General features: G+C 45.7%; 3 protein-coding genes and 1 pseudogene across 9 annotated transcripts; 1 reads left to right on the forward strand and 3 right to left on the reverse strand.

Annotated features, from left to right (window-relative positions):
• Positions 1-76,363: 76,363 nt before the first annotated feature.
• On the reverse strand, positions 76,364-138,788 carry LOC126543888 (endonuclease/exonuclease/phosphatase family domain-containing protein 1-like). Of its 4 annotated transcripts, none has more exons than XM_050191028.3 (11): positions 138,045-138,788; positions 132,866-133,195; positions 131,155-131,420; positions 124,768-124,819; positions 123,115-123,225; positions 108,288-108,404; positions 107,768-107,879; positions 107,154-107,201; positions 101,326-101,436; positions 92,624-92,795; positions 76,364-90,216 (listed from the first exon to the last, which is right to left on the reverse strand). In XM_050191028.3, the coding sequence occupies exons 2-10, from the start codon at positions 133,154-133,156 to the stop codon at positions 92,656-92,658; spliced, it is 1,248 nt and encodes a 415-aa protein (XP_050046985.1). In that variant the 5' UTR covers positions 133,157-133,195; positions 138,045-138,788; the 3' UTR covers positions 76,364-90,216; positions 92,624-92,655. The 4 variants fall into 4 exon arrangements, with proteins under 4 accessions (XP_050046985.1, XP_050046983.1, XP_050046982.1 ...); XM_050191026.3 differs by having other exon boundaries at positions 132,866-133,246; XM_050191025.3 differs by lacking the exon at positions 138,045-138,788 and adding an exon at positions 134,816-135,020 and having other exon boundaries at positions 132,866-133,246.
• An 82-nt stretch (positions 138,789-138,870) lies between these two features.
• On the reverse strand, positions 138,871-170,757 carry LOC126543901 (ras-related protein Rab-22A-like). Of its 3 annotated transcripts, none has more exons than XM_050191042.2 (7): positions 170,546-170,749; positions 170,228-170,307; positions 167,468-167,549; positions 166,138-166,209; positions 165,504-165,627; positions 150,320-150,412; positions 138,871-143,796 (listed from the first exon to the last, which is right to left on the reverse strand). In XM_050191042.2, the coding sequence occupies exons 1-7, from the start codon at positions 170,582-170,584 to the stop codon at positions 143,711-143,713; spliced, it is 576 nt and encodes a 191-aa protein (XP_050046999.1). In that variant the 5' UTR covers positions 170,585-170,749; the 3' UTR covers positions 138,871-143,710. The 3 variants fall into 3 exon arrangements, with proteins under 3 accessions (XP_050046999.1, XP_054917911.1, XP_054917912.1); XM_055061936.1 differs by lacking the exon at positions 170,546-170,749 and adding an exon at positions 170,371-170,514; XM_055061937.2 differs by lacking the exon at positions 150,320-150,412 and having other exon boundaries at positions 170,546-170,757.
• Positions 170,758-173,506: 2,749 nt separating this feature from the next.
• Positions 173,507-236,047, forward strand: eIF2beta (eukaryotic translation initiation factor 2 subunit beta). 2 transcript variants are annotated; one of them, XM_050191032.3, is made up of 9 exons: positions 173,507-173,701; positions 178,817-178,973; positions 182,244-182,338; positions 183,494-183,686; positions 195,951-196,030; positions 201,069-201,217; positions 204,364-204,420; positions 222,165-222,250; positions 235,823-236,047. In XM_050191032.3, the coding sequence occupies exons 1-9, from the start codon at positions 173,684-173,686 to the stop codon at positions 235,996-235,998; spliced, it is 1,011 nt and encodes a 336-aa protein (XP_050046989.1). In that variant the 5' UTR covers positions 173,507-173,683; the 3' UTR covers positions 235,999-236,047. The 2 variants fall into 2 exon arrangements, with proteins under 2 accessions (XP_050046989.1, XP_050046988.1); XM_050191031.3 differs by having other exon boundaries at positions 173,508-173,701; positions 195,948-196,030.
• Positions 222,261-226,828, reverse strand: LOC140216390 (tigger transposable element-derived protein 6-like; annotated as a pseudogene).
• Positions 236,048-273,434: the final 37,387 nt, after the last annotated feature.

A 273,434-nucleotide genomic window follows, 5' to 3' on the forward strand; every position in this document is an offset into this window, starting at 1 on the left:
ACCCCACACTCTTCCGAGCCCCAAACCACCACGCATGCGGAGTTCTCACCACTCTCATGTCTATATGTCAAGTCTAAGTATTCAGCAGACTAACTACGAAACAGATGGTAAGAAGCGAAAACGTTCGTCAGATATGCCGTGTGTCCCAGCTAACGTCGGCCAAGCTGCTCAACGAAACAAAATATAAAAAAAAACAGCACAACATATAATTATAAAATCTATACGTTAGTTTGTCACAATTGCAACGACTGAACGCCGTGTGTCTTGAGATCGTGTCTTGCACCGTGTTCTTTCTTTTATTTTTTTCTGTTTAACGGCTTGGCTAATGTTAGCTGGGATATACAAGAGAGATCGATACTGCATTTGACAGGCCATAGGCATGATGTCGTATAGCTCCCCTTCACGTTAACGAGGCCGCCGATTATTGGGTCATGAAACGTGACTTGCGAAGCGATAACGTAAGCGCGCCTAACCTGACCCGAAACCAAAGAATGAAGAACAAAACAGCAAAAAAGAAGAACAAATAATGCATTTGCTATTATGGCGACTGTCAGCGAAAGGTGAAACATCGCTGCCCAAAGCATTCAGAAATCTCTACAAATGCATCGAAAACCTTTGTATTGCCTTGAGCAGTGGCGTCACGTGTTGTGATGTACAGTTATAACGCGATGACGTCATGCATGTTCAGATGAAAAGCGCGTGACTTATGCACTCCCACGGTGCACACATCCGCTAGCATGTAGATAAACCAAAACCTGGGCAATTTCGCAAACATTTATCTTGGGAACAACACACAAACAGGCAAGAGACGCCGATGTTCGCTTCGCTTTGTCTCTTTTTTGTTGGTGCGTTGTTCTCAAGATGAATCCGCTGGCATGGTTGTTTCTGAAAGAGTTAGCAGACAATACCGCAGAAAGCGGGACGTTACGGTGGAAAAATGTAGTCATTGGTGTGCTCTTACTTTTTCTAATTTATATTAATGATTTACCAGACGGCATCAAATCCAATATCAGAATATTTGCTGATGACTGCGTCATATATCGTAATATTCACTCTAACTGTGATCATGACATTCTTCAATCTGACCTAAGCGCAATAAACGTATGGTGTTCAACCTGGCTGATGCCTCTAAATCTTGCTAAAACTAAATTCATGTCTTCTACTAATCAGGCACCCCGAACTTCAACATCTTACATCTTAAACGACAGCCTTGTTGAACAAGTTTCCAGCTACAAATATCTTGGCGTACACCTAACCCCTAACTTGACGTGGAATAATCACATTAAACATATCCTCGCATCTGCAAATTGTTCGCTTGGCTTCCTTAAGCATAACCTCACACATGCTCCCGTACACTTACGCTAATTGGCATACACAACACTAATACGCCCTAAAATAGAGTACGCGTCAGCCATATGGGATCCCCATCAGACATGCCTAATAACTGACTTAGAAGCCCTGCAGAACCGTGCTGTACGCTTCACTTTTTCAGATTATTCACGAGAAACCAGTGTAACAGCATTAAAAAATCGCGCCGAGCTTGAAGCCTTGTCCCTTCGTCGTAGTTTATCTCGTTTAACACTATACCATAAGCTTTACTATCACGTATCTCTTCATAACGAGTTCATGTGTGAACCCTCAGCCATTTTTCCGCGTCGGGATCATTCTTGCAAAGTCACTCTAACTGTGATCATGACATTCTTCAATCTGACCTCTTACATCTTACATCTACACCCTGGAACTCCGGTCTCGGACTCTGCCTCCCGTCATGCCTGACTCTCCCCAGCCGACGTCGCCGCCACCCGCCGTTGCCTGCTCTGGCGCTGTCCCGCAACGCCATCATGTGTCGTTCCCTCACATTTGGTCAGTCATTTATACCTCGCACCGCGACAGAGTGGAATTATCTGCCATCGCACACTGTCACGGAAACAAATGCCTCGAAATTTACAGACGCTCTACGCAGTACCATGCATACCCAATATATAACGCTTCACTCTCTGATTTGTAAACTGTTTTTTTTTTTTTTTTTTTTTTTCATGCGCCGATAGCCAAAGCCTCTGCGACGTTGTCCCAGCTTGTGCAAATCATTTAAAGTTGCTGAACTAATAACTATTTTTATTTTTATTTTTCGTTTTTTTTCTGTGTTTATGCGTTGATGCACTGTAATTAATTTTGTCCCAGTTTTGTTTTTGTATTGTATTTACATTTACGCACTGTTCTTTGCCTCACCGATGTAACCTTTACCCTATGTAATACCCTCCTTAGAGGGCCTTTAGGGTTATTGTGAAATAAATAAATAAATAAATAAATAAATAAATAAATAAATAAATAAATAAATAAATAAATTGTAATGAGAAAGAAGAGCACAAGAACAAGGCCAGCCAGATCGTCTCTTCCATGCCTGCTGTGCAACCAGTGGGCCAGCCGTATCGCCAGTGCTTAGCACGAGTGTGAGCCGTTCGGGCAACCAGCTGTTCCTGCTCTGCGTCACCTGCCTTCTCGGTTACAAACAGACGTTACCATCGGAACTGTTCAGTACACCCATTACAATTGGTGGAGGTGCGGGGTATTCAAGAACATCTACACCCTGGAACTCCGGTCTCGGACTCTGCCTCCCGTCATGCCTGACTCTCCCCAGCCGACGTCGCCGCCACCCCCCGTTGCCTGCTCTGGCGCTGTCCCGCAACGCCATCCAGCGGTTTTCAGCGGTACGGATGAACAGGACGTCAATGAGTCTACCTACGAACGGGTGAGCTTGCACAATCAATGGGATGATACCGCCAAGTTAAATGCCGTCATATTCTACCTTGCGGGAGTGGCTCACCAGTGGTTTAAAAATCACGAAGCCGACTTTCAGTCCTGGTCCGCGTTCAAGACCAGTTTCGCTGCAGTTTTCGGTCGCCCTGCCGTCCACAAGTTGTGCGCCGAGCAGCGGTTACGAGAAACATTCACCTGTTATATCGAAGAGGTTCTCGACCTATATGCAAACGTGTGGATGCTTCTATGCCCGAAAATGACAAATTGAAGCACATTTTGAAGGGCATCGCCGATGACATTTTCCAAATGTTGATAGCCAAGAGTCCGCGCACCGTAGCAGAGCTCATAAACTTGTGCCAAAGCTACGACGAGTTGAGGAGGCAGCGCGAGTTGACCAGGCGCCCCTCAGTGGCTGAAGAGGCCCTCTTTCATGACAGCCTTCTCTGGTCGCTCCCCCTTGCTCACACAAATCCAAGCTTTCGTGCGGGAGGAAGTTGCACGTCAGCTTTCTCTGCTACCCTTCGCTGAGCTACCCCAACAGCAGTCGCTGCCGCAACAGCCTCCTACACAGCTCGCTCCTACTCTCCAGCGAGTTATTGAAGATCAAGTTGCTGAGGCTCTACCAATACAGCATCAGCAGTACCCTGTCGCCGCGCCACTTACGCATCCGTTGCCGCGCAGCCTCCTCGTCAACCACTCGTCGCGCTACATCCTCGGCCGCTACCACCCGTTGATCATCCCGTTCATCAACCTGCTCCCGCCTTTGCTAATCCTTGGCGCACGCAAAACAGGCCCATATGTTATGCCTGCGGTATTCCCGGCCATGTTGCACGACTCTACCGCCGCCGCATGCTGCACTCTGATGAGTTTGTGCCGTCGCCTCCCTACGCCGACGTGCAGCCTTTTCACGACACTTATTTTAGTCGGCATTCGAACAGGCCACCAGCCGAGCGCCCGGTCCTTACACGTCGTTCACCTTCGCCGCGTCGCCGCTCGTTGTCCCCCATGCGTCGGCGCCCTTCACCCACGCAAGAGGAAAACTAAGCGCCGCAGTTCAGGAGGCAGGAACTGCGTCGCCATCTATCTGTACAAGTCCTCCATTGTCGCCTTCGAACGTTGTCGGCCTTACTGTTGACGGCGTCCCTACCGTTGCTCTAATTGATCCTGGAGCAGCCGTGTCTGTCCTAAACGAACGCCTCTCTCGCGCTTTACGAAAAGTTACGACGCCACTTTCTGGGTTTTCTCTTCGCACAGCAAGCGCCCAGCCAGTTCTGCCTTCAGCAGCATGCACAGCTAGAGTTGTTATTCAGGGCGTTCTCTATATTGTGGAGTTTGTTGTTCTGCAGTCCTGTCCTCATGACGTGATACTTGGGTGGGACTTTCTTTCGCGAAATAACGCCGTCATCAATTGTGCACGTGCTGAAGTCGAATTATCGCCTCTGTGTGACGTGCCCTTCGTCGGCGCTGTTTCTCTTCCCGCTAAGCTAGTTCTTCGAGAAGACATCGCCATACCACCGTACTCGTCTGCCGTTGTTCCCGTCTTCTGTGGCGCTGTCTCTGAAGGCGCTGTCCTCTTCACTCCTTCAGAACTCTTCATGACCCGCAAAGACGTTCCTCTCCCTTTCGCCACGCTTGACATTTCAGCCGGTTTCAGCGCCATCGTTGTCTGCAATCCGCTTCCTACAGCCCTGATGGCTCTTTGCGGCGAAGTACTTGGCCATGTTCAGCCTCTTGATGACATGTTTATAACCGACGTGCCGGATGCTTCGTATGCAAAGCTCACTGACTTCTGTGCACTTTCCCCTTCTGCTCCGCCATCACCTGACTTATTCACACCTTTCATTGCCGATGACCTTACTTCCGAGCAGTGCTCCCAGCTTCTTCACCTGCTTGCCCAGTTCCGCTCTTCTTTTGATGTCGCTCAGCCTGCTCTGGGTCGCACGTCAACCGTCAGCCACCACATCGACACTGGCTCCAACGCGCCATTGCGGCAGCGCCCGTACCGTGTATCCGCCAAGGAGCGTCAGGTGATCAATGAGCAAGTGGACGACATGCTTCAACGCGGCGTCATTCGACCTTCCAATAGCCCGTGGGTATCACCGGTGGTTCTCGTCACAAAAAAAGATGGTTCCATTCGGTTCTGCGTCGATTATCGCCGTCTTAATAAGATAACGCGAAAAGACGTCTAACCTCTACCGCGCATTGACGACGCTCTGGACAGCATAATCATCATCATCATCATCATCATCATCCTGGTTACACCCACTGCCGGCCAAAGGCCTCTCCCATACTTCTCCAACTACCCCGGTCATGTACTAATTGTGGCCATGTCGTCCCTGCAAACTTCTTAATCTCATCCGCCCACCTAACCTTCTGCCTCCCCCTGCTACGCTTCCCGTCCCTTTGAATCCAGTCCGTAACCCTTAATGACCATCGGTTATCTTCCCTCCTCATTACATGTCCTGCCCATGCCCATTTCTTTTTCTTGATTTCAACTAAGATGTCATTAACTCGAGTTTGTTCCCTCACCCAATCTGCTATTTTCTTATCCCTTAACGTTACACCTATCATTCTTCTCGTTGCGTCGTCCTCAACTTAAGTAGAACCCTTTTCGTGAGCCTCCAGGTGTCTGCCCCGTACGTTAGTACTGGTAAGACACAGCTGTTATACACTTTTCTCTTGAGGGATAATGGCAACCTGCTGTTCATGATCTGAGAATGCCTGCCAAACGCACCCCAGACCATTCTTATTCTTCTGATTATTTCAGTCTCATGATCCGGATCCGCGGCGACTATCTGCCCTAAGTAGATGTATTCCCTTACCACTTCCAGTTCCTCGCTACCTATCGTAGACTGCTGTTCCCTTCCGAGACTGTTAAACATTACTTTGGTTTTCTGTAGATTAATTTTTAGACCCACCCTTCTGCTTTGCCTGTCCAGGTCAGTGAACATGCATTGCAATTGGTCCCTAGAGTTACTAAGCGAGGCAATATCATCAGCGAATCGCAAGTTACTAAGGTATTCTCCATTAACTCTTATCCCCAATTCTTCCATATCCAGGTCTCTGAATACCTCCTAGTATTGGAGAGATCGTATCTCCCTGTCTGACGCCTTTCTTTATTGGGAGTTTGTTGGTTTCTTTATGGAGGAATACGGTTACTGTGGAGCCGCTATATATATCTTTCAGTATTTTTACATACGGCTCGTCTACACCCTGATTCCGTAATGCCTACATGACTACTGAGGTTTCGACAGAATCAAACGCTTTCTCGTAATCAATGAAAGCTATATATAAGGGTTGTTTATATTCCGAACATTTCTCTATCACCTGATTGATAGTGTGAATATGGTCTATTGTTGAGTAGCCTTTACGGAATCCTGCCTGGTCCTTTGCTTGGCAGAAGTCTAAGGTGTTCCTGATTCTATTTGCGATTACCTAGCTTAGTAAATATTTTGTAGGCAACGGATAGTAAGCTGATCGGTCTATAATTTTTCAAGTCCTTGGCGTCCCCTTTCTTGTGGATTAGGATTATGTTAGCCTTCTTCCAACGTTCTGGTACGCTCGAGGTCATAAGGCATTGCGTATACAGGGTGGCCAGTTTTTCTAGAACAATCTGCTGTTGGACAGCTGGCTGCTGGACAGCTAATTGCAAGGCGCTAAATTCTTCTCTTCATTGGATTTACGCTCGGGCTACCGGCAGGGCCCGATGTCAGCAGTTGATCGCCCTAAAACTGCATTCATTACTCCAGATGGTTTATACGAATTTAATGTGTTGCCATTTGGCCTATGCAATGCGCCTGCTACGTTTGAACGAATGATGGCCAATATCTTGCGCGGCCTAAAATGGAGCACGTGTTTGTGCTACCTCGACGACATCGTTGTGTTCGCCCCTGATTTCAGCACGCATCTTCTTCGCCTTAGGCAAGTGTTGACGTCCTTTACCAACGCAGGCCTGCAACTGAACCTGAAAAAGTGCCAGTTCGCCGCGCGCAAGCTCGTGATTCTAGGTCACGTCCTATCACAAGACGGCATTTGCCCCGACCCATCAAAACTTCGCGCTGTGGCAGAATTTCCGAAACCTAAGACACTCAAAGAACTCCGTGCCTTCATCGGCCTCTGTTCTTACTTCAGACGCTTTGTTCGCATTTTTGCCACGATAATATCACCTCTGACACAACTCTTAAGTGGCGCCAACGACCTATCCTCCTGGTCTCCTGCATGCGACACCGCGTTCGTGACCTTACGCCGTCTCCTGACGTCTCCGCCGATACTGCGACACTACGACCCCGCCGCCCGAACTGAAGCGCATACCGATGCCAGTGGTATTGGCCTTGGCGCTGTCCTTGCGCAGCACAAGTCTGGCTACGCCAAGTACGTCGTTGCTTACGCCAGTCGTGCGCTGACCAAAGCGGAACGCAATTACAGCGTCACAGAAAAAGAGTGCCTGGCCATCGTTTGGGCACTCGGGAAGTTTCGCCCTTATTTATACGGCAGGCCTTTCAATGTGGTTACTGACCATCACGCCGTTGTGTTTATCCTCTTTAAAAGACCCGTCTGGACGCCTTGCCCGCTGGGCTCTGCGCACTCAAGAATACGACATACACGTCATATACCGCTCAGGTCGCAAGCACACTGACGCTCTGTCCCGCTCTCCGCTGCCAGCCGACACGGCCTCCCTCTCCACCATTTCAGGCGGTATCCTCGGTCGACATCGACCCCTTCGCACCAGAACAGCGCAAGGATCCTTGGGTGGCCTCTCTTTTGGATCTCCTTTCTGGCTCGCCTGCATCTCCCATCTCCCGCTCCATGCGTCGCCAGGCTGCCCATTTTGCTGTCCGTGATAACCTCTTGTATCGACGCAACTACCAACCCGATGGTCGCAAGTGGCTCCTGGTTATCCTTAGGACTTTGCGTTCCGACATGTGCGCGTCTTTCCATACTGACCGACAATGTGCACACGCAGGTGTTTTGAAAACGTATGAGCGCCTGCGGCAACGTTACTACTGGCGAGGAATGTTTACTTTTGTCCAAAAGTTTGTCCGCTCGTGCCCGCAATTCCAACGCCGCAAATGTCCGCCTCATCTGGCCCACGGTTTATTACAGCCGCTTCCGTGCCCTGCTCGTGCCTTCGACCGTGTGGGAATTGATCTGTGCGGGCCGCTACCGCTAACACCCGCTGGAAAACGATGGATTATTGTCGCAGTTGATCACCTTGCACGCTATGCTGAAACCGCTGCTCTACCTGCAGCGACCGCGAGTGACGTTGCATCCTTTCTGCTCCATCGTTTCATTCTTCGTCATGGCCCACCTCGGGAGCTGCTGATTGATAGAGGCCGTGTGTTTTTGTCGCAGGTGTTTGAAGCTCTGCTTGCTCAATGCCGCATAGTTCACCGGACCACCACGGCGTACCACCCTCAAACTAACGGGCTTACGGAGCGTTTCAATCGCACCCTGGGTGATATGCTCGCCATGTACGTTTCATCGGAGCATACAAACTGGGACATCACCCTCCCATTTGTCACGTACGCATATAATACGGCTACACAAAGTACTACAGGATTTTCTCCATACTTTCTTCTCTACGGGCGCGATCCTTCCCATACTATTGATACGGTTTTGCCTTATACACCAGACACGTCAGAGTGTGCTCCCGTTTCAGCCGTCGCCCGATACGCCGAGGAATGCCGTCAATTAGCCCGAAAGTTCACCTCCGCCGACCAACAACGACAAAAAGCCCATCGTGATGGTGACGCTACGAATCCGAACTTCGCTCCCGGCACACTTGTCTTGTTGTCCGTGCCTTCTACCACGCCTGGACTTTCCACAAAACTTCTCTCGCAGTATGATGGACCATACCGCCTCGTCGAAAGCACCCCTCCGGTCAACTATGTCATAGAGCCGCTTACATCGACATCCGACAAGCGCCGCCGTGGACGGGAAGTTGTTCAATTTCGCCGCCTGAAACAATTCTATGACCCGCTCGTCTCCACGCCGTAGGTCGCCCAGGATGGCTCCGCTTTTCCACCGGGGGTAATTGTAATGAGAAAGTAGAGCACAAGAACAAGGCCAACCAGATCGTCTCTTCCATGCCTGCTGTACAACCAGTGGGCCAGCCGGATCGCCAGTGCTTAGCACGAGTGTGAGCCGTTCGGGCAACCAGCTGTTCCTGCTCTGCGTCACCTGCCTCCTCGGTTACGAACAGACGTTACCATCGGAACTGTTCAGTACACCCATTACAAAATAAATAAATAAATAAATAAATAAGAATGGTACTAACATTTGAAGAGTGCAGCGGTGGCGTAGAGGTAGAACATTCGCCTCGCGTGCAAGAGGTCCGTGGTTCGAATCCCGGTGCCGCGCAATTTTCCACCGGATTAAAAAAAAATCCGCGTGTTGATAAAATTGCATAAAACAGGCCTGGAGTGTGGCCTGATCCCGGTGACCAGAACCGGTAACGCACTCCCTCACCAGAGCAGGATTGGCCACCCTGGTGCAGTACTTGGCCACAACCTCCTATATGAACACGACAATCAAACCCCGGCCCTCAGTCCCCAGCAGCTGCGAAGCAACTGGCCACGGCGGCGGTCAGACCTGCGACGCTGCAGAGGGTGCTAAGAATGCCTGGCTCCGGACAGGCCGCCATTGGAATATGAACCTGGCAACGTTTAACGCAAGAACGTTATCTAGTGAGGCGAGTCTAGCAGTGCTATTGGATGAATTAGAGGGCAGTAAATGGGATATAATAGGGCTCAGTGAAGTTACGAGGCCAAAAGAAGCATATACAGTGCTAAAAAGCGGACACGTCCTGTGCTACCGGGGCTTAGCGGAGAGACGAGAACTAGGAGTCGGATTCCTGATTAATAGGAACATAGCTGGTAACATACAGGAACTCTATAGCATTAACGAGAGGGTGGCAGGTCTTGTGGTAAAACTTAATAAGAGGTACAAAATGAAGGTTGTACAGGTCTACGCCCCTACATCCAGTCATGATGACCAGGAAGTCGAAAGCTTTTATGAAGACGTAGAATCGGCGATGGGTAAAGTCAAAACAAGATACACTATACTGATGGGCGACTTCAATGCCAAGGTAGGCAAGAAACAGGCTGGAGACAAGGCAGTGGGGGAATATGGCATAGGCACTAGGAATAGCAGGGGAGAGTTATTAGTAGAGTTTGCGGAACAGAATAATATGCGGATAATGAATACCTTCTTCCGCAAGCGAGATAACCGAAAGTGGACGTGGAGGAGCCCGAACGACGAGACTAGAAATGAAATAGACCTCATGCTCTGCGCTAGCCCTGGCATCATACAAGATGTGGACGTGCTCAGCAAGGTGCGCTGCAGTGACCATAGGATGGTAAGAACTCGAATTAGCCTAGACCTGAGGAGGAAACGGAAGAAACTGGCACATAAGAAGCCGATAAATGAGTTAGCGGTAAGAGGGAAAATAGAGGAATTACAGAACAGGTATTCGGCTTTGACTCAGGAAGAGGACCTTAGTGTTGAAGCAATGAACGACAATCTTGTGGGCATCATTAAGGAGTGTGCCATAGAAGTCGATGGTAACTCCGTTAGACAGGATACCAGTAAGCTATCGCAGGAGACGAAAGATCTGATCAAGAAACGCCAATGTATGAAAGCCTCTAACCCTACAGCTAGAATAGAACTGGCAGAACCTTCGAAGTTAATCAACAAGCGTAAGACAGCTGACATAAGGAAGTATAATATGGATAGAATTGAACATGCTCTCAGGAACGGAGGAAGCCTAAAAGCAGTGAAGAAGAAACTAGGAATTGGCAAGAATCAGATGTATGCGTTAAGCGACAAAGCAGGCAATATCATTACTAATATGGATGAGATAGTTCAAGTGGCTGAGGAGTTCTATAGAGATTTATACAGTACCAGTGGCAACCACGACGATAATGAAAGAGAGAATAGTCTAGAGGAATTTGAAATCCCACAGGTAACACCGGAAGAAGTGAAGAAAGCCTTGGGAGCTATGCAAAGGGGGAAGGCAGCTGGGGAGGATCAGGTAACAGCAGATTTGTTGAAGGATGGTGGGCAGATAGTTCTAGAGAAACTGGCCACCCTGTATACGAAATGCCTCATGACTTCGAGCGTACCGGAATCTTGGAAAAACGCTAACATAATCCTAATCCATAAGAAAGGGGACGCCAAAGACCTGAAAAATTATAGACCGATCAGTTTACTGTCTGTTGCCTACAAAGTATTTACTAAGGTAATTGCAAATAGAATCAGGAACACCTTAGACTTCCGTCAACCAAAGGACCAGGCAGGATTCCGTAAAGGCTACTCAACAATAGACCATATTCACACTATCAATCAGGTGATAGAAAAATGTGCGGAATATAACCAACCTTTATATATAGCTTTCATTGATTACGAGAAAGCGTTTGATTCAGTCGAAACCTCAGCAGTCATGGAGGCATTGCGGAATCAGGGTGTAGACGAGCCGTATGTAAAAATACTGAAAGACATCTATAGCGGCTCCACAGCCACCGTAGTCCTCCATAAAGAAAGCAACAAAATCCCAATAAAGAAAGGCGTCAGGCAGGGAGATACGATATCTCCGATGCTATTCACGGCGTGTTTACAGGAGGTATTCAGAGCCCTGGATTGGGAAGAATTGGGGATAAGAGTTAATGGAGAATACCTTAGTAACTTGCGATTCGCTGATGATATTGCCTTGCTTAGTAACTCAGGGGACCAATGCAATGCATGCTCACTGACCTAGAGAGGCAAAGCCGAAGGGTGGGTCTAAAAATTAAACTGCAGCAAACTAAAGTAATGTTTAACAGTCTCGGAAGGGAACAGCAGTTTACAATAGGTAGTGAGGCGCTGGAAGTGGTAAGGGAATACATCTACTTAGGACAGGAAGTGACTGCGGATCCGGATCATGAGACTGACATAATCAGAAGAATAAGAATGGGCTGGGGTGCGTTTGGCAGGCATTCTCAGATCATGAACAGCAGGTTGCCATTATCCCTCAAGAGAAAATTGTATGATAGCTGTGTCTTACCAGTACTCACCTACGGGGCAGAAACCTGGAGGCTTACGAAAAGGGTTCTACTCAAATTGAGGACGACGCAACGAGCTATGGAAAGAAGAATGATAGGTGTAACGTTAAGGGATAAGAAAAGAGCAGATTGGGTGAGGGAACAAACGCGAGTTAATGATATCTTAGTGGAAATCAAGAAAAAGAAATGGACATGGGCAGGACACGTAATGAGGAGGGAAGATAACCGATGGTCATTAAGAGTTACGGAATGGATTCCAAGGGAAGGAAAGCGTAGCAGAGGGCGGCAGAAAGTTAGGTGGGCGGATGAAATTAAGAAGTTTGCAGGGACAACATGGCCACAATTAGCACATGACCGGGGTAGTTGGAGAAGTATGGGAGAGGCCTTTGCCCTGCAGGTGCCTTGTGGATGTCTCGTGCTGAGGATGCCCTCTCGGTGAGCGCATATTTCCCCCCTCATCTTTTAAGAGGTTCAATACATACAAGCATTTGTCTCGCAAACCAGATTTTTTTTTCAAGGGAATTTTCCACGTCTCAGTAATTTCTCTCGTCGTATTCGAGTGCTGATTGCCGTGTTATAGTTTGTTAACGAAGCTTTCCCCTCAAGTCTAAATATTTTAAGGCAGTTTGTCGTGTGCGTATCATGGCCACGCACGCTTATATCGCCTTCCGTTTCTCTACCACGGTTGCGCTTTAAAACCACGACGCTGCAAGTTTGCTTCAGAGACTTTCCTTTCCTTCCTACTTCTCCGCCCTTAAACTGGCTCTCTCAACTACTACACGCAGAGACAAAGCAACAGCGCGCGCATTAGATCCCATAGATGAGATGAATATTTACAATTATTATTAGGGTTATAATTATATTCGAGTGCTGATTGCCGTGCTATCGTTTGCTAACGAAGCTTTCCCTCAAGTCTAAATATTTTAAGGCAGTTTGTCGTGTGCGTATCATGGCCACGCACGCTTATATCGCCTTCCGTTTCTCTACCACGGGATGCGCTTTAAAACCACGGCGCTGTAATTTTGCTTCAGAGACTTTCCTTCCCTCCCTTCTTCTCCGCCCTTAAACTGGCTCTCTTAACTACTACACACAGAACAAAGCAACAGCGCGCGCATTAGATCCCATAGATGAGATGAATATTTACAATTAGTATTAGGGTTATAATTATATTCGAGTGCTGATTGCCGTGCTATCGTCTGCTAACGAAGCTTTCCCTCAAGTCTAAATATTTTAAGGCAGTTTGTCGTGTGCGTATCATGGCCACGCACGCTTATATCGCCTTCCGTTTCTCTACCACGGGATGCGCTTTAAAACCACGGCGCTGTAATTTTGCTTCAGAGACTTTCCTTCCCTCCCTTCTTCTCCGCCCTTAAACTGGCTCTCTTAACTACTACACACAGAACAAAGCAACAGCGCGCGCATTAGATCCCATAGATGAGATGAATATTTACAATTAGTATTAGGGTTATAATTATATTCGAGTGCTGATTGCCGTGCTATCGTTTGCTAACGAAGCTTTCCCTCAAGTCTAAATATTTTAAGGCAGTTTCTCGTGTGCGTATCATGGCCACGCACGCTTATATCGCCTTCCGTTTCTCTACCACGGGATGCGCTTTAAAACCACGGCGCTGTAATTTTGCTTCAGAGACTTTCCTTCCCTCCCTTCTTCTCCGCCCTTAAACTGGCTCTCTTAACTACTACACACAGAACAAAGCAACAGCGCGCGCATTAGATCCCATAGATGAGATGAATATTTACAATTAGTATTAGGGTTATAATTATATTCGAGTGCTGATTGCTGTGCTATCGTTTGTTACCGAAGCTTTCCCTCAAGTCTAAATATTTTAAGGCAGTTTGTCGTGTGCGTATCATGGCTACGCACGCTTATATCGCATTCCGTTTCTCTACCACGGGTGCGCTTTAAAACCACGGCGCTGCAGTTTTTGCTTTTCTTTTCTTTCTTCTTCTCCGCCCTTAAACTGGCTCTCTTAACTATACTACACGCAGAGACAAAGCAACAGCGCGCGCATGCGATCCCATAGATGAGATGAATATATATATATATATATATATAGAAAACTATCAGTCATAGCTCTCGTAGTATAGCCCTCTGGGCCGTTTCCTTTTTTTTCGAAAGTAGTCCTATTAGGGTTATTATAATTACACGAAGGTATTTCGCCCTCATCAGCAGCAGTCCTTGGTATAGTTATTCTGGCGGCTAGCTTCCCACGCTATGCGTGCCGCCATCGCACCTGGTTAAGCTTTTCCTAGACGCTAGAGTTATGCTTTGTCCGCGCAACCTTGAGCGATCGGAAAGCGCGTTTCCCCCTCTTGGCCGGCGGAGAAGGGAGGCTTCGTTCCGGCCGCGAAGCTCTCCACATCTCTGTAAGGTGCCTTGTGGATGTCTCGTGCTGACGATGCCCTCTCGGTGAGCGCATATTTCCCCCCTCATCTTTTAAGAGGTTCAATACATACAAGCATTTGTCTCGCAAACCAGATTTTTTTTTCAAGGGAATTTTCCACGTCTCAGTAATTTCTCTCGTCGTATTCGAGTGCTGATTGCCGTGTTATAGTTTGTTAACGAAGCTTTCCCCTCAAGTCTAAATATTTTAAGGCAGTTTGTCGTGTGCGTATCATGGCCACGCACGCTTATATCGCCTTCCGTTTCTCTACCACGGTTGCGCTTTAAAACCACGACGCTGCAAGTTTGCTTCAGAGCCTTTCCTTTCCTTCCTACTTCTCCGCCCTTAAACTGGCTCTCTCAACTACTACACGCAGAGACAAAGCAACAGCGCGCGCATTAGATCCCATAGATGAGATGAATATTTACAATTAGTATTAGGGTTATAATTATATTCGAGTGCTGATTGCCGTGCTATCGTTTGCTAACGAAGCTTTCCCTCAAGTCTAAATATTTTAAGGCAGTTTCTCGTGTGCGTATCATGGCCACGCACGCTTATATCGCCTTCCGTTTCTCTACCACGGGATGCGCTTTAAAATCACGGCGCTGTAATTTTGCTTCAGAGACTTTCCTTCCCTCCCTTCTTCTCCGCCCTTAAACTGGCTCTCTTAACTACTACACACAGAACAAAGCAACAGCGCGCGCATTAGATCCCATAGATGAGATGAATATTTACAATTAGTATTAGGGTTATAATTATATTCGAGTGCTGATTGCTGTGCTATCGTTTGTTACCGAAGCTTTCCCTCAAGTCTAAATATTTTAAGGCAGTTTGTCGTGTGCGTATCATGGCTACGCACGCTTATATCGCATTCCGTTTCTCTACCACGGGTGCGCTTTAAAACCACGGCGCTGCAGTTTTTGCTTTTCTTTCTTCTTCTCCGCCCTTAAACTGGCTCTCTTAACTATACTACACGCAGAGACAAAGCAACAGCGCGCGCATGCGATCCCATAGATGAGATGAATATATATATATATATATATATATAGAAAACTATCAGTCATAGCTCTCGTAGTATAGCCCTCTGGGCCGTTTCCTTTTTTTTCGAAAGTAGTCCTATTAGGGTTATTATAATTACACGAAGGTATTTCGCCCTCATCAGCAGCAGTCCTTGGTATAGTTATTCTGGCGGCTAGCTTCCCACGCTATGCGTGCCGCCATCGCACCTGGTTAAGCTTTTCCTAGACGCTAGAGTTATGCTTTGTCCGCGCAACCTTGAGCGATCGGAAAGCGCGTTTCCCCCTCTTGGCCGGCGGAGAAGGGAGGCTTCGTTCCGGCCGCGAAGCTCTCCACATCTCTGTAAGGTGCCTTGTGGATGTCTCGTGCTGACGATGCCCTCTCGGTGAGCGCATATTTCCCCCCTCATCTTTTAAGAGGGTCAATACATACAAGCATTTGTCTCGCAAACCAGATTTTTTTTTCAAGGGAATTTTCCACGTCTCAGTAATTTCTCTCGTCGTATTCGAGTGCTGATTGCCGTGTTATAGTTTGTTAACGAAGCTTTCCCCTCAAGTCTAAATATTTTAAGGCAGTTTTCCTAGCCTCTAAAGCCGCTCGAGTTCGCTCTTATCGTCGAGCGGCCATTTTTCCTAGTCTCTTTCCACGTAAGTGTGAGGCTCGGAGCAGGAGCTGTGGCGCTTGAAAGTAGCCTGGGGCCTGACGAACCAACCGACTGAGCTATCTTTCCGGGCAACATCGAAGGGTCACGAGTTCAAATCACCTGTTATGTTCCTTTTTTTTTCGCCTCTCTTTCTTTCTTTTTTTTCTTTCTTTTAATGTCGTTTCCTTTATTTTATCACTGTACGGGAACCATCCTAAAAAAAAAAAAGAAAGATATATATCTTCAAATATGTATGGCCTCACACTCACATGTGCAGGTCATAAATACCAGGTTCTCTAGCCGAGTGCCATCCATGCGGTATAACCGAGCTCAGATTGGTCCACCTTGACTGACCAAATCGGGCACCACTGTAGGTTAAATGAGGCGTACAACTCCTGCGGGACCCGCCGTGGTTGCTCAGTGGTTATGGTGTTAGACTGCTGAGCACGAGGTCGCGGGATCGGACCCCGACCACGGCGGCCGCATTTCGATGGGGGCGAAATGCGAAAACACCCGTGTACTTAGAATTAGGTGCACGTTAAAGAACCCCAGGTGGTCGAAATTTTCGGAGTCCTCCACTACGGCGTGCATAATCAGAAAGTGGTTTTGTCACGTAAAACCCCATAAATTAATTTTTAATTTAACTCCTACGGGGACGGTAGAGTATCCGTCTCCAGTGCAAGAGGACCGTGATTCAAATCCCGGTGCCGCGCTATTCTCCATCGGAAAATACAAAAAAAAAAAACCGTGTGTTGAGAAAATTGCACAAACAGGCCTGGAGTGCGGCCTGATCCCGGTGACCAGAACCGGTAACGCACTCTCTCACCAGAGCAGGATTGGCCACCCTGGTGCAGTACTTGGCCACAACCTCCTATATGAATACAACAATCGAACCCCGGCCCTCAGTCCCCAGCAGCCGCGAAGCAACTGACCACGGCGGCGGTCAGATCTGTGACGCTGCAGAGGGTGCTAAGAATACCTGGCTCCGGACAGGCCGCCATTGGAATCTGAACCTGGCAACGTTTAACGTTAGAACGCTAGCTAGTGAGGCGAGTCTAGCAGTGTTATTGGAGGAATTAGAGGGTAGTAAATGGGATATAATAGGGCTCAGTGAGGTTAGGAGGACAAAAGAAGCATACACAGTGCTAAAAAGCGGGCATGTACTGTGTTACCGGGCCTTAGCGGAGAGACGAGAACTAGGAGTCGGATTCCTGATTAATAAGGAAATAGCTGGTAACATACAGGAATTCTATAGCATTAACGAGAGGGTGGCATGTCTTGTTGTGAAACTTAATAAGAGGTACAAAATGAAGGTTGTACAGGTCTACGCTCCTACATCTAGTCATGATGACCAGGAAGTCGAAAGCTTTTATGAAGACGTAGAATCGGCGATGGGTAAAGTCAAAACAAGATACACTATACTGATGGACGACTTCAATGCCAGGGTAGGCAAGAAGCAGGCTGGAGACAAGTCAGTGGGGGAATATGGCATAGGCTCTAGGAATAGCAGAGGAGAATTATTAGTAGAGTTTGCAGAACAGAATAATATGCGGATAATGAATACCTTTTTCCGCAAGCGGGTTAGCCGAAAGTGGACGTGGAGGAGCCCGAATGGTGAGACTAGAAATGAAATCGACTTCATACTCTGCGCGAACCCTGGCATCATTCAAGATGTAGACGTGCTCGGCAAGGTACGCTGCAGTGACCACAGGATGGTAAGAACTCGAATTAGCCTAGACTTGAGGAGGGAACGAAAGAAACTGGTACACAAGAAGCCAATCAATGAGTTAGCGGTAAGAGGGAAACTAGAGGAATTCCGTATCAAACTACAGAACAGGTATTCGGCTTTAACTCAGGAAGAGGACCTTAGTGTTGAAGCAATGAACGACAATCTCATGGGCATCATTAAGGAGTGCGCAATAGAAGTCGGTGGTAACGCCGTTAGACAGGAAACCAGTAAGCTATCGCAGGAGACGAAAGATCTGATCAAGAAACGCCAATGTATGAAAGCCTCTAATCCTACAGCTAGAATAGAACTGGCAGAACTTTCTAAGTTAATCAACAAGCGTAAGACAGCGGACATCAGAAACTATAATATGGATAGAATTGAACAGGCTCTCAGGAACGGAGGAAGCCTAAAAACAGTGAAGAAGAAACTAGGAATAGGCAAGAATCAGATGTGTGCGTTAAGAGACAAAGCCGGCAATATCGTTACTAATATGGATGAGATAGTTCAGGTGGCTGAGGAGTTCTATAGAGATTTATACAGTACCAGTGGCACCCACGACGATAGTGGAAGAGAGAATAGCCTAGAGGAATTCGAAATCCCACAGGTAACGCCAGAAGAAGTAAAGAAAGCCTTAGGAGCTATGCAAAGGGGGAAGGCAGCTGGGGAGGATCAGGTAACAGCAGATTTGTTGAAGGATGGTGGTCAGATTGTTCTAGAGAAACTGGCCACCCTGTATACGCAATGCCTCATAACCTCGAGCGTACCGGAATCTTGGAAGAACGCTAACATAATCCTAATCCATAAGAAAGGGGACGCCAAAGACTTGAAAAACTATAGACCGATCAGCTTACTGTCCGTTGCCTACAAAGTATTTACTAAGGTAATCGCAAATAGAATGAGGAACACCTTAGACTTCTGTCAACCAAAGGACCAGGCAGGATTCCGTAAAGGCTACTCAACAATAGACCATATTCACACTATCAATCAAGTGATAGAGAAATGTGCAGAATATAACCAACCCTTATATATAGCTTTCATTGATTACGAGAAAGCGTTTGATTCAGTCGAAACCTCAGCAGTCATGGAGGCATTACGGAATCAGGGTGTAGATGAGCCATATGCAAAAATACTGGAAGATATCTATAGCGGCTCCACAGCCACCGTAGTCCTCCACAAAGAAAGCAACAAAATCCCTATAAAGAAAGGCGTCAGACAGGGAGATACGATATCTCCAATGCTATTCACAGCATGTTTACAGGAGGTATTCAGAGGCCTGGAGTGGGAAGAATTGGGGATAAAAGTTGATGGAGAATACCTTAGCAACTTGCGATTCGCTGATGATATTGCCTTGCTTAGTAACTCAGGAGACCAATTGCAATGCATGCTCACTGACCTGGAGAGGCAAAGCAGAAGGGTGGGTCTGAAAATTAATCTGCAGAAAACTGAAGTGCTGTTTAACAGTCTCGGAAGAGAACAACAGTTTACAATAGGTAGCGAAACACTGGAAGTGGTAAGGGAATACATCTACTTAGGGCAGGTAGTGACCACGGATCCAGATCATGAGACTGAAATAACCAGAAGAATAAGAATGGGTTGGGGTGCGTTTGGCAGGCATTCTCAAATCATGAACAGTAGGTTGCCACTATCCCTCAATAGGAAAGTGTACAACAGCTGTGTGTTACCAGTACTCACATATGGGGAAGAAACCTGGAGGCTTACGAAAAGGGTTCTGCTGAAATTGAGGACGACGCAGCGAGCTATGGAAAGAAGAATGATGGGTGTAACGTTAAGGGATAAGAAAAGAGCAGATTGGGTGAGGCAACAAACGCGGGTAAACGACATCTTAGTTGAAATCAAGAAAAAGAAATGGGCATGGGCCGGACATGTAATGAGGAGGGAAGATAACCGATGGTCACTAAGAGCTACGGACTGGATTCCAAGGGAAGGGAAGCGTAGCAGGGGGCGGCAGAAAGTTAGGTGGGCAGATGACATTAAGACGTTTGCAGGGACAACATGGCCACAATTAGTACATGACCGGGGTAGTTGGAGAAGTATGGGAGAGGCCTTTGCCCTGCAGTGGGCGTAACTAGGCTGATGATGATGATGATGATAACATTTGAAGCAAAAACTTGGAGGTTAACAAAAGTTTGAGATGAAGTTAAGGATCACGCGACAAGAAATGCAATGAGAAATCATAGGCGTAGCGCTAAGAGACAGGGATATATAGTGTGGATTGCAGGTCAAACTGTAGAAGCCGATTATTTATTTGAGATTTAGTAGAAGAGATGGAGTTGAACAAGGCAGCGTGCCATAGATAAATGGTTGTCTATTCTAGACACGGGAAGCGCAGTTGAGGAAGGCAGGGAGTTAGGTGGTGTGCCAAAATTATGAAATTTGCAGGCATAACATGGGGTCAGCTCGCGAGCAAGACAGGGTTAATTGGAGATTGGTGAGAGAGGCCTTCGTCCCGCAGTGTACATTTGATAGGCCGATAATAATAACGGGGGAACGTCACTAAGTTACCCCCTCTCCCCACGCACTATCAGAAGGCAAGCATAAAATGTTATCGCTAAATTTTTTATTATGTAGTTCCCTCAATCTGCAAGATTCCACTCCTCGGTATTTTCATGCAACAAGTCGAAGACATGACATGATCGCCAGTCACAGATTCTAAAACTGATCAATCCTCAGGGAAATACTGGAGCTACTGAACCAAAATTGAGAACTTCTGAGACAGTACTTTTATGAGCGAATTGATGAGTACATTTATCACTGAACGTTTCGATCAGCAATGCTAACGTACACGAATGCCTTCCAAGGGCGCTGGCATCACCAGACGGGTGTTTGCCAAATTAAAAACCAAACTATGGGGCATTAACATCCCGAACCTATATTCAGTGGTTAATGAGGGACACGTAGATGGAAGGGGGTGTGCTCCGGATTCATTTCAACCACCGGGAACTCTTTAACGCGGACCTGAACGTAATTACACTAGCGTCTTGGCATTCCGTTCTATCGTTCTATCCGGAACTGAAGCCTGCGACCTCGTGGGTAGAACCAGAACGCCGTAGCCCCTGAGCCAGTGCTTCCCAGCGACGTTGCACGGTTTTTGGTTGGGTGCGGTATATACGCAGTGACGTTAGCGCTCGGTACCTGGGGACTGAGAACGCTGCAGCAGCTTGGAATTGCGTCGCGTCCGCAGTACTGCGCAGCGGAAGCAGAACGAGACTGAGACGACGCAGACGACGTGGGCATCCAGCTTCCTACAACGATCATACTAGAGGGAAGTCTGGCGCTAGTGTTCAGAGGAGCTGAGCTGGAAACACAGCGAGTCAGTCATGCCGGGTGCGAATGATGGGTGTAGTACGCATGGATTTGTCTAAATTTTGTCCTTCTGGCTTCAAAGGGCTTTGACTAAGCACGTAATCGTATTCAACAAAATATGGCGTTATGGGCTCTTTAAATGGACCAATTCGCAGCGAATATGCACGCGCGTAGAGTTAATTGCCTTCGTGCATTTAGAAAACGATGAGTGCATGAAAATTTTGGATAGTAAGGACAGAGAAAGTGTAATGAATAGAGCCACAAGAACGCGTCACGCGTCAAGCCTCAAGCACGAAGACTATAGGCAAACCCATCATTCTCATGATAGCTGAACGATCGCAGCGCCACAGTTCTCTCTAGTAATTTTTGTAGGGAAAATCTACAGATGTGGAAGCCGAAGGCTAAAGTCAAGCAAACGATTACTTGAGGTTGCCATTTCGGTGACGCAGCCAAGTTTATGAGTTTCCTGTGTGAGGATAGATGGGCAGGAGATACAAAAGAAAATCAACTGCAAGACATGTTCTACACACGTCGATGGCTCCACGTATTATTGCGGCGTTGAATTGCTTTGCGTTGAAAGAGCACGGCCTATTGGATAACTAAACACATACGAAATGCTTTGCCAGTGCTCAAACAAGGACTGGATCCTCGGGGGAGGCTCAAAACCGGGAAAAAAAGAAAAATGAAGAAAAAGTAATGGGCTCAAGTTTTCTTCGACGAGGACGGTAATTTCGCAAAGTGGCTTCAAGAAAACGTCAACGAAAGAAAGAAAAACGCGTGTCACTGTCCTCGGGCACCTTGCGGGCCCTATACACCTCCTCCAATGTTCTCTTTGTGAACGGCTGGTTGAGTACTGGTGAAGTTATTTCGCCCCTCCACCAGACGAGCCACCCTAATGGAGCTCAGGTGCTCTTGAAAATAGTTGCGTGGTCCTTACCAATGAAGTCGACCTTGTGGTTACTCGTCGCGCGTAAAGAAAAGAAAACGCAGCGGCTGGCCATTCTTGTGGCTGTCCACATTTTGTAGTTCCCATTTTTTTCCCTTCACAGAAGTGTTCCAAACAACGAATACCACCGCGGAGATGCTCTTGCCATGAAACCGCATATTTCAGCCATGATAAATTTAAACCGGTATTAAAAGGTTCCTGCTGTCGAAACGTATTCTCTCATTCGAGAATTTGCACGAAGTTTAGCTAACCTTTCTTAAACTCGGTTCGAGGGTACATCGCTGGATCCTCTCTTCATGGACTACGCGACGGCTTAAAAAAAAGTTATGGGGTTTTACGTGCCAAAACTAGTTTCTGATTATGAGGCACGTCGTAGTGGAGGACTCCGGAAATTTCGACCACCTGGGGTTCTTTAACGTGCACCTAAATCTATGTACACGGGCATTCTCGCATTTCGCACCCATCGAAATGCGGCCGCCGTGGCGGGGATTCGATCCCGCGACCTTGTGCTCAGCAGCCCAACACCATAGCCACTGAGCAACCACGGCGGGTACGCGATGGCTTTTAGAAGCCTTCAAATTCTTCTAGTAATTTATTGATCCATACGTTCATTGAACACCTTCTAAAGCAGTCCTTAAAGAATTAACAGAATTCAGCCATTCATGCATAGCTCTGAACTCATTTACTGCGGCAGCAGCAGGCTCTGACTGTGGACACTGCCATACTCTCAAAAACAACGTCCAGTTTGTGGTGCGCCCAACGCCGTCTTCGACTTCGAACCATGATGAATTGACAGCTACCTGAAAAATGATTCGGGTAACATGAAGAGAAGTGATATGGGAATGACAGGGAGGTCAACGTGATCCTCACAGTGTGTGGGATCTGCATATTTATTTTGTGCTATATGGTGAAGGTTAAGGTAAGCATGGGCACAGGGAGGTGCCTGATACGATAATGGAGAAAAGGTAGAGTCCTCCTCCTTGTGTAGACACACACACATACACAGACACGCGCACGCGAAGTGTACTCTATTTTTTTAGAGGTGCAGGCGACCGACCGTTCCTGCGGTGAGCGTCGGCGTAACCGAGCGAATGAACGTAGCGAAGGATGAAAGAGCGAACACCGAGCGTAGGGGGGATGAAAAAAGTGAGCAGAAAAGCGGAGGAGGAGGTCATGGCCAAAGCTTGAGAAGAAAAGCGATGAGTGGCTACGATGGCTACGCGATGGCGCCAGAGTAGCGCGCGTCGTCTGACAGTCGTTTCTGCGGCGGCTGCTGTCAATCGCGCCCACGCATCAGCCACGCGCTGCCTCTCGCGATCTCCAGATTGGAGCTCGCGCCACACCTCGCTCCGTTTGCAACTTGCCGCACGAGACAGATTGTCCGCCATATAGCGCGAAATTAAAACACGTATACAGCTGCGCTCAAATTTCGCATTAGGGAGTATCGTAAACGTCGGTGATTTTTTTTACTGCCGTAGACATTTTTCAGACACTCACACCTGGTCGTTGCGCGTTAACTAAATTGTAACCGTGGTACAGCTTAAGAAACGTCTACGCCGAGAGTCGCGTCCACGATCTCTATCAGTGTGCATTCCGGAAATCTGAGAGGCAAGGATTAGAGAACTAATCCGAGCAAGTTTGTTCAGCTAAAATTAACGGTAAACTTGGAGAAGAGATGGAATGCGTGCGACAGATAACGGGACTCTTATATCGCATGAAAACAGTGACTCTGCTGCGAATCACGTGCATGCGGCCGCAATCTTCGACGTCCTTTTTTTACATAACTCGAACAGTCGAAGAGGATCGCGAAATATACCGTTTTCTGAAGCAGAAACAAGGTGTCTAACGATACAGTATTTACCACGAATAGCCGCAATAATATCGCACTTTTCAAATTGCGCGATTTATGTTTATGAATGTCTATAACATTGTTCTGCATTTATATTCCATGATTAAAGATGTGAGCTGAGCACTGTACTTGAAGTCCTAGTGTTACCTTGGTAGGGGGGACTTGTATTTCACCTGTGACACAACGAAATCATTGCTATAGTTATCATTAACTTCAGATATTTAAATCTGCCACCCGCCAGATTTGCTAAGCCCCATGCTTCACCCCTTTTACTAATCAGGTGTCCTTAAGGGTGTTTTCCTCTGTGTCTTGATTCTGTAACACATGCACGGAAGTCTCCCTCTTTACCTAACCAACTATTGACAATTTGGGCCGCAAACAATATATTCAATACGGTTCACTGTCAGGCTGCTCAAGGGCTTTATGGTCTAGTTGAAATTGAACAGAAAGATTTTATTCGAGCCTCCTGATTTTGGTAGGAGGAAGTAAGTGCAACCCTGAATCTCTGGGCACCCCCCCCCCCCAATAACCTATTTTATATTTTTTTATATCGAGAAGGTGTTTAATCACTCAATCGCTCACTGACACATTGCGTTGTTGAAGGTTCTACATTGAATTGATATATAGCGTTGTTAACATATTGCATCACCGCTTGAGATCCAGTAATTTTCGACTGCGATGTGAATGAAACCTTTACCATTGCTGTATAACTTGCAGAACGTCCAGGTTATCTTGAGATGTGCTTCTACGAGTTATTCAAAAAGGCTGACTTAAACCCTCATTGCGTGCGATATATGGTGCCAACTATAGGTGTGACAATGTACTGTTTTACATGTCCTCACCTACAGAAATGCATCGCCTATGGAAAACACGCATGTTGGACCAAAACGGCGAATCTATATATAGCTTCCTCAGCAACGCAAATTCAGTCAAATTATTCTCCAACTAAAGGGTGCGCATGATCCAACTGAACTTAGTCCAGAGTGGCATTCTGCATGGCAAGGCGTTTATTCTTGCGAGCAATTTAGTGTTTCCTGTGAAGCGTGGCCGTTGCCTGAACAGAATCTTCCAAGGATGAATAGATTCTGTCATCGGGAAGCACTGCCGCCCCTCTTATGATTGGGAGTAGTGATTATAAGCGCTTATTCTTACAGTATTGGGATGGCCTATAAACCAGAGTGCAGCTTCTGTTTTTATTTGCGAGGAAACTATTGAGCACTTAATTGTACTCGTCCATAGACCCGCCGTGGTTGCTCAGTGGCTATGGTGTTGGGCTGCTGAGCACGAGGTCACGGGATCGAATCCCGGCCACGGCGGCCGCATTTCGATGGGGGCGAAATGCGAAAACACCCGTGTACTTAGATTTAGGCGCACGTTAAAGAACCCCAGGTGTTAGAAATTTCCGGAGTCCTCCACTACGGCGTGCCTCATAATCAGAAAGTGGGTTTGGCACGTAAAATCCCATCATCTTTTCTACTTGTCCATAGCAAGACGCCCAATGCCTGTCTCTCCAGACAATTTTAAATTGGCTCGGCTCCGGACTTTTTTTTTTTAAGTCTGGGGCTAAGCTATTGACGCACTGGTGTAGTTTTTGAAGTGTACTGGCCAGAGTGATCTTTTATAGTCCTCCTGTGTGTTTGTGCGTGCGTGTGTGTATGCGTGCGTGTGGGTGTGTGTGTCCTCCGCGCAGTGCTCGCGCTCCCTCCTTTCCTCTTTCTATTCCTCCTTTCTCTTTATTTTCCCTTTAAGGATGCTCGTCCGATCGACCTCCTTGCCTATCCTCTCATTCATTTCTGTGTGTGTGTCTCTCTCTCTGTCTTTGTGGGGCTCCTTGTACTACGTGCTCTTGTTTCTGAACAAATTGAGAGAGAGAGAGAGAGAGAAGGAACTTTATTTGGTCCATTAAGGGTTTAGCTTGCGGTCTTCGTCTTCATCGCTACAGACGCTTGACCTTCTTAGCAGGGTTGGGCCCCTAGTCCAGGGCTCCACTGAGCCGCGCTGCTTCGCTTGCGTGCTGCACCATTGCCCTTTGGGCGGCGAGCTCGCAGCTGGTGAGCCGGCTCTCCCACTGTTCCGCACTCGGGGTTTTGTGCTGGTGGAATGTGTAGTTACGTTTACACTCCCAGGTTATATGGTAAAGTGTGGGGGTTGCCCCGCACCACGGGCATGTGTTCCTAAATTGTGTAGGATACATCTTGCTTAGTATATGTAAGTTAGAGAAGGTTCCCGTTTGCAGCCTCCGCCAGCTAGCTGCTTCTTGCTGTGTTAAGGCTTTGTGTGGCGGGGAGTATCTAATTCTGTTGCCTCTGTGGTAGTTCAGTAACTCTGAATAGCCGATCTCCACGGTGAAGTGCTGTTCGAGGGCGTGTGGCCGCTCGACTCGGTACGTGATCTCGCGAACCAAGCTGTCTGCCCTTTCATTTCCTTCTATCCCCGTGTGTGCCGGAATCCAGATTAGTTTGTGGATTACGGTGTGTCTGAGGTGTTCTGCCTTGCGGAGGATAGCTAAGGCAGCCCTGCAGATTCTACCCTTTGTGTAGTTCCTGCATGTCTCTTTTGAATCCGTGCAAATGACTATTGATTTGTCTTTTCGATAGCCCTCAGCCGCTGCCAGCGCAACAGCGACCTCCTCCGCTTCCACTATCCTGGCGCTACGTGTAGTTGCGCAGGTGATTAGCTTGCCTGCGTTGTCAACCACTACCGAAGCTGCCTTAATGTAATTTGTATGTCTATTCCATGGATACAGTGTTGCATCCGTGAAAACCGTGTTTTCTAGTTTGGCTAAATGCATTTCCACATAATCTGCCCGCGCCTGCCTTTTGGCCGCGTGGAGATTTGGATCCATGTTTTTCGGAATGGGATTGACCTGCAGGGTCTTACGGATCTCGTCGGGTATATCGGCGGATCGATCGAGATGCCTCCTTGGGTCGCGACCTAGCCTTGTCAGGAGTGCTCTTCCCGTAGCCGTGTCTCTGAGTCGGTGAAACTGTGCTCCAAGCTGTGCTTCAGCCAGTTCGGCGAAGGTGTTGCTAATCGCTAGCTGGAGCAGCTTGTCGTTCGGTGTGTTTCTTGGTAGGTGGAGTGCCGTCTTGTAGGCCTTCCGCAGGATTGTCTCTGCTTGTTCCGTTTCGCTCTTGATCGTGGGGTGGTATGGCAGCGAGTAGGTTACCCTGCTGACTATGGGGCTTCTGACGAGTTTTAACGTGTCGTCTTCTTTCATCCCATGCCTTCGGTGGGAGACTCTGGTTATCATTCTGCCTACCTGTTCAGCCGACTTGCTGAGCAGGCTGAGTGTGTGGCTGCATTTCCTGCTTGCTTGTAGCCACATTCCCAGGACTCTTATCATGTTCCTCTCCGGGATGTATTGCCCCTCCAGTTTCACCTCGAGTGGTGCATCAGTGGGGTGCCTTCCTACCCTCAGTAGCTCAGACTTCTCTGTAGAGCAGGCTAGTCCTCTTTCCTTCACGTATCTTTCTACGCAGCTTGCTACTTGTTGTAGCTTCTCCTGTTTCTCTCCCAGGGATCCATAGTTCACCCAGACCGTGATGTCGTCTGCGTACATCGCGTGCTGGATGCCCTGGATTCTGCTGAGTCTTTCTGCTAGGCCGATCATCGTCACATTAAAGAGTATGGGCGAGATGACCGAGCCTTAGGGTGTGCCTTTGCTTGGGGTGGTGAAGACATCACTCCTCAACTCCCCTAGTCCCACTGTGGCCGTTCTGTTGGTCAGAAAGTCTTTGAGATAGTCATGGATTCTTCTCCCGCAGTTGGTGTTATTTAGCCCCTCCATTATAGTGGCGTGGCTGACGTTGTCAAAAGCACCTTTTATATCAAGTGCCATGACTATGTTTTCCCCATTCTTGGGCATTGTCTCCAGGACCTCTTCTTTAAGTGCAGAAGCACGTCCTTGCGTCGAGAGGTTCGCCCTGAAGCCGAACTAGGTGTCTGGGTAGAGCCTCTTGTTTTCTAGGTGTTGCTGGATGCGTTTCGTGACGATCCTCTCGTATAGTTTTCCCAGGCAAGAAGTGAGGGAGATTGGTCTGAGATTCTCGATCTGCAGCTTCTTGCCTGGTTTGGAAATCATGACTACCACAGCATGCTTCCACTCGGCTGGTATCTTTCCTTCTTCCCAAAGCTTGTTGAGGTAAGCCGTCAGCTGGTCTACTGCCGCATCGCTTAGGTTCCTTATGAGAGAGTTTCTAATTCGATCTGCTCCTGCCGCTGTGTTTTTCGTGATGGCTCTCATCGCCGCGGTGACTTCCTCTCTGGTGATAGGCTTGTCCATATCTGAGTTTTCTTCTCCGAGATAATCTCCTTCATATCCCTTGGGTTCGTCAGTGCCGTAGCATTTGGTTCTGACTTCATCGAGGAGCTGCTCGTCTGTTCCCTGATATTGGTGCACTAGCCTTTGAATTGCTTTGCCGCTTTCTGCTTTAGTCTTGGTAGGGTCCATTAGAGCCTTAAGAATACGCCATGGTTTAGCCGTGCTAAGTGTGCCATTCAGCGAAGTGCTGAACTGTTGCCGCCCTTGCCTGGCTAGGTGTGTTGCGTACTCTTCTGCTTGGAGTGTTACCGCAGCTATTTTCTTCTGTAACTTCTTATTAAATTTCTGCCTTTTCCACCTTCTGGTGAGACCGCGTTTTGCCTCCCATAGCTGGAGTAGCCGCTTGTCTACCTCTGGTGTTTCTTCGGTTCGATCTACCTCCTTGGTATACATTTCCTGTATTTGTTTAAGTTGTTGGCACCACTCCCCTATCGAGGTGATGTTGCCCTCCAGCTGCCGGCAGTGGTGTCTAAAGGCGTCCCAATCCGTGAGGCGAGCTGTGCCGATCTTCCTCTTGACATTTTCTGCTACGGTGCTTATTCTTATAATGTGATGGTCACTGCCGAGGTTTTCTAGCAGGTTCTCCCATTCCACTTGCTTTGCTCCTTTGACGAAGGTTAGGTCGGGACACGTGTCTGGGCTAACGCTGTTGCCCTGTCTAGTTGGTTGATTCTCATCCGTAAGGAGCTCGCATCTGATGCTCTCTGCAGCTACACAGATATCTCGCCCCTTCTTTTCGTCTTCGGGGTAGCCCCAGCTCGGACTCTTAGCGTTAAAATCTCCCGCTATAATTAGGGTGTTCTGCCCGGCCAGCTTGCTTGCCCCAGCGAAGAGCTTAATGAAATCTGCTTTCTTCTGCCTTGGGGGGCTGTATAGGTTTACTATGAAGGTGCTCCTGGCTTTCGTTTTCTTCTTAGGTATAACCTCTTTTATTACATGTTCAATCTGTGTATCCTCAATCTCGTCATGGGCTATGGCTATAATTTTGTTGCTAACGAGGGTTGCGGTTCGTCCGCTCTCTTGGCACTTGTACCCTCGCAGCATGGGTGTGTGTGTGTGTGAAAACATTTATTGGAATGAGGTCCGGAGGCTCGACTTCTCAAGTCAAGGCGGGCCGCTCCCACGTTGGCACTGTCAGGCCAAGCCTTTCAGCGACATCATGGGCCCTCTGGACGGCTCTTAGTTGGTCCTGAAACAATGGGCTTTGAATCCTTTTTTCCCACTGTGTCCATTCTTCAACGAGGTTGGGGAGAATCGCGGGGCACCCCGCCAGCATATGTCTGATTCCAATGATGCCATTACAATCGTTGCAGTCCATCTTAATCTCCCTCTCTGGATATATTTTATTAATGGTGTACGGTGTGGGATATGTGCCTGTTTGCAATAAGCGCAGTGAGACTGCCTGAGCCCTGTTCAGTTTTGAATGTGGCAATGGGAATTGCCTGCGTCCTAAATAGCAGTGTTTGGTAATGTCATTGTATGTTATTAAATGATCTCTAGATTCCCTGGCTTGATGGTGAACGGCTCGGTTGTGACTGTCACGGTTAGCAAGTCCTCGTGCCAAGTCATGAGCAACCTCATTGAGGTTTATCCGAGTCTCGTCCACTTTTCCCATATGCGCAGGAAACCATCGAATTTCAGTTCTCATAATCCCAATGTTTTGAAAAAGTTTAGCTGCAACACCAGCTACGTAGCCTTTATCAAAACACTTTATAGCGTATTTCGAATCACTGTAAATGCAGGCCCACTTATTACTCCTGATGGCTAGAGCAATTGCCACTTGTTCCGCCACCATGGGGTCCTTGGTAAAAATAGTGATAGCATCTTGCACCTTCCCTTGATAATTTGAGACAATGGCCGTATATGCTTCTTTACCTTTCACCCAGGCTGCATCAGCTATAGCTGCCAATTGGTTCTGCTGTTCTATTTCCTGCAAGAGTGCTTTAGCTCTTGCCTTTCTCCTTTCGACATTATATTCTGGACGCATGTTTCTGGGGAGAGGGTTGGTTCTGATCTTGTTCCTAACGTCAGTCCTTAATTCTACTTCAGCCTCTATTGGGCTCCTTGCTGTATTCAGTTCTGCACCTATTGCCTGTAATATGTTCCTGCCAGCTCGTGATTTTGTCAATCTTTCGTGTTGCGCTAGCTGTTGGGCCTCCGCGATTTCTTCCATTGTGTTGTGCACCCCTAGACTCATGAGTTTGTCAGTTGCAGCGTTACTGGGTATTCCTAGGGCTACTTTAACGAGCTTCCTGAGAATCACAGTAAGTTTGTTAAGTTCTGCCTGCTTCCATTTGAATAATCCAGCCACATAAGTGAAGTGACAGAAAGCAAAGGTGTGTATTAGCCTCAAAGCGCTGTCCTCTCCTAAGCATCTGTGTCTATTGGTAATTCTCCTTGGTAACCTAATGACTTCATCTGTTTTATTCGAGATATGTTGTATTGTTCTATAGTTAGCATTGTTTCCGTCTATGTGATACCCAAGAACCTTGATTGTTTCAACTAGCCTGACTGCGGATCCTTCATGAGTGTATAAGCACACTCTTGGCTCATCTTCCGGAATGGAACCTCTTGGTTTGCGACCTTTTCTGCGATGTTTAATGACCAAGAGGGCTGATTTGGCTGCCGAGCATTTCAACCCCATGTATTTCAGTGTGTTCTCTACAACATATAAACTTTCCTGTAATCTGGTCTCTGTTTGTCCTACATTACCCTTGGCACTCCATATGGTTATGTCGTCGGCATATACCACATAATGTATACTTTCAATTTTCTCCAGATTTCTTGCAACCTTGGACATTGCTAAATAAAATAGCATGGGTGAGAGCACTGCCCCTTGTGGAGTGCCCCTATTTCCCAAATTCTTAGCTTCTGATTTAAGCTCACCCAGCATGAGTTGTGCAGTTCGATTTCTAAGAAAGTCCTTAATCATGTTAAAAAGTCTTTTACCTAACCCCATCTCCGAGAGGACGCCAAGTATTGCCTTATGCTTTATACGATCAAAAGCTTTTTCCACATCCAATCCCAAAAGAGCTTTCGTATGCGCTGGGCTGGCCTGTATAAGTTGGTGTTTGATCAGCAGCATAGCATCCTGAGTTGACAGCCCGGGACGAAAGCCGATCAAGTTGTATGGGAGGATGTCGTTCTGCTCAACGTATTTAGTGAGTCGATTTAAGATGACATGTTCCATAGCTTTGCCTAGACAGGACGTTAAGGAAATAGGACGGAGGTTGTCCAGAGTGAGTTGTTTTCCTGGCTTTGGTATGAGGATAGTATTGGCCACCCTCCATTCCTCTGAGTATACCCCTTTTCTCCAACACTCATTGAAATGTTCAGTTAGATAAGAAATTGATTCATCATCCAGATTTCTTAATATATTGTTAGTTATTCCGTCAGGTCCAGCCGCCGATCTACTATTAAGACTGTGAAGAGCCGCCCTCACTTCACTCTCAGTGAAGTCCTGGTCAAGGTCTTCACATATGCCTCCCGTATATTCGGGGCTCTTGAAGTTTCTTGAAGCATAATTATATCTGGTGGTGTGCCTTTGGTATAAATGAATTGCTGCAGGAGTCCCTGCTTGCGCCTGAAACCCCTGCAGTTCCATTGCCATATCTCTAATTGGTTTTGTCCTGCCATGTTGCGGAGTTACTAGCATTTGTCCCTTGGGCTTCTGATCCAAATCTTCTTTCGTTATATAGCCTATCTCTGGCATCGTTAATGGTTTTCTGGGTGTTCTGACTCTTCACGTAATTACGGAAGCTCTGATCTTGCAGCGCTACCTTCTGCTGTATTTGTTGAACTTGGTTCTGCATAGCTGCCATGAAATTGCGCACTTCATCTTTGAAGCTCTCCTCTTCTGATTGTTGCTGTTGTGCGGGCTGCTCAGCCGGCGGCGGCGGCGACATGACGGGCGAAAACACTGCCTGCCTTTGCCATTGCATCTCTTTTATTAGGTCGTCAACTCTTTTCTTAAGCTGGCGCGTCTCCTCACGGCTGAGCTCTAGCTCTCGCTTTAGCACCTTGTTTTCCTCAATGATTCTATCGCAGTTTGCCTGCATGTTGTTGTTTTGTTTGTGGGTGTTTCAGTGCGGGGCTAGCGATTTGGAAGGGCCCGCTCCCCAGCTCACTTTGACTCCGCTGCTCTTCTTCTGCAGTTGCTGCTGCTGCCCCTGCCGCTGGCCCGGGCCGCCGGTCTGCTTCGCCAAGGGAGGGTAGGATTCGTCCCTGATGGCGCCTCGACTCTGGCTCCTGCTCCGGTTGCGGCTTCGGCTCCGTGATTTGTGTCCGCTGCCACCGCCGCCCTGCCCTGGTCCGAGCCTTCCTCCCCGAATCAACGTGGCCTCCGTGCTCGGCTCCGGCTTCGGCTCCGGCTGCGCCGCTGGCCTTTTTGAGTCGGTCTCTCCCGCAGCCCGTCGGCCGTCTTGAGGCGCTGCTTACCATAGAGTTAGTAAAACAACTCTAGAGGAAAAGCTGGGCCGGAGAAGTGGGAACCTCTAGGGCGCCGCCCTGTTGCTACTGGTCAATGTGGCCAGCGCAATTACTATTGAAAGAGCTGCAAAGAAGTACAGGTCACCTTATGCTTTGTCATCTAAAAACGCATGCCTGATGGCTTTATGAAGGTAGTGCGTTAATATTAGGTTTACAGAAAGCGATCGCTAAGTCCGTGACTTATGTAAATCACGATGTACGCATTCATGAAATAAAGGATGACGCGAATTTCGGTTTCGAACCTGTTTTGGAAGCGTAATAGTTTCGTACAGTTTAGGTTTGACATGCGATCGCGCGTCGACATCAGACGCTATGGCACACTCGATCGTGCCTTATGTGCCACCGAAGCCCCGAAGTGCTCTGGCATATACCTTCACATGTAAGTAAGCGAATGTATCTCCTTGTTGAGAATATCACGCGAGTAGGCAGCTCTTGTGGTGCATCACAATCGTTTGAGAAGCGTCACAGTAGAGCATTTTTCTACATGCGGAGCGGTGTTTTTATTTGCAGGTATCCCTTCAGTAGGAAATTGCTGGACAGGCGGACCAGCGCACCGGAATTGTACTGGCGAAGCCACAAGCAACTCAAATAATCTGTTTAATTGTTGCACTTTGAACAATCATGCTTCTACAAAGGCCACAGCAGAAAAACAGCCTGATGCCGAGTATTTCTGTGCCACGAAGTAATCAAGAGGCGATCGAGTGCCTAATGCGGACGAAATCGAGTGCATCGAGACTTAGAAGGACAGAAAGCTGAGCTAGTTGGTAAGGAATCAGTATGCAAAACAGAGGTGAGGCGTGTAGACAGTACACAAGAGTAGAGAAGTGGGCGGCGCTCGTGTTGTTTGCTTGTAAATACTCTACTCTTGTGTCCTGTCTGCACGCCTCACCTCCGTTTTGCATAACGAGTGCATCAACCCACATATTAATAGCGTAGGCGTTTTATTAACTGTGCAATATTTTCAACACTTCCTTGCATGGCATTTCATGTGGAATATCTTTTCTAGTCACAAATTTGTGCAGCGAATTTCTTTTCATGATCGACTCCGGGCCTGTAGGACCGTTCACTTGCACTTGATGCTGAGTCTTTTACATGTATCCATAAACTGCAGATATGCACATCAGATGCCTGCGAGCATTTTCAAAATTCAATTATTTTATACAACACGCACATATGCAATACTGACATAATCTCAAATACCACTAAGCAGCTGCGACACATTTTTGTTGAGTATACTCGCAGGTAAAATAAGTAGATCATGTGGACAGCTCCAGCTCATTTTCCTTAAGTCAATGTGTACAAGGGGTTTGCAAATTTTTTTTTCTCGCGCGCCGATTATTTTGCTGTATAAGCAAGAGAACCCACCGCGTTAGTGTAACATATGTTGTACATCACACTAATATGTGTTTTAATTTAACAAGTGAGATGAGTTACTTGTATGGCTCTTTCAGTCAAATCACACTGCAAGCTGCATTCATCAATCTTCTATTGGATTTTGCAAATGTTTAATGAAACATGTTTCCCTAGCTGTTATGCAGATATGCAATGGCAAGCCCTTCCGTGTGTTCCAAAAGTAAATTTAAGCTCTAAATTAAAGAAGACATTTCTAGCCAGAAACAAGCAAAAATGGTGAATGCAGAGTATCAGAAGCCCAAGGTACAGAAATTATGAGAAGTGTCGAATGATTTTAAGGAAAGAGTCTTATTTGAAGATGCAAGACTCTTTAGTGGAGGTCAAGCAAGTCAATATAGGTAGGATACTCTGCAAAATTATGCAAGTGAGGGGATGTCAAACAATGGGTCAGGAAATGCGTTGTTTTTCTGCAAAACAAAAGCTGATTGCCATTACAAAGTCACTTTAGCATCATGAGACTGTTGCTTGATAAATTCAGAAACAAACCAAAAAACAAGACTCGCGAAAATAAAAAAACAATTTAATGATGCTCTCTCCACACTGGGATAAATAAAAAGAAACACATCACGTCTAATGTGGACATATCAGACGCCTTGTGAAACACTAAAGGAAATATTCAGTTTCGAGCTATGGCACTTGCCGCATAGATATGGGGGGCCGTGCACTAATAGTGATAGTTACCACTGCATTTAGAAATTGAAAGCATTCATGCAGACAAGGATGATTCTTTATATTTTTGGCTACCACTTCAAATGCCTCCACCAAGTGTTACAATGCTGCACGCAGCCATACTAAGGATCTCGCAGCAACACCTCCAGGTAAAAAGCAGAAGCAGTCAAAGTGCTGGTGTGTACCGGACACTATGTTTGAAAACATTTAGGCAAGAAGAGTGCAAGAAGCAGACATAACAACTGCATTTATTTCCATAATTCTCCATTTGAATGGCCTTTTCTTTTTGCTTGGACAATGCCTACGCCTAGCCACAGCAGCTCCCTCATACAGACTCCGCAAGCCAAGAGGCCGTGGAGGCAAATGCAGGTAAGAAGCAATAGCACTGGTATTGACATTCATTTAATTTCTTTTTTTTTCTTATGTTTAGGCAGCCAGCACACCTCGAACATTCACCTTGATTGCGGGTGTGTCAGTAGATTCCTGTTGTACATATGCTCATAATAAACTTCAGTAAACTTGAACTTGATAATAAACTTGAAGGCAAATGGGACATTGATGCATTGTTTTTTTGAACATTTATTGTACACATACAATATATGTTATACTTTGCAGTGCTACAGAGCGTATTTTGAAGCTTCCCCCTATATTTTGCACCTTTAATTACGTATGTGTTGTGTGGCCCTCAATGCAGTTCATGTTGTAGCAGCTGCTTTGTCTGCGTATCGCACATTGGCTTAAGCTTGTGATATCCACATACTTCTCTCACATATACAAAATAAAGTTCTATGTAGTCCTCAGTGTTACAACAAAAAATGAAAGTAAACAATCCGATCGTGGAATTGTGTTTATTACAGTGATTCCTATGACAGTTACTGACAAGTTGACAACTTGAACTGGTCAATCCGTCCATAGCCTCCTCTATTTTTCAAAAATAAAGGAGGCTATGATCCGTCATGGCAAGGAATTGTATGTATGCATAAAAAAGAGGGGGTACGTGTGTGTGTTTGTAGTGGGGAGTATAATAGGATTAGGGCGGTACGAAAAAATGTACCAACACCGTCATCTAGACCCATTCCCTTAAGGTACCGTAACAAAGCGTATTATGTATAAAGTTCATACAACCAACTCTGATATTACTACACACGCCAGGCGACGCGAGCTACATTTGCCATGACGCATTCGCGACTGCACCGGATGTCCTCCATATTATTCTCGTTAATCATAACTGCCACCTGTACGGCCAACATGGACCACACCCACACCGTCCCGCAACATAGAATAAAGAACCAACTTATAAAGCCCAAACACACGGCTGCACGCACACATCACGACACTACAAGCGAGACGCCATGCTGCTACGCTGCCGGATTAAAACTGACTACTGTCACCAAGTCTAGCAAGCGTCTCAGAAGCTGGCAACCTCGGCGCGTAGCAACATGGCGGCGCTCTTGCGGTTCCCGATTTCAATACATGGGCCCTATGGGTAGCTTGTCCTCTAGAGTCAGTATAGTACCTCTATGCTGCTTACAGTCCCGGGTGCCTGTCACGTGGTCGCCCCCACAGATCAGGCACTTGGGACTGCACTGGTGCTGCTCCATTGGATTTTGTTCGCCGCACTGCTTACAAGCCTTGGCCTCGGGAGTCGGGCAGACATCTATCTGACCGATGACCTTGCTGGCAGCAGATATAGCATACTTGTCTTGTTGGACGATATGGGTAGCACCACATTTCGCCGCCATAGTAAAGAACTAGCTTGTTTGGGTGTGATGGGGCCGTCGAAGGTTACGACCGCGGTACTTGATTTTCCCAGCATGCGGGCTGCAAAGGTCTTGACTCCTTGCGTCCTGACTCGTATATTTGTTTTGAGCTCCTCCGGCGTGGTCCCGGGGTCCACCCCGTGGATAACTCCTCGCTGCGTGCCTTCCGGCGCCGCAACGTGAGCGTTGACTTCGTAGGTGCGGTCCCCGAACGTCAGCCGGGTGATCTGCCGTAGGACCTGGGCCGCTTCTTCGCTGTCGGTGCTAATAATTATGATGTTGGATCCGTTACGTAGTCTTATAATCAAGTTTTCTGCCTTGCATCTCGAGCTTGTGGCCGCGACGACCGCCCGAGCGACTTGGTGCGTTTGTAGATTTCTAACGATGAGCCCCTTCGGCCGGAGCACAATTTTCAAGTCGTCCTTCGGGAGCGGAGGTAGTCTTCTCCACAACGTGCATCTAAATCTAAGTACGCGGGTGCTTTCGCATTTCGCCCCCATAGAAATGCGGCCGCCGTGGCCGGGATTTGATCCCGCGGCCTCGTGCTCAGCAGCCCAACAGCATAGCCACTGAGCAACCACGGCGGGTTCAGCAGAATTTCGCGTGATTCGGCATCGGACGTGTCGGCGTCTACGGCCGAAAGTGTTCCTCGCACAGTGCCAAACACGCTGTCTTAGCACAGTTCCAAGAACGCTGTAACCCGTAGACACTCACGCGTCAGGTGTTGAAGCACTGCAAATCTCGCGAGAGCTAGTGGTTGTGTCTCCGAAAGTCATCGGGAATTGTACTCCTGGAGCTCTTTTTGAGTGACATACAATGCATCGTGAACACGGCACGGAAACAGCGTGAAACAACGGGAATCTTTTTATCAGTTCCAGCGAGCATATTTGTAAAACTTCTTGTCATAGAAGAGAGGTTCTGTCCCAAGTATTGAAAGAGGAAAATGCCTTGACAATGGCGTCCAATTCGTGAAGCTATGTAAAGAGGAATACTATTCTAACTTTCTTACAAAACCATTAGAAATATAAAGTTACTTAATCATCTCACTAAGAATTTGAGACTATGTTTCTACATAATCTGGTTCGCTACAGATGACTGGTTACAAACTTCTGCAGTTCGGCAACTCACGCACATGTCAAATCTGGGGAGCCACACTTAAACAGCACTGTCGCTTAAGGTTTGAGGCCTCGGTCGCTTCAAGGAGACTTGAAGACGATTGTAAGTCTGTTTTATTGGCACTCGTAGGATTACGCCTTCACCCCGGAGCTCCAATATTTCAGAGTCTACATTACTGCAGCCTTCGATGTCACCTTGAAACTGATGTTGCTGTCTACATTGGGATTAGCACAGGGCTTAAAAGTGCATCAACAGCAAAGTCTACACGGTGATTTGGAACACGCGTAAGGAGGGACGGGATGCTACCGTCGGTGACTGTTCATGACGGGATGTCGCTATAATGTGTTTTTGCTGGTCCGAATCACACGGTGAACCTCAACAACAATGAGAGTGCAGGCAATTCTTCGACGCTGTGCGATATAACGTAAGCAGTCGTTCCTACGCACCTAACTTGCTGGCCTCCCGCTTGTATAGCCTTTGAAATTGAGAGGTACATTTCGAAGTTGGGTGGTGCTAGATGTCGAAGGCGAAAGAGGTAGTGGCACCAGTCCACGCGTTGATGCCTTAATCACCGTGATATAGTCCGAGGTGTGCCATCTTGTATAGACCAGGCGAGATGTGTGGAGAAGAACACTTGCGGAATGTTGCATATCGTCTATTACTTCTCCTGCGCCGTATAATGCAGAATCTTTGTCAAAAGTCTCCTGGTGCCCCCTGTGCGCTTATGACCACGGCTGCCACCGGACAGTGGGCAAGGCTGAAATATGCAAGGCTCTGGGGGGTATAGAGAAATATGGTTCAGAAATTTGTAGGACCAGAACTTCAATTAAGCGCAAGGAATAAGACGCACACATTGCGCTGCTATGTCTAAGCGCTGGTCTCACAAATTCCTGAACTATGCCACGCCTAATGAACCAAGGTTCTACGTCATTGAAATATGACGGTTACCATACAGACGTCTGGCATAGGAGAGCCAGTGGATTTTCTAGTAAACAGCCCTTGCCCATCCAAATAATGCCTAATTTTATGATGAAGGAGGCTAGACTCTTTTTTTTCGTTCACGTGTACTAGCGTTGAAGACAGCACAAATTTCGTGCTGCCCTTTTCTGTGTCGCGGTTTTCTTGTAACGAGTGCACAGTGCATTCTATGTGAAAACCGGCTATGGTAACGGTATGCGCCTTATATGAGAATCCAGTTAGTGGCTAACCTGAAGTCAAATAAATCACGTGGTAATTGAAGTGTGAATTATTTTGTAGCGGGACAATAACGTTACGCTTCCATCTATTAAATATTAGACAGTTTTAGAATAGGGTTTGTCGCCTCACGTACGTTAAACGTAAGCACCTTTGCGGGACATTACGGTGCGTGTCCTTTCAAGTCTTTTAGTTTACCGTGCGGAAACGCAAACGTATATATATAAAGAAGACGTTATAAAATAGGGCGCCGTCCGGTGCCTTGTGCCAAACGTATCCAATTCAAGACGATCCATTAACGACCATCCTGCTTATAGTGTACTAGAATAATGTCATTATTCTATTACACTATAATCCTGCTGTTGCTATGTGGATGCGTCTCGTTAGGCCTACCGGCGCCAGAATCGCCGAACGATCTCAGAAAATGAACGCGCTATGCGCTCATAACTAAACTTTCAGTTGAGTTTAGAGAAAGCGGAAACTAATTACAATAGTTACTGGCGATCAACACGAGTGAGAGCGTAGCCATAAAGAGAATTCATGCTGAAGCGAGAGCCATGGGTGCCGCCAAGTTCGAAAACGCTATTTCTTAGCGTCCGTAAACATTACGAACGTTAAACTCGCAAAATAACGTACGTTATCATAGCGCACGTAAACTACAGAAACCCAATAACGTTCCGAGCATGCGCAGTGACGACGACGCTATTTCTTTACGTACGTAATTTTTTACGTTCGGTTGCAAACGCTAAACTAAAACTGTCTATTGTCAGCCTTGCTCGTAAGCAACTAGTGGTCTGTTGGGTGTCGTTCGGCATGCAGTCTTCACTTCCTTTCATCATGCTACACGCAGTAATAAATGATCAGCACTCGCCCCTAACTGAAGCACTTCGACCAGCCTGTTGTTTCTTCATTCCAAATGAGTGTTAGTTTCTTTGGCATCGAATTCTCGAACGTTGACATCATAGTGCACTTGTGTGTTGTCAATGATCACGAATGTAGTCAGCATTAAGACAAAGAATTGCACCAGTTTCGGCATGGTGACTACCTGCATGGATGCATTTCTCGGCAGTTAATTAAAGCTGAATGTCATCAAAGAGAAGTGCTACTGACCAAAAAAGTTTCAACGTTGTTTCTTTTTTTTTATGTCAGAGTCAATATGATTTTAACAATCCAACAATCGAGATGTGTTATTAGGCAGACAAATTGGCAAGCAAAATAAATTTTCACACATCAGGATAACAATTATATGACGTGCCCCTATTTTCTTAATCTTTTCTTAACCGTTAGCGCTTATTCGCGTTTCATCAATTTTCTGCAGAAAGAAATGCATTGAACGTGCAAGTGATAGTTAATCTTTATATTGACAATTTCTGCGAGCCATTTGGTGATCGTATGTTAAAGGAAACCTTAAACTATATTTTGCTTGTGTTACTGAAGGACATGAGGAAAATCAAGTGTTGACAATTATTACGTTAGCAATTACCAACATATTTTTCACATTTAACAAAAGGTAGTACCTGTGTGCAACCCCTGCTGAAAACAAGCGTGAAAAAAATGTGTTACTGGACCGTCACTGTCGGTGCCTTTTTATGAGAACGGCAAGAAACTCCATGTAAAAAATTCTGCATGTCTCATATTGCTCGCTCTGTCTGTCTGTCTCTCAACCCCTATAATGAATTTCAGGCCTGGGATCATGTAAAAGGCAACGAGAGGATATTGAAAAACTACCTATTCACTGAATCGATGCTAACGACCTCACCTTCCAGTGTTGAAGATTGGACGCAAGATGCCTTTTCAGCACAGAACTAATGACAAGTTTTGGACACTCAACGCGGATTAATTTTGGCAAGAAAAGCAAATTATAGCAATGACAAGAAACTGATAGGCAGGACACAGACTGCAACTCGCAACTTTGATTTCGAACAGGAGAAAAGCAGATCTGACAATGCATTACAAAGGGATATTAAGATAAGCTGTACTGGAAAACTGCAGTTCCGGAATACCAAGAAGGCCAGTGTAGCTTGGGAGCGGAGGCTTAGTACGTGAGAGAATGCGCAAAAACGAAAGAAGGATGCCGTCGGCACTCGAAAGCTTCTGCATTAGCTCACCGCGACGTCATGAATTTAGACAGCATCTGCTTAGAAAAGTTGTGGACAGACGAGGAGCAATTTCATTCTGATAGAACTTAAATTGGCATGATGGAACTCAAATTGGCATGTTGCGAAAACAGTCCTGCGCAGAGACGACCAACACAGGCAAATATACTTTGAAAACAGTGACTTCACATTAATCTACCGGCACTGCAGTTTGGGTGCCAAGTTCATAACGGTAAACCTCGACCGTCCGTTCTCCCCACTAATAATAAACCCCATTACGCCAAGTAAAGCCCGTTTCAGATGGTGCGCATTTGACTGCGTTTTCGCACTTGCGAATTCGTAGATGTGGCAAATGGGCTGTCGGACCCTTCGTGCGTGCGATTTTTCGATGTTCGGGGTGCTGAACTTCTCTGCGAAACGCACATGCGGCAAGGACGGGGAACCAGTCACAACGTGGATCATAGACACGTCACTGTGGCCTTCCTACTTAATTTTTGTTTTGATAAAGTAACGCACTGAAACACTAAGAACTTTCACAAAAACAGTTTCTAAGTTACTTTACTTTGTTCTTACCGAAGCAAACTGACGCCAAGAATAATTCAGTCCTCCGCTAGGTGCTTGAGAATGCCAAAAAACGCAGCTACCGCTCTGGGTGCATGTGAAACGGCAATGCGAATTTCGCATTTGCGGAAATCGTAGCTGCGAAAAACGCGGCCTAAAATCGCACCATGTGGACCGGGCTTAACTGCACATATAAAGCTTTGAAACAAGGTCTAACTTCTGCATAGATGTTTGTTATTGCTCTTTAGAGTCCCGTTAAGTAAAAAGGAATGCGCCTATATTCCACACGGTATAAACTCGGAAAGTAAGAGATATCTCACCATTTCAATCCTGGTCAAGCAAATTGCCTTTGTCGCAGTTTCTATTGGTTGTCTCTGTAACTATTGCTGTTTATATTTTTCTTCTCGAGACGAACCGATCAGGCCAGCAGAACGCTTCATCAGTTACATGTTGTTGGGCTATGAACAAATTCCTGTCCGCGGTAGACACAAGCCCTATCTACACGTTTCTACCTTGATCGGTAAAACAAGTGCGCTTAATGATAATTGCTGTATCTCTTGTTAGGTACCATAAGAATGTTTTTGCGATGTCACATGAGATGAAATAAAGGTACCGCTTTTACCGAGGTGTACCACCTGACTGCTGAGGAAATGTGCAGAATGTGTACAAAATGATTGCGTCACTGCAACATACCGCCCAAGAACATCTCCTCACTACCAAATAAAGAAATTGCCTTTAGCCCACGCATGCGCTACCTTCAGAGGAGATATAAAACGCTTCCATCAGCTCACCAGTAGATGAATCATTGCTTATCTTGATCCGACCACAAATGGAACTATCCGAGTAGACACGTCGATGCGGGTAACGACGATCACAGCGCATCGCCAACTCTTGTCTCAAGATGATTTCGGTACTTTCAGCGATGAAGGCAGGTGTTGTAAATCTAATACAACTACAGCACGACAGAAAGACAAAGAACACGAACGAAGTGAACACACGAAGCGCTGACTCTAGTGCAATTCTAGTTCTTGGGCTACCGATGGTGCCACTCGTTGCCTTCCACAGGGTTCCTCGCGTGACACGTGGCATATATTTCAGGGTTGGCGTCCCTTGTTGCTGTTCAGGCCTTCGTGCTTGTGATGCCTCCTGAGGTTCTCTTGCAGAACCGCGCAGTGCAAGAGCACTGAATGTACATTACATAGTGATCCCTATGAATAAACCGTTGTGACAAAATATGGCATTTGTGAACACTGCATAACATTAATTTTATTTATTCAAGGTCCTAGCAGTCTCCGAGGTGGAGTATCTGGTGTTTATTTTTGAAGTATTAACGTGTTTACTGATGTGTTTTCAACAAAAAATTGTCTACTGCTAAGCGACTAAAATGAGAATGGTATGCTAACTAAATGTCCAGGGAGAAGCGAAAACGAAAGGCTTCAAGATGCTTAGTTGTTGAGCTTGTTGGCGCATGCGTGTTATTTAGAATGAAAACAGTGCAAATAATAGGTAAAAAAGGGGGGCACTGCAGTGTCTGTCTTTCTTTTGTTGTCTTGTTATTGGCACTGTTTTCGTTCGGAAAAAAAAAACTAAAGGCATACCTTGCTTGGAGAAAGTACCTGCTCTGACCTACCAGTCTGTGAAATACATTCTGATGTAATTTTCAAGCTGTGCACAGTGTATAATAAGGTACCTTATAATGTTACTGAGCGAAAAGTGATGGGATGTATGGGGACGAGTGATGGATGGGATGAGTTTAACGCAAGGGATGACGTAGCATTAATGAATGATGGTTAAAAAACATGAAAATTTAGAGTCCTCATAACTTTTCCCGCTTCCGCTCCATGGGAAAACCAGTGAAATTATGTGTCCTGACTTCTTGTGATACATCGTTAAGCAGATTCATAGATATATTTCGACGCTGCTTAAACTTCGCCTATACTTGGCTTTGTTTAAAGGCAACTTGATTTTCACTGGATCATTGGGAGGAGAAGTCTTAAAACGGCGAAATCCATCTGTTGCGTGAAGAGAGGTAGACAGCAGTTATTGTTCGTGAAAAAAGAATGTGCGTATATTTTATTAAGACGTAATCAATAGACGAATAAACAAATGCGCTTGCATTTTAAACTGAAAAAAATGTCTACGACATTATTCAACGAACCAGCTAACAGAAAAGGAAACATATATATGTATATATGTATATAATATATATATATATATATATATTGGTGAAGTTCACACGCTGTGGACATTGTGCATTGCCTAGGTGACAAAACTGTCGAGTACTCTGTTGGTTCACCTTTTTCAATGTACATTTATTGAAGCATTCATCATTAAATTGTGGGGCGTAGACCAAGTCAAATCACACGTTGCAAAGGTGTGGTTTTTATTGCTTTATAGATTAAATGCGCGCGTAAACGAAGGGAAGAAATATGGCAAGGCAGGAGCAACGACAGGAATCGGCAACATTTTTTTATATACATATATTTTACCGATTGCTCCAACTTGTTTGATGGCTGAGATCAAATTCGAACTAGAATTACGTTTTTAAAAATACAACCTCGTTCACATTTCTTCAGCTGGTCTCATAAGTTGAATATACATTTCTAGAATGCCTCGGTAAATTTTCATTTTAGTACCGCGTAGACCGCTTGTTCAAAGAAATCGTAGCAAGATCACTGCACTGCACTGAAAACTAATATATTCTATTGCAGTTTAATTTTGAAAGCTTTCATAACCTCGGTACACCACAATTGTGTCATGTAAAATTCCATTTCATACAACAGTATTCACGGCACTCTATTTTGCAAAGACGCCAATCTCTTGTGCCAAACCCCTTGAACTGTAAAGCCGATTTTGCATTTCGCCAGTGCTCCCGAGTCTCCAAGTAACCCGAAATTTCAAGCACCGGACAACGAGAGCAATCGCATGTAGCTTCGTCCATTTCTAAAGAGAGCATGATGTTTAGCGGTTGCAAATATTTCGACTCCACTCCCACACCGCGGTAACAGCAACGTCTTTTGCATCGGGCTTTATATTTTATCATAAATCGTTTAATAATAATAATAATAATAATAATAATAATAATAATAATAATAATAATAATCTCTTTTATTATTTCTATAAAACCAAATACATTCATCAGGCCTGCCAAAGCCACATTGGGCTTGACATTGGGTTTAGTTGCTTTTTACAAAACACGTCAACATACGAGAAGTTCGTACAAAGGCACATTTCCTGTTGGCTAGATTAGATGGCTCAGAGCTTCATTTAGCCTTAAAGTAGACGTATAGTTGCCATTTTTTAAATACCGCAATGTGCACTGCCTAGGACAGTTGACCCAGTCCGGCACCTTGTATTCAAACGAAGATTTGCAGGTAATTTCTGCTTTCTTATGACACATTAGCTGGAAAACGTGCTGTGTTTGGAAGTTTTTGCCACTGCAGAAACATTTGCCACAGCAAATAAGGATAGGTGGATGAGGCAAAAAAGGTCCGCAGAGGTTTTCGAATGCAGCATAGCAAAATGGTGCCGCAAGGTTTGCTGCCTCGCGGCACCATCCTAGTATTGAAGTAAAACAGCGACGCCAGCACGCACACGTTCATGTTAAAACTGTCTAGGTTCAGCATAGCAAAACGCATGCATGTGCGACCTGCTCATGCATGCGTTTGCAAGCACTGCTCATGCGACCTGTGCTTGCAGTGCGCATGAGCAGAACGTTGAGCACACGCTGACAGTGCATAAAGCACTTCCCAACTGCACACAATATTTTTGCCTAAGCTAGCCTAAACCACTTTTCATCGATTAATTTACTTCATTAGAAACGAATGAGATACCGCAGCATCGTAGTTGCTTTCCACTCTCCCGTGACATAACAAGTCGCGCATACCATCCAGCATGGATATGCATAAATGTACAATGACTACAAGATAAAACATGGCTTTTCAGGGACTACAACAATCAGTCCGCATTATAATATGTTTAATAACGTCTCGCCGTCAGATTGGCGAACGCATTGACAGAACTAGCAACACAAGCGTCGTGATGTCAACGGTTGGTTGTGACAACGTGTGGGCGTTTTGGACATTACGTCACGATAAAGCGAGGTTATCGCAGAAAGTGATCGAACAAGAGTGCGGCTAAGGTTTCCTTGACGAGACTGCAGCAGAACAGCGCGACTACTTTTAACTCGTAGGAACCGTTCATAACACCATTGGACCACGAATATCCTCTGGACACACCGATTAGATCCAAACGTCCAAGTCCCGGTCAGGACGTCCAGTGGATAACATGTGGACATTAATTTCGGGATGTCCTATTTAAGACATCCTTCAGACGTCCACACGATTGAACTTCTGGGATCTAAACAAAATCCCAAAACTTTAATCCTATGATCACTATAAAATACAAAGACGCCAAATAAACGGACACACACAAGAGAAGGGAACGGGACACATTATAATGAACAGCTACCAACTAGCCCACGATGAAGTGCTTTTAATCCTATGGATGTCCGAAGGATGTTTTCAACGGGATGTCCCATAGCGGCCATATGTGGGACCAACACACACAGTCCAACACGTACTACCTGATAATATCGCGGAATATTAAGTCTATTCAGCGCACGCTCTTCGGAAAAGACATGTCAGCCAGCATTGTGAAGTTGCTGCACTCAGAATCAAACTTCCAATGCAGACGATAAATCGAGAAGTTGAAATGAACGACCGAAACTGCACAAGCATATCGGGAGGAAACGCCAAAAAGCGACAGGCAGAACGCCGGAATAGCTGCCCATTACCACCTACCGCAAGGCGTAACCGAATCAATAGTGTCCTACGCTCCTAGACGAGACGTTCATTTGAGGTATCGCCAGCCGTTTGTGCGCAGGCGCGAGGAAGAGCGGGCGCGAAAGAGAAAATCTGGGGGCTTTTGCTCCTTGAATATATGACTCTGCCTAGGCAATACGGAGGAGGTTTCTTAGCGCGTGTTGTAGACGTTTGTCCCTAGGCGTGCCGGCATTGCGGAGTGGAGGAAAAGAACTAGGAAGGAGGAGGAGGAGTAGATTTTAATGGAGAGAAAGGAGGAGAGGTCGGCCTGGAGAGCGTGTCTCTAGCCTGCTACTCCTCACTGGGGAATGGGGAAGTGGGAAATACCGGGAAAGGTTGGTGGCGGATGATTATGATATGGTACAATGAGATACTATATACACGTTGTCCAATATGCGGATGCGCACTGGAGACGCAATACACTAAGAGTAATCTTGTCCATACAAAAAGTAATCTTGCCACAAAAAGTTTTTGCGCAAACACATTTCGCACTGACTACACGTCTCACAGCTTCTAGAGGCGATCGTCTAAACCAGTCTCACTTAAAAAGTTCAAAAGTGCTTTTACAGCACGTTGGGCACAGTCAACACTCCTCCACGCGCCCAAAAGCTTTTCTTCTGAAAAGGGGCGGGAGTCCAAGCTGTCAACTGTAGATTTGAGTTTTCTTCGTTCGGCCGCATATTGAGGGCACACGCAAAGTACGTGAGCTATTGTCTCCAGAGTGTGACAGACGCTACATTCAGGGTCCCGTGTTTGTCCAATCTTGTGAAGGTATCGGTTGGTGTATGCTACACCCAGCCGTAATCGATGAATGAGCGTTTCCTGGCTTCTCCGCAGCCGAAGTGGATGCCGGAATTGTAATCCAGCGTCAAGTCTATGGAGGCGCTCTTGTCGATGTTTGGGGTTGTCCCAATGTTGCGCCGTAGAAGTTTTAAGGGAGCTATGGAGCAAGGCGTTAATGTCATACCGGGAAAAATGAATTTTTATAATAGTTCCGTCAGTGTGCGCCTGTTTTGCTTCTGCGTCAGCCTGTTCGTTTCCAGCTATTCCACAATGGCCAGGAATCCACTGCAGCACGATGGTATGTCCGGAATGAGACGCCTCAGCAAGCAGATACATGATGTCATAAACCAGGGGACTATATGCGGTTCTGTCACTCATATAATTGCTGATTAGTTGCAGTGCTGGTTTTGAGTCGCAGAACACTGTCCACTTCTCGAGACTTTGTTGCAGTATGCAGCGAACTGCTTCTCGAACTCCGGTCAACTCAGCTGCTGTAGACGACGTCCTGTGTCCTATCTTGAACCGTTGTGCGATCCCCATTCCTGGCACAGTGTAGGCCGCCGCGGAAGAGGTCTGTGTCACAGAACCATCTGTAAAAATATGTTCGTAATATCCATACATGTAAGCAATGTATGATAGCGCGAAATGCTTGAGGCCAGCAAGCGGCAACTTCGACTTCTTCGTTATTCCAGGGATTGAGAGCCTTGCCGTTGGCTTTGCCATCGTCCAGAGTGGAACTTCGGGTATGTCATACGGTTCGAAGTCCGACGGCAATAAGCCTTGCTGCGACAACACGGCTTCTGAGTAGGCGGAAACAGGCCGTACGCTTGTGACGTTCGTGAGTGGATGGTTCCTGTGTCTAGTCAGTACCTTTAGATGCACTCGCAATGGCTCATGTTGCAGATAAACTCGAGCTGGGCACGCACGTGCCTCTGCAATAGTGCCCCAAGTAGACGCACATCGTGGTAGTCCTAGGCAAATTCTCAGTGCGCGAGCCTGAGCACTTTCAAGTGTGCGTACAGCAGTTGTACTAACCCGAGAAAGTACAGGCGCACTGTAGCGGAAGTAGCCAACAAAAAGTGCCTGGTAGAGCTGCAGAAGAGATGACTTGGATGGCCCCCATGATTTTCCAGACATATGTCGAATGATCTGAGTAAAGCTGTCTAGCTTTTTTCTTAATCCTGAGAGGTGCTTCGACCAAGATAAGTCACGGTGGATGATGACTCCGAGAAACTTGTAGTGGGTTACTGAAGGTATAATCTTCCCATCAATCATAACGGGGTAGCAGGCCATTGACTTTCATGCCATGGTTGCACTTTTTTCCGGTGAGAGCTGCAGTCCGCGACTGTTTAGGTATGTCGACGTTATTGACACCGCGCGCTGCAGCTTCGTTTGCACTTGTAAGCGCGTTAAGCTCGTGGTCCATATACAGATGTCGTCTGCTGTTGGAATCGTACCGCTGGCATGAGTTGATGGGGTCTCGGTGCTGGCGCCCGTTATTGCGAATGGGTCGCAAGCCCCAAGGGTAGCGTTGGCCTGGCGGCCTGGGGCACTGGAAGCATCCGAAGGTCCCGGCAAAGCATGAGAAGACTGGTAACAAAACAACTTGTTTATTCTAACATAGCAAAAGAGCGGCCGGTCAGGTCGACCGGAGTGGAGAGACGGGAGAGCACGTAACTCAACAGTACAAATCGGAGCCTCCCTCTGGCGTCCGGGGGCAGCTGCTCTTATACCCTCGGCGTCGCGGTCCAAAAGGGAAGGAGGGAAGGTCACGGGATGAAGGTCACGGGACGGCGCAGCAGGGGCCCACGACGGCGCGAGCGGTTGAGCCGAGAGACCTCCAGGCCCCTCCTTCGGGGAACTCCGCTCCCCGGCTGCCGCGCTTTGACAAGCGAGGGCACACACACACACACGCACACACGAAGACACGTGGCACTGAAACACGCCTGGACACGCTTGGCGGGTAGGCGTCGCGCCGGCGTCGGACGGGCCAAAATGTCCGCCGCTTTGAACAAAGCCCCGGCGTCCGTTGCATCCGCGCCGGCATTACCGCGCGTTGTAGGCGAAACGTAACAGACCGCCCCGCCGGGGGAAGGAGATCCCGATGGTCAGGGGACTGCATCCGCTGTCCGGAGGGATGTCGCTCGATGATGCTCATAACCGAAGTTGGGCGTCCCTGGGCGTTTCTTGAGCGCAGCGCACAGAGAAGGCCTCGTTCTCACGTTCAGGTGCACACAGGACACTGCAAAGTGACTTCGGGAGAGGTGACATTTTTGTTCTCGTTTCCGGCAAGCGTTAGAACCACGCCTGAAAGTCAACCGCTCAGTCAGCAAGCACGGCACAACCCTCACTAAGCCCTGCCAGGCTCTTTCCCCTTTTATACTGCTGCCTAGTTCCTTACAGTAGTTTAGCAGCACTCAGAACGCGTCCATAAATCGGAAAAATTGCACTAAAAAGCACATCATCACTTTGAAACACTACACAAAAGCAATAAGTTAAAAAAAAATCCTGCCTCAGGAAGAAAAACATCAGTAACAAGCAATTTTGAGGCTGATTCCCACGTTAGGGGCTTCGACTTAAGCCATCGGCGTTACCGTTGAGACTCCCCTTTTTGTAACGCACCTCAAAGGAATATTGTTGCAAAGCGAGGCTCCAGCGCAGGAGGCGGCCATTTTTGGGAGAGATGGTCTGCAGCCATTGGAGAGGGCAGTGATCCGTTTCAATGATAAACCTCGAGCCAGCTAGGTAACATGACAATTTCTGAACGGCCCACACGATACACGCACACTCTTTCTCGGTGGCGCTATACGCCTGCTCACGACTCGTCAGCTTACGACTAGCATACAGGACGGGGTGTTCTACTTCTCCATTTTCCCGTTGGCACAGTACAACGCCCATGCCTCGCTCACTAGCATCACACTGAACAACGAACCCTTTTGTGTAGTCGGGCGATCGTAGCACCGGCTGGCTTGTTAGGGCGCTCTTTAGGGCGCTAAAAGCCCTTTCCTTCGTCTCCTCCCAGACGACTGTTTGCGGCTCTGTCTTTCTTAGAGCATCCGTCAAGGGAGCCGCGATATCAGAGTACCTGGGGATGTACCTCTGATAGTAGCCGGCGACACCTAAGAACGACCGAATATCGGTCTTCGTGCGCGGTCGCGGGAAGTCTCGCACAGCGGCCACCTTTATTTCAGAGGGGCGGCGACGACCCCGACCAATCACGTGTCCGAGGTAGACAACCTCGGCCTGTGCTAACTGGCACTTGGGAGCCTTGACTGTCAAGCCCGCATCGCGCAGGCGGGTTAGCACTGCCCGCAAGTGGGCCATATGCTCAGGCCAGGATGCGGAGAATATCGCTACGTCGTCTAGATACGGTAAAGCGAATTCTTGCTGTCCCCGCAACACTTTATCCATGAGGCTTGAAAAGCAGTATGGCGCGTTCTTCAAACCAAAACTCAAAACTTTAGGACGGAATGTCCCCATTGGTGAAATGAACGCCGCATACCTACTAGCCTCTTCTGTAAGTGGAACCTGCCAATAACCCCTGACAAGATCTAGGGTGGAAATAAACTGAGCGCTACTCACTCTCTCAAGGCGCTCCTCGATGTTAGGGATCGGATAAATTTGATCCTTAGTGATGGAATTAAGCCTGCGGTAGTCGACGCAAGGACGAGGTTCCTTGCCCGGTACCTCAACTAAAATCAAAGGGGAGGTATAATCACTCTCACCCGCTTCAATAACACCGAGCTGTAGCATTTTCTTTACCTCAGCCTCCATAATATCGCTCTGGCGGGGTGACACCCGGTACGCCTTGGATCGTACTGGCTCTGGGGAGGTAAGTTCTATGTCATGAGTAAGGACAGAAGTCCTACCAGGCCTCTCAGAGAACAGACCTTGAAACTCTTGTAAGAGCTGGTGTAGTTCGGTTTTCTGCTCAGGCGACAGCGATGCTTTACTTATTAAGTCACTAATGACTTGATCGGCGTCTTTCCTGTTTGTCACTGAGCCTAGTCCCGGAAGCTCGACCGGAAGCTCTTCGGGCACGTTTACCATCATGCACACCACTGCTTCCCGTTGCTTATAGGGTTTGAGCAGATTACAGTGGTAAACTTGCTGTGCTTTCCGCTTTCCTGGCAGACTCACCACGTAGTTAACGTCCGACAGTTTTTGAACAATCCGTGCTGGGCCCTCCCACTGCACGTCGAGTTTGTTCTTTAGCGATGTGCGCAATATCATGACCTCATCGCCCACCTCAAAACGACGGGCCCTGGCTGTCCGATCATAATAAACCTTGGCCCTCTGCTGGGCCTCTGCCATTGCTTCACCTGACAACTCCTGTGCCCTTCTTAAGCGTTCGAGGAGCTTAAGCACGTACTCTACCACGACTGGGTCGTCGCCCCTGCCTTCCCATGATTCTCGAAGCATGCGAAGCGGAGATCGCAGCGAGCGACCGTACACCAGCTCAGCTGGCGAAAACCCCGTAGCCGCATGCGGCGCGGTTCTTAATGCAAACATCACTCCAGGCAGACACAGCTCCCAGTCAGTTTGATGTTCAAAACACAATGCTCTCAACACGCGCTTCATGACGGAGTGGAGCTTCTCAACGGAATTCGACTGGGGGTGGTGCACTGAGCTGTGTAACAGCCTTACCCCGCACCTTTCGAGAAAGGCTGTCGTCAAAGCGCTAGTAAACACTGTACCCTGATCTGACTGGATTTCTGCAGGAAAACCAACTCGCGCAAATATGGACAGTAGTGCATTGACTATCTCAACTGAGCTGAGTTCTTTAAGCGGCACTGCTTCAGGGAACTTTGTCGCTGGGCAGATCACAGTCAAAATGTGTCGGTACCCCGTGGCTGTTACCGGCAGAGGTCCCACTGTATCAATAACGAGCCGTCTAAAAGGCTCCGTAATGATAGGTACCAACTTCAACGGCGCCCTCGATTTGTCCCCTGGCTTGCCCACCCGCTGACAGGTGTCGCATGTCTTCACAAAGTGGTCTGCGTCCCGAAAACACCCTGGCCAATAGTACTCCTGCAAGAGACGGTCCTTAGTTTTCTTAACTCCTAGGTGTCCGGACCACGAACCCCCATGCGACAAGCGCAACAGATCCTGACGATAGCATTGAGGCACGATCAGCTGATCGAACTCCACTCCTCTGCGGTCTAGATACTTCCGGTACAGGACCCCACCTCTTTCCACAAAGCGAGCATTTTTCTTGGCGATACCTTCCTTGATAATGCAGCGTATGTTTTCTAGGCTGCCATCCTTCTTTTGCTCGGCTATCAAAGCCGACCGGCTGACTTTTAGCAACCTGTTAAGTCCGTCTGACGTAGGCGCGATGAGCAAATCTGGAGACAGCTCTTCTAACTTTCCCGTGTCGGGAATTTCCTCTCCAGTATCTGCTGCCTTTAACGCTACAGGCTCAATTTTATCCCGTTCGGGCGTGCTCTGAATACCAGCTTGCTGCGCCTCTGACCCTTTCTCATCATTCAACAACGTCGGCCCCGCAACTACCGCCTTTGCAGCGAGCTCCCGAACCTTCGATCTGGTTAAGGCCTGAACGCTAGCCTCACCAAACAAAAGCCCCTTCTCGCGCAGGAGGTGATCGGACCTGTTCGAAAATAAGTACGGGTACTGGGGGGGCAGCATAGATGACACTGCGGCCTCCGTCTCAAGTGCTCCGAAAGGTCCTTCAATAAGCACTTTTGCTACCGGCAGACACACGCTATGAGCTTCCACTGCTTGCTTGATCCATGCGCACTCGCCCGTGAACATTTCGGGTTCTACGTAAGAGGGGTGAACTACATCCATTGTAGCTGCGGAATCGCGAAGCACTCGGCACTCTTTCCCGTTCACGAGGAGGTCTCGCATGTAAGGCTCGAGAAGCTTCATGTTCTCGTCAGTGCTGCATATAGACAAAAACACGACTTGTGTTTTTGTTTCTGGACACTGCGCCGAAAAGTGACCCGGCTTCTGGCACGTATAACAAACGCGCGCTTGCCTCGTCTCGAACCGCTTTCTGCGTTCGGCTTCGGTTGCCGCCGTTTCCTTACGTTCGGTCGGACTGCTTTCACTCGCATCCGCACTACGTGTATCCCCCTTTGCCCTCATGGTTGTGAACTTCGGCCTCTCAAACTTGGAGCCAAATTCACCCTTTTGACCGTCCTTAGCTCCGCGAGCCCGACGCGTCACAAACTCCTCGGCTAACTCAGCGGCTCTAGCCACCGTACTAACGTCTGGCCTATCCAAGACCCAGTACCGCACGTTCTCAGGTAACCGACTATAAAACTGTTCTAGCCCGAAACACTGCAGAACTTTCTCGTGGTCACCAAACGCTTTCTCTTCTTTGAGCCACTCCTGCATGTTTGACATAAGCCTGTACGCAAACTCTGTATATGACTCACTTTTGCCTTTCTCATTTTCCCGAAACTTCCGACGGAACGCCTCCGCTGACAGCCGGTACTTTTTTAGCAGACTCGATTTCACTTTGTCGAAATCCTCTGCCTCCTCTCTCTCCAAGCGAGCGACTACGTCGGCCGCCTCGCCGGGTAGCAAAGTGAGCAAGCGCTGTGGCCACGTTTCCCGAGAGAACCCCTGCTTCTCGCACGTTCGCTCAAAGTTAACCAGGAACAAACCAATGTCCTCTCCAAGCTTAAACGGCCGCATCAGGTCAGTCATTTTGAAATATACTCGTTCTCCTGCACCGTGTGCCTGACTTCCATTACGAGCGCGTTCCATCTCTAACTCGAGACGCTTCATTTCCAAAGCGTGTTGACGGTCGCGCTCTCTTTCTTTCTCTTGTTGCTCTCGTTCTATCTGTTCTTTACGTTCCTGCTCCTGTCTTTTTGTCGTCTCCCTCTCCTCAATGGTCTCAAGGCATTCCGACAGCTCGTCATCCTCAGCTTCTAACTCAAGAATAGCCCTTAGCAGTTCTGGTTTTCTGAGTTTGTCTGAGACATCCAGACCCAACTCTCTCGCAAGCTCCAGCAATTTCGGTTTGCGCAACGACTTCAAATCCATGGCTGCTCTGAATGCTGCTTTCTCTACTGCCTACTATTGTCTTGCCGCAAACTAACCCGGTAGCAACGACAACCACAATTACCAGCTCTGTTTCTAACACTAACAAAAGCCTGGCAAAACTCAGAAGAAGAAAGTCCCGCACTCACCAAACCTCGCAGCCAAGACTTCAGCGCAGTCGTTCCGCTGCAGGCAACCAGTCATCACACAGGGCTCGTTGCGCTGCTCCCGGATGGTCGTTGTGCTGCTCAGCATACAGTCAACCGCATCTCTTCGCTGCTGGCCTCCGTTGTCGCGATCTCACCGCTGGCAACCAGATGTTGGAATCGTACCGCTGGCATGAGTTGATGGGGTCTCGGTGCTGGCGCCCGTTATTGCGAATGGGTCGCAAGCCCCAAGGGTAGCGTTGGCCTGGCGGCCTGGGGCACTGGAAGCATCCGAAGGTCCCGGCAAAGCATGAGAAGACTGGTAACAAAACAACTTGTTTATTCTAACATAGCAAAAGAGCGGCCGGTCAGGTCGACCGGAGTGGAGAGACGGGAGAGCACGTAACTCAACAGTACAAATCGGAGCCTCCCTCTGGCGTCCGGGGGCAGCTGCTCTTATACCCTCGGCGTCGCGGTCCAAAAGGGAAGGAGGGAAGGTCACGGGATGAAGGTCACGGGACGGCGCAGCAGGGGCCCACGACGGCGCGAGCGGTTGAGCCGAGAGACCTCCAGGCCCCTCCTTCGGGGAACTCCGCTCCCCGGCTGCCGCGCTTTGACAAGCGAGGGCACACACACACACACGCACACACGAAGACACGTGGCACTGAAACACGCCTGGACACGCTTGGCGGGTAGGCGTCGCGCCGGCGTCGGACGGGCCAAAATGTCCGCCGCTTTGAACAAAGCCCCGGCGTCCGTTGCATCCGCGCCGGCATTACCGCGCGTTGTAGGCGAAACGTAACACTGCATACACAGAGACCGAGACTGCGCCTGCGTGTTCTTTGACCAGTCCGATGAGAACGATATTAAATAAGGTTGGGCTCAATACACCTCCTTGAGGCACTCCACGATAGATGGGGTGGTTCTTTGTTTCCCCGTCTGGAGTTGTCATGAATATCATTCTCTCTTGAAGATAGCTGGCTATCCATTGATGCATACGTCCCCCGACGCCACATTCTTCTAGGGCATTTAAAATTGCATCATGGAGAACGTTGTCAAAAGCACCCTTGATATCTAGAAAGACAGCAGCCGTTAATCGACGGCGACGTTTCTGATGTTCAACAGTTGTTACTAGGTCAATGACGTTGTCGATTGACGACCTACCCTTTCGGAAACCTGTCATTGCGTCTGGATATATATTACGCTTCTCCAAAAACCACTCCAGGCGCGTCAAAACCATGCGTTCCATGGTTTTACCTATGCAACTGGCAAGCGCCACAGGTCTGTAGGAAAGCATAACATGGGGTGTCTTGCCTGGTTTCAATAATGCAACAATTTTGCTTGTCTTCCAATGTGCAGGCACAGTTCCCGAGGACCACGAGAGATTGTATAAAGCCAGGAGCTCTTCAGTCGCTCGAGGGCCTAGATGGCGCAAGGTAGAATAGGTAATGCCATCAGGACCAGGCGCACTTGAGTGTCTTGAGGAGGAAATCGCTGCACGTAGCTCTTGCAGCGTGAATGGGAGGTCGAGGCGATCGTCCATTGTTGGAGGAGCACACCTGAGCACTGAAGCTACCGATGTTGTAGATCCAGAGAGGTGTATGCAGAAATCTTCCGCGATTTCCTTCTCACTGCGCGTCTGGATGATAGCCAAAGCTCGGTAGGGACGTAACTGTTGTGGAGGAGATGGTAGTGCTCGTACAACATGCCATATTGTGGACAACGGTTTTCTTGGGTCCAGGCTGGTGCAATATGACCTCCAACGTTGTCTGTCGAGCTTGTCTAAGTGTCTTTGAATTTTCTTTTGCACACGGCGTGACGTCCTCAAGTCTGATATCAATTTAGTTCGCCTGTATTTCCTCTCGGCGCGACGTCGGACTGCCCGCAGCTCTTCATATATAACGTCAACGGATGTTCTTGAATTTGAAGTTTCGATGATGCGTGTTGTTGCGTGCATTGCTGCTCTAATGCGCTCTTCAATCTCTTTCGGTGAAATTACACAGTTGCAAGATTCTTCTAGCTTGTTCTGAAACGCATCCCAGTCAGTGCGTCGCGTATGAGAACTTGGAAGTCTTGTAAACCACCTCAGTTGTACATAAGTAGATAGGTGATCACTGCCATACGTTTCAGCATCTGTGCACCAGGCAGCAGAAGACGAAAGGCATCGTGAAGCGATAGCTAAATCGAGACAGCTGCTGTACGTCGTGCCACGAAGAAATGTTGGTGAGCCATCGTTCAGGATCTCAAGATCATTGCTGCTTGTGAAGTTAAGAAGTTGTCTTCCTCGAAGGTTTGTGATGCTACTACCCCAAAGATGGTGGTGCGCGTTGAAATCGCCTACAATAATATGAGGTCCTTGGCAAGAGTCAAGAACAAGTTTCAGATGTCCAGAGTCAAATCTTCCCCTGGGACAAATATAGCCACCGATGATCGAGATTATCCGGCGCTTTAGCTTCAGTGTTATAGAGACGTACTCGTTGCTGTTATGCACCGGAACTTGGTTTAGCGAATACGTGAGGTCACATCGCACACATAGTAAAACTTTGCTAGTATTTCCACTTGTCCCAGACGCGAATTGTTCATAGCCAGAGAGTCTAAATGGCGATGTCATATTCGGCTCGCATATTACGATAACTGGAAACCGATGCTTGAGCACTCTCTGTTTAAAATCTCCCAGGCGACCCCGTAGACCTCGTGCGTTCCACTGGAATATTACGGAACCGCGTATCCTTTCCTGTAGTGACAACCTTGAAGTTGATGATGCCATGGCGTTTACTAGCCTTTATACAGCAGCAAGCACTGGTTCTAGTGCGTCGAGAATTTGCACCGCAGCCTTGGCAACGGGCGTCTTAACTCCGATGAGCAGCATTCGCAAGGAACGAATCAACTGTGCAAGCATTGCCTTGATTTGCCTATCCGACGATGAAGGTTCATGGTCACGCTAGCGTTCCGGCTGCACTTCTGTACTCCGAGATGGCAGGGAAGGCCATATTGTAGTGTCCTTGGTGTTTAGAAGAGTAGACGTGGTTAAAGGTGCCTGTGACGTTTGAGGACTAGCATGAGCGCGCGACGACTTTTCCTGGAGTACAGTTGTCCTGTTGTCGATGCTGATCTCCTTCTGCGATTACGTGAGCGCCTCTGGCGACGGTGGACCTTGGTAGCAGCTTCTCTGTGTGTAGATCGATCTCGTACCATTTTCCTTAGCACGGACGTTTCAGTCTTTAATTTTGGACAGTACTTCGACGTTGCCTCGTGTGGCCCATCGCAGTTAGGGCACTTCAAGTCAGAGCCAGCACACGTCAACTGATCGTAATCACCACCACAGCGCGAACATGTCATCTTGTTCACGCACACAGCACTTACATGCCCGATTTTCTGGCATTTACGGCACTGCAAGGGCCTAGGGATGTATGGACGGACAGGATGACGCAATAACCCACTTTTACATGTGTTGGTAAGGTCTCTCCCTCAAAAATGAGTTTTATGCACCTCGACCGTCCAAAACGGTGTATGTCTGTGATATGGACGGTTGATGATATTAGCGTTGGGAGATCGTCATTATCAATATCTGTATCGACATCGTAGATAACACCGGCGGTGGTGCTGCCTCCATGTACGATGAATGAGCGGACAAGTATATTTCCTAGCTCAGTTACAGCTTTCAAGGTGTCGAGCCTGGTTCGTGTAGTCACATCAACAGTAAGTATGTTTCTTCTGGGATTAATTCGGACCTCTCTGATTTGCCCTGGAGCCAGCCTCTCGAGATAGGCAGTGAGAGTTTGCCTATTGAGGGAATTGAGGTTGCCTGTAGCAGCGACGGGGATGTAGGCGATTGTGTACGCTTGCTGTGTGGGCGGCTTATTGTAGTTAAGCTCACTCACGCTTGATGTCCTACGAAGTTTCCTCTTCAACCGACAATTTGTGACCTCGGTATATCCGCCGTCAGAATCCATGTCGTCGACGTCTGAGCAGCTCGAAGACCTTGGCAGAGTCGCGTTGAGGTGGTCGAGCGCAGCAGACCGACTTGCAGCTTGGAGGTCAGCCCCCAACCTTGGCGGCAGAGGAGGCGGAACATCCGTCATTGCCTTTGATATCGTACCCGCCACGGGGGCGACGGTACGCAGAAATTTAACCGAAAAAAAACAGAGCGAAGCAGGACTAGCAGCTGATCAAGAACTCGTCTTCTTCCGAACTAGGAAGCTTAAGTATGCGGCCTGTAGGGTGGGCAGCACAGCAACAAAGAACGTCAAGCGGAAAGCCAGAGAAGCTGAAATAATCTCATGGGTGGCGGCAATGGAAAAGAAACCTGCCATGAGTAACTACTTAAGAGGAAAAAACGAAATCAGGAAAGAAACAATTTATGACAACTCAAAGAGAAGCTCATTACTTTTCGAAGCGAGATCGGGATGCCTTAGAACACGCACCTATAAAGCGAGATATAAGAAGGAAGAAGAAGCATGTGCTTGCTGCGGTAAAGCTAGGGAAATGATGGAGCATGTTTTATTAGAATGTGAAGACGTCTGCCCAGCAGTCGATTTAGGCACTACTAGCCTCCTTTAAGCCCTTAGATTCAGCGAGAGCAGTGGAAAAGTAAAAGAGGCGATAGGAAGATTGGTGGAAGAAAAGTAGGGAAACGACAAAAAAACGGAGGCGTACAAAAGCAAAGTTCGCAATAGGGGATCAGAAAATTTGGCTGTGGGAGTTCATAGTGTTTTTTTTTTTTTTTTTACCTAGGTAGGACATTAGGCAGTATAGTAGCAAGAGGTTGGTGGCGCAGCCCACTGCCCCGTTCCAAATGGCACGCTCATCCATCCATTAGGGGTCGAGTTTGTTTACGCTCGGACGGTGGCTGCCGGTGCGGTGAAGCAGCGGGCACTGACACCCGATTTGGCGACCGCTGTGTCGGACAGACTGTCTCGCACCTGCGGTGCTCGTGCTAAGTAAGTCGTGGCGAGTCATAGCTTGCAACCGCAGCTGTGCCCGGGCCGCATATATTGAATATCTAGAAGACCTGGAAGGGGCCTTAGCAACCGCGGTTGAACGCAAGTGGGTGAAAGGCCGCCGGTGACGATGACTGACTCAGCATTAGCGCCACAGGCGCGAGAAAGTCTGTCCGACGTGCGTTCAGAGACAAAGTTCTGACTGGTGTTACAGAAGTCGCGGGGCGCGGTAGTGCTGAACAATTATCGTCACAAGTCGGCGCCTGTATGTAAATATATTTATTCAATCGTGCTTTTTACTAATTGCAACAACGTGTCATTATTTCGCATTATTGGCGGCGCCTCCAGGACACCAAAGCTAGAATCCGGACTGCTCCGTGGGTTGGGGCTCGCTGAGGCCTGCGCGTGCCAGGGGCGTATAAGATCGGCCGTCCGCGACAGCGGACAACCAATTTTTGGCGCGAATACCCCCTGGCACGCTTCGGCCACCGCGGCGCGCGCCCACTGCCTCACCGCGCGGGCAGCCAGCGGCGGAAACAAACTCGAGTTGCTTTGGATTTTGTGGTGAATGGACGTGCTTTTCGGGGCTCCGTGGCGACGACGAAATCATAAGTTTTTGTGCACGCTTTGAGCTTGCTTCTGTTTTTATTTGCTGGTTTTTTGCATTTAAATAGTAATTGAGGGGTTTTCCTTTTCTTTCCTTTTTTTTTTGTCTCTCGTATTTCGGGTGCGCGGGTGTGCTTCGTGTACATTTGTTTTGCAGGATGATTAGAGCGTCCTTTCGTGCCACGTGTTCCAACACGTGCAGCCGAGTGGGACGTTGAGTGTTTGTAGCCTTTAAATAGTAGCTTGGAAGTGGCAAGACAAATAGCTATTAGTGGTTTTACTGTGCGTGCTTGGTAGAAAAGTGAGAGCGTGGCCGCGTGGTTGAGCGCGTGCGAGAGCGTGTCATACCTTTGGTCTCCGGGACATTGTTTTTGAAACAGTGGTGAGAGTTGCTTTGCGGCATTTTGAGGATTTGGATCCTGTGCGTATCGGTTTTTTCTAAAAGGCACGTGCTCTGCATTGATATAGTATTATAGTATTTGCAAAAAACCGTGCAATACATGGCGAGAAAGCCGCTAAAGCGGCCAGTACGCGGGGGGGGGGGGGGGGGTCCGTCAAGGCAGATGAGGAGACGTGTGAGAATGGAGAGGGTGTCGAATCAACCGGCACACAATGTGATGTCGATACTAGGCTGCAGAAAATGGAGGCTTTCCAGGAAGAGCTTCTCAAACAGGTGCAAGAGCTCAAAAATGAGCTAAACAGGGAGTGTGAGGCACGGAAGGTAGTTGAAAAGAGACTTGAAGCAGCCGAAGAAAAGCTGAACAGGGCCGCCATTGTGACCGAGAATGTGCGTGACAATGGAACGCAGACCCCCGACGCGACAGGTGCGGGAGGGTCAGAGAAATAAGTGGAACGCAGGCAGGGTGATGAAGGGTTAGCTGGAAAGAGCAGCACCTACCTTGAGGCCGCTACGCGGAAAAAGCAGGAGCCCAGGGGACAATGCCCCTTGTCGAGTCCGAATCACGCGCAAAATGACAAAGGGAAGCAGTGAGAGGTAGGAGAGAGTGAAAGGGTGATTATCGCTGGCGATTCAAACATGGCTCGGTGCTCAAAAGCAATTGTGGAGAGGGTGAAAGGCGACAAAAAAGTGGCGGTAGGGACATTTCCAGGCGCACACTGGGTTCTGTCATGGAGCGAGTAAAAGAAAAGCTCGCGGAAAATGCCCACGTGCGCAACCTCGTCATAGTAGCAGGTGGGCTAAATGACGTCCTAAACAGGAAAGGGCCAGGACTAGCCCAGCGCTTGGCGAAGGGGGTGGACGACTTGCGTGAGCTATCCCCTCATGCGCAGATCGTGGTGTGCACGGTGCCGGAGGTGCGTGTGCGTGACAGTCATGTACAAAGAGCCGTAGTGGCTGCTAATGAGGCAATATAGAAAATGAGCCGAGAGAAAGGCTTCGAGGTTGTCGAAGTAAACAGGGAAGTGAGAAGTTGTGGTGGTTTTAAACGAGACGGGATCCACTTCAATTACAGGCTAGCACGAGAAGTGGGCTGGCGACTTGGTGGTCGCGCTGTTGCTTACTTAGGGGGCCCGCGGGCGCTCAGGAGGTCAGAGTAGATAGTAATGAAGAAGGTCCCCTAGAGGAACATCAGAAGAGCATCGCCGTCGATAACAGAAAAAGGAGGAAAACAAGAAAAAGAGCTCGCCATGCAATAGGCTACATAAGCATGCAGGGCGGCAGAAGAAAGGAAAAGTGGGCAGAGATTGAGGAGCAGTTACACAGAGAACAAATAGGGGTGTATGCGGTTACAGAAACGCACCTTAGAGACTCAGAAGAGCCGCCAGTTATTGAGAATTATGTTTGGGAAGGGTGCAACAGAACTAAGTCGGAAAGAAAGGGAGGGGGAGTCGGAACGCTCATCCATCAGGGAGCCAAATGGAAAAGAGTAAATTCACAATGTCAAGAGCACCTTTGGTTATCAGGTACAATGAGTGGGGAAGAAACTTGGCTGGGCGTTACGTATTTGTGGACCGGAAAAAATTGCACAGAGAAGAATAAAGAGTTAGTGAAATGCATAAGCATTAAGGGTTTGGGGAGTGGTGCTGAAATTGTCCCCATACATGAATGAATACAAACATGAATACAAACATGAATGCCCACATACAGGATTTAGATGGCTATACCGACAATAACGGGAAGTCAATGCTGGACCTTTGTGAACAACATAACCTCGTGATCGTGAATACAGGGCCTAAGTGTGAAGGACAGATCACGTGGGAAGTGGGAAACCGGCAATCGCGCATTGATTACTGTCTGATGACAGAAGGAATTCATGATAAGTTGAGAGAAATGGTCATCGATGAAGAAGGGTTTAGCAGCATAGAAAGTGACCATAAACGCATCATATTGAATATGGGATATGTGATTGGGAAAGAGAGCAAAATGGCCAGTCCAAATTTGAACGCTGAACAAATAGCAAATACAGTCACTAGATTTGAGGAAGAACTTGGCAAATGGCCAAGTAAAGAGTGGAAATATGGTGAGCTTCTAAGTGTAATAACGACAGAAATACGGAAAGAGAAACAACATGTTCGTTGGAAAGGAAAAAAGAAACCGAAAAGCTGGTGGAACAAGGAAATACGAGAAGCGATCGCCGGACGACAGAAAGCATCTCGAGAGCACAGGCAGGCAAAGAAGGCGCAGTTGCCACAGGATGAAGTAACCAGTAAATGGTAAATATACCGGGAGAAAAAGTCTATGGTTCAAATACTGGTGTGTGTGTGTGTGTGTGTGTGTGTGTGAAAACTTTTATTGTAATGAGGTCCGGAGGCTCGACTTCTCGAGCCAAGGCGGGCCGCTCCCACGTTGGCACTGTCAGGCCAAGCCTTTCAGCGACATCATGGGCCCTCTGGACTGCCCTTAGTTGGTCCTGAAACAATGGGCTTTGAATCCTTTTCTCCCACTGTGTCCATTCTTCAACGAGGTTGGGGAGAATCGCGGGACACCCCGCCAGCATATGTCTGATTCCAATGATGCCATTACAATCATTGCAGTCCATCTTAATCTCCCTCTCTGGATATATTTTATTACTGGTGTATGGTGTGGGATATGTACCCGCTTGCAATAAGCGCAGTGAGACTGCCTGAGCCCTGTTCAGTTTTGAATGTGGCAATGGGAATTGTCTGCGTCCTAAATAGTAATGTTTGGTAACATCATTATGTTATTAAATGATCTCTAGATTCCCTGGCTTGATGGTGAACGGCTCGGTTGTGACTGTCACGGTTAGCAATTGAGTCCTCGTGCCAAGTCATGAGCAACCTCATTGAGGTTTACCCGAGTCTCGTCCACTTTCCCCATATGCGCAGGAAACCATCGGATTTCAGTTGTCATAATCACAATGTTTTCAAAAAGTTTAGCTGCAACTCCAGCTAGTTGCAGTTGTTGCAGTTGCAGCTAGCCAGTTGATGTTTAATCAGCAGCATAGCATCCTGAGTTGACAGCCCTGGACGAAAGCCGATCAAGCTGTATGGGAGGATCTCGTTCTGCTCAACGTATTTCGTGAGTCGATTTAGGATGACATGTTCCATAGCTTTGCCTAGACATGACGTTAAGGAAATAGGACGGAGGTTGTCTAGAGTGAGTTGTTTGCCTGGCTTTGGTATGAGGATAGTATTGGCCACCCTCCATTCCTCTGAGTATACCCCTTTTCTCCAACATTCATTGAAGTGTTCAGTTAGATAATAGATTGATTCATCATCTAGATTTCTTAATATCTTGTTAGTTATTCTGTCAGGTCCAGCCGCAGATCTACCATTAAGACTGTGAAGAGCCGCCCTCACTTCACTCTCAGTGAAGTCCCGGTCAAGTTCTTCACATATGCCTCCCGTATAGTCGGGGCGCTCGTCTCCTTCGTTTGGTTGTTTAAGTTGGAGATATTTGGCTGCGAGACTATCCATGATATCCCTCTCTGTCTTATCTTGGCTTTCCTGATGAACCAACTTAGCTATAGCTGTTCTCTTGCTTGTCCTTGTTTCATTCTCGTTGAGCAAGTGCTTGAGGAGGTTCCAGCTACCTCCATGCTTGAGTCTACCATCAGCCGAATTACAGATCTCATCCCACTGTTGCTTCACGAGGGTCTTCGAATGATCATCAATTTCTCTGTTTATTCGCGCTATTTTTTTCCTTAGCCTTCTGTTAAGTCTCTGCGTTTTCCATCTCTGTAATATAGCCTGTTTGGCCTCAATCAAATGCGCCAGCCTGCTGTCCATAGCTTCAATATTTTCGTCTGTCCTGATTTCTTTAGTGGCCTCCTTGACGTCCTCTCTGAGCTGGATGACCCATGTCTGAAGGGGCTCCTGCTCGGCATCTAGAGGCCCCACTTTCCCTGGTGCAATACTGGTGCAAGCAAAATTAAAAGGTGAAAATGAACGTTGGTTGTCAGAAATACGTGAGAAAAAGAAGGCCGCACCTAGAATATTTTGGAACCACATAAAATTATTAGGCAGGAAGTCAACAACAATACAACAACATATCCTAGACGAAGATGAAAACAGACTGGAAGCAGAAGCGGCAATAAATTACATCCGAAAAGCAACAGCCGAATCTTTCCAAGGCAATGACGAGGTTGTACTTGATGAAAAAAAGAGCATGAAAGAGACCCAAGTGGAAAAGGAGCTGGTGCTGACAAATTTAAACTGGAAGAAAGCGGAAGAGAAAATTCCTAAGCGCACAGCCACAGGGCTAGGCGAGGTTCCCGTTAGGCTGATAAATGAACTAGGACCAAAAAGTAAGGAAACTCTGGTGAAAGCAGTGGAAAAAACTTTAAAAGATAGACGAATACCAGACAGTTGGCGACAAAGTAGAATTAATTTAATTTATAAAGGTAAGGGGGAGAAAGACAGAATTCACTCGTATAGACCGTTGACTATTACATTGGTAATATACAGGCTAGCAATGCAGGCAATCAAATTAAAGCTTCAAGCATGGGCAGAGAATAATGGCATTTTGGGAGAGCTTCAGAATGGCTTTAGAATAGGTAGACGTTTGGATGATAACTTGTTTGTTCTTACTCAGTGTATTGAAATATCAAAAGCAGAAAGCAGACCGTTGTATTTGGCCTTTTTAGACATTACAGGTGCCTACGACAACGTAGACCGCAACATTTTGTGGGATATTCTGGAAGGGGAAGGCTTAGGTAACAATTGTCTACAGCTTTTGAGAGAGATTTACCTAGAAAATACCGTTTGCGTTGAATGGGAAGGGATGAGGAGCGAGGAGAAAGTTCATATCAACAAGGGACTGAGGCAGGGGTGCCCTTTATCCCCGCTGCTGTTTATGATGTACATGGTGAGGATGGAGAGGGCGCTAGAAGGAAGTAATATCGGGTTTAACCTCTCATACAAACAGGCGGGTACAGTAATAGAGCCGCAACTCCCAGGTTTATTTTATGCGGACGACATTGTGTTGCTAGCTAACAAGCAAAGTGATTTGCAACGTCTGGCTAATATCTGTGGACAGGAAGGCAACAATTTAGGTTTGAAATTTAGTGTTAGAAAATCAGGTGTTATGGTATTCAATGAAAACAGTGAACAGACAGTGGAGATACAGGGCCAAAAAATACCTCGGGTAACAGAATATAAATACCTTGGTATATGGATAAACGAAGGCAATGGATATATGGAAACACAGGAAAAAACCATAACAGTAAAGGGGAAGAGAAATGCAGCCATAACGAATTACAGAGCGCTATGGGGATACAATAGGTACGAGGTCCTCCGAGGTATGTGGAAAGGTGTAATGGTTCCAGGACTTACTTTTGTAAATGCGGTTGTTTGCTATACATCAGGGGTACAATCAGGACTCGACGGGAACCAAAGGTCAGTGGGTCGCCTCGCATTGGGCGCTCACTGGAAGACTACAAATGAAGCTGTGCAGGGTGATATGGGCTGGACTAGTTTTGAAGTGAGGGATGCTCGCAGTAAAATTGAGTATGAAGAACGGCTGAGGAATATAGAAGAAAGTAAATGGGCTGGGAGAGTGTTCAGGTATCTGTACAGGAAAAACATTGATTCACAGTGGAGGAAAAGAACTAGGAAGCTTACCAGCAAGTATGCGGCCTGTAGGGTGGACAACACAGCAACAAAGAAGGTCAAGCGGAAAGTCAAAGAGGCTGAATTAATCTCATGGGTGGCGGCAATGGAAAAGAAACCTGCCATGAGTAACTACTTAAGAGGAAAAAACGAAATCAGGAAAGAAACCATTTATGATAACTCAAAGGGAAGCTCATTGCTTTTCGAAGCGAGATCAGGATGCCTTAGAACACGCACCTATAAGCGAGATATAAGAAGGAAGAAGAAGCATGTGCTTGCTGCGGTAAAGCTAGGGAAACTACGGAGCATGTTTTATTAGAATGTGAAGACGTCTACCCAGCGGTCGATTTAGGCACCACTGGCCTCCTTGAAGTGCTTGGGTTCAGAGGGAGCAGCGGTAAAGCAAACACGTCCGCAATAGACATTAGTAAGAGGCGACTGGAGGATTGCTAGAAGAAAAGTAGGGAAACGACAAAAGACGAAGACGTACAAAAGCACAGTTCGCAATAGGGGATCAGAAAATTTGGGCGTGGTAGTTCAGAGTGGTTTTTTTTTTTCCTTTTTTCATTGTTTAACTTAGGTAGGATATTAGGCAGTATAGTAGCAAGAGCTTGGTGGCACAACCCACCGCCCCGTTCCAAAGGGGACGCTCATAATATCCATCCATCCATCCATCCACCGCGCGGGCAGCCAGCGGCGGAAACAAACTCGACCGCACTCAGCGATGCCGGCATATCTAGGGGACAAACGCATGCAACACGCGCTAAGAAACCTCCTCCGTAGTGCCTAGGCAGAGTCATGTATTCAAGGAGCAAATGCCCCCTGATTTTCGCTTTCGCGGCTGCTCTTACTCGCGCCTGCGCACAAATGACTGGCGATACCTCAAATGAACGTCTCGTGCCAAGCCACTCTGTTTGTTGCGTGCAGTGCGCACTGCCAGCCGAGTTCCGCGCGCCTTTTATGGCCTTGTATCGTACGCTGTCCGTCATTGCTTTTTCCGCAGTGTCGCCAGTTTCACGACAGAGAAATGAATGGCGGCAGCAGCCGTAGCAGCAGCAGCAGCAGCTTGAAGCTAAAAGGGAAAGCTATCGCCTTGGATCAGAAGGCAGGCATAATCAGGGCTGTTGCGTCAGGCACGAAGAAAACTCAAGTGGCCAAGGAGTTCGGCATCGCGCCGAGTACCCTCTCTACAATCCTCAGCAGCAAAAAAGTCATCGCTGGCGCACGTGGCGTGAAAGGTAGCCGGAAGAAGGTGCGGTCTCCTGCCTTTGAAGCCGTGGAAGTGGTTTCTATGCGAAGCATATTACTGGAGCTCAACCCAGCTCCTCAGGCGCGGCGGTGTCGCCTTCAATACCACGTGACACCGTGACGTCACGACAGAGGAGAAACTGGGCTCCAACTCGCGCCGTCGCTCGCGGCGTCGCGGCGGTATATAAGCAGCTGCGCTTGCTTCTAGTGGCTTTGGCTCAACTCTTGCCAGATGGGCTGGGTGGGAATTGAACCAGGGTCTCCGGAGTGTGAGACGGAGACGCTACCACTGAGCCACGAGTACGATGCTTCAAAGCGGTACAAAAGCGCCTCTAGTGAATGCGGTGTTGCCTTAGAAACGAGCTGTTTCTAAGGCTCAGGCGTGCGTCGCTTGCTCAGGCGCACATTTCGTTGCCGCGCCGAACGCTGCGTTGCTCGACGCTCACCGCGTCCAATGCGGGGCGCGTAGTCGCTGCGCCGTAGCCCATTGTCTTACACCCCTTGGCGGGTCGACGGGAACGCTGTCGCGTTCCACTCTTGAAGGCGAATCAGAGTAACGCATGAGTTGTTTCTTCGTCTAGCCGAACCAAATATAGCCAAGCAACAGCAGTTCACCAGGCTAAACAGTGGTTCAACAACTAAAATAAAGGCTAGTATGCTTCGCATCCTGGGCTTAACCTTAGCTAAGCCACAGCCATTTTCGAATGCAAGGGGTGCTAATTTGCCCGTGAGTGGGGCACTGCTCCAGGGAAAAGCGAGAGACTGATTGCATCATGGGCTGCGACAGCTTCGTTGCAAGCGATGGCTGGCTGCAGCGTTTTAAGGAGCGCCGCGATATCGTTGGCAGGGTCGTCACTGGCGAGTCCTTTTAGTGAACAATTCTTCGACGACACGCGAAATGCGAAGGTTGTGGGTTCGGTTCCCCCCTGCGGCAAGTTGTTTTTTCATCCACTTTAATTTCCATTATTTATCGTTACTTTAATTCATTTTATTAAGCACAAGTAATTTCCCCTATGTTGTCCTTGGTGTCAGTGTTATTTGGCTTCTCATGATATGACTAATAAAAATCGGGCCCCTCGGTTAACCCCCTTCCTTCTCGTTTATTACATAACGAGGGTCTCGAATCCGGCAACATTGATGCCTTCAGGTAGCATATGTGGGTTTATTGACCAGTTGCCTTCACCCAAAAAGATCACGTTCGGCAAAAAGGACGTTCCACGTCCGCCGCCAAGGTCTGTGAGTGGTGGCGCTGGCTAACACCCCCAGCTTCTACTAGTACACATAAATACCAAAGAAAGTGGATGGGCAAACACCGCCGCGGTAGCTCAATTGGTAGGGTTTCTATGGGGACATTCAAGGGGAATTACAATTATTTCGTTATAGCCATTACATCGTTATAAGCCATTGCGCCATAACAAGATTTAAGTATGTATATATATGTAATAATAAACGCATGAAAAACTAGACAGTTGCTAGCCGCGCTTTGTCATGTAAACTTAATTGTATCTCTCGCTCTTACTAAAAATATAAATTTTGGGATTTTACGTGTCCCAACCACGATCTGAATATGAGGCACGCGTCTCTGTTATTCGTGTGTGGCTTTTCTATTCAGTCAATTTTCAAAATTAACATTCAAGCGAATCACCTCGAGTGAGTGGTTAATTTGGCTTTGATCGTTCATCGTAAAGCATATAAACGCAAATAGCGCATAAACGAGCGTCATGTAGTTGATTTTCATTTCAACTTCCTCTATGACCAACATTTGCTCATGATAATTCATGCGTAAGCTTTCCAATTATTACGCATATTTCTGCTGCAACAGAGTTTTCCCTATTCAGTCGTACGTTTCAGAAGTGGAAGAACTGCGGAAAAGAAACATCTAAACGATATGCTGAGCTATATCTACAGGGGCATTAGGTATGCATGACATGCGCATAGAACTTGTGCGTGCTGCTATGAGGGGAAAAAAAGAACACTGAACGCTCTTGTTCATCGCTACCACTTGTAAGCATACTTTAATGTCGTTAACGGTAGCTACAAATGCTACAGGAGAAGCCAGCTAGGTTAGAAAAGTAATTTCTACATCTAATAAGTTTAAATTATGGGGTTTTACGTGCCAAAACCACTTTCTGATTATGAGGCACGCCGTAGTGGAGGACTCCGGAAATTTCGACCACCTGGGGTTCTTTAACGTGCACCTAAATCTAAGTACACGGGTGTTTTCGCATTTCGCCCCCATCGAAATGCGGCCGCCGTGGCCGGGATTCGATCCCGCGACCTCGTGCTCAGCAGTCCAACACCATAGCCACTGAGCAACCACGGCGGGTTCATCTAATAAGCTTATATTGAATGTTCAGTCCACTGCCTTTTGTGACTGCTTGGAAGCGGTGACTCAGAAGGAAATCAATTTGACAGTGCGTGGGTGTGGCTGTTTCACTTGAGCATTGTACTACAAACAAAACGACGAAAATAGTCCGTGCAACGCTCATTTTATCCGGCCTCGTACCAAGTCAGGGAGAAAGAGAGCAAGGACAGGAAAGGCAGCGAGGTCAACCAGACGAGCACCCAGTTTGCTACCCTACACTGAAGGTGGGGGAAAGAGACATAGCAAAAATGGAAAGAGCATTGAGTGCGTGTGGGAGGATGCACAGGGACTCTAAACAATCACAAAAAAAAAGGTTTACACCCTTTGCGGTGTATATTTGCCACACAACAATAATCATCATCTGTCTTGCCCGCATTCGCTTTCTTGAAAACGCTGCGCTCGTAACTTTCCTGTCGAGAATTCTCTGTCATGCTGATAACGCACACGCCGTTCGTGACCTGGAAGTACCGGGCTCGCAGCGCTAAAGAAAGGAATTGCGGGCAGAGCAGATGACGGTTATCGTTGTGTGGCAAATATACACCCCAAGGGGTGCAATTGTTTTCACTCTTAAAACGGCACCCTTTGAGGTGCATATTTGTCCCACAACAATAATCGCCATCTGCCCTGCTCGCGTTTCCTTTCTTGAATATGCTGCGCTCGCTACTTTCCTGTCGAGAATCCTACGTCACGCTGATAACGCGCATGCCGTTCGTTACTGGGAAATACCGGGCTCGCAGCGTTAGAGAAAGGAAATGTGGACAAGACAGATGGCGATTACTGTTGTGTGGCAAGATACGTCCCAATGGGTGTAATTTTGCTTAAGAGTGTATAGACTGCTTTTATTCTCAAGAGAACGGTATGCCAGGAAGCGGAGAAAAAAAATTAAAGGAAACGCATTTTGGGAGAGCTATCAAAAAGGGCTAGGAAAAAGGAAAGGCGGCGAGATAAAACGACTCCCAAAAGCGAAGGAACGTCTAGCACTGACAAAAGAGCGGATTGCCGCCGGGATGATGGGACCACTAACATACAGTATACGTCGCCATGACGTCGCCGCCAGCCGCGGGTGGTGGCCCGGTGGCTACGAAGGCGGGCGCAGACGGACGGTCGCTACAAAGGGCTCCCCCCTTGGTCTGCCGAGCTAAAGGGAAGGAGAAAAGAACGGAAGGGTTAAATTTCGAGGTAGGCTGGCTTCACGCAGTCACATCGAGTATAGTTTGCCGCGAACGACAGAGTTATGTCCGAACTCGAAACCACCCGAAGGGTGCCGTCGTAGGAAGGCGTCAGTTCTTGATGGTTTCGCGTCGTAGAAAGAGATGCGTTGCTGTCAATTGTCAAACAGCTAAACACACGTTAGTTGCGGGCGACACATGAGGATCGACGTAGGCCGAAGTTGGTCGAGCCAGGAATTAACGTAGCCTCTCAAAGTGGTGCGGGCGCGCCGGCGGAGTGTTGTTGTGATGCCGAAGCCCTCGAGTGGGACGCGGGTTGATTACCCATAGAGCATCTCAGCTCCGAGGTCGTCCTTTATCGCAGCCACAGTAGCACGAGAGGCGGCTTCACCCAGTGCTGTCTATTGAGCGTGGCGGTCAATGACGCTTTGTCGGTGAAGGCGCTCGACCATGCCCTAGCTCGCTTGGTGTGATGAAGCTGAGGTGTTATGAAGCGGTGTGCAGAGCAGTTGTGCAAGGGAAGAAAGAAGCGAGCTTTGCAACTGCCGGCCTCGGTTGGTGGTAATCTGAAGCGAAGGCGTGACAAAAAATTAACGGTGGACAATGATTAAACATTGTTGGAAGTGTGTGTGTGTGTGTGTGTGTGTGTGTGTGTGTGTGTGTGTGTGTGTGTGTGTGTGTGTGTGTGTGTGTGTGTGTGTGTGTGTGTGTGTGTGTGTGTGTGTGTGTGTGTGTGTGTGTGTGTGTGTGTGTGTGTGTGTGTGTGTGTGTGTGTGTGTGTGTGTGTGTGTGTGTGTGTGTGTGTGTGTGTGTGTGTGTGTGTGTGTGTGTGTGTGTGTGTGTGTGTGTGTGTGTGTGTGTGTGTGTGTGTGTGTGTGTGTGTGTGTGTGTGTGTGTGTGTGTGTGTGTGTGTGTGTGTGTGTGTGTGTGTGTGTGTGTGTGTGTGTGTGTGTGTGTGTGTGTGTGTGTGTGTGTGTGTGTGTGTGTGTGTGTGTGTGTGTGTGTGTGTGTGTGTGTGTGTGTGTGTGTGTGTGTGTGTGTGTGTGTGTGTGTGTGTGTGTGTGTGTGTGTGTGTGTGTGTGTGTGTGTGTGTGTGTGTGTGTGTGTGTGTGTGTGTGTGTGTGTGTGTGTGTGTGTGTGTGTGTGTGTGTGTGTGTGTGTGTGTGTGTGTGTGTGTGTGTGTGTGTGTGTGTGTGTGTGTGTGTGTGTGTGTGTGTGTGTGTGTGTGTGTTCGTTCCTTCTTCGTCCACCGTCGTTGCTTCAGATTATGCTCTTAACCAACACGCCCAATTATCCATCCTAACGGTTGGTGGTTATGCGCAGAGGGCAGCCGTACCGCAACATCCACGTAGCAATAAATGTTTCCGCCATCGTCTCAGCTGTGATGTCTTGCAGCGGAGTTGCCTCAGGCAACTCCTCACCAATGTTGTTGTGTAGGGAACCGGCAGTTTAGCGAGCTTGAGCGACGAGTTTTGCTATATGGCGGCTAGGGCGCTGGGGCTTGAAAATTATGATTAAAAAAAACTATCAGACACCGCATTGATCCGAGAAAGTGCATCAGCTGCCTGATTTTCGATACCAGACAATTGGCAGATGTCAGTAGGAAATTCAGAAATAAAGGAAAGTTGTCAAAGTTCGTTCTGAGTAGGATGAACTGTTGTTCTTGAAGACGAATGTAAATTAAGGGCTTGTGATCAGTCAGAACGTAAAACGTGCAGCCTTCAAGGAAGAAACGGAAATGTTTGAGAGCGCAATATATGTCCAACATCTCTCTCCCGAAGATGCTGCAGAGAGCCACTGTAGGTTTCAGGCGCTTTGAGAAGAAGCCAAGTGGCTTCCAGTCTGTGCCGTGGTGTTGCTGCAGCATCGCATTCACTGCTTGTGATCGACAAGTCTACCATGATGCAAGTTGGCACGTTGGGTAATGGATGAATCAGCAGCGTTGCACTCGCCAACCGCGTTTCGGTTTCCTAAAAGGAGTGCTTGTGCTCCGAGGACAAGTGGAAGATAGGATGGTTTCTTGGAGTCGCGACAGCAGCAGGTCGGTAAATGGCTGAAGAACTTACGCACAGGATGGTACTAATTAGGTACCTGTGAAAATTTATGAGCTCCAGAAACTCGCGCAACTTTCGAAAGGAAGTTGGAAAGGGGAAGTCCTTGATTGCCCGCATCTGCGATTCCAGTGGCATGATTTAAAAAAAAATTAAATTATGGGGTTTTACGTGCCAAAACCACTTTCTGATTATGAGGCACGCCGTAGTGGACTCCGGAAATTTCGACCACCCGGGGTTCTTTAACGTGCACCTAAATCTAAGTACACGGGTGTTTTCGCATTTCGCCGCCATCGAAATGCGGCCGCCGTGGCCGGGATTCGATCCCGCGACCTCGTGCTCATGAGCCCAACACCATAGCCACTGAGCAACCACGGCGGGTAGTGGCATGATGCCTTGGTGTGTGATGCCTTCGGGCCTGATGTGATGGCCATGAAAATCGAGTGTTTCAACTCCCAAAATGCACTTCTGAGGTTTTAGGACCAGGTCATGTTCGTCGTCTTTCGAAGCGAAGGCGCTCTTTGTGCTCTTCTGTGCTGCTTGCAACTAAAATGTAATCAAGATAGACAAACAAAAATGGCTGTTCACACGTGACCTCATCCATTGAACCTTTGGAAAGATTGTGCTGCATTCTTCAAGCCGTAAGCTCAAATAGGCCAAATGAGGTTGCAAGTGCCATCTTCGGAGCGCCATTCCGTTCAATAGGAATTTGATGGTAGGCAATCACCAAATCGATTTTGCTGTAGATTTTGGTTTTTGTGAGCCGACTGCCGAAGTCATGTATGTGCGGAAGATGATACTGATCTAGAGTAGTGACTGCATTCAAAGCCCCGGTAATCACCTCAAGGCCGTTAGTCGCCATTGTCCTGCTTTGGTATATATGCAAAGGCGAAGACCATTGCTGGAGCAAGGACAAATAATGTCGACCTGAAGCATGTGCTCGAACTCACATTGGGCGACATCTAGCCACTTTCCCGCAAGCCTCTTGGACAGGCGGCAACAGGTTGACTAGTGGTGATGATATGATGTGTCACCTTGTGTTTCACGGGCAGCTCCTTATTTCGGAGCTTCATAAGTTGGGGGCACTCAGCAAGTACTTTGTTGTACATTGAGACAGGCCAAAACGTACAGATCCCAGAGAGCAGGCACGTAAGCAGGATTTTTTTCGGGGGGGGGGGGGGCAACCACAGGTAACTTTTCTATGCAAATGAGGGGGAGGGCACTTGTACTAGCACAAATGTGAATAATGCCCATCATTCGCCATAGAGACGCGTAAAGCCGCAAAAGAGAATTGAAATTACTTGTATCTCACAGGTATACGCCTGTGAGATACACCTCTTCTTTACTTGGCAAAGAACCACATCAAATGAACTCACGCATGAGAGATGCGCAGGAAGAACCTTGCCAAGAACAAGTTAACCAGCGAAAATGCAAAATAAAGATTTGTAGTAGCGTTATAGAATATATAGATTATATAGATTATCTCTGGAAGAATTATAGAGAAATGTATATTTACGTAACAACCACAGTTCTTTTGGATCCCTCCTTTGCTCCTCTACCAAATGCCAAAACAGACTAGTGTTGTTATTTGGGAAGTTGCGTAACGATGCGTGGTCACCAGTCCCGTACAACCGTACAACCGCGCAGGACGCTGCGGTTCTAGATGTACTGCGCCCACCGCGGAAGGTTAGAAAAACACCCCCATTAGCACAGCAGGGAAGTGGCTACGTCAGGCGACTCGATTGATAACTGCAGAATAGTCATTCAAAACACACGGAATTATTCTCCACTTACGGCGCCGTTTTCTCTACTTCCTTTTTAAATAAAAAGACGTTGATCCATAAATATTTTCACAAACAATTTTCGCTTTTCCTCCCTGTTTGGTTGTTGCCTTGGCTTTCTCCCTTAGTAGATCGCTTAATTTCTCATCTCCTTGCGACTATTGTTTCCAGTTGCTAATTTCGCACGAGAAGTGCTGCACAATTAGGGAAGAACCAGACGAGGTAAGGGGCGATAGTCATATTGCTTATGCGTTGAACGGTTATTGCAGGGCCTGATGATGGACGCTGTTTCGCAATATTTTATTTTCCACCCTATCTAACCAATGTCACGGATATATGGTTCCGAGCATAGAGTTACTATACTGTTCCGAGGATCTGCCAGCGTCACGGCGAGCCGTTACTCGAGGAAATAATGAAGCAAAAGGAAAAGTTAAACGCAACTGGCGTTTTCTCCGGCCGCAACTCGTTCCATGTGCATACAGATTAGTTCACTATGAACCGAGTCCCCTTCCTGGCCCCTGGATCAGTCTAAACGAAGGTTGAACTAACGAAGCAACAGCGATGCGCGTGGTCGTTGAATAGATGGTGACATAAAAACTGTGTTGGGTATTATAACTAAAATAAAAGATTGTAATTAAAACAATAAACTACGCCCTACCTGCTGCAATGGATGGTGACAACTGAATTCATCTTGAGTTAATCGCGCGGGCACCAAATCGACGAGAAAACTGGCCTCCACACCCCAGGAGATGCCGATAACTACAGCCCTCCAAAAGAAGTGAAAAACATGACAACCATTCCACTCTGTGAAGATGCAACGGCAGCGAAAGCTGACGAGAGTCAAAGCTCTCAAACGAAAAGCAAAGTGCTTCATGACCGCTGCGAGTCGGCCTGAAGCAACGTTACTCTAGTAACGTTGGTCTGAAGATAGTGCAATATAGGACCGACCAGCGGCGGAGGTGAAACAGGCGTTAAGCACTCCCCATACGTGGGCCGATCCCGAGGATAGTGCAACATCGGACCGACCCTCGGCGGGGTGAGGCAGGCGTTAAGCACCCCCCATACGTGGGCCGCTCCCGAAGATAGTGCAACACAGGGCCGACCCTCGGCGGAGGTGAAGCAGGCGTTAAGCACTCCCCATACGTGGCTCCATCCCGAAGGCAGTGCAATGCCAGGCCGACCCCCGGCGGAGGTGAAGCAGGCATTAAGAACTCCCCATACGTGGGCCGATCACGAAGATATATAGTGACACCAAGCCGACCCTCAGCGGAGGTGAAGCAGGCGTTAAGCACACCCATACGTGGCTCCATCCCGAAGGTAGTGCAATACCGGGCCAACCCCCGCGGAGGTGAAGCAGGCTTTAAGCTCTCTCCATACGTGGGTCCGTGCCGAAAATATGTGCCAAGATATGTGCCATTGATCTTGGACCCTTTTTTTTGCACTATCACCAGGATCGGCCCACATGATTTTTTCTGTTATTGGACGCCGAAAAAAACTACGGAAGTTAGTCATACACTGCTTTCGCTGTAAAAGGCAGCAACATGTTGACCGCCGAGTAGATTGATTTGTCGGCGCTTTAGGAATGTGTGCGAGGAGTGGTGGCGTGGGCGGATGGGGGGGGGGGGGGTATGCCGCTTAATTTCGGGTGGGGGGGGGGCCCGGCCCCCCCGGGGTATGTGCCTGACATCAGTACAAGTATTTCAAGGCAACTTCTCGTGTTTGGGCCGTTGTGGCTCATTAGTTCTTGAAACTTGCCAAGTTAAGTCTTTAGCTCTTACAGATTGCAATATATAGTAGTGCTTTACTGATAAAAGATTAACTAGATCGGAGACACAGTCAACATTCATGACATCACAACGAGCTGGTGTGGGAACTTCAAGGTGACGTCACTTGCATCACCACCAGTATTTCACTCATCTCTTCTGGCTTGCCAAGCCTTTTCTCACAGCATAAGTAGGTTTCTTTCGTAGTGTATAAGGGTAATTTACTAATGCGGCACACTAATGCAGCACAATTAACTTTCCTTTTTGGGCTTAAGGTCCCTAATAGACAAAATTTTAACATTTATTCAACTACAGTAGGAGAGAGCGTAAACTTTTATTTTCAGATCAACAAGATTTGAGTCCGGCGTCTTTTTAATGGGTCTGGGCACCCGCCGCGGACACGGTTCCGAGACCTTGTCTTGAAGCGGCTTCCTTGACTCGCTGGACGGCCCAGAGTTGTGCTGTCAGGTTCAAGCTGAGCAGTGTGGTCTTCCAGCACGACCGGAGGCTGGTGGTGGAAGAGATGGAGGGGTCGGCACTGCCCGACTTGTTTGTTAAGTCCCGACATTCCCATAACATGTGATTTAGTGTGTCAACCTTGCCACACATAGAAAGGTGTTTGATTTGAAGCATTAGGCTGACATTTTGTCAATGAATTTTCTGGGCCTTCATATAAGAACGGATTTCTAATTGGTGCTGGCATACTAATTTGGTGTTCCCTTTGATAAGTAGACCACGCTGTGCATGTCATTTCCCAGGTATTAGTTATCGACAGCTGCCAACATTATTAAGTAACAACAGTAAACTCCCAAGCTTGTGCAGTATCTATGATTTTATTGGACAAAATTCGTAAGCATGTTTGTGCTAAATTTCATGGTATTCAGTCTTTGATTTGATATCTGGCTTTTTCTTCTTGATTCAATTTGATATTCAAATTCAAAATATCATATGTTCGGTATTTACACATGCCTGATGGGTGTGTCAAGGTCTTCTATGATATTATTATTATTGTTTATTACATCTATCTACTGTAAATACTTTATACATTACCTCCAGTATTTAGCAGCATATGAAAAGTTAGAAATTGTTAGCATAAACACAGAGGCTTAATTCCTGCCAGATACATTTGCAATGTGAAATTGTTTCTATGCAATGCGTTTCATGAAAGAAAAAAAAAAAAAACTTATCCATCCAACTGACAGTAGCACAATGTTACAAAGGATACCGATATGGGCTTCTCAGAAAGAAGGCATTACGGGGCAAGAAAAAGAAGTGTGCCCAGGTCCCAGGGATGAATCCAAGACAAGTGTTTTTCTGGGGGCAGTCACTCTACTATAGGAGTTAACCAGGAGGCTAACAGTGTATGGCAAGGCTGAATTAGTAATTTGGAAGCACACAGACAAAGACCACGATCTGTTTGCAGCACACTTATACTTTAAGCACTTATATGATCTGCTGCATCTTGAACAAGAATGCGCCCATAATATTGTCTAAGTAAGGCACATCACACATCGTAGAATAATGAAAGGGCACTTACTAGTTGAATCGCTGAAAGTGGAGGGACCCTTTTCAGCACTCTTGGTACAATTCTTGCTGTGCTAGACACCACTTGGGAACACAGTCACCAAAACTACAATACTGACAGAAAAAACTGGAGGACATTTAAGCTTCGCCTTCAAGAGTGGAATGCGATAGCATTCAGAGATCCCCAACTGCTTCTCATGCTTCTTAGCAACTGCAGCTTACGTAACCGTAATGTTTACCGGAAAACGCTGGCGGCGAATGCTATGCACGAAGGTGAGCTTTATGGTAGAAACGCAACCTCTTGCGTGGGTTAATTCCATATTTAATGCACAGCTGCGCCCAAGAAATTACATCATTTTCAGGTTTCTGTTATTGTTTTGCACTTCTAATACTTAAGCCTGAAAAGATTTAACATAAAAGCCATGCATTGTCAGTGTCTTGTTTCATTACATTTCTTTGTGGGCTGTCATTCTCAAAATTCCGAGAAATGACAACTTTGTCAAGAACATAACACACGGTATGATCAACTTTAGTGATAGAATGGTGTGGTAATATGACCCGCATATGCTTCACGTCATATAGCAAGGCATGGCATATACATATATATAAATATATACGGAACTTTTTGCTCACGGCCAACTCCGCCAACACCAACATCGGATTTTCTGTGACACGGGGCTCTTAACGCTATTGCGTTAGAAACATTGTAGAAACTGCTTCAGGTAGTGGTCAACACTGCAATTACGGTGTGAAGCCTCAATTCCTCAAAAGCACAACAAATAATTGTTTGTATCACCTTTTGTATCACCTTGTAATGTGATCAGTTTAAAACATACATACAGACATGGAAAACAGGGGGAAGGCGGGAGATGGAAATTCAAGACAATGAGAAAACGAGAACAAGGTGAAGGTGGGAGCCAACGTTTTTACAAGTGGGCTTGTCTTTTTCAAGGCAGACATGAAGTAGGAGGCACTAAACACTACTGAAATTGAAGGTAGTGATGAGCTATTGCCAACTACTCCCACGTGCACCAGTCAGCCTGGTGCAGTGATTAAAGCCACACAATGACCGTGTTCCTGAAAGCTGACCGTGTTCCTGAAAGCTGGCCATGTCCCACTAAATCTGCCCATTCGATCCACTAGTCTGCACTTCTCTGTATTCGAGATTGGTTAAGCCTCATCCTCTACTGTCACTTCTCTGGGAATGTAAGGAGTCCCTTTTACCTCCTCTTATCCTCAACTAATTACTTAGCCTTGAGTGGCAGGATTGTGGTGTAGATGCATGTGTCAATGGTCTGTGGCAACACATGAGCTTTGGTGACATGAGCTGCCTCCTGCTTCCCTCACAAAGCCAAGTAATACACTTGGCACATATATTGAACTGATCACATTAAAAAGTGATCTAATTATTTATTTGTTGTGCTCTCATTGAATCTAGGCTTCATACCACAATCAACGGGCTAACGTCAAAATGAAAAAAAGAAAGAGAAGTTACGTCTGCCCTCATTTATGAATTATTGCTACCCACAAAAGCCATGCCAAGAAGTTGGTCGAAATCTCGGGTATGTATTGCGCCAAAGCTGAATAAAAGCATCCAGACAACACTTGGGGTTCAATAACAAGATGTATTATTTAACATGTACATATCTCAATCAGTATATGATCAATCAACACAGAATCACATTTATAGGTGTTGCCAACAATTAATAATAAGTAACACAAATGGGACACAAGAGAACACATTACAACAGAAGCATGGTACTCCTAATATTTAAATTGAGCATAATAAGAACAACATAACACACACACAACCAGGTGAAAAATATATGCAGTATCTCGGAGATAATTTCTTTTTAAGGAGCCTAGTTTTCCCACTTTTCAAAGTCCGATATTAATGTGTCATATGAATCCTAGCAGATTTTGACAAATGGAAAAGCAAGCACCTTTCCGAGAACATTATTAAGCCTGTTTAAAATATCATTCTAGGATGACAATTATCACATGCACCAGCACCGCCACACTGTTATAAGTTATGTCCATCCTAAGAACTCCATGCAGAGAAGTGAAAGCAATGAGTTATGTCAGCCAAACAGGGACCACTTAACTCTGCCTGGGAAAAAGCAGAGATTGCTCACAGTGAGCCACTGATCATACTGCAATCCTTGCAAATGGCATTATGCATTGGAAGAATAGCAGTGAACAATGGATGAGTCCTTTACCAATTTCTCATTCTCGACTGGCTCGCGCAACCCAGTTTTCACTGTATTGCACAGAAGGTGAGACAATGTGTATGTCTTGTTAAATTATAAAATAAGGGCATAAAAACAATGGTGTTGTGACACTAAAGAATTAAGGCATTTTTGCCACATCTTGTATATGGCACCAATCACACAACCATCACTGTAATATGCATCAGCCAGTGCCTTTTAAACAGGAAACCTTCAGTTAGAATCTTATCAGCACAGCTTCATTTGAAGCGAGCAATATTCTGGAAGCTATACCATCTCAAACCAGTGCACACACAACTTGTGAGAGCATCTGCACAGGGCGGTTAACAGAAAAATGTAATTCTGGGGGCAGAGTTTTGGCTGAACAAAACTAGTGAAAAATTCCTCTTTCATGAAATAGCACCTTAACATAGGTATCCTAAAACCCTACCAATACTACACACAGTACATATGTGCTTGTTGTGCTGTTATCTATGAAGGCATCAGTCATTTGCACAAGCAAAGCACCAACTACTGCAGACTGCCTTCAAAGCCAGGCCATACTTTAGTTACACAGTGATTAAATTGGAAGTTAAATTGCTTGCTGCACCAATGTTTATTGGTAGAACCAAAATGTCAAGGACACCACGGAAGAATGAAGTGCCCTGAACTTGCAAATACGTGCCTTTTGACATATTTGAATGATGCTATGAGTAAACATCCTCATTTTATACACTTTCAAACAGCACTACTGAATGTGCTTTTAGCAAGCTAATGAACATGCATACATCCCAATAATAGCAAATGATAGCAATGCTTTAGATGCAGCATGACTTTTCATTTTTAAGCAGAGTGAACTGCACAGCACTGACTTTCTAAGAAAAGTAATGCTACAATTGCCAAGATGATAATGTGACAAACAGTTTGCCTACAGGTACACAAACACAGTTTTTAATGCAGATATAGGCATGCTACCCTCTTTGTGCTATCATCTTCATTAACAGTATTGCACTTTAAATGTCCACTAGGCCGATTTGTTTTAGGCCTTCCTTCAAATAATGTACAAACATCTAAAAGGCTTTCCAGTATACTGTAGCATTATTAGACATGGTTTGCATAACAGTAGTTTTAGAATAGGGAACCGAGAACTGGCAGTACACAGAGCTTGGGCTGGCCAGCGTTGGGTTTACAAGAGTGAGATGGCTTTAGAATAGCAAATGATGCATCTGTTATCCATTTGCTGCATGCAATTTGATGCAAAGACAATATCTGTACTATGTCTGCCTGCTTCGAGCTCTAGAAATTAAAACTGAGATAAAGAAATGAAGCCCTTTACATAATAATCGTTTGTTTCTGCTGATCTGTGCCAGAAGGATTAACACACACTGCACTTGTTCTGACATTGCATTTCCATGGTGGTGAATCCATAGGGAGCACATATAACCAAGTTTAGAGACACAGTTATTGTAATGCAGTCTTGAAGAGCATTACTCTAATGCTCAATCTTTGTGGCAAAGGTAAGATGATGGAAAGCAAAAGGCTGATGCACCAATCACTTCTTCAGAACTTAAGGCACAGTGCACAGCAGCAAAACAGCAGTAAACTAGTGGCTCCTGTAGTGACCAGTGCCACAACATTAACCAAAGTCAGCTTTACATGGATGTGCCATTTTTCAAATTCTTGTAGGTCAAACACTAACAGAAATTTTAAAGGGTGGTTTGTGCACTGCGCTTCCGCAGCAGTGAAAGGTTGCTTATTTGCGTACCCTAAGTGATAGGGTCCCCTGTTCTGAAGCCTTCTGAAACAAGTTCTAAGACAATTTGCTAGTTGTACATATTAAGAAATTACAAAATATCTTAAAATCTTAAACAGCAGCACAAAGAGAGAGAGAGCGATAGAGTCGCAATACCTCCTAAAGACGTATCAACTATTAATGTTGGTAACTTCACAAGGAAGTTGCAAAATTTTGCGAGCTTTCAGTCAACTAACAACTTTGCCCTCGTGGAGTCTTAGTGGTTTCTTCAGTGATGTAAATAGACTATAAACTATTCAAGGAAAATTCTTCAAGGAATCTTCATTAAGTTTAATGAAGTTCAATGCCTCATTCCCATTTTATCCCAAGGAGGATATGCACCTCTACTTGTCACTATTTACAAAATCATACCGAAGAGATTATTAGTGAGCCATCTGGGCACATCAAAGCTGCTTGCCTAAATGATGTGATACAGTTTCTGATACAGTTTTAGGAAAATTGGGAGTTGCTTTGCCTTTTTGCACTTCAACTGCTGACTCACCAATGCAGCCATTAACTTAAAGCTATAGTTTAAAAAATAATAAGGAAGACAACTACGAACAAAGCAAAATTACAAGTCATCATCATCACTTTGCAAATTAAATGGGGAGTTTTGGGCTGCGAGCTGGTGACGTTGTCCAAAAAAAGTTACCAACACTGAGTTTGAAAAACAGCAACCTATTTACGGCATATGACATACAGTGACCTAAGACTGAGTCATTAATGAAAAATAACACAGGTGGCCAAGTCACCAGCAGTACTGAATTTCAATGGTTCAGAGTTCCCATAGGTAGTAGATCTTAGGGTTTTTTTACTTTCTTTTTTTTTTTTTGGTATGCAATCATGAACCAATAAACATTCTCCAGCACTTGCTCTGGCTGCCAAATGTACAAGCTATTGTTTACGAAACAAGAAGCAATGCTAGAAAATGTGAAAGAATTAATGGCCCATGCCTTCCTTACTGCTGTATATTAAGTGTTCTTCTAATGTCACAAGTGTGAGAAAAATGTTCACATTTATTACCAAAATTAATCTTGACTAGTCCATAATTCTACTGAAAGTTGCAACTGCTAACACTGTTAAACTAACAACACAGAGGCTGAAAACTTACTGTGTCATCAGATGGACAGGTTCAGCTTTTACAATCAGCAGCATTCAAAAAGTTACAATGTAAGCTGTGCAGCAGCGTCTGCTCAACATGTGCACTGCACTGACCTACATATAAACTCAAGGCTGGCAAGCTGCAGGTAATAATGAGTATGCGTCTCAGATAGTACAGTTACTAATCTGTACAATAATAAAACATACTAGAGCATTTTTTTTAGCAAAAGGAATGTTAAAACCCAAACAATGTAACAAAGTAAAAACAATCCTGAGCCAAGTCTTACCAAATATTCAACATAAATCATCAATAAATGGGATATAACCAAAACCTGCAGAAAGTATCTGAGCAAGAACATTTTTCTCTTTTAATGAACACCTACATCAGCTTCAAGACAACTACATGCCAAATTTTCTGCGATGTAATTGAAGATTACATGCAAAGCGTTACTCAGAAAAACAACAAACACTTGCAAAACACACCACAAAACAGAACCACTAATAATTTTTAATAGTTTACTTACCTTAACTGTACTAAACAAATGCCACTAATAAGTACACAGGAGCTTATTAAGAACATTAAATTCACTTCAACAAACTTTTTATGTAATGTTAGATGTACACCATGCCAATTGCAGCTTATTCAGCTTGTCACATGCGCCTGTAGTAACAATGTGACCTCTTATAAACATTTTATTGCAAAATGCATTAATAGAATAATGACAATAAAAACTATTCAGCTTAGAGGAGGTTCAGAGCTAAGTTTCTTCAAGTGAAATGGCCACGAAATGCTTGGTGCTGCTTTGTTCTTGTTTTTTATAAAGAAAGCAAGTTGAATGGAGTCAGCTACACTAAAGGTTATTCACACAAAATTTGCACACTAATTTTGAATGTGCCCTGAAAGGTTGCAATTTGGAAATCCTCACATCAATAAAACACTCACACAATTTAGTTGCACTAGAGACACCTTAGTCTACCATTGCAAACAAAAGTATGGAGGCAATGTAAAAAACTCTAATTTTTTTTTCTGGCACAGCCCTAGAGCCAACAAATTGGACATGCACTGCATTGGTTGAAATGCATAGTACATGTCTTTTGCCACTTCATTTCAACCTGTGTATCTAGGCTCACAAAATTAGTTTTTTTTTTTCTCACAGCCCCCATGGTCTACAGACTTTTGCATGTGCTTGTACCTGTTTTCCATGAGAAGAAATACAAAAAAAAGTTATTGGGTAAAAAAAAAAAATGTTTCAGAGGTGCATTTTTAGTACGTACTATATACATGTCCAGAAACCTGTAGCTAAAGCTACATGTAACAACAGCTGTAGAGAGCAGCAAGAAAGAAAGAAAGAAAGAAAGAAAGAAAGAAAGAAAGAGAAGACAGTACACAAGCACCGGAGTAATTACACAAGGAAGCCCGAAGAACATGTTGTGCCACCTGGCTGCTCAATCAAAACGCTAGGTACTATGAGCGACAAAAGTTTTCAAGCAAAGGCTTCTGCGAAAAGAAAACTGAGTTCCCACATATTTTGTGCCTACAGCCAGTAGAGCAGTACAACAATGTGTCGGCTGCTCATAATAGTGAAAGCTGTAAACCTGAAGTTCAGACTACGTGCTACAGAAATATTTAGCTTTACTGCATATCCCGTGCCCTGTAAACTTATGCTGATAGTACACACTAATTTAATGAAGCTCTTGAAGGTTGAATTTACCACTGTGAATAATACTAGTGCTTTTGCAAGTGGAGTAACTATGGTTAGTAGTACTTTAATTCTCACCTCATCAACATTTTAGTGTATGTAAGCAAATGATAAATATGTTGCTTATGTGTGCACAGCATGTGTCCCAAAACACACCTCCCCTCCCTCATGTGTTCAATTCAATGTGTTAGCATAATATGGCAACAATGGACATCGATCTATGTGACGTGTTGCACCTTCAATTCTCAGCCACCATGCATACAGTAAAAGCTCGTTAATTCGAATTCTGCGGAGATGCTACAAAAATTCGAATTATATGAAATTCGAACTAATCGAAGTCAGAAAAAAACTGCTCGGTTAAGGTGTGTATATAGTCCAACGTAGCCTGAGCACACGCGCAGACATGCTACGTCACGTTGGCGAGAACATCTATAATTTGACGCACTGGAGCAGCAAACGTAACCGGATTCGGTCAACGCAGTCCGACGTGCCGGACATTGAGATGGCTCTTGCTCCACACTCCCACAATGCTCAGCGCAGAGAAAGAAGGTGCCCACGCCGCTTCGCCCAACGTTACTAGATTTGGCTCAGTTTTCAAACTCCTGTGACTGCATGGAACCACCACCGATCCTCGCATCTCCTGGTGCTGTCGCACTTTGCTCGGTCATCACGGTGCAGACGGGGCGGCGAAGCACTGTAAGTGGCTATTTACATCTTTTGCGGTGTGTATGCATGCATGTTTTTCTACAGTCTCGGTGATTTTTGCGACACTCAGTTTACGGCCCATATATTCAAATTTTATTCAGTGACGCGAATGCATTTTTATGTGCAGTTCCTGCAGCGAGCCCCTGCCTTGAATGTGCAAGTAAATTCTGCTCACAAGCGAGCAAAGCTCCCGTAGGTTTTAACATTGCACGTGCGAATGTGGTGCTCTCATGGAAGAAAATAGTACTAGCTTAATTTTTTTTTTTTTCATCCCAAAATTAAGTGCTGAGAGTGAGTATACATCGAGAGAAGGCGCCTTTTATTTATTCCTACTGTTTTAATAGTGCAGTGATTGGCTTGCTGACCTCAACTGCTGATGAGTAGCACCTAATTAAATTATACATTAAATAATTATATTAACCGATTGGCTTGCTGACAGCTACAAGTGCAGATTACTAGCAACAATTTATACTATATAATTAATTGTTTAGTTACATGTTTATTAATAAAATAAAATTCAAGGGGCACTTAGTTATCCCTACGTGGATGAATGCGAAATCACTGCCACCATCAAAGGTCGAGGGCTCGACTCCCACCAAAGATCGTGGGTTCAAGTGCCTTAATTAGCTATATTAAGCTGAAAGCCTTAGATCTCTATGTTTCAAGGTTGCATTGTGAAGTACAGAAAATATCACAAGACTCAAGGAAAGCCAGAAGCAAACCCAAGCATGTCCAACCATGTATAAGAGATGATAATTGATTAGCAAAGTTAATTCATTATTGATTAACAATTTGATTAAAGTGAATTAAGGTCAGTTAAGGTGGATGAAGGAGTATTAAGGCTGAATAGGGTAGACTAATGTGGATTAAGGATGACAAAAGTGAATTACAGTAGGCTTTACAAGGCTTTTGCCTTCGCATCTCTTAGGTGATAGCTAGGGACGCCTGGGACTTTATTAACTTCGCCTTAATTAACACCAAAGTTAGTGGGTTCCACTCCTACCAATGGTCGTGGGTTCGAGTGTCTTAATGAACTCTATTGTCATTAACTGTGCTTTAACTAACTTCACCTTAATCCAATCTGCGTTGTTAACTTTTGATTAATTAACTATGCCTGAATTGATGTCCCCTGCCTCGACTGGCTGCCTTCGGCTCCCTTGACTTTTTGGACCATCGCGTGGTCACACCAAACTACGCCGGATTTTCCACCTCATGAGCTATGTAATGTGTTTGCATTAATAATTAATTACTACTAATGAGCAATAGCTGATTACACCTACTAATCAGCTACTTACAGCTACTCATCTGCTACTATTCAGCAGCAGCTGATTACTAGAGAGCAGCGGATGGCCAGGCCTGCCGGGACCCTGGACTAAGGACTCCAACAGTGCACTCTGGGGGAGCACAGCAGCATTTTGACAGCTCAGTAAAGTTTTTCAATCAATATGCTAAACGCGAGGCTATACAAACACAAAAAAGACACATCGGTGAAAACATTTGTTGAGTTTGTAAGTTGCGAAGTCGAAGGACCCGAGCACTTTTGCCAACACAGAGCTGCACCCGCGTAGAGCTACCTGCTGGGCTCCCGGGCAAATCAAGGCTCGGGGGCGCCAGCGATATACGGCGCCTATGCAGAGTTCAACAACTGAACCTAGTCTAGTAACATTGGCTTTGCCAATGGTCACAGACAGCCTCAACGAAAGCCATTCAATGCGGCGTGCGGGTTGGCGATTGTTCTGCGCCTGTGACGAAGAGAGTTGCCGACGGTGCGCGCGTCGAAGTCTAGAGGGGACGGCATTTCTGCTGGCGCAGCGTAAGCGGCCTCACGTGACTGGCCGCAAGCGAGACGCACCGAAAACGTTGCGCTATAAACGCACCTCTGAGACGCCGATGCGTCCAAGAACCTACACTCTTAAACAAATGTACACCCTTTGGGTGCAAATGCATCTCTCCAGTCAGGCCTAAACAAAGGGCCGCAAATGGAAAGAGCAAGGCTGCACGGCGAAGCCAGGGTCGCCACCGTGCTCCCGTGCATTATCACTCTCCCCACCCACGATGGCGCAAACTTTGAATTATCGGTGGTGGTGCGGATTTCAGTGTGAATTAGCAGGATGCATTACATATTGCTTTCTCTGCGTTGTTGGATGGACCGCGGCAGCTACTTCGAATTATCCGAAATTCTGAATTGACGAGCTGTGAATTAACGAGAATTTACTGTATTAAGCTCGTAATATGCAGTGCACAACACAAAATTTATATTACCGAGTACATCCTGCTTGCAAAGTCATATAAACATTAAACATCAAAAAGTGGTAGCAAATAGGTGATCACAACATTTTATCTAGCAAATGAGAAACACCCAAATCGTAACATCCACCTACAAACACTTCATCTTTTGCAGATGACAACCAGATGACACAGATGCCCTGTTATATGAATTTATGCACATTGGCACAAATTTTTTATACATGTTGATAACATCACTGCTATTGTACAACATATCACTGCATTTTTTATAAGAGAGGTAATGCGACCTTAGTGAAGACTGACACCAGGAAAAAAAGAACAATCTGATTTCCTTAAATGCTGAATCACCAACCCTTTAACAAGACTTCTTGCATATGGTGATCCAAGACGGACACTGACTGGCAATTCTTATTTTATGTATTAACCCATGACAAAAGATAAAACAAGGTACATTAATAAGCAGGTTATTAATGTATTTTTCTCACAGAAATATCAGTTCAACTGCACACATAGGAGATGCTGGTGATGCTACAGTGATTCAGTACACAGGTGCAGCATTAGTGCAAGTATCAAAAGAACATCAACAAAGTCATAGATAGCCTGCTGGGACTAGAAATTGGGGCATTCCCACAATACAGGATTAGCAACACCTATTCAATTTAAGGAATACTTGTAGCTAGGAAACAAAAGCTTCACCTTGTTAATTACTTCAAAAATGCAGCAAAGCATATTAGTTGTCACATATTGGAAAAAGAATCTCCTTAAATGAGTGAACTAATGGCATGTCTGACTTAGGTGCATTGGTGCAGTTTTTCCTGGCTTTTCTATACCAAGATGTGCTTCGATTGCATTTCATCAATTTGACCTGTGAGAGCACCTCCTCGCCAGGGATTTAATTAACTGTCCCAATGTAGTTCAGCCATACATACCAGGAGTGACCACGTCACAAAGCAGGTAATCTAAAAGCAAAAGTGTAACAAAAACACAAATGCCATGCACATAAGACTTCACAATGGACACATGGGACCTATACGAGGACAAATCTTGTACAAGTTTATGCATTTGTGCTGGGTCATTTTGCATGATACATGCATTGAGAAAATCAGCAATGTCCAAAACAACACAACAATGAAAGCACACCAGTCTCATCAGTACTATCAATATGGATAACAAATAACACAGTGCTCCTTGGGAGGCGTTTGCTGCCAACTCTCCATGTCTTGTTCTAGTGTCACTTCGGATCACATCACACCACTTCAGGCTGTAAAGGCAAGCTTTAGGAAAATAGGTCTTATGTCAGGTCACCCCACTATAAAAATAAGTTTGTTTGGTCTTCTTTCTTTTTTTTTTAATACAGAAATATCCCTGTGCTTGATTACCTACTGAAAATAATTATCTCAAAACTAAACTTTTAGAACATTAGCACCAAGCATCGAGCAATATTTCTTGCCTGAAATATTGCTCAATGCTGTTATTCATAGGAAAAAGACAAAAAAGATTAGACAAGCCACTGCAAGGCAGCAATAATGTTTCCTTTCTTTCTCACCCATTTCATTACTTAATAAAGCACTTGGAATTTGAGCATTTCTGCTGCGCAGGTGCAACAAAATAGGAGAGTTGACTTGGTGCACAAATGTAAGCACTGTCATCTTAAAGGCAGACAAGAAGGGTACAAACTGCATCTCCAGCAAGGCATGCTTCTACAAAGCACCACTTTCAGGGCTCAGGTATGCACAGACAGGCTGAAAGTTTTTCCAAAAAAACCAACTGGGACCTCCTCATTAGACAAAATATGCTTAAAGCTGCACAGAGGATACACTAAAATTCCGCATAGGATAAGTACCATTAAAAACTTAAAATGCTGGTAAACTTTGCATACAACCTTTTGCATGTGCCTGTTTTCATGACTCTGCAAGATCAGTTATTCTGCTTACCATAGTCTCTGGGCAAGTTCAGCATAGGTGCAGTTGTGTGTGCCTTTCGATATATGTACAGATTTACAGCATAAATTGGACTACATGACTCATCTCCACAAGTAGTAGAAAGTTCTGATTATTTACAGTTAAAATACCACAGAGAAAACAAGCAAATACTCTGACTTAGGCACGGTTCAACTAGTGTCAAGTTTCATATGTCAATCAACTAAAACTCATAGAAGACAGTAGGTACTTCTGATGCACTAACACAGACTCAGATGCAAAGCACCTTTCTCAGGTTAGATTATAGAGTCCTCATAATAAACTTAATGCAAAGCACATGAGCAAGCATCAGTTTTATAAGCCAACAAAGCTACACGACTAGGTAATTATACTCAAGTAAGGTGTTCCCTCCTGCAGAGTGCCCAAGGCACTGGGAACATTTAAAATATACTACTACATACTATATATGATTTAAGAACAGCAAGGTTAAAATATGTGTAACAAGCCACAGTTAATTCAGTGTAACACATTTCAGATAAGGTCCTAAAAATATTACAGAACACCAAAGACACCAACTGCCACTGATAAGGCATCAGAAGGATATCTGACAGGGAAGATGCTTCTTGCCATCTCAGCAGTTATCCTACTACAAACTCCAGAACTCACGTAGAGGCACTGAAGCATTGTTGAATGTTTTTCCACAGCAATATATGAAAGCAGGCGCCCTACTAAGACATCACTGGAAAGTGATCACCATGTAGAACCACCAGTCAAGTTCACACAGTTATAACACAGGAAAAGAGGGAGTCACAGAGCCAGATCTCAAGGCCAAGTCTCAATTATATGGCACTGCATAATGACATACATTTACGGCTGATGCAAATTCTCGGATGAACAACAAAGGCAGCAGCCCCAGATCTCTTATGCTGGCCAGGTGTAGTGACAAAAAGGCCGGTGGCTCTGTTTCTGGCACCTGCAAGAAAGAAACTGGCTGTCATAGGTAAGCTTGTTCACCTTAAAACAGATCCCTCTCAAGTTTCCATTTTTTTTTTTTCGGATAATGTTCTTCGCTAAAAAAGAACAAAAGACTGGCCTCACTCTGGCCCCCAGCAGTTGAGTAGCCTAATGTCAAATCAATTTAATAATGATTCAAGGGAAGTTAATAGTGAACTTATCTTGCAGATAAGAACAATCATTGTAAAAAAGAATGCTGCTTGGAGGTTAAAAAATCATAAAAATCATACAGATTGAAAAAATATTACAAGCTTGTTACAACCATAATCTTCACGAAATAGCCAAGGTCAGAACAGTTATGCTAGGTTATATTTAAATGCATTTAAGTAATGTAAATGTTGCTACACCTTTCATTGTTGCAAATTAAATCAAAAGATGCCACAGGCATCTTTTAATTTAATTAAACGTGCCTGCGCCGCAATACTTCATGAGACGCCGGTTGTGGGGCACTCCCCAGAGTGATGCCACGGGCTCCCGTGTTCCCACTAGCAGTGGCCGCACCTGTACATGTAAGTGTGTTCTTTTGCGCTCTGAACAAACTTACTAAGATTATACACTGGTTTTATGGAGATTGTGATGGTGCACTGAGGAAGCCTGAATGAACAAGCCAGTTAGAAAAAAAACAGTTGGCGACTGCATTTTGAGTCATTGCTCATTCATGAGAGATCCCCCCTCCCCCCTTTTTTCCCTGCAAGGTATTACAACTACATTAAGTACATCATGAAATCACCCACTCCTGAAAAAACAACACCCTTGTACATGGAAGCTAGCTTCAGCAGCTGAACTGCTTTACCATCTCTGCACAGCACAGCATTCGTAGAAAAGATAGGTCCAGCACTGGGGCGTCTTGAGCAACGGGGCATGACAGATGAGATTTAAGATCCTAAAGCTTGTACAGATAAATTTTGACCATCTGGGATTCTTTGACATGCACCTAAATCTAAGCACACAAGCGCTGTTGCATTCCACCCCCCTGTAGAATGTGATTGCTGGAGGAGGGATTCTATTTCGTGACCTTGTGATCAGCAGCAAAACAGCATAGCGACCATGCTACCATAGCGAGTTTTAGGAGTGAGGCGGGTACTCACGTGGTTGCCGTATGCACCTACTAAGCAATGGCTTGCTAGAGCTGCCCTTAACATCTGCTTTAAAGATAAATTAAATTATGGGGGGTAATGCCCTGAAGCACCTCACAGGATATGAGATATGCTGTAGTGGGCGGCTCTGGATTCATTTTGAGCACTTGTGTTTCTGTACCATGAACCCAAAGCACAGAAAACAAACATTTTTTTAGATTCTGCCGCCATCAGAATATGGCCACCGCAACTGAGTGTCACACCCTCAAACTCGTGGTCAGCAGCAGAACCACTGAGCCACAGCGACAAGTACCACTTAAAGATGGCAGGAACTTATTGCAAGTCTCCCAGCACAGGGCAGGTGTGCGTAGTAACCATTTCTTGGGCAGCAGTGTACAGTAATACCCCATTGATATGTTTTAGGGAACCATGTAAAAAGAATGCAAGATCCAGAAAAATGCAACATCTGACAATGCTTGCAGCAGCATTGCTGATAAGATACACAGAAACCTTATTTGCAGTTGAATAGGAAGCCAACAAACTATGGAAAACCCACTCAGTAAAACTTGTTACCACTGCCTGGCAGTTAGATTGAATGGTAAACACCTTTTTCGAAGTGACTAACTAATTAACAACACTAACTGAAGCTTGTAATTTCCACCTGGTGCTTGGGGTAAATCTTCGATAACAAAAGCCTCTTTTCGTGCACTCACAGCCCTTTTTCAGTTTCTGTGCAGCCTTATGCTATATCAAAGCAACTGCGCAAGGTATCGAGAGACATGAGACAGCACCCATGAATGTGTGTGTTGTGCCAACTGCTTGTGCCTACGTCCACCTCTTGGCTTTTGACTTCATGAATAGTTCAGATCGGTGACTGGCGATGATCTGAACATGGCTATCATACTGTGTTCTGCATGGCAGGTTCTGCAAAATAACCGCTTTCAGTGGTGACATGTGATGGGCAACATAGGTGCCGCCAACAGACTATACAGTGTTGGTGGTGTGTTGGTGCAGTTTTTTGGACGGAACAACCAGGAAAGGAAACATGACAAACAGGAAAAACAACTTAACAAACCCATGTCTATATAGAAACTAAACGTGATTGGCACTTCAGAGCATAAGCGGAGAAAATGTAACAAAACAGGAATGTATCAAAGAAGCTCTACTGTACTTAATTTGCCCAATTTCTGCCCCAAGGACGAACTGCACCACTGTTGTGAAGTATCACCGATATGAAAGGTTTTACAAAAGGTCCATGACAAAGGAAAACAGTGTAAATTAAAGTCTTACTGAGTGTGTTTCTGGGGGCAGGTAAGAAGCCATCATACTGATGCTTGGCCGTTGGGAATGTCAGTCAGCAGCTGCACCAGGAGTGGGGGCAGATCACTGACAGATCCACCCCAGTGCCAGCCACATGGGATCAATGGATGACTGAGGCCCTCTTGCACCCGACGGATGCTACCTGCATGCACCAAAAAGCCAGCCACAGTACAATATGTGCTGTGTTCAAAATATATAAGTAAATTATAAGAAGAAACACAAATGAGGTGAACCACACCAACGTAGAGTGGGGCAAACAATTTCTTGAGCAAATAATTTCGTTCGGGACTATTTTATACAGTTCTGCAGGTACATTTGGTAAACATTGCTCCATCTCACATCTATCAAGTGTTAGCTGTTTTGCACCTTCAAAGTGTGATATCCTTTGGATTCTACTTACGCACAAGTGTCATGTATTCGCTCCTCGGAAGCTCATCCTGCTTGTCACAGTAGCTCAACAGTCAAGTTGGTATTCTGCTCACAACGGTCCATTTACTCTTCAACCTTTCAACACTCTTGCGACTCCAGTGGTCAGCACTGCTGCCGGAACTTATTCTAGAGAGAATCATTGCTGTACCTTTCTGAGAAAACAAGGGCTTGCAAAAGCTGAGTTATGGAGATACAGCAGTAAACACCAATTAATTTGATTCCGCTTAATTATATTTTTCTCATTATTCAATCCCTCTTAAAGGTCACCATAGTATTTCCCAGTGAAAAGACAGAAATGTGTGTGTGTATATGTGTGTTTGTACACGCATGTGTTTGTATGCAGAATGTTTTTCCTAACATCAGCACAGGAAAACAGGAAGCCTAGCCATGAAGAAAATTTGGGAGAGATGTACATTTTGCAGCATGTGAGTTTGACTTAAGTGAGCACCAAAAGTGTATGTGCACGTAGCTAATAACACAGTCACACACTCGCTTTTAAAGGCCATTGAAATTGAAGGCTATTGAAATATTTTTGTGGCTCGGGGTAGTGTTTAGGCCAGGAATCCTCCAGGCACAGGGATGAGTACATCCGAGAGTAGGAGTGAAGGAAAAAGGTTTATTTTGCATTTACACTGGCTCCAGATATGGAAACTCACTCACTGTAGGAGCACATTAAACGTCTTAATCACATCAGGACACGTTAGCACGCTCTCACTTCACCAAACGTCTCCGCTTTTTAAACAGTTCTTTTCCCTAGGAGACTAGACTAGGGAATATGATGACTGTATCTCGGCCAATCATAATCATCGAATTGGTTGTAAACTCCCTCCCATGATATTGCACCGTTCCGCCGGCTCCGTCTCCTATGTTGCACCATCGCCCCCGCATACGTCGCAATCGCCTTGCAATCTGGGAAACCAAGGTGGACGCAGTTCCCACGGTACTCCTCGACATTGGTCACTTTTATCAATTAGTGGACTCTCAGTGACGGTCAGCTTGCAGTGACCCTTCACGGTTGTTACCCCATCTACAGAATGCGTTGGTTATTGTTCCTTAAGGCAAGCTTCTTTGTTGACCCGTCAATGGTCTGCATCAATGTCTGGATGGTTGCTGAAGAAAGGGGGGGAATGCCTCATGGGAAACACTTAAGGAATTTCCTTTGCCGTGTTGAAACATAAGAATATGCACGCCTGATTGGCTCCTTTGTGTGAGCATGCAGAAGGGATCCAATAAGGCTTGCTGAGATTTCAATGATCTCTGATTTTTATGTTTATTGAAAGCGACCATGTGACTGAGACATAAGCAGAGAATACGATGCCTCTAAGGCATTACAGGTATTTTTTTTTTAAAGGGACACTTCAACACTTTTTATCAAAGCCATACAAAGCATTTCAAATGAAAGGACAGAATTTTAGAACTATTTTGCAGCAAAAAGTATTTCAATGCGTTTAGCAGACGCAGAGTTAGCGGCATTCAAACGTCACCCTACATCCCCTCCGCAGTGCTCCTGCTCCTTCTTCAAGGGCTTGCACTGCGGAGGCTACAACAGAGCAGGGCGGTGCCCACAATGTTTTGCTCACCAAACCCCACAGTGGAAAGCAGTTTAAATTGGGTTTTAGATGCTCACATAGACACCACTATTTCTGGTTATGTTGTCTACAACACGCTAACTTAAACTCGGAGACTGCCATTTAACAAGGATTGTCAAAGCCACTCATCTTGCTTAACCGGGGTCATTCATTTTGACCACTCTCAGCACCTCTGCAGCCCACAACTTCACAACGAAGTAGGTGTTTCACATTCATTTTTATTCAAAGGCCAGTGAAGTGAATCTTCCACAAATTCCACAGCCTGGAATGTGACAAACAATGTCTGCACTACTTGAGTTCAAGTGAGTCAATCAGGGTGTCTACCAACCGGGAAAACCGGCAATTATCAGGGATTTCGCACAGTCTGGAAATATTCAGGGAAAACTCAGAGAATTTGTGTTTATATCAGGGAAAATCACCGTATTTACTCGAATCTAGGCCGACCCCAATTCTAAGCCGACCCCCTAAAGTCCAAAGCCAACAAAAAAATATATATATATTACCTCGAATGTAGGCCGAACAAAAAAAGCAAGGACAGCGTTCATAAAATGCAAACAACATTGATTGAATCTGAACGTGCAGAGCTCATTCAACGTCGTCGTCGCTGTGTTCCTTGTCACTGTCACCTTCAAACAGTGCACAATCTCTGGTACCGTCAAGCACATTAGATATGCTGCACTTTTCAAAGGCGCGCACGATCAAAGTACCTGGGATGTCGTCCCATGCTGCAGCTACCCAGCCCGCCAGCTGCGATAGCGATGCACGTTTGATGCGGCTCGTTGCTGTTAGCATATGGTCTTCGTCAGTCAACCAGTCCGTGTAATATTTCCGCAGACGATCCTTCAAAGGTTTGTTGATGCAGACATCAAGTAACTGCAACTGGCCCGTCATGCCGCGCGGTATCATAGCGAGGTCCGTGTTCGCTTGGGCAAGCGCAGCCTTCATGTTGTCGGTCAAGTGCCCACGGTAAGAGTCGACGACAAGGAGCGAGTTCTTTGTCAAAAGGGCTTCTGGACGCCGTCGCCACACAATCTTAACCCACTCTTCCACCATCGCACCCGTCATCCACCCGTTCTCATTTGCCCGCACAATGACATTTCTTGGAAAAGTTTCTCGAGCAGGCAGTGTCTTCCTTTTAAATATCATATAAGGAGGGAGTTTATGCCTTCAGCTGTGCAGCACAGCATCACAGTTGCGCACTGCTTCTCCTAGCCCGCAGAGCGCACCTTCACCTCCTTGGCACCCTTTTCATTCATGGTGTACGCCACTGGCATATCAAAATACACAGCCGTCTGGTCGGCGTTGATGATTTGCCCAAGGTTGTAGCCTGCCGCTTCTCTCTTTCGCAGCACGTAGCACTGAAAAGCTATCAGCTTTTCTTCGAAATCATTTGGCAGCTTCTGGGTGACTGAAGTACGACGTCGGAGGCTGAAGCCGAAGCGCTTCATGAATTTCTGAAGCCAGTTCTGGCTGGCTTTGAAATCCTTTGGCGTTAGGCCTCACTTCCTCAAAAGTTCCCTAGCTTTCACTTGGAGCACTTCTGTTGTCACTGGAAGGGCAGCTGCTCTCTGCATTCGAACAAAGTTGGCCAAAACTGTCTCCACTTCGTGGTGACGGCCTTTCTTTGGTCCGCTAAATGCCATCCTTGTTGCGGCGCACGCAAAAAGCTGCTGCCGTTGTCCCCTCCAATAACGGACGTTTTTCTCGTCGACGCCGAAGTCCCGCCCGGCTTGAAGGTTCGACGATGCCTCTGTGGCTATCACAACTTTTCACTTGAAAGCGGCACTGTAGTGGCATCTCCTGCTTGGTGCCATAGCAATAACACCACGCCGCACACCGATACAGCTGACACGACACAGGTCAAAATGGCGACCTCGCCTGTGTACGGTTGGCTACTGGCACGGTTAGTAGTGGCTGCAATACTGACTTTTCTAGATGGGGCGCTAGCTATGCACCATATTTAGCAGTTTCAATGAAAAACTGGCGCGTTTATTAAAATCCTCGAATCTAAGCAGACCCTAGAGTTTGGAATACGATTATTTGAAAAAAACTATTGGCCTAGATTCGAATAAATACGATAGCTATAATTTTATTGAAAGGGAACGAAAGTCGTGCTAATGCTGGCTCGCGTAACAGAGAGGAATTGTAACGATTCGCCTTTGACGCTGCGTCGTCGTCTGAAGGAGTTGCCAGAGTACAGTCAATGACGGATTTTCCGGAAAGCCGATTTTTGGTACATGCCCAATAATTTGGATGGCTTCACAGCACCACCATGTACCCCATAGAGTCAATGTATAAGAACCAGGCACGTACCCATGCCCCCACCCCTGAAATTAGGCAGCATACCTCTCCCCTCCCTGCCCATGCCACCACTCTTCACACTCATTCCTAAAGCGCCGACAAATCAATCTATGTGGCAGTCAACATTTTGCTGCCTTTTACAGCGAAAGCTGTATATGACTAACCTTCTGTAGTTTTTTTCAGCATCCGTCAACAGAAAAAATCATCATGTGGGCCGATCCTGGTGATTGTGCAGAAAGAGTCAAAGCTAAATGGCACATACCCCTGTGGGCTCGGGAACCTGTAACGTGCCCTTCGGGATCTTCGGGGTGGGCCTACGTATGGGGAGTGCTTAATGCCTGCTTCACCTCCGCCGGGGGTCAGCCTGGCGTTGCACTATCTTCGGGATCAGCCCACGTATGGGGAGTACTTAACGCCTGCTTCACCTTTACCGCGGGTCGGCCCGGCATTGCACTACCTTCGGGATCGGCCCACGTATGGGGAGTGCTTAGCGCCTGCTTCACCTCCGCCGCGGGTCAGCCTGATATTGCAGTATCTTCGGGCCAACCCACAGCAGAGGTGAAGCACTTAGCTTTTTGTTTGAGAGCTTTGACTGTCGTCAGCTTTCGCCACCATTCCATCTTCACAGAGTGGAATCGTTAATTTTTTTGCTGCTTTTGGATGGCGGTAGTTATTGGCATCTCCTGGGGTGTGAAGGCCAGTTTTCTCATCGACTCGGTGCCCGCGCAATTAACTCGAGATGAGTTCAGTTGTCACCATCTATTCAATGATCACATGCATCACTGCTGCTTCGTTAGCTCAACCTTCTTTGTTTAGACTGATCCAGGGACCAGGAAAGGGATTCGGTTCGTAGTCAGCTGGTCTCTATGCTCGTGGAACGAGTTGCGGCCGGAGAAGACACCAGTTGCGTTTAACTTTTCCTTTTGCTTCATTATTTCTAGAGTGACGGCTCGCTGCGATGCTGGCAGATCCCCGGAACCATATACCTGTGATATGGGCTAGATAAGGCAGAAAATAAAACAATGTGAAACAGCATTTATCATGAGACCCTGCAATAACCATTAAACCAATAAGCAATATGACTGTCACCCGTTACCTCATCAAGTTTTTCCCTAATTGTACAGCACTTTTCGTGCAAAATTGGCAACTGGAAACAAGAGTCGCAAGGAGTTGACAAATTAAGCGATCTCCTAAGGGAGAGAGCCAAGGTAACAGTCAAACAAGAAGGAAAAGCAAAAATTAACAAATTTACCCGTTGTGAAAATATTTATGAATCAATATCTTTTTATTTAAAAAGGAAGTAGAGAAAATGCCGCCGGAAGTGGAGAATAATTCCGTGTGTCTTGAATGACGCTTCTACAGTTATCAGTCGAACCACCTGATCTAACCTTCCGCAGTAGGCTCAGGTTGTCCAGAACTGCAGTGTCTTGCGCTCTACGCAGTTATACGGGACTGGTGACTACGCATCATTACGCAACTTCTCAAATAACAACACAAGTTGGTTTTGGCACTTAGCTAACAGTAAACGAGGGATCCAAAAGAACCTGTGATTGTTCTGCAAATATATATTTCTCTACAATTCTTCCAGAGCTAACTCAAAAAATGCTACTAGAAATGTTTATTTTACACTTTTGCTTGTTTACTTGTTCTTGGCAGTGTTCTTCCTGTGCTTCTTTCATGCATGAGTTCATTTGACGTGGTTTCTTGTTTGCCAAGTAAAGGAGAGGTGCATCTCACAGGGCATACCTGTGAGATACACCTTATTTCAATTCTCTTTTGCGGGTTTACGCATCTTTGTGAGGAATGTGGGCATTATTCACAATTGCACTAGCAAAGGTACCTGCCCCCGTCATTTGCATAGAAAAGTTACTGTGGGTACCCCCCCCCCCCTTCCCTAAAAAATATCCTGGGTACGTGCCCCATAAGAACGCTAGGTCGAGCTGCTTCGACGTTCGCTATTAAGCATTTTGCCGTTCGATGCCGTGTTTTTCCTTTAAAGAATTTGCCGCTGTCAGCAATGGCACCGACTCCGCCTTTGTAATCCTCGCGATGGACTTCGAAGCTTAGAAAGTACGGCGCGTTGCATAATGCCGGTTCCTGAAATTCAGCTTCGCCTCAACACAGAACTGTTACGCGGTGAAGCATACGCCAAGTATTGCGGTGAAGCTTAAGCGTGGGAAAGGGTAATGGTCACGGAACACAGTGTGTATTAATACACGCGTGCACCCGCCGTCTCCTGTTACAGTAAATCGGACGTGTACAACTGAGCAAGAGGTTGCTTCAAATGGTCCATGGGGCGAACGCGCGGCGGAGGACGAGAAAAGAAAGGACCGATGCATTGAGGAATGAACGGGCGCGGAAGTGTGCCGCCGCTTCTTTGAAGGGGCTTGAGCTCAAAAAAATGAAGTGTTGGCTGACGCCGAGATGCAGGTGTCCCTCATTACCAAAATAAACTCTTTAAAGCAGTGAAACGCAATACTGAGGCGTTGTGCGCTGGCTGAGAGTATGTCAGGACAGTTGAGGTTGACTTTCCAGTTGCTGAGAGAAAATCTCACTTGCGACAAAGTTCTGGCCTGAAACCAATGAACTTGCTATCAGTTGATAGATATAGCTCATATTCAAAAAGATTTGATTCTGTATGCATCTCTTTTCATTCGTATTTGAAAATGTTTGACTCGATTTACAATGGGCTTAACCATTTTTTTCGAAAATATTTTATTCACTGTGCATTTTACAAACGCCTCCCTTCTGTTTTCTTTTTGAATAAAATAAACACTACTCCACACTATTCAAACTGGATTAAGTCGTTTTTAATTTTTAACATGCTTACTCGAGAGTGACAGCATCGGGCAACATGGTGTTAGTCTGTTTTGACATAAAACAGAGTTCTGTGTCACTCAGGGAATTTGGAAATGTCAGCTTGGTAGACGCCCTGGTCAACACAAAAGCGAAAGACACACCGCACACCGCAGATGCACACTGTGATAGTCATAGAGTTTCTCACTATAACACCTAGAAGGAAATCTGGTGCCACCGTCTATGGGAGTTTCCTAAGGGGCACTGTGCCGTCATGGGAATGACGGTATATGTGTCTGTGAGGCTTGTGTTGGCTGGTGTTGTAGGAGGCTTTGTCTAAAACGTGGATATGGTTACACAAATAACGCATTCTTAAAGTAAAATCTTCATAAAATGTTTCCATTCACGCATATTACATCTTTACTCGCCTACAATGCATGACCAAGCGAAGAAAAGCAAGAACATATGACAAACTGTTTCAAGGCAAGCGCGAATCTTGTCATCTGTCCTCCAACTTTAGCGGCCCACTGATACTTTTTATGCATCATATAATTGTACATGCAATAACAAGCTCTCATAGTTAAACAAAACATGTTTTTCTGTAATAATAAAGCTAAAACAGCTTTTTACGTGCTGTTTTAGTAGAAAATGAATCATTGTGACAGACGGAACGGTGCTTGCCTGCCTGGCTCTCCGAGAACGATGCCAATCCGAAGTCACAATATACCAGCATTCTCATGCATACCACAGTGCAGCAGCGCCAGATTTCCCTCTAGGTAATATAGTGAGAAACTCTATGGTGATAGTAGTCGGCAAAACTTCAGCAACGTCACGACTGGCCACAGCCTTGTGGAGGCAGCAAAACTGAAGCAGATGACGGCTGCTGAATACGGGAAGTACAAAACTGAATTTTGTGTGGACACTGAATGCAGCGGTATTTCGTAATATTTTAAGACATCAAGTATCATGAACATTGTTAATGTTGAAAACACTTTCGTTGCCACTAATAAAGTTAATGTTGCTCGTGACGTTCTCACCCGTCTAGCCTATAGTCATATGAGGGTGCCATGGTGTCATCATGTGCAGTTTAGATGGTAGGGATTTGAGAGAGCCGCAGAAAAGCATGACCGATCTTTACAGAGGCACTGTGCGTTCCCCACTGCATGGAATTGAGTAATATTTGGCTCAGGTGTTCACGGACGCATTTTCTCTCGTCCAGTATGATTTATTTACAATGGTCAAAGAGCGCTGCAGAGCCCATTTTAGGATAAGACTTCAAAAATGTCTTTGATTTCTATTGCTCTTTCTATTTCTATTGCTTTGATTTCTATTTCTAACAAACAATTTACATGCATTCCCTGAAGTTACAGGAGTTTCCTGAATAATCCCAAACATCTAATTTGTTAACAGCCAATACTATGAGATAACTACCAACAGCACCATGCACCATATTTTAACTGGTTCTACTAAAACAAGGCACCCTAAGTAATGTAAAGTATGGAACATGAGACAGCAAGGCACGATGTAGCTGAAGGCAAGGAAGATTCTCTGCCATACCTGTGCAAAACTTGCGCAACTTGCTGGAGCACCAGATTTGTGTTGTATCATGGGGCTTTAACTTGCTCGGCCATAGCAGGTGAAACCCCATGTCCGAAAGCATTCGTACAGCTGAACAACATGCAAGATAAACACATAATCATAATACTACTTTATTTAATGGCAGGTTATATACAACTCTGCATCCAACATGTCCAATACTAATGCTCTTACAACGAAAATGAGGGCAAAGGCAACATGATGGAGGCAGGCGACAAGATAGGACCTAGTCACCTGCAGTATCTCCAACCCGAAGTATTCAGTCATAAAATATTCATGCTCTATTTCATTTTAATGAATTTATGAAACATGGTACTGTCATTGATACATGAAGTTCGAAATGCAAAAGTAAATGTACAGCTGAAAAGAAGTTAAAAAAAAATTTTTTTTTTAATTTAAAAGCACGTAACTAAAGCAATACACTAGGCAAATTAATGCAAGTAACATGTTGCAAACGTAAGTGCTCCCGAAAACGTATGCAAGTCTGAAAACTCAAATTGAGCTGATCTGAGACATGACACCATAAATTTTACATGCAAGCTAACTTCAGAAGTGAGAGATCTTAGAAGGACTTAGATGACTGTCCTTGGAGACAATGGGCAGTCATTTGGTATGGTAAATATATGGTAAGTCATACTTTGAAGTAAAATAGCAATGGCAACTGGACGATTCCACAAGAAATGAAAACAGGTCCAAAAATGAATATTTTAGATTCCAATGAATATTTCGTATTTCATTTGCATACCACTTGGTAGCATGAAAGTGAACTTCGTTTCTCTAGTAGTAACTGAACAATTTAGGAGGAAAAGAATACCTCAGTACTTCAGTGTGGAGGCACCACTTTCATGCACCAGACACTCTTGCAAAATTAAGATAACAAATATGAAATATTACAGCTACAAAGAATATGTTCTTTTTGTGTAAAGCATATATGTAAAGAAGAGTAAGCTAGCATTACTTGAGGCTTCTGGGCAGAACAAATATTTTTGAAATTTTTCTAAATAGGAGACACTTTTTAAAAGTTGCAACTTTTCAGAATTTTAAAGTCAATGCACATAGCTTTTTGAATCCTGGTGGACTGGGAGAACTTAATATGTTCAACAATTGTGATGAATATTGCTGCTGTAGCACAAATACATACTTTTACAAATCACCTCAAATTTCCCCATGTTGACAAATATGAACCCTATTTAAAAATAAAATTTAAAGAAATGTGTAATTTTTCTCAGAATATAGCAAACAGCTGTTCACAGACACTGGAAAAACAACATTAAAAAACATGTTGCTTTATTTTGTTTGCAACGACAATATAGGTGGTAGAAATGAGAACTTTACCAGGATGCAGCTGGATGCTAAGAAAACACAATTATGATTTCAAGCACAGCGTTCTACAATGTCGAACTTTCTGGTGCAATTTCAAGCGCTTAGTCCTCTCCTTGGCCATCGTTCGTGCCCCTGTGTTGTTTGCACTCTCGAATGAGGCTGTTGTAAAAGTAATTTCTCTTCAACATATTGGCAGAGTGTACTAGAATGGGGAGAGGGTCCACAGGAGGATGTGGCAGACAGAGCAAGTGAAGAAAAAAACGCTTAAAATTTTGGCAGTGCTGTAGCTGCCTTAACCAGAAGCTGCACCAACTCCAGTTGTTTCGGATGCACTGTCTTCTGTTGTCCACTCGACAACTCCAAGACTGGGCGCTGCACATCCCATCTTGGAGGCAATGCTTTAGATAATAATGTTTCAGGTATAGGCAATGGTAGCATCATCTGTAATTTCATAAAAGGAATGCCTGAGCGTGAAGCACAGTGTCAACCTGATGCGGCCTTCCTCCTGGGTCAATCTAGTACACTCTAGTCCTCTGCTTTGCGCACATGAAAGTACAGTCAATTCATGCATCGAAGTCTTATCAGTAACTACTAAATCGACTAGGCTTCAATAGTTTCGATTTCGAGGAGGCGCTGGCAACATGGCCGATGACTATGCTGGTGATGTATCAAAACAAAAATATCGATTTATGCTTGACTCGGTGGCCAAATTACACACACGGCGTGCTGTAAGACATCCAAAATTCTGGATGTCTGGAAAGGCAATGTAGTATTAGTGATAGCAAAGTATACGACAATTTCACGAAAGATTACACTACCGAGAGACGCCAGATGCTTGGTGGTGCAAGAAGGCTCAAGCTGTGAAACTGAACTATCTCCTATATATATATATTTATATACATATACATATGTATATGAACGTGAAGAAAGGGGGTTAACCGAGGGGCCTGATCATATAATGAGAAGCCAACAAACAAAGACTCCAAGGACAACATACAGGAAATCACCCCCCCCCCCCCCCTCCAGAAAGAAATGAAAACTTTCCACATCATATTGCAGCGCCCTCAACCGTGCGCCGAGCCTATTGCTTATCAAGGACGACGGTGCTTCCTTTCCATGCGTCACCGTCAAAGATGCTGACGCACTGTGAAACCGATGCCTAGAGTCGCGGCAGCTCACTTTGCCACGGTCCACGCGCAGCATTCTTTCGCACGAAGCGCGGTTTTGCCGTCATGTTTGCCGTCATGTTTTGCCGCCATGTCTGCCGTCATGTAGTACATGATGGCAAACCATATGTCGTTGGTTTCATTCAGTAGTGGTTAACCCCTTTTTAAAATCCTTGGTTCAAGTTACATGAAACAACCTGTACATTAACACTCATACTGGCGAACATGTGGCAATCGGGGAACAAGTGGTACACCAAGCGCACGTGACTTCATCGTCCTCTTCTCCCTTTGAGCTAACACACTGAAAAGAAGTAGATGCTACAATATCAAGACTTTTTGAGCACATCGCTCAGCTGCACTTCAAGCACCTTATTAAATTTTCTGATGCCCTACCCTCATGTTGAAGCACTTCAATACAGTATATCAGAATTATATGCAAGTACACACTGATCTACACACACAGGCAGCTGTGCCACTGTATATTGAATTCCTGGCATTGTAGCTGCGTGATCTGGCCATTTGGGTCAGTTCGTCCATTGAAAACTGTAGAAAGTGCTGCCATTACTGCAGCACTGATAAACTGAGTACGTGTTCTCAGCACACTGTCATCCTTTCGAATTCTAAAGCAATGCTCCAACAACTATCTCTTGTGCTGTCTATTGGCAAGTGCTGCCTACAGTCACTGATGTTGGTTAAGCTGATCAGCAATAGCCATTTCAGTCTGAAGTTTAAGTGGGTACCGTTGCACGTTGAGACTTGCAGGCAATGAAGCAGCAGATACTCTCGCAATTGAAGCACTGTCAAGAGCCCCAAAAATAAGAGTGAGAATTAACCACCCATGATGTAAAGATGACCCACTTCTGATTGCTTTGGATGTTACTTTAAAGGGGCACTAAAGGCAAATATTAGGTCAACGTGGACTGTTAAAATACCATTCCAGAAACCTCACATCGCTTCTTTCGTGCCAAGATAAAGACTTAGTTTAAGAGAAAATCGCATCTGAAGGGTCCGAGTACCTTTAGCACAATTCAAATTGCCCGTCCCCAACCGAGGGAGTAGTGACTTTACATACATGATCATCGCACTTACTGCCGTTGGTAAGTAAAATGCGCCATTTTAGTTACTGACAGCGCTACGGCTTCTTGTGCAAAAGGCAAACACGAGGGCATGGAGAAGCCGAGCCAAGGCAGAGCATTGAATTCACTGCCGCAGCTGCTTTTGGTCAAGTGCCGTGGACCGTTCGGCCATCCTGTAACATCACCTGGACGTGGAATTCTCTGCTACTTGTAGTTTGTGTGAGTTTCACGAGCCAGCATAACTGGTGCAGCATTATGCGATAACAAAACTAGTGAAATGTGAAAGTGTGGGTGGTGCAGAGTTGAGCAAGAATGAAACCTTTTGACCACCCATGTCGTTGTCAAGGGTAACGTCAATGAGTTTATTTTTTCAATGTTGAATAGAACTGGACAGGCACCATTTTTTTCCATCTTACAATGCATTGCAATTATAATTTTATTGTGAGAGGTTGTGTGCTAACACCAGAATTATAATGAGAAGTGCCTACGTCATCGCGCTAGTACTTGAATTTCCCGGGTGAGTCACAAATCGTGTCCTGCGTTTACCTCAATATCTCTATTACTAAAACTTCATTCACAATAATACTGACACTTTAGGCATTCTCAAGCATTAATCTATTGCTTTAGCTTGACTTTATATTTGCCTTAGTGTCAATTCAAGAGGCATTTTGGTTCAAAGCTCTAACATGCAGAAGGTATACACTGTTGCATTGAGCAAGAACGGGCTCTGCGAACACCCCAATTTGGGCCTTCAAGGTTGAGCAAGCTTCCCCGCTTTGCACTTACTGTGACGAAATTGGCGACGCAAAGCAGTTCATCTGGTCCTACCAATGCTTCTATGAAAAGAGAAACGCTCAACTTTGGATTTTGCAAAGAAGAGAATTTCCTCATGAGTGCATGGAACAGGTAGTGTTTCCCAAAGGACCAAGGTCTTTCAGAAAGGAAGAGTGACACCTCTGTCTAGCTTTTCTAAGAGACTGTGATGTTTCAGACAAGTGGTGATCATTCATAGAAAATGTGCACTTTTTGCTATGTAGTAATCTAACAGCTTCCTTTTTTTTTAAGAGGCACTAGGGCAGAGCAATTGCTGGCACTGTCTGCTAGGCTAACACTGCATCATCTTAGGTTATATAATGATGTTTTTGTTTCAGCCATGGCCAGTACAAAAATTTTGAAGACATTTAACTGCCATAAATTTTCTGTTCTGTACATGCCCAGTGAGCTGATCATTAAAGACTGCAGCAAACAAGCAAATACAAATCAATATAAACAGATAGACCACATTATCTATAATGCAAGCTACGCACATTTGCTGTTAAGTAAAATGAGCCGCCCAATTTATTGACATATCTTCATTCATATGCAAGCGAATGAGTATTGTACATAAACGTGCTTCTATAGTGAAATATTCCTCGTAAGGCCAATACTGTACTGCCTTTCTCTTGCGATTATCGTCACGTTTAGACAAGTCAGAGTCACTTTTTTCTTTCTCCCAATGCCTCCTTTTATTAGCACCACGCTGCATCCTGGCAAAGTCCTCACTTCTACCTATATTGTCGTTGCAAACAAAATAAAGCAACATGTTTTTTAATGTCCTTATTCCAGTGTCTGTGAACAGCAGTTTACAAGTTTTTGACAAAAATTAAAGCCGAGTTTTTTTTACCTTGCTTTTTAAATAGGGTTTGTTTTCATCAAAACAAGAAATTTGGGGCAATTTGTGCTACAGCAGCAATATCCAACACAATTGTTGAACAAAGTTCTCACAGCCCGTCAAGTTTCAAAAGGCTACATGCATCGGCTTAGGAGATAAAAATTCAGAAAAGTAGAAACATCTAAAAAGTACTGCATATTTAGAGATTTTTAAAAAATATCTTCATTTTGCCCAGCAACCTTAAACAATGCTAGCTTACTCTTTACGTATACATCTTACACAAAAAAACATATTCTTTATGGCCATATATTTGTTATCTAATATCATTGTGAACTTGTGAGAATGCTAGGTACATGAAAATGGAACCTCCACACTGAAGAATTGCGGTATTTGTTTCAGCCTAAATTATCCAGTGACTAAAGAAACAAAGTTTACTTTTGTACTAAGAGTGATATGCACAGCAAACATTAAATATTCTATGGAATCTAAAATATCAATTTTTGGACTCTTTTTGATCTCTTGTGTAATCAGCCAACTACAAAACAAATGCAAAAAAAAAAATTTACAGCTCACCGTTTTCAGTAGGTGGCAAATCTCCCATCAGAAGAATGTTGTCCTCGCCTACAAATTGTCATTAAAAAAAAAAAGCTTAATAATGAGAATTTGCACTAGTGTATGTCACCAAGGTGACTAGGAATATAGCTTTATAAGTTACATGAATAAATAACACAATTTACTTTAGTATTTTTTTTATTAAATCATTCCACGACAGTGTTGAAAGACACAAAAAATAAGCATCAGTGTGTACAAGGGCTCCTAAAATTAAGCAGATAACAAAAAAGGTTACGATAAACATACCAGGTGGATTTTTTTAGAAAGCTTTAAAAAAAACTGCTATATCTAGAAACATACATATATCTAGAGTATAGGTTTTATGCCACATAAAGTACTATGCACAAGAGCACAACTTATCACTGCTAATACTACTGAGACATTCTTCAAGAACAGCAAGAAACTGACTTTTAAACTGCAGTTGTAACTTATGCAATTTGTAATTGTAATTTATGCAATTGTAGCTGAGCTGGATCTCTGACTAAATACAGAGTAAACAATTAATCATGACAGAAAGATCTTGTGCCAGTGCTCTCGTAGGGCAACTTCTAACCAGGAGAAAAGCAACAACATACCCCGGAGTCTCTGGCTGATAACTGCAACAAAGCTGGGAAACAGGAGGCTTATGTCATGCGCCTTGAGTGACCGCAGCAGAATGCTTACAACGACAAACTCCAGCCCAGGTGCCTGTCAAAGCAGCATTAACAATACCATGTGAGCGCTGTCCATAATAGTTCATATCAGACGACAGATACCAAAACTCTAGATATATTTGTGTTGTGAAAGCAGCAAGCTATAGTGGTAATCACAACTTAACACTACGCAAAACCAAATTTAAGACAGCACAACACTAGAACAATATAAGTATTTTCATGTTACTACATCATTAATGAAAAGATATGTGACTGTGAGATGTTCCTAGAATAAAACGAACTTGAGTTGGGTAGAAGTGTTTGAATGGCCTACTTTCCCTGTAGTTAATAAAATAAACTGCTTCAAGTTTTTTAGCCTACATTCTGCAATGAAGAGTTAATTACAACTAGTGAGAAGTTATGAATACAAGATGATGCAGAAAAAAATGAGTGACACTCCTACCTTGAAGCGAGCAACACAGGGGCAAGGCCCCGTAAGACCATTGCTGGAGTCCAAGTCAACTGCATAGCATTCGGAGAGTCGAATTCCCTGCCGACCACTGAACAAGAATCCCGAAAACTGCAAACACACCAAAGGCATCCATGCACCAGGTCAAAGCTTTTCACATAGTCCATTATACCTGAACCAAGTACACTGTCGGAAGTTAGAATGTGTTTATTTACGTACTGCACAGATACTATATGGCAGTACCTTTCTAACATCTATTCTTTTTGTAGAAACGTGTGAATGGACAAAGCTATATCAAAGTTGACGCAGTTAGGCTTCCTTTGGGCTCTCAATAACAGTAAAGAAATTACACTAAGGCTTTGTAGCATGCAGTGTGCATGCATGGAAGCTGCTTAAGTGACAGTGACAGAAAAACATAGTTTCTAGTCGCTGCACACAGAGGTTTACTGTGAACGCATTATATGCCCCACTGAGCAAAAATCTGCTGTAGTTGGTGGGACCAAAAGATGGTACCAAAAATGGTCGACAGCGCAAAGAGTAAAAACACGTCAAAAAATGCTTCGAATGATGTCGAATTCCTCAGGGAGGTTCCTGTAAACAAAGTAAATTAATGGCTTTGAAAAGGAAATTTGGTAAATTTAAGTCTGGGTGGGAATCGAACCCGGGCCACCGGGGTGCAAGATGAGCACGCTTCGCCAATGCCACGGCGGCTCCACAGTTCTGGCTGACTAAAGGTGTGCCGTAGGCATGCGTCATTGCACACGTCATGTCGCAGCCATCTGGCTGACTAAAGATGTGGCCTAGTGCATGTGTCATTGGCCATGTGATGGCACAGCCAATGGGGAGGAGGTGGTGCCATGTCATTAGTGTATAATATGAGCGCGTACATGGCATTCTGAGGTTTACAAATGGTATAATGCTTTCGCATTCCAACATGCAAGCAGTCTCAAGTGTCTCTCCCAAATTTTATTTCTATCTTTGCTTTTCAAGAATGGCACCAATGTGTTACCGTCTCTGTCTGTTTTGCCATTTTGTGCCACTACTGCACTTCTTTACTTTCAGCTTGTGTGCCCACAGTACGTAAGTGTGCCACCACTGCAATTGTAAAAAGATGGTTGGAAAGGCTATCACTACTATCCAAGGACTGCACAAAAAATTAAATAAAATGAAACATAGAAAGTGGGGCATGTCATGTAGCTTTTGGTGTAGGCTCTGAACTCTGGCAGGGGAGAAAGAAAGGGAGGAATGTCTGATGCAGATGCTGGTTAAGGAAGTGGGGCACTGTATGGGGAGGATCACATGCCACCTCACAACACTGTCTTGCAAAATTTCATTTGCCTTTACAGTTGAACGCCTTCATAACAAAGTGCTTGGGACCTTCAAAATCATTCATCATACAGGCCACTCGTTGTAGAGGTTGCACACTGCACATCTCGCAGTAGAATCAGGACAGAATTATTCCTTCAATATACAGGTCACTTCGTTGTATAGGTGCTTGAGTGTATTTCGCACGCAGCCCACCTTCTGCACAGTAATGTCTCTGCTGCACAGCTACACACGAGCTACATGTGTTGCCTACCATGCGCTGGTTGTCAGTGTGTACTCTGACTCCTTGCCTAAAGATTACTTCTACAGGAGGACAAACGAGTGCAGTGGACATAGCAGCAATGTAGAGTTAGCAACCTCATTGCAAGCGCTTTCACTAGCTCTCTTGAAGTGTGTAATGACAAGAGTGTTAAGTACCGCAAGACCCATGCATATGAACATGCAACATGTGAATGATTGTTTGAAAGAACAAATTGAGTCAACCACAATGCTCGTCTGGTGCACATAAAAATTACTTTAACACGGCCATGCATGGCAGAAATGTATTTTTCAACCTCATTTGCACAATCAACAAAACTACAGTGAACTTGTATAAGAGACTATACAAAAAAAAGCAGCCATATCATGCATTCATCTATAATGTTTGATCATCAACAGTACAATGAATTGGAGGACCAGAAAGCGTCTGATAAATTGGGCAAGCAGCCCAAAATACAAACACTTAACTGTGAAAAAAAGGTTTTGCATTTTGTTTAGCCAGTGGACTTTTGCAGTGTTTCATAGTTTCTAATTTTGCATTCACATGATCTTAACTCTTTTGTTACAATAAGAAAGCACTCATTATTCAGGGGTCTGAGAAAAAATTTCTTGTCACCATAGATAACACTTTAGCATATAATGTAGCATTATAAATTGTAGAAAACTTATAAGCTTTTCCAAATACAGAAGTTGCAAGAAATAAATCTTAAAATAGTAAGCAATATTTTGCAAAGCCGGCATTTTCATGGCTACATAAAAAAAAAGACTGTACACAGCATATTTTGAGAAAAAAAAAAGTCAGAAGAAATTCCGAATATATGTTTCACAGATAAATGTTTCAAGAACACCACCAACTGGCCCAAGTTTCTCTCCTAGTACACTGAGAAAATAATCGGCACACAACTGTTCTTTGGATAAAAAACAAACAAACAGTCTTCCCAATGCCCAGGCCATGCGGTGAAGTAGTGCCTCAAATTCATGAGGAAAGGTAGACTATATTTCTGACAGCAAGTGTTCATTTTTCGTTTTACTGGTGTTAAGGGGATGGAGTTTTGCACAGTTCAACAGTTCTTGCTTGGAGCTCGAACCAGGTTGACCATCGGAGAGGGTTCGGCAGGGAAAACCAGGTGAAGTAAAAACAAATAACACAAGTTTAAAAAATACAGTAATGTTCAGCATGCGTGCACCTGCACGCAAGGGCAGAGATGATGTGTCCCCACGTGGCGGATCACTGGCTTTCATATACCCTCGACCATCCGGGCGACCTCATTCTCTGCTGCTTCCTGGTAGAGGGCCTTGACAGGACATGTCAGGTCAGCCCACTTAGAGGGTCATGGGAGGGAAACCACTCCTTGGCATAGTGGGGATGAATGTAGAACAAAGGAAAGTAGGATTCGCACATTCCACGCATAATCCCATCGCACACACCCGACAAAGAAGCCTTTTCATGTTGACGAGCGTAACGATGAGGCACACCATGCCCCAAGTGTTAGGCATCTGTTCCATTCATTGCCGTAACAGAACCGTAACAGACTGAGCTGCTGCAGAAGGAGATCCTGAAGGGCAGGGGATGACATCTGCTAGCCAGAGAGATGATGCAGGTCAGTGCTTATAGTCATCGTCTGTTGTCACACAGCTCCCTTGAGCACGAAACACTGTGGGCATTTTCCCACGTCGCTCAACATCTCAGTCTGAGTCTAAATGCCTCAGAAGAACCTGCAACAGTTTCCCGTTCATAGAATGCGTCTGCAGTACTACACCGAGATTCAGCCACTCAGGCAACAAGCACAAGACAAATTCTCGCTGAGCTCCGCCACGTTTATTTCCCCCTCAAAAGTGACAGTTTTTCACAACTTACAGCAGCACAAAATACACACATGAATTTGTTATATGCTTCACAAGACATGACTCGACCCAACTGCACAAACCAAAATAAGACCCTTCCAATCCCTACGTCACAAAGAAAAAAAGACGAGTTTCATGAAACGTTTGAGGCTGATTCTCGATATGGGGGCTTCAAATCAAGCCATCGGCATTGCCATTGGGAGTCCCCTTTTTCTAGCATATCTCAAAAGAATGTTGCTGTAAAATGAGACTTCAGCACAGAAGACAGCCATTCTTAGAAGACATTCTCTGCAACCCTTTGAGAGGACAATGATCTGTTTCAATGAAGAATCTCAAGCCCGCAAGATAGTAAGACAATTTTTGAACAGCCCATACGAGACATGCACACTCTTTCTGAGTGGCGCTGTACGCCTGTTCTCGACTAATGAGTTTCTGACTTGCGTAAAGGATGGGGTGTTCCTCCTCGCTCTCACCATTTTGGAATAGTACGATGCCCATGCCTCGCTCGCTTGCATCGCATTGAACCACAAATCCCCTCGTGCAGTCTGGCGATCTTAGCAGAGGCTGACTTGTCAGCGCACTCTTCAGGGTGTTCAGAGCGGATCCCTCTTTTTTTTTTTTTTTTTGTCCCAGAGGACACTCTGTGGCTCAGTTTTTCGAAGAGCATCACTTAGAGTGCTAGCTAGTTCAGAATACCTAAGGATGTATCGCTGATAGTACTCAGCGACCCCTAAAAAAGATTGGATATTGGTCTCTGTGCAAGGCTGTGGGAAATCTCGTATATCGCAGCCACCTTTAGCTCAGAGAGACGGCGATGGCCCTGTCTGATTACGTGACCGAGATAGATCACTTAGCCAGGCAAATTGCAGTCAAAATATTAAGGTATCCCGAGGCTGTTACTGGAAGTGGGCCTACTGTGTCGACTACGAGCCGGCGAAAGGGCTCAGTGATGATCAGCACTAGCGTCATCGGCGCTCTTGCCTTTTCACCCGGCTTCTCCACGTGCTCACATGTGTTGCAAGTTCTTACAAATTGCTCTGCATCGCGGAAACAACCTGGCCAATAATACTCTTGTATTAGTTGATCCTTAGTTTTCTTGACACCTAAGTGGCCAGCCCAAGAGCTTCAGTGCTACAAGTGCAAAAGATCTTGTCGATAAGCCTGAGGCACTATAAGCGGGTCAAATGTGACACCCCTACGATCAACATACTTCCTGTACAGTAGCCGGCCTCTTCCATAAAAATTCAAGTTTTTCCATGCCACACCTTCATTTAGGTTGCTTCAGATGTTCTGCAGGCTGGGGTCCTGGTTGTGCTCGGACGTCAAAGCTGAACTGTCTATCTCTAACAGCCGCTGCAGGCCTTCCGACGTAGGTGCTACGAACAAACCTGGTGACTGCTCTTCCAATAACTTGCCTGCTGCCACTACCAGGACCTCTGCCTGTGCAAATCCAAACTCCTGTGGTTCCAACTTGGTGGCATTCTCAATCTCCACTTTCTGAGGTTTTGAACAGCCATCCACCTCAGTTAGTGGCATTTCTGCGACTGCTTTTGCAGTTAACTCAAGAGCTTTTAATCTCGTTAGTGCCATCACACCAGCCTCCCCGAACATTAGCCCTTTCTCGTGCAGATTCTAATCCGACCTAATTGAGAACAGGTAAAGCCCGGAATACATAGAGCGAATAACCGGCGTCCGAGCGACGAACTTCCTTGGGCGGCGAACGCCCGACGGCCGGCGTCCAAAAATTTGACGGCCGCCGCCGACCTGCCTGTCCAAATATTTTCGTCGGGCCGCTGGAAGCATCGAGTGCGCAGCGGCGGACGACAGCAAATCGGGAGGCGCCAGTTCCGGTTGCTAGGCATGCTGGTCTTTCGCACGCTGGCCTTTTCTCGTCTTCTGCAACCACGTTGGTGTCTGCGCTAGTGTTGGTGTATTTTTCAGTTATAAAAGCGGTATATGCCACCTTAAAAAGCGCTTATATTTGTTTCATCGTTTACCACAACGCATGTGCTAAGTCTGATAACACTGGCGCCAACACGGCGAACTCGCGGCGGCGTCCGCCCGCTGTTCGCCTCATGTATTGCTATGCAGCGCATCTTCGACGTCTTGCCGCCGTGCCCATGTTCGCCGCGCCGCGTTCGCCGTGACAATTCGCTCCGTGTAGCCCGCGCTTAAGGGTACTGCGGAGGAAGCGTACGCGATACGACAGCTCCCGTCTCGAGTGTGCTGGAAGACATTCACTGTGAGCTTCTACAGCTTGCTTAATCCAGGCGCATTCACCCATGAACATCTCAGGTTCCACATAATAGCTGTGAACCACGTCCATAGGGTCCATAGTAGCCGCAGAGTCACGCAGTATGCGACGTGGTTTCCTGTTTACCAAAAGCTTGCAAATGTACGGTTTGAGCAGCTTCATGTTCTCATCATTGCAACTGACCGATAAAAACACTACCGTTGCCTTGTTACAATGTGCAGCAATGAGTCCTGGTTTGTGACAGTTGTAGCGAAGAAAGGGTTTCCTTGCTTCCAATTTCTCTCGCTGCTCTGCCTTAACTTCAGGGGTCCCTTCCTACCAGTAAGTATTACATTTTGAGGTACCCTTAATCATAGGCTTGTGCTTTCTCTTTTTCGGCCTGGGCTTCAGCCTGCTGAGCCTGAAATTGGGATAGCCTTTTTGACCGCCGCTGACTTCACGAGCCCGACACATCACAAATTCCTCGGCTAGTTCAGCGGCTCTGGCTAACATGCTAACTTCTGGCCTATCTTGAACCCAGTACCTGATGCTCTCAGGTAACCAGTTATAAAATTGTTCCAGTGCAAAGCACTGAAGAACCTTCACGTGATCACCATAGGCTTTTTGTTCCTTGAGCCATTTCTCCATATTTAAACTTAGCTTATGTGCAAACTCTGTATAGGACTCACTCTTAGCTTTTTCCATTTAGTGGAACTTCCGCCAGAATGCTTCCACTGACAGCCTATACTTCCTCAGCAAACTGGACTTTACCTTATAATCCCCAGCTTACTCTTTGGTTAAGCAAGCGATTACGTCCATTGCCTTGCCAAGTAACAGTGTGAGCAGATGCTGTGGCCACGATTCGTGGGAGAACTCTTGCTTCTTGCACGTCTGCTCGAAGGTAACAAAAACAAACCAATGTCCTCTCTGAGCTTAAAAGGCCACATTAGCTCTGTCATTCTTAACGATACGTGCTCTCCTGCACTGTTTCCTTCGCTCCTCTGCCCTGCTGCTCGAGCGCGTTCCATTTCAAGCTCAAGTCGCTTCAATTCAAGTGCATGTTCGCTTTCCTCACGCTCTTTCTGTTCTTTACGTTCCCATTCTTCATGTTCACATTCTTTCTGTTCTTTACGTTCCCATTGTTCACGCTCTTATCAGTGGCATCCAGGTGCAACTCCTTTGCCAGCTCAAACAACTGCAGTTTACGCAATGACTTCAAATTCATGGCTGTTTACAGTGCTGCTCTCTCTACTGTACACAACTATCTTGCTGCAGTCTAACTAAGCGACAATAGCTTGAATCAGTTGTTCTGTTCTAACCCTTCAACTAAACCTGGCAAAACTCAGCAGAGAAAGTCTCACACTCACCACCTTGCAGCCAAAAATCCAGCTTAGACCATAGCAAACGCTGCATTCAGTTGCGACTTGGTGGACGAGGCTCGTAGATCCATTACCACCACTGCCACCAGTTGTTAAAGGGAGGAGGTTTTGAGATCTTCAATAGTGTTTGCTTAGAGCTTGAAGCAGGCTGATCATCGGAAAGGGTTCGGCAAGGAAGATGAGGTGATGTAAAAACAAATAACGAGTTTAATACATCCCTACAAGTAAGCGGTGCGCTCAAAAAAAAAATACAGAATCGTTCAGCATGTGTCCACCTGCACACAACGGCAAAGATGTGTCTCCACGTGGTGGCTCGCTGGTCTTCTTATACCAGCCACCATCCGGGCAATGTCATTCTCTCTTACTCCCTGATAGAGGGCCTTGTCAGGACATGGAGGGTCAACCCACACAAGATGAACACGGAGCGAAACCACTTCTTGGGGTAGAGGGGGTGAACGTAGATCACGTCAGGTCAACCCAAACAGAGGAACAAGGAAGGGAACCACTCCTTGGCATAGAGAGGTTGAACGCAGAAAAAAGGAGAGTAGGATTTGCACATTCCGCGCATAATCCCATCGCACACACCTGATGGACATGTATTTTCATGTTGACAAGCGTGACGATTAGGTACACTGTGTCCCAGGCATTTGGCATCTGTTCCATTGATTGCCACACAAAGCGAATCGTAACACTTGGCACTCCAGATAGCACAGCTTGCAGTTTCACCTCTTCTGCACCTTCAAAGGTTGGCGTTGAATTTCTGGTACCAGTGTTGTCCAATAATTAAGGTAAAAAAAGCAATAAGTGACCTTCTTCTACAAAATTTATTTATTTCTTAACATAAGTGCCCTTGGAGCTTTACACACTTGCTCCAGTGGTGTTCCATTTTTCTGATCCTGTCGGAAAACTAATTTGTCACGAGGCCACGAAAATACTCATCTACAGTGGCAATGACTTCCTCATCTGATGAAAATTTCTTATCCCCAAGCCAAATTCTGACGTCTGGCTAAAGAAAATTGTTACAGAATGCCAAATTTAAAATAGGGAGGTTGGGCCAGCAGTTCAAACACTAATTGATGCAATTCAGCCATCAATTGCAACTGCAGAAGTGTGAGCCAGTGATTTGTCTGGGTGAAAGAGGACCATCTTGTGACTCAATTTTGGCCTTTTACTTCACAGCTCATCATCAAACCCAATGAGAAGTGTCGCATAAAATTCTCTGTTGACTGTCTCACCCTTCTGCAATGTCAATGAAAACTATGCCTTGTGAATCCCTAAAAACAATGGCCACCGCCTTCCCGGCCAACAAAACGGTCTTCGCCTCCTTCAGGCCCCTTCTTTGACTGCTGTATCGACTTGGGTGTGTAATAATGTATCTATATCTCTCTCATCCATGGTCACAAATTGACACCAGATGTCTTGTAGATTGTGCGTGAGCAGTGACAAACACTGCTATGAAATGTTTTCACGCATGTGCTTTTGGTTCATGGTTAACAATGGTGGCACTCATTGTGCACACAGTTTGTTTTTTCACTGAGTGCCATCTTGTGTTAAGCTACCAATGAGCCTACTTGACAAGAGCCAAACCTCAGGTAGGTAGGCAAGAAAAGCTTTGCTTCAAAGAAAAAGAAAATGAAAGAATGCATATTCTGGCACACAACAGTTGAAGTAGTGTTAAACCTCGATATAACAAACTTCAATATATTTAAATTTTAATAACTTGTTGTCCATAGAACACCGTGTATTTAGAACCTCAATATAACAAAGTGTGTTTTGTGGGGACTTCTCATATGTAAGAGGCATGTGGCACAAAAAGAAAAGAAGAGGACGATGTGCGCCGACCGGTCCGACTGGCATGAGCCCTTGAGGTGCGTGAACCGGGGTGTGATCGAAGAAGCGGCGCCAAGCTGGGATTATCGACGCGGCTCTGGGCCAAGAAGCTTGGAGCACCAGCTTCGTACTGGCGACGGGACCCATGGAGGTTCGGACAAGCCCAAGACTCTGGCGACCCAGGGTGTGGCCGTCGACCTCGGCGAAGCTCGAGCGAGGCTCCCTGGACCTCCCTGGACCTGCAGCCTCTCACGGCAGTGTCGGGCACTCCAGGAATTGGATCCCCCTTCTTCGGCAGACCAGCACGGACAGTAGGTAGTCCCCGGGGCGTTCCGCCGGCACTCGGAGAGGCAGCGGCGGAGCCCGGTGTTAGGCCTAGCCAGGCAGGCCTGAGTGACGCGTCACCGACATAGTTCGGGACGCCGGCATCTGAGACGGAGGAGCTGGGCGGCCAATACCAAGGAAGCAAAACTTGCGGAGTCGGCGGGAGCACTGACGGTGACCAAGATCCGACGCACATCGGACTTGGAGTGACGTACGCTAACGGAACCTTGTAAGAGCATTCTTTTTTGTTAGTGTGCAGCCATAGGCCAGGGTTGCCGGACTTTCGCGCGAAACGCGCTAAGGACGCACATAGGCGAAGATACGGACACTGTTTTGGCGAAGCAAGTGTGGATTTTTATTTTTTGCCGATTGAGTTTTGACTTTTCCTTTTCTGGTGTGTTTTATTTTGCGGTTGTTATTAGTAAAGTCTGTTTGCTGTGCTCGCCTGCGTCTCTCAACTCCATCTCTCCCAACCTCCACAAGGCCCCGAGATCAGTGTGACAGGACTCCTTTGGACCCCCTGCTCCGTTTCACACGCGACTTAGGCCATTCGCTCGCGCAATCGCTAGGGATATGCCATTCCAGCCTTGCTTTGGATAGTGTAGATTCCCTGCGGCTGCTGCTGCCGGAGAGATGCAGAGGCTGCTGCTTATGCGCACAGCTCACACTGCACCATGCGCCACGCGTATGAACAGAGCCTGAGGAGTGGGGCTCTCTCACCCTCTCTTTGGCACCTCTCTCCTTTGGCATCTGAGGTACGCGGGCACCTTCACCCAGCAGACACTTTCGGTGCTCTTGGGCTGTAGGACATGCGGACCCACTTCGAAAGCAGAAGCGTCACTGTCGAAGGCGGAAGCGAATAATTCTATGATGGAAAAATAATGCCTTGCAATCATTTAGGCAGCAGCAAAGTTTTGGCCTTACATATATGGCAGGCACTTCAAAGTGGTAAGCGACACACTTCAAAGAAAAAAACGGAGTTGAAAGCATTATAGCACAGTCACTGTCAATAAAGGGAAGCGCATTATTCTGACGGAAAAACAGTGCCTTGGAATCATTTGGGCTATGATGAAATTTCGGCCTTACACATATGGCAGGCACTTCAAATTGGCAAGCGACCACCACACCTTCTGTTGGCTAGCAAACTTAAAGGGACCCCGAAATTATTTTGATGGGATTGTACAAACAAACTGAGTTGTTAGAGTAGGTCCTTCTGATCATTAAGTGACCTATTTAAGTGCTTGGCATAAAGCACATAATTTATTATAATGTGTAATGACGAAAATTGCACAAACATTACTATGGCCGTATGGCTCTTGAAGTGAGGGAGATAAAGACCAAAGGGTCGGTGTCGCTGCTTTGGCTCGCGCTGTCGTTTGGCTGGGACTGCTCGGCTGCTATCTGCACTGAACCCGTAACCCACTAACCATCAATAAACCTCGCAGCATTTGGTGGAAGTGCAGGGTACCCGAATGCCTCGCCCAGGAACTCTGGAGCCGCACTCTGCCCACTACTCCCGCCAAGACCATGCCAGATGACGCCGGTGAGCGACCCACTTCAACTGGACCAGTCACCTGCGTTGCCGTTCATCAACGAGACCCAGCTGCATTCAGTGGCACCGCCGATACTGACGTCGACGACTGGCTTTCGTCATACGAATGGGTGAGCAACCACAACAAATGGGACAATCCAACAAAACTCACCAACGTTATTTTATATCTTACGGATGTATGTCACACACCTCTGGTTCCAAAACCATGAGGCCACTATTGCGACATGGAGGTATTTGGCCATCCGGCTGTGAGAAAGCTTCGCACCGAACAATGCCTCTGCCAACAAGCACAACAGCTGGGCAAGAATTTCACTAGTTATATCGAGGACGTCATCGATCTCTGCAACCGAGTAAGCTGCATGATGACTGAGGAACAGAACATTAAACAAATCCTCACGGGCATTGAAGACAACGCTTTTCAAATGCTCCCGACTAAGAATCCCACTACCATTACAGCTGTAGTCACCTACTGCCAAAGCTTCAACGAATTACGCTGGCAACGAGCGCTCGCTCACCAAACTGTTTCTCACATGGCCTCCCTTTCCAGTTTGGCGGCTGCTCCCAGACAGAATGATGACAGGTCATTGCTACCTCAAATCAAAGCTTTCATTCGTGATGAGGTGACCTGTCAGATCTCGCTGCTCCCTCTCATCCAGGAGCCTGTCCAACCTTTGTTTTCGGCCGTGCAGCAGGCCATCCGCAAGCAAGTTGCAGAGGCTTTTCCGCCAGCCTACCAGCACACTCCGGTTGCCACACCGCTGACGTAGGCTGAACTCGTGTCGCGTCCTAGACCAACGATCCTTCCCTACCTGATGCTGCCACTGCGCCCAGCACTTTTCCATGTGCCTCAAATGCCCCCTCAGTACTTCTGGCCACAAGATCCATGGTGCACGCGGGACATGTGGCGTGCTTTTGTTGCCGCCGCCTGCCACGTCTGGATGTCGTCGTTGATCAAAATGTACCTGCAGCCCACCAGGATGCTGATTCGAACCTATTGCCGAACTTCTGGACCGATCGCCAGAACTTTAGCAGCCGTCGTTCACCATCACCGTGTCGCCGTTCGATATCACCGATGCGTTACCCTTCCAACAAGGGTACCTATGTGCTGCAGCTTCGGAGGCAAGAGCTGCACAATTGTCGAAATGCCAAGAGCTTCGCTATCACCGCAAAACATTGTAGAAATACAAGTTGAAGGGGTCGCTACATTCGCACTCGTCGACACGGGTGTTGCCACTTCCGTCATACATGAGGCTAAGATCAGGAAGGTCACCACATCACTTTCTGGCCTTGTACTTCGTACTGCCACCACAGAGCCTGTCGAACCTTCAGCCGCATGCACTGCTAGGATCATTATTCAGGACGTACTTTACACGACTGAGTGCCTTGTGCTGCCTTACTGCTCTCGTGATGTCATCCTGGGATGGGACTCTCTCTCTCGCACCACAGAGCCGTACTCGCGCCGAAATTGCTCTGTCTGTCCTTAACAACACTCTGCTGGCCGCCTCTCCCGTCCCTGTAACGATTATTGTCGCCGCCAATACTGATCCACTGCCAAGCACCTCAACACCAGTCCCTTTGTTTTGTCCATCTGCACCCGACGCCAAGGTACTGTTCACGCCCTCATCTACTTTTTTTCACCACAAACCTCTACCAGTTCCATCTGCCGTTCTTGATGTAGCTGCTGGCACAACAATTATGCTAGTACACAACCTGTTCGCATACCCACTCGCTCTCCTTTGCGACAAGTCCCTCAGCTCTGTCGAGCCCATTGACATATCCGAGTGTTTGGATGCGCCGGGCTCCTCTTCTGGACTTTCACTCGATGCCATGACACCATTTCCGAAGAGCACCCAATTGGTTATCCACGTCTTTGATTCATGCGTTGATGCCAACCTTTCCCTTGAAAACCGCGAGCAACTTATGCCTCTCCTGCATAGTTTCTGCTCTTCCTTCAACTGTAAGAAACATGCCTTGGGTCATATGAACAGTGTTTCCCACCACATCCACACCAAGTCCCATCCTACCTTCAGACAACACCCTTATCGCGTCTCAGCGGCGGAGCGGCGTGTAATCAACAACCAAGTGAATGACATGCTCAAGTGTGGCATCATTCAACCATCCCAGAGTCCGTGGTCTCATCCAGTTGTGCTAGTGCATAAAAAGGATGGTTCTATTTGATTCTGTGTCAATTACCGCCATCTCAACAAAGTCACACGGAAAGATGTCTACCCCTTACCCTGAATTGATGATGCACTTGATTGTTTACAAAGTGCTGAGTACTTCTCGTCATTAGACCTGCAATCTGGTTACTGGCACGTTAACGTTAAACTTATTATTTCGATTCTGAAATTGGCCTTTGCCTGATAATTCGAACCTGACCAGTCAGCATGCATGCACATAACCCCTATGTAGCTCCAATAGTGACCCCTTTTAGTAGCAGCATGTCTTGGCGGAGCTTAGGGGACAATGAACATGTTCAACACATGCCATCTCTCTTCAAAATCGCTTATTTTCAGCATCCCCTAGGAAGAATATTAAGCAATAACTGCAGCTCACAATGTCTGATTACAGTATTTACCTGATTCTAACGTGTACCTTTTTTCTAGAGCGCAGCTCTTAGGTGCCCATTCCTGCAGCAAGCGTTGGCATCGGCGGCGTAACCGAGCGAACGAGCACAGCAAAAGATGAAAGACGCGAGCCACGAAAAGTGGAAACCAAGGAGAGCAGCCCCTTCAGTGACGTACTTGTGGGGAAACTCGTGTCATGCGGACCTGCCCAACCGCTCAATGCATACTCGTATCTGGTCTCAGCTGGACCACTTGTTTCGTACTATTGTCTGCTCACGTCAGCACTCGCTCGTGCTTGTTTGGTTTGCTTGGTTTGGTCTCATTCACGCTTGTTTTGATTGTCATGGTTTGCGATTGTTTTGTACTCTCATTGTATGCGCGACACGAATTGTGTAGTACTTTCTGGAAGCCACGCGGCACCAGCAATTACACTGGAACCTTCGCAAATCATGTATAAAAGCTGACGCACTTGACCCACAGATCAGATTTTCGACGATTGCTGACTCTGTTACATGTTTATCTCAAAATGTTTGCCTCAATATATAGTGAAATGAAAACATGTATACAGCTGCGCGCAAATTTTGCATTAGGGAGTATCTTAAGCGTATGTGAATGTTTCGCAAGAAAATTGGGCCGAAAATTGCCTGCGCGGTGCAGTCGAATATGAAACCAAAACCAGCTTCACAGTGTTTGGGTGCTTTACTGCATAATCTGGATGAACTGCGGCGAAGCTGACTTTAGGAAACCGGGGGCCTTTGTGCAACACATATTATACCCTTGCCCATTTTCCTTGCTAAAATATTGGGTGCATGTTAGATTTCTGCTTTTTTTAGGTGATTAATTAAATGTTATTTCCATGTTATTTTCTACTTTGTGCGCATAGAAAATGGGCGTGCATTTAATTAAGGGGCATGTTAGGATCAGGCAAATACTGCCAAATGAATCAGCGTTGTGTCTTGGCATTCTTTTTCTGCATCTTGTTTAATTCAACCCAGTGGATAATTCAATAAATTTTGTTGGTCCCATTAGGGTCAAATTAACGGAAGTCGACTGTATAACAAAGCAAATTTCTCATTTAACCAACTTTGTTATATTGAGGTATAACTTTATATTACGCAGATGAAATGCTATAATTAGCCAAATATCCACAAGAAACATGCCCCCACAAAGTTAGTGATTTCCATTGATATTCCAGAACGGAATTGGGGAAAAAACTTCCATGAGAAGTTGGCAGCACTGGAGGTGAGTGAAAAGTGAGTTTTGTGTACATTCACAAATAGAGCTACTGCTCATAAGCAAATTATGATATCAATTCTCTGTCCATCTGCAATCATTTGTGATCTTTATAAGTGGGACAATTACACATAAGTTTAGTCATCAAATATAGGATGCTGCACTTCATTGTAGCTGAAAGCAAGCGTAGCACCAAAAAAAAACTTTATCAGCTCTAGAATACCTCTCAGCAAATGAAGCAGCTGAGATCTGTAATCTAATATGCTTCACTCACCAGGCCAACGGGTCCAGAAGCAGGCAGGGGCGTTGCTTGATCCCACTGGCGATCATGAGGCTCCCATGAGGCTACTGCACTCAGCTGAGGGTCATTTAGCTCTTGCACTACCTGGACAGTAGACCACACAACACAGTGTGGTGTTCCCAGCTTGGATGCCCAAGTTCAGAATACTCACAGTTTCAGAAATTCAGAAAGCGGAGAGAAACAGCCTATCAACACACATTCAATTATTGTTGTTGTTGGAGATATGCCACCTGAGACATTGCAAACAGTGCTTTGCAAGCACTGTTTGCAAATGCATAATGAATAATTTCCAGGGTTTAGTCACAAGATTATGCCCAGTCTATGATGCCCAGTCACAGTGGTAGGGCATCAGGTTAACTATGACCACCACAGGTTGTTATACATGCACCTAAACTAAGTATTGCGGCATTTTCACATTTCCCTTATTGATGCAGCTGCCGAAGCTGGGAATCATACCCTGTGACCTTGTGTTAGCATCAAATTGCTGTAGCTAAGGAGCCACTGCAGCAGATAAACATGCAATTCCTGTTCAACTAATGTGCCCCTATGCAACCAATTAGTGAGAGGTATTTTGCCTGTGTTTAGAAACAAATTCTCACCAAGATTAGCACACAACTTGCTTCTTAAATTATTGTAAAACACTGTGCAAATTTTTCAAGCTGAGAACACTGAAAAGCTTACAAGCACATGACCATTTTGAGCAAGGAATGCTGTAGCTCCTAAAGGATTTAGTTCTTAAAACAAGTTTAAATACAAACCACTTTATAGCCCAAGCTTCAGCTACGACGCAGTTTTCAAATGTGGTGAGGATGACAATTAGCTTGTCCCAAAGAAAATAATTAAATTATGGGTTTTTATGTGCCAAAACCACAATCTGATCATGAGGCATGCCATAGTGGGGCGCTCCACATTAATTTTGGCCACATGGTGTTCTAAAAAAAATTAAATTGTGGCGTTTTACGTGCCAAAACCACTTTCTGGTTATGAGGCACGCCGTAGTGGAGGACTCCGGAAATTTTGACCAACTGGGGTTCTTTAACATACACCTAAATCTAAGTACACGGGTGTTTTCGCATTTCGCCCCCATCGAAATGCAGCCGCCGTGGCCGGGATTCGATCCCGCAACCTCGTGCTCGGCAGCCCAACACCATAGCCACTGAGCAACCACGGCGGGTCACATGGGGTTCTTTCATATGCACTCAATGCATGGTACATGGGTGTTTTTGCATTTTCCTCCTATCGAAATGCAGTTGCGGTGGCCAGGATTTGATCCTGGGACTTCATGCTTAGCAGTGGTCTCAAAAAAGCTACATGACCGTCTTTGTTTTCTCTCTTTGCTGCCATGGTATACAATAATGCAAATTTTTAAAAATCTCGAGCTAACACTTGTTATTCCTAACACACATTTGCATGGCTAAGACATGCACCAAGTGCCTTGTATCACAATGATGGAATGGCTCTGTTGAAACTTGCAGCTCAGGCTTTAAGAAATCTGTGTAATTTAGCAACAGCAATTATCAAATTCTTATGACATAACCTTAAAAACATGCAAGATTTTCATGAATAGTTGTATCTAGTGTAATTCAGTGTCATTATCAAACAAGCAGGCAAAAGGAATGTGCCTACCAGGTCAAGAGCATCCCTTGAACAAATTTCTTGGCAGGCGATGATGGCAGTCCTGAAAATAGAAAGCACAGAAAAGTTTCAGATAAGGTGAGGTTGAGGTATCAGCACAATTTTAAAGTCACCAATCTTTATTTGGTAAAACTTACGCAAGTGCAATATTGCACTTTGGCTTTCTTTCGCAACCTGTAATGCAGGGTTTCAAACACCTTAGCCGTGTTAACAAATAAAAATTGCCCAGCATTAATAACTAATAGATCTGAAGATATCTTGAGTGATGAAGGTTAGTCTAGAAATACAAGTGAACTCTTGGAATAAATGCAAATGCTTCAGTCATGAAATCAACCAGCCAAAATGGGCCTCTAACTAGTACTCGGTTAGATATATTAGATGTGCATACATATAAATTTGAATGTTCCACTGGAGAGATGGTGCAGATACTATTGTTATAAAGTGTTAGCCTACCTAGTAAAGCAGAATACTCCTTTCTGATATTGAAATATTCATAAAAATGCAGATCCTAAGTACTCCGGGGATTAATATCACATGAAGCATTTCACAGCTAGCTGGCTATCAGCATCATTTAGGGTTCTGCAAATCATTAGCAGATGTACGGACGTGTTTGCGTAAGGTGAGCAATTGTGTGTGTGTGACAACAGCAACAAAGCGCCAATGACAGTGGTGACAACGGTACAACGTTGATGGCATGAGCACTGATTTAGTAAAAGAAACATTCCTATTAAAGGAAATGTTACTACCTGTTCCATTATGATTTGTGCCAATCCTGAAGGCAGTACAACATAGGGGAAGCAGGTGCACTGTCACTTTTGTAAGCAGCTTGCTGCTGGGGGACGTGATGCACAGAAAGGACAGTGGTAAGTTTGACAATTATTCACGCGTTCCATTCATGCGTCTGTGAGCTAATGGAAACTGGCCTGCATGCACATGCCCTCGCTTTTTAAAGCACATTGTTTCTCCGAGGTATAATGTGTGTGTCAATCATCTAAAATCACTAGTTGGCATTGGCAAAAAAGCTGTTTGCAGGCATCTGTGGCCTAGTGGGTAGAGAGAGCATCGCGCTGTTCTGCTGGGGGATCCTGGTTCACACCCACGATTGGACACATAATTTCTTTAATTGAAGAGGCACAAAATAAGGCGAGACAGGAACCTACCAGAATGCTTCACATTAAAATGAGGATAACGTCTGGACGGATAAATCACTTGTATGCATAATGAACATCATCAAGTATAAACAAAGTTACAACTTAATCCTGCAGTAAACAGCAGAAATCTGCGTGCGTGCATGCATGCATGTGTGTGTGTGATCGACGGCTCACTTATACATGCGCTCCCCCCCTCCCCAATCTCAATGTTGTACGCTTCTGCTATTTCTCTTGCCATATGGCTTATACCCACAAAGATGATCATTATGCAGACGCATGGTTTGTGCAAAGGTAACTAGGTCAAAATCTCTTCACCAAATTTTTTACCTTGAAAGTGGGAGATGCAAGTCTTACACAAGTAAATACAGTAAAATAATAACCTGCACTGGAAAGCATTAACTTGACATAAAGCTCAAATATATTCAGTAAGATTTTGCATATGCCATAATGCTACAAGGACAACAATGCCACAGGAAATGGACCCTACACTACAAAGAAATACAGAAAGTGGGTAGGAACAGCTGTCTATCTACATGCATTCAATTACTGCTATTATTGCTATATTTGTATTTAATTCTGAGTTGTACAATTGGAGGTATGTCACTAGTGACATACAATGGAGCAGCAACAATGTGCACAAGAACTTTCTTTCAGCTAACAGCTAAGACAACTATTCTGGATAGAATGGCAACGAAAAGTGCGATCTAAATGAACTGTTGTATAGATTATGCTATGAAAAGAGCAATTTACAAAGAACGGGTATTGAAACAAAGATTGGCCACAATGATGGTTGCAATGTGCCTTGACACTTGTTTTGAATGCAAATGTACAGGTGTGGGATATATTAAAATGGTAGAAAAACTTTAAAGCTGGCAACAGGGTATGGGACCAAGCTGGTTAGTGTTTCATGGTGCTATGTACAAATCACAGCACACAACCGGACAAGAAAGGATGAAGAAGTGCACTGGAATTTCTGTGTCTTTTTCAGATGCATTGCGACCTATCAGATACCATTCACTGCAGGATACTAAAAGAGCACATGCACAAAATAAAAATCTACAATAAATAAGAGCTGCACCTCCAGGGACACTAAAGGCCACACTGGTACATTACTGTTCTGCATTCATGTAGTACTTGTTTGCCAATAACTCTTGAGCCAAAGAAAACTAGAATCGAAGGCCAAACCTTCTTTGCTCAACTATTCTTGCTTTAAAACTGCTAAAAGAATGCCAAGGAATGTCGCATATTTTACTGTATTTTTGCCGATTTGGGCTTTCTGTTTGCAGAAAAAAAGCCTACGAAAGTGGTCAGGTTAAACTATTTTCCTATTTCTGAATGGCATGCAATTTTTTTCATCAACTGCCAGCCAATAATTTGTTTTGGCAAGGCTATTCTATAAACTGCAATGTTACTACAGCTGCTGGAATCTGAAGGTGGCATCATGACCCACCCTCAAAGGGACTAAAACAAAACACTAAATCAGTTTAGAGGAATAAAGCGTTCTTTGAAAGCTCTGTTACCATTAATTTCGAAATAATAGCCTGATTATTAGAAGAGAAAATAAAGGCCAAGTTTCAGTTTATAAAATTCGCACCGAAACCCCAACGCCAGTACGTCACTGTGAGGTGACACATTTTAAAGTATTTTTTCATATTTAGTCTGCATTGGCTCTGCGAAAGTTCTCGAAACTTGCCATGTTCAATCTTTCGCTCATTAAGAAAACAATGTAGTCTATCTTTACTGCCAGAGGGTTAACTAGGCCTTAGAAAATGCTGCCAAAATCCATGACATCACAGCGAACTGGTGCGAGAAATTCTAAGAGGCGTTGCCACCTGTCCTTTGTTACTGCGCTTTCTCTGGCTTACCAAGCGTCTTATTGCGGTAAGAGTGGCGTTTTTGATATTGTAAATGAGTAGTTTACTGCTACAGAAGAAATCATTTTTCTCCTTAGTGTCCCTTTAACCTCAGCTATCTTTCTATTCACTTTTTCAGAAGTGAAATCTACCAGTCTCGCTCAACAGAACATTCTCATTTATTGTCCCTTTAGGCTGCTACTACTGAAAAGTCATGAACTTGAATAAATATGTGTGGCAAACTTAAAATAATTTCAATAAAAAGCAATAATAAGGCACCACCTTGCCGGAATTTGAAGCAAGAGGTAGCTGTAGAGTGAATTGTGTCTAACTCTGAACAATGCAACAGGTACTTGAGTTCCCATATCAGACACTCTAAAAACGAATTGTGATGGCTTATCTTATCCATGCTAGAGGCAGCGCATGCGGCAAGTGCACCGTCAGTATTCCGACAATAACGTAGATGTGACAGTAAAATTCACCAAGTAGCAGGAAATGTGGAGTATGTACCCCTAAAGATGGCATTAAGTAACTCATGCTACAAGCGATACTGGCAGCATGAAGCAAGTACTGAATAAACGGCACCTTGCTTTGTAACAGCAATGTAGCAAGTAGCAAAAAAAACTAGCTGTCCTTTGTGTTGCAGTGCCCTGGCAACAGCTAGTGGTACAGTTTGATTTTGCATAACATAAAACTTGCAAATACACAGTCGATGAAATTATTTCTTTTATTTCTTCCTGAACACTACAGTCTTTATACACTGTATACTTTAATGCCACAAACTGCATTGGCTAACAACACTAGGTGAGTCTTACACCCCAAAACTACTCCTGGGCTGTGAGTGATTTTGGCAGAGACCTCCAAACGAACGGTAACCACCTGAGGTTCTTTAGGTGGTGCCTAAATGAAGTCACAAATGTTTCTGTCTTCCCCACCCATCAGAACACAGCTGGCATGACCAGGAACTGAATCTAGAGCATTGTACCCAGCAGCAGTGTGCCACAGCCACAATGCCAGTATGGCAAGTGGAAGGCCATCGCACTGTAGATCAAACACCTGATCACATTTACCTGACCACAATAGTTTACCTCCCTACATATTACTGGAACGTAACCCATCCAAGCTTAGGCAGTTACTAACAAACAATTGCAGTCTTGCTGCTTAACATATTTTGATTGATTTACTTTGTAGCTTTTCCTTGCATTGTTTTTATTGGTTGTATTTTACTGCATTGTATAAGTTGTATCCAGTTGCATTGTATTTTTTTTTATTGACATCACATGACTATGTTTCTGGTTTTGTATTCCCCCCCCCTTATGTAATACCCCAACAGGGAATTTAAAGGGATACTAAAGGCAAATACTAAGTCAAGCTAAAGTGATAGACTAGTGCCCGAGAATCTCTAGGGCGTCAATATTATCGCCAACAGAGCCTTAATAATTGAGAAATTGAGGTAAATGCAGGACATGATTAGGCACTCAACCAGGACATTCAAGCACTTGCCCGATGACAAAAGCACTTGTCAGTTAAATTCTGTCACTAGTACTCAACTAGTCGTTGAATAAAACATCCTTGTATTGTATTACAAGATGAAATAAAATGCTGCTTGTCCATTTCTATTTAATTTTCAGAAAAAATAACAAATTGAAATTACCCTTGACAATGACGTGGACGGTCGAAAGGTTTCATTTTTGCTCAATTCCACGTCGCCCATGCTTTTGCGTTTCACTAGTTTCGTTATCGCATAGTGATGCGCTGGTTTTGCTGGCTCACGACAGTCGCACAAACTGCATGTAGCAGAGAATTCAACTTCCATGTGATGTCGCGGAATGCCGAACACCATTTGACCAAACAACAGCTGCAGCGGCGGATCCACCTTGGTCTTGGCTCGGTACCGCCATCTGTCGAGTGCTGTTTTACTCACTGGCGGAAGCACAGGGCAATGATGACGTATACAATGTCACCGCTCCCCCGGTTTGGTGGCGGGAGGTTTAAATTTCGAAAAAGGTATTCGGACCCTTCAGATGTCATTTTGCTATAAACGAAGTCTTTTCTTGACACGAAACAAGCATTGTGAGGTTTCTGGAATGGCATTTAAACAGTTCATGTCGACTTAGTATTTGCCTTTAGTGCCCCTTTAAAGGGCCCCTTACCAGGTCTGGCCATTTTGAGCTGACAAGCGCAGAGCATACATTGAGTGATAACGATCAGGTCTGCAAAGTATTACATTGCAATGCGCCGTAGAAAGATCTGAAATTTCAAACCGAACGCCGTTGTTCCTTCTCGCGGCCGCCGCGCTCCAAGCTGGAGGATGACGTACTCGCGTCCCTGCGCCTACGTACTCGAGTCCGCGTGTGACGTCGCTCGTGGTGACACGTGATTTCGAGAATTATTCAAGACAACATCTGTTATCTGTGTGATCTGTTGTTGCTTGAATTGACAAATTGAAGTTCAGCGAAATAATAAAACACACAAACAGAATGTCTGCATGTATTTTGTTTTACTTCGCACCGAAGCAAGAGAGATTTACTTCCACTTCATCTGCTTGTTCCCACAGTCGTGCGGTCACGTGCATAGGTACTGAAACTATGTCATTTTCTATCATGCTCCAGCACGTGATCATGCTCTGCGATCCGCTTGTTCTGCCTCAGTATTCGTGTAGCACTGAATTATACTGCTAGTCATGTTTCCTTGTGCACAGCGCGCAAAATTGTGCGCTGCGCGGACGAGACAACAGCTGGCACGCGGTGCCATCAGCGAAAGTGCGTAGCGCCGGAAAAAAAAAAAGGCGAGGAGAAAAAAAGATGAAGACCTATGTGTCACGTGATCCTCGAGGTGTGTTACGGGAGAACACAGGGAAGGAATTTCGCTCGCGAAGGCTACTAGACGGGGCGAGTGGGGAGAGCGTCTTGTTTGGCAGTGGAGCCCGCCTGCTGAAATCATGGGTGTGCGGCACTGAAATATTTGTATCTCGACTATTAATGAGCCGATTTGAAAATTTTTTGCGGCAGAACACTCCATAGAGGACACGTAACAACTTCCAGTGTAAACCAAAATTTGCTATGAAGCCTGGTGAGGGGACCTTTAAGGGTTAATAAATTATTATTATTATTATGATGATGATGATTTGAGGATTAAGGTTCTCAAATAAGAAAACAATTCCTACGAATACCTGCAAGAGGCATTTTGGAAAGCCAGATGGCCAATTTTCTCATGGCTTCTGTGGTTTCTCCGTAATAACTTCTCCAAGAAAAGCTTTTGATAATGCTAGAGGCACATTATGTTGCCTAGTGAATTACTCATTCGTTCATGCTTTCATTGGTAGGACTTGCTAAAGTTACAGATACCGCAGCTTCAGAGGAATGCACACAAACCCATTCTCCAGGGCAGTGCGGCAGACTACTTCGAGCACTCCTAGGTTAGATGCCTTGTCACACGTGAGGCCAGCCAGGTTCCAAAGAGCAACCCAGAAGGAACCCACAGGGCCCGTCTCAATGCGGGCAGCCAACGGCCGTTGGCTCAGGGGTGCCACCAGCCGATACAACTCCATATCTCGCAAGGGGCTACGTTGAGGAACACCCACTCGTGGGGAGCGCGAGGAGGGAGGCCCACGCCGCACTGTGATCTCAGATCGAAAAACCTGAGAAAAAGAAAGCAGTCTTCACTGCACCAACAATTAAGAAATCAACATTTTAAGTTTAAAAGGTAACGCTCCCAAGAATTGTGCTGCTCAAGTTCTACATCACACATAGTGGGCAGGAGTTTTGGTACATCTAAGCAAGGTTAACACCAGCCCCTCCACAAACAATGCACTCACTTGTTCCCTTTAGTGCAGAGAAAATAATTTTGTAGATGCAGAACACTGGAAGTAAAATATGCATCAAATGGCATAAAAGGCTTCTGCTCTCTTTTAATATGTCCTACATTAATGGTACTTTTAAGTGGGTGAACAGCTACACTTAAATATTCTCGAAAAGTGCTCTTGGAAGGCCATGAGGGCTTGTGAGCCCTAACAAGAGCATGTTGGGAACATTTCTGAATGATCCTGTTCTGGGAGCTCCCAGAATGCTCCCAGAATGATCCATTTCTGGGGGCATTTCGGAATGAGCCCACTATAAAGCAGCCACAAGTTTCTAAAACATCACAACAGTATCAAAGTCACAAACTAAGTACCATTTTCATTGTTGCATTAGAACAAGCATAAAAATTTACTCAGTGTATGCAACCTTTACACCAAATACAGCAAATGAATGCAGTCTGTTGACCTTGGCCCATAATTATTACCTACAGGTCAATTTCTTTTTCAAAGCAAGGGGCGCTAACATGAATATTAAATTAGCATGCTGTGCAGCAGTGACTAAGTTTCTGATGCCTCTCATTATGAAAACACAGCTAAAATCTCACACCTGCACTTACATTAGTTTGTCTTACACATCAAGCACAAAAAGTGCAAAAGTGTGAAAGCCCCACCCTGCCACCTTCCACCTATGTGGTAGCTGGTGGACCTCCTTGCGACCACAATACCTGTGTGGCAGCTGGAGGGCCTTCTTGCAAACACAATGTTTTTCCTGCCTTTCTTTTTTTTTTTAAAGTTTCCACAGGTGGCAGCATCATATAATGATGGGTGTTGCAGCATAAACAGCTTTCCTGCATGTGATGCACATTGTCTAATCAGCAGTTAATTTCGTTTTATTTTCAATTCTGAAGAAAGTTATGCTAAGTTTAAATTAACTCAGTAAAACTAATTTGTCTTGTACATCAACACAACAAAGTAATACTTTTCTCCTCCAAGAAGCACACATATCATAATGGGTACGACAACCACATACTGAACACAAGATTAGTGCTTCGATCCTAGCTGATGCCACTGGTTTCCTTCTTAAACATCACTGAAGCATTTTCATTTCATATCCATGGTCCAGATTTACACTGGAGCCAGGGCATATAACACATTAGTTAGAGAAGAGAAAAAAATTAGGTGGTAGCAACTGAGCACTGAAGCTAAGCAACAAAGCATTTCCATCTGGCCTACACAGTTAGGTTTGTCAATCAAAAGTGTTGAAGTAAGCAATAAAATAGTCATACTTGGAGACGCGAGGCTCCAACACCAGAAACCAGTGCCAGATCTTCAACCTTTTTAAATCCCCCGATGGCTTGACGGTAGTCAACAATGTTGCGTGCAATGCATCTTGTGACACCTGGCAGTGTCATCAGCTCCTCTTCTGTGGCAGTGTTGATGTTCAGGAGTTCCCAGCGTAGCTCTGTGTCCAGTACATGGAAGGTGGCACTCAAGTTGCGGCTGTGTGGGGTGAAAGGCCTGCATAACGACGAGAACCGCCGCCGCCTCGTGCTTCCTGTTGGGTGTGCCTGGCCCATAATGCTGCCCACGTCAGTGTTCCTTCTACCGCATCTTGGCTGCATAAAGATGGCAGTCAATCCCTTTAGGACCAAGCCGGTCTGCTCTGCCTGCAAGTTCAGCCATGTGTTATAGTGAATTTCAATGGCATAAATTACTGTAAATAATTTATTATTTTTTAGCTCTGTTAAGCCCAATCTGCAATTCTATAGTAATTTGCAGATACTAAATTCTGCAAAACAGAAGAATGTATAGTGCCATATGGAATACAATGTGACATACAACATGGTTTCTTCATGACAAGAGTTAATCACAAGCTGCAAGATATTAATAAAACCTGTATAAATTAAATCTCCATGAAAGTTACCTATGTTGTTTACAGCATTGCTTCAGTGTTGTCCTAAGGATATTTGACCCAATCAATCACATCTGGCAATAATTTCACATGACATAAATATCATTTCATGTGACACAGATGGCAAGATCACGCATCCAGTGGTAGGGCAGGAGCCTATAAAAGCATATGTGCCCACAACGTAAGGCACACTACATCCCATTAGAAAGAAATCAAATAAGGAAACAACAAATGTGAAAGAATTTGAATTGAAAAGAAAAACACATTGTGGGGAAGTGGTTAAGTCGCACACCTGCCGAGCATCAGTGTGCAAACCACATTGTGGTGCACACACTACGCTTGGCGGAACAAACTCTAAACGTCAAGGTAAATTTATCTAATCCTCTCTTTGGGGCGCTGACCAACGTCGATGGCTTCCTTCAGTTTCAGCTCATGCACGATTGAGATGCGGCAACTGCAAATGTTGTTAGAAGTGTACCCTAATCACGGCAGCTTTCTGAGGCGCCTTCAAGCAAAATTGCCAAATTTTTCTTTTACAACTTCTAATCTTTTATTTATTTATTTTTTTTGGGGGGGAGGGGTAACTATTTATTTAGTGTTTTAGGAAAGCTAGTCATACAGAAGCCATTCATCATAGGAAAGTTTCTTTGTAGCCAGGCTCTAAAAATGTTGGGAGGCTATTTGTTCAGTTTTTTTAATGACAATTAGTGACCTTATGCTTAAAACTGGTCCTTTGTACCTGATTGTTAGCAGTCTTTTTTGCACTGGTCAATATAGGCATCGCACCCAATTATACCAATATATATATTCCTGCCGGAAATATATGTGTCCCATGTTTGACTATTCAATATTTGATTAGATATTTGAAGCTTACTATATGCATTCAATATGTATTTAATAAAGTTTATGTTTGCTCACCTCTATATAAAATGTTTTCCATCCAAGGAACAGTAAAGCGTGCACAATGCATGTCAGTGCAAAGAAAAATGAAATGAGCCAACAATAGTTTCTTGCTCTGTCAGTACGACAAATGGCTTACAAGTTACAGGACTGCATCACCATGAATCATTCACAAAAGAGAAAAAGCAAAAAAAAAGTGTGATCCATATTGACAATACAATAGCAGCTACGGAGATAATTTATTGTACTTCTCAGGCTACTTTGAAACTGAAATTACTTACATTGGTAGCACACATTTTCTAGAATTATGATTTAGCACTCCATCTCTCAATAAGTTACTTCAGTTAAGCCTTTTAAACATCTATCAAATCATAAATGTCCCAAAAAGGAAGTATGAAAGAAAATATGAAAGCAAACTACTCACATTCATCCTCACTGATAATGAGCAATGAGCATTGCAATATGTGCTTTGAAATGCGAGAAGTTACAACACAAAGGTTCAGGTAGAGCAGAAAAAGCAAAGGGCTACAATGACAGATCTCTTCTGACTCCCACAAAGTGTATGAGGACACACGAACGAAGAGCCCCAAGCCCGTGACAGCCTCCCTAGTGCTGGGCGATGACAAAGGTCACGACAACAACTTGTCAATGGCAGTGCCACGTTATCTTATTATCGGACAGCAGAGCGTCTGAAAGCCTTATCAAAAAGCTGCAGAGATCAAGTTCTGAGGTATACAACAACCATGTACATTTATTATCAGTTGTCAATAACATTACACTTTGGCCATACGACAGCAGGTATTTTGCTTGCCTATTTCTAAAGCACTGAATTGTTTTTACCTTGTGAAGTGCCCTGCAACAGAATCATTGCTTTGACATATAATAAATAGCATAATCCAAAAGTATTTTATGTACTCGTTTGCTTCTGCTGCTGAGAGGGAAAAAAAATATTGGTATCAAAAGAGAGCAGTCGTTGGACAGTGCGACGAACTTCCTAGAGAATCCTCAGCATTTAGACAGGTGCAGGTGCAGCAACTGACATACATGGTGGCCATTTTGAAATCTTATGGAATTTAAAAAAAAAAATTGTGTATTGCAGATAACACAATTCTAGTGCTTGAGCTGGATTATTCAGAGAGGCGGACATTACTTGCAAGGAAAATGGAAACACATATTCAACTAATTAACAAAAAATACTAATTAACTTCTTAATTACTTTACAACACATATTGCAATTTATGAATTGCAGCTGATGAGATTGCAAGGCCTGTCCACTTGGAATAAATTTCCAGAATGACACCAATATGCACCATCAAACCCCCCACAAAAGTACACTGTTCCGCTTAATTTTTTTAACACTCTTTTATGCATTGAAGCAGAAAAGTAAATCGAACGCCCATATATCTCGTCCCACACTTTCGGAAATAATATATCTCGAAACTTGAGTCCTTCTGGAAATTAATTTCAAGTGAATATGTCTTGCAACCTCACCAACTAAAAATCATATTACTAAGATCTTGATGAGGGCTAGTTCGTTCATATTTAGAACTGAGGTTGAACAGCGCGAATAAAACAAGGTCACCAGGAAACAAGTACCACAGACAAGCGCTTGTCTGTGGTATTTTTTTTCCTTGTGTCCTTGTTTTATTTGCGCTGTTAAACCTCAGTTCTAAAATTCATAAATTGCAATATGTGCCATACAGTAATAAATAAGTTAATTAGTGAATTTCTGTTAATTCATTAAATATGTGTTTGAATTTCTCGTTCTAGTAGTGTCCACCTCTTCAAATAATCCAGCTCAAAGACAAGACTTATGCTATCCAGCACAGGCAATTTTTAAAAATTCTGTAGAAACTTAAAGGTGATCTTCCCGTACAATGCACTAAATATACACCGGAAGGGAATATACATTATTCAGCAGAAAACAAAACTCATCATGACTAAGACTAGCCACCAGTGTGATCACTTCACAGGTGCACAGATGAGCTAGTAGTTGGGACAAGTTATTTGGCATGTAGTAAATGTGGCAGCAGAACAGGTTTCACATTGCATCTCTGCAAGCAAAAATGAAGCATAATGTTTAAATCAAACATCTATGAATTTGTACAAACAGGTCCTGAAGGCAATGACATCAGTAAAGGTGCCTGAGCATACAATATTAAAGGGATTATGTTCTCCACATTCAATTTCAGAGAACATTAGAGAGAAAACTGAACTACACTTCGTGATGAATAATACCTCAATGGCAAAAGGTACAACAGTTGTTGCCTAATTAGGCAAATGCGAGAAATACTTGCTCTACTAGATCTTGCCTTTTCTTTGGACTTTTTACAGAGATCTGTCTAGGATTCTATTTGAAGTTATGCACCCAGCTGGTAAATCCCATGAACAAAACGTCTTCCATTGAACCTGCACCAAATGTATGGTGAAAAAGAGCCCAGGGAAGATATTGACAAACTAAACGTAAAGACCGCAATATTAACAAAACTATCCCAATAAACTGTAGGTGAAATTGGTCTTGCAGTACACTTGGCTTATTTTTTTCCCGGCCAAAGCAAATACATACACCTTCAAGCACTACCAAATACATATTCAATAAGCCCATTATAAGTCACATTTCTGTACAAACACACTGCCAATAGAAAAGCGGTTGTTGCATAAATTGTTAAACAAAAACCGCCATACCACTTGATGATGTGGTTATTAACGGCAGTAATGTATTGCAACTGCGGTAATTTAATGTTTACTGGCTCAGGCGCAGCTGACGTCAAAGAGCGCCAATGCAAGTTTGGTTCTGCGCGGGCCTACGAACGATCATCCGTATCACCGTTATAGCCATGGTGATGGGATTGCTAAATGTGAAATGAGACTCGGTGGTGTTCTACATGGGTAAATTCGGCTTTACAAACATTTTCACAACAATATCAAATTATTTTTTAAAGTGCATTCCATGTGTCAGAAGTAGTACATATGTTGGGAACAACTAAATCCAGGGTAAAAACCTTATTGACAAGTCTTATAATAGCCATGATAAGGAAATGGGCGTTGGACACGATGTAACCAAACGACCACTAAAATATTAGCAGCTCATCAGTACTTCTGAAATCCGAGTAAACGGTTTCCAACAGACATGATAGCAGCAAGTCGCCAGACTTTCTTGTAAATCACGATCCGGTCTGCCAGCTCAAAACATGTATGCAGAGAAGATATAGTGAGGAAAACAAACCGTAAACACTAAACAATATGAATGTAGATTGTGAAATGAAACACTCGAACAGTCGGACTGCGCAAAAGACCTCACATGCGATTAGCGCACGGCAAATAAAATGACTGCAAGCTATCGCATGACAGAAATCGCCATGATAACACAAATAAACATAACAGCCTATCATACTAAAGACTGGTCATACGTACACGGAGAAGAGCTTAAGAGTCGGGTAAGAAGTGAGAAATGCGATGTTTGTACGGCAACGAAGCCCATTATTTGAAACACAGTCCGAGCTCTTATTATACAAAAGCGAGATGATCAGAAACCACTATGATCGCGAAAATCGAAGTTTTCTCACACATGTTCAGCGACTTCTTTATTTTTCATATATCTTTTAGCGCAGCAACACACTCAGTAGACAAGGAAATATTCACAATAAACGTACCGAGTGCTGCAATCTTTGCCTTCGGTGCTAGGTGCACATTGCGATGTTTAGCAACATACTATTCATTGAACTATCACGAAACGGTATGATCGTGATTAATATATATTTAAAGCCGCTAGCAAACAGCCTTAAGAAGAAAGTTTACAACGGTACCGACACCCCCACCCTTACTTCACCAAGCGCACACCTTCGTACAAACCAGAGCAGCTGACATTTTCGACCTTCGCGACACCTGCCGGAGTTTTTGCTTCTCTACGACTGGCTATGCGCACTTAGGCAGAGCACGATTATATGGAGCACGGCTCTAGCCTTATGTCTATCCGCTCACGGTCACGAAGATCGATCACGATTAAATTGAAACTAGATCGTTCGCACATCGGCACTACATTAATTATTCTGTTTAGGAGAGGCAAACTGCCTGTAGGCTATCTTGAGAAACTGCCAGTCAATGGTCGCGCGGCATATTAATCGATTCAGCGTCTTCACCGCGGCAGTTTTAAAGTGATCATAGGCAGGTATTTTTGTTAACTAGCTTGCGGAATTTGCAGAGGCCGGCTGCTATTGGCATACTCATTTACATTAGTAACAGCCTTCAAACGTATTAATAAAAAAAGTGCCTGCAATATTGCAGAGGCTCTTGATTATCGAGAAAAGATGCATGAATCAATTTTTGCTTTCGGCAAGCCGTATTCTTCAGCATACATGTATGTTAACATTTCATACGTACCTATTGTCATGCGGAAATTATATAATTGTATCCCGGAAGTATTCCGGTGTAAATATTTTTCTTTCTTTCCCATCGATCAGTAAACACACAAATGAAGGCTGCTTGTATACAGCATAATTTTATTGCACATACACTAAAAAAGGCCAGCCAGGGAACTGCACTCAACCTGTCATTGCAAAACAGACAGCAGTGCTCAAAAGTGCTCTTTCCCACATAACGTAATCAATAAAATATACTCCTCTTTTACACATTTGCAATATCTTCTTCATATTTTGCACAGCCCCGTTCAGTTTGTACTGCAAAAGTATAAATACTAATGTACATGTGTAAGGCACTGTTGCATATTGAGTGACAAAAATACCTTAATGTATTTGAAATTCCAAGCTTGCATTAGTAGCATATGCTTATATTCCTTACCTAAGCTCCTGCTGTGGCCACAAGATTGCTGCATGTGATGCATAGTCGACGAACAGCTTGAAGTTTTTCAAGTATATATATGTTTCTAGCTCCAGCTGCATAATAATGATTTCAGTGCTTCAGTGTACAATTCCAAAACAAACAGATTCTGCACTACTAATAAAATAATTAACAAGTACTCTAGCAAGCTTAAATGTCAGCAAATTTCGGGCCTGGAACATGAAGGAAATTAACAACAGGAAATTAACAACAGATGCTACAGACCATCAGCAACAGCCATACTGATAAAAGCCTAATACTATATTTTCTGTACAAAGGCTTACACAGATATGCAACTAACCTCAAAAATATGATTGGTGTATGAAGTCAAACAAAACAGTTAAATTAAGACAAACAGTAAGAGGTAAAAAGAAAAAATCATAACACAAACTTAAACCATAAAACAAAGCACTACAGTGATACCAAATCTCAATAAAGAAAAGGCAGTGGGTGGTCTAGAAAAACACCAACCAAACCACAGCAAAAGTTCTATAAATGTTGCCTTTCTGCCAGCACATCACATTAGCAATCTTTTGTAAATAGATTATCACATGATAACACTAGTTCAAAATATTTGTCACTATTCTAACTGCTGTATACATATATTTACTTCCTAGCTCCCAGAAGTGTCGATTGGCCATTACAGCTATTACAATCCAAACTCACTGCACTCTCAATATAAATAATGTACTGACCAAGTTCATGGTTTCAGCTGGCATGGGGCATCTTCCAAGTGCTGGGAATACTTGAGTCATATTGACTGGTGGTCTTTAGGTATGCATAAACACTGGCTGCAGGAATACAGCTGTGCACATAAGGCAAATTTAACAGCAACTTGTACTCTAATGTTAAGAGCCTCTGCACAGGAGGGCCAACGAAGAACAATGTGACATTTTTGTCAAGTACCACTATTGTCGGAAGTCTAACAAAAACGTTTTTATTTATTTTTTGTTCAATTCTGGGGTTTCACGTGCCAAAACTATAATCTGATTATGAGGCACGCCATAGTGGGGGGCTCCTGAAAAATTTTTACCAGTTGGGGTTCTTTAACGTGCACCCAATGCACAGTACACAGGTGTTTTTGCATTTCACCCCAATCTAAATGCGGCCGCCATAGTCAAGATTCGATCCCGCAACCTCATGCTTATAGCAGCACAACGCCAAATCCACTAAGCAACCATGGCAGGTCCAGAAACGAATGTTTTGAGCATGCACTTACAGAAAAAATTTTTTTTTAATCAATCAAACATTACTTTCTAATATCGATTTATCATAATAAGAAGAAGGCTGTAAATCTCCAGTTTCACGGGACAAAAGTAATCTCCACTATAAGAACAAGAACTGCCATGATTTTGTCACCACAGTACCAAAACTTACACATACACACACAAACTTGAACCTTAACAAGCAGTTTGTCATGATGATTTGCAAAAAAGACAGCAATGAAAATTCAGAGACTGAAGTGCAGTGTAGAGTGAACACACAAGCATGTGGCATGAGTGAATTTCCCTCAGTGGCAAGTTCGAAAGCACATGGCTCTGCAGCACATGATCTAACGCAAACAGTGCTGGTTTTTCTTGGCATGCTGGTACAGTGTGGTCCACTGTTAAAGGGAACACCCAAATGTGCGGTTCTCACATCGTTGGCACTCTAGCTGCAAATGTTAGCTGAAGCTATACACTGCATGGGGGTGTAGAAAGGCGCCAGAGCCACCAACCACAATTTACCTTGTGGCTGGTGCAAAGCCATGCAATTGTACATTTGCTAGATGTAAAAATTTATACATGTTATAAATTTATGTTGTCTTTAACAGTGGACTGCACTGTACAGAGTATAGGCATCCTTTCTGCTTGCAGCTGCAGATGGCAAGTCCTGAGGTGTGAGCTAAGTGTTCTTGTATTGGCTATAATAGTAGACCACACTATGCAACACTAAATAACAGTAAATGAGTCGCTCAACCTTTCTGATGGCATCTGTACAATGATATAGAGACCAAGGACAAAATATTAGTTTCTAATTATCCTGGATTTTTTTTTTTTCTATTTGCCACTGGCTCAGACAGGAGAATGCCTAGCCATTATCACCCTTAGTGGCCAGTAGTAAGAATAATGTACAGACAAGCAAATGGGACTGTTATACTATTACATGAGCTAAGCACTCCAAACTATCCAAGCAAATGTTCATTTTCTTAAACAAAAAACAAAACAAACAAAAACAAATGAATCTTGTTTGAATTTTAAATACACAGTTGTGCAAAAAAAGCAACAATCTACAGAGCAACAAATAAATGTTCCCAAGAAAGTTGCTGTGTCAATAATTGTCAAGTGGTCAGAATTAATCTAGAGCCATCCACTATGATGTCTATCATAGCCTTTTTGTTGCTTTAGGACCTTAAATCTCGCCAATTATATTTCCCATTCTATTGAATGCTTTAGTTTTCCCGACATTGACAGGGAATGCTCACTTGAATGAACCAATCTTAAAGCTAAAAATCTGCAGAATCATACAACAAAATTTCTATTAATAGTTTCATAACAAATATTAGACAACCTTCACTTGCTATAGTCATATGTTACAACAAAATATTTAGCAAGGTGCTTACTAAAAAGGAAATAGATGGAAAAGGATTGTCATCACATCACTAATGCCTTACACAAGTTCATACAAGACCCAGGGCTCTTTCATGGCTGTGGCATTTGTTATAAACTAAACTGAGGGGTTTAATGTCCCAAATCTGCACAATACACTATGAAGGGCAGCGTAGTGAAGAGCTCCAAATTAATTTTGACCCCATGGGTTTCTTAATGTGCATCCAAAGCACAGTACACAAACATTTTGGCACTCCACCCCACTGGAATGCAGCAGCCTCATGCTCAGCAGAACAATGCCATAGGCACTTAGCCACTGCTGTGGATATGGCATTTGCTGCAACTACATGCAATAATGCACATAAGACCATTTGTAACATTTCGGTTTGACTGACTGTCACGAGTTCCTAAGAGAAAAATGCTGAGTCTTGGCTCACATGCCAGTTTTCCTGATAACACGTGTGTGTAGAATCAGGATGTACCAAAAATATGTGCATCCTACTGCTTACTGCCTTGTGTGAAAAATCTTGTTTTACATGGCATGTTCTTTAAAACATTAAGCCATGAAAGAGCTGCTGTCAAGGTAGAATGTTGCTTGCAAAATGAATTATCAAGCTTATGAACTACACATTTCTAAGAACTTTCATTAGAGAAACTAAGAAAAATTAGTTTAGCCTAGCATTCAGATCCTCACTAATGAGCGATTCAAGATTTTCCTTCAAGCTATTTGTGTGAAATAGAGCCGCGACAGTCAATCACGGAACACTTACAAAAGCAAATTCTTCTGCATGTAGCGGGAAAGTGGCCATGAACAATCAAGTGGATACCATATGCACACATCACAAAAGACACAGCAAGTAAAGTCTGTCTACAAGTAAAGTGATTTACTATATAAAAATATTTTCATTAAATACAGGCATTAAACACATTTATAAATAAAAATAAAGCTAATGTATTGTCTAAGCTAAAACAAAACCATAGAATGGTGTGAGCAAACTGCAGTATGCTACTGCAACACAGTGAAACAGTGTTCACTGATATTTACTTTGCTTTTCACACATATCAAATATACGTCTAAAAAATGAAGTTCTGTACACCAGTATACAGCCAACATGTAAGCTGAAGTCGTGGAGGCAGTAGCAATGGGTCTGCTCTAGAAGCAATCAAAGATCACGTGGCTTGCCATTGAGCTCGTTGAAATGGAAGCAGAACCAAACAATAAGGAGTACTTGGCAGTTCACTGCAGTGACTGAATTCCAGACATGGGAAAGCACTGCTTACCACAGGCGTAAAATAATTTCAAAATATTTAACTTTTGAGAAAGTAGCCTACCCAGAAGCAAGACCTCCAGGTGTTTCCATTCTAAAGTATTTTATTTCTCTGGGGTGTCCCCAAAGATAGTATACAGTGTGCCCTCCATGTCTAAGAAAAACAGACCTATGACTGGTGCTAATTACAGCAAAGTGAATAATTTCTCACGGCAGTGCTTATGACATATGGCCCCTTGTGCATATCCTTTACAAGGCTGTGCGAAACCAGATACAGCACCTTTCCAGATCTGAGTAACAGAAAGGTCGTGTAAACAAAGTGTTAGCTGTTTTTGATACTACAAGTATCATATTTTACAAAAGGTTCAGGTGAAAGACGAAAGATGTACAGTTGCAGCACTAAATAAAAAGCACATCACAGCACAAAAATGGAACATCACCAAGAACAATGGCCAAAATGTGCGTTAAACTTCCAACAGCGTGGACATGTTCAGCCTCGTGACTCAGAATGCACGAGGCTTGTGGCAAGCTTCAAGCACAAGGAGCAAGGCAATGGGCCATTCGGCAACCAAGGCCCATTTGTTCCTTATGTCTCTGCACCAAGATGCGTGGCTTCAATCCTCAACTTCAGCAGCACTTCTTGCTCACATTCTTTTTGAGGCTAAGCTTCAGTTCTGGTTGCCGTACTCCTTGGGTTACGGGCACCTTCATGGCTTTAATTTTACAGGAAAAGAAAAGAAAAAAAAGCAAATGGGAAGGACAAGTTTAGTGAGTATTGGGCACATGAAAGAAAATTACACTTGTGGCAAAAAGTAGTAGTCAGTATATCAGGTGATCCAATTTAACTGAAACAGGTTTTTTAAAAATAGCATTGAACCAATACAATAATGCTTTCTTCACTATTCATTCTTTCAGTATGTCGGGTGCTACATGGTTAAGCAGCCAGTAACAGTGTTTGTTAATCATCAAAGATCTGTTAATTAGTTTTTGCCATAGTTGGAGGAGGATGCTGAAAGAGGCAAAAGAAATTTACATAATTTTAGAAACACCATCCCCTGTTAAGGTATGCGTCAACAAATCTTTCTGTTTTGTTGCTTCAATACCAAACCAGGCCGAACAAGCAGCACTGGAAGCACTGCCCACGTTATTCTCGACACTGTCATGACGTAAAGCAGCTTGCTGCGATGACCTGCTGAGGTGTCCAATCTGTCGTTGCACGTTTGTACAGCAAGAGATGGTAGGTCACCAAAACATGGGTTAGGTGAGATAAGATAAGAGGTGCACACAGATGGTCAACCTGTTGACGTAAAGAATCCAAATGAGGCAGGAAGCATCATGTGGGAAGTTCTTCCAGCACACTTCGTGCACCTTGTTTTGCAATCAAAGCAAGAAAAGGTGAGTTTTTGTCGCCAACTATCTTAACAACGGATGGTGTTACCACATAAATTGCTTTTGCCTCCTGCAGTGTCCTCCTCCAATGCTACCATTGCAATGTTGGCATTAATATCAGTAATTCAAAAGTTCATTAATCAATGTTAGTTAATTGGTAAATGGACTATGAAGCCGACTCAACCACCTAGTTTCCGGCGTGACGAAAGAACAAATGGCGACGGATCACCACACCGGTTAAATTTTATATTTTAAAAATCAATTTTCATTAAAATAGAAAAGCCGTTTTCTTTTGTGCGTGTGTGTGTTTAGGTGTATGCATGTGCATGCGTGTGTTTGTGTGCCTATGTGTGTGTGCACATGCACGTGTGCGTGCATGACAGTGCTGATTTTAATGTAGGGATAGCACTGTGAGGGGGGGGGGAGGTATTTTGTAAGTGTCCACCTAGTAGACTGTCCATTTCTGCTGCTGCTGATGAGCCAATTGGCTGGTCTTGGGTATGAGCGAGAAGGATACTGATGCACACAGCCAGCCTCCTTCTCACTCGTACAGCTCCAGCCAATCAATGGAAGCCAAAATTTCACTAGGTCAACTCTTACAGAATACCCCCCCCCCCTCCCCTCCCTCCCAGGTCACCAAAGAAGTGACTACAAGTAACATCTATTTCAGCACAGCACCACAGATGTACAAGAGTTCATTTGTAACCCTAATTTCCCCGGCCAAACAAAAGTTTCAGGTACCAGCTCTGAGTCAATTCAATATTTTCATAAACTACAATGATTTCTTTTTTTTTAAATGTGCTTTCTCCAAAGCCCTACAGACTAAAACATTGTATCTACTTCAAGGAATCAACAATTTTAACCTTATGCAGCCATTTAATAGCCTATTAGCCTACTATTTAATAGCCTACCATTGGGTAGAACTGCAAGCAGTCTACTAGGGGGTCCCAGCAATAAGCCCCAGCTGAGACTATTTTCCTACTCCTCATCTGGGATAGCATGCTATGTACCGTCTTCAGGCTTACATCATCAGTCCTCATTAAAATTATTGTTTCCTTCTTTCCAAATAGAATGATTTGAAATAGCTGTAGAACTCTGACCCCAGTTGTATGGCTAGGTGGACTTATTACCATCACACTTGTGAGCAGTAGTATGACACATTACTACATAAACAAGACTAAAGGAATTAAATATAGAGCAGAAAGAAAAGGGAGAGGGGGAGATGAAGAATATATAGTTATATGTTGATTCGCTAAAACAATTGACCATGTCCCTTACTTTTACAGCGGCAACACTCATTTTTAAGTAAATGATGTACGATATATGTATAGCAAAACTTCTCGGAACACAAACATATATCTGAGCTGTCACATATACATAAAATAACAGGTCGTGTCATCCCAACTACCTGTATAAAACGGATACTTTTTTTAGCAGATGAGATGGTAAAGATGCATCAAATAAAAACAAATGAACATGGTGTGCTTGTATCTAGGGGATACAGTAGAACCTCCTTATAATGAAGTCTCATCAGTGCCATAAAAACTGTCACTGTCTAAGTATTCTCGCTATAATAGCAGTCACCAATTTAGTCATTTATGCAGGAAGAAATTTTGTTTGGACGGGTACAGTTGATCCTCATTTAAAGCAGTGTAAATTTGCACTTGGCCAATAAGTACTTGTCACTCTCCCTGAAATGTTGCAATAATGTCGGTCTATTCTATTTCTCTCATTCATTGTTGATCACAATGAAAACCAAATAACCAAACAGGAAAGGCCCACAAAAAAAACTAACACCACAAGCATTATGCCCTTTTCATGTGCCCTCTCTGTGGGGTTGTTTGGTTTACGCTGTGATTGAGAATAAAGCATTACCAACTAGCTCAATTTACCTTCCTTTAAAGGGACACTAAAGGCAAATACTAAGTTGACATGGACTGTTTAAATACCATTCCAGAAACCTCACAACGCTTGCTTCGTGCCAAGAAGAGACTTAGTTTACGAGAAAATTGAATCTGAAGGGTCCGAATACCTTTTTTGAAATTCAAATATCCTGCCGCCCAACTGAGCGAGTGGTGACATTGCATACGGCATCACCACCCTTTGCAGCCGTCGGTGAGTAAAACTGCCCCCGAGAGACGGCGATGCCGCGCCAACACAGAGCGGTTGACTCACCGCTACAGCTGCTTTATGGTCAAGTGGTGTAAACCATTCGGGCATCCCGAGACATCACATGGAAGTTGAATTCTCTGCTACATGCAGTTTGTGCGAGTGTCGTGAGCCAGCAAAACCAGCGCATCACTATGCGATAACGAAACTAGTGAAACACAAAAGCATGGGTGACGTGGAATTGAGCGAAAATGAAACCTTTCGACCGCCCACGTCGTTGTCAAGGGCAATTTCAATTTGCTATTTTTTCTGAAAATTAAATATAACTGGACAAGTAGCATTTTATTTCATCTTGTAATGCAATACAAGGATGTTTTATTCAACGACTAGTTGAGTACTAGTACTAGAAATGTAATCTTGTAATGCAATACAAGGATGTTTTATTCAACGACTAGTTGAGTACTAGTACTAGAAATTTAACTGACAAGTGCTTTCGTCATCGGGCAAGTACTTGAATGTCTCTGGGGAGTCTCTAGTCATGTCCTTCATTTACTTCAATTTCTCTATAATTAAGGCTCTGTTTGCGATAATATTGATGCCTTAGAGATTCTCGAGCACTAATCTATCACTTTAGCTTGACTTAATATTTGCCTTTAGTGTCCCTTTAAACACCATTTCTACAATTCCTTTTAGACATACTTCAAGCTACACAAGCAGGCTGATGAAATTGTCCCGTCTTTTTTGCATTCATTGCTCACACCTCAAATTATGTGAAGAGCTGGGGTAATCTGACTCCCCTCACTTTTCCTTGGTAACCTCGTCATCACCATCCAGCAGATTTTTGATGGCAACACAGGCGTGAAAGACTCAGTTGAGTATTGTCTGATGAGTACGCCAGTTGTTGGGGTTTATAATATTGCACAAAATTTTAAGGATGTAAGAGTCCTCTATATGCATGAAGCTTGACAGTAGTTTGTGACCTTGCATATCACTATGGACTGCACAATCATTCTTGCGGTCAGATGCAGAAACACCAATACAGAAGTCTGTGGCTTTTTGGAAGCAACCCGCAATGGTCTTAATAACATACCAATGTAGTAAATAGGCTTCCTCATTGCAGTAAAATACATGGATGTCTGTACAAGATTATTTAGGGCAGCGGCTTCTCTTCATTACATCTGTATATTCACAACTTGTAGTTTCACCGTAAGAAGGTTCTACTGTATTGCACAGCTCAACCTCCTTACAACTCCCTCATGGGGCAAAAAGTGATCGCTATAAGAGAACCTTGCCATGGGCTGACTTGTCCTCAAACTCAAAACATAGTCAACAAGATGATAGACTGACTATTACCTTTTGAATGCAACAAATCACATTCATTGCCAGAAATTGCTAACTATGATTTTTAGTAGTGTTGGCCTCATGATACATCAGGTTTGTGAAGCTAACTGCACATTTACGGAATGCAACCATGCAAGGGGAACACGCAGTTGTACTGCACGCTAACACTTTAACTTATACGTAACCTCTATCACAAGTTTGGTCCACTAAGCTCATGCTTCCGTTTTGGATTTCTACTGCATTGACTGCCTCTGTCACTTTAAGTCTGGTGCAAATGAAGGTGGGCACAATCAGTGCGAGTAGCCACAATTAACTGACACTCACTTCAAAAACCAAGCTGGAAAAAAATAATTAAAAATTAAAAATAAAGCAAGTGCTTAAAGCTTTTCAAGAACCATTAAGAAATGACGTAGTAGTTCTGCGGAAACCCGCAAGGTGGAGAGAAGTAAATAATAATGGGAAAATCCTTTAACCATTAAGAAATAAAAAAATGAAGATTATGTTAAACTTGTGCACATGGCCATACAGTCTTTAAAGGGATCCTGAAACGATTTTTTACAAACATACTGAGTCATTAGAGTAGGTCCTTCTGATCATTAATTGACACATCTAAGTGCTCCGCGTAAAGCCTGTAATTTATTATAAGGTTTTAAAAATGCGCATCACTGCCACTCGCAGCACACTGCTCGGCGGAATTTTAAGCCGTCCCTACCCATATGACGGAAATCGCCCATATGACGTCAGTGGGGCGAGCTATCTGATTGGCTGACCAGGGCGCGTGGTCGATAATTTTTCCAACTTTATGGTAAACAAATGATGTTCGTAATAGTTGGAATGTTAGTTAATTTGTTTTTATAAAAAGAAAGTAACATAAAGAGAATGCACAACAACAACAGTATTTCAGTACACTTAAGCACTTCCGGCACACAGCAAGTGTCGTCTGCTTGTGTTACAACGTGCTCCGTCTTTGACGAGACCTCCGCAGTCAGTGCTATGATTCGCGAGTGCTATGATTCGACTTTGTTGCGTTGTGGACTGCAAACGTAGCGAGTGGCAATATGTCAAGCTGCGATATCGTGTCCTTCTGCAAGCCAGTAGACGAGCGGATGGGCTGCAGCGCATTGGACAGCCGCTATCCGATGGGCGCCAGGATTTGCGCGATTGCGGCCGTCACTTTACACCAGAAGATTACTAACGCAATAGCGTTTCGCGAGTCCGGTATTAGGGTAAACGCAAGCGCAAGGGGACAGGGCCTGGCCATGTCCCATTGCGTGTCGTTTCAGGGGATGAACAGAAGCGCAAATGTGAATGGTCTGCACGGTGCAGCCACCTGGTGGCATAGAGCTCAACCACACACAGTAGCAGTAACAAAATGTATTCTTCTTTGCTGGTGGTGTAAATTTTTCGCAGGAGTGTAAACGTTAACACATTGTTTTTGGTAATGTTTAAAATGTTTTACACTTGGTTAGAGCAATATTAGCTCTTTCTTTGGCAACACAACGACAACGACAACGGGTGGCTGGACCGTGGAGACCGATCAGGCAGCTCACGTACGTCTACGCTAAAGTTCCTTCATCAGCTTGAGTTTATGCCTTCACCGTTCCGTCGAAACATTCTGCTAATGTGTGATTACCGGAATACCAGACACGTTTGGCGCTACGACAGAATGCTCACAACACACGCTGCTTCGATAGCTCTCGCTTGGGGTTGACGGCCAAGCCGCTAGCGGAGACGTTTCGCGGGGGCGGGGGCAGGCTCCAAAACAACCGGAAGTGGACGATGTGACGTCGCATCGTGACGCAGAACCAGTGAAGGCGCAGCTTAGCCCCAATCGCTCGGTGAACGAGTTGAGGAGGAAAAGCATGGCTGGGGAGGAGGGTAACTTGTAATCGCTTGTAGCTCCATTAATACGTAACGCTTCACTTAAATTGTGGTGCGAATGTTCTATTTAAGCTGTACCCTACGCATCTACAAAATTTGTCCAGGGGCCCTTTAAGGAGGCACTTGGTGCTCAGTGCATATGGTTCAGTGTGCAAGGTAATAAGGCAGGGAACTTAAAATTTGAAACAGTTCCAAAGATCACCACAAACACTCTCTTATGCACTGATCATCATCTCCCGTCAACTTCCAGGCATACATGCTAGCGAAGCTTCTGATGTGTATACCACATTACATGCCAACTGGCAGCGGCACAGCTGCGTTACAGTTCAGTTCATTCTAACCAAACTGAAAAATAATCCAAAATTTTCTTCCAGGTATTGGTTATTGAGAAATTGTGCATGCTCAGAAAGAAAAGTATAACAGGGGCTGTTATAAGCGGGTTCGACTGTATAGCGATATTTTGTGGCTGGAATAGTCTGTCTGTGCTCACTTTTACACAACATATTTTTTACTCACCAATTCCCATGAAAAGTTCCTGGATATTAGTGGCCTTAAGAGCACTAGTCTCAACAAAAACTGCGCCATGCTGGTGGGCATATGACTCTCCAGCTGAAGGGGGCACATGCACAAAAAAGAGCAGATGCAATACGTGTCACAAAACAGATGAAAATTATTTCAAGCTGCAATTCCAGCACAGACTGCCTGCAACACACAGATCAACCAGTGTAGACAGCTGCCACACATTCTTACCAATATGCACTCATGTGTTCCATTTATTCTGCCTCATATATAATGACATCTAATTTAGTAGTGCCCAAACTGCAAAACACTGCTGATATTACAACACCCAGGCTCACCTATGGTACCACCCTAGCACCTCAAATAGCATACATAGTTGGCCATAAAGCGTGCTTTTCTTCTTAAAGTCCCAATATACAATAACGATGTTAAAAAAATTGTCAAATTCGATCAAATACCATTTCAAAGTGTATAACTGAATTTTACATGTTGGCAAATAAAATCAAATGGAAATCATGGTACATTTTTCTTAATAATGTTTGCTGTGTAAAATATTGACAGCTTCATTCTGAATTGATAAATAAGATATTTATTCAGTACATCAAGCAGGATGCACATAAAGTTGACCCTTTTGCATAAATATTGTTTACAAAAGTTAAAGTAATTCTAAGCTTGATACACACAAAAGAACTCTGCCAACAAAACAATAACTCAGTGCTAACGTGAAGAACAAAGATAGGAGTGCATGTAACAAGTGCCATCTCACAACTAAAATTTTATTCATACCTACCCAGAATACATACACATACAAAAGGAAAAAAAAAACTTATAAAGCAGAATTCTGTTAATTTAACCCCGACAAGACCAATGAAATTGATCAAATTATCCAGCAGGTCGAATTAAACAAGATGAAGAAAACAACGCCAAAACACACTGCCAATTCATTAAGCAGTATTTACTTGATTCAAACATGCCCCCGAATCAAATGCATGCATGCTTTCTGTGTCCAAAGTAGAAAACTGACATATAAATGGCATTGAAGCTCCTAAGCAAAATATAAATCTAACGCGTGCCCGATGATGTAGCAAGAAAAATGGGCAAGGGTCTACTATGTGTTGCACAATGGCGGAAAGTTTCCTTACGTCTGCTAAACCGCAATTAGCGGCAAGAATTTGGAGTGGCGCCCTCTCGCGAGTGATGTAACGGCCAGGACGCCACTCGCTCCAGCTCGCTCGGCGGCCGCGCGCGCTCGTTGCCTTCGTGTATGCTTGGGGTATGGGTGGCTCGAGCCATAGTTATTGAGGGGTATGTCGGCTTCTTTCTGCTGCCATGCCTGAACCACTGTTCATTCTTCAAAAGTGCGTGAGTCGAGAAAGTTTGCGGCTTGGATATCGCAAGTCATGTAACGTTGACTGGCTCTACTAGTTTTGCAATGCATATATGCACCGTGTCTGTCCATAAATTTTGCGTAAAAAAAGAATGTCTGCAAATTCAATACAAGAAGTTGCGTACGATGCTTCGCTAAATACGTAACATTCCCTTAGTACTTAGCTATGAGAGACATTCTACATGGAAGAAAAATCTTGGTATTTGGTGTCAACGTGTTGTTCGTGTTAGACACTGCCCTGCGAAGCTCTCATCATGATTCTTATTACTCTGGTGAGTTGTTCTAGTCAAATATGGGCACTTTATTAATGCGTAAAAGAAAGAGTTCGGCACGCATTTCGTATGAAAAAGTTTGCTACTACTTTCACCGCTCCCTGAAACAAGCCCCCATAAAACGAATTGATCATGGCTGCTAACCCAATGGCGTGTTATGTAGATTATTTACATAGCTAATTCACATATACCATAGTAGCAATCACCTGAAAGACAAGTTTTGTGGTGAAGATCGAGAGCCAAGCAATAGCAAGCGATGAAATGTTTCATGGTGGCCCTCAGTAGCCTTTATCGACATTATGGCGCAGACCTCGAACAACGTTAGCAACCGACTGTACTAATGGCGAGGCACGCATTGTTCGTGAAACCCATCAGTACCGTACAAGCTCGAATTGAAAACAAAGCAGTTTTTTTACAGCGCCACTTGCAATGCCTAAACTATACTAGAGTACTGCTGCACAGCTTAGGCTGCCTAGAAAAGCAAAATTCAAGCACCTTCTGCTTCACCATGTCTCGATCCAGCGTTGTTTAACTCTACAACCGGAGAAATATTCGCTTCGTCAGTACATAAAAGAGAACCTCGCAAACCTTCGTAAGGAAGACACAACAAGCCTTACATATTTCACTTGATTTTTTACCCTCCACCGGGGAATTATATCTTCAATGTGTCCCATACTACTAATGAATGACGGTTCAGCTTCTTTCTGGCTGCAGCCATGCAATCCAAAATTCATATTTCACTAAAAAATTTGGGCCGAGCGGCCTGTGTCAGATAGCCAAGCAGATTCGTCATGTATATTCCTCAAGCAACAAACACCAGTAAATTGCTCAAGTAAGTTGAATGTGTAGCACAGTAAAAGGAGTATATATTGGTACATTCCTTTTTGTATTCTGCAAACAGCTGTAAGCCTAAATTAGCTTGACTTAAAATTACCGCCATGAAACACGTGAAGAACCGCCTAATTTTGAGTAGTTGCAGAAGCCAAGTGGGGCTGGTATAATGTAAACTGCAGTGTTAGTTAAGTCCCAGTGTTACTGCCGGGCGTTTCTGAGAAATGCAAAAATTCGATATTATACCATGAACTACTCATCGTGAGCAAACCTGTTGTAGCTGGTTAAAATCAACGTAAATGTTGTAGAAGTCATATATAGCCAGCGTTTGTGATATACTTGTTGCACCGCTGCTGGTATGGTATCATAACTGGATTCTTATATGCTATGTTTTTGCGGTTGTCGATCCGCGCATGAAAAAGCCGCACTGGGCTGGTCTGTGCTCCTTCGGCTGGCACTGTAGCGTTGCCTTTGAGAACTGAATTGTCGTCTAAGAAATAAGCTCTTTGAATAAATTTTCCCGAATGAAGACGTCGTAAAGATATATTTGAGCCGACCGCCATAAGTATACAAGCAGAGGGAACGAGAGCAAACAAACGAAAACACTGCAGAAGGCGCCCGGACGCCCCCCCCCCCCCCCCCCCCCCCCCGAACTGCAGCAGACAACAAGCGCGAGTACTTGCCCTGGGCCGCTATTTTGTAGCGATGCCTTATGCCTTATTCTATGCTATTCTTATCATCCACCACACACGGCCGCCTGATCGCGTTGATAATGTGGGCAAACCGTCGCTCTGAACAGTGGCCAAGCGCGAAAAGCCTGAAAAAGCATAGAATCGAAAAAGGCATCGCTACAAAATACCGGCCCTGACGTCACATGAGCGGTGTTTGCAGCGCCCCTGTAGTTCGTTCTCAGGGTTAATACAGCCGTGCTATGCAGTAAAGCATACAAACGCTACAAACACTGTTTGGTTTCATATCCGATTTCGCCGTGCAGGCAATTTCTGCCCCAATTGTCGTGGTAAAAAAAAAATGGCACAGGTTAGAATCGGGCAAATAGTAATCGGACATTGTGAGCTACACCTATTACTTGAAAATCTTCATAGGCTTGCTGAAAATAGGCGCTTCTGAAGAGAGATAACGCGTGTTCAATGTATTCATCGCCCCTAGGCTTCGCCGGCCATTAAAAGGGGTCGCTAATGGAGCTGCATAGAAGGAGTCAAGCACGTGCATGCTGACTGGTCAGGTTTGAATTATCAGGCAAAGGTAAATTTCAGAATCGAAATAATGAAAGTTTGCTCACACAGAAATGAATGGGCGCTGGCTGGGACCTTTGATCGAGATCAAGTTAACCGAAAAGTCGAATTAACCAGAGTTGAATTAATGGAAGTCTACTGTACCACAACACAGAATTACTTGACTTCTTGCTGCGTTGCAGTGTCTTTCTTTTTTTCCCTTTCTTCTGTATGTATGCATATTCCAGGTAAATCTGAATAAAATTTTGGTTGTGAGACAGCACTTGTGTTGTGCACTCCTATCGTTGTCTTTTGTCTTAGCGCTGAGTTTTGTTTGTTCAAAGAATCCTATCAAACTAGCCTGATTTGATGCCTTAATTAAACAAAATAAGAACACATTATTTTTTAACCCAGCCCCACCCCATGAATAAACTTTACTCAAATATTACTTTCCCAAACTTTCGTTGCACTTTTGTGAACAGTATTAAACAGCCGCTACGAGTTCATCATAATCATGAAATTGCAATCCTCAAGAGTGCTTCTTCAAATATCAAAACAAACAGATGACACTTGGAATGAGGCACAGTAAATAGACAGGGAATTTTGAGACTTCAAACCGGGGCTGCGAACTCGATAGAAATTTCCTCAGATTAAGATAATTTTCAGGTCCAAGTGGGAATAAGGAAAATCTTGCTAGTTTGAAGGAAACATTGAGTTCCGTATATAGCTGGAATTTTAAAGGTAATTTATATTTTTTTTCCGAGATAACGTCGAATATCCGCAGCTTTGGCTATGTTTGGGCTACCACCTCCAGCTGTTTGGCAGTTTGTTCTGTGATCATCTCGTAACACTAGAGCACTCGAACAATATTTTTCAGCAAAAATTAGCAAAAAAGTTATTAAAGCAGTACATGTTCTGATGAGGTGCATTACATATAAGCCAAAGATGGGATTTCATTTGTCAGTTTGGATCTCTCCCGGTAACACTTCACCTTGCCAATTTGCTTTGGCCACGGTTTTAGCCCGCAGAACAAATTTTTGTGAAATGTATGCGAGGTGTAAAGGCTATGTAATAATATTTCTCATCGTAAAAATGGACTTTATGAAAAAAACAACAAATATTTAGCATTATGTAATTATTTAGACAAATGAGGGAAATTTCGCATCGGATAGGGAAATTCTGACTTTTCGTGTTGGCAGCCCTGCTTCAAACTCACGTTTACGTACAGAATGTTTTTCTATGTTTGGGCCAGAGCACTGTCATGCAGGAGCAAAATGTTTTTCTGCATTTGATCTCATGGCTCCACACAAATAATGCACGACAGGCACCCACTGTTGTAAGTTTTGGGTAGTAGGTAATCAATCAGCAGAACACCATTCTAATCCCAACTACTTATGGCCATGATATTTGTTGCAAAGGGCTATTTAAATTTTATGGGCAAACAATTTTTGTGCTTCCAAGTCTTGATCTCTTGCTTGCTATTAACCCCAAGAAGTTTGAGTGGAAGCCTCTTGTGTGTGACGTTGGCTGGAAGACTCCACTGCTGCGCTGAGCACTTCCTTGCTACACGGAGGCTACTTTACAGAAGTTTAACCTGCCCTGCTCGAGTTTTTAAAGCGAGACTGCAATTTGTACTACAAAGTACGAAATATTCAAATGCACTATTCACCGTGAGAATAGGCTGGCGTGAGGTGACTGGCGGGCTGTTGGAACCTGGGTCAGTGTGGATTACTCCTCAAATCAATTGCTAGCCATCAGTGCACATGCATGTACAGCATGTGTACCTGCGACAACTTTGTTCTGTGAGTGTAGCGCTCTAATACAGTTAGGCAGGCGGGCAGGCTAACGAACTTCAATATAATGAAATTCTCTATATAACGAAGTATTTACCTTTTCATAACCTCTTGTTCATAGAACACCGCACATATAGAACCTCAATATAGTGAAGTGTGTTTGTATGAGATTTCAATATAATGAAATTTCACTGTCACCACAAAGGAATGCCGAGATAATAAATGGAAACTTCCGTGGACGCAGATGGTCAAATGATTGAATTACAAGCGGTTGTTTGCAAACGCATCTCTTAAATCGCGCCCCACAAGGCAAGAGCAACCATCGAAGTGGAGCCAAGCCGCATCATGTTCTGTATAAAGCCTAAGTGTGATAAGATCGTATTGCACCCAAGCACTGTGTGCTTTAGGAACGAGTGAAAGTGTGCAAGGGTGAGACAAGAAAAATGGTGGCTACACATGTGATGCCTTCCCGCGCAAGCAAAGGGAAAGGGCAGCGAGCTCGCAGTAACGCGATCAAGCGCGTGTGAGGGGGCGGGGCGAAGTGGGGGGTAAGATGGCACTTGCCTCACTGTGGCTGTGCATGGCTGTAAGCGTGGCTGAGTGCAAACGCAGCCGCTCACCCTGCTTTAGAGGTAATCTAATATTAGAGGTAATCTAACATTAGAGGTAATCTGCCGCGTGTACAAAAAGTGGGCGTGCCGAGATGGCATGGCACTATGTAAGCTGTCTTTCCATGTGTTTAGTATTGGAGGTTGCGTAATCTAAAGTTTTGGCGACCTGTTGGAGTGACAGCCAGACGAAGCATTCGCTCCCCACTGCCGGCACTTTTCTTGATAGCATCGTCCCAGTGCGAGCGACGCTATCAGTTGCGGGGCCGGTGTGGCTAGCTTCGCTCGATTCATACCACCAGTGTCGAAGATACCGTCGACGTACACAGCATTGTTAAGATCGGCCAGCGGGGTTAGTGACCTAGCCTCTCCTGCCTCACTGCGATGAATGGCTTCATGAAGCTAACAATGCATCACCTTCGGACAGACCTGCAGCGCCCGGAAGGCGAGACACCTTTGGTGGACCAAGAACTGTTTGTTGGTTCACTGTCGCCTTCACGGACCAATGGGAGCAAGAAAACCTCGAAAAAAAGTGTTCCAAGGTTTTCCGCCACGGACTCTGGTAACTGCCACGGTCATATGACGGACGCTCCAGCTAACTGCAGGGTCATACGAGGAACCAAGACGAGCCAGCTTGAGTCGAGCATGGCAATCCCGGTCTACGAAGCTCCCCTCCTTTTTGTGTGTTCAGTGAAAAAAGCTGCGGTTGTGATTGTGTGAACCCTCACCCTCAACACGGGTCCTTCGACTTTGGACACTCCGAATGGACAAAGGGGGGTGGCAGTTCTCCCTGGCCTAGGGATCTAGGAAGGACAGAGGGGGAAGGGAACTTTTTTGGCTTTTCGGAGTGCTTCACTAGAGTCATGCTAGACTGATGAGATGTAATATTCTCCACTTTTCATGTAGATATTAAAAAACCCAGTACTCCTCGTACTCGATGAGAACACACTCCACCCTTCAACAATGTCCTCAGTGTCGATCAGTCGGACGACGGCATGGGCCAGCTACCCCATTTGACATGCCAGACCCCAACTCTTACAGCATGAAACTATTATTCGTCGCCAACTCCCAAATTCATTAAAAAGAATTGTTTTCTCATTCAAATTTGCTTTTTTCGATTGCCCGATAATTCGGAAAATTCTGCGACCCCTTTCTGCGTAAGAAAAATCGATCAGCGACTGTACTTGTTTGCATAAAATGTCGAATTTCAATTGTCGAATGTCGAATTTCAATTTCAAGTGCAGCCACTCCTGTGCAAACTGCCAGGCCAGGTATACACAGTTTTGGTGGGCTAATCCTGGAGACAGTGCAGCTCATATAGCGATTTTTCATAGGCCGATTCAGGTAATAATGCAGCTCACCATGCCATTTTTCATAATCTGATCCCAGTGATAGTGTGGTCTAAAAGTATGTACCACTGGAACAACGGGTTTTAGTTTGCTTTCCATCTTCTATCTTGTCATCAGAAACATTGTCTTATTATAAATATAAACACATAATCTCTACACAAATGTGCATTACACAACAGCTACATTATCCATACAACCGTTCTCTACAAATCATGAATGCTTCGCATCATGCAGACATCAACTACCCATTGGGTAATGCAGTTGATAGCCCCAAAGGATATGGAGTGAACTGTATGCTGCGATGAACTGCATGTTCATATGCAGGTTCATCCCTGCATGGTAAAAGGAGACATTCAGGCGGAGCAACTGCTGGCATGCCTTTGCAAGGCTAGATCCACGACAGATTGCACCATCCTCTTCCGAAATTGAGTCTGGCAAACATTTAAATTTACGAATCTTTTTCCACTATTTAAATTATTGCCACTTGGTTCTGTGGAACCACAATGCAGACAATCCTGCTCTCAGACACCTGAAGGCTAGAAAAAATAATTTTATGAATGATTTCTAACAGTCTGTTGAACCCTCCTTGTGCCTAATTTCTTCAAATAAATCTACTGGTACACATAAGCCAAGGAGTATATTTTGAATATAAAATGAAAACTTCTGGTTAAACGACATGGCAATTTTAAAGCATAACAAATCAGTCTATACAACACAAAGGAGAGCTTTGCAAGGTACCAACGTGCCATTAATGTATGACCTCCAATTGTTGGAAAATATCCTACCTGATTGGTTGAACGAATCTGACAGATCTGGTCTGGACATCACTCAGGCAGGGAGGTCAGATTCAGCTGATGCAGTTGCTTTCTAATGTCTTGCTCCAGTGCTTTAGTGGCTGGAGGGCCATATCTGGCCTTCGAGCCACTAAACACTACATATTATCATGTCTTTGTTATTCTTGTTTCTATGTGTCTCAAGTTGTTTTTGCCATGATACTTCTGTGCTTCTGTTTCCTCTCGTGGATGTTTGAGACCTCAAATTTGGGATACAGATGATGTTGAAGTTATAATTAAACTATACAGAGATGCTTTCATAATTCTGCTTCTATTATACTATATTTACAATTGTCATGTCTTTCTGCTCTGTCATGTTGTTAAAGCTCTTGTGTGAAGGTTGAGAATTTCTCAAGCCATTCATTGTGCTTTTTCCCCCCCAATTTGCGTTAATGTGAAAAAAATGTGTTTGATTTCATCTAATGAGAATGTGCATATGGCATACAAACACCAATAGATTGACACTTAATTTTACATCATGTGGCTACAGAGCACCAATGAATATAGAAAAAAAGAGAATGGAACCCCGTTGATATGTCCCTTACTGTTGTGTTTTGCTGGCTGCTACGTCATGTTTCCACACTACCAACCTAAATCCCACCGACTCCCATGTACTATGTTTCTATTTGATTTGTTGTCATTCTGCAATGTTCCCACATCTTACGTTGCATTTAAATGCGACGGCCACATAAATTTAGCATTTTGAAAAGAAAATTGCTGTCACACGTTGCTACAAAGATGATAAATGTGTTGTAACAAGCGATGAATGCACTGCAACAAGCAACCTTAGTTTGCAATAGGCAATCAAAGTTGCACAAGCCAGACAAGCATATCAGAATAAAACGTGCACAGGTCAGTTAACGAAGCACCCAAAGTGCTCATCGGCTAAAACATATAGGGATCCCCGCACACTGGGCCAAATCCGCTAAGCACAGGACTACATTTATATTGGGGCCAGCAAGGGTCCTACTACATGCATTGCGGTGCTCTTTAGTAAGCTTCACTGCAATAGAACTGTGTCATGCCATTGAGCTTACACAAGACATTGCAGTGAAGTTTATATAGGGTTTTATGGCGCAAAAGCAACTACGGCTATGTAAAGCATATCAAGAGTGGGAAGGGGCCGCTGTCATGCAACATTTTATGTGTCTCTTAATTATACACACATGTACGTACCATCCCCGGTCACAGTAGGAGCCCACTGAAGCGTCTAATAACTGTACTAGCAGCCACTTGGAGCTGTTACTGAAGTTGCTGTGGCAATTTGGGGCCTTCCTCACTGTTACGCTTTCCTGCCTGTCATTTTTTTTTTCTTTTCGGTTCTTTTAAAAACATATCAACAGTCTTCTACTGTATCACTAGGTAGATACGATGCTCTGTTACCCCAAGTGAACTTGCCCAGTTCATCCACTGCAGTGGCCACAATGCAAAGACTGCAGGGACTTGGGCTAGGGCTCCCCTGCCCCTCTGCAAATACTGCAGACATGCCTACGTCATGGCTGGCTGGCCCCAGTCGTCATCGTTCTGTCGATAGACGAGCCAAGCCAACTCATCGATAACGAAGGCGAAGGCAGCGCCACTTTTCTGCTCACTACAAACGAAGGCTTATCTATACATTGTAGGTTAGGAAAATCTTATGATAACAAAAAGTATACTGCATTTAAAGACTAATAAAAATACCACTAACCGCATACACTAGTAGAAGGTCACATGGTGGACCTCTTATGCAGCTTCATGCTTGTGCCGCCTGGGGCCCCAAAGGTCATTTTTCGCGACTTTTAGTGATGAATTAAATATATAAATCTGTTTAATGAGAAACGCATGGCTCGTTTTAGCCACTACAATAGGGAATCATTCTATCAGCATGGTTATCTTGATTAATGTTCTGAGCGGCTGTCTGTCCCTTTAAAGGGCCCCTCACCTGACCTCATAGCAAATTTTGATTATATGCTGAAAGTTTTTACATGTCCTCTAAGGAGCGTTCTGCCACAAAACTTAATAGCAGAGCCACATTAATAGCAGAGATTAAAATATTTCAGTGCTGCGCACCCATGATTTCAGCAGGCGGACTCCACTGCCAAGAAAGACGCTCTCTCCACTCACCCCGTCTAGCAACCTTCGCAAGCAAAATTTCTTCCCTGCGTTCTCCCATAACAGACCTCGAGGATCGCATGACACATATGCCTTCAGCTTTTTTTCTCCTCGCTTCTTTGTTTTTTTCTGGCTCTACGCACTTTCGCTGATGGCACCGCGCGCCAGCTGTTGTCTCGTTCGCGCAGCGCACAATTTTGCGCGCTGTGCACAAGGAAACACCACTATCAGTATAATTCAGTGCTACACAAATACTGAGGCAGAACAAGCGGATCGCAGAGCATGACCACGCGCTGGAGCACGATAGAAAATGGCATAGTTTTGGTACCTATGCACATGACCGCAATAACCGTGGGAACAAGCAGACGAAGCGGAAGTACAGCTCTCTTGCTTAGGTGCGAAGTAAAACAAAAAACACGCAGACATTCCGTTTGTGTGTTTTATTATTTCTCTGAACTTCAATTCGTCAATTCAAGCAACAGATTGCACAGATAACAGAAGTCTTGAATAATTCTCGAAGTTGCGTGTCACCACGAGCGACGTCACACTGCGGACTCGAGTACGTAGGCTCAGGGACGGGAGTACGTCATCCTCCAGTTTGGAGCGCGGCGGCCACGAGGAGAAGGAAAAACGGCATTCGGTTTGAAAATTCCTATCTTTCTGCGGCGCGCAGCATTGTAATTCTTTGCAAACACGATCGTTAGCGCGCATCGTATGCTCGGCGCTTGACAGTTCAAAAAGGCCAGACCTGGTGAGGGTCCCTTTAAGCAGTATCGCTTGAGACTGACAGAGTCACTACCCAGTACATATCATGTTAATACATTTTCTTCTTATTTTCGCTATGATGACGCCAGCCTTCATCACCATCTCCCAATTCCTGCTGTGAAGACCCACCTTGCCCAGTCGTCATATCAGCACACAGTGCAAGCAGACCTTTGACTAGACATGAATGTAAGTGCATGCAGGATAGCTTCATCAGACCTAGTACTGATGCTCATCTCTACAGCAGCCTGGTGCTGTATTCCTGATCAATCACTTTTAGGTGACAACTGACTTGCAAAGCCAGTGTGTAGAACACATCACTCCAGTCAGGTGCCACGTCAGATGCCATGTCAGGTAAGAACAAAAGTATCCCTGAAAGTGACAAATGGAGAACACGAACCATGGAAAACTTATGCATTTATTAAATTCCGATTTCTGCCACATTTCTTTAGTGGTTACTAACTGGGTGATCAGCCGGCGGCTCAGCTTAGCATGTCTTCCTGGCGTGCCTAAACAAACCTGTCCACATTTTCACAGCTGCATATGAAGGTGCGCAGTACTTGAAGGCATTCCTTGTGCACTCATGAATATTTTCTAGTGCTACTCCCTCCTCAGTCAAGAAATCTACCATGGCATGATAATTGATGCTGTTCTTCACTTCAGCTATTGCCAACCATCAGCCATCAAAGGATGTATGACATAGGATATAATCTGGGGTGAGCCATAAAACTTAAAAAATCAGTCATGAAGCATGATGCAATATTGCAGTACATCATCTATTGCATCATGCTTGTACTTTACGTCAATGAACACCCCAAACATAGCTAAAACAGTGAAATGGCCACATTTCAATGCTTTTCAAGTGGTATAATATTGTTACGGGGGGAGAAAAATATATGTATTTACAATACATACAGTTACGAGGTTGTAGCTCAGTAGTCAGGGTAACACCATCTACCGATCGTCGAGACACTTTAACCTCCTCTTCACCTCACACTGTTCTTTTGTCCACAGCGGCACAAACTCGCACGTGACATCAACCCCTGGCAGCAGAAGCATCGTCTCGATGCTTCCTAGGGTGTCAAATCAGTGTGGGAGTTATAGGGCTTTAGTCGCGAAACATGCACGATATCAGTTCTTGGTTGGGTAGAAGATGTCGAAGTCACAAGTGATCTCATATTTGAGGCTAATGACTTCGCGAAGAACTCGGTATGGCCCAACGTATCGCAGCAGCAGTTTTTCGCAAAGGCCGACGTGACGGGAGGCTAATCAAAGCAGGACAAGTGACCCAGGGCTGAAATGACGTCCCGACGACGACTGTCGTAACAGTGCTTTTGGCTAGTTTGAGATGCTAGAAGACGGTCACGGGCAACGCAACATGCTGAGACCACGCAAAAATGGCGTCGTGAGCATAGAACGTGCTAGTGCTGGCATCGGAAGGGAGCAGCGAGTCAAGAGGCAGGAGTGGGTCACGGCCATATAGTAGATAGAATGGAGAATAACCAGTAATAATGTGACGTGACGAATTGTACACAAATGTCACGAAGGGTAAGGTGCAGTCCCAATCCCGGTGATCATCGGACACGTACATGGAGAGCATGTCCGTGAGTGTACGGTTGAGACGCTCGGTAAGTCCGTTTGTCTGTGGGTGGTAAGTAGTCGTGAACTTGTGGGACGTGGAGCAAGAGTGAAGAAGGTCATCGACAACCTTAGAAAGAAAACAACAGCCTCTATCAGTGAGTAGCTGACGTGGGGCACCATGATGTAGGATGACTTCATGAAGAAGAAAATCGGCCGCATCAGTTGCGCAGCTCATAGAGAGGGCCTGCATTATGGCATAATGCGTGGTATACTGTATTTACTCGCATAATGATCGCACTTCTTTGTCAGAAGAATTGATGCAAATTCAGGGGTGCGATCATTACACGGGTTAAATTTCCCGCGAAAAGAAAAAACAATTTTTCATCCCACGTTTGCTGGGGGATGCGGGACACCAAAACAAGAATGGTGGTCAGCGGAGCAAGGCAAACGTGCCGAACGTGATTTGTTTTTCCTCTCGTGAGTACATTACAGGCATTTAAACAGTTTTTTCCATATCAGTTATGAATAATATTGTTAATATTGGCAAGTTTGTGGAAATAACGTAGCCATGTCCACTTTGAAGAAACAGAAACAAATGGTAATGCTTAGCAGCCAGTGGCATAGAAACACATGGCCGGCATGCTGCAGAAACTGCGGCATCTGTCTTCACTACTATCCTAATACGGCACGTTTCCGCTAAAGGTGGGCGAATATCTTAACTGTGTTACAAGAGTCGGCGTATGAATAGGGTACACTTCTAACGTATCAGTGTAAACGTGGCTACTATCGTTGCCGCTCGCGATTTGTTGCGTGCCCACGAGTGCAGATGAGAAGAATCGAAAGGCGCCTTTTTTGTTGTTGTTGACCACAACCATAATAAAGCCTACACATAATAAAGGCAAGTTTGGTTGTACCTCTTTTTGTCATGGAAGTGCGGAAAGTGATGAAAGTAATGAAGTGAGGCATCTACTTAAGAATGTTTGGTGCGTGCAGACCGCTTGGTTTGTCTTGAAGAGTCGTTCGCGTAGCATTCGACAGATGGTAAGCGCGATCACTATTAGCTAGACTTGGCACACGACATATCGCTACAGCAAGTTTGGGGTGCAATCATTACACGGGAAATTTTAAAAATCGAATTTTGACGACAAAATTCAGGGGTGTGATCATTACGCGAGTGCGATCATTAAGCGAGTAAATACGGTAGTCCGTCGCAAGAGCCACCCACTTGTTGCCCGAAGATGAAGTTGGAAATGGGCCAAGGAGGTCCAGGCCGACGCAGTAAAATGGTCCACTGGGGATATCTATAGGCTGAAGGTGCCCAGCGGGAGACAATGGAGGCTTCTTGCGGCGTTGGCAATATACATTACACAATGACTTTCATCTTGCGACAATGGGAACTGATACAATGAATGCGTATTGTCGTGCTGCACTACACAACGAAGGATCTGTACAAACAGTTGTCATGATACTGTGGGGACACACAGACAGGTGTAGTCCCTATCCCTTGAATTGAGCATCATAAGCTCAAGGATGCAATGTCTGCAATGGGCACGGTTTATTTGGCACTTCCTCATACATGAACAACATCTTGCTCCACCTGAGCAACCCATTATATGACAGTAAGCACATCATGTTCGTACTTATCTAGCATGATTTCAGCAGCTTAAGGAACTTACCACAAATCATTGCATGGGTAGGCAAAGGAATTACTAACAAAGTCACTAAATGATAAATGGCATTACCAAACCATTTTATGCTCCTTTCTGTATCAAGAGGAAATCATCCTTGCTGGTTAGTGTAGCGAGATTTTTTTGACAGAGGTAGTTATGGGCCCTTCCAGCTGTCAACTTATCTGTACATCCATTATAGGCCACATGACAATGTTACCTACCTTGCACAACATCCATAGTTGCTCTGTACCAGCTTGGAGGTCGTCTAGATGTTTCAACACTTGTGGTGGTTGTAAAGTACTAACAGTAGCAATACAGAATTATAGCAGTACAACCTTATTTATTTTATTATCACTGTTACTGTAATGCTGGCCTCTAAGTTTGCACTTGCAAAAATCAGTGGAAACCAATATGAACAGGGAAATTGATTAAACAATATAGCAAAACAAGTTTCTCGTGGGACTGCAGCAACAGAATGTGGCAGCCAGGGATCATATCTTAAATGTCATTAGGACGGTTATTTTCACCTATACAGTGTTCCTGGAAGGAGTGCAAATTGCCAGAACGCGTTCTTTTAGAAACATTTCATGTTTTCCATAACACAAAACAGCTGATGATAAGGAAAGCTTGTGCTAGAACATTGTGTTTTGGGGTCATTCAACCCTCCAAATTGTTGAATGACTGCAAAGTAGCTATATCATCACACAAACTAGTTGCTATGAAAACTCACACAAATGAGTAATAACAACGAAATAAAGAGGTAATAACTCACTTGCTAAACTCACTTCTCGATGATCCTCCAAGTCGCACTTGTTGCCTGCTATACCAAGGGCAATGTTTGGGTCCCCATGAAGCTGTAACTCTCGCACCCAACTCTGCACTGCATTGAAACTCTCCTGAAATGTGCAAATGTCATCAGCAACACCATATTCACATGCAAAATATACACTAAAACACAAATAATAGACAGAGAGTGAGTCGGCCTGAGTTGGTAAGCTCATATGCACTTTTTCCGAAACATTTGGTGGGATTTGCAATCACTGCAATTCACCTATTTCAGCAATCAAGTATGTTGTATACAATAATAGTAACACAAAAACAGCTTGCTATACAATGTGTGGCATTATACTGCCCAGACTGCTTGCATGGTCCCCTGCGCCACATTAAAAGCTAAATGTGGCAGCAGATGCTTCATTCACGCTTGTGTCTGTAGGGTTTCACAGAGGCACAAGAACATGTCTTTCAAAGGTAGCAGCAATGTTCAGGGGTTTCTTTATGCTACAGTAAACTGCTCGAGTGCTCTACACAAGACTGATGGAATCTGCACAAGCAGGTGGCAGCCAGAAATCTCTATAACAACAACAAGACAGAGAGACAATATATCTGAGACAGTGTGAGATAGTTACCATAGATGTGATGTCATAAACAATGACAGCAGCCCCAGCACCTCGGTAGTACATTGGAGCCAAAGCTCGATACTGCAAACCAACATGTATATTTTATGGACAAACAATACTTTTATGTTCTCTTTAAATGTTTTGTTAACTGAACAATAAATATAAGAATAGCTGAAAAGTTTAATAAAAACACAACTTCTATTCACATCAAAGTTCTCTAAAAACCAAAGTGCTGGGAAGATTATTCTTCAAATATTGCATGAAGAAATGAAAATCCCATGGTTGAATGCTAAGAAGGATTTATTGATAAGAAATGCAGTTAGTGTCCATACAAGGCAAGCTATATAAAAAAAGAACTAAACATTTTTTGAAATCCCTGGTGCTGCGCACACAATCCTTCGGCAAAATGTATTTACTCTCAAAAGTTGTCATTTAAAGCTTGCCAAGCAAACATTCAACATGTACGTAGAGTAACACCCAGTGTCATAGATGCTACCCAAACACTATCACAAATGCTTGTTCCTTGGATAGGATCGTATTACAAATGCTACATTTTGTGGCTGCTATAACAGAAACTGTTCTCTGTGCATCCCTTCATGTACATGATAACACATAGTAGTTCTATTATCCGGGGTCTTTTATTTGATGAAATGTCAGATGGCAGCTTCTAGCAAGCACCCGATGTTCCTAGCCCTGCTGTGAATAAATATTGACACCTGATAAGTTTTGTTTAAGGTGCTCAGAAAAAAAAAAGAAAGCTCGTGTTTTACACAATATACAAACAACTGAAGCTGCCAAATATGCAATTATTGAAGCTGGTGCACGAACAGAGCTTGAGCTTGTAAATGTTGTGCCCCATTGTGGGACATATACGTAACGTTTGCACAGTAAAGTGCCACCTGCTTTACCACACATTAATTTACAAGCAAATTATTCTGCACACAATGCTGTGCACACAATTTAATATTGTATTCCTAACCTTTTGTGTCCCTTATTTGAAGCAACCTTTCATGTCTACTAGCCAGAGGCAGCTCTAAAGGGGGCGAAGGGAGGCGGCGGACAAAGCTCCATGATTTTCTCCCTTCCTAGCAGCATTAAGTGCCAAGTAATGGAGTGTCCCTGCGCCTTCAGCAAAAATGGAGAATCATGCTCTGCAACTCCAATAGAAAAACCCTGATGCCACCCCTGCTACTAGCCCTGAGGCTCCCAGTACAAGAATTTAGTCCCAATACCTAACACGCCCCAGAAATGCATAATAAGGAAACAAGAACTAACTTAACTATGCAGATCCAAAGAACAGTGGCATAAATAGAGAAAATAGATAAAACACACTGCATACCCTTTCTTGGCCAGCAGTGTCCCAAATATTAAATTTGAATGTACGGTCATGCAACACCAGGTTTTTCATCATAAATGATGCCCTAAAATAAAACCAGACCACAAAATTAAACACAAGTAAACCCTTCCTGCAGCCCACAAATGCAACACTTCATTACTCCAAAGATTTGAGAGCATGCTGCAACATTTGTATCCAATTACCACACACATACAGCTTATTATTCATACATATACAAGGGCCAGATGTACTATCATGGGCAAATGAAATGCAAACAGCATGCTTGAAGCATAACTGATGGTACAGTGCATGCCGTCAGCTAATCACCTTTGCCCACATGTGCATGCATATGGTTTTTAAAAAATTAAATTAAATTATGGGGTTTTACGTGCCAAAACCACTATCTGACTATGAGGCACGCCGTAGTGGGGGACTCCTGAAAGTTGGACCACTTGGGGTTCTTTAATGTGCACCTAAATCTACATACAGGGGTCTTCTCACATTTCGCCCCCATTGAAATGCGGCCGTTGTGGCCAGGATTTGATCCCGCGAACTCGTGCTTTGAAGCCCAACACCATAGACACTAAGCAACCACGGTGGATTGCATATGGTTTTTACAGTGAGTGTGGGGCTGCTTGCCCTACTGCGATAATGCTGCCTGTACGCAGGGCTGGGCAAACATACTCAACTGTATCATGATATGATACAAGATACTCAGGCAACAAGTATTTGAAATAGATACAAGATACTAACGCAATTGTTGTATCTGATATGATACTTTCCATTTGTATCTTAATATACTTCAATACATTTGCAAATTTTTTATTGTACACCTATATAATGTAGCAGCAAATGCGTATGCACAATAATGTTTGCTTGGAACCAACCTTGTTGCATTTGAATAAGATGTCTGTTAGTATCTCAATATTTTTGTCTTTCTTGCTCAAACTAATATTTTCATTCCGTTGCTTAACATGAAAGCTCTTTACATTCTGCGCTGTGAGCAGTTTTTCCTTGTCAGTTTTGTAATTGATGGGAGTCGCTGCTCTGCTTGCCGACCAGCTATAGCAGGTCGCCATCTAATTACAAGAATGTCAATAAGCCTCTGCACGATGGCACAAATACCGCTGTGGACTTTTACCTTGTCTGTAAGCGTATCGCCGTTAATACAATACCGGCTTACAGGACAGGTGTACAGCAGCAACAGCGCTGGCCGAAAGATAAAGTAATACTGCTGCCTTTAGTTTTAAACAGGTGGCTTAGTGACAGCAGTATCAGCTTGAGAAGCGGAGTTCAGCCAACATTTATAGTTATGTTGCGATAGCCAGTATCTTGTATCTTAAGATGCATGATACATTCTTTCTCACGTATCGAAAGTACAGATACTGATACAAGTCTTGCCAGACCTATCATGACACAAATACAAGATACCCAAAGAGTATCTAAGATACATGTATTTTCGATACTGCCCAGCACTGCCTGTACTGTATTGTACGATTTTGTTCCCTCACCTGACCCACTGCAGTGCCATTCTCACCTTGCCAGTATGGTTATGGTGGCTAGCACCATTGTCACTCATGTAGTGCAATATATTTCTGCCTTTATTCACACTATGATTACACTCTGGAAGCTCTTTGACAGTTGCAGCAAAGCAATGTAGGTCAGGAAACTGAGTATGTGCCACCAATATCATGCTGCACGAGCAACAACGGTGCAAGCCACTATAATGGTACTGACAAGATGGGAATGGTGTTGCAGTGGAAATTGGGTGAGAAAACAAGCATCGAACAACATAGCATAGACAACATTATCGCAATAGACAAGCAGCGCCACACTCTGCATGAAAACCATTTGTGTACCCATGTCGACAAGGAGGACAAGCAGACGGCACCCACTATACCTTCAGTTATGCTTCGGGCATGCATTCCACTGTTTCCATTTTCCCTCGACAGTGCATTTACACACATACATATATATAACATGGCTGAAGAACAGCTCTACTTAGTCACAAGTGCACACTGACGAGCCAAAAGGTTTGTCATCATATGCAGAAACAGCACCGCACATGGGTCAGTTCAAGGCTGACTCACAGCGAAAATTTATAACACAAGATATCGATGTCTATCAAGGCACATATTGTTTCCTCGTTAAGCGCTCAGCTCATGTCACACGGGAACACATGAGCACGCTCAAACTTGGCGCTGATTGAGCCCTGTTACATGCAGTTCTGAAGCATCCTTGCATTCGAATCTGCTGTGCTCAGTCATGTCTCGTACTTCTGTCACGCTGGAAAAGTTCGACGCACACAGGCTTCAACAACAAAGGTGAAACTGCCTGCGTGACACGGGCGTATCCTTTTGAATGCTTGCACAGTTTTTGCAGTGCTGTTATAACAACGTATATAGCATGTTACTCACTAGCAAATAAGTTTAGTTTTCAACCACCTTACTTATTGGGTACACAAGTTCCATTTGCCCACAGTCACGAAATGTAAACAAAAAATAATTTAGTATTCCTTTCTTTTCCCCCACTCATTGCACAAACTGAGCGTGATGTTGCAGGGTAGATGTTTCCTCAAATACAAGATATGAAGTTATGCTCAAAATGCTAACCTTAGGAAATCACAAAATAGACGCGCTACATATACAGCCAGTTTTCAGCAGCTAATAGAAGCGTGTGCTATGCGCCACTTCAGAGAAAGTGGTATTTGAGCACCGGACACCAATCAAATAAGGACGACTCACGTTATAAATGTATACCCACCCTATAGTGCTCTCCGCGCTGGAATTAAACGTATTGTACACAAACCGCTGCAGGATGCTAGATTTCCCAACACCGGAGTCCTGCAAGCAAATAGACCTGCCCGGTTAGCTTTCAGCAGGTTCTCAATCTGAATGCGACATTACATAGTAATATTCAGACATGATGAAGGAGCGCTACATCTGCGGTGTACGGGCCAGCAGCACAAATCATTACTATCACATGGCATATAGGAACAGGTTACGCTCTAACAGCTGACTCGGCGCGCAGTTCCGCTTCAGACATAAGCAGTTGACTTCACATGTCATACGGTTCTCTTACTCCAAGGAGGCAGACTTTGACTTCAGTAGTAGTATTCATCGTTGACAGTGACTCCTTTGTCCGGGACTAAGATTTATCATTATCAATTCGAAAAGCTCTGAACACCTCCCCACCCACCCGACAAATCTACCGATCGATGCGCCATCTGAGAACCGGGGATATGTGAGGGCAGAGAGGCTTCTCAAGCAGCTCTATGGCTCAAACCAACGTTGCTCAAACAGACAGCGGGCTGATGCATCCATAGAGTTTTATACAATAATTAAAACTCTATGGATGCATTGACAGAAGCTAACCCCACCTGGCGCCTCTTTCTGAAGCAGCCTGGCCTGAAGTTACAGAACGAACCATAGAGCAAGGAAAACACTACTTTTTACTTCCTTTGTGGAACGGACATATGATTATAACGGAATAGTGGAACCGCAGGACTACGGTGGAAGAATATTAGAGGTGTATGAAGTGGCCTCCAAGAGGGAGAGAGAAGACTATATTGCTAGTCACGGCTAGGTGGCGGCATAGAGTTTCTCACTATAAAGCGCGGGATACATGGAGCGTCCTTTCACGGCGAACATCGCGCGGCGGAAATAGACGCGGCGGGACGACGCCGGCGGTTCGCTGGCTTCGCAACACCTGTAGACGGAAATCTGGCGCCACCGTTTACGGGAGTTTCTCAAGGGGCGCCGTGTATGCGCCGTGTCGTCATGCATGCACACACATTCTATGTGCACACTTACACTCTAAGAACAGTTTACACCCTTTGGAGTGCCCCTTCTGCCACACAACGATAATCGTCATCTGCCTTGATGCGTTTCCTTTCTTTAACGCTGCGAGCCCGGTACTTTCCAGTAACGAACGGCACGCGCGTTATCAGCATGATAGCATTGCCGACAGGAAATGCTATCACGCTGATAACGCGCATGCAGTTCGTTACTGGAAAGTACCGGGCTCGCAGCGTTAAAGAAAGGAAACGCATCAAGGCAGATGACGATTATCGTTGTGTGGCAGAAGGGGCACTCCAAAGGGTGTAAACTGTTCTTAGAGTGTAAAACGGTTGCACGCTTTGGGGTGTTTATTTGTCCCACAACGATAATCGCCATCTGCCTTGCTTGCGTTTCCTTTCTTGAAAACTCGGCGCACGCCACTTTCCTGTCGAGAATGCTGCGTCACACTGATAACGCGCATGCCGTTCGTGACTGGGAAGTACCGGGCTCGCAGCATTAAAGAAAGGAAACGCGGGCAAGACAGATTACGATTATCGTTGTGGGACAAGATGAGCCCCAAAGGGTGTAAATACACCCTTTGGGGGCGTATGAAGGTATACCCTTTGGGGCGTATCTTGTCGTCATAAATGACGGTAATCGTCATTTATTTTGCTTGCGTTTCCTTTCTTGAAAACGGTGCGCTTGCTACCTTCCTGTCGAGAATTCTGTCATGCTGATAACGCGCATACCATTCGTGACTTGGAAATACCGGCTCGCAGAGTTAAAGAAAGAAAATGCGGGCAAGACACACTCCTAAACAAATTTACACCCTTTGGGTCGTATCTTGCCACACAACGGTAATCGTCATATCTCCCCGCCCCCGGCAATTTTTTTCGGGGGGGGGGGGGGGGGAGGTCACCCACTTGACTGTGGACTGGGAGGGGAGGAAAGGAGGGTGGAAGGCTGGGAAGTCTGCATGCTAATAGAGAAATATATGGGTGCGGTGACGCCCCGGTGTGTCACCCCCATGGCTACACTCTTAGGCAAAATTACACCCTTTGGCTTGCCCCTTCTGCCACACAACAATAATCGTTATCTGCCTTGATGCGTTTCCTTTCTTTAACGCTGCGAGCCCGGAACTTTCCAGTAACGAACGGCACGCGCGTTATCAGAAGGCGCACTCCAAAGGGTGTAAACTGTTCTATGCTGATAACGTGCGTGCCGTTCGTTACTGGAAAGTACCGGGCTCGCAGCGTTAAAGAAAGGAAACGCATCAAGGCAGATAACGATTATCGTTGTGTGGCAGAAGGGGCAAGCCAAAGGGTGTAACTTTGCCTAAGAGTGTATAGCCCGCTGGGTCCAGCTTTGGAGCTTTGGGAACGTGACGTCATCAGTTGGTCACGTGGCTTTCTTGCCATCCGATGTTAACGCCGGACCCTCGCAAGATTTTCCGCTTCATAGCGCACATACACTCTTAAGAGAGCTTGCACCCTTTGGGCTCATCTTTTCCCACAACAATAATCGTTATCTTGCCTGCATATCCTTTAACTCTATGCGCCTGGTACTTTCCGGTCACGGACGGCGCGCGCGTTATCAACGTGACATTCCATTCTAACGTTCACGTGGCGCGGATCAGATCACGTGAACAAATTGGGCAGGTTAGGTTAGCTCATGCGCAGAGCTAAAAAGCACTATATACGGAAAACTTGCACACGTACAAGTGCAAAAACTTTTGAGATCGGAATGTGCAACTGCTTTTTCAGCGCGTCACAACGGCCTCTCAAGCTCTTGCACATGAATGGGTCGCATATGACATTACAAATTATAATCGTTGATGTTAGGGTGCATGCAAATGCAGCTGAGCACTTGCCCCGTAAAGCTCGTAGCAATCGGTGAGATTGGTTTCGGGGCGCCGAGTTGTTGGGAATCCAAAGAAGCTTTCACTTTTTTTGTAGCTTTCGAGAGTTTAGACGACCAAAAATCTGGCGTGTTTCCGTTCGAACATCCAAATGCGTAACAACGAAAACCAGTACACGCGTGTGTAGGCGAAAGTTATTCTCGACATACACAACCACACGAGTTGCCGAGAAGTGGTGTAAACATGGCGCCTCCGGGTTCCCTGGTCCCGCCCGGTCGCCGCGGTTGGCTACAGCTGGGGGACTACGTCACGAAAAGTGGGAGGTGCGGGAAGCACGGCATGATGAAAGCGTCGCCAAGCTCTACCGAAGGATATAGAAGTTCCTGCTCCTGTCGCCGCCTATAGTCGCTTTGGTCGCTTGCCGTGCACATGTAATCTCGGCACCAAGTCGGCGAAGTTTCGTGGTAGCCGGGTTGGGTTTGGTGTGTGTTCGCTCTTCGAGCTTGTCCGTCGGGGTTGGTCACCTTGCTGTATTCGAATTTTCTTTGTTCGAGGTTGCTGATTACCGATCTTCCCTCCAGCATGGCAGACGACGAAAGTGTGAGGAAACTTTGCATCTGCATAGCTGCTTGCTTCGGAATCGTAGCGTTGTTTTATGAAGTGCAGTAGCTTTCAAACCTCTGTACCAAGTGAAGATTGCGTTGAACGTGGGTTTAGTCAGGATGTGGGTGATGATACGAAACTTAACGAATCAGTTTTGTCGATGATCTGTTGTAGCGGTAAAACAGAATTCTGCCTGTTTGAAAATTTGCGTCGTGGTTAGGCTTAGCAGAAGCCTTGTCGCTGGCTGGGTAAGTCCAAACCCTTTAGACGGCAGGTAAATGTTGCCTAAAATACCTCGTAGTGGTAGCTCAAAACATGTGACGTTGCTACCGCACGTGGGTCTTGACACATGAGGCTACTGCTTTCCATGTCGTCGGCGATTAAGCGCTCTCTGTAGCAATATGTCGGCGTTGAATCCTACGTGCTTGTAACACGAAGGACACGCTGACTTGCATCTCCGTGCAATAGTATTTTTTTTTTAAACATGCGGGAGCCCACAAAGTATGTATAGGACTGGTGTTCACTTTTTGGCGTGTACCGGCATTCGTTGTGCCTTCGTTAAATGTCCACTCGGTTGCGTCACGTTGACACGGTTCTTGACGTAAGCCATGTGACATGTTGCTTGACCTCGTTGTCATGCGGCCGAATCGTAAAGCGGCTCATTGCAAGCATTGTAACCGAACTTAATGATAGTGTAGGGGGTGTGCACTTCGTTGTTTCTTGCTGTGAAAAATTGGAACTCTAATACCTACATAGAAGTTAAGGTTACGTTTTAATATCCCATGTGAGTGTGTTTTGCACTTGTAGAAATATGACAACTTTGTTCCATGATGTGGTTCCTGTGGTCGTGATAAAGCATTGCTTGCTTGTTCTGTTTGATGAGCAGCTCAAGGCTGATAGAAACAGGTTTTTGGCATATGGGGCACCTTTTTCATCGCTGTTGTTAGTAGTGCCGAAATAAAAATTGTGCATATTTTAGATTGTAATTTCGTGACTTCTGATGTTACATTGCATCGTTAATACATCACTCCTTTGTCCATCAATTGCAGTGAGCACCAATTCACCCTTATCAAGAAAATGAGAATATGAATGTCGAATATGTATTTGCCAGAAGACATTCATTTTAATGGGTCATAAATGGAAGTAGGTGTTTCTTCATTATGCAGCTGAAGTTCCCACATGCTTGCTCGCATGCACTAGGGCACTAGCAGGCACGTCAGTGCTAGTCGCTGTCCTGCCCAACCAAGAGCAAATACATACAAAGAGCTTCACAGGTACTGCCATATTCATGACTGCGGTGGTTGCAGTGAAGTGGGGATCAGGTTCACAAAGGCACCTACATAAAAGTTGGCTTTCTGGTGCTTTAAAAATTGTCCATAATGCAGAAATAAGGCTTCGCATTACTGATACTGTCATTTTGGTTGATTGTAGCAGTCGCCATGACTTGCACCATTGTAATGTCATCTGATGGTGTGCATTGCAAAGGTTCCATTGTGCAGTGATGTGTAGCTAGGCTGGTGAAGCATAGCTTCAGACATTACTTGTGCTACAGTGTCGTAACATTGTACTGGTTGAGTAATACATGCAATGTTTAATGACTGCTATCAATTAAGTGAACCATGCTCGTGTACAGATGTGTTAAAATTTATGCATTGTTAGTAGTGTGTGGCTTGTGTCCATGTAATAAGCATGGGGTCATGGCTATGAAATATGTAGATGTAATGTGGCTGGCATAAGAATAGCACAGAATGTAAGCTTGCTAGGTGAATGTTCCTCCATGCTTCCGCAAGCAGATGTGAGCATGCTTCAGGTTTAAGCTGGAAGCAATGGAGCTAGGATGGACTGGTAAGAGAAAGGTTGAGGTGACATAATGTCTATGTTGATGAGTCTGTGGAGCTGCATCAAACTTGGACTATATTTTGAGATTCCAATCCAGCACTTCAGGTGATACGATTCTGCCCTTAGACGAGGACCTTACTATGTCCTTGCTCAAGACGTGATCGAATCGCACGATGTCGCCCTAAGAGCTGGCCATCGCATAAAGTTTCAATGGATTCCAGGACATTGTGGCTTACACGGAAATGAGCTTGCCGATGAGGAGGCAAAGATGGCCCACATTAATGCCACGCCAGTGTCCATCCCATTCTCACGACCAGACACTAATGCCCTAGTGTACAGATTTCTTCGCGATAATATCGCAGTATATTAGGCCTCGCTAGGTCATTGTCATCACCGCCTTCATGCACTTGACCCAGAGAAGAAAATAAGGATACCACGAACATGAAAAGGTGCAATGCAAGCTTGCTGCACAGATTACGATTAGGTGTGGGCTTCACCCGGCATTACCTACATCTCATCGGCCTGGCGGACAGTCGAAATTGTGAGGAATGCGGTATTCCTGAGACGACAGAACACCTTTTGTGCATCTGCCCGTGATTTGATGTACAGATAAAATCACTGACCGACATCTTGTCAAAATTTGTTGGACCATTAACCGAAAACATTGTCTTTGGACCTTCACCTAATCCTCGTCATCAGCCTGACTGTCTGAAGGCTCTCAAAAAATTATTGTATGGGAGCGGACTGGACAAGAGACCTTGAAGAGTCTTGGTGCATGCAAGATTTTAGCCACCCTCTTCATCCTCATAATCGTCTTCTCCATTCTTTCTTTCTACACCTTTTCCCCGAACGCCGAGTAGCAGGTCAGAACATTGATTCAGGCCGACCTCTCAGCTTTTCTATCGTAATAAATACCTCTCTATCAGTCTTAAATTTCTTCTGAAGCTGAAGTTGGGGTTCGTACACCTCCTTGAAATGCTTGACAACCCTTGAATTTGGAAAAAGAGATTCAATGGCCTTTCAAACTCCTTGAATATATATGTTCCTTGAAATGGTTTGGGGGTGACCTTTGAACAATCAGAAGTACTAAACTCTGCATCGGGGTTATGCTATGGACATTATAGAGAATTCATCCTCGATATCTTCTTTTCAGAGTGTCACTAAGTGACGCAATGTGGCGTGTCCACAGCCACTAATGGCAGGTTTGTTTAAATTACCCCTGTTATTGGCAAAGCTAGATGAAGCCCAAACAATAAAAATACTGGTAGGGCTTGGCGCTCTACAGCTATTTTTGTTGTGCTAGTTAGTTCACACTGCAGCTCTCATGGCTCCATTTCCCTATGTTCTAGAAATGCCTGGTGGAAAGTAAGTTTCAGCCATTTGATTTCAATGTGACGAGCATCTTTGGCTGAAGCTAGACACTACTAACCATCATGCTACAAAGTGATTGACATTACAATGGGAAAGTCAACTAGTTGTGTGTCTTGAACTGGGATTGAAGCTTTCTCAAGCTTAAAACAAAACCTGTACAGTACTGTGCACTAATACAGTGTTGCCCAGTAATGAGTACAGGCATTTGCACAGGCAGTGTTCAGAAAAGATATTCAACTGTTCGTGAAGCTTGTGCCAAAGGTCGGTCTGAAATCTACTGCTAGCTCTTGTTTGAGTGAAAAATATACACAACTAGAAGTATAGCTCGTAATAAGTTGTGCATACTATGTCAAAAACACTGATAGATAAACACAAACCGTGGCTGGAAAAAGTAAAGTTGCTGTTGATATTGCTGATGAGTTTAGTGCAATCATCAAAGCACAGACTTTTGAGCATGTATCAATGTGTGAGGCATTGTTGAGTTGGTGTATATGTCGGATCAGCAAATTAGAAAACCCGACAGATGCTTCTGTGTCTTCACTGCTGATATTTAAAAATCGGCTCCCCCATGTGCTGAAAATTCTCAGATCTGACGAATAGTTAAAGTGCAGTTGTTTCACACTGTGCTCAATGCAGAATTCAAATGGCAATGTTTAATAATGTGTCAATTTAACAATAGAAGGAGAGTCCCCTGACAACTGCCCTGAGCAAACCACTCTGGTTTCCATACTTGGCAAATAAAATCTATGTGTTCCATCCGAAAGCAATGCCTTGCTGTAATTTGTGATATGTAGTGCCTGTTTGGCCATTCTCCCACTTTCAAAAGCAGAACATTGCCAGAATAAATTATTGAGGTCTGTGTGGAAGTGCAGCTTGCACTTAGTGCATGTTTGAATGTTGGGTCATCACCATTTCGCTACAGAGTTTGGTGTATAAGCTGAATTTGGATAGGCCTTACTGATGAAAACTTCTTGGGAGCGTGAAAGTGGGGACTTGCTTGAAAAGGGGATAAGTGGGGTAAACTGTTTCAAGTGTAATTAACTTGAGGTACGGAGGGATGCACATGCATGAACATGGTAGCTGCTGAGGATGCCTTGTCGCTTTGGAGCTTGTATGGGTTACTGTATTTAGCATTGAGACACTTGGTGAAAGACCTTGCCACTGCTTTGATAAATCACTCATCTAACAGTGGCAGCGTTTTGCTAGAATTGCTTGTTAAGGTTGCATTTCTTGCAGCACAATACTATATCAGTTGTTTAGGGTATAGCTTATCACCTCTAGGCTGGTCTGCTGCTTGTCCTCAAAATAAGTAGTAGCCAAATGTTTGTTGGAGGAATACAGACATGGCAGTTTTCACTTCAGTTTTTTGCTTGAAAGTAAGGTTCTCTACCTCAAAACTAAAAGAAGTACTGGCAAGCCCCAGAGTGGCCCTAAATAATTATAATAAACATTCCTACAAACCACTTTCGGTTTTGCTTCCCAGGAGCTGTTTGTCTCGGGGAAGTAATGATACAGAAGGTGGTCATGCGAGAACAGAACATCGTAACGTTTTGGCACCCACTCTGAATTATTAGCAGACCGAGTGAGTCATAGTGAATACCAAAATGTTCTGCTCTCGTATTAACACCTTTGCATCGGGACACATGCAGCTCCTGGGAAACAAAACTGGATCGTAAAAAAGCTATTGTACTACTTTGTTTAGTGTGCTTTTTAGTGTGCTTTGAGGTTTGCCAATATTTTCTCTAGTGTTTTGCTGTTTATTAATTCTCTTGAATGCAAAAAATGAAAAGTAAGAAAATGTCATGTCAGTACTCCTTCAAGGTGACTTATCTAGTTGTATAGCAGAAAACTAGAAAAATTGTAGAAAGCAGTCACTTAAAGTAATTCATGGTTCTTCTGCAGATCTTTGATCCATCATTGAAGAAGAAGAAAAAGAAAAAGAAGACTCCTTTTGACCCCAGTGCATTGGAAGATGGCAGCGCAGCCGATGTTGCTCAAGCAGAGAATGGCATTGAAAAGGAGGATGCTGAAAAAGAGAACCGTGAGGATAAGGATGATGGTGAGTTTTTAGGTGATGTGCCACTGGCACAGCAGTTAACATGGGTCTAGGCTGTTATAGCGATGCCTTTTTTGACACTTTTCGCATTCGTGAGTGGCTGAGTTCGATGCTCTGCCTCGGGTGGAGCGTCACTTCACCGCTGCCGAACGAAAAAAATTGTAGAGAAAAGGAATTGCTACAAATTTGCAGCCCTGCTTTAAGTGTAAATTTTACCTGTCAACACTAGGTGCAGTCGGTCCCTTGACTTATATATCCAAGGTTATGCTTGGCAGCATATCATTTTGGTAAAGGCACATTTTAAATTACGAGTTTCTGTAGTCATTGATAACACATATATAGAGGAGGAACAATGACTATTAAAACTGATTCAAGTCCATGTGTTACGATTTACAACACTGCACAAGCCATTTTTGAGATGCAATGTGTGCCAGTGACCAGATAGCAAAGCATGGTGTATATGCTTTTTGGGCCATGGTGATGTACATTTGCTTCGGCCAACAACAATGTGCTTTGTGCGCCTTTCATTGTAAACTTCCCTTAAATGAAATCTTTCTTTGTGCACAATCATGCTCTGAACAAACTTTTAATCATTGAGGACTACATTATCTAAACTGCTTGCAAGTGACAAAATAAGAACCTCTATGGAAATATTTCATGTAAAAGATCATTCGCGGATAGTCGACCTTTTGCATTGTACTGTGGCACCACCTCATTGACTCTGCGAGAAATTAAATGGAATGCAGATGTACTGTGGGAAGCATGGTAAAATTTTTTGTGGGTTTATCAGCTATTTTGACTATCTTTTCGTTACCATCAAAAGAAGCTCCCTAGGCAAGGTTTTGTCTCTGCCATAATGTTGATTCTTGCCACCAAGCTAAAAGCTTTGACTTTGGACAAGCAACTTCATTAGGACTTTGCAAAGCAAAAAAGTGAGTCCCGATATTTAGTCCTCATGTAAAATTTTCCAGAGTATTTCCGCCATTTGTCAGCATGTGCACTGCCATTGTGACAGTCAAGGTACTGTATTTGAACAGTAGTCTGCTGTATTTCAAAGGTCCATAGTGTAAACATCTGTCTTTGCTCTGTTACGAGAGGCAACAAAGGCTTATTGATAATCACTAGGCTGATTAAGTGGCTGCACAACTAAAGTCAAATGTTCTGTTTTTTACTACGATTAATGGTGAATTCCACTGGTTAATCTGGTGCATGTTTTTTTGCTCCGTGGCAAAGAAATAGAATTCCATTGGACGATCTAGAGCAAGTTTGCATTTTCCACTAGTCGATATAGATCAACTGGCTCCACAACGAGGCGCTCCTCGTTGATCCGCCGAGCAGAGATGGATTTCACTGGAACTCTGATGATGTGTTGGCATCACTTCCGGGTTGGTCGTGTGGCTTGGCTGTTTTCAGCCCTTTTTGATGTGTTATTTGGCAATTCTGTGCAGTTGTTTACATTATCAAAATGGCGTCGTTCAACTGTGCGGCAGTGCTTCTTGCCTTGACCGATTCTGACACCAGCACTAGTTCCTAGGAAAGTAGCAGCAGCGACAACTAGCAGTTGTACGTGATTTACAAAGTAGTATTTAAGGTGCAAATAAATAAATAGCGACATGGCTGGCGGAAATAGCGGTTGCCGAATTTGCGTTGTGCTCCCTGCCGTAGCATGTTTTTATTTCACTTATCAATCTGGATTGGGCCCCCCTGTGCCGAATTTTTTGATCTCTCGTGAATTCAACCCCCCCCCCCCCCCCCCCCCCCCCCCGCCTTAGATCGACCAGTGGAATTGGTCCTAACTTTTCTCGCCGAGAAAGCACTTGGGACAGACTTGAGAGAATTAAGCGAGGTCAGCAGTAAGTAGAGAACAGTAAAATCTCTTTTAAAGAACAGTAACCTTTCTTGGACATGGCAGTAATGTTTCCTTGTTTGAGCTCATGAGGAAGGACATTTGATAGCACTATGTTATGAAGTATAGCAGGAAGAAAATCTGGTATCAGATGAGTGATCATTCTTTTAATATGGAGATTGCATGCCATCCAGCCTTGCAGAATCCACATGAAAGGTAACACTTCTTAAGGTGGTGTTGGCAACATGAAAAATGAATGAGAGGTGAGCAAATTATGCTTGGTGATCATGTTTTAGGGTGGCATCAGCAGTTTCTTTCAGATGGCCGTAAATGTTATTGTGAAGCTATTACTTTTTTTTTTTTGCTTGTCCTTCTGTGAGAGCGAGAATCGAAGTCTGCCCAACATGGATAGGAATTTTGAGAGAGGTCTTTGTAGGCAGGAAGTGCAAGTCACTGAAGACCAATGGACAGTGGTGATAGCATCAGATAACAGCTTCAAATAACCTGCATCAGATAACATGAGTTGCTGGTCATGCTTCACAAATAACAAAAAGTCATTCTGGTCCTTTGATTTGTTGTGAAACACTAGCAGGAGCAGCACGTCATCAGCATTGAATGTTATCTGTGCTGGTGGCATGCATGATTTGCTGCGGTTTCAAAATTGTGATCCTTGGCTAGTAAGTTTTGAGATGCCGTTGTGCACGACTCGCATTCATTGGTGTGATTTGTTTGTGTTAAGTGCACTGCCATCATGCTCCCTGCATGGTTGTGTAACTGGGGTGCCCAAAGGCTGCATTGCAATGCTTTCTGTACTTTGCATATTCTGCATACACATGCATTTAGTGATAATGAAAGTTTGTCGGGGCTTCTGATAAGTGCTTAAATCTCTTGGTATTCGCATGTTGATAGCAGCTTAGCACTTGGTAGGGAGTCCATCTGGATGGAAGCAAAATGTTGTAAGCTCTAGAGTAACATATTGTGTGGCCTGGGCTGCTAGTGTAACGTTGTAATAGTGTCATGCCTATATTCCAAGGCAAGTGCTCAAGGTCCAAGTGTTCCTGAAAGTATGCATACCTAGGAATGATTAGTCTGTTGTTGCAGCGTCAGTGTTATGGAAATGCTGAAGTAATATGCACCTTCTAGATATAGGTACACAATATTTTAAGAGTGGTGCTTGAAATTGACTACGACCAGTAGGGTTTTCACATGTGTGCGTCAGTTCTATACTGTCTGTGTATGGAAGTGGTTTGTCTTGATTGACCCCAGTCCACCAATGTGCACAGCAATTTCTGTATACGTGTAGGTGGCGAGTTGTTGTAATTTGACATTGTACAAGTTCATTGCTTGCACGCTGTTTGTCAGTTTAGTGAGGGTCAGGTTTTTTGCCAGTCCAAAAGCAATGGTGCCTTTTTTGTATGTTTGTGCAGACCCCACCCTGGACTTGGATGACTTTTCTGGACTGAAAAAGAAAAAGAAGAAAAAGAAGCCATTCAGCTTAGATGATATGGATGCTGCTCTTCCTGTAGGGGTCACTTCATGCATTTTTCTGCAATTCAGTTTGTCACTTGTACCCTTGTTTTCATTGGCAAGATGGTTTCTTTGCTTTCTGAGTACCATGCAACTGCTGCAAAGACTTCTTTGTCCACTCCACACCATATCATAGCGTTCGTTGCCAACTCCCAATGAAGCAGCACTAGTTAAGACTAGTTAGTGGCAGTGCTGGCACCCGTAGTGCTGATAATTTATTCCTCTGAGTAGTCCTCGCCAATGATAGGGATGCAGTTCATGCACAGGGGCTAGACTCGTGGCCGTAGAAGTGGCAGTGTGCCAGCAGTCACCTGACTCGCTGAACAGAATGCTCACAAGTGCTCACTGGACAGAATGGCAATAGTTAATGTGTAGGAAGAAAGTCCTGAGATGGGAGTTCACACAGCATGGCCTAAATTGCCAGTACCATGCACTTGAGGTTGCATGCGACACCTGCACTTAGTGGCATTACGACAATGTATGATGCATATAGGGCTGTGCGATGAGCAAATGTGAAACTCGTCCATGGCATTGACCCTTGGGAAATTGTAGGTAAATATAACATCTCACCAACAGACAGCACTAAGGAAAAGTGTTAATCTTTTGCACAGCTGGTATTGTAAAGAAAAAATCTTTCACATGAACCTTATTTTCTTAAACTGGCCAATTTGGACATTTTTACAAATCCGGCTGTGTTCGAAAAATTGGTCATAAGAAAATTACTAATTGTGTACTGACTAATCTAGAACATAGTTCTTGGTTTTAAAATTTGTCTTGAAATCTAACTTATTTGTGAAATTATATATGGTTGTGCGTTAATGAGTTGCTAATTCATGCTTTTTTGTTGCTATATGACATGTTGCTGCATACAACAAATGAATGCTTTTTGTGTTTAGCCTTGAACCTATACTAGCATCTGTGACTATGGGTTCAATCAAGAAAGGTTTTACTAAAATACCAATGTGGAATTTCAAATTTGTGTTTGGGTGTCAGATTTCTGCAACAAGCGATAATTACTTGTGTGGCAGGGTCCAAGCCATTGACGAAGGTAGAAAAAAAAAAAAAAAAAAAGGAGAATGAAGTAGATTGTTACAAAATAGGGCCCCTATTTGCAGTTACAATTTATCTTGAAATCGACAAATATGTGCAGGAAATGGAACCGAAGGAAGAATTATCTGTTATGGCTGATGAAGATAGGGACGAGGAGCGGGATGGCGCTTTTGATGACGACTTGGACTTCAACCTTCCCAAGAAGAAAAAGAAGAAGAAGAAGATCACATTTGATGCAGTCGATACAGAAAGTGGTGCAGCTGGAGATGACGAAAATGATGATACAACATTTGGTGAGTGTAGCACTTTCTCACATGTGTTTGTCAATGCACTGCATGTATTTTTGCTTATACAACAAGTATTTTTGTTGCTGCATTCTATTAAAGGTTAGTGGTTATAACTATGTAAATGCAATAAATTTTGCGCAGGTTTGTAACTGCAGTATATGCTGCTTGTGGTGCAATACCATACCTGTCAACCCGTGAACATAAAAATTTGTAAAAAGCTCGTGGACATCGCAAAAGGGGAAGGAGGGAGTGGCTACGCATGCATTTTATATAAGGGCTCCTCGCCAGGTCTGGCCATTTTGAGCTGACGAGCACAGAGCATACAATGTGCGATAACTATTGTGTCTGCAAAGTACTACATTGCTACGCGCCGTGGAAAGATCTGAAATTTCAAATCAAATGCGCCGTTTTCCCTTCTCGCCGTCGCGGTGCTGCAAGCCGGAAGATGACGTACACATGATCGCGCTGTGACGTTGTTTGTGGTGACACGTGACTTCGAGAATTATTCCAGCCAGCATTTGTTATATGTGTAATATGTTGCTAGAATAGATGAATTAAATCTTGGAGAAATAATAAAACACACAAACTGCATGTCTCCATGTTTTTTTTTACTTCGCGCCGCAGCAAAAGAGATGTACTTCTGTTTGGTCTGCTTATTCCCACGTCGTGCAGTCGTGCGTGCAGACACCAAAACTATGTCATTTTCTACCGTTTTCTAGCGCGGGATCATGCTCTGTGATTCGATTGTGTCTATCTCAGTATTCATGTAGCACAGATTATACCGCCAGCCAGTGCATAGTGCGCAAAATCATGTGCTGCGCGAAATGACAGTCGCAACAGCTCCCATGCAATGCCGTCAGTGGAAGTGCGCCGCGCTGAAAAAAAGTAAGGGGGAAAAAAATGAAGGCGGGGCCCGTGACGTATGCGTCGCGCGATCCTCGAGGTCTGGTATGTGAGAACACAGGGAAGGAATTTCGCTTGCGGAGGCTAAACAGGGCGAGTGGAGAGAGTGTCTGTATTTGCGGTGAAGCTCTCCTTCTGAAATCATGGGTTCGCGACACTGAAATATTTCAATTCCACCCCCCCTCCCCTCCAATCGTTTCAGAGTCACATTTTTTATTGCAGATTTAAATTATTCAGGGCAACTTATGTCTAAAAGTAATTATTTTGTGTTGCACAGTACACTGACGCACTTTGAGCTTGTAGGGCTCTAGCAGGCTGAAACACATTTTTTTGTCTTCGTATTGCCTAGTGTTTTAACACATCCAACAAGCGAGTGAATGAATGTTTTATTTGCTGAGCACTCCACTACTGAATCGAACCTTCGGACACATCAAAGCTCATGTGCAATAGCACATGTTTATCAAAGGGATATAACATTGCAGTTTGACCACGAACATGCCCCGCAACTCAGTTGCCAGAGAGCATGCTCACTTTACACCAGCGCCTTATTGTAGGGAAGCAGAACCAAAATCAAGCTTGTGGGGCCCTAGCGGCGGCCGAGAGGTGCTTTGGCATTTTGCTATTGCCTAATGTATTAAGATGCCAAGGGGAAATTGAACCAGCTAAATTGGTGTGCAATGCCTGAATGTGATACTGCCAGAGCGAAAGTAGATGCTCACTTCGCTTGTGAATCAAGGCCATTTGTCAACAGAGCTCACTATCAATGCAGTTGGGTGCCCCCCCCCCCCTCATCGTCCTCCGAGTGGCTGTCAACTGAAGCCTCGGCTATTTCTTATCCTTGACTGCAAATGGCGGTAGTTGTCTGCTTCTTCACCCATGAAAATGACGAGACAGAATACAAAAAATCACCGCCCCTTCCAGTCCGTGAAGATGGTCGAACAGCGAAGCAGTGTTACACTGAGTGTTGCACCATGCAAGTCAAAACTTCGCAAGCAGTCTCTATTGTAAATCTTTAGTTTCACCAGTTTTTCACCTCATTTTCGCTTTTGCGTGCTTCACGCGGTGAGCATGCTTAAGGAGTGCTTCTTTTTGGGGGTTATCTCTGGCATCTGGCATTAGGCATCTCTGGCACGCAGCTCGGGGTAGGCCCTACGATGACGAGCCCGTTCACGAGCCAACTTTTGTTGACACTCTTCGTAGGCAGCTTCTTAGTACGCACTACTCGTGGTCTTCCCATAGTTGTAGCTGGGATGGAATGTGCGGTACCACTATTCCAAAGCTCAATATATTATGTGGAAGGCCCACCACTGGAGATGCAGGCGCTGCAATCGTGTTGACAATTGGTTGGATTGGTTTGACGATTGATGTGACTGCCGCACTTCTTGCTGGCGTAAGAAATGCCTGCAGCCATGCGCTCCTTCCTACTATTGCGTTTCAATCGCTGGGCACTGTTCGTTTGTCACAAACCGCCAGCATAACATTTGTTTCTTTTGCGGCAGGATGGAATCTATCGTTGATAAATATGATGCAGATTTGGCTTGATAGCCGAAAATGCACTGTGTGACAACCGTATAAGATTCACATATAAGATAGCATTTCTTTTCCTCTCCTGCAAGGTCACATGGCCCCTTTTTAGCGAAGTCTGATAATGACGGCACAACGTCTGCATGAACAGCTTCGCTGTCAAAACTGGCTTGACTCTGAGAAGAATGCTTTGCATGAAAATCGTTCCCAGCAGGCTGCGACATGACTTCAGAGCAACACAAGGATGCCTGGATTAGCACTGTTATTCGCTTCCTTTCAAACCCGTTGACTCTGAAACCACCTTGTCAAGCTTTGGGCCGTCAAGCTTCTAATTTCAAAATGCGGGATGGCCTCCTCTATCGCCAGAACTACCTCTCTGATGACCGCAAGGGGTTGCTGGTCATACCTCGACATCTTCATGGTGAAATATGTTCTGCCTTCCACGCTGACCTACAGTAAACACATGTGGGTGTCTTCAAGACATACACCTGGTTTCGCTCCAGGTTTTATTAATATGGCATGCACGCCTTTGTGTCCAAGTACATTAGATTGTGCCTCAAGTGCCAACACCACAAGGTTCCTTCTCAGCATGTCTCTGGTCTACCCCAGCCAATCCCGTGTCCTGCCAGGCCCTTCGATCGCATAGGCACTGACTTGTATGTACCCCTTCCCAGCATGGCTTCCGGAAACCGTTGGATAGTCGTCGCCATCGACCACTTGACGAAATACACAGAAACGGCCGCCCTGCCTGCTGCCATAGCTCGTGATATAGCATCCTTTCTCCCGAAAAACTTCCTTCTCCGTCATGACGCACCTCGCGAACTTCTGAGTGATAGAGGATGTGTGTTGCTCTCCGAAGTCGTACATGCACTCCTTGCCGAATGTCTCATCGTTCATTGCGCTACCACTGCCTACTGTCCTCAAACTAAAGGTTTGATGGAAAGATTTAACCGCACCCTTGGCGACATCCTCTCTAAATACGTCTCCTCTGATCACACTGATTGGGACCTTATTTTGCCGTTCATGACATACACCTACAACACTGCACCACAGGCGACCACAAACTTTTCCCCATTCTTCCTCTTGTATGGCCATGAACCTTAGACTACGCTCGACACCATTCTTCCGTACCAACCCGACTCATCTGAATGTACGCCTATCTCTGAAGCTGCCTGCTGCGTCGAGGAATGCGGTCAGCTCGCCTGTTTCTTTACAACTGTCGACCAATGGCAACAAAAGTCATGACGTGATGACCACTTGCATTGGCACTTTCTTCGAGATTCCCTTGTGTGGCTTTCGGTTCCAGCTGTTCCTGCTGTCCTCTTCCAAGGTTGTCTCCAAATATCAAGGACCCTACCGTGTTGTAGGTTAGACATCACCTGTGAACTATATCGTCGAGCCTGTCACGCCACCTATGGACTAATGCTGTCGTGGTCGTGAAATTGTGCACATTGTTACATCTCAACACAGCCAAGGGCATTAATTAGATGTTTACCACGAGGCAACCCCGCTCATTCATCAGCACCTATCCAGAAGTCAACACAGCATTGGCACCAACAGTTGATGGGTCAACAAAAGGAGCCCTCTCCCTGGACCTGACAGCCTAAACTAATTGATGAATAGGGCCAGCGTTGAATGCTAAAGTGGGAATGGCTTTGACCTGAGATTCCCAGGTTGGTAAATATGCGGGGGAAGGTACAAAATCAGAGGCAGAGTTCAGCGGAACAGTGCAATATCATAGATGGGGTATTGCGACCGACTCTACAATTGTAATTGGCCGCGATGGTAATCAGATTCCCTAGTCTAGTTGCCTAGGGAAGACGACGGTATTGAAAGTGGAGACTTTTGGTGCAGGGAAGTGGTGCCGTCCTGTCCTGATGTGAATGCAGATGTTTAATATGCTCTTCATGGAGTGGGCTTTCGTATCTGGAGCCAGTTTAAGTTGTGTAAAATAAACCCTTTTTCTTTCATTTCTACTATCGGACGTACTCGTCGATGGGCTTGGTGGATTCCTGGCCCAAACGCCACCTTGAGCCACACAATTTACAGCGCCTGAAGCCTTGTTAGGACCCACTGATACTATGTTCACCAGGAGTCGCTGAGATGGCTCCTTTTCCGATGGGGGCATCAGTAGTGAAGAGGAATGCATACCTGCCAACCCTCCCGATTCGCCTGGGAGACTCCCGATTTCCGAGTGAACTTTCCGATTGTACGATCACTATCTTATATCTGCGGAAAAGTGGTCTCTGTTCGTGCAATAATGGTTTTTGCGAAACCGGCACCACTGAACCTACAGCCGCGTCGTAATCGTCAGCATCACCAACAACGGCAGCACTAGCACCATCGGTATCATCGAATAAGCAGCCGACTACAGCGCCTAGTAAGCCGACCAAAGCCAGAGCCAATGTACTTCTTGCATTTCATGCTCTGTGATTTCATGCATGCCTTCCTCCATGGTATAGTGTACTAGCACATCTTACAGTGGCTCGAGCGGAGGTCCTATTGGGCGTCGCGTACCTGCTTTGGAAGAAAGTAGCGGTGGCGCTGTCGTCGTTCGCACTTAAAGCGAGTGTGCACCGCTTCTGCTTCTGCACGTGGTTTGTTGTTGTCGCGGAGCATTGATTCTTTCGTGCCTTTTCCGGCGTTGGTGTTTACGATGCCGCCCAAGCGGTGGGTAAACCACTGTTACGTGCCAGCAGCGCAACTGGCTACGCATATCACTGACTGCAGCTTCTGCTACAGTCAGTGATATGCCTGAACAAGGACATAGCTATAATTTCCAAAGAAGTGACTCAAAACTGACATATTATGCGGGTGGTTACGTGGCGAGGAAGTGTGTTTTAAAGTCTAAGTGCCTTGTCTGCACAAATGAGCTATTACTTCCTGGCTCGGAAGGGAAGATGTTGAATACAGCGGTGTTCACAAGAGCCTGTGACTTCGGTGGCTTGCTCTATCCCTCGGTGACACTGTTCTAGTTCATTAGTAGCCTCGAGGGTATATTTACAGGCTATTTCAGCTCCAACAAGCTGCACCAAGACAGCATCATGGATTTGATGGCTGTCATACACAGCAAAGAAATCGCAGCTATTGGATGTAAGGAACACAGAAGTCTGACAGCTAACATGATTGGATTTTGTATAGTGAAGGATACACTTTTATATTAAAGGTTTAAACAAGTCTCTTGATGCTGCGTGCAGAAAGTCGCAGTGTAAAGTTAAAATTCTCGTGTGCTTGATGCCATGGCGCTACCAAAGTCGAAGAAAAGGTATTTGCAGAAGTTATTGCAAACTCCTGAATTTCCATGCTTTTTAACATCAAGAAAAGGAGAACATTTTGCATTTTGTAGAACGTTTGGATGCGACTTTGGCGTGTCTCACGGTGTCAACGGCGACTTGAAACTGCACGTTTCCACGGCGAAGCATCAAAGCTATGTTCGTACCACTGAGCAGCAAGGCAACATAGTGAACTTTCTCCGGAATAAGTGCGACGACAGTGTCATACGTGTGGAGTGCCTGTTTACGGGATTCCTCATCGAACGCAACCTACCCCTTAGTGTCAGCAACTACGTTGGGCCTCTTCTACGGAAAATATTTCCGAAATGAGACGAGTCGAAGCGCTATGGATGTAGATGCAACTCTGAAACGCAACTATGAAGAACGCGGAGGCGGCCAACCTGAAATTTCACAGGCATCGCTCTGGAGTCTTCGTTTCTTTATTCAGAGTTTCCCTCAGCTGCTGCCCCGAGATGCCAATGAATCTGCTGAAGACGCTTTAGATGCTCTCGAAGCTGAGTTTGACACATTATAGGCGTACAGTCTTCCTGAGGACATTCTTAATGGAGAAAGGTGGGACATGCAGTGGTCTATGGTTGGAAAAATGAAAAACACTCATGGAAAACATGTTTCACCGAGTTGCTAAGGCCACCGGAAGTTTAAACAGTAATGCACCGCCCCCATTGGTGCGAATAAAGTCTCCAGATTTTTGATGTCGCCAGGTTGGCAGGTATGGGAATGCTCGGAACTGCAGCCATATAGCCAGTTCTCCAGGGAGGCGCGAGCTCGAGATTGCTTGGGCTGCTCTTGTGCTCTGTCCCTTATTTATTAACTCGCATAATTTTTTCGCAAAATTAATGAAATTCAGATAACTTGCTGTGTTTGCATAGATATAACGTGCCGCAGAATGTGTCATGTTAAATTAGGGTTCGGGACATGTATAATCATACTTTTTCCTTTCTCACAGAGACTGAAAATCCCCTCTTGCGTTATTTGTGGTCACCTTAGTTGCATGCAATTAAGCATGATTTATTTTTTAAATTATTTTGACACTTAGTAATTCCATTTCAGTTTCCATTCTTATCATGTGTCGTTCCAAGGAGCCAATTCCAGCAATGACAAACGGCCATAATAATGAAAAATTAAGTGGATTATTAGAGAATACAGCCCCTCGGGCACAGTGCAAGCGAGGCATACCAAACCACATGCAAACTCAGTGGTGCACATTCATAGGGGGGGGGGGGGGGGGGGACTAGTGTGAAACTTTCAGTAATCGGTGTTGTTCACTGACCAAGTTATCGCCTGTCTCGCAAAAAAAGATGCACACACGGAAGTATCACCGGTTTGTGAATATTTGCCTGCGAACAAGGGGATTGCATGCTTACAGGAAAGCCATGTAGGCGAGCATCTCGTGGTAACAGGTTCAGAGATAAGAAACTACATAGCAATCAGTTTTCAAAAAGCTCCTGATTGAAATATGTGCAACAATGCCAAATATAAAGTGTGCAGTTTTGGACGTGAGCATGTGATAGTAAACTAAGTGAAGGGGGGGAATGATATACTCTTTAATCACCACGATGGCAGCCACTGTAGAGTGAACCGAAAAATCCATCCTGGTGGAAGCAGAACAGCAATAAAATTTGTGGGGGTCTAGTACCACAGGAGTACCGACCACCGTGGGTTTGGGCTTGGCTAGCCACAGGGTCGTGCGTATTGCCCTAAGTTACCAGAAGCTGTTTGTCTCCGATGACAAAAAATACTGAAGGGGTGCCACTAGCACTTCTGTGCGAGAGGATGGCTCCCCACGACACAACGCTAGGAAAGTCCCTGCAGCCATACTGCTTGCTCTCGTGATAACAGTCTCCGTCAGCTTGGACCTCCAATACCTGTGGCTCAGCATAGTATGCGCAAGCACTAGGCACTGCTCTTCGGTTAGCATTCAGAAAAGGATCCAGACAAGGTAAGCGCTTGCTGTACATGCAAAGTCACCGTAAGAGAGCTCAAGTCCGAGACACTAACGAAGGGGCTGACAGATGTGAGGAAAATGTGTACGTACCCAGTGCTGCCCTGAAGAGATCTCCCTCGCAGTCGGTGCGAGGGAGATCTCTTCAGTGCACAGCAGGTGAGTGCCCGCACAAGAGCACCTAGGGCCAGGCCACCTCAATCCCCACAAATTGCGACACAAATTTTTAATTTTTTTTGAAGTCGTGGGAGGTTGCTGCGCCTTGAGAGCAATACTGGGCAGTGTTTAATTCTAAAAAGATGAGCTTTTCAAATGTTTGGTCACTGCCGTCTATGTTTTTCTGTGACCAGTTTGGACTTGTTTGCACAGCTGTACTATCGTAGCAATATGAGTGGAAACACGCAAACGCGTGGCAAATAGCCTCGAAACCGGGTTAGTTCGATACGCGGATGGCGCTGTCGAAAACGGAAGGGAAAGGGGGGGGCACTCTTCCACTAACTCTTGGCACTCCCGCCTTGCTAGTGTTGCTATGAAACGGCTGCTGATTGTGTTTCACCGGCTGCTAGCGTTGGTAAGGCGGTTATAGCACGCAGAGCGTGGCAGTGTGTTGCTTATAGTTCTGTGCAAAATATCTCTCTATGACACACATGGAACATCTGGCAGTAATACCGGCTTAGTACTATAGTGCCTGTAATAGCATTCACGCGCAGGAAAAAGTATTTTTTTATACCTATTTTGCTGTATCCTGGTTCTCGTGAACGGAGAGAAGTTGCACACAGCAGTCAGTTGAAAAGTATTTATTGGGCGTTTGCGACATGGTAACAAACTTTGAATGCACATAAAAAAAGTACCCCATTATATCAGCATCAGATTGCCCTTTTCTTGCACGTTTGGTGGGCTAATAACTGCTCATGGCTCCGCTGGCTTGAATGATGGCCTCCATTCTTTCTGGCAGAGACCCATAGAGAGCCTCGATGAAGGCTGTGTCACCTTGAAGACTTTTCCACTGTTCTTGTATAGCGTCCCACAGTTCATCAGCGATTGCCAAGTACAAGGTGTGGGGTTCTCCTCCCTGCTCTTGGGACAAAGGAACGACAACACAGTAGTGCAAACAATCACAAGGGCATTTATTGCACCTTTCATAGATCAATGCCTGCCAGCCGAGTTGCTATCCACAAAACATGCCGATGGGCGCGCGACAAATCTAGAGGTCCGACTCACCGCGACCGGATAGCGGGCGAATATGTTCGCCCCATGCTGGATCCCAACGCCTGTTCGTTCGTGCGTACGGTCACGCGAACAGTGGTGCGTTCGAAGGCGGCCACGCGAGACAGTCTCGCAGAAGCATGGATCGGCGCACGCGCGGCACGGCACGTCCGCACTGCTTGCTGTCCCGACCCAAAGAGGCAGCCTGTTCTCCCCTGCGCCCCCAAGTAACCCTGCCGTGAGGCGGCGTTAACAGCGCAACACTCGCGCCATCTCTCACACTGCGCCTCAACCACTCCGACCGCCGCGGGCGCCAGGCCACGCGAGCCGTGCAGGAAAACAACATATCAGGGGATGCGTGAGAGTCCCGCATCCCCACAAAGGAGAGCGTGGAAAGGTTAGCCTTCATACATGCCCAAACATGCTCTATTGTGCTCACGTCTGCACCCTTCCCACACCACTCCAGGTGCATTACCCCTTGTTCATCTAAAAGACATGTCTCAACCTTTGCTGTATGTGCAGGAGACAAGTCCTGTTGGAATAGATAGTACCCACCTGGGTGTGGGCCATTCAGTGCATATGGGATCATCTCATGCTCCAGCAATGTGCAATACGCAACACTAGTAAATCTCCCAGAGACTCTTACAAGGGAACTTAGGCTGTCACACGAAATAGCTGCCCACACACTTACTGACGTGCATCCGCTTATGTTCTACGGACAGAAGCGTGTGCTCTCCATGCGCCACACTCTTAACGCGACAGCTTTAAGGAGCCTGTGTTGCCAAAAATCTGGTGCCGGTGTCCCGCGTCCGTAGTCAGACGTCACATCACCAAAAAGGTATTCGAACCACACATACCCAGGCCGTTCATGTGATGCAAGGAATTCACTGAACTAATTCAATTTCTCAAGCTAAAATACGTGCAAAAGTCGTAAACTACGACTTGCACACAACCTACAGACATGATAGCTCTTGGATTGTAACTTAAATGTACAAGAAAACATAATTCTGTTATGCGAAAACTCAAACCTCTTTCCCAGCATTTCTACAAAGCACAGACCGGAGACGGCGTCCGACATTTGCACACGCCAGCATGTAAATATCCCAGAGTCCACTGAGCAGTGCGCCCGCGTACTTGACAGACTTCCAGATGGCGCTCGCCTCTGCCACATTGCGGTCCTTGCAAGAGGCCGCATTTTGACCAGAAAGCCTTCGTGCATAGCATTCGCCGCGAACGTTTCCCAGTAAATATAACAGGTGCATACGCTGCAGTTGCTGGGAAGCGCGAAAAGCAGTTGGGGGGAATCTTTGGATGCCATCGTGTTCCACTCTTAAAGGCGAAGCTTAAGCATCCTCCAAATTTCTTTTGCTGGTACCAGCGGCTCGAGAAAGTAGATTCATCGGAGGTGACATATTTCCAATCCGCCATCCTCCAGCTGCAGTGATTGACAGCGAACTTCAGGCAAGCAGTTTTGTTGGCAGCTGTGAGAAGGGGCTTCTGAACTGCAATGCGACTTCGGAGTGCGGCTTTCCTTAACCTTCGTCGTACCGTGCTGTCACTTACATTTGCCAGGTTGAGAGTACTGTGCATGTCCTTTGCAATTTGAAGTGGCTTCTCATTGACTGCAGCAGCAATTTGTAAGACTTGGTCCATCGGCGTGGTGCGGGGGTCGCCTCTTGCATGCCACATCCTTCATCTCGGTATGCTTGGACTATCCTGTTGACGGTCTTCAACTGGCAGCCTGTCAAGGCAGCAATGTTGCGCTCCATGTAACTTTGACAATTTGACGACTTCTTCCCGCTTATGCAAAGGCACTTGCGACATTGTTAGGCGCTGAAACACAGATGACTGCTGGGCACAGGCAGCCGTGGTCTACTTCATAAGCATGTTCCATGAAAAAAAAAAAAATAGAATGGACATATCAATGCTCAGCCAACACCACCTAGATATAAGCAAATCCTGTGTATCACGGCAGGCTACGTCATGGCCGATCCCCCAGTAGTTAGTGTGGGGATGCGCGACCCTAGCGCCTCCCCTGATGTTTTTCCCGCATAGCGCGCCTCCTGTAGTGCGGCTTCGCCGCATGGCCTGCGTGATGCTCGCGGCGGTCGATGTGGTTGGGGCGCAGTGCGAGAGATGGCGCGAGTGTTGCGCTGCTAACGCCGCCGACAGGCGGGGCTACTTGGGCGTCGGAAGACAAGGCGCTCTCTCTTTGGGTTCGGGAAGCGAGCGGGACGGACGTGCCGCCCGCGCGTGCGCAGACCGTGCTTCTGCGAGACCGTCTCGCGTGGCCGCCTTGGACACCGTTGGCGTGACCGTACACGCGAACGACCAGGCGTTGGGATCCAGCATGGGGCGAACATATTCGCTCGTTTTCTGGTCGCGGTGAGTCGGACTTCTAGATTTGTCGCGCGCCCATCGGCATGTTTTGTGGATAGCAACTCGGCTAGCTGGCATTGATCTATGAAAGGTGCAATAAACGCCCTTGTGATTGTTTGCACTACTGTGTTGTCGTTCCTTTGTCCCAAGCGTACGGAGGAGAACCCCGTATCTCCCACATTACATAGCCTGATGGGTCATTGGATGTGGCTGTGTCTGCTGATATGAACTCGTATCATCCCTAGCAGCCAGTGACACGCAATCAGCTGCCATTTTGTAGTAATGCTAGCGAGGTGGTAGTGCAAACAGTTAGCGGAACCGCAGCTCCCTTTCCACTTTGTTTCCGACAGCGGCCGCCGCGAATCGCCCCACGTCGGGTGCGAGGCCATTTGTCACGCGTTCATGTGTTCCCGCTCATATTGCTCAGTGTAGTACACGTATGGTGAAGATCCTCGAAAGGTTAAAATGGCACTCATTAAGTCAAGCTAAATATATTTGTGTTTCCTGTTGCTCCCAGTTCCACTTGCACCGAGAACAGATCTTTTGAAGTGAGAAAAAATATGCACGTGTAGGAGCGGTTTGGCACGACCGCTTGAGTGAAAATATACTACCAGCTTCCATGACATAACATGGCCTGTCTATGTGGCAAATTTTATCTCTAATCACTAATAATAAAATATGCTTATTACTTTGCATTTTAACATTGAAGAAAATGCTCTTAGGGCGATTTCATAGAGAGGAGTATTTATTATGACAGAAAAGCTGAGAGGTCGGCCTGAATCAATGTCCTGACCTGCTACTCGGCGTTGGAGGAACTCTGCTGCCTCTTCACACTAGTGTTTTTCGCTTTGTTGGCACCTTTTATGGGGCTGCGGCTTCCTCTGTGCACACTGACTTGAAGCAGGTGAATGTCTCGTACTTGCTTGCCTAGCCGAACCTTTGCTTCACTATGATGGTAGAGCAATATGATCCTAAGGCTTCTGTACTTGTGTATACATATTTGTGCACATTGCTTTTTAGCAGATGACATGGACACCAAGTCGAGCACCACCAGCAGTTCCAATACGTGGTCAGGCAGCGACAGAGATTACACGTATGATGAGGTGAGTTTTCCGAAGTTGGTTGCATCTTTTGCTAATTTAAGGACCCAATTGTGTTTATTCCTTTTTCTGTTACCATTGGCTCCTCAGGGGTGCTCTTTCTGCTCAGTGGTAGGTAGTGCTTTGAAATAATCATCCAACTTGGATTGCAACACCCTTGATAGAACAGCCTAGCAGACTAAGGCAGCAGTACTATCACAGATGCTGTTTACATGCGTATTCTTGCCTGTGTTGGCACCATTCTCTGTCATGTGGTGCTGATGAAATTGCTGGTCAGTGCTTGCATGGCATAGTAAAGGAGTACTGACACAAAATTTTTTACTTGGTTTTTTTCCGCTTTAATAAGTAGCTAATGACCCAGTAATCACGGCATGAAACCTAATTTACTTCAGAATGTGACAGGTAATTATTTGGAGTCTTGTTGGTAGTGACCACTCCAAGTTTCGGTTTCGGAGAGCAACGAGATAGGTCAGAGAAGGAATGTAAACACAGCTAGGCGCATGATAGCAAGAACCTCTGACATATGCTAGTTTGTCTGCTATGCCTGCACATGCTTTGCTATGTCCTCGCCACCATCAGCGTCATCGATTTCGTCGTAGTTCAGCAGCAGCATTTTCCTACAGGCTGGAGTCGCCACTGTATTAGACGTGGCCGATCACTTTGATTCCATCCACCAGAAAGCAGCGACTCGGATATTGCGGGTGGCGACAGCAAGGACGAACCTCAATACCCTCGCATCGGCCATGTTCAATGGTCAGTGCAGCGCAGTCAAGCTGATTGTGCGGGAAATCTGCGGACACGACAAAAACTGCCGCCTAATTCTGCAGTTGCAGCGACATGGAGAGCGTCCTACTACAAGCAACAACTGAGAAGAGCACATACAAGTAGCATGGCAGCGAACGAAAATTCGTGACCTAGCGTTTTCTCTGTTGTTTACAATCCTTCCTTGATGTCAATGTCACGAGGTGTTGAGGATGATATGTATGTGCCCACATAAATCGATCTCGCGTGTTCTCTCCACTTCAAAATTTTGTGTCTTTACTCCTTCGAAGAATTTGGAGATTTGCACATGCCCCATTTATTCTTTGGGATGAGTAAACACTGTTACGGAAGTACAAAGCTTAAAACATTGGGGAAGCTTGGCATGCTTGGAAGTACAGTCGCCGGCCTTTTATTCGGACCTCACAGGAACTGCGGAAATGTCTGAATAAACAAGTGTCCGAAAAAGCAGATTAAGAAAAAAAAAATAGTTTATTTCCACACACTTATTCGGGCTCGGCAGTAGGCTTGAATAAATCGTGAATGCACCATTGCACGCTGTTCCGTTCACGCAGAATCAAATAAGCCTGAATCTCGGAGAGGTTTGTACGGTCACTATAGGTGGCTGAAAGCACAGTCACTGCTTGTACCCGCTCCGCATGCAACGGCAGCGTAGCACATAGTCCGTCATCTTCCGTCTTGGAGTCATCGTCCGGCGGTGCAGCAGAAACCTGATGAATGATCTCGCCGTTGTCGAGTTCTGCGCGTGTCAGTACAGCAGTGTCAACACTTGTGAAACTGTCAAGTGAGACGGTGTCCGGAATCGCAATGCAACCACTGCGCAGGTCTCGGCAGAACAATTTCGGCGTCAGTAGGGAGCACATCGGAAGGTGACAAATCCTAGGCCTCCTGGCACCCACTTGCCGGCATTCCCCAGCGCAGTCTGCGCGGGCACTGTCGGCGCCATTAGACACTTGACGCAATGTTTCTGATACCGCGTTGGATCACCGCAACCTCGACACATCACACAAAGCAAACACCACCACGCCGTCACGCTGACACCAATCGCACAAACAAAAAATGTGGCCTACTCGCAGCGTCGTGCACGAAGAAACAAATCAGCTGCTGGATTGTCTTGACATGGCTTACTAAGCTGAGACCGGAACTGCTGTGGCCACGAACCAGGCAGAAACGATGATGATGAGCGGGGATTTGCAGTAGCGCCACTTCGTGGGGCAGCAAGGAGGCTCCGTTCAAAACAAAAATGACGTTCAGCAAGTCAAACTGTGCACCGGTCAGAGTCGGTGCATGGTGCTCTTGATCGAGTAGGCTCAAGGAGTGTCCGACAAAATCCGACGAGAGGTTGCAAAGCGTCCAAACTTTTGGCAGTTGTTATACATTATGGTCTATGGAGAGAATGGCGGTGCCGCGAAGCAGACCGAATAATCGAGCATGTCCGAATTTTTGGAGTCCGAAAAATCAGTCGGTGACTACATGACAGGAGCACGAGAAACCCCACCGCGTGGAATGTGCACAATGCCCTCTGGAGCTCCCTGGGCGTTGCCATATTAGCCTCTTGAGAGCTGTAATTACCTGTGACCCCCCTCAAAAAACACTGCAGAAACTGCAGCGCTTTGTCTTCTGTTAATGTGCAAGTCCAGAGGGGACATAGATAGAACGGTGGAGAGGAGGGAGGAGAAGAGGCAGTTCCCATATGGGGGGGTTATGTGAGAAGGCAAGGAAACCCTGCTACTATAGACAGGACAGCAGTTACGGGGAAACTGGATAAGCTTGAGTTCAAGGTACGGTACGTTTCCGCTGTTTCTGAAAAATAAACATGCAAATACGTCAAGCGGACAAATTAGGCAGGGCATGCAGAAGCTGAGCCGCATTAAAGCACACCGCAGGGTCCAAGTGACACTATGGAAGTGGTTGACCATGAAATCAACACTTATGTGCCCGTTGCGGTAGCTTTTCAGCTGTGTCATTGCTCGAGGTCACGGATTTAATCTCGACCGTGGCAGCCGCATTTCGATGAGGGCGGAATAAAAACGCTCGTGCGCTTAGATTTAGGTTCTCTAACATGTGTATGTTGCAAAACAATAGAACACATTATATACAGTGCTGTGATGAAACACCTTCAAAGCAATAATTTCTTTTCGAATTTTCAACATGGATTCAGGCCTGGCTTGTCATGTACGACTCAACTGGTAGAGTTCTCCCATGATCTCTTTTACTCTTTTGACCTTGGATTTCAGGTAGACCGCATATTTTTGGATTTGCGGAAAGCTTTTGACACCGTTTCTCATGCATTACTTTTACATAAATTATCTTGTCTCGGTATACACCCTGCAATAGTACATTGCATTGGAAATTATCTGTCTGGACGAACACAGCATGTGTTCACACGGCACTAAATCAACACCTGTCACCGTAACGTCTGGCGTGCCCCAAGGGTCTGTTTTGGGGCCTTTGTTATTTTTAGTCCTTATAAATGACATTGTCCACAATCTAGAATGCAAAGTGAGGTTATATGCCGATGATTGTGCCATATACAAAAATGTAGAAAATGATTGTGATTTTAGTAGTTTGCAGAATGATCTAAACAAAATTCATGCTTGGTGCATAAAGTGGGGCATGTCTTTGAACAGTGCTAAATGCCAACTTGTGTCATTCACCCGTAAACGCTTTCTTGTGAGATCAGTGTATAAATTGGCCAGACTACTTCTTGAAAAGGTCCAACACTAAAATACCTCGGGGTCTATTTTTCAGAAAATTTAACATGGAACAGACATATTGAATACTTAAGCTTAAAATCATCTCGTATGCTAAACCTTGTTAGATGTAATTTTTATAACGCCCCCCAGAAAGTAAAAGAACTGCTCTACATAACAAATGTTCGTCCGGTACTCGAATACGCTTGCCAGGTATGGGACCCTCAAAGCTCTAAACTTATAGAAAAGCTTGAACACGTCCAAAACCGCACTGCAAGATTTGTTTCTGGTAATTATAACTTCCGTAGCAGTATTACATTAGTTAAAGAGGACCTTGGTTGGAAAACACTAGCACACCGCCGATTAGCTGCAAAATTAGAACTTTTTTTCCGAATCTACTCTGATCTCTCAGGAATAAATAAGAACTTGTACATTTTCCCTCCCCACTTCATCTCTAAACGATGTGATCACGGGCTGAAAGTTCTTGAAATGCGCTGTCGCACTGATATCTACCGTAATTCATTTTTTCCGCATGCTTCCGCACACTGGAATAGGCTTCCCAGGAGCATTAGTGAATGTAAAACGAGTTCAGAGTTACTGTCTTTATTGTCACGCAGTCTGTCGTAGTACATCATCCCGTTTTCTTTATATCATTTGGCTGGCATTGCACTTCATGCGATAGTGTACCCTTTCCATTTCTGTCGTGCAATTTTGTACCGCATTTCACTGAAGGCCTTTTTTCCGTTGAGATGACTCATCGATGTTAAGTATTTCGTTACTTTTACTACCTGTGCTTAGCTGTTTCAAGTTTTTGTCACATGTTCATTTTTCTTCAATTTGTCCCCCCCCCCTGCAATAATGCCCTTGTGGTGCTGCAGGTACTTGTATAAATAAATACAAAAAAATAAATACATGGTAAAGGACACGATGGTGTCAGAATTAATCCAGAGTCGGCCACTATAGCGTGCCTCATAAACCGATTGTGGTTTTCGCATGTACAGCCCCATAATCCAATTCAAGTTTAATACTTCTGCCACGATGTGATGTGCCATGTGAGGCAACAACAGTGCTCAACCCTCTCGGAGGTTATGAAATAGTGAACGCCTCCTCAAGCAAACACCTCTTCCTGTGTGTTCTGTATACTACACAGACAGACAGCAGTGATGCATGCACGGTAACGTTTAACATCAACTCGCCACTCTCGTGTTAGACTAAATGTTGAACAAATTAAGCTTTTGCTGTCAACATCACTGCTAATTATCAAAGCAACCAGCACAGAAACCTTCGCTTACATCGATTCCCACAGTGTGTGGGATCTGCATAATTTTTTCTTCGTTGAACTTGTTAACACTTGAATTATTGGCAGACCACTGCTGTTCTCTGGAACCAGTAGGTCTGCTTTGGTGTTTCCTGATAAATGTTACACTCCATTGTCCTACTTGTTACTTATTTTTATGTTCTGTGGACTAAGTTGTAATTTTTTCTGGGATATCCTCAGTTTTCTTTGAACATGTTGGTGTAGCCAATGCGAAAAATTAACCTCGTATTGCATTGTTTTGCCACTGTAGCTTTTACAACGGGTGTTCAACATTATGAGGGAAAAAAACCCAGACATGGTGGCTGGTGAGAAGAAGAAACTGGTGATGCGGCCACCTCAGGTACTGAAGGTGGGCACCAAGAAGTCCTCTTTTGCCAATTTCCTGGAGATCTGCAAGATGTAAGTACAGCTGCTGTGCTTGTGAAGTTGCTTGACGTGCCAAATTGTAAGAGTTGTGATGTGCAGAATTTATGAATGGACTTTTATTCATATTGACCTTCTATAGATGTTGTTGCGAGTTTTTTTTTTATAGATAATTTTGTGTGCCACCTAGCTTAAACAATTAGAAAAAATAACTAGTGCTGCCTGTAGCAACAGCCATCAGTTTTTTTGCACTCAGTTTTCACAAGTTGTAATTTTTTGTACAAAATATTTAAGATTAATTAACTGTTCAAGGATGAATTTTACAGTTTACATTGACATGATAAATTTGTAGATTTTGGCTGAAAACATCAAATTAAGTTGCATGCAAACATTAAAAAACAGTCGCAACTACCAGCTTGCGCCTAGCAACAGACATCGCTACTCTTCTGACACAAGTCAGCAGAGCTGGTTTTCGGTATTGTTTGCCACCTTCATGTTGCTGGAAGGAGTAGAGGTGATTATGTTAGTTTTATCAGGGTCATAAAGCAGTGTGCGCATTTCTCCCCTCACTGCACCACCGTAAGGTACTACAGTTCAGGTTTCATTCAGTGATTTGCTTCCCAGGGGCCATTAGATATCGCACGGTTATAGCACTAGTACAGTAGAACCTCATTCATATGTTCAGGAAGAAGCGCACTAACTGGAAAGACGCACGATCCGAAGTAACTAAAAAACTTTGACAGACTCAACTATTGTTGGCATCTACATCATGCGAAGCGTCGCGCCGATTGTTGCAGCATGAAAAGCCAACGCGTGTCAAGCTGGTGGTGCTTCGGTGGCCCAAGACACGTGTTGTTGTTTTCAGATTGTGTGGTGTTTTAAGAGTGCCACGAGATTGAAGCGAAATCGAGCTGTTGGGAGATGCTGAATGCGAAATGTGATGCCCACATCGCGCCGCCGCCTGCAGCAGGGACCTGCGGCGCCTTTGGTTTATCGCCTACTAAAAGCGTGCAGTACGCTGCCAATAGCACTATGCATCACGCGCTGTAAAACGGATAGGTGAAGATGCTTATCGCAATAGGTTTGGCAGCGATAGCTGTGAATGCAGTATGCGACGACCCGGGCGGAGATTTGCTGCTACCGGAATTAAAAACTGGGCGCACCAACGTCTTCACGTGGGACGGACGGCTATATACTGTTCTCAACCGCATGCACGCTTTGTGCCTTTTCTTCTTCACGTGGAATCTAGCAGCCAGAAAACGTATGGGTGGTCGCAGTCTGCAACAGAGAACGGCGGTGAGTTTCAGTTATTGCCTACTAAAAGCGTGCGCTAGGCTTCTGATGGCACCACGCGTTGTGAAACAAATAGGCAAACATGCTTATCGCAGTAAGATTGGCAGTAATAGCTGTGAATGTCACGTGTGCCGACCCCAGAGAAGTTTTTCTTGTACCGAAATGAGAAACTGTGCGTGCCACTGTTTTCACGTGAGATTGGTGGGCGAGTATTGTGATGAAGCTGCCACACGGGCAGCTATATACTATTCTCGATCGCACACCTCGCACATTTTCTTGTTTACGTGGGATCTAGCGGCCGGAAAACGTATCATACTATCACAGTTTGGCGACGTACTGAACGTTGGTGCCGAAAATCGTGTTTCCAGGGGACGTATGAACCGGTAAAAAATGAGATGAACTTTCTTGGGGCATTTTTTGTGTTCTCGATTGTGAACGTTGGCGCCGGGAAAACGTGCACCGTATTTATTCAAATTAGGCTGTGACAGTATTTTTTCAAATAATCGTATAGCAAACTCTAGGTTCGGCTTAGATACGAGGATATAAAGAAAACGTGCCAGATTTTAATGGAATATGATAAATATGGTGCATACCTAGCGGCATCTAGAAAAGTAAGTATCGCAGCTGCTACTAGAAACGCCAGTAGCCAAGTGAAGTACATGAGCGACATCGTTATTTTGAGCTGTGTTGTATCAGTGTGTGGTGTGGCATTATCGTAATGGCACCAAACGGGCGATGCCACTGTACTGCCACTTTCAAACGAAATGTTGTGCTGGCCGCAGAGGTATCGTCAAACTTTCAAGCCGGGTGGGACTTCGGCATCGATGAGAAAAATGTCCGTCTTTGGAAGGGGGCAATGGGAGATGCTTTTTGCATGCGCTGGTCGCAATGAGGGATGACAGCGATGTAGAATAGGCTCGCCATATTCATATTCAGTAAATGCTGTTTTCATTTTGTGATCGCTGTCCTCGCTTTTTTGTTCGGCCTACATTCTAGATAAGTGTTCTTTTTTTTCCTTGCTTCGGACTTTTGGGGGTCGGCTTAGAATCTGAGCTGGCCTAGACATGAGTAAATACAGTACGTAACGGGAACATATTAACGAGGTTCTACTATTCCCAAGAGTACTTTTTTTCTTGGTGTGCAAGAACTTTGAGCACATTAGTGATTTTATAAACGTGCGCAAAGTGCCTTTAAGTCGGAGGCCTGTGTGCTGTACTAGCGCCAAACTAGGAGGGCACCTGGAGGTGGAGAAGAGGAGCGGGGGCCGGGGGAAGGTACACTGGGTTCACCTCTTATGGCAGTTGTTACGGACTCTGTGTGCGCTACGAATGTACCGGATTCATCTGTTGATCGAGAGGCCGAGCGCAAGCCTACCAACCCGGAGTCGTCTGCACACGCTGGGCACGGGCTAGATGTACCCAGGAAACTCCCGAAGAAAGTTCTAGGCACCTTGCGACTAATGCAGGTGTGTCAGGCAAAACGGCATAGCTTAGAAACTCCGAAACAGCATGCATACGCTTGCGTGTAACCCGCCTTCACGAAGTGGTGCATCAATATATATTTTTTTTTTCTCTGCTGAAGCTATACCAAATTTGGGGTTTACTCCAAAATTTGCTCCAAATTCTATTGCAGCTGTAGCACCAACTGCTAATTCAAGCTTCTTATGTGGTCATTTTCGTTCCTTTACCAATTGTGGCCTTCCTTGTTTACTTCATTTATGTTCTTGATCACCTCAATGAATTGAGAATCAGCCTTTGCTGTTTGCAGTGTGAAAGTGTGCCACATGTTTCACTCCCATGATATAGCCATACGTCACTAATGATGCAATCAGCTGTGCGATCGCTCTGGCAAGTGCATTTCTCTTAACATCTTGCTTTTCTTTACTGCAGGTTGCATCGTCAGCCCAAACATGTGCAAGCATTTTTACTAGCAGAATTAGGAACGAGGTAAGTTATTTGTGCCAGTAAAAAAAAAAATTGCTTGTAAACTGAGAATTCGTATACATATATCCTGTCATTTGGTGTTCTTTTTTGCAAGCAGTTATGTGAAAATTATTTATTTGGGCTTAGTAATTAATTGGGCTTGTGCAAATATTTGATATTTTCGAATCTTCGATCAAATATGCTATTCGTTATTCACTTCGGCTCGAATCTTAGGTTTCGATGTATTCGAAAGAAACTAATGTCCTACAGCTAAAGTCGAAATTCGCATATATCCCGTACTCCAATTTTGCTGCTAACCTTTCAAAAATTTCTGGTGCATATCGTGTAGGCAAAAATGTGGTAAATGTTAAAATGTGTACAGTTAAACCTTGATATAACAAACCTCAATATAATGATATTCGATATAATGAAGTATTTAACTTTTCATAACCTCTTGTCTATAGAACACCATGTATTTAGAACCTTAGTGTAATGAAGTGTGTTTGTATGGGATTTCAATATAAGACAATTTCATTGCCGCCGCAAAAGGATGCCGAGACAATAAATGTAAACTTTCACAGACGCAGATGGTCAAATGATTGAATTACAAGTGGCTGCTTGGAAACGCAGCTCTCAAATCGCTTACCGCGCGACAAGGTGCGACAAGAGCGACTGCTGAAGTGGAGCTGCATCATGTTCCGTATAAAGTCCAAGTGCGATGAGATCCTATTGTCACGTAGTAATGACGGCAGTCGCAGGGACAATGAGGACGGACAAAAGTTCGTCGAAAGAAGACTGTTTATTGGGCTGTTTATCGCTGGGATGCAGTCATGGCGTCAGGGATGACTTCATAATCCAGTTCACCTAGCCGACGAAGAACCTTGTATGGGCCGAAATAGCGGCTCAAAAGCTTTTCACTCAATCCACGGCGCCGAATGGGCGTCCAAACCCAGACTTGGTTTCCTGGCTTGTATTCCGCGTTGAGTCTTCGTAGGTTGTAGCGTCTGGTGTCGGTTCGTTGCTGGTCTTTGATTCGTAATCGGGCAAGCCGTCGAGCTTCTTCTGCGCGTTGAAGGTAGGCGGCGACATCGACGTTCTCTTCTTCTGTAACATTGGGCAGCATGGCGTCTAGCGTGGTCGTGGCCTCCCTTCCGTGGACGAGCCTAAAAGGCGTCATCTGGGTCATCGGCATCGACATACATGGCGAGCATATCGGCGATGGTTTTGTTCAGGTGCTCGGTCAGTCCGTTGGTCTGCGGATGGTATGCAGTTGTCCTCCGGTGGGTGGTTTGGCTGTAACGCAGGATGGCTTGCGTTAGTTCCGCCGTGAATGCTGTTCCTCTGTCCGTGATGAGTACATCGGGGGCGCCGTGTCGCAGGAGAATGCATTCCACGAAAAATTTGGTGACTTCTGCTGCTGTTCCGTTCGGTAGGGCTTTTGCCTCGGCGTAGCGAGTCAGGTAGTCGGTGGCTACGATGATCCACTTATTTCCAGACGTTGACTTTGGGAAAGGGCCAAGCAAGTCCATGCCGATCTGCTGAAAGGGTCTTGCGGGGGGGTTCAATGGGGTTCAGGAATCCTGCTGGTCGGGTGGCACGTGTCTTTCGTCGCTGACAATCTCGGCAGGTTTTCACATACCGTAAAAACCGGACTATAGGTCGGACCGGAATATAGGTCGATCCCCCAACTAAGGAATCCTCAAAATGAAAAAAAAAAATATCCTTTTCAATGGCAAAAGTACCGAAAGACATGACACCCTTACCTTGAAACAAATGCGACTCGGGGGGTTGCACAATGGTGACAGTATTTATTTAAATGCTGCTCGCATGTGCACCCGGCCAAGTTTTTAGCGGTTTCGCGCGATCATCGACACGCGTGCTTGTCAACACCTTATTAATGGCGCTGAGCAGCGAAACAAACGAGATACGCGCATGTGTACACATGCCCTTACTTTCGCTATTTCGCCGCTCCGTGCCGTGATGATAAGGTGCTGACAAACACGCGGGTCGATGGTCGCGCGATACTGTTAAAAGTTCGTCGGGTGTACAGTACACAGAAGGGCACGAAGTGCGCAAGCGCTACTCCGAATCAGAGCAACGCCTTTGATCAGAGTCGGATGACGAGTGCTTCTCGCTGCCCAGTCCATAGGCGCGTGCGATCTCTACCGCTTTCAAACGGATGCATTCGGCAGTCACAGGCAGCGATCTTACACGCAGCTCGCGGACGGACTCCGCAACCTTGCCTTCCAGTTCTGCAGTCCACTGCGATCCGGCACGAAATGACGTTTTCTTTTGGTTGCTGCAAGTTGTAATACGTTGCTTTTGCCTCCGCCACTACCGAATGCTCTTTTCGGATACTTCAAGTTCGCGCTGTGCCGCCAGGTTGCCGTGGGCTTCCGCGTACTCAATCGCCTTTTTCTTGAAGGCGACGGTGAATTGACGTCGGCTTCCGCTCCCGCTCATTTTGAAACAAAATGAAAGTGCAGCCTTTAATTAATATAACTTTGCGACAATGGAAACGCAAAATGCCGGTGTGCCACAGCGTCGCCACGCCGCCATGCTGCTGATGGCGATGGCGAAGGCGGCTGTTTACTTTATCCGCCCATTGTTGCAAGACTTCCGTAGTTTTTCCGCCAATGTCCGGTATATAAGTCGAGGGTCGACTTTTCGCGATGGGTTTTTGAAAAAAAGTTCGACCTATATTCCGGTTTTTACGGTAATGTGCGACATCGGAAGAAAGGCGGGGCCAGTAATACTTTTCTTTAATGCGGCGGAGAGTGCGAGTAAACCCGAGATGTCCCGCTGTCGGCTCGTCGTGGGAAGCCTGTAGAACTTCTTCGCGGAGACAAGCAGGTACAACAAGGAGGTAGGCTGTTTTGTTCGCTGCGAAGTTCTTCTTCATGAGGACGTCATTCTGTACACAGAAGGAAGAAAGTCCTCGCTTGAATGAGGCAGGGGGCGAAGAAACATTGCCTTCCAAGTACTCTATGAGGCATTTTAGGTCAGGGTCCGAGCGTTGCTGCTGGGCAAAAGAGCTGGAGCTGATCGGTCCCAGGAAGGCGTCCTCATCGTCGTCCGGTGGCGGCGCATCTACAGAGGCTCGTGAGAGGCAATCGGCGTCAAGAGTGTTTGAGTCTGGACTTGTAAACCACGGTGACGTCGAACTCCTGGAGGCGAAGACTCCATCGAGCGAGGCAGCCAGAGGGGTCCTTCAAATTGGCAAGCCAGCACAGCGCGTGGTGATCGCTGACCACCTTGAACGGTCGTCCGTACAGGTAGGGGCGGAATTTCGACGTAGCCCAGATGATGGCAAGGCACTCCCTCTCAGTCGTGGAATAGTTAGCCTCGGCCTTGGAAAGGGAGCGGCTAGCGTATGCGATGACGTTCTGCAGCTCATCGTTTTTTTGAACGAGGACGGCGCCTAGGCCCACACTGCTTGCGTCGGTATGCACCTCAGTATCAGCGTTTTCATCAAAATGCGCGAGGATCGGTGAAGACTGTAAACGGCACCTCAGTATCGGCGTTTTCATCAAAATGCGCGAGGATCGGTGAAGACTGTAAACGGCGCTGGAGTTCTTTGAAGGCTTCTGCTTGCGGCGCTTCCCATTTAAGGGGGGACATGGGTTGTGGAGATTATTTCCTGCATCTTATGGCCAAATCTGATGAAAATACACAAGCTTACTTAGTTTTTCGTGCTGATTTCAAATATGCAATAATCTTTCTTGTAGGTTCATTAGTTCAGGAGACTGACAGTGCTGCCACTCTATTGTTTCCGGAGACAATGGAAAGAAAACTGCTCAGCAGGAAGTGAATATTATTGCATAGCTAGATACTATAATGTGCAATAACTGCAATGCTGCAAAAATTGTTCAAATGAAATTTTAATTAGCCATTCTGCAGGTGATCAAAATTCTTTCCTTGACCTAAGGCTACCACACCAAAAGAAAATTCATAAAATGGAAATATACATATGCACAAATTTGAAATTCTGCTCTCAGCACTTCGTAATATGTAGATTAGGCTTTCTGCTAAAGAAAGAATTAGTGCTCTAGCTGTTCTAGATCATGAGATATCACTTCGACAGTCTAGTGAAGTGACCCAAAAACATGTTTTGAGAAAAGTGAGAAAACGTGCAAAACCCTACTTTATTTACAAATTTACAGCTGTAACAGCTCAGTAGGCACCAGACATGTAGTCCTGCTGACTCCCAGCCCCGGTGTGCCGCTTTTTGAGGGACTGCAAATTTTCTGATGCTTTGCATTTCTTGGCTGATGCTGTCATTCGACGCCTATATTTCTCGGCCATGAGGGTGCGACTTTGCTCGCTCGGATTTAGACATAGTTCTTTCATTATGTCCTTTGAGGCCCTTGCCCTTGCACACAACGATGTTCCCAGTATGACCCACGTTCAGTTCGGCGTAAAGTTCGCGAACCGACCGCGCGCAGTCGCTCGTCAGATTACGCGCCGCGCGATCGGCCGCTGGCGTCAACTTCGTCTTCACGTAGCTCTGGCACGTTTTCGTGTGAAGAGCCCGACGGCTGATGCCCATCAACGAGACAAACGTCATTGAACGCGGTCTGTCTGTTCTCCGTTGCCTACATGGCACGCGTAGCCAAAACGTTCACAGCAAAGGGTTTCATTCGTTCAGCACTGTGGACGCGCGGCGAGCTCCACACCGACGCAATCTCTCCACAATTTGCGCACATAAAACGCAGCTTCACAGCGAGTCCGTATTCCCGCTCGTCTCGGACGATTTATAAGGCACCACTGCAGATGTTGCAGTTCGCAAATGTTAATAAAGTGTTCACGGCACTCAAATCCACAATCGTAAACGTACCGTATTTACTCGCATAATGATCGCACTCGCGTAATGATCGCACCCCTTAATTTTGTCGTCAAAATTCGATTTTTTTTATTTCCCTTGTAATGATCGCACCCTGAACTTGTCGCAGCGATATGTCGTGTGCCAAATCTAGCTAATGATGATCGCGCTCACTATCTGCCGAAGGCTGCGAAAACGACTCTTCAAATGTTACCGAGCGGACTGCACGCACCAAACAGATTCTTAAGCAGATGCCCCATTTCATTCCCTTCATCACTTTCTGCACTTCAAGAATAAAAAAAGATCTACAACTAAACTTGCTTTGGCTTTATTATTTGTTCGCTTTATCATCGTTGCCAATTTAATGATCTTATTCATTACTGATACGGAAAAAACTGTTTCAATGCATGTAATGTACTCACGCGAAAAAAAAAAAAAAAATATCGCGTTCAGCTTGCTCAGTCAGTCGCCATTTTTGTTTTGATGTCCCGCACTGTTAAAGCGGCAGCCGCCTGTTGGTTGACGTGTTGTCATCCCGCAGCAAACGCGTTCCGACACGTTTCGCCGGACACTGCGTTTGCTGCATTTTGCAAGGCGGCCTTTGTGTTTGGTTTTTCTGTGTTGGTGCCGTTTCACCATGGGACGCTATGCGAGTTTTACGGCCGCGTTTAAACTTAAAGCTGTTCACTACGCGCTGGAGCACGGCAACCGTGCTGCCGGCAGGCATTTCGGCGTCGACGAAATCAGAATACGCTATTGGAAAAAACAGCGTGAGCAGCTGATGGCTACCGATAGGACGCGCCGGGCTTTCCGCGGACCCAAAACCGGCAAGTTCCCTCAAGTTGAGGAGGCGGTCCTTAATTACGTGAAGGACCTGCGCAACGATGGTTGCGCTGTATCATTGGAAATGATACAGATACAGGCGCGTGCTGTTGCGAGGAAGCTGGGAATCGTCGCAAAGGATTTCGGCGCTAGCTCCGGCTGGACGACTCGTTTCATGCGACGAAATAGACTTTCACTGAGGCGGCGGACGTCGTTGTGCCAGCGGCTCCCATCCGCGTATGAAGAAAAGGTGGTCGACTTCCATCACTTTGTTACGAGGATCCGCGAGAAGAATGGCTTCCTCTTATCGCAAATAGGGAACGCTGACCAAACTCCGTTGACCTTCGACATGCCCCGAAACACGACAGTCAACGAGATGGGTGCTCGGAGCGTCCTCGTAAGGACATCGGGTGCTGAGAAACTGCGATGTACTGTAATGCTTGCAGTGACGGCAGACGGGCGGAGGCTTCCACCATACGTCATATTCAAACGGAAGACTATTCCGAAGGGAAACTTCCCCCGCGGCATCCACATCCGCGCTCAAGTTAAAGGATGGATGACAGCGGAACTTATGGTCGACTGGATCAAGACTGTTTGGGGACGAAGACCAGGAGCGCTTCTGCTTCCTTCGCTTCTTGTGCTGGACAGCTTCCGAGGCCATCTTGTGGATAGCGTTCGAGCCGAGCTGAAGGAGCGACGCACGGAAATTGCAGTCATCCCTGGAGGTCTCACGTCACTGCTACAGCCTCTGGATGTTTCACTGAACAAACCGTTCAAGGACAACTTTAGACGATTGTACGCAGAGTGGATGGCGGCAGGCGAACATGATTTCACGCCGAGCGGCAAAATCAGAAGACCGTCCTTGGAGGTGCTTTGCTCATGGATCGTCGAAGCGTGGAGTGGTGTCTCCGACGAGCTAGTGGCAAAGAGCTTTAAGAAGACCGGAATATCCAACGCACTGGACGGGACAGAAGATGACTTTCTGTGGGACTCCGAAGATGCCCCCAGCGACGACACTGCCGGTTCCGACATTGAAGCTGACAGCGATAACTCTGAAGATTCAGACTCTCAGTGAAGTGAGGCACCCTTTATTCAATTAGAAAAATAAAAGGGCAATGTGCAATTCATGTAGTGCCTATGTAATGTGTGCGTTTATTATAAAGGTAAGCCTTACTCAACTTTTATGTTTGGCTATGTTTACCATAGCCATCGTAAGAATTCTCACCCGAAACTTGCCCTTTTGCGTCTTCGGTGCTCAAAAATTTTTTTGCTAAAATTTTAACCCGCGTAATGATCGCACCCCCGAGTTTGCGTCAATTTTTTTGACAAAAAAAGTGCGATCATTATGCGAGTAAATACGGTAGTCCCATCAGGCGGGCGAAGTGCATCGTCGGTACTGTCACCCACACTCGCGTTTCCTCTCCGTCGCTGGAGCGGAAGACAACTCCGATAGCTTTGCTTTGGCTTTCGCTTCCTCCTCCTCCCGCTTGGAGGGTTGCCGGTAGATCGTATCTTGCCGTACGCGAGCGCTGGGTCGAAGGGTCAACGGCAGGCGGACTTGTCACAGTATCGGCAGCAGCTGATGCGGTCGTTAGGCCTGCCGTTGCTGCATTGACGATTTCGGCATCGGTTGCTGAGGTTGTGGCGTCCTGAGCGTTTTGCAGTGTTGAGCAGCGTTTTTTGAAGTTTCCGATGAGTGTCCGTCCCGCTTTTTACGCACCAAACTTGTGCCGCGTTCGAAATTTGCGCTCCGTTTCAGATATCGCGTTGACACTGGGGCAAGATGGCGCACCTCAATGCGCGGCTCCAAGCGCGGAGCAGACGATGGCCATGCAGTTCCGCCAATCGGGAGGCAAGCTCAAGTCACGTGCACCGAGTGACGAATAGGAGGGCATTCTAGTACCTTTTTTTGCCGCGCATTTTATAAGTGGCCAATGGCTGAATGGGCCCCGTTCTGGCGGCAATTTGAAGGGAAAAGTCGCCTCTTTCATATGAGACCAAGATGTCCGCGCTAGCACACGTGGAAGAGCAGGCGCGCGTTTCGGAAAATATGCTGTTTCAGGGCAAGTTCCGCCTGAAATTCAGCTAGTACATGTCGTATAAGGCGTCACTGCGGCTAAAATACTGATGTTATCGGTATGAAATTAACAATATATATGCAATAATAGCTGTACATTCCAAAAATGCAATTAAAAAAATCGAGTTTTTTTCGCGATTTTTGGTCGCCACAACCCGTGTCCCCCCTTAAATGGCACGTTTGCCTTTGTTAGTTGGGTCAGGGGCTCGGTGATGTGCGAAAAGTTTTTCACAAATCGTCAGTAATATGCGCACAGTCCGAGGAATCTGCGCACGGCTTTCTTATCGGCCGGCGGTGGGAACTGTTCAATAGCGGCTGTTTTCTGCGGGTCTGGGCGTACTCCCTCCCTGCTAACGATGTGGCCTAGAAACAGCAGCTCTGCATAAGCAAAGTGGCACTTCTCGGCTTTCAAGGTTAGGCCAGACAACTTGATGGCATCGAGCACTGTCCGAAGTCTTTTGAGGTGTTCTTGAAAGTTCGAGGCGAATACAACGACGTCATCTAAATACAGTCAATGACTGAATTTTCGGACGCCCAAATTTTCGGACATGCCTGATATTTCGTACGTCTTCGCAGCACCGCCACGAGCCCCATAAAATCAACGTATAAGGACATCTGAAGTTTCGGACGCTCGAACCCCCCCGCCGTCCAATTTTCCGGACTTTTTGACGGACGGAAGGTCTTTTGGCTCCTCGCGCAGCGCCCTTGAGAAGGAAATCCACTTGCAGCCGAAGCATATCACCACTTTGAACCACAACTAGCCGAATCTAGTCGTCACACACCGATTTGGTCTGGCCACGCTGGCTATGTTCATCGCCGCACTTCCGCCTCCGGTGGAATTTCCGGAGCGGCGCCATTTTGTTTGTTTGTTTGCGCAGGCCACATTTTGGCTAGCGTGGTGTGTGGTTGTCTGTTGTGTCAAGTGTGCTCTGCGACGCTAGGCCTAGGTGCTTCGACGCTCGTCAGCGAACTCCACTGTTCGCAACTTGAGAATTTCGTCGCTTGCCTTCGATGGCACCCACTCCGTCTTCGTTGTCCTCGCCGATGGCATCGAAGCGCGGAAAGCAGTACCGTCGGACGACGTGATCAACGACCTCCGCTCTGCTGGGGTTTCCATACCCATGGAAATAACTTTTGAACAGTTTGTTGACGCTGACAACGAGCTCGACTTCCGCGCAGAACTGACTGACGAGGAAATAGTCCGTCGGGTTGTGGGGGATTCAGAAGACTCCGATGTTGAAAATGAGGAGCCAATGCCTGCGCCACCTACAAGGGCCGAGTTGATGCGAGCACTGTTGACTGTTTCATCGGTGTACAGTGCTGACATGACCCTTGCTCAGATCGAGGCGAATATGATCGCATGCAACCAGAACGCCGTCAAAACAACAATCAACAAGTTCTTCAAGCCACTGCAGCAATAACACCGGCTGCCCGACGATGCACATGTACATAATAAACTGGCAGTCGGCTGCATACAGAGTTTTTGAACGCCTCTTTTTATAGCCACTTCACTGATGCTGTGGCAGGGTTTCGGAAGCCTGTTACTTCGCCCTTTACCTCTAGATCTGAGAAAAAAATAAAAAGGGTGCGTTTTTTTGCATGCATTCATTTTTTCGGACTGCCTGAATTTTCGGACGTTTTTACGTTCCCTAGAGGGTCCGAAAAATCGGTCGTTGACTGTATACCAGACAAATTTGCTTGTTTAGGCCTGCGAGCACTGTATCCATCACCCGCTGAAACGTCGCTGGTGCGGAACAGAGACCAAATGGCATCACCTTGAACTCAAAGAGCCCATCAGGAGTGATGAATGCTGTCTTCTCGCGATCTCTTTCGTCGACTTCAATCTGCCAGTAGCCGGTCTTCAGGTCCATCGATGAGAAATACTTGGCGTTGCAAAGCCGGTCCAGTGTGTCGTCGATGCGGGGGAGGGGGTAGACGTCCTTCTTTGTTATATTGTTTAACCCTTTCGCTGTCGGACCTTTCTGGCCGTGACGCACCCCCAGTGTCGGCTTGGTTTCAGGGAACGATCATAACAGGGAATGAACATAGCAATTTATTTTTGATTATGATTGGTATACAATAACATAGTCAATGCAATATGCACATTTCAATGTTCTGCAGCTGTTATTAGTAAACATCATCATCAGCCTGACTATAACATCCGTTCAACATCCGAATCTGACGATGCGGAACTCATCTCTTCGTCGCATTAGATGCTGTCCGAGTCCAAATCCGAGCTCGGCTCGTATTCTGAATCGTAAGAGCCACCGCTCCAATGAGCAGACGAAGGTCTCGCCCCGCTTAGCTATCCGAAAGTAACCGCGCGCAGGGAGGATGCGCTTTCAGTCGCCCGCACAACGGAGATAAATGGGACGTTGTGTGATCAAGAAGAGGGAGATGGAAAAAGGCTAAAACAAAGTTCGAAGGGCTTTACGTTTACTGCTGCAAGTCGGAAGCGAGGGTGCGGCGAGAGAGTGAAAGCAGCAATCGAGTCACCCTTTTCGGAGAGGCAACGGCGGCGCGTGCGCCTGAACTTGACGCACCGTAGCAGACACACCAACAGAAGAAAAATAAAAACCTTCAAACCGGCGGAGATGGCAGAACAACCCTTGAACCCATAACCACACGCACGCGACGCATGATCCAGCGAGCGCAGAGCCACCGTGCCACTTGGCAAAAAGAGAGGGGGGCGTGGCAGTCACACCGTACTCTTCAATACGTGTACTAACACAGGTCGGGGCGAAAATATGAACTTGTAGGAAGAGTCAACAGATGGCGTGGCCAAGTCCGGGAGCGCCAGCTTTGCGCTCAGGCGCGAAATTTTGAACGCGCGATAGAGAACGTACCGGTACCTCAGTGACGCTGTGGGGGGGAAGCGCGATGACGTACCGGTACGTCCGTGACAGCCAAAGGTTTAAGCGGCGGTAATCAACGCAGAATCGAAGTGCGCCGTCTTTCTTTCTCACTAGAACAACCGGTGCAGCCCATGGGCTGTTTGATGGCTGGATGACGTCGTCGCGAAGCATTTCTTCCCATGCGACGCGCTGCCGCCTAGCGTCGCATGGCGGCAGCGCGTCTTGCGTTGCGTCGCGTGGCGGCAGACTTGAAGAGTGAGCAAGCACTGCATAGATTCGCGGCACTATTGTGCCCTGCGCACTGTGTGCTTTTGGTGCGAGGTTGAGACAAGAAGATGGTGGCTTTGAGTGCCGCCCATGTTAGGTGGGGAGTGGGGTGCAAGTTACCGTCCGTCTCGGCTGTGTCTGCACGTAACTGAAAGCGCGGCGCGCTCATATGCAGCCGGGCATCCTGCTTTAGAGGTAATCTGCTGCCTACGCAGAGAGTGGGCGTGCCGAAACGGTGTGGCACCATGTAAACTGTCTTACCGCACGTTTAGCATTGGAGGTAGAGTAATTTCGAGTTTAGGTGACCCGTTGGAGCGAGAGGCAGACGAAGCATTCGCTCCCCGCTGCTGGAGTTTTTCCTGATAGCATCGTCCGGCCCAGTGCGGGTGGCGCTATTAGCCGCTGGGGTGGAGTGCATGTGAAAGCGGGGCTGGCTTCACTTAATTCGTACCGCCGAGAAGATATCAGCGTATGTGGCATGAAACTACATCATTCGTTCGCGACTTCCAAATTTATCAAAAGAAATTGTTTTCTCATTCACATTTGCTTTTTTGATTGCCCGATAATTCGTAAAATTCTGCGACCCCATTCCGGCGACTGTACTTATTTGCATAACAGGTCAAATTTCAATACAACTACCATATTTATTCGAATCTAGGCCGGTAGTTTTTTTGAAATAATCATATTCCAAACTCTAGGGTTGGCTTAGATTCGAGGATTTTAAAAAGCGCACCAGTTTTTCATTGAAACTGCTAAATATGGTGCACAGCTAGCGCCATCTAGAAAAGTCAGTATCGCAGCTGCTACTAGCCGTGCCAATAGCCAACAGTACACAAGCGAGGTTGCCATTTTGACCTGTGTTGTGTCGGCCGTATCGGTGTGCGGCGTGGTGTTATCGCGATGTCCCCAAGCAGGAGATGCCACTGCAGTGCTGCTTTCAAGCGAGAAGTTGTGATAGCCACAGAGGCATCATCAAACCTTCAAGCCATGCGGGACTTTGGAGGGGACAACGACAGCAGCTTTTTGCGTGCGCCGCAACGAGGATGGCGTTTAGCGGACCAAAGAAAGGCCGTCGCCACGAAGTGGAGACAGTTTTGGCCGACTTTGTTCGGATGCAGAGAGCAGCTGCCCTTCCAGTGACAACAGAAGTGCTCCAAGCGAAATCTAGGGAACTTTTGAGGGAGCGAGGCCTAACGCCAAAGGATTTCAAAGCCAGCTGGGGCTGGCTTCAGAAATTCATGAAACACTTCGGCTTCAGCCTCTGACGTCGCACTTAACCACCCAGAAACTGCCAAGCGATGTTGAAGAAAAGCTGATAGCTTTTCAACGAGCGCTGCGTGCTGCAAAAGGGAGAAGCGGCAGGCTACAACCTTGGGCAAATCGGCAACGCCGACCAGACGGCTGTGTATTTTGATATGCCAGTAGCGTACACCGTGAATGAAAAGGGTGCCAAGGAGGTGAAGGTGCGCTCTGCGAGCTACGAGAAGCAGCGCGCAACTGTGATGCTGTGCTGCACAGCTGAAGGCATAAACTCCCTCCTTATATGATATTTAAAAGGAAGACACTGCCTGCTCGAGAAACTTTTCCAAGAAATGTCATTGTGCGGGCAAATGAGAACGGGTGGATGACGGGTGCGATGGTGGAAGAGTGGGTTATGATTGTGTGGCGACGGCATCCAGGAGCCCTTTTGACAAAGAACTCGCTCCTTGTCGTCGACTCTTACCGAGGGCAGTTGACCGACAACGTGAAGGCTGCGCTCGCCCAAGCTAACACGGACCTCGCTCTCATACCGGGCGGCATGACGAGCCAGTTGCAGCCACTTCTGTCTGCATCAACAAACCCTTGAAGTATCTTCTGCGGAAATATTACACGGACTGGTTGACTGTCGAAGACCACATGCTAACAGCAATGGACCGCATCTAACGTGCATCGCTGTCGCAGATGGCAGGCTGGGTAGCTGCAGCGTGGGACGGCATCCCAGATACTTTGATCGTGCATGCCTTTAAAAAGTGCAGCATATCTAATGCGCTTGATGGTACCGAAGATAGTGCACTGTTTGATAGTGACAGTGACAAGGACGAGTCTAGCAGCGACGACGACGTTGAATGAGCTCTGCACGTTCAGATTCAATAAATGCTGTTTGCATTTTGGGAATGCTGTCCTCGCTTTTTTTGTTCGGCCTACATTCGAGGTAAAATATATATATACACATTTTTGTTGGCTTCGGACTTTAGGGGGTCGGCTTAGAATCGGGGTCGGCCTAGATTTAAGTAAATACGGTAAGTTTCGATATAATGAAGGAACTTTCATATTTTTTCGTCTTTGTTATATTGAGGTTTATCTGTGCAATTGAATCCTGGGACAATGAAGTCAACTTCAACAAAATTTTTGCCACAACGAAGATCTTTTAATACCTTGTCGATGACCCATAGAACACATTGCATCTAAATTCTCTCCAAGATGAACTACTTCGCGGACACGTTCTCACTTCAACGAAACAAAATATGCCGAGACTGTCAGCGACGCGAGACACCACCGACAAGGCCAGCAGGATTACTACAGCCCATCAAGCTTCCTTGCCGACCATTTCAGCAGATCGAGATGGATGTGTTGGAACCCTTTCCGACATCAACATCCGGAAATAAGTGGATCGTCGTATCGACACACTACCTCACCTGCTCCATTGAAACTAAAGCTCTGCTAAAGTGGTGAAATTCTTCGTCGAGAACATCCTGCTGCAACGCGGTGCCCAAGAAGTCCTCATTGCCAACAGAGGAACTGCCTTTACAGCAGTGCTCACTCAAGCCATTCTGCATTACAGTCGGACAAGCCACAGGAGGACAACTGCCTGTCTCCTGTGCCTGACAACTGAGAACATTCGTCTGCCCGCAGACGAATGTTCTTACGGAGCGCCTGAACAAGACCCCTGCCGACATGCTAGTAATGTACGTTGGCGTCGAGCACAAGACATGGGATGCGGTCCTGCCGTATGTAACGTTCGCTTACAATGTGGCGGTGCAAGAAACAACATAGATAACGGCGTTCAAGCTGGTTTATGACAGGAACCCAATGACGACTCTTGGCGCCATGTTGCCGCACATCACAAATGAAGAAAATGTCGACGTCACCGCCTATCTCAAGCGCGCTGAAGAAGCCAGACAGCTCGCCTGCCCACATATCAAGAACCAGCAGAGGACCGACAGCCGGCACTACAATCTTCGAGGACACTATGTGAAATACCAGCCCAGCGACAGTGTTTGGACCCCGATACACCAATGAGGACTTAGCGAGAAGCTTTTACGCCGATATTTCAGACCCTTTAAGATCATCCGACGCATTGGTGAACTTGACTATGAGGTCGGGCCAGACGGCATTTTGCTATCACAGCGCTGTCGCTCATGACCTGAAATAGTCCATGTTGTGCGACTTAAGCCATTCTACCAGCGCTAACGAACTTTGGGACTTTGCATAGCTGAGCTTTAGACTTCCTTTGTACATTCTATTTTGTTGTTGTTCTTTTGTTACCTTTTCTTGGTAAGTGTGCTTTTGTTTTCTGCTCTCCTTTTATGTTTACAGCATAGGGACAGTGTTTCTTTAAGAGGGGGGTAGTGACACGTGTACTTGTTTATTGAATGACCGCATTTCGTCATCTAAGAAATATAATCACTCAGTGCAGGATGCGCCGGCATGTATCGGAAGTTTCTGGAATGTCATCGATGGTTCTATCCGCTGTCTGTTGTTGCCGAACCTTGTGTAATCTGATTTGCGTGTATGCGCGACGCAAATGGTGTAGAACTTTCTGGAAGACACGCAGACATCACCGATTACTTTGGAATGTTTGATGGCTCATGTATGAAAGCTGATGCGCTTGACCCGAGGATCAGATTTTCGACGATCGCAGACTGTGTTTGCCGCTGTCGTCGTTCCTTGTGTAGCCTATTCTTGAGGGCACAGGTTCGCCGAATAAAATGCTAGTTTCGTTGCTCACAGCTTCGCTGCTTTCGTCACCGTCACTACCATGCGACAATATAATACATTAGCAATGCAGGCTAAAACGTGCCAGAAAGAAACCCACTGTAGACTTCATTGAAAGCCCAGCTTGCGGCTTGGCTAACCAAAGCCAAAACGCGATACCTCAACCACTCACTCCCTAACTTCTTGAAAAATAACTGTGATAGATTCTGGCGGTGCTTGAGCGGCAAGCACAAAAAAAACTGACGGAGATGTCAGTGGATGGCCGTATTGTCAATTATTCTACCCAAATAGCACACCAGTTCCATTGATTTTTCCACGTGGTATTCACTCAGGAACACCCTACGAACATGAGTAATAATTATCTTCCTACGATATGTGCCGATCTTAAACTGTCGAAGCTGCGTTTTCTTTGTTGCTGAATCTTAAAACTAAATCATCTAGTGGTCCAGACAGTATTCCTAACGTATTTCTTCAGCGGTACGATGATCCTATTGCACACACCTATACCCATCTTTCTTGTCTATCGAATGATGCAATTCTTGCTGATGATTGGCGTTCGGCGTGTGTAGTTCCTGTCCTTAAAGAAGGTGATCGTCTGAACGTTGAAAACTAACAGCCTGTTTCGATAACTTCCGGTCCCTGTAAATTTCTAGAGCATTTCATCATGCATTACACAATCTCTTTTCTAGAGAAAAACAATATTTTTACTACCTTCCAGCATGGTTTTAGGAAAATCCCTTCGACTACCACCCAACGTGTCGCCACTATTCATGACTTAGCAATAAATAACACTTGATAAAGGTGGTCAAATAGATGCTATCTTCTTAGGTTTTAGAAAAGCCTTTGACTGCGTCTGTCATGGTAAACTACTCGTGAAGCTTTCTAGTATTGTCTACACATTAATCTAATCAGTTGGATCCGCTCCTACTTCACCAACCGAAAACAGCTTGTCCAAGTTGATGGTTGTAGTTCTGAAGTTGTGCATGTAACATCGGGAATTTCCCGGGTAGTGTCCTTGGCCCTGCCTTGTTATCTTCATCAATATCGTTTCATCAGTAGACATCTCTGCCATAAACTTTGTGCAGATGACTGCATTCTTTACAAGCCAATTAAAAGTGGAAACGAGCCAGGGTGCTTGCCGAACAACCTAAGTTGTCCCTCTGGTTGGTGTAACACATGGTTGATGGAATTAAACATTAGCAAATCCATCTTTATGAAAATCTCAAATAAAATTAGTCCATTCACATCTAGGTATGCATTAAAACATAATCCCTTGATTGAAATCAACAATTTTAAATACTTGGGAGTCAGTGTTACAAATCGACTATCATGGGGTAGCCATACTGACGTTTGTTGATATTCTACTAGAAAGCTGGGATTTCTTAGACACAAGCTAAAGAACACGCCATCCCAGATCAAACTTCTTGCATACAATACTTTTATCCGACCCCATCTAGAGTACGCATGCGTGGCCTGGGACCGGTAATTTAAGAAGGATGTTTATAAACTAGAAATGGTCCAGAAGAGAGCACCAAGATTCATCTATAACACCAGTCACAAACATGATTCGTCTTCACTGATGTCTAGTAACGACATCCCACTTTTGGAACAGCGTAGAGCTATCGCCAAGCTAAGGTTTTTTTTCTTGCTCCGCACTCGGCAGTTTAATATCAATTCTGGTAAATACCTTTCTCCCACTTTTTCCTGGCTGGCCAAACATAGTCATAATCATGACCTGACACCATACTTAGCACGTATTAACCTTCTCAAACACGCATTTTTTCCACGAACCATCAACAGTGGAATGCACTTCCTCCAAATGTTTTTTTCAGGACGTGGCCTTCCTGACTTCGAAAGCCACACGTATAATTTCGGGTAAACTTCATTGTTGAAAATGCCATACTTTTGTCTATATTTTGACAGCTCGTGAACTAACTTGCGATTGCTTTTGTCTTTTTGCGCATAAAATTGATTTTACAGAGTTGTACAATTCTTGTTCCCAACGTATCTTTTTCTAGTCTATGCTTGTCTGAGTGGTAATGCTTGCCGTATGCTTTTGTATAACTTGTTCACTATGTCCCATTTTGTGCCCCCCCCCCCCCCCACTTGGTCTTCGGACTGCAGTATGTACTAAATAAAAAAAATAAGTAGTATGGCCACAGAAAGAAGTGTGAAATAAAGAGGCGTGCGCAGAAGGGTGAAAGAAGAAAGAGACAAGCGTCCGTTGCTAGGTGACACTTTTGTGGGCGGAGCACGCACTTACAAAACCTGATGCGTCGTCGCCTATGCAATAAATTCTCTCCTGTGTGGACACAATCTCGGGTCTTCCAAAGCCATGCGCTGTGGTGTCAACTTTCTGTGCCTTGTTGCCTGGTGCCTACTGTTCTGGCTGCCTTGAAAGGGTACATAGAAATCTAAGATTTCAGAATATTAGTTCATAGTGCTGAGGTGTTCTTAACATAATAGGGAAACTGAATAACGATTGTTATTCTGAGGTTCATAGTACTGAAATATTTTTGCATTAGAACCATACGACGTCATCGGGGGATTTCTGAAAATATTGTTAATGTGGAGTTAGTAGTAACAAGGTATTACTGTACCTTGATATAAGTCTTCTTGCTTTTCGGGATTTTCATTAGCAGTCTAACTTGCAGGCTCATACGAGCATGTTTGACAATGAGATTTGGCCTCATTGGCTTCCAGAAGGTGTCATGATGCATTAGTAAAGGTGTCTCCCCTAGCATAGTAGATCAATGTTCATTTGTGCACAAGGGAGCTGAGAGGTCAACTTTAACATGTAAAATACCACCCTTCATTTTATACTTGGAAAGTGTGAGCATCAGGTGCTTTATCGTTTCATCACTACATGTATGTTGTTCCACATTGTCTTCTGCGTCATGCTATGATACATCAGAAGCCACATTCATTGGTGTCCTTTTCCCTTTTGCAGTGGTTCTGTGGATGCAAATAACCAGCTAATCATCAAGGGGAGGTTCCAGCAGAAACAGATAGAGAATGTGCTCAGGCGATACATAAGTAAGTCATCAGCTTGCTTAAATGCTATGCATGAGTGCTGCAGCTGCTGTCCTGTTTGGGGAAAGTCTGTCTAAAACCACCTGTGGAGACAGGTTCCCATGCTAAAATGCCTCCTTTCTAGTGCTTGATCTGACATAACCAATCAACTTCCTCTCTGACAGATTTTCCAGACCTCGCGGAGACCGAAAAATAGTCCAAAACATCACAGTCTGAAAAACTTGTTCACCATAAAAACTCACAGTTATTAGGCTTAGAGTGGCTTAACACTCGTTAACATGCCTATTCAAATCGATCAACGGTGATCGATGCTCTAAATCGCCGGTTTTGACATGTTGAAGCAGTTTCTTGTCCACTCAAGGTCACCCACTAGTTAGTACAGGCACTGCAGTTTAACAATCTTTAGAACGACAGAAAGCTGAGCTAGTTGGTAAGGATTCATTATGCAAAAAAAGAGAGGTGACGCGTGCCGACATTCAGAAAGCTGAGCTAGTTGGTAAGGATTCATTATGCAAAAACAAGAGGTGAGGCGTGCAGACGTTCGTGTTGTCCACTTCTCTTGTCCTGTCTGCATGCCTCAGCTCTTTTTTTTTTTTTTTGTATAATGAATTTCAGAATCAGTTTAAATTTTCCCGCTCTGGCGATGTGATTTTGAATGGAACTTTTTGCGAACTAATGAGCATATGTTGTAGCAAAAAGGGGCGTGGCTGTCAATCTCTGCTGCGCTCGAGAAAAAGGCATGCTGCTCACGATTACGCCGCGCTAGCACCAAATTTTTGTAGTCAAATGACTCCCAGCAAGTCAAGAATTAAATTATATCGCCAGCTTTGCCATCCGACAGTGCTGAGCAGTGATAATTACCCGAAAATCATGCCAGCTGTTCACTAGTAAGCTTTGGTTTGTAGTCCGAGTCGTTTTATTCCACCAAAGTGTATTTCTGGTTTCGCTTCTCTAGTAAAATCCCGGCAAGTGGCGCTTTTAGTGTCACTACGCAGTTATTGAGTCACTCCCATGGTGTGGTCCCGCGTGGCTGCGACACAAGAAAAGCGACCCACACTTGAATTTGGTGATGAAGGTTCGAGTTATGATTTTGAAGATGACAGCAAAGCAGACTCAAGCTCTGATGGTGACAATGTTTTGGGTCAACCTGGGACATCCGCGGCTGTTCACCAGCGAGTTTCCTTTACGGCTTTGAGTGGTCTCCTTCCTCGTGCGTGCTTATCTGCCTATCTTTTTGCATGACCTGAGAGCTCTACTGATTACAGTAGCCGACCGATTTTCCGGACTTGGAGAGGACCGAGAAATAGGCCAAATAAAAGAACAGTCCAAAAAATCTGTGTCACAAAACCGAACTTTTCTCCAGCTAAACCGGACCGAAAAAATTGCGGATGGCCCCTTGTTTTAACCCTTTCGCTGTCGGACCTTTCTGGCCGTGACGCACCCCCAGTGTCGGCTTGGGTTTCAGGGAACGAGCATAACAGGGAATGAACATAGTAATTTATTTTTGATTATGATTAGTATACAAATAACATACTCAATGCAATATGCACATTTCAGTGCTTTGCAGCTGTTGTTAGTAAACATCGTCATCATCATCAGTCGACTGACTATAACATCCGTTCAACATCCGAATCTGACGATGCAGAACTCGTCTCTTCCTCGCGTGAGACGCTGTGCGAGTCCAAATCCGAGCTCTGCTCGTATTCTGAATCGGAAGAGCCACCGCTCCAAAGAGCAGACGAAGGTCCCGCGCGCTCAGCCATTCGAAAGTAACCGCGCGCAGAGGGAGGATGCGCTTTCAGTCGCCCGCACAACGGAGAGAAATGGGAGGTTGTGTGATAAGAAGACAGAGGGAGATGAAAAAAGGCTAAAACAAAGTTCTAAGGGCTTTATGTTTACTGCTGTAAGTCGGAAGCGAGGGTGCGGCGAGAGAGCGAAAGCAGCAATCGAGTCACTCTTTTCGGAGAGGCAACGGCACGTGCGCCCGAACTTGACGTGCTGTAGCAGACACACCAACAGAAGAAAAATAAAAACCTTCAAACCAGCGGAGATGGCAGAACAACCCTTGAACCCATAACCACACGCGCGCGCGCGACACATGATCCAGTGAATGCGGAGCCACCGCGCCACTCAGCAAAGAGAAAGTGGGGAGTGGCAGTCGCACTGTACTCTTCAATACATGGACTAACACAGGTCGGGGCGAAAATACGAGCTTGTAGAAAGAGTCAACAGATGGCGTGGCCAGTCTAGGAGCGCCAGCTTTGCGCTCAGGCACGAAATTTTGAACGCACGATAGAGAACGCACCGGTACGTCAGTGACACCGTGGGAGGGAAGCGCGATGACGTACCGGTACGTCCCTGACAGCGAAAGGGTTAAATTCCTGTTTTTTGTAACGACGGCTGCTTGCATCTGTGCAAACGTCATGTTCTGGTTATACACACTAGACAACAATATTAGAGCGTTGACAACGTCTTGCGTTGATGGTTGCGGGCGTCCAGAGGTGTCGGAGTCAGAGTCAGAGTCAATTTGCGGCGGTGCAGTCACCTGGTGCACAATCTCGTCGTCCATAAGCTGCGCACGCAGCTGTACGTTGTTGTCGATCGCGGCAAACTTGTGAAAAGTAACAGCAGCGGGAAGGTCCATCCCACTGCTGCGCAAGTCGGCAATCAGCTGCTCGCTGGTGTCGGTGTCTTCAGCGGTGCCGTTTGCCTCTTCGGTCACGGGTTCTTCAGAGTTGCAAAATCTAGCATGCCTAAAACAATTTGCAATTGTCGATAGCTGAACAGCCTTCCAGGCATCCACTAGCATGCCGAGTGCTGAGAACAGGTTAACGGAGTACGTCTTCCCGTTGTGAAAGCACATAAGTGTGCGGCCAAGTAAACAGGCCCGGTAGTGCACCTTGAAGTTCTTAATGACTCCTTGGTCTATCGGCAGGAGCACACTCGTATTCAGCGGCAATAATTCAACATGAATAGCTTGCAGGTTGTCTACGGTGTGTGCGCCCTGCAATTGTCTACGACTATTACCACTTGCCTCTTCTGGTGCTCAAACATGCGGTCCATACAGCAGACGTTATCTTCGAACAAGCTTTGTGTAATCCAGGCCTTTGTATTGCTGCTGTACCACACAGGCAGGTTCTTCGCACCCTTAAAGCAACGCGGGTTTTTTGCCTTCCATCACTAGAAGGGGCAGCTTCTAGGTGCCAACCGTGTTTGCCCTGACCATGACAGTTACCCTCTCCTTATTATGCTTCCCCCCAGCGCAGGCCTCATTAGTAAAGTAAAGTGAAGTCTGGCAGAATTTTGAAGAATAGGCCTGTCTCGTCGCAATTAAAAATGTCTGCAGGAGCATACTCTTGTAGCAGAGCCTTCAACTTACTCGTCCAGTAATCCGTGACGGTACATTGATAAACGGCACCACTTTCCGCGCAACCTTTCTTGAGACTCCTTGCCTTTCCTTTAACCCACGGGTTCACCCATTGGTGAACTTGAAGTCCTGAATGCCCATTTTTAAAGCGAGCATCTTGGCTTTCTGCTTGAGCATGTTGCCCGTAATGGGGAGTCTTTGCTAGGACTCCTTTCAACCACAGCTGCAGGGCCTCTTCAAGCTTCGGATGTTGTCCTTTCCGGTCATTTTTTCTAGTTATGCAGTGCGACTGGTCGACTGCAGACAAGATCTTTTCTTTGTTTTTCATGTAATCAGACAAGGTCTGTTTGGAGATATGAAACTCCTTCGCTACGTCAACTTGGGTCCGTCCTTGCTTGATAAGCCTGATGATGGCGGCCTTCTTGTCCAGCGTCATGGTCGAATATTTTCCACTCTTCTCCGACGCATACGGTGGAGGCGGGTGAGGAGCAGGGGCCATGGCATCGAAAACACATTGGCGTTGCGCTGAATGAACAGTCTGCTTCATTCACACACACACTGAAACACACACACACTTCACACTGAAATAGCGATATGTTGTACTGCGGCTAGTGATGGCAGGCGATGGTTTCAGTTGCACTGTACTGGACAAAAGCCGGCGTATCACTGCTGGACGTAAATGTGCGTGACACCACCTATGACACTGAGGCAAAACTGATGATTGTGGTTATCGTGAGCAGCACCTGGCATTCATAGGTGGTGTCAAAAACTGGCCGCGCATGACCGCTTTCAGGCTCTCAAAATCGTTTCCGCTGCAGGCTACAGGCAAAAGCATGGCCTTTAAGATTGGCGTTTCTTACAACAGGCATCACCGTTGCCGCATGGATTTGGATGCCTCCTATACTTGCTAATCAAATTACTACACTGATCAAGCCACTGCACATCCAATCCAAAGCTAGTCAGGTGGCTCAAGATTCAAAATGGCGTCCTCTCTGACCCATAGCGCTGGTCCTGCGTGGCAAATTTTGTCCGGAAAATCGAACTTCTGGCTTTATGTTGTCCAAAAAAATCAGTCGCGAAAATGCATTGGAACCCTGATCGTATATTTATGAAGTCCGGAATATTCATCAAGTCCGAATTTTGGAGTCTGAAAAATCGGTCGGCTGCTGTATCTTCAAGTGCGCACTTTCCTTGGTCATGATGTACTGACATCGGCAGCAAAGAAACTTCTGTTCACGCCAAGAAGGCCGCCTTGAAGACGTATTGATCCAGCATTACTGAGCAGCGCTATATGGTTTACAACGGATTTCTTTCTAGTCTCCTTCACTGCGGAGGTGATAAAGACAATCTGCAAAAATGCTGACAGATGTGCTTGGATGCATAATTCTGCATTCGCCCAGCTACGCCGAGAGCGATCGGTCCTGGAAAGAGGGCTTTTTTAGGTACACTGGCTGCACGAGTGTAGCTAGTGTAGGAAGTCGCCATACTTTCTGCTTGGTGTAGAAAAGTAGGTCCCCCCACCTACACGAAGCCATTTTTCATAGCTGTAGTGCAGCATGAAAACTACTTTCTACACTCCGGTTTCGATGAGTGTAGGCAGCAGACGACGAACAAGCAGGCTGGCGTTGCAAACGCATGGTGCCATTTTGTCTGATACTGTCAGGACTATTATAGTGGCGATAGTGAATATTCGCTGCAAAGACAGTAGCGCAGTGCTTGAGTGACCATGTTTCACAGAGGAAGGGTAGCTAATCTTGCAAGATAGCACTATCTTACTCACAGATGGTGCAGGCTGTTTCAGACTCCGTGCTGTATTATACGCATTGAGAAGTTGTCTCTGTGCACTGCGCATTCACCATATATTTAGCTGCGATTTGTCTAAATTTGTTACATCGAAGCTGCCTATGGCTAGAGCAAACCGTTTGTTAGCGAGCAGAAACTGCTCCTCCGCAAGGCGAGCGCAAAACAGAATGAGGGAAAGAGAATGTTCGTTTCTTTCATATCGACACACAGTTTTAGTGGCCACCTGTCTGAAACCACGTGTCTGTGATGTAGTTGGCTCCGACGTGGAACCACAAAGGGACAGAGAATGCTCTCGCATCGAAGCGCGGTTGTAGCAGCCACCTGTGTCTGAAACCACGTGTCTGTCACCGTCAGATAAGGAGATAGAAGCCAATTTTCACTCAGACGTTGCCATGGGATGGCCGTGAGTGGTTTGTGCACTCGTGGAACGGCGTATGTATGAGGAGCTAATACGAGAGCAGCGGTGGGATTGTGACCATAGATGTCATATTGCAGTGAGAGAACGCGCCCTCGCCACCGAATGCAACCGCCAATTTCAGGGCCGATCCGGCTGCCCAGGAAGAAGAGCGTGCCTGCGACGCCGAGCGCAAGAGACTGTGTTTAGACCATGACGATGCTGATGGCTGTAGCGACCTCGCCGGTGCCGACACGAGGTTTTGGAGAGACTTTCTGGACTGCCACTTTGGATCGAGCTGCTGGGTGTGCGACAGACTATGGTTTGACAACAATCTTTCCGAAATCAATGGAATACAATCCGAGGAACGACACGCGGCGTGATTCTTGCTGCAAAACGTGCCCGTGTAACTCTGTGTTGTACATGCAGTCATACCCCCGTGCCTGCCAACCCAGCTTTGCTGGTCAACTACCTTCAAAGGTTGCAGTGGAGTTTGTTTTTTGGTGAAAGGAAACTCTTACATTGGCGCTTAGTTTCAGATAAGGGCATACACGCAGACAGTAAGTGTGGAGTCTGGTGCGTTTTGTCTACTGATGCAGAAGACAGCACGCTATTTGCTCTGATTGGCTACATGCAGCCCAGCGAGCCAAGTGCAGCACACGATGTCATAGCCTTTGCCCAGTGCTACACTTGTCTACATGAGCCTGCACAAAGTGTAGCGTTAAAAAAAAAGCCCTATTAATAGCGTGCACCTCCCAATCTTAGAGGCTATAGAACGGGCCACTGGAAGCGAAGTATGGTTAAGCCAGCCGAAAATCTAATATGGCAGCCTCCAAGATCTGGGTAGCAAGGCTCGGAATGAGCGGTTTAGTCCAGAAAATGGAACTTTGGGGCCTAGATTTGTCCGAAAAAATTGGTTGCAAAAATGCATTAGCTTTATGGGAACCCTGATGGTGCATTTATGAAGTCCGGTATATCCATCAAGTCTGAATTTTTGGAGTCTGAAAAATTTGCCGGCTACTGTAGTCTGTTAAGAGATTGTGGTGTCATGACATAAATATTTGTGGCGGCTTGACTGATGTGTCCAAATGAAATGGTGCACTTCGTATGGGACAAGACTTGTGCCTTAGGCTATCCTTGACTGAAACTGGCAAAAGCACCTCGAACTCTTTCTCGTCTACTGTAAAATTGAAGATTGTAAAATTTGGTGTCAAGAAATCATAAGAAATGGCATAATTCAATAAAACCTAGTTAATTAGATTATCGTTAATTCAGATAATAGGCGTATGCATTATTTAATTCAATGAAACTCAATAATTTGGACGTATATGGCCGCACATTGATTAATTCGGGCATCTCTCTGAGCTTGGTGTTAGCGTCCCCTGAAACGAAGCAGCGGAGTCCGCATCACCATAGTCCTCAGTGGAAATAGTACGCCAATGATGCCAACGCCAGGAAGGTTCGTGCCTATTGTGCCTCTAAAGCCTTTATTCTTGCGTTTACCGCAGTGCATAGCACTGCGTTGGCCATATGCCTTCATGACTGCGTACATGGGGTGTGTTCCAATTCCGGGCAGCATCGGAGACAGCTTCGAGGCCATGTAATGGAACGTGTTTCGAGCCGTCTGGAAGACCTTTGGAAAACGCTTCTGCAACGTAAGGCCACCTCGCGGCGACAAGAAAAGTTAAGAAAAGCAGGCATTCTTTCTGTATTTCAAGTCCTTGCACCTGCAAACCTATGAAAAGCACGATGTAGCTTATATTAAGGGCATTGAATAGCGTGTCTACGTTTTATTGTGTAGAGACTACCTTTCAAGCTTTCCAAGGCTTTCCAAGTGTCCTGCTCAGCCGCCGTGTTGTTTGGACAGGAAAGCAGCCTGCATCGTTTTTGACTTCGATACTGTCTTCGTGAAGCTGTCTACTTCGACGTCTTCGTGAGAAATGGAACGAGACTTAAGATGGCCGCTGTCTGCTTAGCCATCTACTTTGCCGTTTACAGCGAGAATTGTAACACAGCCATGATAGCAGCCACGGTCAACAGTTCTGCTTTAATTTGGTGCGCGCGCCTGTATGACTGCATAGTCGCCATCCATAATCACGTCGATAGCAGCTGCCGTTTCGTCCACTGAGGTTGAAACAAGCAGCGGTTTAGTTTTGACTCTGTACATGCATCAGCCACGTGCCTTCATAACTGCGTAGTCGCCATAATAGTAGTCGCGATTGTGTCACAGCGACTGTGGTTTCGTCTGCAATTGCAGCAAACGCTGGTTTCATTTTGACTTGGTGCGTACGTCGGCCGCGTGCCTTCAGAACCGCAAGGTCACCGTCCATGATCATGTTGACAGCGGCCACGGTTTCGTCTGCAGCGCTTGTGGCAAACAGTACTTTCGTTTTGACAAGTTCTCGAGGATGAAAAGCACTGGCTTCATCGCAATGGACAGTAACCAGCTCACTGGTGAAGAAATAATCGGTATGTGTGTGCAGTAGTAAGAAAACCTGTCTCAAATTAAGACGCGCGCCGCAGAGGTGCTGTAAAGGAAAGCGCTAGGCTTTCATCTCTGCGAGTGCTAATCAGCCACGAGACGACGAGAGCTGCAACTTGCGCACTGCTTTTGTGCAAAATAGAAACAGGATTGGCTCATTCATTCAGTAAATAAAAGTGTATTGACGTAAGCATTTATTGTTTTTATGTCCTCAATAATTTGACATTCGGTCAATTCGGAAGTTTTTTCGGTCCCGTGAAATCCAATTTAATGAGGTTCTGCTGTACGAGGCTTGCAAAGCGCAACTATCACTGCATAGCTAAAGATGCCAGACACCTTAACTTTCATTGCATAGTGTGGCTGCTCACACCCACACCGACAAAAACAGATTGTGCACAGGGAAAGTAACAAACAAGGGGAATATTGAAGGCAACAGAAACAGACATGTGGAGGACACTTGTATCAGCTGCCCCTCGGTGTCATTTTCAGAAAAGGTGTGCCGTTGCCTGGGCATTTGAGTCGTATCTTGAGTGCACACAGTGATGGTCGTCTTTGTCTATTTGTTATATTTTGTTATTTCTCCACCATGCAGCTGTTGCAGCTTGCCAGCTTGCGAAGCGCTTACTAAAGAAGCATATCTTTGAGCAATAAATCAATCATTGCAGTTCAGTGCCTGTGTATGTCCTCATCATGTATGTTTGTGTAAACGTGTTTTCCCAAGTGCGGTACTTCACAAAAGACATGTAACTGTAGCATTGTTAACCAAGCTTTGGCCATTGTAATTATGTGCTGCCATCATTTAGATTAGTAGTCATGCTGAATATAATTCATTAATCACTACCTTCATTCTCTGAAGTCCTGTTTTGATTATTTTGAGCTAACTAAAACATATGCAGTCTACGCTCGTTACAACAGACCCGCGTACAACATACTTTTGGATATACAGTCGCCGACCGTTTATTCGGACCTCACGGGGACTGCGAAAATGTCCGAATAAACAGGTGTTCGAAAAAGCAGATTAAGGGGGGGAAATGAAATCCTTTATTTCCACACACTTATTTGGACTCGGCAGTAGTCTTGAAGAAATCGTGAATGCGCCATTGCACGCTGTTCCGTTTATGCGCTATCAGATAAGCCTGAATCTCGGAAAGGGCCGTACGGTCACTATAGGCGGCTGAAAGCACAGTCACTATTTGTACATGCTCCGCATGCGACGGCAGTGTAACACATGGTGCGTCATCTTGTGACCCGGTCATCGTCCGGCGGTGCAGCAGAAACCTGACGAATGATCTCGCCATCGTCGAGTTCTGCGCATGTCAGTACAGCAGTGTCAGCACCTGTGAAACTGTCCCATGAGACGGTGTCCGGAATCGCAATGCAACAACCACTGCGCAAGTCTCGGCAGAACATTTTCCGCGTCGGTAGAGAGCACATCGGAAGGCGACAAATCTTAAGCCTCCCGGCACCCGCTTGCCAGCATTCCCCAGTGCAGTCTGCGCTGGCACTGTCGGCGCCATTAGATACTTGACGCGATGTTTCCATATGCCGTGTTGGATCACCAGAACCTCGACACAGCACACAAAGCAAACACTACCATGCCGACACCAAGTCGCACAAACGAAAAACGTGGCTTACTCGTAGCGTCGTGCGCGAAGAAACAAATCAGCTGCTGGATTGTCTTGACATGGCTTACTAAGCTGAAACCGGAACTGCTGTAGAACCACTCTATCGAACCAGGCAGAAACGATCATGATGAGCGAGGATTTGCAGTAGCGCCACTTCGTGGGGTGGCAAGGAGGCTCTGTTCAAAACAAAAATGGCGTTCAGCAAGTCAAACCATGTACCAGTGAGAGTCGGTGCATGGTGCTCTCGATCGAGTTGGCTCAAGGAGTGTCCGAAAAATCAGATGAGAGGTTGCAAGGTGTCCGAACTTTCGGCAGTTGTTATACATTATCGTCTATGGGGAGAATGGCGGTGCCGCGAAGCAGACCGAATAATCGAGCATGTCCGAATTTTTGGAGTCCGGAAAATCAGTCGGCGACTGTAACAGACTATCAGCTACAGCGAATGAAATTAGCAGCAGTTTTCGTCAAAATCAGGCATATACAACATACTTCTGCCATGTCGACACGGTCCGACCACAGACTTGACCCCGCCGGTGTCTGTGCACTTAAAGGGCCCCGAAACAGTTCGGACAAATTTTGTAGACGCGTAGGGTACAGCTAAAGTTAATTATTCGCACCACAATTAATGAGTTTTCTCTAATAATGCTCTGTGGCACGCTAAAACTGTAAGTGTGATGGAGTTAAAGAAAAGCGAGAATGAGTTAATTAACAGCCCGTAATATATGTATCTGGATCGCAGTTGCCGTTGTTTAAGTGGTTCGGCCGCTCATGTTGACTTGTCTCAGGGTGTAACAACATGGCACATATGTGCAGATATGCATGTTTTGCTACATTTTGACGCTATTTCATATCAGCGATGGACCTTTTCCACAATATTTGACGATAACAACGACCTCTGGTGGTAGATGTTGATGTAAACAAGTGCACCACTTTAATAAATCCAACGCAGAAGGCTGTGCTCGTAAGACATTTTGAATATGCAAAACGTCTAAATAATGTGTAAAAAGAATACAAAAAGTGATGTTCAAGTGCAGAAATCGGTGACAAATTCCAAGGCAGCCGTGCCGCCAAATTGAACTCAGCGTGCCTTTATCGGCTGCACTGTTTGCAGAACAGCGCACTCAGGCCTGCTCACCTAGTAGTCATTGAGTGCTACATGGCTTCAGGAACAACATGCTGTCCTGAAGAAGCCATTAATAATGATTCGCGATGCACGATACGCACAACCGACGCGCACTCAACGTGGGCGCAGGTACACAAATCAACCGGCGAAAGCCCCAGGACCCTTACAAAATATTTTCAGTGGTGTGTGGCAGAGGGCAGCACAGGAAAATGAGAGGTTGATTGGGTGATTTACATCATATGGGTAAAGGGCGGCTGAGAATTTCACCGAGCAGTGGGCTGCCGATCGATCTACATGTTTAAAACCTTAGAATAAATTACACGCTTTACGCGTGTAACCTCGCGCCTTGCGGCACATAAAGAATATGCCAATTGACTTCACTGCTAACACGAAGGCATGAATGACGAAAGACCTCTTCAATGTCTGGCTGCTGCAGTTTGATAGACAAATGATCCAAGCAGAAGAGGAAGGTGCCGATTTTTTTTTTTTTGGACGACTGTTCAAGTCACATGAAGCCACCCAATCTTGAAGCAATTGACCTGGCTTACTTTCCCCCAAACGCGACATCAGTACTCCAGCCAATCGAACAAGGTGTCGTGCACTCCGTGGAAACTGCCTACCGCACACGCCTTGTCGAACACCTGCTCTTTGACATTTAAAGTAGTCGAGAATCGAAAATAGACGTCAGATTCCCAGTCGAAGTGTGGACAAGCATTTGTTAAAAGCGGAAAACTGATTTCATCAAAAACTGCTTCAGAAAGGCTGGTTTTCAGAAAAATAATGAGACCACCTGCAAGGAGTCGTCAGTCCTAGATGAAGAACCAGTGTGGCCTCTGGTTAGGGAGGCATTCGGACATGTTTTTTACCGCAAGTTGAAACGCGCACAAAAGGAAGACTCATAAGATAAAGACACATGTCTTTTGTGTGTGTTTTAACTTGCAGCAAAAAACGTCTTTTAGCAACCACCAACTAGGCCAACAAGCAGTTCTGTTGAGGCATTCGGAGCAGAGAGGTTCTCCGACTTCATCACATTTGACAACGGTGTTGTTGACAACGAACAACTGACAGACGAGAAGGTGAGAGCCATGATCGAAGGCCATTCCAAGCTGTCACCAGATGACAGTGACCAAGAAAATGAGCCACATGCAGTCAGGCTGACTTCACAGCAAATGACCACATCGAAGAAGTGAAAGAACACTTTCAGCCCCAGTAAGACTACTGCTCCCTTCAGGTGTTGCAGTTGACTGAAATGACACAAAGTGACTGCATCCTCCCTCCAAGAGGGCTGCCAATCTCTTGTTAGAAATTTCTTTTCGAACAGATATGAGTAAAAAAGTTTTTTTTTGGACATTCATCACTCACTTTTTGCAATAACGTTAGTCATTACAACCAAAGTAAGTGAGGCGTTCCGATGCTCCAACCCCATGCCCTGGTGTATTCCACTGGCAAATTAGAAAAAGTCATTATTGCGAGAGGTGCGTTTGTATGGATATGTTAGGGTTAATTCAGATTAGCAGCGTAGGTGAGGGCAGAGGTGCGATCGGAGACCGTTGTTTTCAGCGCACGTTCTGTAACTAGACGCGCGCTCCGAGCAACGATCTCTGATCGCGCCCATCAGTGCATTGCACGCAACTTGCCAAACGTGGAAAGTACACATGCATAAATAGTTTACTTTGTGAATAGTCCCCCTCCCTCCCCCCTTCTTTTAATTTGACCATGTTTCGGCGGTGGTCTCCAGTTCGGATATTACGGACTTCGGATAAAAAACGACATTTTTCGTTGGATTATCAGGGTCCTTTGCAATGAGAGTAGGCTGTACCATGAAGTCCCTTGCAAAAAATTTAGAGGACACTTAAGCTTCGCCTTTAAGTGTGGAACGTGATAGCATTCAAAGATCCCTGACTGCACTCACGCGTCCCAGCAACTGGAGCGTATGTAGCTGTAATTTTTGCCGGGAAATGATTGCTGCGAATGCTATGCACGATGGCGGGATTTGTGGTAGAAACTCCGCCTCTTGCGGGGGCCGCGATGCAGTGGAGGCAAGCGCCAGCTGGAGGTATTGCAAGGAACCGGACGCGCCATTCTGTGGTCCCCGTGTTACCCACGTGCTAGCGTGCGCCAATGGCGGACGCCGCCATCGGTCGGTGAATTGTGGAAACGTTGGAAATTATATTTTCTCGTATAGTCAAATTACAATTCGAGAGCTATCATGTCTGTAGGTTGTGTGTATGTCTGTTTATGATTTTTGCACGTATTTGAGCTTGAGAAATGCAATTATTTCAGTAAATTCCTTGCATCACATGGATGCCCTGGGTAAGGGTGGTTCGAACATCTTTTTGCCGGAACTACGTCTGGCGCCAATGCGGGATTTTCTGTGACGGGCTCCTCAACGCTATCGCGTTAATAGTGCACTGGTATTCCACCAGTAATACCAGAACAGTAATATTTGATTTTGTTAAGTGTTTGCTGTAGTTGCAAAAACCGTTCTGTCATCAAAGTATAATTACTGAGGCAGTCAGCAGATTGCCAGATCCCTCTGCTTTGGCACTCACTTGCCTGTAGGAACACAGAGCTAAAATCTTGCTGCAAACATAAGCTGGCAATTGTAGCTCCAATGTGCTGGAGGTTGCATGCGGCCGTTAAATTAGCCACAACATTAACACTCCTGCTATTGTCTACTTGTGCTGTTAGCGCACTTGGCTACTGATTTTAGCAAGCAGAAAACGCTACACATTTGAGTGTCAATCTTGAATATGTCTTTTGTTGCTTTTGTTTGTCCAGAGGAATATGTGACATGCCATACGTGCCGGTCTCCAGACACCATCCTGCAGAAGGACACACGGCTCTTTTTCCTTCAATGCGAAAAGTGTGGCTCACGGTGTTCGGTCGTGAGCATCAAATCGGGTTTCCAGGCTGTTACCGGAAAGCGTGCGGCCATTCGAGCCAAGACTGCCTGAGAAGCTTGCCCACTTTGTGTGCTATCTAATAAAAGATTTTTTTTTTTTTTAGCCTTTGAAAGATGGATCAAAAATGAGGCTTGTGGACCAACATAAGCTTTATCATGTAAAAGTACCTGGTATAAGCTTCACATTTCACATTCTAATTTAGCATTTTTTTTAGGGGTGATATGTTCCACCAAATGTACCATCCTGTGTCAAATGCAGTTTTCAGCATCATCCTACTTTATTGCTCGTAAATGCTCGAATATTGAAATATGGGCTGGACGGTTTTGTCAAGCGGCAGAACTCAGTGGTAACATTGACGCACGCCTCTGCCTGTTGGCATAAGCGAACAGGAAGGAATTTGAACAAAATTTTTAATCTTTGTGAGATCTGGCACATAAAACATGCGTTTTTTTTTTCTACGACTTTGTCGCAAAATCCGAGCAGGTACAGGAGTGAAAAGTGCAAATTGATTTTTTTTTTATTTTAAAAGAAAAACGCACATACTGTGTAGCAGCGTCAAAACAACCAATTCAGCTCGCGTCGCTAATGACAAAACATTTATACTTCGTCGTCAACGTGAGTTAAGCGTTTACAACTTCTTGATGTCGCGACATACGCGTAACGGGGGAATTAGAATCGAAGTATGCAGTCTGGGCACAGCTAAGCCGTAGAATCACTATGGTGATTCTACGGCATACTGGAACTCTGTCAGCGCGAAACTGCACGAACTACACAAGAACGATACACGGACAAGCGATGCATGTCTGAATGATTTTGAAAGCGGTTCTAAGGAAAACGTCAAATCAGTATTGAAATTATTTCAAAAGTCCACTTTCAGCAATTCTGCAGTAGTAGGTCGATTACCGAAAGAAAATGAAGGCCAAACTGCTATTTTTAAGTTTCGCGCCGAACGTAGACCTCTGCTCTGACGTCAGGGATTAAGTATTTTATTTGGGCCACAGTGTGGTGCTGTAAAAGTTGACTAAATAGAGAAGTTTTGAGGTAGAGAAAAAAATAGGACACCTATGCACTTACGGGTTCTGAATGCGAAAGCAGTGTCAATTCGAACGCCGCTGAGCGGTCCGAGTTGCGAACTCGTGGGAAGCGAGCGCTTTGAGACGCTTGCCCACCCATTGGGTAAGACGGCTTCTGAACGTGTGGTCGTAGGTTAGAAACTCACGCCAACGTTTTTTTTTCTTTCGAAATGTTTATACATTAATTTATAGCGATTACCTAGGCGAAGTTAACGGGCTTCTGAGAGCGAGGGTGGCGTGGAAGGTTACACTACGTTCCTGCGCCTTGTCGTGGCCATGGGAGGAAAAGTAATTGAAAGGGCGCCATTACAACTCTGATACTGAAGTTGCAGGTGTGTCTGTGCACTGCTCGGGGCTTGAAGTCCCTTCGGTGAAGGGGGGAAGGGTGGGGTGCCTCTAGGGCGGCGACAAATATAGCGCGCGCACACTTGCACATGCTCATATGTATTGCGGCTCGAGGTGGCGTTCGGGCCAGGTAAACCATCAAGCCCATCGACGAATACTTCCAGTAGTAGGAATGAAGAAACAAGGGTTTTTACATTCGGTACGTTCACTGCTCCTGTTACGGAAGCCCACTCCATGCACGAGCACGTTATACGTCTGAGTTCACATTGGGACACGTCAGCCTCTGCACGAAAAGCCCCCGCTTTTAATACCGTCTTCTTCCCTAGGCGAAAAATCCGGGCCACGGCGGCCGCATTTCAATGGGGGGGCGAAATGCGAAAACACCCGTGTACTTACTTAGACTTACGTGCACGTTAATGAACCCCAGGTGGTCGAAATTTCCGGAGACCTCCACTACGGCGTGCCTCATGATCAGGAGGTGGTATTAGCACGTAAAACCCCATAATTCAGTTCAACGATAATCGTCATCTGTCTTGCCCGCATTTCCTTGAAAACGCTGCGCTCGTTACTTTCCTGTCGAGAATGCTCAGTCATGCTGATAACGCGCATGCCGTTCGTGACTTGGAAGTACTGGGCTCGCAGCGTTGAAGAAAGGAAATGCGGGCAAGACAGATGACGATTATTGGTTGTGTGTTAAATATACATCCCAAAGGGTGCAACTGTTTTTAGAGTGCAGCATTCGACGGTCGCCCTTTCATCATTAGTTCAGGCTGTCAGGTAGGCAGTGGCGTAGCTAGGTCGCCTGGCACCCCCCCGGGTGTAGTCGAAGGCGATGATATCGACAATTTCCGGGTTTCAGCACCAGTACAGCCGCGTTGGATACCGCGCACGTCCCCCCGGTCCCCCTCTCCTTCGCTTTCTTTCCCAGAGATCGCGAATGCAGCAGGTATACACGCTGTTTTTTCTGCGCCAAATAACACAGGGTGCTGAACTGGTAACTTGTGATAAGCGCATGTGCACATCTTCTGTCAGACTGTAAGACTTGGCAGCCAATACAAATGCGGCATCGTGGAAAATATGGCTCCCGTCACAAGTAAAAAAAAAAAATCTTTATGAAGTTTTAATTACCAACTTTAGCGGCAATATTGCATTTGAAAAAGTGAAGCCCGACATTCATATGTTGCCCAACAAAAACTTCACAGAAAACGTAAGTACTATGGCGCTCAGTATTTTAGCTGTGGGCAGCCCTGAACGAAAACGAAAATTAAATTGTGTGTCAGTGATGCTGATCTCCCCATCCTATTAATAGAAAACGCCACCTGCCTCCCTGCTGCACGGGCGCCAACGCTATGACAATTACGAGTTCTCTTCATTCTGATCAATAAAACCTTGTTTTTATTTGCTGCTATACGGACAAACGTGATTATCCGAGCTGCAGTACCACCACGAGATTGGGAACAGAATAGGAGCACGCTTCGCGTCGATTCTTGGCGCGAGCGCCAGGCGCGCTCGTTCAACGCCCTCTTACTGCTGTCTTTGTCCGTTTTCGCTGCGCGTTCTGAATGGGAGAGACCCAAGAGCCTCAACGCCTTACAACGTCTGACTGTATGTTTAGCGACGCCTGCTCCCAGCATGAACGCACGGCACGAGCGCACCCCACATGAAACGTTTCGCTAAGGCGAGTAGTTTAGCGACCATTTTGCGAATTAAATTTTTTAGCCCGAACATTCGTGCAATTATTTCGCGGGGTGTTGATAGAGCTGCAGGCGACAATTCTGCGGCGCAACGCTTCGGGTACATGAGCTCGGGCTACTGGATACCGGAGCATTCTTTGCCGTTTGCGCGCAGTCAAGCCGGCGGAAAGAGGGGTGTCATCAGACGTATATATCGTGTCTGCAAAGTATTTCATTTCTACGCGCCGCGGAAAGATCTCAAATTTCAAACAGAACGCTATTTTCCCTTCTCCTCGCGGCCGCCGCGCTCCACTGCCGGAGGATGAGGTACACGTGCTAGTGCGCGTACGTACACGTGTTTGCTCTGTGCCATCGCTCGTGGTGACATTTGACTTCGAGAATTATTTAAGGCAACATCTGTTATTTGTTTAATATGTTGCTTGAATAAACAAATTGAAGCTTAGAGAAATAAAAGACACTAACCGAATGTCTGCATGTTTTTGTTTGACTTCGCAGCGAGAGAGATGTACACGGCTCTGGGCGGCCGGCGCTCCGCGGAGCGCCGCTAACTAACCGGAGTAACTAACGCGCCCGCGCACTGGCAGCCACAGGCGTGGCCTCAGCCGCGTCGTCTGCTACAGCGCGCCAGCCACGGCGCCAGCCATAGAGTTTCCTACAAAATTCTTGTAGGAAACTCTATGGCGCCAGCAGAACTGTAGCGCAGAACTCAAGTGGACGACCGTGTACTTCCGTTTCGTCTGCTTGTTCCCACGTCGTGCAGTCGCGCGCGTTGACACTGAAACCATGCCGTTTTCTACCGTGTTCCAGCGCGGGATCATGCTCAGTGATCCGCTTGTGTCTGCCTCAGTATTCGTGTAGCACTGACTTATACCGCTAGTCAGGTGTCCTCGTGCACAGCGCGCAAAATCGTGCACTGCACGAAACGAGACAATCGCAACAGCTCGCGCTCGACTCCGTCAGCTGAAGTGCGTCGCGCCGCAAAAAAGCAAGGAGAAAAACAAATGATGGTGGGACCCGTGCCGTATACGTCACGCGATCCTCGAAGTCTGGTATGTGAGAACGCAGGGAAGGAATTTCGCTTACGGAGGCTATACGAGGTGAGTGGAGAGAGCGTCTCGCTTGGCAGGGAAACTCGCCTTCTGAAATCATGGGTTTCCGGCACTGAAATACTTCTACCTCCGCTATTGTTGAGCCAATTTGAAAAAAATTTGCTGCAGAACGCTCCTTAGAGGACACGTAAAACTTCCAACGTATAACCAAAATTTGCTATGGAGCTTGGTGAGGGGTCCTTTAAGGGCTGAACCCAGCAAAAGTTAATCATAGGTCTTTTTTTTACGTAAAGAATGTTTTATAAACACGATCTCATTCAGAACAAGTGGAAGCATGGTTAACATACCTAGAGAGCGTCACGTGCCTCGGTGCTGGCTTAGCAACTCTAGACGAATTCACTGACGCTTTGCTCAATGGAGAAATCTCGTATAAACCGAGATATAGCAAAGAAGAAGACAATTGCGACTACGACGAAAAAAAAAACAGCAAGGATCTGCATATTCGTGGAGGAAGGAATATACAAACACGCTCAACATAGACGCTTTTAGATATGTGCCCATGTAAAAAAATAATAATAATATGTCGGCTGAAAAGCAAAAGGCTTGCAAAACGCTTTGTATTTCTCTCACTTTCAACACCTGTATTCGGTCCTCTCGGCCCTTAGTATGAAAAGGCCAGAATTTCAACCAGTTTAGCTAAGAAACGGCTTTTTAAATTTGTGCTTTTGGTTTCCACGCCGCCGCCGGTCGAAACCGACACGTCGCACACCCCCTCTAGGCGTATTACGTCGCGCGCATTGCACCTTGACCATTGTGCTTCGGCCGCGCGCACGGTCGCGCGCGCTTTATTTTGAAAGCGACTGCTTTGCGGCACAGTCTAGGTGGGCCGACCGCTTGTAGCTTTGGTGCGCTGTGTTCTCACCGCTGAATCTGCGTTGAAGCGATAGAAGCACAAAGGTCGCTCGGCTCGCTGCTGCTGCCGCGATTCCTCACGCCAGCGTTTTAACAGCGAGTGCCCACGGCCAATGCCTATATACAACTGGGCGTTCTACTCCGGCGGCTCCTGCGTGTGGCACTGCCGCGCGAGCCTTGTGTTGAATACGATCTGTGATGCGGACAGTGTAGGTGTCAAGGCGCACCGAGGGCCGACAGCGCCTTGTGCGCTATAGCACCCATACGCCTGCGCGTCACCATCGTTCACGAAACGAAACGTCACTGGAACTTTTTTTTCTTTCTTTTTTTTTTACAGCCAAGCTGTTTACTGACGGACCTGTATGAACGAGCCGTATGCGTGGTCTCGTAGGGAGCGGGGGGTGATGGATATCTGGGCTGGCCATGGTGGAAGGAAAAAAACTGAGGAGAGGCCCTACCCATTACCTCCTACACTACCACCTCCGCGCTCTAGGAGAAGAGTGTGGAGGAAGTCACTTGGTTAAAACACGTTGGCGAGCTAGTTGGTTAGAATCCATGGTGGAGTGTATAAGCGCGACTGAATGAGGACGTAGAAAGAAACAGATACACAGAGACAGCGCTGTCTCTGTGTATCTGTTTCTTTCTACGTCCTCGTTCAGTCGCGCTTATACACTCTATCATGGAGGAAGTCAGGTCACATCACGTGGTATCTTTTCCTTTTTTTGCTTTATGTTCTTTTCTCTTTCGCTGTAGCGGCCATGTTCTCGGGTCACAATGACGGCTTTGTTATGGTTGTGTGCGCTCACACTTGTTGCTCCGTGGGTTTACTACCGTGGCAAAGGCGTCGTGTGTGCTGGATTGCGTTCTTCTCCGTGTTTTGTACCGCTGAGTTATCTAGATTGTGCTCTCTCAGCTGTTATTCTGGCTAGGTGGGACTGGAAGAACTAAAGAGCGCGCATGCAACGCCGTAAGACCACGCCACAGACGAAGGACGACGTGGGGATATTTTTCCCGTCTTCCGTGGATTCATGTTAACGTCTCATCACAGACTGAAGCCGCTGTGCTTCAGATTATGTACGCTAAACACCTTGCACGTCAGTAATAGCTGTGCAGCGTTCCTGCTTTTGACAGCGGACGATGCATTTGTGGCACATAAAATAGCCATGTGGAAGGATGGGAAAGAAGCGCATGCTGTGAGTAATAAAGGGGCGAACCCCTTTTACTGCAGTAATATTATCTGCGTGCTCGAGGGGCGCAGGAAAGTGAAGGTTGGCGGATGCGGTGCAATAGCGAACAAGGCTCGACAGAAGAACGTACGCTTGCACGTACTTGCGTAGACCCGGTCAACACGCTAGCCGCACGCATATACTATTCTAAACTTCAAATTAACATTCCTGCTAATCATAACTCCCTAAAAGCCCTTCCCATGGCAATTCGTCAAACGATACGCATTCGACCGCTCCCCCGTAACATGTGCCCCGACCAAAACCGCGAGCGACGAAAAGCCAGTGCAGCAGCCCTTCATAAACGGTACGGCGATGAACAGAATGCAATATGGGTAGGTGCTGCATGTGATCAGCACGGAGCCACAGTGGTTGCTTACACACCGAACACCCCTCCCTTAATACATCAACTACCCCCGGGAACAGACCCAGAGGAAGCGGAAGAGATCGCTATAGCACTAGCGCTCCGCAGCTCCAGTGCTACCTACATCCTGAGTGATTCTAAAACTGCACTGCTAAATTATGCTAGGGGCAGAGTTCACCCTGCCACCTTCCACATACTGACCCAGAACCTTCCCTTCTCCCGCAGCGCTGAGCTCATCTGGGTACCCGCGCACTCGGGAAACCCCGCCAATGAGGCCGCCGATTCTTTAGCCCGAGGGTCGAGAAACCGGGCACAGGCGAACCTCATGGGTGGGTTTCTCGAGGGAACGTGCGTGTACCTTCGCTGACCTCATCGCGAATGCTCGTGCCGAGAGGCAAATATACCGCCCCCTCCCCACTCTTCCCTCACTACGAGGGCGGGAAGACTTATGGCGCCGCCTGCAAACGCGCACGCTATCCTACTCCATCCCTCCTATCCCACTACCGACTCATCCCACCTTCTTGTCCTCTGTGCAATGCGCCGAAAGCAAACCTCACCCACATACTCCTGGCCTGCCCGGCCCCAACTTTCAGGGGCCCCGGTCGACCATTTCAAAAAAAAAAAAAAAAAAAGTTGCTGAGCGTGTTTGCTGCCCACGTTATCATCGAAAACCGACGGCCGGGGTAACATCTCGACACCGTCGCGTTCGTTTCGGCGAAAGCCCCGAGCTCGGCTCTGGTCTTTTCGGTGCAGGGCGTTTCGACGAAAAAACTCTGAGCATGGCACCTGTAAGAGTTGTAGGACGATCTCACCGCTGGCCTCCAGTTGTAAGGTTTGTAGTCCAGCATGAACTATGTGGTAGCTGGCCCATGCCGTCGTTCAACTGACCCACGCTTGGAACGTGGTTGTAGGGAGGAACTTGCTCTCATCGAGAACTAGGAGTACAGGGTTTATTTACTTATTTACATTAAAAGAAGAGATACATTTCGACAGTCTAGTGTGACTCCCAAATGCAGCACGCAAGACGAAGCATACAGCACACGAGCACAAAGCTACAAGCACACTGCTTCTCGAGCACGATCACACACTAGCAGCCGACAAACTGCTCTTTAAAAAACCTCTGTGCTCCCTAGATCCCTAGGAGAGGGAAAACTGTTGTCCAACCTTCGTCCAATCGGACCATCCACAGTCGCTGGGGCGTAGTCGAACCGCCTTTGAGGAGGGGGAGGGCTCACACTCACATACGCACTTTGGTTTCCCAGAACCCGAGTTGAGCGGGTCCTCGTAGCCAGGTGGTCACGCCTGACCCCAGCCGGCGGTTCTTAATTCCAGAGCTGACTTTCTCCGGTATTCGCCACGAGTGTCAGCAAACTGTGACGAATCCTGGGGCCCGAGGAAAAACGTACCCCAAAGCATCCTTTTTGTTAGAGCAGCTCTTCTTGCTGCAAAGAGACCATGAAGGCCACGGCAAATCAACCAACAATACACGGTCCGCCAAACGTGGCCAACCCTGCTGCCGTCGCCGACTCTGCGAAGAAGACGCGTGGTGGATTAACGCTGCCGTGGTCTTCAATTCTCCGAAGGAAATTCATGGTCGGTTAGCGCTGTCGTCTTCGCCGGTTCTCTGAAGGGCGCCACCACCGCGGGTCGATCGAAGCACCTGCAGCGGGCTGAGATAGCTTTGCAGAGCAGCACCCCTGCAGCCCGATTATAACACACCAAACCATCTAAGGTATGCCTTCACCATAAATAAATTCTAAATTGTGTAAGCAATAAATAAAGCTTCAGATTACAATGTCTAACAGTAGCAACAAGCAGAATAATCACTTGCAGACGCGACAGAATCGCCAGAAGGATTTCGTTTGCGCGAGGGTCCGGCGGCGATCGAAGCATCTACGATCTTTGTGGACAAATGAAGCGAACAGCAATCTTTGATCCGCTGGTAAAAAATTTGGAGGACGCTTAAGCTCCGCCTTGAAGAGTGGAACGCGATAGCATTAAAAAATCCGTGACTGCATGCTTCTTAAGCTTACCGGCAACTGGAGCGCATGTAACCGCAATGTTTACCGGGAAACGCTGGCCGCGAACGCTATGCACGAAGGCGGGCTTTGTGGTAGAAACGCGGCCTCTTGCGTGGGTCGCGATGTGACGGAGGCGAGCGCCAGCTGGAGGTATTGCAAGGAACCGGGCGCACCGCTCCGTCGCCCCCAAGACACCCATCGCGCCGGCGCGCGCAAATGGCGAACGCCGCGGCCGGTCTGTGTGTGTCAAGGGGTTTCTTTGAGTTTTCGCGTAACAGAATTATGTTTTCTTATAGTCAAATTACAATCCTAGAGCTATCATGTCTATAGGTTGTGTGTAAGTCATAGTTTACAATTTTTTCACATATTTTAGCTCAAGAAATTCAATTCAGTAAATTCCTTGCGTGACATGGAGGGCCTGGGTATGGGTGGTTCGTATTTTTTTGCCGCAACGATGTCCCACGCGGGACGCCGACGCCTAATCTTCTGCGACACGGGCTCCTTAACGCTATCGCGTTAATAGAGACTTTTAATGTGATTATTGACAACTTAAGCACAGCGTTATGCGCTCGTATATCTGCGTACACGAGCCTCTGCCAGAAATTTCAGTGCATAGCGCTTCTCATGGAACTCCATTGCGATGACATTGGATGACGACCTGGTCAGTCAAGCTACAGTGGATTAGTGGAAGCGCATAAGGGCAATCTCGACTCTACTTTTTTCCGATAGTCCAGTTCTTTCACGACCCGGAGAGTTGCAGTTGCCGAGACAGAAGCGTGAGCGGTATGCTCAAAACGTTAGAGCAAATAGATATTGTATGCGTTTTTCCAAATGTCTCCATTACTCTGAGGTTATACCTAACTATTCCTGTAACGAACTGCGAGACTGAGCGCTCCTTTTCACAACTGTCGTTAAAACTGCTTGAGCTCCACTCGGCGAGAGGAAGTTGAATTCCTTAGACATAATGTCGATCGAAAACGACCTGCTGAGTGATATGCCTTTTGATGAAGCCATATGTGAATTTGCGAGGTTTAAAAGCCGCAATATGCCCTTTTAAATGTTATATTTGTTGATGTTTTAGCTTAATGGTAGTTTCTATCAACTGCTTGTTTTTGGTCAACAAACAGCGTGAAGGAAGTCGTTCTTTGTTCCCATTTTGTCACGAGTGATGAAGTTTAAGTACGACGTGGTTGCTTTTCATTTTCGCATTGAATGTAAACATTGATTTAGAAGTGAGATCATTGTACATAATTCGTATGGCTATTTCAATGTTCAAATGTTGCAGTTGTACATACCTTTTGTTGAACGTTATGCGTTTATAACTTGAAGATTGAATGCCTATAAACATGTTTCTTGTTATAAGAATATGCGCTTGTCTTTTGGGCTGTGCTGCGGGCCGATGCGGCACTTCGACTAATTGTGAATTTGTGATATACTGACGCTTTAAACATACCGACGTGTACGTCAAATAATAACCGTTAAATAATACTAGAAATCACGTACGCCAAGAAATTAGCTTCCCGAACCCATAAAAATGATGTATATTTTATCGCTAACCAGCGAACGTAACATGGGGGCTTCGAAAAATTCAGCGTCTTAATCCAGTCGTCGTCATCATCATCATTGTCGTCATTAGGGCCCCAAGGATGCAGTTAGCCCCGGGCTCCGAAATTTCTTAATCCGGCATTGCGTCACCCCTCCGCTGTGAGTGGGCGCCCGAAACGATACCGACGAAGCCACGACCAGTATGCGTGTTTGTTCTCATAAGTTGCAGATGGGCTGGCCCATTCGACTATGTTATGGTACCGTTCCCTTTGGATAACAAATATTTTTTTTATTCTTCAAGCAGCAGGTATATCCCGTGTGTATTTCTGCGCATATAGTTTTCAACAGTAGGCCTTGCGAAACGCAGACGGAAAACATGTAACCTTCCTATACTTGCCGCTTCAAACATATAAAACATATCGGCCCCATCCGTTGACCTGCATGTAAGTACTCAGATTTCCGGGGAGAGGGTACTAAGAATCTCTGGGTCCGGACAGGCCGCCAATGGAAACTGACCCTGTCAACTTTTAATTGCCGAACTCTGTCGAGTGAGGCTAGCTTAGCAGGACTCTTTGAGGAACTATCAGACATTGTTTGGGATATTATCGGCCTCAGTGAGATTAGAAGAACTGGTGAGGCTTATAGATTGCTGAATAACGCCCATGTCCTCTGTTATAGAGGCCTGCCAGATAAGAAGCAATACGGGGTAGGATTCCTAATCCATAAGGACATAGCGGGCAACATTGACGAATCCTACAGCATTAATGAGAGGGTAGCTGTAGTCGTAATCAAACTTAATAAGAGGTATAGACTAAAGGTAGTACAAGCCTACGCTCCAACATCCATTCACGATGATGAGGAAGTAGATCAGTTTTATGAAGATGATGAATTTGCGATGACGAAAGTGCAAACTCAGTATACTGTAGTAATGGGCAGCTTCAATGCAAAAGTTGCGAAAAAGCAGGCTGATGAAGATGCAATTGGCAACTACGGCGTCGATTCTAGAAACGCTAGAGGAGAGATGCTGGTAGAATTTGCAGAAAGGAATAAGCTTCGAATAATGAACACCCTTGTCAGGAAGCGTAGCAACAGAAAGTGGACCTGTAAAAGCCCTAACAGTGAAACAAGAAATGAAATTGACTTCATGCTTTCTGCTGATCCCAGCATAGTGCAGGATGTAGAAGTGATAGGGAGGGTAAAGTGCAGTGATCATAGGTTAGTGAGGGCTAGGATTCACCTCGATTTGAAGAGAGAAAGAGTAAAATTGGTCAAGAAGAAACAGGTCAACCTAGAGGAAGTAAGGTTAAAAGCAGACAAATTCAGGCTGGTACTTGCAAACAAATGTGCAGCCTTAGAACAGAGAGATGAAGATGACATAGAGCTAATGAATGAAACCGTAGCTAGGCTGGCTTCAGAGGCAGCAATTGAAATGGGAGGCAAGGCACCAAGGCAACCAGTAGGCAAGCTTTCCCAAGTAACAAATGATCTAATAAAGAAACAACAAAAAATGAAAGTGTCCAACTCAAGAGATAAGATAGAATTCGCGGAACTGTCAAAACTGATCAACAAGGCGAAAATAAGTGATATTCGAAACTATAACGTGAGAAAGACTGAAGAAGCCGTAAAAAATGGACGCAGCCTGAAATCAGTGAGAAAGAAACTTGGCATAGGACAAACTAAGATGTATGCACTAAAAGATAAGCGGAGTAATATCATCAGCAATCTCGAAGATATAGTAAAAGCAGCGGAAGAATTCTATACTGACCTGTACAGTACCCAGAAGAGTCAGGATACCTCAATTACAAACAGCAATGAACAGGATACAGGAACTCCTCCTATAACTAGCAATGAGGTCAGAAGGGCCTTGCAAGACATGAAACGAGGAAGAGCGGCAGGAGAAGATGTAATAAAAGTCAATTTAATCAAAGATGGAGGAGACATAATGCTTGGAAAACTGGTGGCTCGTTATACGAAGTGTCTATCGACTGCAAGGGTCCCAGAAAACTGGAAGAATGCAAACATTACACTAATCCACAAAAAGGGAGACGTTAAAGAATAAAAAAAATTACAGGCCCATTAGCTTACTTCCAGTATTATATAAGATATTCACCAAGACAATCTCCAATAAAATAGGGCAACACTGGACTTTAGTCAACCGAGGGAACAGGCTGGCTTCAGGAAGGGATACTCTACAATGGATCACATCCATGTCATTAATGAGATAATAGAGAAATCCGCAGAGTATAATGAGCCTCTCTATATGGCGTTCATAGATTACGAAAAGGCATTTGATTCAGTAGAGATACCAACAGTCATAGCCGCATTACTTAATCACGGAGTACAAAACGCTTACGTAAATACCTTGGAAAATATCTACAGAGGTTCTACAGCTACCTTAATTCTACAAAAAAAAAAAAGCAGGAAGATACCTATAAAGAAAGGAGACAGACAGGGAGACATAATCACTCCAATGCTATTCACTGCGTGCTTGGAAGAAGTATTCAATCTATTAATCTAAGGCTTAGGAGTAAGGATCAACGGCGAATATCTCAGCAACCTTCCGTATGCAGATGACATTGTCCTGATGAGCAACACCGGGGATGAGTTACAACAAATGATTGAGGAGCTTAACAGAGAGAGCGTAAGAGTGGGGTTGAAGATTAATACGTAAAAGACAAAGATAATGATCAATAGCCGAACACGAGAACAAGAGTTCAGGATCGCCAGTCAGCCTCTAGAGTCTGTGACGGAGCACGTTTACCTAGGTCAATTAATCACAGGGTACCCTGATCATTAGAAATAAATTCAGAGAAGAATAAAAATGGGTTGGAGCGCATACGGCAGACATTGTCAGCTCCTGACTAGAAGCTTGCCATTATCACTGAAAAGGAAGGTGTACAACTAGTGCATTTTACCGGTGCTGACATATGGGGCAGAAACTTGGAGACTGACAAAGAAGCTTGAGATCAAGTTAAGGACGGCGCAAAGAGCGGTGGAACGATGAATGCTATTAGATTTGGCGGACGATCCTACCTCTGTCGACCAGATGTAGGAGTCGTCGGACTATCTCGCCGCTGCCACCATTTGAAGGAGATGAAGGTCGTAGACAGGAACTCGGTGAACAGGATTTATTTACATATTAACAGGTTAAGCAGGATACATTGGCAGACTAGCGCGACTCCCATATGGAGCCCGCAAGACTAATATACAGCAAACAGCTTACGAGCACACAGCTCACTAGTGCATTCTAGCCTGACAAAGAGCACTCAGCTCCCGACAACGAGCACGACACGAGCACACACTAGCAGCCGGCAAACGCTGCTTATAAGCCCTTGCTCGACGTCATAGTTCAACGTCATTCAAGATGACCCGCCTTTTTGGAGGATGAGGTGTGTCGACTTGGAGGATGAGGGCTCACATACACGTGCCGCACATACACACAGGTGAAAAGGCCGGACAGTTCTCGGTACCGCCCAGCTTTCAGTGCCGACGTCAGAGGGCTTCGTAGAACTCTGCTTTGTCCCGGGTGGCTCGGCCAAGTACCAATTTCCTGAGTTGATCGCGCGCCACGTGGCTGCCGGCCCTTCGCAGTTCTCCGAAGGGCGCCCCGTCTGGTGGGCTTGGAACACGTGCAGCGGGCTGAAAGCTGGCACGTTGCCACCCCGTACGGCCATTCTTAACAATGCTAAGCATAACGTTAACGGGACAGAAAGAGAGCGGTTTGGATCAGAGAGCAAACGGGTATAGCCGGTATTCTAATTGACATCAAGAGAAAGAAATGGAGCTGGGCAGGTCATGTAATGCGCCGGTTAGATAGCCGTTGGACCATTAAGATTACAGAATAGTTACCAAGAGAAGGGAAACGCATTCGAGGACGGCAGAACACTAGGTGGAGCGATGAAATTAGGAAATTCGCGGGCGCTAGTTGGAATCGGTTGGCGCAGACAGGGGTAATTGGACATCGCAGGGAGAGGCCTTCGTCCTGCAGTGGACATAGAACAGTCTGATTATTATTATTATTATTATTATTATTATTATTATTATTATTATTATTATAGAAAAAAAAGAAACTGCCAGCGCAACACTGCATTCATGTTCCCGTCTTCCTCGTGTAAAAGAATGCGGAGTAATTGGTACGGGTTCTTTTCTTGCGGTTGAACCTCGGCCGCCCAAAACAGTTTTAGGTAGCCATTACATATGGTAATCTTTGGCCCGTAAGCCGCGTGAAATTTTGTCTCCAGTCCAAGATTTTTTTTTTTTTTTTTTTTTTACTGGCTCTCCCGTAATCGAGAGTAGATGTAAGCATGAAATGGCAACCGGCAAAGAGGATTGGTTGGAGATGATACTAGCCACAATCTTAAAATGGATGTAGTCCATGTTCACAACGGCACACCCTGCCACACCGTACCACGCCATATTCTGCACTGGTCCATATGGGCGCGCAGCAGTCTCTCTCCGACTTCGCAATGGTACAGCCCATAGAATTACATATACTGCCTCTAGAGGACAAGCTACCCATAGGGCCCATGCATTGAAATCGGGAATAGAGGTGTGCGCCGTGTCGGTTTCGACCGGCGGCGGCGTGGTGGTCGATTCTAGTTGGCGGCGGCGGCGTCATCGGCGGCAGCGCACGGCCATTTTTCGTTGGCGGCGGCGGCGCAGGCGGCGTGCAAACCGAAACCACAAACAACAACCGTTTCGCTACGTCCTTCTTTGCTAAACTGGTTGAAATTCTGGCCTTTTCATACTAAGGGCTGAGAGCACCGAATACAGAGGTGTTGAAGTGAGAAAAATACAAAACGTCTTGCAAGTTTTTTTTTTGCTTTTCAGCCAACATATTCAAAGTTGGGCACATATCTAAAAGTGTCTATGTTGAGTGTGTTCGTATATTCCTTTCTCCACAAATATGCAGAGTCTTGCTGTTGCGTCGTAGTCGCAATTATTATTATTTTTTTTTTTGCTATGCCTCGGTTTAAATGAGATATTTTTCCATTGAGCAAAGAGTCAGTGAATTCGTCTATAACAGAATTGCTAAGCCAGCACCGACGCACGTGACTCTCTCTAGATATGTTAACCTTGCTTCCACTTGTTCTGAATGAGATTGTGTTTATACAATACGCTTTACATGAAAATGAACAGACCTCTTCTGCGACCAACTTTTGCTGGGTTCAGCCCTTAAGCTGTCAACCAATCAGCATAAAATCATGTCAAGCGAGGGAGCATTGAATAACACAATACAAACAAAACTAACCCTGCTCTTCACGCGTCTGCGCGTGCGTGTCGTCACAAGTCAGCGCAACATATGATTCCGAAACTTCTCCTCCAAAAGCGTAATGTGGCGCAACGAGAAGAAACAGCGGCCTCGGAACATCGGAATCACGGCTTGAGGGTCGTGGGCACTGCAGTTGCAGGTATAATCGGCGATATGTCTAGCGACATCAATGCGAGAGATGCAACTTGTAGCAAGATAGAAATCTCTGGCCCCGATGTGTTTGAGATGCCGGTTGGGAGTTTTCGCATTGTTCCTTTGCATTCGAAGGTGTTTTTCTACATTTCTACATCTAAAAAAAATATTTGTACTTGTATACTGCATGGCGCTGTTTTTTGTAGCTTTCATATAAACAAATCGAATGTAATTGACATCGATAGCTGCACTGAACTATAAAAGAGTTTCGACGTGAAGGTTAAAAAATCTCTCTTTTTTTTTTGCCGGAAATAATTGTGAATTCGAGCAATGCCTGCATTTCTGCTAATCCACACTTCATTCATTCAACCTGGTGATGAGGGGTTAACAAATTGTGCAGAGTTGTTGTCTACCGCATCATAAAAAGCTGAAGAAAGGTTCACCTTCTGCAAAAAAAAAAAAAAAGTATTTTGATTCTTTTTCCTTCAGGGAAAAGGGATAAGAAAAGTTACATGAGCATAGGCTGAAGCAAAGGCATCTGCGGCTGGGGCGGATTCTTCAGGGGAGTCTTCCCCGGAGATCTTCACCCGCTGCTTCGTCCGTCCTCTGTCGCAATGGCCGGTCGGCTGCCCTCAGTCCAGGGCTCCGCTGGCCTCTGCTGTCCGTCGTGCATGCCGCACAAGATTTAGCTGGTCTTCGCAGCGGTCGCTGGACAGCAGTTCCTCCCATTGCTCTGCACTTGGGTGTGATGTGATTTGGACTACGTCAATTTACTGACATGTCCAAGTTATGTGGTATAATCTGGGTTTCTCATTGTACCATGGACATTTGTCCTTATATAATGTGGGATGCATTTTACTTGGCACGTTGAGATTAGGATAGGACCTTGTTTGTAGTATCCATGCGACAGCTTCTTCCCTGCTCAGGAACTTGTGCGGGGGGGGGGGGGGGGGGGCACCGCTTCCTGCTGCCTCTGTATGTCTAAAATAGCCGAGTACTCTCGGGGTACAGGCGTGGGTTCCTCAAGGCTGTCGACGTTGGACGCTCGGTAAATAGTGTATTCTCGAGCTATCCTAGCTGTCCGCATCTTGCTTCCCTGCCACCCCCGGGTGTCCCGGTACCCATACGAGCTTGTGTGTTATCGCTTCATGCGGTTCTGTGCCTGTTTGTTGTTGTGTTTCACAGTCTACTGAGCAGGGTATGCGGAGTGCTCGATGACTGATTCTGCCATGCAAGTAGTTGCGGCAGGCTGTTTACGAGTCCGAGAGTATTGTTAGCGACTGTCCGATCCGATAGCCCTCCGTTGCCGCTAGAGCAACAGCCACTTCTTCAGCCTCGACTACCGTGCAATCTTGTAGCGAAACGCTGGTTCTTTCTCGTAGCGCCGAGACTACGATATGCTACCCTGTGAGTGATGTTGGCTCTCGATTAGACGAGTAGCTTGTGGACAGGAATTTTTTGAAGTCTACTGGCCAAATACGGAAGATGCTGTACAGGGTCCTGAATATTTGGCTGCACGTGCTCAAAAAAAGATTTTGCGCTCACCGCTGCACTGTTCTTGCTCAAATTTTGCAGAACGATCGCATTTTGTCGAAGACTTCGTTTAGCATAACACTTGGCACGATTAGTCGCCTGTTTTTTAAGACAAAAATGAGAAACAGTTTTCGCCTGTGGATAAAATGGCGTCTGAAAAGCCGGCCCTGGCACAGATTTGTGTTATGGTGTACTGGAATAGGGTAGTGTGTCGTCCGGCGGCGAAAACGTGCCTTTTTGCGATGACGACCGGGAGTGCTGCACGGTTGGATGCATGGTTTGAAGCACGGTTGGATGGATGGATGTTATGAGCGTTCCCTTTGGAACGGGGTGGTGGGTTGCGCCACCAAGCTCTTGTTATCATACTGCCTAATGTCCTACCTGGGTTAAACAATAAATGGATGGATGGATGCAAAACTTTAATGAAGGTCCTGAGGTACGCGACTCAGCGCGCTGCGGGCCGCTCCCACGTTGAGACAGTCAGGCCATGCCCGACCGCCGCTTCGTGGGCCCTCTGGACAGCCAATAGTTGCGCCCCGGCATCGGGGCTCTTCATAGCGGAGAGCCACTTGTCCTCATTGATTTGTTCTGTGCCTCGTAACGAGGGGCAACGCCAGAGCATATGGTCTAGGCTAGCGATGTCATTGCAGTGCCTGCAAGAACTAGTGGCATAGGTGTCGGGATAAAGCTTGTGGAATAAAGCCGGGCTGGGATACAAGTCTGTTTGCAATAATCTGAAGGTCAATGCCTGCGCTCTATTTAACTTCTTGTGTGGAAGGGGAAAGTCTCTCCTGCCGAGATAAAAGTGCTGCGCAATTTCATTGTATGTGATCGGTTGATCTCTGTTCTCCACCACTGCGGGCCGGCGTTGGAGTTCTCCATGGTCGCGGAAAGCGAGACCTCGCGCCTTGGAGTGGGCCAGCTCGTTGAGGTTTGTGGGGCCTCCCATGATAGATCCCATGTGAGCGGGGAACCACGAGAGAGTGTGGGTGGCGATGCTTTTGCCGTCGAGGATGCGACAGGCTTCCTTACACACAGCGCCAACGCTGAAGGCGCGGATGGCTGCCCTGGAGTCGCTGAAGATATTGGAATGTTTGTCGTCCAGGAGGGTCAAGGCAATGGCCACTTGCTCGGCCGCACGCGACGACGTGCTTCGTACCGAAGCGGCGTTAACGGTCGAACCCCTGTGGTTGATCGACACTACCGTGAAATTGTTGCTGTTGCCATACTGGGCCGCGTCAACGAAGCAGCTGCCGCCAGGGAGTTCTGTCGCGCGGCGTAGGAGCGCCACCGCTCTGGCCTTCCTTCTTTCTACGTTATGCTGGGGATGCATATTGCGCGGGGCGGGTGATATGATGATGCTATATTTCCGCTCTTTCGAAAGGTCCTGGTAAGCGTCTTCGACAGTGGCCGGTGGGACGCCCATCTCTGTTAGGAGTCGTCTGCCTGCCCTGGTGCCGGAGAGCCTGAGAATCTGTGCCCTTTCTTGTGCTTCTGCAATTTCTTCCAGGGTATTATGAATACCCAACTGCCGGAGTCGGTCGGTGCGTGTGTAGTTTGGTAGTCCGAGCGCGCTCTTGATCCCCCTCCTTATCATGGCATTTAGCTTGTCTCACTCGGCCCTCTTCCAGACGTGCATGGCCGCTACGTACGTGAAATGGCATAACAAAAAAGCGTGGACTAGCCTTATCAGATTCTCTTCGCTCAGGCCTCTCCTTCTGTTAGCTACCCGCCTGATTAGACCGATGACGCTATCCGTCTTCTTTGCTAGTTTGTGAATGGTGATGCTATTCGTGCCCGCCCCATCGAGTGTCATTCCCAAGAGTCGAATGGACGCGACTTTGGGAATGGGATCTCCGCACTTGGTGTAGAGATTAATGTCGATTTCAGTGGGGGGTTTCCAGTTCTGTGGCTTGCGGCCCTTTCTAGTTGGGCTGTAAAGAAGGAGCTCCGATTTCTTTGGGGAGCACCGGAGTCCCGTGTCGGTTAGAAAGCGCTCTGTATAGTGTTGACAGCTTCCTGGAGAGCGGCTTCGACTTGTCCGTCACTGCCACCCGCGCACCAGACAGTGATGTCGTCTGCGTAGATCGTGTGACCGATGCCCTGGACCTTGCCTAGGTATCTTGAGAGGTCGACCATTGCGATGTTAAAGTGGAGCGGTGAGATGACTGACCCCTGGGGGGTGCCTCTTCTGCTCAGCTCCATTTTCTCCGATTCCAAATCTCCAGCCTTGAGGATGGCGCATCGTTTGCTCAAGAAAGATCTGACGAAGGCATGGAAGGACGAGCCTAGGTCGAGTTTGGAGATGGCGTCGAGAACGAACTCGTGACGGATGTTATCAAAGGCCTTCTCCAGGTCATAACCAAGGATGGCTCTCGTGTCCCTAGTGCAGCGTTCCAGGATTTGTATCTTGATAAGCTTCATGGCGTCCTGGGTGGAGAGGCCTGGCCTGAAGCCTATCATGTTGTGAGGGAAAAGGTCGTTGGTCTCGATATACTCGGCAATTCTGTTATGGATGGCGTGCTCGGCCACCTTCCCTACACATGACGTCAGTGAGATGGGGCGGAGGTTGTCCAAGCTCGGCGGTTTACCGGGCTTTGGGATTAGTATGACCTTCGCCAACTTCCATTCTTCCGGTACAATTCCCTTCTCCCAAATCCGATTTATCTCATCTGTGAGAAGCTCGATCGATGCGTCCTCTAGGTTTCTGAGAGCCTTGTTGTTAATGTGATCCGGGCCGGGCGCTGACCTACCATTGAGGTCGTGTAGGGCGCGACGCATTTCACTGACATTGAAATGGTCGTCCAGCGTGGAGTTCGGCTTCCCTTTGTATACTGGGTATGCCGCATCATCGGCCACAGTTTTGAGCGGCAGGTACTTCTTAGCTAGCATCTCCAGCAAGTCCTTTTCCGAAGACGACTTCTTGGGTTCGTGGAGCGCTTTAGCGAGGACACTTCTCTGGTTTGACTTGGTGCCGGAGTCGTCGAGCAAGTGTTTGAGAAGATTCCACTTGCCTCCCGTGCGCATCTGCCCGTCGATTGAATTGCAAATTTCGTCTCATTGTTGCCTAGACAGGGCTTGGCAGTGCTCGTCGATCTGCTTGTTGATCTCGGCTATCTTTTTTCTGAGCTTGCGATTTAAGCGTTGGCTTTTCCACCTCTCGAGAAGTGATTGCTTTGCCTCGAGAAGGTGTGCTAGCCTACTATCCATTTTGTCTCTCTGTAGATCCGTCTCTATGGTTTTGGTGGTGGAGCAGACATCTTGCAGAATTAATGCGCACCACTGGACGAGACTCTCCGGCTTTTCTCCACGGGTGGCGCGGGCCTTGCGAACCTCACGGAATTTGTCCCAGTCAGGGACCGAGAAGGCCTTCTTTCTTTTCTGCTCCACTTGTAAGCTGGTGACCATGATGTAGTGATCGCTACCGAGGTCTATGAGCAGATTCGACCACACGGCTGAGCCAGCGTTTTTAACAAAGGCGAGATCTGGGACAGAGTCCCTGGTCGAGGAGGTGCCACGTCTGGTGCGAAAGGCTGGGTCCGTCAATAGAGAGAGTCCCGCATCTCCCGCCTCCTGCCGCAGGCTTCTGCCCTTGACCATGTCGTGCGTGTAGTTCCACGCGTGAAAGGGGGTGTTGAAATCGCCGGCCACAACCAGTGGAGAGTTTCCGGCGAGTTTCGTTGCCCTAATGAGGATGGTTTTGAAACGTTGTCTGTGATCGCTCGGGCTGCTATATACGTTAAGTATAAAAATGCTGGAGATGTTGGATTGACTTGGGATGACTTCTACTAGAGAGGTCTCCGTCTTGCTAGGCCGGACCCCTAGATCGTGTGCGACGAAAGTGAACTTGCTGCAGACTAATGTGCAGATTCCTCTGCCGTCCCCACGGAGAGCAAGAGCTTTGTATCCCTGGAGTGAAACCTGATCAGCCATCGCTTCTTGCAATAATATACAATAATAATAATACAATAATAACAATAAAAAAATAAAAAAATAAACGCTATGAACTCCTACAACCAAATTTTCTGATCCCCTATTGTGAACTGTGCATTTGTACGACTCCGTTTTTTGTCGTTTCCCTACTTCCACCAATCCTCCAATCGCCTCTTACTAATCCTATATTGCGGACATGTTTACTTTTCCACAGCTCTCGCTGAACCCAAGGGCTTCAAGGAGGTCATAGTTCATGCTCCATAGTTTCCCTAGCTTTACCGCAGCAAGAACATGCTTCTTCTTCCTTCTTATATCTCGCTTTATAGGTGCGTGTTCTAAGGCATCCCGATCTCGCTTCGAAAAGTAATGAGCTTCTCTTTGAGTTATCATAAATTGTTTCTTTCCTGATTTCGTTTTTTCCTCTTAAGTAGTTACTCATGGCAAGTTTAATTCTTTTCCATTGCCGCCACCCATGAGATTATTTCAGCCTCTCTGACTTTCCGCTTGACGTTCTTTATTACTGTGTTGCCCACCCTACAAGCCGCATACTTGCTGGTAAGCTTCCTAGTTCTTTTCCTCCACTGTGAATCAATGTTTTTCCTGTACAGATACCTCAACACTCTCCCAGCCCAGTTACTTTCTTCCATATTCGTCAGTCGTTCTTCATACTCAATTTTACTGCGAGCTTCCCTCACTTCAAAACTAGTCCGGCCCATATCCCCCTGCACAGCTTCATTTGTAGTCTTCCTGTGAGCGCCCAATGCGAGGCGTCCCACTGACCTTTGGTTCCCATCGAGTCCTTATTGTACCCCTGATTTAAAGCAAACAACCGCATTTCCAAAAGTAAGTCCTGGAGTCATTGCACCTTTCCACATACCTCGGAGCACCTCGTACCTATTGTATCCCCATAGCGCTCTATGCTTCATTATGGCTGCATTTCTCTTCCCATTGACTGTTATTGTTCTTTCCTGTGTTTCCATATATATTTTGCCTTCGTTTATCCATATACCAAGGTATTTATATTCTGTTACCCGAGGTATTTCCTGGTCCTGTATCGCCACTGTCTGTTCACTGTTTTGATTGAATACCAAACACCTGATTTTCGAACACTAAATTTCAAACCTAAAGATTGTTGTCTTCCTTTCCACAGATATTAGCCAGACGTTGCAAATCACTTTGTTAGCTAGCAACACAATGTCGTCCGCATAAAATAAACCTGGAAGCTGCTGCTCTACTACTGTTCCCGCCTGTTTGTATGAGAGATTAAACCCGATATTACTTCCTTCTAGCGCCCTCTCCATCCTCACCAAGTACATCATAAACAGCAGTGGCGTAAAGGGCACCCCTGCCCCAGTCCCTTGTTGATATGAACTTTCTCCTCGCTCCTCAACCCTTCCCATTCAATGCAAACGGTATTTTCTAGGTAAATCTCTCTCAAAAGCTGTAGACAATCGTTACCTAAGCCTTCCCCTTCCAGAATATCCCACAAAATGTTGCGGTCTACGTTTTCATAGGCTCCTGCAATGTCTAAAAAGACCACATATAACGGTCTGTTTTCTACTTTTGATATTTCAATACACTGAGTAAGAACAAATAAGTTATCATCTAAACGCCTACCTATTCTGACGATGAGCAAAACGTGAACAAGGTGAATGCAGGAGCCAACGTTTCGACAAGTGGACTTGTCTTCTTCAAGGCGACGTACGCTTTCCTCGCCACAGGTGGGGTTCTTCTAAAGGGGAGAGGGTGTGAGGCGGGAGGGTGCGGAAACGAGGGAAGGTGTGTTAGCGTGTCGAATTGAGAGTAAAGGAACGCTGTGCACAAGGTCAAAGCCAGGGCCACCCCCCCCCCCTCCCTCCGGTCTGTCAACGCACGCGTGTTAGCCGGCGTGTCAAGGGCGTCTGACACGCTGGCTGAAAAAAAAAAAAAAGAAGGGGGGGCAATGGAAAGGGAAAAAAAGAAAAAAGAGGGGGGGGATACGTCAAGAAATCAAACTAAGTGTTGTTGCCTATAGCTTGAAGTTTAGCATAGCGAATAGATTCTAAAGCTCCCTTTGAAACGTTTATGCCTATTGGTTGCAATGTCTTGAACTTATGGATAAGGTATGATTCTCTGTATTTTCTTTCTCTTTCAGAACGGAAATTTGACTGATGTAGAGTTTAAGTTCATCAAAGTTATGACCTGGTTGGTTGAAATGCTCGGCGACGGCTTTGGGAAGCTTTTTAGCTGTGTCCGCGCGATGTCCGTTTAATCTGACGTTCATTGATTGTCCTGTTTCACCGATATATTGTTTCTTACAGAAGGAACATTCAAGCATGTAAATCACATCCGAACTTGTACAAGTGAAGCTAGATTTGACTTCATGTGTATAACTATTTGCGGTGCTTTTAATTTTAATGTCACTTTGAAGGTGCCTGCAGGTTTTGCACCTAGGGCGACAACATGCTTTTATTACGGGGGAATGCTGTTGGCTGACTTTTGCGTGCACTAAAATGTCTTTAAAGTTCCTGTTTCGGCGATAGGTAACCCTAGGCACATCCGGGAACGCTTTTCGCAGACGCTCGTTACTTGATAATATTGGGTGGTATTTTCTTATGATGTTGTTTATGTTTGGGAGTGCATTAGAATATTTTGTTATAAAGGCCGGCGGTCTGTCAGATTCTAGTGTGGGCTGTCTCTTCGCCAATTCCGATTGTCTCTCCAATCTTGACGCGGCATCATAAGCTCTATCTAGAGCAACTTGGGGATAGTTCCTTTCTGCTAGCGTTGTTTTAAGGTCATTTAGGTGGTGGATACAATCGTGGTCTTCGCTGCAGATTCTTCTTATACGTTTCGCTTGTCCGACAAAAATTCCTTGCTTGCAATGTCGCGGGTGATGACTGTTGTAGTCTAAATATTGCTGGCTATCTGTAGGCTTCCGGTAAAGTGTCGTTCTCAGTTTTCCGTTTTCTATGTAGACCGTCGTGTCCAGGAAGTTGATCTGACTAGGAGAGTGGTGAGCAGTAAATTTAATACTCGGGTGAAAGCGATTGAAATGGCTAATTAAGTCGGGTAAGGCGCGTGTGCCGTGTTCATCATCATCATCATCATCAGCCTGATTACGCCCACTGCAGGGCAAAGGCCTCTCCCATACTTCTCCAACTACCCCGGTCATGTACTAATTGTGGCCATGTTGACCCTCCAAACTTCCTAATCTCATCTGCCCACCTAACTTTCTGTCGCCCCCTGCTACGCTTCCCTTCCCTCGGAATCCAGTCCGTAACCCTTAATGACCATCGGTTATCTTCCCTCCTCATTACATGTCCTGCCCATGCCCATTTCTTTTTCTTGATTTCAACTAAGATGTCATTAACGCGCGTTTGTTCCCTCACCCAATCTGCTCTTTTCTTATCCCTTAACGTTACACCTATCATTTTTCTTTCCATAGCTCGTTGCGTCGTCCTCAATTTAAGTAGAACCCTTTTCGTAAGCCTCCAGGTTTCTGCCCCGTACGTGAGTACTGGTAAGACACAGCTGTTATACACTTTTCTCTTGAGGGATAATGGCAACCTGCTGTTCATGATCTGCGAATGCCTGCCAAACGCACCCCAGCCCATTCTTATTCTTCTGATTATTTCACTCTCATGATCTGGATCAGCAGTCACTACCTGTCCTAAGTAGATGTATTCTCTTACCACTTCCAGTGCCTCGCTACCTATCGTGTGCCGTGTTGCCATATTATAAATATGTCGTCAATGTAACGAAGATAGGTGTGGGGTTTTAAAGGGTAGGATTTCAGCAGGTCTGCTTCAAGCTGTCCCATGAAAATGTTCGCATACGTGGGAGCGAATGGCGTACCCATGCTAGCGCCAAAAATTTGCAGGTAGTGTACAGAATCGAATTCGAAATAGTTGAGCGTGAGAACTAACCTAAGGAGCGATAAGTAAACTTCAGGAGCGTGCGCTTGGGGATTGATTGCGAGGGACCTAGAAACGGCTTCAATTCCTTCAGTCATGGGAATGTTGGTGTAAAGGGCAGAAACATCCAAAGTGACTAGAATAGCGCGGTCGGAAAGGATTTGGTTGGCGTTGATGCCGTCGATAATTTGAAGGAAGTGCGGCGTGTCTTGAACGAAAGATGGGAGGGTGGTGAGTATCTTTGACAGGTGGTGATTTAAGAATTTAGATAGTGACTAAGTAGGTGTGTTGTTATTAGACACAATAGGCCGACCTGGGATTTCTGCTGTAAATATTTCTTCGACCGGAACTTTATGTATTTTAGGAAGAAGATAAAAGCGGCCTGCTGTTTTGTTCTTGGGCATCATGAAGCGATATTCAGATTGCGTGATTAGTTCCCTGGACAGGAGCTCCGCTATTGTGTTTATCACAATATTGCTGTAATCTGAAGTTGGGTTAGAGTCGAGTTTTCTGTAATGGGTGTGGTTGCTCAGTTGTTTAGAGGCCTCATTCTTGTACTTTTCTATAGGCCAGATTACGATACTGCCGCCTTTGTCTGCTGGTTTTATTACAATATCATTCCTTTTCGCAAGTTCTTTAAGGATTTGGTGTTGAGCGGGGGTCAAATTTTTGCGTTTCTGGCAATGCCGTGTTGACTCTAGAATTTCCTTTGATATCAGTTTTATGTATAAATCGAGGTCTGGGCACTGTTCGGTTTCTGGTGTCCACGTGCTAAGTGGTCTAAGAGAGTCTCTATCTTCTTTTCCTACATCTGGTCTATCGAAAAAGAACTCCTTGATGAGCATGCGTCGTGAAAACTCTGTTATATCTTTGTGGAGTTCGTATTCGTTTACTGCGTTGTTCGTCGGACAAAACGTTAGACCACGTTTCAGGAGATCAACTTCTTCGGGGCTTAGACTCTGGGATATGTATACTACATTGCTGCAGTGCTCTGGATGCTCGCCTGTAGGACTGTCGGTGGAGCTACGTACTGCAGGGGTTACATTAGTTTCTTTGGGTGGATTTGCAGCTCTAATATCTTTGCGCTGGTATTTATCTAGTAATTTTTCCTCTTTAGTTTGGACGAATTGTTTAAGTTCTCTTCTTTCCGGTTCAGATAACTTTATGCTGTCGAGTTGATCAGAAATTATCATGAGTTGTTCCTTGCAGTGTTCTTCGAGAATATCAATAAGGGAGATCTCGAGCGATGCATTTTCTAGGACAGCATTCCACTTTAATAATAGCCTGGAGGGTAAAGAACCGAGGGCGCATCTAACCTTAATTCTGAGACCTTTTGGAATTTTCCTCTGTTTAATGCAGCTAGTGCAAGTTTTTAGGTGAAATCTATAATTTGTTTGTTTGGCGAGGAGTTTGCGGGATTGGAAGAAAGGGCGAGATTTGTTGTTGCGTGTGCTATCCCTAGTGCGTGGTAGTCATTTCTGTTTGGTTCGGGCAGACCTCCGGGGCGAAAAATCTTCAGGTGGTGTCTTTTTACGCTTAATTTTCTTGTCAAGGACTGCACCGATGTCTGTATGTTTATCTGTCTGCGTATCGGTTTGCTTATTAGTGTATGTAGCTGTTTGCGTGAAGGCTTCGCGGGTGGTTGTGGGCTTCCGTATGCGCGGATGTTGTAAAGGTGGTGTTGGTTCCTCGTCCACCGTCTGTGTAGATGCTTCTTGGGTTCTAGCTTCGGTGGAACGTGCGTGCGAGCTGGTGCTGAAAATTTCAGGCGTGTGTTTCTGTGTTGAAGATAACTGGGACGCAGGATTTATTGGTGTTGTAGGTTGCGTCGATTTAAAAGAGTTCCTGAGCCTGTACTTGATGTTGTTAGCCATTACCTTGACGCAAAAAAAAAAAAAGAAAAATTGGGGTGTACTCCGTCCCGGGCGAGCAGAATGTCAGGGTCCTGGTGTATTTCAGCGTGGTGGATGACATCGACATTTTCGTGTTGGTTTCCAATGTCAAAAAGAAAATTTTTGAGCTTACGTGTCCCTAGTGCATGAGCTACGAGTGTCGCTGATTGTTGAATAAGTGGCCTGTGTTTGTTTGCGATCCTGGGAAGTACTGTTGTCAGGGTGATTTCTGCGTTTGGTCTGTTGGTGTGCAAATCGTTTATGAGCGTTTTCATGGCCTCAACTGTGTTGTCACCGGTGCCGTGGTTAAGGTCATTAGTCCCGCAGTGAATGACGAAATGTGTCATGTGCTGTTATGCTGCAGCAATGAGGTCTCGGATGGTGTATGTTGTGGCGCCGCTCTTAAAGCGAATGTGTGGTGAGTGTTGGCCTGGTGGGAAATGTTCGTGCATGTACTTGTAGTGGCTGTCTCCAATTAGTGCTACGTGTGACAAGGAAATCAGAGGGCGCTCACCTTGTTCCTTCATCTTCCGTCGGTAGAAATCCAGTGAAAAGACGGGGAATGCGGGAGATGGAAATTCAAGACGATGAGCAAAACGTGAACAAGGTGAATGCAGGAGCCAATGTTTTTTTTTTTTTTTTGTCATCCGGCGTGTCAGACGCCCTTGACACGCCGGCTAACACGCGTGCGTTGACAGACCGGAGGGAGGGGGGGGGGGGGGGTGGCCCTGGCTTTGACCTTGTGCACAGCGTTCCTTTACTCTCAATTCGACACGCTAACACATCTTCAAAGCGTACGTCGCCTTGAAGAAGACAAGTCCACTTGTCGAAACGTTGGCTCCTGCATTCACCTTGTTCACGTTTTGCTCATCGTCTTGAATTTCCATCTCCCGCATTCCCCGTCTTTTCCCTACCTATTCTGAAGCCATTCTGAAGTTCTCCCAAAATGCCATTATTCTCCGTCCATGCTTGCAGCTTTAATTTGATTGCCTGCATTGCTAGCCTGTAAGGGTTGATCTTCAGGACATTAATAAAGTTCATATATCATACCATACCATACCATTGCTAGCCTGTATATTACCGATGTAATAGTCAAGGGTCTATACGAGTGAACTTTATCTTTTTCCCCCTTACCTTTATAAATTAAGTTCATTCCACTTTGTCGCCAACTGCCTACTATTCGTCTACCTTTTAAAGTTTTTTTTTTTTCCACTGCTTTCACCAGAGCTTCCTTACTTTTTGGTCCGGTCCGGTTTGGCACAGATGGATGGATGGATGGATGGATGGATGGATGGATGGAAGGTAGGAGCGTCCCCTTTGAAACGGGGTGATGGCAGTTGCAACCATGCTCAGCTTTTTATTTTTGTTTAACTGTGTTGTAAGTTATTAAAATTCGCCATTTTCTTTAAATACTTCTTCCTACACTTTTAACCTTATGTCACCTCTCTGTTTTTGAGCCACCAATCTTCCAATCGCTTTTTGCTAATTTCCCCCGCATATTTATCTCTAAACCTTAGGGCCTCAGGAAGCGTGACTGTGCCCGCATCGACATCGGGATGGATACCGTTTACTATGTTACTCTATGTGGATACCATCACATTTTAGTATGAGGTGTTCTATTGTTTCTACAGATTTGCCACACACAGTACATGTGTCTTCTCCGTTAAATTTCTTTTTATAGCTGCGCGTTCTAATACATCCTGACCTAGCTTCAAAGAGTAGGGCACTGCCTCTTGAGTTATCATAAAGCGCTTCCTTCCTGATCTGCTGTTTCCAGTATCGATATAGTTCCACACTATGCTTCTTTTCCATTGAATTTATCCAATTTTTACCTTCTGCGTTTTTAACCTGTCGTTTAATGCTCTATCTTTTTTCGTCCATACTTACTGGTTAGCTTCCTAGTTCTTTTCCGTCATTGTGAGTCAATGCTCTTTCTGTGTAGGTATTTAAATACCTTAGCGGCCCACCTGTTATCGTCCAATTTCCTCAGGCTTTTTTGTAGAGGATTTTACTCTGAGCTTCCCGTGTTTCGAACGATGCCCAGCCCATATCCCCCTGTACTGCCTCGTTTGTGGTTTTCCCGTGGGCACCTAGTGCTAACCTTCCCACAGCTCTCTGATTTACTTCTAGTCTCGACTGAGACTAGAAGTAAATCAGTATCCATGCCCTTAAACACAGGACCGCATTCCCGAAAGTAAGCCCCGGCACCATTACTCCCTTCCAAATACCTCTCAGTACCTCATACCTGTTGTACCCCCACAATGCCTTATGTTTCATTATCCCGGCATCTTTTCGCCCTTTTGCTATGAGAGACTGTTCGTGCTTTTCCGTGTACATCTGCCCTTTGTTTATACCCCGAGATACTTGTATTCGGCCACTCGGGGTATTTCATGGCCTTGTAAGCTCCTGATCAGTTGTATCGTTGAAAAACATCCCAGCGGACTTAGCTGCACTAAAACTGAAACCTAAACTGTCTCCTTCGTCCCCACAGTAATTAACCAGAGTTTGCAAATCTTCCTGGCTATCTGCTAACAGTACAATATCGTCCGCATACATTAAACCCAGTAATCGTTGCTCAACAACCTTTTCGCCTAATCTGTACGACAGATTATACCCTAGATTGCTTCGTTGTAACCTTCTTTCCATACTTATCATATAAAACATGAACAGCAGCGGTGATAGAGGACAATCTTGCCTTAATCCTTGGTGAACCTCGACCAGTTGTCGTACTCTTAATTCCTTCCCATGTTATTTCAACATTATTTTCTCGATATAGTTCCTGTAGAAAATCAATTACCTCATGACCGATACCTTCAGCTTTTAATGTGTTCCACAGGAGTTCCCTGTTCACGTTGTCGTATGCACCACTTATGTCCAGGAAGGCTAAATACAGAGGTCTATTTTCCGCTTTAGCTATTTCTATGCACTGGGTAAGCACGAACAGGCTATCATCTAAGCGCCTACCACTTCTGAACCCGTTCTGAAGTTCTCCGAGTATTCTATTACTTTCTACCCATGACTGCATTTTTAATTTCACCGCCTGCATCGCCAGCCTATATATAACTGATGTTATCGTAATTGGTCGGAAGGATTTTATGTTCTTCTTATCACCTTTCCCTTTATAAATCAAATTCATTTTACTCTGTTTCCAGCTGTGCGGAATTTGCTTACTTGTTATGACTGCCTCCAATGCTTTTATCAGCGTTTCCTTGCTTCTTGGGCCAAGTTCATTAATTAACTTGATTGGAATTTCGTCTATCTCCGCGGACGTGCATTTTGGAACATTTGCTTCCGCCTTTTTCTAGTTAAGATTGGTCAGTTCTAAGCTGTTTTCTATTATGCTATTCTGTGTTGCTCCCTCACTTGGGGCGATTACCCTATCGTCTTTCCTAAATGACTCTGCTATAACTGAACCAATGTAGTTCACAGCGTCATCTCCCTCTAAACAATTTCCTTCGGCATCGTGAATCTGTTCCTGTTTTCTGTGATTAGCTTTACCCAGTCAGCTTATATGGTTCCAGAATTTTCTTGACCCCCCTTTAATTGCATCGCGAACTTCAGCCAGCCAGCGATCAGAGGACTGCTTTATTTTAGCCTGGACGTGGACCTGCACTTGTTGTTTCTTTTGTCGATAATATTCCCATTTTTGGCCTATTTCCTCTTCAGATAACTGCGCCCTCTTTGCTTCTCTGTGTTCCCGAGATGCCCACCGTCGTTGTTCGATGGCCTCTCTAATTTCCTTATTCGACCAACTTCGTGGCTTCCTCTTTCCTCTCCAGCGGTTTACTCCTTTAATTCTTTTATTTTTGTACTAATGAGTAGTTCTAACTGATTATAATCCCACCTTTCCATGGGATGTTTCTCTATTGCTTCCTCTGTGCCAGCCGCTATTTGCGCTATTTGCGCGTCATTTAATTTTGCGTACTCTTTTTGACTTCCCTGCATTTCTCTTTTGAGTAGGGCTTCCAACTGTAGACTAACACGCTTATGATCACTTCCGAGGCTGTACTTCCCCTCTTCGTCTATTTCCATTATTGCGAGCTTGCTATACAGCCCCTGCGACATTAAGCAGTAGTCAATGGTCGTTTGTCTGTTACGGGACTCCCACGTGATTTGTCCCTCACACTTAGTTTCTCTATTTACTATACCTAGGTTGTGTCGCTCACAGAAGTCTAGCATCAACTTCCCATTACAATCTGTGTATCCATCCAGATCCTCGATGTGGCCATTCATGTCACCCAGCAGACAAACATCGGCACCTTCTCCAAACTGCTTTATATCGTCATCGAGATACTTCACTAGATCTTTGTTCTCTTGCCTGCATTTGTCCCCTGTCCCTAAATAAACTACTCCTAGCCATGCCTTTTTACCGGCAATTGTACCTGATACCCAGACATGCTCTTTGCAAGTTAACTATTATCTTTGCCAATTTGTTCCTTGGTGTATGAGCATACCTACTCCACCTCCCTTCCTCTCTGTTGTTGTTCTATTGCTTTCTTCCCAGACGTAGCCTTCAATAAACGGTGGGTCTTCTAGATCCCTGAGATGTGTTTCGCTTAGTGCGTATACACCTACTTCTTCGTCCTTTAACTGCTGTTCTATTTCTAACCACCTCGCTCTCTTTCTACCGCCTTGCATGTTTATGTACCTGATCCTGGTGTTAAATTTCTTTGTTGTTTTCTTCCTGGACCTCCTAGTGGCCATTTTATTGGCATCAGCCTCTATTGTTGCACTTTCTACACTGTTTCTACCTACCCCTACGCCCTGAGGAGCAGTGGACCCCCTAAAAAAGCTACTGCCCGACCTGCCAGGCGCCAGCCGATCTCGGCTCCTAGCCTTCCATTAAAGTGGATGCCATCTCGTGTAAAGCCTCCGCCAAAGCCTGCTCTATGCACTTCTCTGTTTATGTCTGCCACTTCAAATCCTTTCTCCTGGCTTAGCTTTCTTATCTCACGATTAACAGCCACAACGTCCTTGGCAATTGCTCCGTTCCTTCCTTGCAGCTCCGGCACTGTGCATACCACGATCTGGACTTGCTGTGCTATCGCCCTTAAATCGTCAACTCCCTCCGCTAATCTTTCCACTACTTTTGCAGCTTCACCATTCAAGACATCATTTAGCCCCGCCGCTACCACTACCAAATTGCGCTCTGCAACATTCTCAGAAAGCTCGCTTTTTGTTTCTCTGAGTACTGCGTTCATTGTCCTGCCTGGGAACGTCCCGACTGCTACCCGCTTATCACCATTTGCACGCTCCATTATAGCTCTTTTGCACCTCCTCATATTTGAATCACCACCGATAAGTACTAGGGCCTTCTTTTGCTCCCTCCTAACTTCCAGGTTATGCTTATCATTGGCTATGAGCTCATTCCTTGGGGTTAGCTTGTTCCCTCCTCTCCTCGCGCTCGCTGGCGCCCCTGTGGCTGCAGTGTCGCCTCACTCGGGGCGTGTTGCGCTGCTTCACTGTAACTATACCGATTCACCGGCGGCGAGCCAACTCCCGCTTGCTCTGGCTCCCTGCCTCCCACTTCGCCTGTAGGGTCTACCCTACTTTCTGTGCTTTTGCCACCGGCTTGTTGTCCCGACCCAACATTCTCCGCTGCCCGCGTCTCAAGCGCATCGAGCCGCCTATGCAGTTCTGCTCTCCTTTCCCTCTATTCTCCAAGCTCGGCCACGGTTCTTACTAATTGCGCGGCCTGGACCGCTTCCACCTTGACCAACTCGGCGACTTTCGCCTGCAAAGCTACCCGCTTCTCCCGCTCCTCCCTCAGGTCTGCTTTCAGCTCTTCGAACTTGGCTGTCCAATTTCCTTCCAGTTTTTGGACTGCGTCCCTGACCCCTTCGCACAGCCTGCACGTAAAGATAGACCCCTCCGCGTCTAAGCTCTGGAAACTGGCCTCGTCGAGGGAGCACCAGCGCAGGCACTCGTCGCACTGCACTTGCTCCGCGTCCCCCGCGGCCTTCCCTTTCTTTGGTTTCATCGTTAGGCCTACGTCCTTAGGCTCAACGAGCAAGTCCGCCAAATCACTTCGAAGGGCTAGCTGAGATAGTTAAATAAGCCTATCAAATAGGTCCCGCCTAGCTAGCACCTAGGCCTAACGAGGGAAACCGCCAGACCTAGACAAAGCCGGTACGTTACGTTCACCACGCATACCAGGAATTCAAAATTTGCGCTCCTGCTCCATGCATAAGAAAACACTTCAAAAACATCAGCTAAGAAAAATAAAAAAGAGTACTTAGCTACGAACGAAGTCGCTGAAGCCTACACCTCCATTCACCCAACACCTCCATAGTTTCTGGCGTTTGTATTAGCCCTCGTGCGGTCTGTTTGGTATGACGTGACGTCTTCTTCGTTGTAAACGGTTCTGTGAGACGTGCTGAAGTGGTTTAAGACGGTATGACCGGACTTTCTGCTGGCATTGAGGCGGACGGAGCACGCACCGCGATATTGGCGCGAGTGTTTGAGCCTACAATCAGCCTCAGAGATCAATTGTGTATTTCTGGGTATTCCATTCACTAATGTGACCTTATTGCAGTATTATCCGTTAGTTCTAAGCTGCGGTTTAGGAGCAATGAAACATACGCGTGTTGGCTATTTCACAAGCTGCTAGCAAGCGCCCTCGACCTTGTACACCAACATCTGCGGCCGAGACGCGTCAAGTGGCGGTGGGATCATATGGCGGGACTTTGTTCGGAGAGCTGAGCAGAAGTGGCACACAGAGCAGAAGCCCATTTTCGAACAGCAAAGATTCGCCGAGCAGAGGTGTCTTGCTGAACAGCAACGCATTGTGGAGCAGCAGAGGCTAGGGTTCCAGAACTGCGGCAAATAGCTGAACAAAAGCTTAGCGCTGAACAGCGGCTAATTTCTGAACAGAAGCAAATTGCTGAGAGGGAGTGTGTTGCGGAAGAGCCATGGATCACTGACCAGGAGCGCATTACAGAGCAAGGATGTGTTGCAGAGCAGCACCGTCAGCAAGTAGAGTCTGAAGAAAGAAAGCAGGAGTGTGCTGTCGAGGCAACACGCAAGCTTCAGACAACTCGTTTGCTTCAGGAACTGTTTGATCTTCTTCAGACGCAGGAAGTAAAAAGGAAGAGGTGTCCAGGAAGAAGAAACATGAAGTAGAGGCCAAGAGGAAGAAAGACAAAGAATCCAAGAAGAGAAAGGACGAAGAAGAGGCCATGAAAAGGTATCAAGAGAACAGCCTCCTCAGACTCATGCAAGCCTTCATTACCAGCCGTATAGCGTATGCCACACCGTATCTTGTGTTTAGACGAGCAGAAAAGGATAAAATAGATGCGATCATTAGGAAGAGCGTTAAGAGAGCCCTAGGGCTCCCAGACTCGACCTCGACAGACCTCCTCCTCAAAATGGGGGTTCACAACACGCTAGTTGAACTCACTGAGGCAGTACGAGTGTCTCAGTTGGAAAGATTAGGCCAGTCTAAAACAGGGAGAAAAATCATGGAATGGGTAGGAATTCAATGTGACAGGGGTGCCCCGACTGACAAGAAGGACATTCCGTTGGACGTGCGTAAGCGCTTCAGAATCGCCCCCCTACCTAAAAATATGCATCCTATCTACAACAAAGAGAGGAGAGCTCACAGGGCTAAGGCTCTACTAAATAAACTTAAAGACACACCGGCGCATAATGTAGCGTACGTGGACGCCGCTTGCGGCAGAGACGGGGCTGCGGTTTCGACGGTGGTTGATGGCGACGGGTGCGTTAAGATAGCGTGCTCCACGTGCACGAGGGACGCCTGTACAGCCGAGGAGGTTGCAGTAGCGCTCGCTTGTGCGGGTACAAAAGCGGGAGTAATATTATGCGATAACAAATTAGCTATCCGAAATTTTAACAAAGGGAGAATCTCGGAAGAAGCCCTCCACATTCTACTCAAAAACCCTCCCAGGAGGGACATAACTTTTATTTGGGTACCGGCCCATGAAGAAGTCCCAGGCAACGAAGCCGCTCACGAGCTCGCCCGAGCACTCTACCACCGGGCAACTCTAGAGCAGCCAGTTCCAGGGATAAAAGATAGCATGATCACGTACAGGGAAATTGTCGATCACTACAAAGCCGAAAGAAGAATCTTTTCGCCTCCGCATCGGTCTCTCTCTCTGGAGGACGCTCGCATCTGGCGACGCCTCCAGGGAAACAATTATACATCACCACATTGGATCTACCTAACACAGACGAGGGACTATAACGACGCCCTCTGCAAAATTTGTAAGCAAAAAGGTACGCTAGACCATATAATATGGGAGTGTGCTGGCTCCCCAGGGGCCAAGGAAAACATTAACAGTAGAGAAGCCTGGGAGGCCTTGCTCCAGAGCGAGGCTGAAGACGACCAGCGTCGAGCAATTCGCCTGGCCGTTGAGGCCGTGAACACTCACCGTCCTCAACGCGCGGGGACTGCTTCGTCCTCCCCCCCTACCTACGTGTAGGTTAAGAGGCGGGCACCCCAGCTCGGTGGAACAATAAAGTTTTCAATCAATCAATCAATCAAGAACAGCTGAGGAAGAAGTGCGAAGAGGAAGAGGCAAGAGGGAGGCAAGAGGCGTAAGAGGGAAGAAAAGATGAAGAAAGAGGAAAGCCTGAGGCAGAAGAAGCTTGAAGCTGAGTCCAAGCAACACAAAGGGAGCAACCGCAAGCGGAGCGGCGAACGGAAGAAGTTCAAGTGCAAGCGAAGAAAGAGGAAAACTCCTCCCCCGGTGCGGAAAAGTCCAGGAGGTAGCCGGACGAGCAGCGGCTCACCGACCAAGAAGGACTTGCTATAGTCAGCGCCCCAACACACAGGAAGTCGAACTAAAGCACAACCCCAGTGCCGAGGCCCAATTGGCGATAACCGAAATGTTGCTTGCCGACACGTAGAGAGTGGCAGAGCTCAACAAGAACACTGGAAATAGGTACGCAACGACGGCGCACGTTTCGCAATTGAAAGCGTGGTCGACGACAAGTAAAACGTCTCATCTAGACGACGACGAAGTGAACTAGGGTGGTTGCTTGAGCTAGTTGGTAATTCATGATCAAAAATAACGTACAGCGCGAAGGACAAGGACTGCGAAGACGACCATACACAGCGCTGACTTCGAACAATATTTAATTGCGTTGCCACATCGTGTGTATATACACAAGAAAGGGCATGCGCAGAAAATGAAAGGCAGTCACACGGGGTGTTCTAACAGCAAGTCACTGAACTAAGAGCATGGTCACCAGAAAAAATAAAAAATAAAAAAAAACCATTACGATTTCTTTCGGTTTAGATACGTGACTTCACCAGGGGTCAGCGCGATAGAGGGGGCACTAACGCAAATACTACCAAGTTTTCTGATGAAATCAGCTTCCACAATTTCCCGGGTGAGCTGTGTCTCGCTAAAACTTCAGTATCTTCAAAGAGGGGCACGCAGCCGCAGTCCCGGCAATGGATGCCCAAGTGGCCTTGTACAGTGCTCTCTTAGTCGATCGTTTAAGCACCTGCCTGTCTGTCCAACATATTTACTGCCGCAAGACAGGGGAATTCGGTAGACTACATTTGTTGCGCACGTTGCAAAACGTTTTCTGTGCCCAACAGAGCAACAACTCTGATGCGATTTAGGCGCGTTTACACGCTTACAGAGCCTTGCCAATTTTTCCGGGGCTGAGAAAACGACTGTGATTCCTGCACGCTGCCCAATTTTTTTTTAGCCTATGGGAGACATCATGCACATATGGTAGCACTGCAAACCTGCGTCTTTCAGCCAGCTGGTTCCCTGATTGAGCGGGTTCATCACGTTTTGTGCGCCTCAGCAGCTCTTCCGCTATGGCTGAAATTAAGGCCAAAGGGTAGCCAGCCCAAGAAAGGCGATCAACCTGAGCAGCAAGACTATGTTGCATCTGCTGTGAGCACGATTTATTGAGGCTGTTAACGAGACATAACTTTATAATACCTCGTTTAACGAGCTTTGAGTGTGCGGAGTTAAAGGGCAAGAGTGGCTTCTTACTTCTCGGTTCGAAGCACCAGCACACATGTTTGTTAGCAAGGCTCAGCCTGAGATCTAGAAAGCGCAAGGAATCATGAGTGGGGACCTCATGCGTAAGTTCTAGAGGCTCCAGCTCATTCTTAAAGATCTCCAAGACTTCAGACAGAGCAGGCTCAAAAGCGGGATTAGTGCAATCAATAAATATCAGGTAGTCGCAACGTGCGCAACAAATGTAGTCTACCGAATTCCCCTGTCTTGCGGCAGTAAATATGTTGGACAGACAGGCAGGTGCTTAAACGATCGACTAAGAGAGCACTGTACAAGGCCACTTGGGCATTCATTGTCGGGACTGCGGCTGCGTGCCCCTCTTTGAAGATACTGAAGTTTTAGCGAGACACAGCTCACCCGGGAAATTGTGGAAGCTGATTTCATCAGAAAACTTGGTAGTATTTGCGTTAGTGCCCCCTCTATCGCGCTGACCCCTGGTGAAGTCACGTATCTAAACCGATAGAAATCGTAATGGTTTTCTTTTTATTTTTTATTTTTTCTGGTGACCATGCTCTTAGTTCAGTGACTTGCTGTTAGAACACCCCGTGTGACTGCCTTTCATTTTCTGTGCATGTCCTTTCTTGTATATATACACACGG

The sequence above is a fragment of the Dermacentor andersoni genome, chromosome 1 (assembly GCF_023375885.2).
Source record: "Dermacentor andersoni chromosome 1, qqDerAnde1_hic_scaffold, whole genome shotgun sequence".
Taxonomy (NCBI): Eukaryota; Metazoa; Arthropoda; class Arachnida; order Ixodida; family Ixodidae; genus Dermacentor; species Dermacentor andersoni.

Excerpts from the sequence above, each read along its gene's own strand:
- LOC126543888 (XM_050191025.3), bottom strand. Across the intron at positions 123,226-124,767 it reads CAAGGGATGCTCTTGACCTG|GTAGTGCAAGAGCTAAATGA; the intron begins GTAGGCACATTC and ends TCTACTGTCCAG. Across the intron at positions 107,880-108,287 it reads CCTGTGTTGCTCGCTTCAAG|GCACCTGGGCTGGAGTTTGT; the intron begins GTAGGAGTGTCA and ends CTGCTTTGACAG.
- LOC126543901 (XM_050191042.2), bottom strand. The coding sequence starts at position 170,584 with ATGAATACTACTACTGAAGTCAAAGTCTGCCTCCTTGGA. Across the intron at positions 166,210-167,467 it reads ACACTGCTGGCCAAGAAAGG|TATCGAGCTTTGGCTCCAAT; the intron begins GTATGCAGTGTG and ends GTTGGTTTGCAG. Across the intron at positions 150,413-165,503 it reads TCGAGAAGTGAGTTTAGCAA|CTGGAGAGTCATATGCCCAC; the intron begins GTGAGTTATTAC and ends TGCCCCCTTCAG.
- eIF2beta (XM_050191031.3), top strand. Across the intron at positions 183,687-195,947 it reads AAATGATGATACAACATTTG|CAGATGACATGGACACCAAG; the intron begins GTGAGTGTAGCA and ends ATTGCTTTTTAG. Across the intron at positions 201,218-204,363 it reads TTCCTGGAGATCTGCAAGAT|GTTGCATCGTCAGCCCAAAC; the intron begins GTAAGTACAGCT and ends TCTTTACTGCAG.